Raw genomic sequence first — 288,358 nt, 5'->3', positions numbered from 1 at the left:
CTTATGGAGACTTTGTTGTTCAAAGAATACTTAGTTGTTGAATCCTACAAAGGCTTTGTTATTGAAAAAATACTTGTGTAGTTGCTTGAAAAGACATGTCAAAGAATACTTAGGTTGAGTTAAAAATGGGATCTATCACCTGCCAATCGACAGAGTCCATTTGGCCACGCTCGGATTTTCAAAAGGAGGCCGTTTTTTATTTCTCTATCGCCTTATTTTTCTAAACTTTCTTTTAGTGGTTCATATAGCTATCCTTTGAATTTTGCTCTGGAATTTGGTGTGCTGTCTTTTCATCATTTCAGGGTGTTGCTCACAAAATTTAAGCCAATTCTGATTTTCAAATTTCGTCCATTCTTGATCATTCCTCCTATCTCGGCAATTGTCATTTCGTCATGGGAAAGTCTCGCTATTTGAATCGTCGATTTGGGCGTGTGATGCCCCCAATTACTGATAAGTGTTCCCCGATTTGATGTGTCAGGTTCGCATTTGATTACAGTAATTTCCATTATCCGGCTAACATGCACAAATTAGATTTCCCTTTTTATTCTTATTTATTATTTACAAGGAAGGCGTGTTATCTATATAAAACGTAAAATATGATGCAAAGACATATGAGAAATTCAACAGATATCATTCTCATTGATTTTTGTTTAGAAAACATTCTTTGCATACTATTATATGTGCCTTCCATTTCTAATGAATGTATGCTAATGTACTATCCTAGGAGATACATGATATTTATTTTCTGCCTAAATTTTATCATGTTTTTGGCTAAGGGTTATGATGCATGATTTTTTTGCTATATTTTTTATTTGTTTTTGTTGTTTTTTTTTTAATAAACTATCCTATATGATGCTTTGAGGTTTAGGTATATGTTGAGCTTAGAGGAGTTTGAAGCTTAAAAGGTTTTGATGATCACAAGATATGAGACAACAACTTGGAAGCACAAAAACAAAGTCAGAGAAAGTCAAGAAAATGCTATGTAATAGAGCTATTTAATAGAGTTTAGAAAATAAATTGTTTTGAATGAGTTTTTATGTTGTGTGTGCTTGGTATGCTTTGTGCAAAAGCAAATTCTCTATCTAAACTAAGTAGAGAATGTATGATGATGAATTAAGAAGATTAGAAACTTATTTTGAGGTATAAAATGAAGTTTTAAAAACTAACTCAAAATAATCGATTATTCCAGCAATAGGCAAAATGGGATGCCTTGCTGCAATAATCGATTATTTGCCAAAATAATTGATTGTCCCAGAAATAACTCTCTGGAATAATCGATTTTCCAGCAAAATAATCGATTATATTGTTCTTGGTTAGTTTCCAGAAAACTTGAAGAACAAAATAATCGATTATTCTTTAAAATAATCGATTATCTGGGTCTGAGACTTTTTATAAATAGTTTGAACTTTGAGAAACTTCAGACAGGAGTTAGAACTGATAATCAAATTGAGAAAAATGTTTTTGTGGAGACTTTGTGACAATCTTGGAGAGTATTCTTTGTGAATCCAAGAAGAAAAATGTGTTTGGAAAACTTTGAGAAAGGATCATCATCATCATATCATTCTTGAAAGGGGAAGATTAAGATTTGCTTCTAAATTCCAGGTGAATTCGTTCCTTTTATTCTGTGTGAATACTTGTAAAATCTTGAGAAGGGTTTCTCAAGTGGTAAGGTTTCTTGTAGTGGGTTTCTACAAGGGGAGTTTTCTTGGGGTCAAGAAAGTGGTTATCTTTAGTGTTGAAGTATATGCATGTGTGGTTTGCTTGTAAACCTTATTCCTTAAGATAGTGGAACAAATCTTGATCAGGTGCTGATTGAGGACTGGATGTAGGTCACATGTGGAGTGGCTGAACCAGTATAAAAGACTTGTGCAATCTTCTTCTACCTTTATATTTTACTTTGTGTAATAACTTGGTTGAATATAAAAAAAAAGATAATTCTTGATCAACATCTGGGTATGAATATTGATGGTTTAATCTGAATTAGAGTATTGCATTTGAACTTCATTGTTTTGTGATCAAGAAAGCATATTGTATTCATACTTCTATAAACAAGTCTTGAAAGAAGCTTCATTTGAAAATTTAGTCTTAGAAAAGTTTAAGTGAAATAAAGATCCCAAATACTCTGAAATTTTTTTTAAAAGGTCATAGAATCCAATTCACCCCCCCCCTCTTGGATTGTGCCATTTTTTTCTAACAATTGGTATCTAGAGCAAGGTTCTTGAGAGTTATTCAAGATTTCAAAAATGACCAACAACAACTTACCATATGGTGAGGGTGTGTCTATTCATAGACCTCCTGTTTTCAATGGTGAAAACTATGTCTACTAGAAAATTAGGATGAGAATTTTCATTGAAGCTATTGATATTGTTGTATGGGATGCAATAGAAAATAGACCCTATGTCCCTATGAAATAAGATGGTGATGAGATTAAAGAAAAACATTGGAGTGAGTGGAGTGATGAGGAAAAGAAAAGAGCCCAACATGATAAAGAGCCAAAAACATCATTACATCTGCATTGTCTATTGATGAATTTTTTAGAATTTCACAATGCATATGTGCTAAAGAAATGTGGGACACTTTGCAAGTCACTCATGAAGGAACAAGTGATGTAAAGAGATCAAGAAAGCATACTCTCATTAGAGAATATGAACTGTTTGGAATGCAAAACGGTGAATCTATTTCTGATTTTCAAAAGAGATTTACACACTTGATAAATCACCTTGTTGACCTTGGCAGGAAGTTTGAAAAAGAAGAGATGAATTTGAAAGTGCTTGAATGCTTGGACAGATCATGGCAAGCAAAGGTGACAGCCATTGAAGAATCAAAGGATTTGACCTCCTTAACACTTGCTACTCTCTTTGGGAAGCTAAGAGAGCATGAGCAAAAGCTGCACATATTTGATGAACATGAGCAGCAGGATAAGAAAGGCAAAGGAGTGTCATTGAAAGCTTTGAAATCTGCCAAAGGAAAAGAGGTGTGTGAATAAACAAGCTCCGATGATTCCGAGACTGAGAACTTCAATTTGCTGGTGAAGAAGTTCAGAAAATTCATAAGGAGAAAGAAAAATTCCCCCTACAAATTCAATAAGAAGACAAACAAGAAAGAGGAAGCAAGCACATCCTCCTTCAATTGCTTTGAATGTGGAAAATCGGGACACATGAAAGCTGAGTGTCCAAACCTCTTGAAGAAACAACAAGAGGAGAAGAAGAATAAGAGAAATGGAAAAGGGAAGAGAGCCTACATTGCTTGGGAAGATAATGACTCAAGCACAACAAGTGATGAATCCGAATGTGAAGAGAACAACTTGTGCTTGATGGCTGGAACTGAACAAGACACAATTGTAAGTGATTCTCACCTTGAATCCAATCCGTACTATGATCAACTCCAAGAAGCTTTTATACAAATTCATGAAGAAGCTGTCAAATTAGGAGCCTTAAATTCAAAGTTGAAAAACAAGCTGAAATGGTATGAAAATGCTTTAATTAAAGCTGAACAAGAGCTTGAGGATTTGAAGCATGAGCATGAAAATCTTCAAACTATGTTTAACTTTAGTGAAGCTCATTGTGAAAACTCCACTTCTTCAAAGGATGTTTGTGAACATTGCAAGAATTTTGAAAAAGAAAATGTTGATTTAAAACCCACTCTTGCAAAGTTCACTAATGGAAATGCAAATTTAAACATTCTATTGGAAAACAAAGAAACACTTTTGATAGGAGTTGACTTGGTTTTAATCAAAACATGAGCATGCCATTTAAGTCAAAGAAAGAAGTTTTTGTGAAAAACCAAAATTTTAGAAGATTTGAAAGCAATTTCTCTAGACAAACAACTTGTTTTTATTGCTGTAAAAAAGGCCACACAATTAGGAACTGCTATTCTAGAAAATATGGAGTTCCAAATGGAAAGATGGTTTGGGTTGAAAAGAGTCAAAGGCTGAGAACTAATCAACAAGGACCCTTCACATGGGTACCTAAATTTTTGCTCTGAATCTTTCTTGTAGGAATGCTTGAGTGCCAAGAATCTGCTTTGGTATCTTGATAGTGGCTGCTCAAGGCATATGACTGGGGATCCTTCAAAATTCTCAAGTCTGAAATTTAAGAATGAAGGGTATGTTACCTATGGTGACAACAACAAAGGGAAAATTCTTGGCCATGGCAATGTTGGTAATTCCTCCTCTTAAACATTGATTGAGAATGTATTGCTTGTTGATGGTTTGAAACATAATTTGCTGAGTATAAGTCAACTAAGTGACAAAGGCTTTAAAATTGAATTTGATAATACATGTTTCTTGATATGTGATAAAAAGAGTAAAGAAATCAGATTCATAGGAAAAAGAATTGACAATATATACATGCTTGACTTAGAACACTCAATAGCAATTTCAAAAACTAAGTGTCTAATAACTCAAGAAGAAAACATATGGCTTTGGCATATGAGAGCTGAACATATTCATATGGATCATTTGAATAAGTTGAGTAGGAAAGAATTAGTGATTGGTCTACCTAAACTCAAGTTTGGAAAGGACAAACTATGTGATGCTTGTCAAAAGGGCAAGCAAGTGAAGGCTAGCTTTAAAAGCAAAAATCAGATTTCCACAACTAGACCTTTGCAATTAATTCACATGGATTTGTTTGGTCCTTCAAGAACCATGAGCTTAGGCGGAAACTACTATGGCTTAGTGATTGTTGATGACTACTCAAGATACACATGGGTTATGTTTCTTGCAAACAAAAATGATGCTTTTAATGCCTTTAGAAAATTTGCCAAGCTTGTTCAAAATGAGAAGTGTTCAAACATTACCTCTATAAGAAGTGACCATGGAGGTGAGTTTCAAAACATAATGTTTCAAAAATTCTGTGAGGAACATGGTATAAACCATAACTTCTCAACACCTAGGACACCTCAACAAAATGGGGTTGTTGAGAGGAAAAATAGGTCCTTAGAAGAACTTGCTAGAACAATGTTGAATGAAACAAACTTGCCAAAATATTTTTAGGCAGATGCTATTAACACAGCTTGTCATGTGTTAAACAAAGTTCTGATCCGGCCTATATTAAAGAAAACGCCCTATGAAATTTACAACGGTAGGAAGCCTAACATTTCATATTTTAGAGTGTTTGGGTGTAAGTGCTATGTGCTGAATAATGGGAAAGAGCAACTTGGAAAATTTGATGCAAAGGCTGATGAGGCAATCTTTCTAGGATACCCGACAAATAGTAAAGCCTATAGGATCTATAACAAGAGAACTCTAGTTGTAGAAGAATCTGTTCATGTGGTATTTGATGAGTCAAATAAACAAGAGACAAGGCAAACTGAAATTGAAGATTTAACTGAGTTGCTTGATCAACCCCTATTGGAGAATGAACCAAATGAAGAGCCTAAGGAGAGTGAATCACATGAGAAAGCAAAGGAAACAAGTGAACAATTGCCCAAAGAATGGAAAACTTCTAGAGACTTATCAATGGATAACATAATTGGAAATATTGGTAAGGGAGTTTCAACTAGGAGTGCTATTAAAAATATTTGCAACACTATGGCATTTGTGTCACAAGTTGAACCTAAGAGCATTGATGAAGCACTAAAAGATGAACATTGGTTAATGGCCATGCAAGAGGAACTAAATAAGTTCGAAAGAAATGAAGTATGGGATTTAGTGCCATTACCAAAAGATCATCCAATTATTGGAACCAAGTGGGTTTTTAGAAATAAGCTTGATGAATCTGGGATAATTCTAAGAAATAAGGCAAGACTAGTAGCTAAGGGGTATAATCAAGAAGAGGGAATTGACTATGATGAAACTTTTGCCCTTGTAGCAAGGATAAATGCCATTAGATTACTTCTTGCTTATTCCTCTATAATGAATTTCAAGCTTTATCAAATGGATGTGAAAAGTGCTTTCCTCAATCGGTTGATACAAGAGGAAGTGTATGTTGAACAACCACCAGGCTTTGTGGACTTTAAGAATCCTAATCATGTGTATAAGCTCAAAAAGGCACTCTATGGCTTGAAGTAACCTCCTAGATCATGGTATGACAGGTTAAGCAAATTTTTAATTGAGAATGACTATGAAATAGGGAAGGTGGATAATACATTGTTTGTCAAGATGTTTAAAAATGATACAATGTATGTTCAAATCTATGTGGATGATATTGTATTTGGATCAACAAATACCTCTCTATGCAAAGAATTTGCTAAAACAATGCAAGGAGAATTTGAAATGTCAATGATGGGGGAGCTTACATTCTTTTTGGGGTTGCAAATTAAACAAATGCATGATGGAATATTCATAAGTCAAAGCAAGTATTGCAATGAACTTCTGAAAAAGTTTGGTATGGAAGGGTGCAAGGAGGTTGCCACACCTATATCAAACAATTGCAATCTTGACTTAGATGAGAAAGGAATAGTTGTTGATAGTTCAAAGTATAGAGGTATAATTGGATCACTCTTATACTTGACAGCTAGTAGGCCTGATATAATGTTTGTTGTGTGCCTATGTGCAAGATTTCAGGCTAATCCTAAAGAATCTCACATGAAGAGTGTAAAGAGAATTCTGAAGTACTTAAAAGGTACAACCAATGTGGGGTTGTGGTATCCAAAGGGAGTCTCGCTAAGTCTGATAGGCTACTCAGATTCAGACTATGCTGGGTGTAGACTAGATAGAAAGAGCACAAGTGGAACTTGTCACCTACTAGGTAGTGCACTTGTTTCATGGCATAGCAAAAAGCAAGCTTGTGTTGCCTTAAGTACAGCTGAGGTTGAGTATATAGTTGTTGGAAGTTGTTGTGCTCAAATTCTTTGGATGAAGCAACAATTAAGAGATTATGGAGTTGAGTTGAATAAAATTCCTTTGAGGTGTGACAATACTAGTGCAATAAATTTGACCAAGAATCCAATTTTGCACTCTAGGACAAAACATATTGAGATAAGACACCACTTTTTGAGAGATCATGTTCAAAGGAATGATTGTGTTGTAGAGTTTGTAGAGACTAGCAAACAATTAGCTTATATTTTTACAAAACCTCTACCAAGGGAAACATTCAACCAATTAAGAATTGAATTAGGAATAATCAATGAATCATGTTTGAATTGATTATGCTTTGAGAGTGATAGTTAGAGATGTTTAGAAGAGTGTATTCAAGTGGCAAATTAGACTTGGTGTAATTTGAAGAGTTAAAATTTCTGAGAAGCAAAACTTCTCTGGAATAATCGATTATCTTAAAATATAATCGATTATCTTAAGTAAACCCATGAAAATAATCGATTATCTGGAACATGAAGAATTCAAAGAGCCACTGGAATAATCGATTATTTGGAGAATAATCGATTATCTGGCAAGAAGAATTTAAAGAGTCACTGTAATAATCGATTATCATGGAAAATAACCGATTATCTGAGTAGAGGAATCTAAAAGGCCACTTGAATAATCGATTATTCTGTAAATAATCAATTATTTGGGCTGTGTTAGGAGAAACTACTCTCTGTAATAATCGATTATATTGAAAATAATCGATTATCCATATCAGATTACATTTTTAAGGGGTTTTTGCTGATGCGAATAATCGATTATTTGCATAAATAATCGATTATCTGGGCGGTTTTTTAAAATTCCTGAAACGTTTAAACGGTTAAATACGCGCCAAACCCTTGGAACCTCCTATAACCCCCCACTCAGAAGTTGTTAGGGCATAAACCTCCTCTTCTCTCATTTTCTTTCATTTCCTCTCATTTCCTCTCAACCCACAAACCCTAACTCTCTCAAATCTCTCATTTTCTTCATCTTCTTCAATACCCACCCATGGCATCCTCATCAAAGAGACCTAAGAAGCTTGAAGTGAGGGGGAGCAAACGCGCTCTACCCTCTAGGCAACTGATTTCAAAGTGGTTTCCAGACGAGAAGACTCAAGAATACTACTTTGAGTGGTACTCTGGCCGAAGAATCATTCCTCCGAAGACTCTTAAGCTTGAATGGTTTAAGAATGAGGGTTTCAGTTTCCCAACCCTTCTAGAGCACCAAGAACTGGGAAAGTTTTTGGAAATGGAGGGCCCCTGTTATCCTGAGTTAATCAGGTTATTTCTCTGTTTTGCCACGAGTAATGAGGGTATCATGCAATCGGTTGTGAAAGGAAAGCTGATTAAGTTGGACGGGCCAACTTTGAAGGCTGCTGCGGGGCTAAGCGGCACTGGACGGGAGAAACCCCAACCTTTCAATTTTGGGGATTTTGAAGAGCTGACTACCTTCTGGGACTGTCAAAGGAACCCGGTGAACACCAACTATGAGAAATTCCTGGCGGGAGGTATGAAAAAGAATTCCCGCTTAATTTCTTTTATTATTGCTTGGATGTTGAAACCCCGTTTACATAACCATGCTCAAATGTCAAGAGACAACATTCTATTAATGCATGTGATTAAAAAGAAAATCAAGATTGATTGGGTATTAGTCGTAAATGATTGTATGTGGAAGGCAAGGCGGAAGGATGGACCAATTCCGTATGCTCTGTTATTGTCCAAGATTCTTGAAAATGTAGGTGTAGATTTATCAGGGGTTACATGCTTCGAATAAGATTGAGAAGTCTTCTTTGCATCACATGGGGATGCTTAAACAAGAAGACAAATGGGTGTTCAAAGGTGATGTACCCCCGACCCCTGAGCCGGCAACCGATGAAGACAGTGTTCCGTCCCATGATGAGGATTAGCCACCACAGGTGGAAGCTGAACCTGGCAGGGAGACTGAAGTGGATCCGAAACCGTTTTCACCTTTTGAGCAAATCATGATAAACAAACTTGATGCGGTGATGGAAATGTCAAGAAGACATTAATCTTTGTTTTCTGGTATTCTTGACAGGTTTGATGATCTTGATCATGAAGTAAAGCTACTCAAGACTCACCTCGGCGTACCGGAGGATGAAGATTGATTCCTGTCATGATTTCTGATAATTAGTTTTAATTAGGATTTTCAATTCTGTTGGTGAACAATTATTTTCAATATGGTTGTAATAGTCTAATTTTGGAACAATTTTAATGCTTTTTGTTATTGAACAATTTGAATTCTGATGAAATTTGGAGTTTGTTTTGCTGATTTGTTGATTTGGATTTGGCATCATATTCTGTTTTTGTTTGGCAGATGCTATAATGCTCTGGTTTTGAGAGCATGTGTGAATGTTCTGTTTTGAGTATAAGTGATAATTGTGATTTTTCTGATTGGTTTGAATTGAATGATTCTGAGTTGTGATATATAGCTTGTAATCTGTTTGGATATTGCTGGTCACAAAGATTGAATCTATGCATATGGATTATATTGTGAAACATAGCTTGACTTGTTTTTGATAATGCCAAAGGGGGAGAAAAGGTTGTTGTGTGTGTATAGTTGTTGTTTTGCAGGTATTGTGCTTGTGTGTGTGTGTATTGTGCAGGTTTTGTATGTTGGAATTAAAGGCACAATGGTTGGAAAGGTTGAAGCACAATAGCTTGGATTGTTATGATTTGAGTCATGGGTTGTCATCATCAAAAAGAGGGAGATTTTTGAGCTTAGAGGAGTTTGAAGCTTAAAAGGTTTTGATGGTCACAAGATATGAGACAACAACAACAACTTGGAAGCACAAAAACAAAGTCAGAGAAAGTCAAGAAAATGCTATGTAATAGAGCTATGTAATAGAGTTTAGAAAATAAATTGTTTTGAATGAGTTTTTATGTTGTGTGTGCTTGGTATGCTTTGTGCATAAGCAAATTCTATATCTAAACTAAGTAGAGAGTGTATGATGATGAATTAAGAAGACTAGAAACTTATTTTGAGGTATAAAATGAAGTTTTAAAAACTAACTCAAAATAATCGATTATCGTTAAATATAATCGATTATTCCAGCAATAGGCAAAATGGGATGCCTTGCTGCAATAATCGATTATTTGCCAAAATAATCGATTATCCCAGAAATAACTCTCTGGAATAATCGATTATCCAGCAAAATAATGGATTATATTGTTCTTGGTTAGTTTCCAGAAAACTTGAAGAACAAAATAATCGATTATTCTTTAAAATAATCGATTATCTGGGTTTGAGACTTTTTATAAATAGTTTGAACTTCGAGAAACTTTAGACGGGAGTTAGAACTGATAATCAAATTGAGAAAAACGTTTTTGTGGAGTCTTTGTGACAATCTTGGAGAGTATTCTTTGTGAATCCAAGAAGAAAAACTTGTTTGGAAACTTTGAGAAAGGATCATCATCATCATATCATTCTTGAAAGGGGAAGATTAAGATTTGCTTCTGAATTCCAGGTGAATTCGTTCCTTTATTCTGTGTGAATACTTGTAAAATCTTGAGAAGGGTTTCTCAAGTGGTAAGGTTTCTTGTAGTGGGTTTCTACAAGGGGAGCTTTCTTGGGGTCAAGAAAGTGGTTATCTTTAATGTTGAAGTATATGCACGTGTGGTGTGCTTGTAAACCTTCTTCCTTAAGATAGTGGAAAAAATCTTGATCGGGTGCTGATTGAGGACTGGATGTAGGTCACATGTGGAGTGGCTGAACCAGTATAAAAGACTTGTGCAATCTTCTTCTACCTTTATCTTTTACTTTGTGTAATAACTTGGTTGAATATAAAAAAAGATAATTCTTGATCAACATGTGGGTGTGAATATTGATGGTTTAATCTGAATTAGAGTATTGCATTTGAACCTCATTGTTTTATGATCAAGAAAGCATATTGTATTCATACCTCTATAAACAAGTCTTGAAAGAAGCTTCATTTGAAAATTTAGTCTTAGAAAAGTTTAAGTGAAATAAAGATCCTAAATACTCTGAAAATTTTTTTAAAAGGTCATAGAATCCAATTCACCCTCCCTCTTGGATTGTGCCATTCTTTTCTAACAGTATATAGAAGGGAGTTAAATTTGTATCATATTTTTTATTAATATCTATTCGTTTGTAATTCTTATCCATTTGAAATAAATAAACACAAACAAATACAACACACATATGCTCAAACAAATGTACACCCGCGAACATTCACATTTAAATCCTTGGTCTATGGTCCCTGCAAGAAAAGTGCATTGTATAGGACAGTTATAATCTCACTGGTCTTAAGGCCCCCAAGGTGCCCCCATTATAGGGACCCAGTATCTCTGTCACCGTCACCTGGCAAACTCTAAGGTCTGTCGTAGTATTTCGGGATAGAGTAACCGGTTATCACCTTGAGTGTGATTTCCGACAAGGCTCGCAGGCTCCAAGGCCAAACTTGGGTCGGTCGTACATTAACCACTCCCTATGTTTAATACCCTCATGCCCCCAAGTGTAGGGGGAACTATTGTGTGCAAAGGTTTGTGTACAATTTTTATTCAAAAAGATGCTGGATTTAAACAGGCAAACAAATATTAAAGCCAAACAAATAAAGCAAATAAAGTAAAGGGGAAAAATATTTAAATTATTATTTTTATTTTATTAACTTCATCAATTAATGGGCCTGACCCTCTTTAAACTTCCCTAGTGGAGTCGCCATCTGTCGCAACCCGAAAATTTCTGATCTCGCGACCTATGGTTTAGACATCCTTTTAAAGATCTCATCAATTAAGGAATGTCCAGACACCAGACTAATCCTTAATTGATGGTTTTAAAAAATGAGTTCATGGAGTCGCCACCAATGTTTTACTCAAAACATTGGAAAAAGAAAAGGTTTTTAAAAATATAATAATGGCCTTGATAACCAGAATTGGGTTCAGGGGTCAGTTACATGTAGGGAAGGTATTAAGCACCCCTACAGCGCCCTCAATCGGTACCCTATGATGAAGTTAACGTGATAAGAATTAATAATTTAAATATTTAATCCCCTTTATTAATATATTTATTTACATGCTTGAAATTTAAATTATACAATTAACTCTAAAATGTCTACATGATTGCTTTTATTATAACAATATTTATCAAAGATAACAAAATAAAATAGAGAGAAGAAGATTCATTGAAATACCTCTTGAATGAGCTCTATTGAATCTTCAAATATGAAGAAGGTGCTTTGTGGCGACCTTTCACACTACAGTATGCCTCACAAATCTCAAGAAATACAATAGGAGGGAGAGAGAAGATAGAAATACAATATGAAGAAGGTGCTTTGATTGGTTTGGAACGGCCCGTTCCAACCTACAAAAATTAGGCCTTTTTAGGAGCCTCGGAACGGCCCGTTCCAATTCAAGAATGGCTCGTTCTGGACTTGGGAACGGCCCGTTCCAATTTTGGAACGGTCCGTTCCGGGCCACTAAAAATAGTTGATTTGGCTTTTGGGCCACCTGATGTCCTATCTTGTTGTTTGTATGCCCCCGGACGAAATTGGGTGTCTACACCTATAAGGGAGTAACTCAACTCTATCTCTTATTTCAAAATTTGACCACTCAAGAAACGAGCAATGGTCAATCTTTCTTCCTCCCATATTCCAGCCCTCATTAAATACAACTTCATTTTTTGTCTATACTCCTCCACACTCATGTTCTTTTGTTGGAGTCTTTGGAGCTTATCCATAAGCTCCCTACTATAATAAGAAGGTATGTGCCTTCTTCTCATAGCACTCCTCAAATCATTCCAATAGGCTTAGGAGGATCATTATGAAGTCGCCTTTCTCTTACCAAGGCTGTCCACCAATACATAGCTTGTCCTTAAAAAGCTAAGGTGGCCAAGGGAACTTTTCTTTCCTCACCTACTTGATGACAAGTGATGATTTGCTCCACTTTCATTTCCCAGTCTAAGTAGGCATCTACATCCTCTTTTCCATGAAAGGGAGGGAGATCAACTCGTGATTCCCTAACCTTTGGTTCCTTAATGACTCTTCTAGGTGTAGGTTGATAGTATTCATCCACATGCAAGCTACCTACATCCTTTTGGCTTGTGGAGCCATGGGAACTCTTATGACTTTTTTTCTTTTTAAGTTTTTCCAAAATTTTTGCTTCTTGTTGCTTAATTTTGTTTATCTCTTCCTCAAGAGCAACAAGTTGTACCTCTCTTTCAATCTTTTCTTTTTCTTTTTGAATTACTTCTTGTTGTCTCCATAGTTTTAGTGTTTCAACCTCCTTAAAAATTTGAGAAAAACTTTTAGGAGATTCAATATCACTATCACTTTGAGAAAGATTACTCATGATTAAGCAAAAAGAATTTTATATGCTATGCAAAAACAAAATATTTTTGGTCTGTTCTAGGAACAAGGTTAACACTTGGAAGTCTAACTGTACAAATTGCACTATCAAGGGAGGTGAGCTACTAAGAGCCACTTAATAACCAAGCCTTTTCAAGTGGAAATCACTAAACTCCTTTGTGGTATTTTCAATTCCCTAAAAGTTTTCACAAAAATGTTTTTGTATGCTTTTTACAATTTGTCTTTGAAGCTAACTAAGCGTGAACAATTAAAGCTACACAAGTCTAGACGAATTAAGGCAGCAAAATAAACAAATTAAAGACAAGCAACTTAAAGGAAGCAAGGATAAGCAACTAGTCGGTTTGCCCTAAGTGGAAGCTTGAAACATATGAAATTTCCAAGCTACTTCCACTAGTACTACACGTGAGAGTTTACCAAAGGGTTAGATATACCTGACCAGCTTCTTAATACTCCCTCCAAGCTTTACAAATTGATTGAACTTTAAAGAAAAATGCAAGAAACTAAACTAATTCTAAAACAAAATTTATGGTGGCTTTAGTGACCACTTTAGTGACGGATTTGTTTGTCCAAATTTTCCAGCACTTGTTTAAGTGCTCTAATCCGCCACCAACCCTTGCTCCTTGCTGCTCTTGAACATGCACAAATAACATAAACAATAGATGAATGTAGGCTGCTCACAAGGTGGATGGAAGGATCACTCTTGTGATGGTATGATGGAAGAGCATGGGCTAAAGGCCCAACCACTAGAGTCATGGCCAGGAGATTACTTGAAGACTTGACAGCTTCAGAGCTTAGTGGGCCCAATGGGCTTGGTGGGCCTAGGGTGCTTTTTACTTGGACTACACTTGATTGAACACCATGTTTTATAGCAAATTCTTAAAATAGGAAGTTACTTTGATTTTGGTCTTGTACTTTGTCCATAGATTAGGGTTTGTGTATTTTGGGCTTGTAATTGGGCTTCATGGGCTTTGGGCTTTTGATACCCAATATTGAGCTTAATGAAATTTGAGAGCAAATATTTGTCGAGTTTCTCTTCAAAGTCACCGTGAGTGTTCACCTCAAAATCCCTAGGAAATTCATCTCCTTCCTTCTCTTTGAAGTGAGCAATCCATTGCTCCTTGAGCTTGGATACTTCCATCCAAGACTTAGGCCTCCATCATCCGAGAACTTCATCCATTCCAAGTGTTCTTGATTTGGTTTCCATCTCCTTGAAGAAGATCCGAGCTAAGGTGAAGCTAAGGAGAAGCACTACTTCCATTTCTCCTACCTTCTCCATCAATTTTGGTATCAAGAGCAAGGTCTTCAAGGAGATAAGTGTTCTTCATCTTTTTGTGTCCGTGTGTCTTGTGTTCTTTGTGTTCTAGTTGTCTTGCTTGTCACATGTTCATTACATTTTAACCTAATTTGAGTGGCATTTGAATTACAATTTGAATCCGGTTTTGGAGCTTCAATTAAGGTGTGACCGAGACTTGTGTGAATTTTTGATTAAAAGAAAAAAAGGCAACTCCTAGGATTATAAAAAAAAAAATATGCAAAAGAAATTTGATTAAAAAAAAAAAAAGAAGTGCTAAACCTAAATTTGAAAAGAAAAAGCCAATTAAGGAGTTGAATCTACATTGTTGTCTTCTCGGTTTGGATGTGAAATTGCACCTTAAAATTTTCAACTCACATTCTTCTTGAGTGTTTTGGTTTTATAAATCAATTCTAGAACCTTTTTCTTAGGGTTGTTCTTCCTTGACCTAGCCTAATCTTGTCTATTGTCATCCATATTATCTTCTCCTACTCTAATCTTGTTTTCTTTAACTCTTAAATACCTTTGCTGTTTGTATTCATTATGGAACTCAAATGTGACCTATGCTTGACCTAGCCTATCTCCTTAGAAGCTAGTTCTACAAGGGTCATCAAAAGAGGACTAAGAAAAGGAGGAGGAAGGGAAAAAGGAGACTCTCGGATTTAGCTATCAAAATTCAAAAGATCAAACACCAAACACTTGTGGCTGAATTTTTTTGAAGTTGCTGGACCAGAATTTCCATGAAGACCTCTTGGAGAATCAATTGGAAATTGTATTTGAATTTAAAAAAAAAAAAAAAAAAAAAAACAGAGCATTAGTGACGGATTAGAGACCACTTTTTTCCTTACTAATTTGAATTTTGTTGAAAAATTTGGTCACTAATTCCTCACTAATTTTTGGTGGCTGTTTTAATTTCTCTTTAAAAGCCACTTGTTTCATTGTTGTTTAGCTTTGTAATTACCTTGTATTTGGCCATTTCAAGGAGTGTCTTGGAAGTGTCTTTGGTACACAACCATCTCTCCTTAGTTAGTCAATTTTCGTTAGTACTTGGTGGGAGTGGTCCTTGATTGATCTTTGGTATCTCTCAAGCTCTCACCCTAGAACACGTTTAGGTAGTTTAATTTGTTGCTTAATACTTGTTTTTATTTGCTTTCATACGTCTAGTTTGTCATAAATCACAAAAAAACATCAAAAATCATTTTCATTGAAAAGAATTTGGTAGAGATTAACTACAAAGGGGATTAGTAATTTTTACTTGAAGAGGCTTGGTTATTAAGTGGCTCTTAGTAGCTCACCTCCCTCCAAAGTTCAATTTGTATACATAATCCTCTAAGTACTTAGTCTTAACCTTGCATAAAAACAATTGCTTTTCAAAGTTCATTCATAAAAAATAATCTTTCACCTATAATGGAAGAATTTTCTACTCCTCATAGTGATACTAATTCAAGTGACAACAAAAAGTTTTACTAAATTGTCACGTGAATTAAGATCACTAAAACTATGGAAAGAGCAAGAATTACAACAAAAACTTGAAAAAGAAGCTCAATTTGCTCTAATGGAGGAGGAAATTCGTTTATTAAAAGAGAAAGATAAAAGAAAACATCACCATGGTCAACATAGTTCCTACGCTCATAGTTCCACACTAGGAGAGTCAATACATAACAGCCTAGCTTTAGGAGATCATTATCAACCACCTCCTAGGAGAATCCATAGGAACTCCAAGACAAGGGAATCTAGGGTAGATCTCCCTTATTTTCATGGAAAAGATGATGTGGAGGGTTACCTAGACTGGGAAATGAAAGTAGAACAAATCTTCACTTGCCACCAAGTAAGTGAAGAAAGAAAAGTTTCCCTAGCCACTTTGAGTTTTCAAGGTCATGCCATGTATTGGTGGACCTCTCTTGTGAGAGATAGGCGTCTCCATAATGAACCTCCAATTCAATATTGGAATGAATTAAGGAGTGCCTTGAGGAGGAGGCATATACCCTCTTACTACACTAGGGAGCTTGTCAACAAGCTCCAAAGACTCCATCAAAAAGATATGACTGTGGAAGAATATAGACAAACGATGGAGTTGTACATCATGAGGGCTGGCATTAGAGAAGAGGAAAATATTACCATTGCTAGGTTTTTGAGTGGATTATCCTATGAAATAAGAGATAAGGTTGAGCTTCTCCCTTATAGGGATTTGGATGATTTGGTTCAACTTTGCATAAAGGTTGAACAACAAAATTTACGAAAAGGTTTTAAAGTAAGCTCATACTCATCTTCTTTTTCTAAGGATAACTACAAGAGGGAGGGTAAGAAAAATGATTTTGACAAGAAAAATACTTCTTCCTCCAAAAATCTAGATAAAGGTAAAGAAAAAGATAAAAAAACAAACACCTCATACACTAGCACCAAGTCTAGTGACATAAAATGCTTTAAGTGTCTTGGGAGAGGCCACATTGCTTCTCAATGCCCTAACAAAAAAGTGATGATTTTAAGGGGCCAAGACATTTATAGTAGCCAAGATGAAGCTACTGCTTCTTCATCTTCAAGTGAGGATGAAGAAGAAGCAAGTGAAGGAGAATCATGTGAGGTCACTTATCCTTATAATGGAGAACTTCTTATGATGAGAAGGGTCCTCAATAACCAACCTAGTGATACACAATCCCAAAGAGAGAACATCTTTCATACAAGATGTAATATTTCAAACAAAGTTTGTTCTCTCATAGTGGATAGTGGATCTTGGTGCAATTGTTGTAGCACTAGGATGGTTGAAAAGTTGGGTTTGACTACCACTCCCCACCCAAAACCTTATCAACTTCATTGGCTTAATGATGATGGGGATATGGTGGTCAACCAACAAGTGGAAGTAGAGTTTTCTATAGGGAACTATCAAGATAAAGTTAAATGTGATGTAGTTCCTATGGAGGCTTGTCATATTTTATTGGGCAGGCCATGGCAATTTGATAAACAAACTCATCATGATGGCCTAATTAATAAAATAACTTTCACTCATAAGGGTAAAAAGTTTGTGCTTCATCCTTTGTCACCTTCACAAGTGATAGAAGATCAAGTACAAATGAAGGCCAAACGTGAGCAAGAAAAAGGAAAACAAAAAAAGGTTGAAAAAAAAAACTTCTAAAAATTGATGAAAAAGAGGATTCTAGAGAGATTAATGTTCCCTCTCTAGAGATAGTTCAAGAAGAGAGTTTTCAACCAAAACCTTTACACAAAACTTCTCTCTTTATTGAACCATCTTCTCATATCCTCATGTGTAGAGGAACATTAACTTGCACTGCCACATCTTCTTTGGAAACTTCTCTACCTCTTGTGGTTAAAAATCTTTTAAAAGAATTTGATGATATATTTCCAAAGGAAGGCCCAATTGGACTTCCTCCTTTTCGGGGAATAGAACATCAAATAGATCTTGTGCCTGGGGCTAGTCTTCCGAATAGACCAGCCTATAGGACTAATCCACAAGAAACCAAGGAGATAGAGAAGCAAGTACAAGAATTGTTGGAGAAGGGCTGGATTCAAAAGAGTTTAAGTCCTTGTGCTGTACCTGTCATCTTGGTGCCAAAAAAAGATGGAAAATGGAGGATGTGTTGTGACTGTAGAGCCATCAACAACATCACCATAAAATATAGGCACCCAATTCCTAGGCTTGATGACATGCTTGACGAATTGCATGGGTCATCCATATTTTCCAAGGTAGATCTTAAGAGTGGATATCACCAAATTAGAATCAAAGAAGGTGATGAGTGGAAAACCGCTTTTAAGACTAAGTTTGGATTATATGAATGGTTAGTAATGCCATTTGGGCTTACTAATGCACCTAGCACATTCATGAGGTTGATGAATCATGCCCTTAGGGATTGCATTGGTAGGTTTGTAGTTGTTTATTTCGATGATATCTTAATCTATAGCAAATGTCTAAGTGATCATGTGGATCACCTAAGGCAAGTTTTTTTTGTCCTTAGAGACAATCACTTGTTTGCCAATGTGGACAAGTGCACTTTTTGTGTAGATAATGTTATTTTTCTAGGGTTTGTGGTAAGCAAAAATGGGGTTCATGTCGACCCCGAGAAAATCAAAGCCATCCAAGAATGGCCTATTCCTACTAATGTAAGTGAAGTTAGGAGCTTCCATGGTTTGGCAAGCTTTTATAGGAGATTTGTTCCTAACTTCTCTACATTAGCTTCACCTCTCAATGAGTTGGTGAAGAAGGATGTGGTCTTTGAATGGAAGGAAAAACATAACTTAGCTTTTCAAGATCTAAAGCATAAACTTACTCAAGCACCTGTTCTAGCTTTGTGATGGATTCCTCCTTCCATGAATAACGTATTGTAAGGAGAGGAAGTCCTTGCCCTTGATCTTGTTCACCAAAGGGAAGACACAAGGAAGATTTTAGGGTGGAGAAGGGGGAGGTTTGCGTGAAAAGGGAAGTGTTGGGTGGAAGCTTTATGGAATGGTGGTGTTTGGGTGCTCAAAGTTGGCTCACTCCAAGGTAGGTGGAGGCCACTCTAGGTTTCCTACTCTCCAAGGGTGGAGATAGGAGGGGGATAGCCGAAACTTACCCTAGGGACTAAGGATGAGACGTTGAGGCATAAGAATGCTCACTCAAAATCTATATAATCCAAAGTATTTACAAGTGGTGGGGTGTTGGGTATTTATAGGAGGGGAGGCATCTAGGGTTGCATTTGGAGCAATGCATGGCCGAAATTCACAAGGCAAATGCACTCCAAATGCAATGCCAAATGAACCCTAGATGCTACTTGGTGGCCAAGGATGGAATCTAAGGGGTTAGATTGGCTACAACTAGGTGCATGATAAGTCCATGCAACCTTTGCCCTCCACTTGGGCCTAAGCCTTTCTAACACCAAAAATATGTCCAAGACTCACCAAAAATGCGTCACCTCCTCACTAAAACACCCTAGCCCAAAATTAAAACCCTAATCATCTAAAGCACCCCATAATACAAGGGTAAAATGGGAAATACAAAGAAAAATAAATCCTATCACTAAAATACCCCAAAATACAAGGGTAAAATTGGAAAATAAAATAATCCTATACTAATCAAATTGGCCATAGCCATGAACCATGTGATGGGTCTCACATGAAGTGAAGTACCAAGGATGGTCCTCCATCATACCCTCCTTCTTGAGAAGGATTTGACCTCAAATCTTTAAGCTCTTCCATTCCATTGATCCTTCAAAAAAAATGTGAAACCACAATTAGGGAAGTAAAAAAATACTAAAACTTTAGCGATGCAATCCTTAAGTACACAATTTGTTGAATGAAAGTGCCAGGGAAAGGAGAGGGCCAAAGAGGTATCACCATTTAAATTATTGGCCCCATGCAATTCATTCACCAAATCATCTATCTTAAGGATTGGGTGCCTTTTATGCAATGATGGCTTTTTAAAAAGGTGCTCATCCTCCATTGCCATCTTTCTTTGGCACCAAAAGAAGGAGGATGGCACAAGGGTTAAGGTTCTTTTGAACCTAGCCCTTTGTCTTCAAAGGAAAAATTCTTTTTTTCTTTTCTTTTCTTTTTGTTTTTGTTTTTGCTTTTCTCTTCATCATCTTTCTTAGCCTTTAGTTTGAGTTGGTCCTCATTCACTTGAGAGGGTGATAGAGGACACCACACAAACTTCTTACCTAAGTGTTGGAAACTTATTTTATTGGTGAGGCCATCATGGATTATGTGCTTGTCAAATTGCCATGGCCTCCCAAGCAAGACATGACTAACCTCTAATGGCACTATGTCACACAAAACTTCTTCTTGATATTTGCCAATAGAGATTGGTATGCTTGCTTGTTGGTTGACTACATCACCTCTTTCCTCATTGATCCATTGCATTTTGTAAGGTTTAGGATGAGGTTTTGTAGATAAGGCTAGCTTATCAACCAATCTAGTACTACAATAATTAGAAGTAGACCCACTATCGACAATGAGAGAACAAGTACTTTCTAAGACCTTGCATTTTGTTTGAAACAAGTTCTCTCGTTGTGATTGGTCAATTTCACTAGATTGATTGTTAAGGAGCCTTCTAACCAACAATAAGTCTCCTTCACAAGGTAAAATTTCTTCCTCGGAGTCTATGGCTTCTTCTTCACTAGAGGAAGATGAAGTAGCTTCATCAAGGCTACTATAGTGATCTTGGGCTTTTAAAACCATGGTTTTCTTTGTAGGACATTGAGAAGCAATATGTCCTCTTCCAAGACACTTAAAGCACTTGATTTCACTTGACTTAGACTCTTTGGAAGGTGCTTTAAAAGATGAATTTTCTTTTTCTTTTCCTTTTTCTTTTTCTTTTTCTTCTTTGGGATAAGGTAGGGAAGAGTGGCCCTCCTTCTTAAAACTCTTGGAATAAGAGGGAGTGGAGTCTTTTCGAAAAGGTTTTCTTGTAAGTTGATGCTCCACTCTTGAGCAAAGTTGAACAAGTTCATTCAAATCCCTATAAGGTAGAAGTTCAACTTTGTCTCTTATCTCAAGATTAAGACCACTTTGAAATCTAGAGATTGTGGTCCTCTCTTCCTCCCTAATCCCAGCCCTCATCATGAGTAACTCCATAGATTGCCTATATTCTTCCACACTAGATGACCCTTGTTTCAATCTTTGTAGCTTATCCATAAGCTCACGGTCATAGTATGGAGGAATATGCCTCCTTCTCAAGGCACTACGGAGCTCATTCCAATATTGAATTGGAGGCTCATGGTTTATTCTTCTTTCTTTTTCTAAGGAGGTCCACCAATACATGGCATGCCCTTGGAAGCTAAGGGTTGCCAAAGAAACCTTTCTCTCTTCACTCACTCCATGGCAAGAAAATAGTTGTTCAACTTTCATTTCCCAATCTAAATAACTTTCAACATTATCTTTGCCATGAAATGGGGGAAGAGTGATGTTAGGTTCCCTATTGGAAGACTCCCTATGTCTATGATGCCTTGGGGGTCTTTGATAGTAATCATCATTGTGATGACTACTAAAGAAGATATCACTTGGAGGTTGGGTATGATGCCCTTCCTCCTCATGAACACTTGCATGCATATGCCCCTTTCCTCTTGAGGGTTGAGGAGAAGTGACTCTTGGTCTTGAACCACTAGCCTCTCCTCCCACAACTAGCCTAGCAAGCAATCTTTTTATTTCTTCATTATTTTTTTCAAACTCTTTTTCTTTTCTTCTCAACTCTTCCTCTCTTTTTATATTGTCCTCTTTTTTTTTTCTTAGGTACTCTTTCAATTCCCTAAGTTCATCCCTAACACTAGACCTAGTACTACAAGAATTATGACCATGGACACTAGATTGATCACTCATCTTTGATCAAGAAAGGTTTTCACAAATTGTTTTCAAAAAGGTTTGAAAAGGTTTTCACAAAGAGTGAGTGATAAAAGAGTTTTCACAAAAAGGTTTTCAAGGTGCAAGATAGGTAAGAAAAAGGCCTAAGTGTACAAAATGAACTTTCAAGGGGAGGTGGACTACAATGAATCACTTAATAACCAAGCCCTATCAAGTAAAAATCACTAAGCCTTTTGCTACTTTTCTCACAAAAACAAGTTGGCACAACAATAAAGTGTGTGTGTGCACGTTACCCCTAATAGGCCAAAAGCAAGCCTTCTAAACGGATTTGGAGACAAAGATAAAAGCCTAAGCAATTATACTACCAAAAACTATAAAACATGCAAAAGGAAAGCACTTAAAACATGTTCTAGTCGAGGTCCTAGCTGAAGGTTTTCAAATCACCTTCAACTACACGAACTAAAAACCAAGTTGAAGAGGTTTAGGAATGGCCAAATTACAAACCAAATGAATGAAATCAAGGCCCAAAACAAAAGAGGCCGAAAGCAAGAAAAATCAAGCAAAAATAAAGAAAAACAAAAATTAGATCTTCAAACTCCTCCACTTGGGTTCCTTCACAAGAAACAAACGTGTTAGTCCTCTCCAAGTGTTTGATCACTCCTTTTGATGTGGTGTAAATCCCTCCACTCAAATCCACCAAAGGGTGTGATAGTTGACTAGTGGAGTTCTTCACCTACAAGTAAAGTGAAACCAAACCAAAGCAAGAGTCCAAGAAATAAAACTGAAAAGCACAATTAGGAAGGGCTAAACTCAGAGAGAATTTATGGAGACAAAACAAAAGAGGCCAAGAAAGACAAGCAAAAAAAATTAAGACTCAATCAAAGAAAGGAAGCACACAAAGAGTAATCCTTTATGCTCACTTGATTAAGTCCTTTATATGTTTCGGTCCAGCCAAAATTAAGGTCCCAAAATAAGGTCAAAAAGGTCACAAGTCCAACTCCAAAGCAAAGGTAATGGTCCAAGTCCACAAGTCTAGCAACAAGTCCTTTTTGGTCCAAACTTTTTTTTTTTTTATCTATTTTTCACGTCTACTTTTGTTTAATAGTCCTTGGGTCCAATTTTTTTTTTCAATGTCTAGTCCAATGTTGCTTAGGTTTTGCACTTGTGGGTGGTAAATTTAGGTCAAATTTTAGAAGAGAAAGAGTAGGACAAGTGGCGTGAATTTAGAGGTCCTTAGGGAATATTTTTTTTGAGTGGAATTGGTTTTGTTCTTTTTAGCACAAGTTGTTATGCACCAAATTTCAGCACACCTCTTAGATTCTTTTAGGGTTTCTTTTGGCATAGAAAGACAACCAAATCAAGTGAGAATGCAAGGGAGAGTGGGCGGTTATGCATGTGCAAGGAAATGTTTACACATAGAAATCACAAAATCACTTAGAACATGCTAGGACTAAATAGCATGCATGAATGACTCCTAGATGGTTCATATATGTCACGCCCACTATGTAATGCAAGATGGCATATTTTGTTGATGTGTTTCATGCAAAGTGTTTGGCACATACATGGAATTTATGTGGACAAAATATAGGAAACAAAAGACAAAACTTTAGGTGGATTCAAAAGTAAAAAGTATGTTCATGGCATGTTCATATGAGACTCAAACAAAAAATTTAGAAAAGCACAGCAATAACCTAATAATGGAAACCTAAAAAGATAAGGAAGGTTCACAAGGAATGAGAAAATGAACCTAAAACTATTCGGCCACACAAAGAAACAAGGATGAGAAAAAAATGACCGAATAGAAAAGAAGGTAAAAAGGACTAGATTTTACCCTTGATGAACATGGCTCTTGATACCACTTGATGGATTCCTCCTTCCATGAATAACGTATTGTAAGGAGAGGAAGTCCTTGCCCTTGATCTTGTTCACCAAAGGGAAGACACAAGGAAGATTTTAGGGTGGAAAAGGGGGAGGTTTGCGTGAAAAGGGAAGTGTTGGGCAGAAGCTTTATGGAATGGTGGTGTTTGGGTGCTCAAAGTTGGCTCACTCTAAGGTAGGTGGAGGCCACTCTAGGTTTCCTACTCTCCAAGGGTGGAGATAGGAGGGGGATAGCCGAAACTTACCCTAGGGACTAAGGATGAGACGTTGAGGCATAAGAATGCTCACTCAAAATCTATATAATCCAAAGTATTTACAAGTGGTGGGGTGTTGGGTATTTATAGGAGGGGAGGCATCTAGGGTTGCATTTGGAACAATGCATGGCCGAAATTCACAAGGCAACTGCACTCCAAATGTAATGCCAAATGAACCCTAGATGCTACTTGGTGGCCAAGGATGGAATCTAAGGGGTTAGATTGGCTACAACTAGGTGCATGATAAGTCCATGCAACCTTTGCCCTCCACTTGGGCCTAAGCCTTTCTAACACCAAAAATATGTCCAAGACTCACCAAAAATGCGTCACCTCCTCACTAAAACACCCTAGCCCAAAATTAAAACCCTAATCATCTAAAGCACCCCATAATACAAGGGTAAAATGGGAAATACAAAGAAAAATAAATCCTATGACTAAAATACCCCAAAATACAAGGGTAAAATTGGAAAATAAAATAATCCTATACTAATCAAATTGGCCATAGCCATGAACCATGTGATGGGTCTCACATGAAGTGAAGTACCAAGGATGGTCCTCCATCACTTTGCCTGATTTTTCTAAAACCTTTGAGCTAGAATGTGATGCTTCAGGACTTGGCATAGGAGCTGTGTTGTTACAAGGTGGCCACCCTATAGCTTATTTCAGTGAAAAACTTCATGGGGCTGCCTTGAACTACCCTACCTATGACAAGGAGTTATATGCTTTAGTTCGTGCCCTTCAAACTTGGGAACATTATCTTGTGACCAAGGAATTTGTCATACATAGTGATCATGAATCACTTAAATATTTGAAGGGTCAACATAAATTAAATAAGAGGCATGCAAAATGGGTTGAGTATTTAGAACAATTTCCTTATGTCATCAAATATAAAAAGGGCTCTACAAATGTAGTAGCTGATGCTTTGTCAAGAAGACATGTTTTATTGAACACCCTAGGTTCTCAAATACTAGGGTTTGATGACATCAAGGAGTTGTATGAGAAAGACCTTGATTTTGCTAACTTTTATTCTATATGAATTCAAAAACCTTACCAAGGTTACTATATTTCTAAGGGGTTTCTTTTTAAAGGAAACAAACTTTGTATACCCCAAGGATCTATTAGAAAACTTTTGGATAGGGAGAGCCATGAGGGTGGGCTCATGGGGCATTTTGGAATTGAGAAAACTCTTTCACTTTTGAGAGAGAAATTCTTTTGGCCTCATATGAAACGAGATGTCCAAAGGTTTTGTAGTAGTTGCATTGCTTGTTTACAAGCAAAGTCTACCACAAAACCTCATGGGCTCTACACCCCCTTGCCCATATCCTCTTCTCCTTGGGTAGACATTTCCATGGATTTTATCCTTGGATTGCCTAGAACCCAAAGAGGAAAGGATTCCATCTTTGTGGTTGTGGACCGTTTTAGCAAAATGGCACACTTCATTCCCTGCCACAAAGTGGATGATGCAAGTAACATTGCTAAATTATTCTTTCAAGAAATTGTGAGACTACATGGGTTACCTAAAACTATAGTCTCAGATAGAGATGTTAAGTTCCTAAGCCATTTTTGGAAAACTCTTTGGGCCAGGTTAGGAACTAAACTACTATTTTCTACCACATGTCATCCCCAAACTGATGGGCAAACTGAGGTAGTAAATAGGTCTCTAGGGACTATCTTCCTCATGTGGAGTTTGCCTACAATAGGGTGGTTCACAAGACCACTAACATGTCTCCATTTGAGATTGTTTATGGCTTTAATCCTCTTACTCCATTGGATTTATTACCTCTTCCCGATGTTGTTTCCTTTATTCATAAAGAAGGCACATCTAGGGCTGAGTTTGTCAAGAAATTACATGAGAGGGTTAGAGATCATATTCAATCCCAAACAGAAAAATACCAAAAATATAATAATAAGGGTAGGAAAGAGGTTATCTTCAAGGAAGGTGACTGGGTTTGGCTACACCTTAGGAAGGATAGGTTTCCTTCCAAAAGAAAGTCAAAACTTAGTCCTAGAGGGGATGGTCCTTTCCAAATCCTTAAGAAAATCAATAATAATGCCTATGTCCTAGATCTCCCTTCTGAGTATGGTGTTAGTTCTAGTTTCAATGTTTCTGACTTGTCTCTTTTTACAGGACTAGCTACCCAAGAGGAGGATGCTTTGGATTTGAGGACAAATCCTCTTCAAGAGGGAGGGGATGATGGAGGAGGCCCATGGGCTAAGGGCCCAACTACTAGGGCTATGGCAAGGATGATACATGAAGAGTGAGCCCAAGCCCAAGGAAAGCCCACCACTTTATTTTGTTGGGCTTTGTCTCAAGCCCATTAGATTAGGGTTAGTATAGGATTGGGCCTTAGTGCCTTGTATTTCTTTTGGGCCTTGTATTTCCGGCCATGTAGCTTAGCTTTTTCATTTAGAGGTCATTTGAATTTAGGGTTATTTAGGTTACATGTGTAGTTACATTAGAATGTAATTAGAATCACATTTGGTGTGCATTTCGGCCATGTGCAACACATGCACATGGTGTGATCCGAAATGCAACTCAAATGGAACTCTAATTACATTTCAAATGAGCTTGCACATGGGTGATCCGGTTTAAGGCACCAAAATTTGAATTTTGAATTCAAATTTTGGGCGCCTAAAGTTAAGTGAACCATACCATGGTTTCACTTAACCTTAGGCTAACCCATGGTTACCTAAACCTAATTTACTCTTATAAATTCATATGACCGAGCCATGTACCTTACTTTTGGATTTATCAATGAGATTTCTCACATTGAACTCTCTTCCTCCGAAAGTCACTCATAGCCTACCTCTACCCTCCTTGAGCTCCTCTCTTTGTAGAGCTAGGTTATCCCTTTCTTCTTCCGGACTTGGCATGGTCAAGCTTAGGTAACATTGATGCTTCTTGGAGCTTCCTTCCTTGCCATATTTCCAAGGAACCGAGAAGGATTTGAATGTGTTCATTGAGGATTCACCAAGTGGAACCTCATCATTATATTTGATTGTTACCTTATTTGTTATGATAGTTGATACTTTTATTATGTCATATTGATCATTATCTTTGTTTTAATGAAATAGTATAAATAGGTATATGTAATGCATAATTGCCCAAAAAACAATTTTAGAAGTTATTAGATGGAGTTTATTTGGTTAATAGAAGCACTCTTCTTTACATATTTAAATATAATTTTGAGTAAATATTGAATTTAAGTTTAGAAAAAGTAGAGTGAGGAATGTTTCACTTTATAAAGATAATGAGATGTATGTTTGATGAAATTAAGAATCTATTATTTAATAAAAAAAGTCATATTTATTATAATTTATATATTTAAATATATTTACTCATATTTATTAGTGTTATGCATAATACCCCAAAATGATTGATAATATGAAATAATTATTGTTTATGATTTTATATTAATATTGTTGACATTTATATAGACCGAATTTGATAGCAAAACTAAGAGAAGTGAATGGAGGTTCTTCTCCACGGTTTTGCTTAGGCCGGACCTTCTTCAATGGAGACTTGATTCTTCAACTCAAGAACACTTGCAAGCTAAAGAACTCACGGATGAACTCAACCTAAAACTAGGATGGAAGCATCCGAGCTCAAGCATCAATGGAGAGCACACTTCAAAGAGAAGGAATCTAGGTGAATTCCTAAGGTTTTTGAAGATGAACTCTAAGAGACTTTGAGAGAGAAACTCGGCACTATGGCTCACAAATTTCATAAATGATTCAAAGTGAGTACAATAGGTGAAAGGAGAGCTTAAGTATGCACGGAAATGAAGCACATAGGCGCCTAAACCAAAGCTACACAAATTGGCGCCTAAAGTTTGAATTCAAATTTGAAATTTGAATTCAAACTTTGGTGCACATGTGTAAGTCCGAAAATTTAGGTACCAAGGTGCATTTAGGTCTGATTTGAGAGTCATTTAGGGTTAATTTGAGTGTCACATGTTCAGCCACCAATGGTGCAAAACACGTGACTCAAATGTAACTTAAATGGCTTCCAAATTAAACCTAGTTTAACCTAATTAGCATACTTTAGTATTCCTTGTATTTTCCTATTCTAATGACCTAATTACATTGGTCAAACAATTACAATGGAAAGGAAAAATTACAAGAATTAAAATGAGCCCAATATTGGGTACCAAAAGCCCAAAGGCCAATGACACCCAAAACTAGGCCCAACAAGCCTAAAACCTAAAATACTACTCTATGTGGTCCAAAATACAAGACCAAAATATATTCAAACTATATTAGCAAAACAAGAAAAGAATGTTCATAATAAGATAGGCCCATGTTGAAACTTGGTTTGGGCCTTTCAAGCCCATAGGGCCCATTGGGCCTTGACTGGCCCAATATTCCATGTCTAGCCCACTCCTCTTGGATCTTTGAGTGTGTCACTGATGGATGAGATTAGGAGGAGAGATTGATGTTCTTCTCCTTAGCTCTCCTTATGCACGGATCTTCCTCAAGGAGATGAACTCTGAAACTCAAGCAATGGAGATGAAGGAATCACGGATGAAGATAAGGCTCAAGCCTTGGAAGGAAGTATCCAAGCTCAAGAACTCAAGGGATTGCACACTTCAAAGATAAGGAAACTAGGATTTCCTAAGGGTTTTGAAGGCACTCTCAATGGCTCTCTCTCTTGGAATTTTCGGTGACTCTTGATGACTGAAATCAATTCAGAATTATCATATATCAAAAGTGTCTTACAAAGGAGGGAAGTGTTACATATATAGGAGAGAGACTAGGTTAAAGTTGGCGGCAACTTAGGCTAGCAAAGTTGGCGCCAAGTTTGAATTTCAAATTTGAATTTGAAATTCAAACTTTGGCTTCCTACAAGCTTAATCCGGTTGCTACCTTCATTTAGGTATCATTTAGGAGTGATTTGGAGTGAATTTGAAGCTCACATGGCCGGATCCACCCCATGCCATCCATGTGACTCAAATTCAATCCAAATTACTTCTAAATAATACTTAAATGAAACCTATTTCTCCTATTAATGTATACTTCATATAATCCTATGCTATTGACTGAAATACATTGGTCCAATGAATACAATGAATAGGAAAAAATATAAGAAGAAGAATGAGCCCAATATTGGGTATCAAAAGCCCAAAGCCCAAGACACCTAAACCCTAATCTATGGTCAAAATACAAGACCAACATCAAAGTAAATTCCTATACTAAGAAAATACAATTAATCATGGTGTTCAATCAATCAAAGCCCAAGTGAGAAGCACCCTAGGCCCACCAAGCCCATTGGGCCCACTAAGCTCTGAAGCAGTCAAATCTTCAAGTAACCTCCTGGCCATGGCTCTAGTGGTTGTTCCTTTAGCCCATGCTCTTCCATCAGTCACCTATTGCATTCCCAAGTATGATTCCATCATCCCCTCCCTCTTGAAAAGGATTTGTCCTCAAATCTAGAGGATTCATGGAAGAAAAATTAGCACCTACATGTAAAACATGCAAGGAATAAGAAGTGACATTGTAAGAGAAAAGATCATGTATTCTAAGAGGAGTCCTACTATCTAACCTAACTAAGAAAGATAAAATATTAGACTCTCTAAAAATAGAAATAGGCTCCTCTATAAGAACACTATGACTAAGACAATGAAAAGATTGATTTTTAAACACTACAACATTTTGCCTAAAGTACCCTGAATGGTAACCTAGGCTTTTCCTAAAATATAAAGAAAAAACTACAAGAAAACGTCCTAAACAATTTTGGATTTGATTGTTTACTAGGTACTCATAATCATATAAGCTATATTTATCTTGTAGGGAAGGAAACATATTAAGTTCTGTCGCCACCTGCCCGAAACGGGCTTTCGGCATTCGCGAAGGATGGTTGGACTCTTTTATTTGTTTAAAAATATGGATTGCTAGAATGACTTATTCTCAAATTGAGACCTCGTCAAACGAGCAATTTTATTAAAAGGCTCACCAATCCATGTTAATCCCAAGCGGGACCCTCCATGGATTAGCGGTTTTCATAAAAAGGAAGGGTTCATGGAGTCGCCACCAATGTTTTACTCAAAACATTGGAAAAAGAGGTTTAAGGCAATCGATTCAAAAATCGACTTCGGCCATTACAACCAGAGTCGGGTAAGGGAGTCGGTTACGCGTGGGGAAGGTGTTAGCACCCCACAGCGCCCCTTTCGGGTTCCCTATGACAGATTATTTAAAAATAATAGTGCGAAATTACTAAATTACCCCTATTTATTCTAAGCAATTATAAATTAACTATCTACATGATGACAGTTTAAATATGTACACACAGAAAGCGGTAAAAGAAGGGACTTTAAAGATATAAACCTTTGAAGCGTGCTTTCTTATATATCTTGACAGAAATTGGTAAGCGTTTTGGCGTTCCCTCCCTCTACAAGACCGCTCGCTCCCTCCTATAAAATTTTAACTATGGAAATCCGGAGGATTTCCCTTCGACTAGGTTCGAGACTCAAGCAAATGGCTCGTGACTCAAGAACTTCGTCGGATCAACTCTCGGAGTGATTTCTAGGCAGAGCACTGCTCAAAAAAACCCAGAATACTCAAGAAGAGGGTTAAAACTCAGTGTGAAAGTGTAGAATGACGTCCCATTGACGTCATATTTATAGGGATGAGGCTCAATACGGTCTCTGGGGGTCAATACGGTCCGTATTGAAGTTTTGAACTACAATACGGCCGTATTGAATTCAATACGGCCGTATTGAAGTTCAAAAACCTCAATACGGCCGTATTGAAGTTCAGTGCAGCTGTATTGAAGTTCAGTGCAGCCGTATTGAATTCAATGCAGCCGTATTGAAGTTCAGTGCAGCCGTATTAAATTCAATGCAGCCGTATTGAAGTTCAGAAACTTCAATACGGCCGTATTGAGTTCAGTGCGGCCGTATTGTAGTTCAAAATGTGCAGTACGGCCGTACTGAACTCCAAGGAGGCCGTATTGAGCTCCAAACCTCCCACTTTCTTATTTTTGGCTACTCTAAGACCTCTAAACCTACAGATTGTCGTCCTAGGGTCTTCCAGGGTCTTCCAGGAGTCCTTCCGGCTGACTTTCCTTTGATCTTCGAGAGTCTTCGAGTCTTATTTCCGACCCGGACAATTTTAGGGGTCTACAGCTGCCCCCCCTTTACTTAGTCAAACGGCCTTTTGGTGTACCGTTTGATAAGTAAAGGAGTTGACCCAATTGTCCGGGGAATAAGGCCATCCTTCCGACTTGTAGTGTCTTCAGGTGGGAAAATTGTTGAGTAGCCTCTCCAGGTTGAGTTTGCCCTCTCCAGGGTGAGTATTAGTCGTCGCCTCTCCAAGCTCATTGCATACCTCGGTGCTCTGGACATCTGGGTAGCTGAGTATTGCCTCTCCAGGCTTGTGCATACCTCGGTGCTCTGGACATCTGGGTAGCTGAGTATTGCCTCTCCAGGCTTGTGCATACCTCGGTGCTCTGGACATCTGGGTAGCTGAGTATTGCCTCTCCAGGCTTGTGCATACCTCGGTGCTCTGGACATCTGGGTAGCTGAGTATTGCCTCTCCAGGCTTGTGCATACCTCGGTGCTCTGGACATCTGGGTAGCTGAGTATTGCCTCTCCAGGCTTTGTGCATACCTCGGTGCTCTGGACATCTGGGTAGCTGAGTATTGCCTCTCCAGGCTTGTGCATACCTCGGTGCTCTGGACATCTGGGTAGCTGAGTATTGCCTCTCCAGGCTTGTGCATACCTCGGTGCTCTGGACATCTGGGTAGCGTGAGTTTGCCCTCTCCAGGGATTTGTGATAGTTTTGTCTCCACAGTCCACGATGCTGCTTCGACGGTTGTTTTTGATTTTGGTGCCGCTGAGGGCTGGATAACGCAGGGATCCGTCTAGGGGATGTGCAGTTACTCATAGGTTCTTGTGTCCCAATTTTGCATTGCGTAATTGGTGCCCATTGAGGAATTTCTGTTTCCTTGGGGTGTAGACACAAAGATGCTCTTTCTGAGATGAGCGGTGCCTTATGGTTGGCTGACGTCCTTTTGACGGTGGTGGAGTATCCCGGTTATCCTTATTCGGGCGACTCTTTTTGTTTTTCTGGTTTTGTTGCCTCTGTGTAGGCTATTATCCGCTGGGGATTTTGTCATTGGTTTTGTCTCCACAGTCCACGATGCTGCTTCGACGGTTGTTTTTTATTTTGATGCCGCTGAGGGCTAGATAACGCAGGGATCCGTCTAGGGGATGTGCAGTTACTCATAGGTTCCTGTGTCCCAACTTTCCATTGCGTAGTTGGTACCCATTGGGGAATTTCTGATTCCTTAGGGTGCAGACACAAAGATGCTCTTTCTGATGTGAGCGATGCCTTATGATTGGCTGACGTCCTTTCGACGTTGGTGGAGTATCCCGGTTATCCTTATTCGGGTATCTCTTTTGGATTTTCTGATTTTTGCTGCCTCTGTGTAGGCTGTTATCCGCTGGGGATTCTGGATGTTGATTTTGATTAGCCTCTTCTGTTAGGCATATCATCTTGATGTTCAATGATTGGCTGAAAAGCCAAATTCCGCTTGGGGAATTGTTATTGATCTTTTGGATTTTTTTTCTTTTTTGAAAGAGTGCCTCTGAGTAGGCGAATTATCTTGATGTTTGGTGTTCGGCTGAGTGCCGGATTCCGCTTGGGGATTGATTATTGATCTTTTGATTTTTTTCCTTTTTGTAGGAATGCCTCTTGAGTAGGCGACTGGGGATTTGGGGATCTTATGTATCCCAGAGTATTATTTAGGAAGCCTCTACAGGCTTAGACTCACTCAACGCCTGAGTTGGAGAGCTATCTTCCACTGAGGAAGTTTTTTAAGTCCTTTGACTAGATATACTGCTTGGGTGATCGTGCTTCCATTGGGAATTTTGTCGATCTTGCTTTGATAGCTCTCGCTGGGGATTTGTTCCGTGAGCTTGAGTTGGGGTTTCTCTGGGGAGTATTATTTCTGCGAGCCTCTCCAGGCTCAATTATTCTGATGAGAGTATTATTTCGGCAAGCCTCTCCAGGCTCAGTTATTCTGCGAGAGTATTATTTCGGCAAGCCTCTCCAGGCTCAATTATTCTGAGAGAGTATTATTTCGGCGAGCCTCTCCAGGCTCAATTATTCTGAGAGAGTATTGTTTTGGCAAGCCTCTCCAGGCTCAATTATTCTGTATGATGAATTGGTTTTTTGTTCAGCCCAAGAATGCAAGCTGAGATGTCTTTTGGAGAGTATTATTTTGGCAAGCCTCTCCAGGCTCAGTTATTCTGTATAATTTGTTGGATTTTCTGTATTTTGCCTTTTTGTTGATTTTGGCTTTTTCTGTGTTTTTGCCTTTTTTGTTGATTTTGGCTTTTTCTGTGTTTTTGCCTTTTTTGTTGATTTCGGCTTTTTCTGTATTTTTTGTTGATTTTGGCTTTTTCTGTATTTTTGCCTTTTTTGTTGGTTTTGGCTTTTTCTGTACAGAAATGTCTCTGAGGAGTATTATTTTGGCAAGCCTCTTCAGGCTCAGTTATTCTGAGAGAGTATTATTTCGGCGAGCCTCTCCAGGCTCAATTATTCTGTGAGAGTATTATTTCGGCGAGCCTCTCCAGGCTCAATTATTCTGAGAAAGTATTATTTCGGCAAGCCTCTCCAGGCTCAGTTATTCTGAGAGTATTATTTCGGCGAGCCTCTCCAGGCTCAGTTATTCTGTACGTTTTATTGATTTTCCGAATTTCTGCATTTTGTTTGCTGCTGTCATACACAAGCAATTTTTCTATTTTTTCTATTTTATGCGACTGCCTCATGATGAGGTCTTTGAATATTTCTTTGTGGCCAATACGGCCGTATCCATTTCAGTATACCCGTATTGAGTTGAAAATTTGTTCATAACCCTGTTTTTAGTACGGGTGTACTGAACATGATACGGGCGCATTGTTTTTTCTGAAGTTTATATTTTTTTGTTTTTTTTCAATAAACAGAGAATAAGCGATCTTCCATTACACCTATCATCTGTATGCATGTATGCAGTATGATGCACCTAATTCTATTTGATTCACTTTTCAAAAGAATTAACCGATGCGTTTCTCTGTTTGGATTTTTGCCATTCCTCTAGACGGGCTGTGTGCTGCCGATTTCTGTAACCGAGGAATGATGCATGTTATATTGAGATTTGGTGTCATCAACCAAATGATTTTCCTTTCCTTTAGAAGATGTGTCAACCCTCCTATTGACTACTATATCTCCATGTTTCCACTAGATTATTCAAAAATCGTTTGGGACAAGAGAGAAAAGAAGGAAAGGATATTTTTTTGAAAGTTTGTGTTTTAGAGGGGTTTTTATTTTTATTTTGAAAAATTGATTTTGTAAGAATGGCTTGGCCAATGGTAGGCTTAAGTGTTTAGGCTTGTTTGATTAAACACTTATGAAGTTAAGCACGTCTTGGTTATTAACATTTGTGATTTTGACAACTTGGATAGCTTTTCTTGAGCCCCTTTGTTGAATTCAGTTGGTGGTACCATCATGGGTTTATTCTGTTTTTCGATTGCCCTAACTTTTGCCTAAAACACCCATTTGTGGAGTTTTAGCGGGCTTTTGTTTTTGTTCATTATTTTGTAACCCTAATTTTTGCCTAGGTCACCCTTTTGTGGGATTCCTAGCGGGTCTTTTGCTCTTATTTTTGCGCAGTCCCCTTTTTGGGTTTCCTGCCGAGCTTTTTGTTTTTAAAAGATTTCTTTTTATCCATGATGGCACTTGTCGAGGCCAAGGAAAGGTGCTCCAAGTTGTCGTGCACACTTCCACACAAAATGATGTGGGTTTATTGATTATTAAGACGATTTTAACCTCACTTATGTTCATTCAAACAGGGTTAAATAATGTGGTTTAGAATTTTATTGCAAGCAAGAAAAGAAGCAATAAGAAATAATGATGAATGATTTTATTATAATCATAGTGGAAACATGTGCCCTATCGAGGCTCGGGGGTCGGGCTGTCCCCGAGGAGTAATCTCTAATAGTCATCAGGTTTACACATCCCTATCGGAAGGAGGAGAACACTTGATGACGACGACCGGCCTTGACGCTTGTGAACCGGCCTTCCTAAAGATCTGGCTTAAAGAACGTCGAGAAGGATCTTGATTCCTCTTCGTTCTTTGATCTTTAACAGGGTTGTATCCTAACCCTTGTTTCCCCGGATTATCCTTGATAATGGGTAGCTCCGGGATTCCTTGGGAGTCCTTGCCTAATCCTTGTCCTGGCAAGTATCCGTTCTTGGTGAGCATATGGGCTACCTTCTTCATTTCTCGGGGAAATGTTTCAACATTGGCACTTTCCAATGCTTGGAAGGCGGTCTCTAGATTTTCTTCCTCGGATTCTTTATTTTCCTTTCCTTTATTCTTGGGAGCTTTTATCATGAAGATCATTGGGAGTGTAGATCCTGCCACTCCTAGTCATGCCCCCAAGTCCAGCGATGTTAGAGAAATCGCTGTTGGCAGAAAAATGGATGTCATATATCCATGGCACAGCCTCATTTGATTCATAGGGAAAAGGCCTTGGAGTAGTGATCCTTAACGGTGTCGGACCTTCCCCTTTGTTTGTCTTGATTACCAACAACGAAGTTGTCGTGTGCTCGCTTGGCGCAGTTGTTGGTTTGCATTTGATAACAAATGACGTGCGATCCACTCTTTGATTATACGCATCGATTAATTCTTTCTTTTTATTAATGTTTATTATTAAATTACTTGGAAAGATGTATGCAAATGAATGACTATGAAATGCAAGGGCAATTGAGAGATTTTATAAATCAAAAACTTGATTTCATTGATCATAAAAAGTGTACAACTTATCATACGATGCTTTGAAGCAATTTTTTACAATATGAGAAAAGCCGGTAAAAACCCACAGGCGGGTTCATATTTCTTCTCCATTCGTCTTCGGCTTCCTCTACATGGCGTGCCATTGCTTCAACTTGCGTATGGACCGCTTGGCTCATATCATCACTGATCTTCTGAGCGTCCTTCGCTTTTTGAATGTGATAGTTGATCATGGCCTGCAACTCATTGAGCTCATCTTCGGCTCGATCCTTCTCCTCTCGGAGTCTAGCCATTTGTGCTAGTCCTTTCCTTTCCCTCTTGCGGAAGTTGGAAAGGCTTGCGGTTTGTTGTTGAGCAACTTCCCGCCATTGTTGTGCATCGGATCGAGTCAAGAGCAGATCGTCTTGCATGTCTTTGATCAACTGTGCCTGCCTTGCATACTCGGCTTCAAGGCGTGCTATCTTTGCGTTAATTTCTTGGAGTTGACTACTCGGTTCAACCTTTGGCATTTTGGATGCCCGAGTAGCCTCCTCATTGAGGTTAGCACATTCATCCTTGAGCCGCTCTATCTCGTGGTCTTTCTTCTTGCATTGCCTTTGTAGACCATCGATGACGAAACTGGATTCTTCATTTTTTTCTTCAAGAACTCTCATTTGAGCTCCCATAATTTCCAGCTTCTTGGTCAAGGCGTCGACTTGTTCTTGCATTATCCTCCTTGTAGTTGCGGTTGCGCAAGAGGTGGATGGTTGGGACACCCCTCTCTCGCTCCTCCATATCTCGTAGTCGGTGGAGGCGGATACCCGAGGCTTTCCAAGCTCTCGATCTCCCTCATAGATTGGTTTCTCCCACGCTCTAATGACAGCGTGCATATCCCTCAGATGCTCGGAATCAAAGGAGAAACACAACCCTCCAAGCTCCTCTTGAACAGGAACAATCTGAGTCCTCATAAGTTGCCTCATAGCCAATCTAGGTGAGTAGGCTATGCAACCTCTAAGGCCCATCAATGGTATGCTTGGATAGCTACCGCATCTCATCAATATATTGCTCGGACGGAACCAAGGACAAACCCATGTGAAGTGTTCAATACTCCACTGTTCCATCTCTTCCTTCCACTCGGAAGCATATCGGCGGCATACGGGGATCTTCGAAAAACTCCTCAGCGGATCGGGCAAGGTCCCCATGTGACTAGAGGCATAGAAGTGTGTGATGCCCCATACATACAACAAGGAGGTACAGCATCGGATAGTCTTCCCTTGCTTCTGCTGAGATAGGTTAACAGAAGGCAAGGTGTCGGCAAGAATGGCAGGCACGGGACTCTTCATGTGTACGTCCCAAGCGAAGAAAGCGTCCATAGCAGCATGGTCCACTGTGTTAGCGTGAAAGGGGAATAAGATCGTCCCAAACACGGCTAACGCTAAAGTCTTGTTGAAAGCTAACCAATCTCCCTCACCAGCCAAGGAAGAGAGGTGGTCTTCAATCATTGCGAGCTTCCAACCCTTGATACTGTCGTTCCCCACTAAAGCGGATGATCGTGATGGCAGTTTGACTTGAGTTGCGACCCTCTCTACGGCCACATGATTTTCATGGAAGATATAGACCCCGGCTGATTTGGGCCATCGAAGCATGAGCTCGTACTCCTCGAGAGTAGGAACTAAGTCAAACTGAGGGAACTCGAAACAATACAAATCGAGACTCCAAAAATGGACCAATGCTCTCAGAAAAGCTGGATCCACACAAATCTTCATCAAGTCGAGGACTCGTCCATAAGATTTTTCGAACTCCAAACGAGCCTCTCGCGGCATTAAGGAACAGAGGTGATCCAACCTCTCGGCACGGTACAATAAGAAGTCCACTTTCTTCAATTGCCCTTGTATTCCCCTAGATCCCTCCATAATCTACAATAAAATGCATGATATGAGATGATGACGTTGAATATGCATGCATTGTGTTTATTCAACTAAGCATTATCATGTTTTTAGGATGTCCCTAAGATGATGCATGATATTGCTTGGTTTGGGTAAATAACCCTTTTTTCCTTTTTTTGGGTATTTTGTTTTTTGTATTTTTTTGGGTGAAAAGGGAAACTACCTACATGAATGTGATGAAGGTAGATGTTAACACCATGCAATGGAAGATTCTTATTCCTATTTATTCTTATTTTTTTTTTTTTTAAAAGAATAGGAATGTTGTATGTTTAAAGAAATGCAATGTATGCTCAAACAATTTCACATAAACAATGCACAAACAAATTCACTCATCCACGAACAGTCACGAGCGAATCACGAGGTAGGGGTATCCTGCAGAAAAGTGCATATTCAAGGTGGATCTAACTGTTCTCACCGGTCTGAGGCCCCCAAGGTACCCCCATTATAGGGACCCAATTCCTCTCGTCGTAAGCCGATGGAAAGCTCCAACGCACTGTCGGACTCGAGTTCATGGTTATCACCTTGAGTGATGCTTTCCGACAACGGTCTACGGGCACCTATAGACCCATTCGACAACCGGCCGTACTAACATCCACTCCCTATGGCTTACCACTAATGCCCCCGGGTATAGAGGGAACTGTTGTGTGCAAAGGTTTGTGTGCAATTTATATTTCAAACAATTGCGAGAATTTAAACATACAACAGTTATTAAAGCCAAATAGATAAACGTGTTATTATACAAGCAAGGGGTAATGAAGTAATTTTAACTATTATTTGTTAAAAATAATCTGTCACTAAATGGGACTGACTCTCGAAGCTTCCCCAGTGGAGTCGCCATCTGTCGCCACCTGCCCGAAATGGGCTTTCGGCATTCGCGAAGGATGGTTGGACTCTTTTATTTGTTTAAAAATATGGATTGCTAGAATGACTTATTCTCAAATTGAGACCTCGTCAAACGAGCAATTTTATTAAAAGGCTCACCAATCCATGTTAATCCCAAGCGGGACCCTCCATGGATTAGCGGTTTTCATAAAAAGGAAGGGTTCATGGAGTCGCCACCAATGTTTTACTCAAAACATTGGAAAAAGAGGTTTAAGGCAATCGATTCAAAAATCGACTTCGGCCATTACAACCAGAGTCGGGTAAGGGAGTCGGTTACGCGTGGGGAAGGTGTTAGCACCCCACAGCGCCCCTTTCGGGTTCCCTATGACAGATTATTTAAAAATAATAGTGCGAAATTACTAAATTACCCCTATTTATTCTAAGCAATTATAAATTAACTATCTACATGATGACAGTTTAAATATGTACACACAGAAAGCGGTAAAAGAAGGGACTTTAAAGATATAAACCTTTGAAGCGTGCTTTCTTATATATCTTGACAGAAATTGGGAAGCGTTTTGGCGTTCCCTCCCTCTACAAGACCGCTCGCTCCCTCCTATAAAATTTTAACTATGGAAATCCGGAGGATTTCCCTTCGACTAGGTTCGAGACTCAAGCAAATGGCTCGTGACTCAAGAACTTCGTCGGATCAACTCTCGGAGTGATTTCTAGGCAGAGCACTGCTCAAAAAAACCCAGAATACTCAAGAAGAGGGTTAAAACTCAGTGTGAAAGTGTAGAATGACGTCCCATTGACGTCATATTTATAGGGATGAGGCTCAATACGGTCTCTGGGGGTCAATACGGTCCGTATTGAAGTTTTGAACTACAATACGGCCGTATTGAATTCAATACGGCCGTATTGAAGTTCAAAAACCTCAATACGGCCGTATTGAAGTTCAGTGCAGCCGTATTGAAGTTCAGTGCAGCCGTATTGAATTCAATGCAGCCGTATTGAAGTTCAGTGCAGCCGTATTAAATTCAATGCAGCCGTATTGAAGTTCAGAAACTTCAATACGGCCGTATTGAGTTCAGTGCGGCCGTATTGTAGTTCAAAATGTGCAGTACGACCGTACTGAACTCCAAGGAGGCCGTATTGAGCTCCAAACCTCCCACTTTCTTATTTTTGGCTACTCTAAGACCTCTAAACCTACAGATTGTCGTCCTAGGGTCTTCCAGGGTCTTCCAGGAGTCCTTCCGGCTGACTTTCCTTTGATCTTCGAGAGTCTTCGAGTCTTATTTCCGACCCGGACAATTTTAGGGGTCTACAAGTTCAAAAGAGTAAGAACTTCCCATAAGATCAAACATAGAATATAGATTATTAAAAGTTATATCTACTAAACAATGTAAACCGAAAATTGGGTGCTTTAGGAAATCCAAAGAAATACTTCCTTCCTTGTGCACCTTCAAGGAAGTAGTATAAGGAGTAACACTAGGAATAGTCCACTCCTTCTTCACTATATCTCTAAGTTGAGAATTCTTGGTTTGAAATTTATTTTGTTTTTCATTCTCAACTCTAAGATAAGTGGCAGCATTAGGACAAGAGTCAAAATTTTTATGAATAAAGAGAGTTCTTTTCAAGTCTTGTTTGGTCATAAAATAACTCTCCTTGGTCACAAAGGTTTTAGTGGAATCCCCTTCTTCCACACTCTTTCCTTCTTTTCTTTCTTTATTTCTTTTTCTTTTCATTTGCTTTTGATCTTCAAACACTTGGGGTGGTGTTAAAGGATTAAAAACAATTTCCTTATTTTTATGAGTGAAGGTTATTTTGTTAGTAAGGCCATCATGTAAAGTTTGTTTATCAAATTGCCATGGCCTACCAAGCAAAATATGACAAGCTTCCATAGGGATCACATCACATAAAACTTTGTCTTTATAATTCCCTATAGAAATCTTGACCTTCACTTGTTGATTTACCTCCAATTCCTCACCTTCATTGAGCCAATGAAGTTTATAAGGGTGAGGGTGAGGAATGGTGGTAAGGGCTAACTTGTTAACCAACCTTGTACTACAACATTTTGAACATGATTCACTATCAACAATGAGAGAACAAGTTCTTTTGGAAACTAAACATCTTGTGTGAAAGATGTTCTCTCTTTGTGATAGTGAAGTGGGACAAGGTTGACTTCCAAGAAGCCTTTTGACCATAAGAAGATCACCGTCAACAGGATATAGCTTTTCAATTTGAGGGTCTTCCTTACTAGTCTCACTATCACTTGAAGTGGTCGAACTAGATTCATCAAGGCTACTATAAATGTCTTGTCCTCTCAAAATCATGACCTTTTTAGTTGGACATTTAGAAGCTATATGGCCTCTCCCAAGACATTTAAAGCATTTGATGTCACTAGTTTTACTACTAGAAGTGACAACATTTTTATTTTTATCATTTTCTTTTTCTTTTTCTCTACCCTTACTAGAGTTTTTAGAAGAGTCATATTGACCCTCCCTCTTGTCCTCTTTCTTTATATAAGAGCTAGTTTGAGTTTTACCTTTGAAAGAATTTTTCCTCAAATTTTGTTGTTCCACCCTTATACAAAGTTGGACCAAATCATCAAGGTCCCTATAAGGGAGTAACTCAACTCTATCTCTTATATCAAAATTTAGACCACTTAAAAACCTAGCAATGGTCAATCTTTCCTCTTCCCTTATGTCAGCCCTCATGAGATACAACTCCATCTTTTGCCTATATTCCTCAACACTCATATTCTTTTGTTGGAGTCTTTGGAGCTTATCCATAAGCTCCCTACTATAATAAGAAGGAATATGCCTTCTTCTCATAGCACTCCTCAATTCATTCCAATAAGATATGGGAGGATCATTGTGAAGTCTTCTCTCTCTTTCCAAGGATGTCCACCAATACATGGCTTGTCCTTGAAAAGCTAGGGTGGCCAAAGGAACCTTTCTTTCCTCACCTACTTGATGACAAGTGAAGATTTGCTCCACTTTCATCTCCCAATCCAAGTAGGTGTCCACATTATCTTTTCCGTGAAAGTAAGGAAGATCAATCCTTGATTCCCTCATTTTGTGTTCTTTAATGACTCTCCTAGGTGTGGGTTGATAGTAAGCATCCATATGCATACTACCATCATTATCTTGGTTTTGAGAATCATTGGAGATCTTGGTTGAGCTCCTTGAAGAACCTTTTTGACTTTTATTTTTATTTAATTTTTTCAAAAGTTTTTCTTCTCGTTGCTTAATCTTTTGAATCTCTTGTTCTAAAGCCATGATTTGTACTTCCTTTTCAAGCTTTTCTTTTTGTTTTAGAAGTATCTCATCATTTTTCCAAAGTTTTAGTGCTTCAACCTCCTTGAGAATTCTTTTAAAACTTTTAGGAGATTCAAAGTCACTACTACTTTGAGAATGTTGACTCATGATTAAGCAATAAGAATTTATATGCTATGCAAAAAGATATAAAATGTTTTTGGTATTTTCTAGGAATGAAAATAGCACTTGGAAGTCTAAGTGTACAAATTGCACTATCAAGGGAGGTGAGCTACAAAGAGCCACTTAATAACCAAGCCTTTTCAAGTGGAAATCACTAAACTCCTTTGTGATACTTCCAATTCCCCAAAACTTTTCACAAAAATTTTGAATGCTTTTTCACAATTCGTTTGTTTTGAAAGCTAAGCTAAATGTGAACAATTAAGAACTACACAATTCTAGACGTTTCAAGGCAGCAAAATAAAGCAATTAAAAGACCACTTCCAGCAAGGATTTAGATGAGGATGCTAACAAGGATTTAGATATACCTGACCAGCTTCTTAATACTCCCTCCAAGCTTTACAAATTGGTTTAAAATACAAAAGATTTGGCAAAAATGTAAACTAGCCTAGGAAAGCAATAAAGTGGCGGCTTTGGCAACCAATTAGTGACGGATTGATGTTCAAGTTTTCCAACACTTATTCAAGTGTTTAATCCGCCACTAATCCTTCAATATGATGCTCCTGGACCTGCAAAAGAAACACAACAAAGAGGTTAATGTGGCTGCCTCACAAGGTGAAGGAATTGGTCACTCAAGTGTAGGAAGTTTAGGAGGATTTTGGTCACAAAATTAGGTCAAATTTGGTGATTGTAGTGTCCAAAATTTTCCTACTCTTTGTTGAGAAATGCTTGATCCTTGAGCAAGGATTTAAGGCCACTTCCAGCAAAGGAAAATTATTGAAAGAAAACTAGACAAGCAATAGAAGCACAATTTGAAAAGCTTATACCAAAAATTAAGAGTAATATGTGTAAGACAAGACTCAAAGAGGTTCAACAATTAAAACTGAAAATTAAGACTCCAAAATAAAGCTAGCACTCAGATAGGAAATTTCCTAGATAGGTACTAGAATAGATGAACAAAACAAAAAAAAATTGAAAGCAATTGGACAAGTATAGAACAAGTTGTAGTCAAAACAATAACAAGGAATCAAGTAGGTTTTTTCAGCTTGTACACCTCTCGGCTTTTTCCTTTTAAATTGTTTTCTCTATTTTTTTTTATTCTTTCTTTTTCTATATTCAATTTAAGATTCCAGAGAAGGTAAATGCCTTTTGTTTCAAATTTTTTTATGATTCCAAGCTATAGAAACCGAGACTACAAGTTAGGTCAAAATTCAAGTGAAAACAAGGAAACTAGTGCACTAGTTTTTAGCTTTTGTTTTTGGATTCTTTTTGTACTCTTTTTCTTTTGAAATTTGGAACTCTTCTTTTGTTTTAGGCTCTGTATTTCCTCTGTTTTCAGCCTTTTTTTTTTTAATTTGAATCCACGAGAAAAGTGCACTAGAAGTAGGTTAAACACTTGAAATTTCAGGTCACAAATTTTTTTAAGAGATTTTCAAAGGAAAGTGAATTGAAAACTTAAGTACACAATAGAAACCTAACTCTAAATAAATTTGCTAGAACTAATAGAAAATTATGAACACAATAAGGTAAAAGGAAAAGCACATATAGGTAAGCACAAAGAAAACAAAAACCGTGAGCAACAAATGAACAATGTACTAAAAGAAAATTAGGTCAACAATGTTATTCAAGGAATTTTAAGACATATAAAGACTACACAAACACACTAAGACAAAACATGGATTAAAAACCAAAATCTAATGCAATGCATGAAGTCCAATCACGGACACATACAAGAAATGGAGAGACTCAAAGAAAAACAAAAACAAGCACAAGCTAATAGGTCCTAAACATGTTGATTGTGGAAGAAAATTCAAAAACAATCAACCAATGGATCTATGGAATAAAATGTGAATCAAAGCATATAGATCCGAAAAGAAACTCAAACTAGACAAGGAGATACACAAGAACACAAGCACGGATGCACAAAAAAGATGAAGAACTTATCTCCTTGAAGACCTTGCTTTGATACCAAAAATGGTAGCAAAACTAAGAGAAGTGAATGGAGGTTCTTCTCCACGGTTTTGCTTAGGCCGGATCTTCTTCAATGGAGACTTGATTCTTCAACTCAAGAACACTTGCAAGCTAAAGAACTCACGGATGAACTCAACCTAAAACTAGGATGGAAGCATCCGAGCTCAAGCATCAATGGAGAGCACACTTCAAAGAGAAGGAATCTAGGTGAATTCCTAAGGTTTTTGAAGATGAATTCTAAGAGACTTTGAGAGAGAAACTCGGCACTATGGCTCACAAATTTCATAAATGATTTAAAGTGAGTACAATAGGTGAAAGGAGAGCTTAAGTATGCATGGAAATGAAGCACATAGGCGCCTAAACCAAAGCTACACAAATTGGCGCCTAAAGTTTGAATTCAAATTTGAAATTTGAAAACAAACTTTGGTGCACATGTGTAAGTCCGAAAATTTAGGTACCAAGGTGCATTTAGGTCTGATTTGAGAGTCATTTAGGGTTAATTTGAGTGTCACATGTTCAGCCACCAATGGTGCAAAACATGTGACTCAAATGTAACTTAAATGGCTTCCAAATTAAACCTAGTTTAACCTAATTAGCATACTTTAGTATTCCTTGTATTTTCCTATTCTAATGACCTAATTACATTGGTCAAACAATTACAATGGAAAGGAAAAATTACAAGAATTAAAATGAGCCCAATACTGGGTACCAAAAGCCCAAAGGCCAATGAAGCCCAAAACTAGGCCCAACAAGCCTAAAACCTAAAATACTACTCTATGTGGTCCAAAATACAAGACCAAAATATATTCAAACTATATTAGCAAAACAAGAAAAGAATGTTCATAATAAGATAGGCCCATGTTGAAACTTGGTTTGGGCCTTTCAAGCCCATAGGGCCCATTGGGCCTTGACTGACCCAATCTTCCATGTCTAGCCCACTCCTCTTGGATCTTTGAGTGTGTCACCTCTTGCATTCCCAAGTATGATTCCATCAGAATTAAAAAGAACCATGGATATGAGTATGAATAATCATAGAGTTGGATCTTCGAATGAAAAAAGTAAGTTTTAATATTTAATTTTAATTTTCAATATTTATCTTAATTTTTTCATTTATAATTTTTATGTTGATTTATAAAAGTTATCAATTTTAATTTGTAAAACTTTATTGATTTAATACTTTATATTTATTTTATTTAGCTTATTTTTATATTACATAATAAATTTATGTTGGGATTTAGATTGTATTTTTTTATTAATATATACAAATTAATTTTATATTTTCAACATTTATAAATATTTAGTAATTAACTAATCCAATGTATTATGATACACAATAAATTTTAATATTTTTAATTTTATTAATTTTATGTTATTGTTGTTTGTGTATATCTTTATACAATAATGTGACATTTTTATATATTTAATTTGTGAGGGTTAAATGATATTATACCGATATGATTTTTGGAAGACATTGACAATTTAATTTGAGAATGAAGTTATTATTATAATTTAGTTTTTATGTAAATAATCATTTACGAATTCAAGATAATATTGTGTAATGGTAGTTTTCTTTAAGGAGTGTAATGGTAGTTATTTTTGTTATTATTTTCGTATCAAGAACAAAATTAATGCATTATGACTTCCTTTTTATATTAATTGATTTATGATTTAATTTTTAACATCAAGAATATAGTTATTGTATTGACTTTCTTTTTGTATTAATTAATTTATGGTTTAACTTTTGTGTTTTATAAATTAATTTATATAATTAAATTTATGTTTGTGCAAATAACAATAAATTTAAAATAATATAATAATTTAATTTTAACCAAAAAAGTGTACATTAAATAATTTATAATATTAATAATTATTAAAAAAAATAATTTAGATTTATTATTTTTATTATGAAAAAAGGAAATAGTCACAATAGAAATTGTTACAAAAAAAATATTTTATTGCAATTTTTGTTTTGTTGGGATATATCATATATGATAACAACTTAACTTGTTGAAAAAATTAGTTTTGACAACAAAACAAATGACAACATAACAACAATAATTATTGTTGTCAAAACATTACCATTAACAACGACATTTAAAGTTGTTGAAAAACTTTTCACAACAACACTTATCGTCTCAACATGCAACGACATTTTTTTGTTGAGAAAAGTATTTTTTGTAACGACTATATTTTTTTTACAACAATACGTTATGAAAAATATTTAATCTTGTAGTAGTTGTTAAAGCTTATGGAGACTTTGTTGTTCAAAGAATACTTAGTTGTTGAATCCTACAAAGGCTTTGTTATTGAAAAAATACTTGTGTAGTTGCTTGAAAAGACATGTCAAAGAATACTTAGGTTGAGTTAAAAATGGGATCTATCACCTGCCAATCGACAGAGTCCATTTGGCCACGCTCGGATTTTCAAAAGGAGGCCGTTTTTTATTTCTCTATCGCCTTATTTTTCTAAACTTTCTTTTAGTGGTTCATATAGCTATCCTTTGAATTTTGCTCTGGAATTTGGTGTGCTGTCTTTTCATCATTTCAGGGTGTTGCTCACAAAATTTAAGCCAATTCTGATTTTCAAATTTCGTCCATTCTTGATCATTCCTCCTATCTCGGCAATTGTCATTTCGTCATGGGAAAGTCTCGCTATTTGAATCGTCGATTTGGGCGTGTGATGCCCCCAATTACTGATAAGTGTTCCCCGATTTGATGTGTCAGGTTCGCATTTGATTACAGTAATTTCCATTATCCGGCTAACATGCACAAATTAGATTTCCCTTTTTATTCTTATTTATTATTTACAAGGAAGGCGTGTTATCTATATAAAACGTAAAATATGATGCAAAGACATATGAGAAATTCAACAGATATCATTCTCATTGATTTTTGTTTAGAAAACATTCTTTGCATACTATTATATGTGCCTTCCATTTCTAATGAATGTATGCTAATGTACTATCCTAGGAGATACATGATATTTATTTTCTGCCTAAATTTTATCATGTTTTTGGCTAAGGGTTATGATGCATGATTTTTTTGCTATATTTTTTATTTGTTTTTGTTGTTTTTTTTTTAATAAACTATCCTATATGATGCTTTGAGGTTTAGGTATATGTTGAGCTTAGAGGAGTTTGAAGCTTAAAAGGTTTTGATGATCACAAGATATGAGACAACAACTTGGAAGCACAAAAACAAAGTCAGAGAAAGTCAAGAAAATGCTATGTAATAGAGCTATTTAATAGAGTTTAGAAAATAAATTGTTTTGAATGAGTTTTTATGTTGTGTGTGCTTGGTATGCTTTGTGCAAAAGCAAATTCTCTATCTAAACTAAGTAGAGAATGTATGATGATGAATTAAGAAGATTAGAAACTTATTTTGAGGTATAAAATGAAGTTTTAAAAACTAACTCAAAATAATCGATTATTCCAGCAATAGGCAAAATGGGATGCCTTGCTGCAATAATCGATTATTTGCCAAAATAATTGATTGTCCCAGAAATAACTCTCTGGAATAATCGATTTTCCAGCAAAATAATCGATTATATTGTTCTTGGTTAGTTTCCAGAAAACTTGAAGAACAAAATAATCGATTATTCTTTAAAATAATCGATTATCTGGGTCTGAGACTTTTTATAAATAGTTTGAACTTTGAGAAACTTCAGACAGGAGTTAGAACTGATAATCAAATTGTGAAAAATGTTTTTGTGGAGACTTTGTGACAATCTTGGAGAGTATTCTTTGTGAATCCAAGAAGAAAAATGTGTTTGGAAAACTTTGAGAAAGGATCATCATCATCATATCATTCTTGAAAGGGGAAGATTAAGATTTGCTTCTAAATTCCAGGTGAATTCGTTCCTTTTATTCTGTGTGAATACTTGTAAAATCTTGAGAAGGGTTTCTCAAGTGGTAAGGTTTCTTGTAGTGGGTTTCTACAAGGGGAGTTTTCTTGGGGTCAAGAAAGTGGTTATCTTTAGTGTTGAAGTATATGCATGTGTGGTTTGCTTGTAAACCTTATTCCTTAAGATAGTGGAACAAATCTTGATCAGGTGCTGATTGAGGACTGGATGTAGGTCACATGTGGAGTGGCTGAACCAGTATAAAAGACTTGTGCAATCTTCTTCTACCTTTATATTTTACTTTGTGTAATAACTTGGTTGAATATAAAAAAAAAGATAATTCTTGATCAACATCTGGGTATGAATATTGATGGTTTAATCTGAATTAGAGTATTGCATTTGAACTTCATTGTTTTGTGATCAAGAAAGCATATTGTATTCATACTTCTATAAACAAGTCTTGAAAGAAGCTTCATTTGAAAATTTAGTCTTAGAAAAGTTTAAGTGAAATAAAGATCCCAAATACTCTGAAATTTTTTTTAAAAGGTCATAGAATCCAATTCACCCCCCCCCCCCTCTTGGATTGTGCCATTTTTTTCTAACAATTGGTATCTAGAGCAAGGTTCTTGAGAGTTATTCAAGATTTCAAAAATGACCAACAACAACTTACCATATGGTGAGGGTGTGTCTATTCATAGACCTCCTGTTTTCAATGGTGAAAACTATGTCTACTAGAAAATTAGGATGAGAATTTTCATTGAAGCTATTGATATTGTTGTATGGGATGCAATAGAAAATAGACCCTATGTCCCTATGAAATAAGATGGTGATGAGATTAAAGAAAAACATTGGAGTGAGTGGAGTGATGAGGAAAAGAAAAGAGCCCAACATGATAAAGAGCCAAAAACATCATTACATCTGCATTGTCTATTGATGAATTTTTTAGAATTTCACAATGCATATGTGCTAAAGAAATGTGGGACACTTTGCAAGTCACTCATGAAGGAACAAGTGATGTAAAGAGATCAAGAAAGCATACTCTCATTAGAGAATATGAACTGTTTGGAATGCAAAACGGTGAATCTATTTCTGATTTTCAAAAGAGATTTACACACTTGATAAATCACCTTGTTGACCTTGGCAGGAAGTTTGAAAAAGAAGAGATGAATTTGAAAGTGCTTGAATGCTTGGACAGATCATGGCAAGCAAAGGTGACAGCCATTGAAGAATCAAAGGATTTGACCTCCTTAACACTTGCTACTCTCTTTGGGAAGCTAAGAGAGCATGAGCAAAAGCTGCACATATTTGATGAACATGAGCAGCAGGATAAGAAAGGCAAAGGAGTGTCATTGAAAGCTTTGAAATCTGCCAAAGGAAAAGAGGTGTGTGAATAAACAAGCTCCGATGATTCCGAGACTGAGAACTTCAATTTGCTGGTGAAGAAGTTCAGAAAATTCATAAAGAGAAAGAAAAATTCCCCCTACAAATTCAATAAGAAGACAAACAAGAAAGAGGAAGCAAGCACATCCTCCTTCAATTGCTTTGAATGTGGAAAATCGGGACACATGAAAGCTGAGTGTCCAAACCTCTTGAAGAAACAACAAGAGGAGAAGAAGAATAAGAGAAATGGAAAAGGGAAGAGAGCCTACATTGCTTGGGAAGATAATGACTCAAGCACAACAAGTGATGAATCCGAATGTGAAGAGAACAACTTGTGCTTGATGGCTGGAACTGAACAAGACACAATTGTAAGTGATTCTCACCTTGAATCCAATCCGTACTATGATCAACTCCAAGAAGCTTTTATACAAATTCATGAAGAAGCTGTCAAATTAGGAGCCTTAAATTCAAAGTTGAAAAACAAGCTGAAATGGTATGAAAATGCTTTAATTAAAGCTGAACAAGAGCTTGAGGATTTGAAGCATGAGCATGAAAATCTTCAAACTATGTTTAACTTTAGTGAAGCTCATTGTGAAAACTCCACTTCTTCAAAGGATGTTTGTGAACATTGCAAGAATTTTGAAAAAGAAAATGTTGATTTAAAACCCACTCTTGCAAAGTTCACTAATGGAAATGCAAATTTAAACATTCTATTGGAAAACAAAGAAACACTTTTGATAGGAGTTGACTTGGTTTTAATCAAAACATGAGCATGCCATTTAAGTCAAAGAAAGAAGTTTTTGTGAAAAACCAAAATTTTAGAAGATTTGAAAGCAATTTCTCTAGACAAACAACTTGTTTTTATTGCTGTAAAAAAGGCCACACAATTAGGAACTGCTATTCTAGAAAATATGGAGTTCCAAATGGAAAGATGGTTTGGGTTGAAAAGAGTCAAAGGCTGAGAACTAATCAACAAGGACCCTTCACATGGGTACCTAAATTTTTGCTCTGAATCTTTCTTGTAGGAATGCTTGAGTGCCAAGAATCTGCTTTGGTATCTTGATAGTGGCTGCTCAAGGCATATGACTGGGGATCCTTCAAAATTCTCAAGTCTGAAATTTAAGAATGAAGGGTATGTTACCTATGGTGACAACAACAAAGGGAAAATTCTTGGCCATGGCAATGTTGGTAATTCCTCCTCTTAAACATTGATTGAGAATGTATTGCTTGTTGATGGTTTGAAACATAATTTGCTGAGTATAAGTCAACTAAGTGACAAAGGCTTTAAAATTGAATTTGATAATACATGTTTCTTGATATGTGATAAAAAGAGTAAAGAAATCAGATTCATAGGAAAAAGAATTGACAATATATACATGCTTGACTTAGAACACTCAATAGCAATTTCAAAAACTAAGTGTCTAATAACTCAAGAAGAAAACATATGGCTTTGGCATAGGAGAGCTGAACATATTCATATGGATCATTTGAATAAGTTGAGTAGGAAAGAATTAGTGATTGGTCTACCTAAACTCAAGTTTGGAAAGGACAAACTATGTGATGCTTGTCAAAAGGGCAAGCAAGTGAAGGCTAGCTTTAAAAGCAAAAATCAGATTTCCACAACTAGACCTTTGCAATTAATTCACATGGATTTGTTTGGTCCTTCAAGAACCATGAGCTTAGGCGGAAACTACTATGGCTTAGTGATTGTTGATGACTACTCAAGATACACATGGGTTATGTTTCTTGCAAACAAAAATGATGCTTTTAATGCCTTTAGAAAATTTGCCAAGCTTGTTCAAAATGAGAAGTGTTCAAACATTACCTCTATAAGAAGTGACCATGGAGGTGAGTTTCAAAACATAATGTTTCAAAAATTCTGTGAGGAACATGGTATAAACCATAACTTCTCAACACCTAGGACACCTCAACAAAATGGGGTTGTTGAGAGGAAAAATAGGTCCTTAGAAGAACTTGCTAGAACAATGTTGAATGAAACAAACTTGCCAAAATATTTTTAGGCAGATGCTATTAACACAGCTTGTCATGTGTTAAACAAAGTTCTGATCCGGCCTATATTAAAGAAAACGCCCTATGAAATTTACAACGGTAGGAAGCCTAACATTTCATATTTTAGAGTGTTTGGGTGTAAGTGCTATGTGCTGAATAATGGGAAAGAGCAACTTGGAAAATTTGATGCAAAGGCTGATGAGGCAATCTTTCTAGGATACCCGACAAATAGTAAAGCCTATAGGATCTATAACAAGAGAACTCTAGTTGTAGAAGAATCTGTTCATGTGGTATTTGATGAGTCAAATAAACAAGAGACAAGGCAAACTGAAATTGAAGATTTAACTGAGTTGCTTGATCAACCCCTATTGGAGAATGAACCAAATGAAGAGCCTAAGGAGAGTGAATCACATGAGAAAGCAAAGGAAACAAGTGAACAATTGCCCAAAGAATGGAAAACTTCTAGAGACTTATCAATGGATAACATAATTGGAAATATTGGTAAGGGAGTTTCAACTAGGAGTGCTATTAAAAATATTTGCAACACTATGGCATTTGTGTCACAAGTTGAACCTAAGAGCATTGATGAAGCACTAAAAGATGAACATTGGTTAATGGCCATGCAAGAGGAACTAAATAAGTTCGAAAGAAATGAAGTATGGGATTTAGTGCCATTACCAAAAGATCATCCAATTATTGGAACCAAGTGGGTTTTTAGAAATAAGCTTGATGAATCTGGGATAATTCTAAGAAATAAGGCAAGACTAGTAGCTAAGGGGTATAATCAAGAAGAGGGAATTGACTATGATGAAACTTTTGCCCCTGTAGCAAGGATAAATGCCATTAGATTACTTCTTGCTTATTCCTCTATAATGAATTTCAAGCTTTATCAAATGGATGTGAAAAGTGCTTTCCTCAATCGGTTGATACAAGAGGAAGTGTATGTTGAACAACCACCAGGCTTTGTGGACTTTAAGAATCCTAATCATGTGTATAAGCTCAAAAAGGCACTCTATGGCTTGAAGTAACCTCCTAGATCATGGTATGACAGGTTAAGCAAATTTTTAATTGAGAATGACTATGAAATAGGGAAGGTGGATAATACATTGTTTGTCAAGATGTTTAAAAATGATACAATGTATGTTCAAATCTATGTGGATGATATTGTATTTGGATCAACAAATACCTCTCTATGCAAAGAATTTGCTAAAACAATGCAAGGAGAATTTGAAATGTCAATGATGGGGGAGCTTACATTCTTTTTGGGGTTGCAAATTAAACAAATGCATGATGGAATATTCATAAGTCAAAGCAAGTATTGCAATGAACTTCTGAAAAAGTTTGGTATGGAAGGGTGCAAGGAGGTTGCCACACCTATATCAAACAATTGCAATCTTGACTTAGATGAGAAAGGAATAGTTGTTGATAGTTCAAAGTATAGAGGTATAATTGGATCACTCTTATACTTGACAGCTAGTAGGCCTGATATAATGTTTGTTGTGTGCCTATGTGCAAGATTTCAGGCTAATCCTAAAGAATCTCACATGAAGAGTGTAAAGAGAATTCTGAAGTACTTAAAAGGTACAACCAATGTGGGGTTGTGGTATCCAAAGGGAGTCTCGCTAAGTCTGATAGGCTACTCAGATTCAGACTATGCTGGGTGTAGACTAGATAGAAAGAGCACAAGTGGAACTTGTCACCTACTAGGTAGTGCACTTGTTTCATGGCATAGCAAAAAGCAAGCTTGTGTTGCCTTAAGTACAGCTGAGGTTGAGTATATAGTTGTTGGAAGTTGTTGTGCTCAAATTCTTTGGATGAAGCAACAATTAAGAGATTATGGAGTTGAGTTGAATAAAATTCCTTTGAGGTGTGACAATACTAGTGCAATAAATTTGACCAAGAATCCAATTTTGCACTCTAGGACAAAACATATTGAGATAAGACACCACTTTTTGAGAGATCATGTTCAAAGGAATGATTGTGTTGTAGAGTTTGTAGAGACTAGCAAACAATTAGCTTATATTTTTACAAAACCTCTACCAAGGGAAACATTCAACCAATTAAGAATTGAATTAGGAATAATCAATGAATCATGTTTGAATTGATTATGCTTTGAGAGTGATAGTTAGAGATGTTTAGAAGAGTGTATTCAAGTGGCAAATTAGACTTGGTGTAATTTGAAGAGTTAAAATTTCTGAGAAGCAAAACTTCTCTGGAATAATCGATTATCTTAAAATATAATCGATTATCTTAAGTAAACCCATGAAAATAATCGATTATCTGGAACATGAAGAATTCAAAGAGCCACTGGAATAATCGATTATTTGGAGAATAATCGATTATCTGGCAAGAAGAATTTAAAGAGTCACTGTAATAATCGATTATCATGGAAAATAACCGATTATCTGAGTAGAGGAATCTAAAAGGCCACTTGAATAATCGATTATTCTGTAAATAATCAATTATTTGGGCTGTGTTAGGAGAAACTACTCTCTGTAATAATCGATTATATTGAAAATAATCGATTATCCATATCAGATTACATTTTTAAGGGGTTTTTGCTGATGCGAATAATCGATTATTTGCATAAATAATCGATTATCTGGGCGGTTTTTTAAAATTCCTGAAACGTTTAAACGGTTAAATACGCGCCAAACCCTTGGAACCTCCTATAACCCCCCACTCAGAAGTTGTTAGGGCATAAACCTCCTCTTCTCTCATTTTCTTTCATTTCCTCTCATTTCCTCTCAACCCACAAACCCTAACTCTCTCAAATCTCTCATTTTCTTCATCTTCTTCAATACCCACCCATGGCATCCTCATCAAAGAGACCTAAGAAGCTTGAAGTGAGGGGGAGCAAACGCGCTCTACCCTCTAGGCAACTGATTTCAAAGTGGTTTCCAGACGAGAAGACTCAAGAATACTACTTTGAGTGGTACTCTGGCCGAAGAATCATTCCTCCGAAGACTCTTAAGCTTGAATGGTTTAAGAATGAGGGTTTCAGTTTCCCAACCCTTCTAGAGCACCAAGAACTGGGAAAGTTTTTGGAAATGGAGGGCCCCTGTTATCCTGAGTTAATCAGGTTATTTCTCTGTTTTGCCACGAGTAATGAGGGTATCATGCAATCGGTTGTGAAAGGAAAGCTGATTAAGTTGGACGGGCCAACTTTGAAGGCTGCTGCGGGGCTAAGCGGCACTGGACGGGAGAAACCCCAACCTTTCAATTTTGGGGATTTTGAAGAGCTGACTACCTTCTGGGACTGTCAAAGGAACCCGGTGAACACCAACTATGAGAAATTCCTGGCGGGAGGTATGAAAAAGAATTCCCGCTTAATTTCTTTTATTATTGCTTGGATGTTGAAACCCCGTTTACATAACCATGCTCAAATGTCAAGAGACAACATTCTATTAATGCATGTGATTAAAAAGAAAATCAAGATTGATTGGGTATTAGTCGTAAATGATTGTATGTGGAAGGCAAGGCGGAAGGATGGACCAATTCCGTATGCTCTGTTATTGTCCAAGATTCTTGAAAATGTAGGTGTAGATTTATCAGGGGTTACATGCTTCGAATAAGATTGAGAAGTCTTCTTTGCATCACATGGGGATGCTTAAACAAGAAGACAAATGGGTGTTCAAAGGTGATGTACCCCCGACCCCTGAGCCGGCAACCGATGAAGACAGTGTTCCGTCCCATGATGAGGATTAGCCACCACAGGTGGAAGCTGAACCTGGCAGGGAGACTGAAGTGGATCCGAAACCGTTTTCACCTTTTGAGCAAATCATGATAAACAAACTTGATGCGGTGATGGAAATGTCAAGAAGACATTAATCTTTGTTTTCTGGTATTCTTGACAGGTTTGATGATCTTGATCATGAAGTAAAGCTACTCAAGACTCACCTCGGCGTACCGGAGGATGAAGATTGATTCCTGTCATGATTTCTGATAATTAGTTTTAATTAGGATTTTCAATTCTGTTGGTGAACAATTATTTTCAATATGGTTGTAATAGTCTAATTTTGGAACAATTTTAATGCTTTTTGTTATTGAACAATTTGAATTCTGATGAAATTTGGAGTTTGTTTTGCTGATTTGTTGATTTGGATTTGGCATCATATTCTGTTTTTGTTTGGCAGATGCTATATAATGCTCTGGTTTTGAGAGCATGTGTGAATGTTCTGTTTTGAGTATAAGTGATAATTGTGATTTTTCTGATTGGTTTGAATTGAATGATTCTGAGTTGTGATATATAGCTTGTAATCTGTTTGGATATTGCTGGTCACAAAGATTGAATCTATGCATATGGATTATATTGTGAAACATAGCTTGACTTGTTTTTGATAATGCCAAAGGGGGAGAAAAGGTTGTTGTGTGTGTATAGTTGTTGTTTTGCAGGTATTGTGCTTGTGTGTGTGTGTATTGTGCAGGTTTTGTATGTTGGAATTAAAGGCACAATGGTTGGAAAGGTTGAAGCACAATAGCTTGGATTGTTATGATTTGAGTCATGGGTTGTCATCATCAAAAAGAGGGAGATTTTTGAGCTTAGAGGAGTTTGAAGCTTAAAAGGTTTTGATGGTCACAAGATATGAGACAACAACAACAACAACTTGGAAGCACAAAAACAAAGTCAGAGAAAGTCAAGAAAATGCTATGTAATAGAGCTATGTAATAGAGTTTAGAAAATAAATTGTTTTGAATGAGTTTTTATGTTGTGTGTGCTTGGTATGCTTTGTGCATAAGCAAATTCTATATCTAAACTAAGTAGAGAGTGTATGATGATGAATTAAGAAGACTAGAAACTTATTTTGAGGTATAAAATGAAGTTTTAAAAACTAACTCAAAATAATCGATTATCGTTAAATATAATCGATTATTCCAGCAATAGGCAAAATGGGATGCCTTGCTGCAATAATCGATTATTTGCCAAAATAATCGATTATCCCAGAAATAACTCTCTGGAATAATCGATTATCCAGCAAAATAATGGATTATATTGTTCTTGGTTAGTTTCCAGAAAACTTGAAGAACAAAATAATCGATTATTCTTTAAAATAATCGATTATCTGGGTTTGAGACTTTTTATAAATAGTTTGAACTTCGAGAAACTTTAGACGGGAGTTAGAACTGATAATCAAATTGAGAAAAACGTTTTTGTGGAGTCTTTGTGACAATCTTGGAGAGTATTCTTTGTGAATCCAAGAAGAAAAACTTGTTTGGAAACTTTGAGAAAGGATCATCATCATCATATCATTCTTGAAAGGGGAAGATTAAGATTTGCTTCTGAATTCCAGGTGAATTCGTTCCTTTATTCTGTGTGAATACTTGTAAAATCTTGAGAAGGGTTTCTCAAGTGGTAAGGTTTCTTGTAGTGGGTTTCTACAAGGGGAGCTTTCTTGGGGTCAAGAAAGTGGTTATCTTTAATGTTGAAGTATATGCACGTGTGGTGTGCTTGTAAACCTTCTTCCTTAAGATAGTGGAAAAAATCTTGATCGGGTGCTGATTGAGGACTGGATGTAGGTCACATGTGGAGTGGCTGAACCAGTATAAAAGACTTGTGCAATCTTCTTCTACCTTTATCTTTTACTTTGTGTAATAACTTGGTTGAATATAAAAAAAGATAATTCTTGATCAACATGTGGGTGTGAATATTGATGGTTTAATCTGAATTAGAGTATTGCATTTGAACCTCATTGTTTTATGATCAAGAAAGCATATTGTATTCATACCTCTATAAACAAGTCTTGAAAGAAGCTTCATTTGAAAATTTAGTCTTAGAAAAGTTTAAGTGAAATAAAGATCCTAAATACTCTGAAAATTTTTTTAAAAGGTCATAGAATCCAATTCACCCTCCCTCTTGGATTGTGCCATTCTTTTCTAACAGTATATAGAAGGGAGTTAAATTTGTATCATATTTTTTATTAATATCTATTCGTTTGTAATTCTTATCCATTTGAAATAAATAAACACAAACAAATACAACACACATATGCTCAAACAAATGTACACCCGCGAACATTCACATTTAAATCCTTGGTCTATGGTCCCTGCAAGAAAAGTGCATTATATAGGACAGTTATAATCTCACTGGTCTTAAGGCCCCCAAGGTGCCCCCATTATAGGGACCCAGTATCTCTGTCACCGTCACCTGGCAAACTCTAAGGTCTGTCGTAGTATTTCGGGATAGAGTAACCGGTTATCACCTTGAGTGTGATTTCCGACAAGGCTCGCAGGCTCCAAGGCCAAACTTGGGTCGGTCGTACATCAACCACTCCCTATGTTTAATACCCTCATGCCCCCAAGTGTAGGGGGAACTATTGTGTGCAAAGGTTTGTGTACAATTTTTATTCAAAAAGATGCTGGATTTAAACAGGCAAACAAATATTAAAGCCAAACAAATAAAGCAAATAAAGTAAAGGGGAAAAATATTTAAATTATTATTTTTATTTTATTAACTTCATCAATTAATGGGCCTGACCCTCTTTAAACTTCCCTAGTGGAGTCGCCATGTGTCGCAACCCGAAAATTTCTGATCTCGCGACCTATGGTTTAGACATCCTTTTAAAGATCTCATCAATTAAGGAATGTCCAGACACCAGACTAATCCTTAATTGATGGTTTTAAAAAATGAGTTCATGGAGTCGCCACCAATGTTTTACTCAAAACATTGGAAAAAGAAAAGGTTTTTAAAAATATAATAATGGCCTTGATAACCAGAATTGGGTTCAGGGGTCAGTTACATGTAGGGAAGGTATTAAGCACCCCTACAGCGCCCTCAATCGGTACCCTATGATGAAGTTAACGTGATAAGAATTAATAATTTAAATATTTAATCCCCTTTATTAATATATTTATTTACATGCTTGAAATTTAAATTATACAATTAACTCTAAAATGTCTACATGATTGCTTTTATTATAACAATATTTATCAAAGATAACAAAATAAAATAGAGAGAAGAAGATTCATTGAAATACCTCTTGAATGAGCTCTATTGAATCTTCAAATATGAAGAAGGTGCTTTGTGGCGACCTTTCACACTACAGTATGCCTCACAAATCTCAAGAAATACAATAGGAGGGAGAGAGAAGATAGAAATACAATATGAAGAAGGTGCTTTGATTGGTTTGGAACGGCCCGTTCCAACCTACAAAAATTAGGCCTTTTTAGGAGCCTCGGAACGGCCCGTTCCAATTCAAGAATGGCTCGTTCTGGACTTGGGAACGGCCCGTTCCAATTTTGGAACGGTCCGTTCCGGGCCACTAAAAATAGTTGATTTGGCTTTTGGGCCACCTGATGTCCTATCTTGTTGTTTGTATGCCCCCGGACGAAATTGGGTGTCTACACCTATAAGGGAGTAACTCAACTCTATCTCTTATTTCAAAATTTGACCACTCAAGAAACGAGCAATGGTCAATCTTTCTTCCTCCCATATTCCAGCCCTCATTAAATACAACTTCATTTTTTGTCTATACTCCTCCACACTCATGTTCTTTTGTTGGAGTCTTTGGAGCTTATCCATAAGCTCCCTACTATAATAAGAAGGTATGTGCCTTCTTCTCATAGCACTCCTCAAATCATTCCAATAGGCTTAGGAGGATCATTATGAAGTCGCCTTTCTCTTACCAAGGCTGTCCACCAATACATAGCTTGTCCTTAAAAAGCTAAGGTGGCCAAGGGAACTTTTCTTTCCTCACCTACTTGATGACAAGTGATGATTTGCTCCACTTTCATTTCCCAGTCTAAGTAGGCATCTACATCCTCTTTTCCATGAAAGGGAGGGAGATCAACTCGTGATTCCCTAACCTTTGGTTCCTTAATGACTCTTCTAGGTGTAGGTTGATAGTATTCATCCACATGCAAGCTACCTACATCCTTTTGGCTTGTGGAGCCATGGGAACTCTTATGACTTTTTTTCTTTTTAAGTTTTTCCAAAATTTTTGCTTCTTGTTGCTTAATTTTGTTTATCTCTTCCTCAAGAGCAACAAGTTGTACCTCTCTTTCAATCTTTTCTTTTTCTTTTTGAATTACTTCTTGTTGTCTCCATAGTTTTAGTGTTTCAACCTCCTTAAAAATTTGAGAAAAACTTTTAGGAGATTCAATATCACTATCACTTTGAGAAAGATTACTCATGATTAAGCAAAAAGAATTTTATATGCTATGCAAAAACAAAATATTTTTGGTCTGTTCTAGGAACAAGGTTAACACTTGGAAGTCTAACTGTACAAATTGCACTATCAAGGGAGGTGAGCTACTAAGAGCCACTTAATAACCAAGCCTTTTCAAGTGGAAATCACTAAACTCCTTTGTGGTATTTTCAATTCCCTAAAAGTTTTCACAAAAATGTTTTTGTATGCTTTTTACAATTTGTCTTTGAAGCTAACTAAGCGTGAACAATTAAAGCTACACAAGTCTAGACGAATTAAGGCAGCAAAATAAACAAATTAAAGACAAGCAACTTAAAGGAAGCAAGGATAAGCAACTAGTCGGTTTGCCCTAAGTGGAAGCTTGAAACATATGAAATTTCCAAGCTACTTCCACTAGTACTACACGTGAGAGTTTACCAAAGGGTTAGATATACCTGACCAGCTTCTTAATACTCCCTCCAAGCTTTACAAATTGATTGAACTTTAAAGAAAAATGCAAGAAACTAAACTAATTCTAAAACAAAATTTATGGTGGCTTTAGTGACCACTTTAGTGACGGATTTGTTTGTCCAAATTTTCCAGCACTTGTTTAAGTGCTCTAATCCGCCACCAACCCTTGCTCCTTGCTGCTCTTGAACATGCACAAATAACATAAACAATAGATGAATGTAGGCTGCTCACAAGGTGGATGGAAGGATCACTCTTGTGATGGTATGATGGAAGAGCATGGGCTAAAGGCCCAACCACTAGAGTCATGGCCAGGAGATTACTTGAAGACTTGACAGCTTCAGAGCTTAGTGGGCCCAATGGGCTTGGTGGGCCTAGGGTGCTTTTTACTTGGACTACACTTGATTGAACACCATGTTTTATAGCAAATTCTTAAAATAGGAAGTTACTTTGATTTTGGTCTTGTACTTTGTCCATAGATTAGGGTTTGTGTATTTTGGGCTTGTAATTGGGCTTCATGGGCTTTGGGCTTTTGATACCCAATATTGAGCTTAATGAAATTTGAGAGCAAATATTTGTCGAGTTTCTCTTCAAAGTCACCGTGAGTGTTCACCTCAAAATCCCTAGGAAATTCATCTCCTTCCTTCTCTTTGAAGTGAGCAATCCATTGCTCCTTGAGCTTGGATACTTCCATCCAAGACTTAGGCCTCCATCATCCGAGAACTTCATCCATTCCAAGTGTTCTTGATTTGGTTTCCATCTCCTTGAAGAAGATCCGAGCTAAGGTGAAGCTAAGGAGAAGCACTACTTCCATTTCTCCTACCTTCTCCATCAATTTTGGTATCAAGAGCAAGGTCTTCAAGGAGATAAGTGTTCTTCATCTTTTTGTGTCCGTGTGTCTTGTGTTCTTTGTGTTCTAGTTGTCTTGCTTGAGTCTCTTTTCGAATCTACTTGTTTTGAATCAACTTTTGTTCCATAGATCCATTGCTTGATTGTTTTGATTTTCTTTCACAATCAACATGTTTTAGGACATATTTGCTTGTGCTTGTTTTTGCTTTTATTTTAGTCTCTCCATTCCTTGCATGTGTCTGTGATTTGACCTCATTCATTTGCATTAGATTTTGGTTTTTAATCCTTGTTTTGTCTTAGAGTTTGTGTTTAGTCCTTATATGTTACAAAATAGCATGTTTAACGTAGTTTTGATTTGATTTGTTTGTCTACATTTTGGTCTCGGTTTGTTTCTCTTTTGCCTACCTATATGTGCTTTTTATTTTACCTTATTGAGTTCATAATTTGCTATTAGTTCTAGCAAATTTCTTTAGAGTTAGGTTTCCATTGTGTACTTAAGTTTTCAAATCACTTTCTATTGAAAATTCTTAAAAAAATTTGTGTTACTTAAAATTTCAAGTGGTTAATCCTACTTCTAGTGCACTATCTCTTTTGGATTCAAATTTTAAAAGTATAGAGGCTGAAAAACAGAGGAAAATACAGAGCCTATTGTTTCAAAATAGTTTAAAAAAAATAAAATAAAAATAAAAAAAAAGTGACAAAAGAATCCATTACAAAAACCTAAAAACTAGTGCACTAGTTTCATCATTTTTTTCACTTGAAATTTGACAAAATTGTAGTCTCGGTTACTATATCTTGGAATTGTGAAAAATTTGAAAACAAAAGGCAAATACCTTCTCTGTAATCTTAATTTGAATTCAGAAAAAGAAAGAATAAAAAAATATATATATAAAACATTTTAAAAGGAAAAAGCCGAGAAGAGTAGAAACTAGAAAATTCACTCGATTCCTTAATTTTCTTTAGACTACTACTTTGTGTATACTTGTTCAAATTCCTTCAAAAAAAAATTTGTATTGTTAATCTACTCTAGTACTTATCTAGGAACCTTTCTAACTGAGTGCTAGCCTTCGTTGGAGTTTTATTTTTCAGTTTTATTTGTTGGACATCTTTGAGTCTTGTCATATACACATTTCTCTTCAATTTTTGGTATAAGCTTCTTAAATTGTGCTTTTGTTGCTTGTCTTGTTTTCTTTCATTAAAATTTCTGTGCTGGAAGTGGCCTCAAATCCTTGCTTAAGGATCAAGCATTGACTCAACAAAGAGTAGGAAAAGATTTGGACATTAAGACAACAAAATTTGACCTAATTTAGTGACCAAATTTTTCCTAAACTACCTTCACAAGAGTGACCATTCCTTTCACCTTGTGAGAAGCCTCCATTAACCATTTTTTCAATGTGCAGGCCCAGGAACAACTTAATTCAAGGGTTAGTAGCGGACTGAAACACTTGAACAAGTGTTAGAAACATTGGACAACAAATCTATCACTAATTTGGTCACAAAAGCCACCATTATTTTCTTTCTAGTTTAGTTTAAATTTTGCCAATTCTCTTGTATTTTTAAATCAATTTGTAAAGCTTGGAGGCAGTATTAAGAAGCTGGTCAGGTATATCTAACTCCTTGGTAGCCTACTCACGTGTAGTACTAGTGGAAGTGGCTTGGAAATTTCATATGTTTCAAGCTTCCACTTAGGGCAAACCGACTAGTTGCATATCCTTGCTTCCTTTAAGTTGCTTGTCTTTAATTTTTTTATTTTGCTGCCTTAATTTGTCTAGACTTGTGTAGCTTTAATTGTTCACACTTAGTTAGCTTCAAAGACAAATTGTAAAAAGCATACAAAAACATTTTTGTGAAAAGTTTTGGGGAATTGAAAATACCACAAAGGAGTTTAGTGATTTCCACTTGAAAAGGCTTGGTTATTAAGTCGCTCTTAGTAGCTCACCTCCCTTGATAGTGCAACTTATACACTTAGACTTCCAAGTGCTATTTTTGTCCCTAGAAAATACCAAAAACATTTTATATCTTTTGCATAGCATATAAAATTCTTATTGCTTAATCATGAGTCATATTTCTCAAAGTGATAGTGATCTTGAATCTTCTAAAAGTTTTTCAAGAATTGTTAAGGAGGTTGAAGCACTAAAACTTTGGAAGCAACAAGAAGTACTTCAAAAAGAAAGAAAAAAGATTGAAAGAGAAGTACAACTTATTGCTCTTGAGGAAGAGATAAACAAGATTAAGCAACAAGAAGAAAAACTTTTAAAAAAAATGAGAAAAGAAAAAGTCAAAAAAATTCTTCAAAAAGTTCAACCAAGAGTTCCAATGACTCTCCAAGCCAAAAGAATGAGGGTAGTATGAATATTGATGCTTATTACCAACCCAAGCCTAGAAGAGTCATTAGGGAACCCAAAGTGAGGGAATCAAGGGTTGATCTCCCTTACATTCATGGAAAGGAAGATGTGGATGCCTACTTAGATTGGGAGATGAAAGTCGAGCAAATCTTCACTTGTCATCAAGTAGGTGAGGAAAGAAAAGTTCCCTTGGCCACCTTAGCTTTCCAAGGCCAAGCTATGTATTGGTGGACACCCTTGGAGAGAAGACTTCACAATGACCCTCCTATTACTTATTGGAATGAATTGAGGAGTGCTATGAGAAGAAGGCACATACCTTCTTATTATAGTAGGGAGCTTATGGATAAGCTCCAAAGACTCCAACAAAAGAACATGAGTGTGGAGGAGTATAGACAGAAAATGGAGTTGTATCTCATGAAGGCTGGGATAAGGGAAGAAGAAATATTGACCATTGCTAGATTTCTAAGTGGTCTTAATTTTGATATAAGGAATAGGGTTGAGTTACTCCCTTATAGGGACCTTGATGATTTGGTCCAACTTTGTATAAGGCTGGAACAACAAAATTTAAGAAAAAATTCTTTCAAAGGCAAAACTCAATCTAGCTCATATATCAAGAAGGACTACAAGAGGGAGGGTCAATATGATTCCTCTAAGAAATTTAGCAAGGGTCTAGAAAAAGAAAAAGAAAATGAAAAAGATAAAAATAAAAATGTTGTCACTTCTAGTAGTAAGACTAGTGATATCAAATGCTTTAAATGTCTTGGGAGAGGCCACATAGCTTCTCAATGCCCAACTAAAAAGGTGATGATTTTGAGAGGGCAAGACATTTATAGTAGTGTTGATGAATCTAATTCTACTACTTCAAGTGATAGTGAAGCAAGTGAGGAAGACCATCCAATTGAAAGAGCATATCCTTATGATGGTCAACTTTTGATGATTAGAAGGCTTCTAGGAAGCCAACCTCATGAGTCACACCTTTCACCAAGAGAGAATATTTTTCACACAAGGTGTAAAATTCTTGATAAAGCTTGTTCTCTCATTGTGGATAGTGGGTCTTGTTGCAATTGTTGTAGCACAAGATTGGTGAAGAAGCTTGATCTTACTCCAATTCCCCATCCGAAACCATATCAACTTCATTGGCTTAATGACGATGGGGATATCATTGTAGATAAACAAGTGAAAGTCAAGTTCGCTACTGGTAACTATGAAGATCATGTGGTATGTGACATAGTTCCAATGGAAGCTTGCCATATTTTGTTGGGAAGGCCATGGCAATTTGAAGAGAAAACCATGCATAATGACCTTACCAATGAAATTACTTTCACTCATAAAGAAAAGAAGTTTATACTTCATCCTTTATCTCCTTCACAAGTGATAGAGGATCAAGTACAAATGAAAATGAAAAGAGAAGAAGAAAAAACAAACTTGATAAAAAAAAAAAAAAAAGAAGCATAAATCTTCAAAGAAGAAGAAGGAAGAGAAACCTCTTCCAATAGAAGGAATTCAACAAGAAACTTTAAAACAAACCCTAATTGTTGAAAAGACTTCTTGCATTCTTCTTTGTAGAGGTATGCTTAATTGTCATAATTTAAGTATTGAACCTAGTTTTTTACCTCTTGAAGTTTCTCAATTATTAAAAGAATTTGATGATATATTCCCTAGTGATGGTCCAAAGGGCCTTCCTCCTTTTAGGGGTATAGAACATCAAATTGATTTTGTGCCTGGGGCTAGTCTACCCAATAGACCAGCCTATAGGACAAATCCCCAAGAAACTAAGGAGATAGAGAACCAAGTCCAAGAGTTATTGGATAAAGGGTGGGTGCAAAAGAGTTTGAGTCCCTGTGTTGTGCCTGTATTGTTAGTTCCCAAGAAAGATGGAAAATGGAGAATGTGTAGTGATTGTAGGGCCATTAACAATATCACAATCAAGTACAGGCACCCAATCCCTAGACTTCATGATATGCTTGATGAATTACATGGTGCTACTATATTTTCTAAAATTGATCTTAAAAGTGGTTATCACCAAATAAGAATCAAAGAGGGTGATGAGTGGAAAACTGTTTTTAAGACCAAATTTGGATTGTATGAGTGGCTAGTTATGCCTTTTGGTTTAACTAATGCACCAAGTACATTCATGAGGCTTATGAATCATGTCTTGAGAGAGTGTATAGGAAAATTTGTTGTTGTTTATTTTGATGATATTTTAATCTATAGTAGGTCTCAAGATGATCACATAGGACATCTTAGAGAAGTTTTGATGATCCTTAGGGAAAACCACTTATTTGCAAATATTGAAAAATGTACTTTTTGTGTGGATCATGTGGTTTTCCTAGGGTTCATTGTAAGCAAAGATGGGGTTTGTGTGGATCCCAAGAAAATCAAAGCCATTCAAGAGTGGCCCAAACCAAGGAATGTTAGTGGAGTTAGGAGTTTTCATGGACTTGCAAGTTTTTATTGAAGATTTGTTCCTAACTTCTCTAGCATTGCTTCACCATTGAATAAGCTTGTTAAAAAAGATGTTTTATTTGAATGGACTTCAAAGCATGACCAAGCATTTCAACTTATTAATGACCAACTTACAAATGCACCCATACTAGCTTTGCCAAATTTTGAAAAGACTTTTGAGCTAGAATGTGATGCATCTGGAGTTGGCATAGGGGTTGTGTTGTTGCAAGGAGGACACCCCATTGCATATTTTAGTGAAAAACTAAAAGGTGCCTCCCTCAATTACCCTACCTATGACAAGGAGTTATATGCCTTGGTTAGGGCTTTACAAACTTGGGAACACTATTTAGTGTCCAAAGAGTTTGTCATCCATAATGACCATGAGTCACTTAAATATTTAAGAGGACAAGGTAAGTTAAATAAAAGGCATGCCAAATGGCTAGAATTCCTTGAACAATTTCCATATATTATTAAATTCAAGAAAGGAAAATCAAATATTGTAGCTGATGCATTATCTAGAAGGCATACTTTGCTTATGTCTCTAGGTACTCAAATTCTTGGATTTGATAATATTATGGAATTGTATGAGGAAGATCTTGATTTTGGTGATAATTATAAAAAATGCCAACAAAAAGCTTTTGATGGTTTCTATATGGCTGAGGGGTATTTGTACAAAGAGGGAAAGTTATGTATACCCCAAGGATCCATTAGGAAACTATTAATTAAAGAGAGTCATGAAGGTGGGCTTATGGGGCACTTTGGTTTTGATAAAACCCTTAGTTTTCTAAAAGAAAAATTTTAATGGCCCCATATGCGAAAGGATGTCCAAAGGCATTGTTTTAGATGTTTGGCTTGTTTACAAGCCAAGTCTAAAGTGATGCCTCATGGTACATACACACCTTTGCCTGTTGCTTCTTCCCCTTGGGTAGATATTAGCATGGACTTTGTGTTAGGTTTACCTAGAACCCAAAGGGGAATGGATTCTATCTTTGTGGTTGTGGATCGTTTCAGTAAAATGGCTCATTTCATTCCATGCCACAAAGTAGATGATGCAAGCAACATTGCAAAACTCTTCTTTAGAGATGTGGTTAAACTCCATGGACTTCCTAAGACAATAGTTTCAGATAGAGATACCAAGTTCTTAAGCCATTTTTGGCGTGTCTTATGGTCAAGACTAGGAACTAAACTCCTCTTTTCATCCTCAAACAGATGGCCAAACTGAGGTAGTGAATAGGTCTCTGTCTACTATGCTTAGGGCAGTCCTAAAGGGCAATCACAAATCTTGGGATGAGTATTTGCCTCACATTGAATTTGCGTATAATAGGGTAGTCCACAAAACTACCAATATTTCTCCTTTTGAAGTTGTATATGGGTTTAATCCTTTAACTCCTTTAGACTTGATCCCTCTTCCTAATGTTGAACATTTCATTCATAAGGAAGGGGCTTCAAGAGCTGATTTTGTTAAGAAAATTCATGAAAGGATTAAAACTCATATTCAACTCCAAAATGAGAAATATGCTCAACAAGGAAATAAAGGCAAAAGACCTATGATCTTCGAGGAAAGTGATTGGGTTTGGCTTCATCTAAGAAAAGAACGTTTTCCAAAACAAAGGAAGTCCAAACTCAGTCCTAGAGGAGATGGTCCGTTTCAGGTCTTACAGTGTATCAATGGTAACGCTTATAGACTTGATTTACCCTCTGATTATGGAATAAGCCCTACTTTTAATGTTAGTGATTTAAAACCTTTTGTAGGTGCTAGTGATGATGGGGAAGAGTCTTCAGATTCGAGGACAAATCCTTTTCAAGAGAGAGGGAATGATGGAAGAGCATGGGCTAAAGGCCCAACCACTAGAGCCATGGCCAGGAGATTACTTGAAGACTTGTCAGCTTCAGAGCTTAGTGGGCCCAATGGGCTTGGTGGGCCTAGGGTGCTTTTTACTTGGACTACACTTGATTGAACACCATGTTTTATAGCACATTCTTAGAATAGGAAGTTACTTTGATTTTGGTCTTGTACTTTGTCCATAGATTAGGGTTTGTGTATTTTGGGCTTGTAATTGGGCTTCATGGGCTTTGGGCTTTTGATACCCAATATTGGGCTCATTCTTCTTCTTGTAATTTTTCCTGTTCATTGCATTTTCTTGACCATTGTATTTAGGTCATTAGATTAGGGTTTAAGGAGGATTTGTAGTTTAAGTGGATTAGGTTAAACTACGTTTAATTTAGGATGCATTTAAGTTACATTTTGAGTCACATTTTGACGCCACCTTGGCTGAACATGTGTGACTCAAAATTAACCCTAAATGCATACTAAATCAAAGCCAAATGCACCTAGCTCTAAGTGTGACCGGTCACCACATGTGAGTTAAATTTTGAATTCAAATTTTTTGAAATTTGAATTCAAAACTTGGCGCCACATGTGAGGTTTTCACATTAGGCGCCAAGTGCCTTGTTCCGGATCCTTTAAATGCCTCCTTCGCACATTGTAAACTTTACTTTGAGCTTAATGAAATTTGAGAGCAAATACTTGCCGAGTTTCTCTTCAAAGTCACCGTGAGTGTTCACCTCAAAATCCCTAGGAAATTCATCTCCTTCCTTCTCTTTGAAGTGAGCAATCCATTGCTCCTTGACCTTGGATACTTCCATCCAAGACTTAGGCCTCCATCATACGAGAACTTCATCCATTCCAAGTGTTCTTGATTCGGTTTCCATCTCCTTGAAGAAGATCCGAGCTAAGGTGAAGCTAAGGAGAAGCACTACTTCCACTTCTCCTACCTTCTCCATCATGGTACGTTTAGGAGTTTTAGGTCACCAAATTAGGTCAAAGTTTCAAGTCCTTTTGTGTCAAACTCCTTTCAAACTATTGTTGAGTCAATGTTTGGTTCTTAAGCTAGGATTTGAGGCCACTTCCAGCACAAAATTTTAATCAAAGAAAACTTAAACAAGCAACAAAAGCACAATTTAGAAAGCTTATACCAAAAAATTGAAGAATAAAGTGTTTAAGACAAGACTAAAAGAAAGCCAAAAATTAAAGCTAAAAATTAAGACTCCAAAGAAGGCTAGCACTCAAAGAGAAGTTCCTAGATAGGCACTAGATTTGAGTTACAAAAACTAAAAAGAATTGGAAACAAGTATCAAAGAATTTAGGTCAAAACTAGTAGATATTTCCAAAACTTTTGGTTTTTCAATTCTCGGCTTCTTCTTTTTGTTTTTGTTTTTCTCTTCTTCTTTTTTAATATTTTAATCTTTCTGGATTTTTAATGTTTTTCTAGAGAAATTTAATTTCCTTTTACACCAAATTCCTCACAAAAATGATTGAACACAATTCGGATCTACTAGAATTGAATTTTCGAACAACAACTCAAATTCTAGTGCAGTAGTTTTAGTGAAAAAATTTGGATCCTTTTGCACTTTGTTTTTCTTTTTTTTTTAAGCTATTTTGAAATATATGCTCTGTATTTTTCCTCTGTTTTTATCAAACAATTTTCCAGAATTTGGATCCACAATTAGTCATGCACTAGAATTAGGTTTATCACAAAAGTTCAAGTAGCAATTTTGGCAACAAGATTTAGAATAGAATTTGAAAATTTGAAAACTCTAGACACAATGGAAACCTAACACTAAGAGTTCACCAATGATCTACTAGTGAACATGAACTCAAATATCAAAAGAAAAAGCACACAAGCAAGGCACCATTAGAAGAAAACATGTAATACCCATTTTTTTATTATTATTAATTATCAATGGCATTTTCGTAAATTTTATAAAGGTATAGGGGTATTCTTGTAATTTTATTACTGATGGCATTTTCGCAATTTTAAAAAAATTTAAGGGGTGTTTTGGTAACTTGGAACGGGCCGTTCCAAAAGCAAAACGGGCCGTTCCAAGCTTAAAAATTATACTAAATTTTTTTAGTGAGAACGGGCCCAGAACGGGCCGTTCCAAAAGGAGAACAGGCCGTTCTGGTTTTGGAACGAGCCGTTCTGGAGGGAGAACGGGCCGTTCCGGAGGGCGAACGGGCCGTTCCGGAGGGAGAACGGGCCGTTCTGGATGAGTCTCGGAACGGGACGTTCTGATTTTAGAACGGGCCGTTCTGCTTTTTGGGAACGGGCCGTTCCGATTTTGGAACGGGCCGTTCCGATTTTGGAACGGGCCGTTCCAGTTTAAAAATTTGCGTACATTTGAAAGATTCGGAACGGGTCGTTCCGAATTCAATACGGGCCGTTCCGGGTGACTCTGGTTGCCTATAAATAGGGGCCAGGGGGGTGAAAAAAAAATATACTGAGGGAAGTGAAAATCTTAGAGAGAGAGAAAGAGAAGAGAGAGAGAGAGAAAGAGAAGGGAGAGAGAGAGAGAGAAAGAAAAGAAAAGAGGAGAGAGAAAGAGGAATCCAGTAGAGGAGGTTCTGCCAGGGGAGAGAAAAGAGGAGGGAGAAGAGGAGATTCTGCCCGAGTTTCGGTCCTTGCTTAAGGAGAGAGGTGGAGGTTCTGCCCGAGTTTTGGTTCTTGTTTAAGCAAGAAAGAGGAGAAGGTTCTGCCCGAGTTTCAGTTCAGGTTTATCCAAGTAAGGGTAGTGCTTATAAAATTAATCTAGTATATATGAGTATGATAGGAATAGTATAATTTTAATATGCTATTTTATGTGGAGATTTTCATTTCATATAGTATAATTTGGATCAATTGATGGTTGTTTTGGATATTTAATTATTTATATTATTATTATATTGACCAATTGGCATGGTTATGGTTATGTTTAATTATGGAATATGCTATGTGTATGTGGTTTGGAAAAGTAAATAGGACTTAAAGGAGTAAGGTTATGGTATGGATTAGATCTCTTGGTGAGATCAGGATATAATCTTTGGAAAAATATGAAATTTGGGAATCCCATGGTGAGGATTCCAATGTGGAACTTTTCCAAAGGTTATATAATAAACCACTTCAGATGTTAGGTGGATTCTGAAGTACTCCTCTAAGTATTCTATTTGCTACCGGTATGGGTCTAGGCCGAGTCATACCGATGGATGAGGTGGCCTCACCAGGGTTACGTGACGACGTAATCCAACTGTATATTTTCCATGAGAGGTTAGGCGTGGGACATGGGTTGCTGACATGTTTCACCGTATCAACACTTGGTTTGGATGGTGTTGAGGCCAACATTTGGTTTGGATGTGTTGGTTACATCATGGATTATACAGTGGTGTGACTTTGTTTTGGATATGGAATATGTATACATATGGTATGGATTGTATACATTGGTTATGGATTATTTTATTATCATAAAATATGTATACATTGGCATGGACGTGTATACATTATATTTTGGGTTGGTCTATATTTAGCTTGAAAATGACTTGTTGGTCTGGATAAATACTGTGGATAAATATTTGTTTAATGATATTTTATTATAATATACTATGGTTGGTTTTATATGTGCTAACCCTTATGTTTCCATGTGGTTTGGACTGTGATGATCTCACTATGTGGGGGAGCAGATCAGGTGTGAGGCCTTGGGATAGCAAGGAGTCTTTTGGGGTAGCTGCTTTGAGAAGTGGCTAGACGTAGAGCTTGACCAGCACCTAGGGTGTCTAACTTATATTTCATGATGTTACTATTGGATTACTGTATAATTTTACCAAGAATGACTCTGATATAATTATGTTTGATATTATGAAACAATTTTCACACTCTAGCGTAGCTGGCTTTTGCTCTATTTTCTTTATTTTATATTATTTTATTTTGGCTGGTTATTAATGTGACGACCTAGGGTGGGTCGTTACAAAACAAGTCTCGGCCAAAACTTAATAAAATCTTAATTCAAATTTTTAGCACATACTACAAGCACATCTTGAATGATATTGACATTTTAAGCAATTGTACATGACTAGACAAAACTAAGATTCAAAAAACAAAATCAAAACACATGCATACTAAAAGAAATAGCCGAATCAAAACAAGGAAATAAGAAGTGACTCAATCAAACCAAAAATAAGCACAAGTTGAATCCTAGTTTCATTGATTGCGGATTGAAAATCAAAATGCAATCAACAATTGGATCTATGGAACAATTTGATTTCAAAAAAAATATAGATCCAAGAAGAAACTCAAATTCTGACAACAAAAACACAAGAACACAAAAATCAATCGGTCAAAAATAAGTATACTTATCTTCTAAGAAGAAACTGTGCTCTAGATACCAAAATTGATGGTGGAGTTCATAAGAAGTGGTAGGATTTCTTCTCCTTTCCTTCACCGTGCATAGGATACTCTTCTTGAAGACTTGATCTTATTGAATGAAGCTTGGTTGGATGAAGAAAACAAATTAGGGAAGCCTAGGCTAGAGATGGAAGCATCCTAGCTTAAGACTCAAAAGACTGTTCACTTCAATGGTAGGAAAACTAGCAAGGGTTCCTAAGGCTAGAAGGATAACTCTCGGTGACTCTTGAGAAGAATTGCCTGAAATGTTCAGAATTCTATTTCATCAAAAGTAATTACACAAAGGGATGCACAAGACATATATAGGACTGGATTAGGAAGCACATGGCGCCAAAGTGTAAGCTACACATGTGGCGCCGAGATTTGAATTCAAATTTTGAAATTTGAATTCAAATCTTCCACTCACATGTGCTTGGCCGTAACCTTAGGAGCTAAATGCATCTTAGTTTGATTTAACTCACATTTAGGATTGAATTTGAGTCACACATGTTCAGCCACAAGTGGCGCCATCCATGTGACTCAAAATGCAACTTAAATGCAAGCTAAATTAAACCTAGTTTTGCCTAATCATGTTATTTAAGTTTTCCTCTATAATTCCTATGCTAATGACCTAAATACAATGGTCAATCAAATACAATGAAAAGGAAAAATTACAAGAATGAAAATGAGCCCAATATTGGGTACCAAAATTTCAAAGGCCCTTGAAGCCCAAAACTAGGCCCAATATGCCTATAGCCTAAAATGCTTTGTCTAAGTGGTCCAAAATACAAGACCCAAAATATATGAAACCTATACTAACATGATGTATACAAGACATAAGGAAATAGCTAAAACAAGATATGGCCCATGAGAAGCTCAACTTGGGCCTTCCAAGCCCATCGGGCCCATTGGGCGTTGACTGATGTCTAGCCCATTCCTCTTGGCTCCTTTAATGTGTCACCCCTTGCCTTCCTAGGCATGATTTCATCACACGCTATTTTGATTTGTTGATAAGCTCTCATCCATTTGTCTTATCTTCATTCTTCTATTTTGATGTCTTTATGTATTCTTCCGAAGGTGTGGATGTTACGCAGTTCCTCTCGTTGTGTCTTCAAAAGCAATACAACTTTCTTGATCTTCGTTTGTGTATTCGAGTCTCCGTCTGATTGGCTATTGTAAGTACTTGACTCCGTCTAGGGTGCTCTTGCTAGGATTTACCAATCGTCCATGGTCTTGTATCGTATGAGTCTTCATCTAATGTATTCCCTTCGTTTGCTCAGCTTTATCCAATGCTTTCCTCACATCACATCTCCTTGATTCTGGTATGGATGTATATTCTTATTCAGCAGTTTACCTATACTTGTATCTGAAACACTAACACACTTGTTAGTAATAACAATATGTATTATATTTGTCTCATTCAAAATCTTGTTGGGAATTGCTTTCGTCTTCGTCTGACTTAACAATCTCCCCCTTTTTGATGATGACAAATATAATTGATCAAATGGTTTCAGATACACTATGTCAGTGGTATTTGTAGATTCATTTCATTTCTCCCTTTTCATTTCTCTCCCTTAGTTTATGCACTCCCCCTTACTAGATGGTTTCTTAGCCGAATTTGGTATTCTGATAAATTCTTTTTATTTCTCCCCCTTTGTAATCATCAAAAAGAAAGATATGCTAGAGTAGTCTTTCAAGATTAGCCTGATGATGAAATTTTGATTAGATGATAATCCAAAGTGTTCTTATTTTATGAGAGCATTTGATTTTTCAACATAATAGACACGCATGAACTATGCGTACTTAGTTAAACTAGATTAAGTTTGAATTTTCAGACGTTTATGATAGGAAAGACATTTGTATAATAAAAGCTTATTATCATTTTTCTCATTTGTAGTAATTAAGATAGATGAGTTTCTACAGGTATTGAGACGTCAGAAAAATTTCTACAGTAAGCGAGATGCTTAGGGAGTAAGAGAAATTGTAGCCATAAGCAGATTAAATAAAAAAAATTCATTAATCTAGATTAGAAATATGTGCCACATGAAGAGTTTGTATGATCATATGGAAACCCTTTTTCTATTATGATTATTCTTATTATTCAGTCTTTTCTACTCTGATTGTTTAGATGGAGTGGATAAGTTTTAAGAATCAGTTTGATGCTAGAAGAGTTATTATATCTAGCAAGAAAGGAAAATAGCATTGAGCAGATTATTTCACATATCAGCCAATAATTCTAGGTAAGAAGAAGTAAATGTATTATTGACTAGACTTAGATTTACATCATGAGGAATCTGCACATAGAGGTTTTTAGCTTGATTATTCCTATTTTCCTATTTTTTCTACGGTGTACCTAAGGCCCCACTTCCTGACAAGGATCTATTAGAGCAAGGAAGCCTTTTTAGGACGAGAATGAGGGAACTTCTGCTTGATTTCTAGCAGAAGGTCATTTTTATGTAAGAGGCACATTCAGTGAGATTTTCCTGCAGATGAACTGATGGAATCATACTTGGGAATGCAAGAGGTGACACACTTAAAGATCCAAGAGGAGTGGGCTAGACATGGAAGATTGGGCCTGTCAGGGCCCAATGGGCCCTATGGGCTTTGAAGGCCCAAACCAAGTTTCAACATGGGCATATCTTGTTATGATCATTCTTATGATATTTTGTTAGTATAGTTTGAATATATTTTGGTCTTGTATTTTGGACCACATAGAGTAGCATTTTAGGTTTTAGGCTTGTTGGGCCTAGTTTTGGGCTTCATCGGCCTTTGGGCTTTTGGTACCCAATATTGGGCTCATTTTCATTCTTGTAATTTTTCCTTCCCATTGTATTTTTTGGACCAATGTATTTAGGTCATTAGAATAGGAAAATACAAGGAATACTAAAGTAGGCTAATTAGGTTAAACTAGGTTTAATTTGGAAGCCATTTAAGTTACATTTGAGTCACATGTTTTGCACCATTGGTGGCTGAACATGTGACACTCAAATTAACCCTAAATGACTCTCAAATCAGACCTAGATGCACATTAGGTACCTAAAATTTCGGAGTAGCACATGGGAGCCAAAATTTGAATTCAAATTTCAAATTTGAATTCAAATTTTGGGCGCCACATGTCACCTTTGAGTTAGGCGCCCAAAAGTGTGCAAAACCGGTTGCTACTTAAGATATTCCTTCACCTATTGTATTCACTTTTGAGAATAATGAAATTTGAGAGCTTATTCAGCCAAATTTCGTTCAAGAGTCACCATGAGAGAGAGCTACACTTTTAGGAACCCTATTAGGTTTCCTCCTCTTTGAAGTGAGCTTTCCCTTGCACCTTAAGCTTGGATGCTTCCATCCAAGGCTTAAGCCTCTTCCATCCGTGATACTTCCTCTTTCTTTGGTTCATCCTTTCGTGTTCAATCTCCTTTGAAGAAGATCCGTGGCTAGCAGAAGCTAAGGAGAAGAACATCAATCTCTCTTCCTTACCTTTTCCATCATTTTTGGTATCAACAGCAAGGTCTTCAAGGAGATAAGTTTGCTTCAACTTTTTGTGTCCGTTCTTGTGTTCAATGTGTTCTTCTAGTCTTGTTTGTGTTTATTTTCAGATCTATATGCTTTGAATCATCTTGTGTTCCATAGATCCATTGCTTGATTGTTTTTTGAATTTCTTCTACAATCAACATGTTTAGGACCTATTAGCTTGTGTTTATTTTTGTTTCTCTTTGAGTCTCTCCATTCTTGTATGTGTCCGTGATTGGACTTCATGCATTTGCATTAGATTTTGGTTTTGAATCTATGTTTTGTCTTAGAGTTTGTGTTTAGTCATTTTATGTTTCAAAATTCCTTGAATAGCATGTTGACCTAATTTTTTTCTTTGAGTGCATTGCTCATTGTTTGGTCTCGGTTTGCTTCTTATTGTGCCTACCTATATGTGTTTTTCCTTTTACCTTATTGAGTTCATAATTTGCTATTAGTTCTAGCAAATTTCTTTAGAGTTAGGTTTCCTTTGTGTACTTAAGTTTTCAATTCACTTTCCTTTGAAAATTCTTAAGAAAATTTGTGTTACTTAAAATTTCAAGTGCTTAATCCTACTTCTAGTGCACTATCTTTTGGATTCAAATTTTTAAAAAGTAAAGAGGCTGAAAACAGAGGAAAATACATAGCCTAAAACAAAAGAAAAAGTTCAAAAGTTCAAAAGAAAATAGTTCAAAAAGAATCCAACACAAAACCTACAACTAGTGCACTAGTTTCATCATTTTCACTTGAATTTTGACCTATTTTTGTAGTCTCGATTTCTATAGCTTGGAATCTTAAAAAATTTTGAAACAAAAGGCAAATACCTTCTCTGGAATCTTAATTTGAATATAGAAAAAGAAAGAATAAAAAAAATAGTTAAAGCATTTTAAATAGAAAAAGGCGAGAGGTGTACATTGGTAAAAATCCACTTGATTCCTTAGCTTGTTTTGACTACTATTTGGTTTATACTTATCCAATTGCTTTCAAATTTTTTTTTTGTTTAGTTCATCTACTCTAGTACCTATCTAGGAACCTTCCTAACTGTGTGCTAGCTTTATTTGGAGTCTTAATTTTCAGTTTTATTTGTTGAACCTCTTTGAGTCTTGTCATATATACCTATTACTCTTCATTTTTGGTATAAGCTTTTCAAATTGTGCTTTGTTGCTTGTCTTGTTTTCTTTCCTTAAATTCCCTGTGCTGGAAGTGGCCCCAAATCCTTGCTTAAGGATCAAGCATTGACTCAACAAAGAGTAGGAAAGTTTTGGACACTAATACCACAAAATTTGACCTAATTTAGTGACCAAACTTCTCCTAAACTTCCTTCACTTGAGTGACCATTCCTTTCACCTTGTGAGCAGCCACCATTAATCATTTTGTTGTGTTCATTGTGCAGGTCCAGGAGAATCTTATTTCAAGGGTTAGTGGCGGATTAAAACACTTGAACAAGTGTTAGAAAAGTTGAACAACAAATCCGTCACTAAGTGGTCACCAAAGCCTCAATTATTTGCTTTCTAGTTTAGTTAAATTTTTGTCAATTCTCTTGTATTTTTAAATCAATTTGTAAAGCTTGGAGGGAGTATTAAGAAGCTGGTCAGGTATATCTAAATCCTTGGTAGCCTACTCACGTGTAGTACTAGTGGAAGTGGCTTGGAAATTTCATATATATGTTTCAAGCTTCCACTTAGGGTTTTTTCGGCTAGCTACTTATCCTTGCTTCCTTTAAGTTTCTTGTCCATAATTGTGTTAACTTTGCTGCTTTAATACGTCTAGAATTGTATAGTTTTATTTGCTCACGTTTAGTTAGTTTCAAAAACAAACAAATTGTGAAAAAGCATACAAAATTTTTGTGAAAAGTTTTGGGGAATCAAAGATACCACAAAGGAGTTTAGTGATTTCTACTAGAAAAGGCTTGCTTATTAAGTGGCTCTTAGTAGCTCACCTCCCTTGATAGTGCAACTTGTACACTTAGAATTCCAAGTGTTATTTTTGTTCCTAGAAAATTACAAAAACATTTTATAACTTTTTGCATAGCATATAAATTCTCATTGCTTAATCATGAGTCATAATTCTCAAAGTAGTAGTGACTTTGAATCTCCTAAAAGTTTTAAAAGAATTGTTAAGGAGGTTGAAGCACTAAAACTTTGGAAGCAAGAAGAGGTACTTCAAAAAGAAAAAGAAAAGATTTAAAGAGAAGTACAACTTGTTGCTTTAGAGGAAGAGATACAAAAGATTAAGCTAAGAGAAGAAAAACTTTTGAAAAAAATCCATAAAAGTAAAAGTCAAAAAAATTCATCAAAAAGTTCAACCAAGAGTTCCAATGACTCTCAAAGCCAAGACCATGATGGTAGTTTGCATATGGATGCTTATTACCAACCCCACCCTAGAAGAGTCATTAAGGAACCCAAAGTGAGGGAATCAAGGGTTGATCTCCCTTACTTTCATGGAAAAGAAAATGTGGACGCCTACTTGGATTGGGAGATGAAAGTGGAGCAAATCTTCACTTGTCATCAAGTAGGTGAGGAAAGAAAAGTTCCCTTGGCCACCTTAGCTTTCCAAGGACAAGCTATGTATTGGTGGACATCCTTGGAAAGAGAGAGAAGACTTCACAATGATCCTCCCATCACTTATTGGAATGAGTTGAGGAGTGTTATGAGAAGAAGGCACATACCTTCTTATTATAGTAGGGAGCTTATGGATAAGCTCCAAAGGCTCCAACAAAAGAACATGAGTGTGGAGGAGTATAGACAGAAAATGGAGTTGTATCTCATGAGGGATGCGATAAGGGAAGAGGAAAGATTGACCATTGCTAGGTTTTTAAGTGGTCTCAATTTTGATATAAGAGATAGGGTTGAGTTACTCCCTTATAGGGACCTTGATGATTTGGTCCAACTTTGTATAAGGTTGGAACAACAAAATTTGAGAAAAGGAAAAACTCAAACTAACTCTTATATCAAGAATGACTACAAGAGGGGGGGTCAACATGACTCTTCTACAAAGTCTAGTAAGGGTCAGGAAAAAGAAATAGAAAAACAAAAAAATAAAAATTTTGTCACTTCTAGTACTAAAACTAGTAACATCAAATGCTTTAAACGTCTTGGGAGAGGCCATATAGCTTCTCAATGTCCAACTAAAAAGGTCATGATTTTGAGAGGACAAGATATTTATAATAGCCTTGATGAAACTAGTTCTACCACTTCAAGCGATAGTGAGACTAGTAAGGAAGATCCTCAAATTGAAAAGTTATATCCTGTTGATGGTGATCTTCTTATGGTCAAAAGGCTTCTTGGAAGTCAACCTTGTCCCACTTCACTATCACAAAGAGAGAACATCTTTCACCTAAGATGTTTAGTTTCCAAACAAACTTGTTCTCTCATTGTTGATAGTGGATCATGTTCAAATTGTTGTAGAACAAGGTTGGTTAACAAGTTAGCCCTTACCACCATTCCTCATCCTCACCCTTATAAACTTCATTGGCTCAATGAAGGTGAGGAATTGGAGGTGAATCAACAAGTGAAGGTCAAGTTTTCTATAGGGGATTATAAAGACAAAGTTTTAAGTGATGTGATCCCTATGGAAGCTTGTCATATTTTGCTTGGTAGGCCATGGCAGTTTGATAAACACACTACATATGATGGCCTTACTAACAAAATAACCTTCACCCACAAAAATAAGAAAAATATTTTTAATCCTTTAACACCACCCCAAGTGTTTGAGGATGATGGAATCATGCTTTGGAGTGCAAGAGGTGACATACTCAAAGATCCAAGAGGAGTTGGCTAGACATGAAGGTTTGGGCCTGTCAGGGCCCATCGGGCCCATTGGGCCTAGGAAGGCCCAAGTTGAACTTTTCATGGGCCATATTTTGTTATAGCTATTTTCATATGTTTTGTATACATCATGTTAGTATAGGTATCATATATTTTGGTCTTGTATTTTGGACCACATAGAGTAGCATTTTAGGTTTTAGGCTTGTTGGGCCTAGTTTTGGGCTTCATGGGCCTTTGGGCTTTTGGTACCCAATATTGGGCTCATTTTCATTCTTGTAATTTTTCCTTTCCATTGTATTTGTTTGACCATTGTATTTAGGTCATTAGATTAGGAAAATACAAGGAATACTAAAGTAGGCTAATTAGGTTAAATTAGGTTTAATTTGGAAGCCATTTAAGTTACATTTGAGTCACATGTTTTGCACCTTTGGTGGCTGAACATGTGACCTCAAATTAACCCTAAATGACACTCCAAATTACACTTAGATGCACCTTAGGTACCTGAATTTTCGGAGTAGCACATGGGAGCCAAAATTTGAATTCAAATTTCAAATTTGAATTCAAATTTTGGGCGCCACATGTCACCTTTTGATTTAGGCGCCCAAAGTGTGCAAAACCATGCTTACTTAAGTGTTTCATTCACCATTTGTATTCACTTTGAATATTCAGAAATTTGAGAGCCATTGAGCCAAGTTTCTCCCTCAAAGTCATCGAAATTCCAAGAGAGAAAGTCTTAGAGAGTGCCTTCAAAATACCCTAGGAAAACCTATTTTCCTTCTCTTTGAAGTGTGCAATCCCTTGAGGCTTGAGCTTGGATGCTTCCCTCCATGGATTAGAGCTTCTAATCCTCTCGAATTCCTCTTCTAAAGGTGTTCAAGATTTCGGTCCTATCTCCTTGATTGAAGATCCGTGCAAAAGGAGAGCTAAGGAGAAGCTACACCTTCCACTCCTCCTATTCTCTTCCATCATTTTTGGTATCAAGAGCAAGGTCTTCAAGGAGATAAGTTCTTGAGTTTTTTGGTCCGTTTATTTTTGTGTTCTTTGTGTTCTAAGTGTCTTGTTTGAGTTTCTTTTCGGATCTACATGCTTTATATCATATTTTGTTCCATAGATCCATTGGTTGATTGTTCTTGAATTTTCTTCCTCAATCAACTTGTTTAGGACCTATTAGCTTGTGCTTATTTTTGATTTTAATTTTGAGTCTCTCCATTCCTAATATGTGTCCGTGATTGGACTGCATACATTGCATTTAGATTTTTGTTTTTAATCCATGTTTTGTCTTAGTATGTTTGTGTAGTCTTTATATGTCTTAAAATTCCTTGAATAGCATGTTGCCTAAATTTTCTTTGTGTCTAGTTCATCAATTTGTTGCTCTCGGATTGCTTATTGTCCTTGCCTCCTATATGTGCTTTTTCTTTTACCTTATTGTGTTCATAACTTGCTATTAGTTCTAGTAAGTTTCTTTAGAGTTAGGTTTCCATTGTGTCTTAAGTTTTCAAATCACATTTCCATTGAAAAATCTTATAAAAAAAATTTTGTGACTCAAAATTTCAAGTGCTTAATCTTACTTCTAGTGCACTATCTTTTGGATTCAAATTTTAAAAAGTAAATAGGCTGAAAACAGAGACAAAAACAGAGCCTAAATCAAAAGAAAAGTACAAAGATTCAAAGAAGAAAAGTGTACAAAAGAATCCAAGACAAAACCTAAAAACTAGTGCACTAGTTTCCTTGTTTTCACTTGAATTTTTGTCTAACTTGTAGTCACGGTTTCTATAGCTTGGAATCTTAGAAAAATTTGAAACAAAAGGCAAATATACTCTCTGGACTCTTAAATTGAATATAGAAAAAGAAAGAATTAAAAGAAAAATTAGAGAAAGCATTTTAAAGTGAAAAAGCCGAGAGGTATACAAGTTGAAAAATCACTTGATTCCTTGTTATTGTTTTGACTACTACTTGTGCTATACTTATCCAATTGCTTTCAAATTTTTTTTGTTTTGTTTATCTACTCTAGTACCTATCTAGGAACATTCCTAACTGAGTGCTAGCTTTATTTGGAGTCTTATTTTCCAGTTTTACTTGTTGAACCTCTTTGAGTCTTGTCATATATACATATTACTCTTAACTTTTGGTATAAGCTTTCCAAATTGTGCTTTATTGCTTGTCTAGTTTTCTTTCAATAATTTCCCTGTGCTGGAAGTGGCCTCAAATCCTTGCTCAAGGATCAAGCATTGCTCAACAAAGATTAGGAAAAGTTTGGACACTAAGACCTAAAAATTTGACCTAATTTAGTGGCCAAAAACTTATCCTAAACTTCCTTCACTTGAGTGACCTTTTTCCTTCACCTTGTGAGGCAGCCAACTTTAACTTCTTGTTATGTATCTTTTGCAGGTTCAGTAGCATCCATTTGAAGGATTAGTGGCGGATTAAGACATTTAAACAAGTGTTAGAAAAGTTGAACACAAAACCGCCACTAATTGGTCACCAAAGCCGCCACTTTATTGCTTTTTAGGCTAGTTTAATTTTTGTCAATTCTCTTGTATTTTTAAACCAATTTGTAAAGCTTGGAGGGAGTATTAAGAAGCTGGTCAGGTATATCTACATCCTTGATAGACTCTCACGTGTAGTACTAGTGGAAGTGGCTTGGAAATTTCATATGTTTCAAGCTTCCACTTAGGATATCCGACTAGTTGCTTAACTCGCTTCTTTTTAAGTTTTCTTGTACTTAATTGCTTTACTTTGTTGCCTATAAACGTCTAGAATTGTGTAGTTTTATTTGCTCACGCTTAGTTAAGTGTCAAAAACAAACAAAGTTGTAAAAAGCATACAAAATTTTTGTGAAAAGTTTTGGGGAATTGGAAATACCACAAAGGAGTTTAGTGATTTCCACTTGAAAAGGCTTGGTTATTAAGTGGCTCTTTGTAGCTCACCTCCCTTGATAGTGCAACTTGTACACTTAGACTTCCAAGTGCTATTTTCATTCCTAGAAAATACCAAAAACATTTTATAACTTTTTGCATAGCATACAAATTCTTTTTGCTTAACCATGAGTCATCATACTCAAGGTAGTAGTGACTTTGATACTCCTAAAAGTTTTGAAAGAATTGTCAAGGAGGTTGAAGCACTAAAACTTTGGAAAAATGATGAGATGCTTCAAAAACAAAAAGAGAAACTTGAAAAAGAAGTACAAATCATGGCTTTGGAACAAGAAATCCAAAAGATTAAGCAAAGGGAAGAAAAACTTTTGAAAAGATTGAATAAAAATAAAAGTTCAAAAGGTTCTTCTAGGAGCTCAACCAAGAGCTCCAATGATTCTCAAAGCCAAGATAATGATGGTAGTATGCATATGGATGCTTACTATCAACCAACACCTAGGAGAGTCATTAAAGAACACAAAGTGAGGGAATCCAAGGTTGATCTCCCTTACTTTCATGGTAAAGAAGATGTGGACGCCTACTTAGATTGGGAGATGAAAGTGGAGCAAATCTTCACTTGTCATCAAGTAGGTGAGGAAAGAAAAGTTCCTTTGGCCACCCTAGCTTTTCAAGGACAAGCCATGTATTGGTGGACATCCTTGGAAAGAGAGAGAAGACTTCACAATGATCCTCCCATCACTTATTGGAATGAATTGAGGAGTGCTATGAGAAGAAGGCATATTCCTTCTTATTATAGTAGGGAGCTTATGGATAAGCTCCAAAGGCTCCAACAAAAGAACATGAGTGTGGAGGAGTATAGACAGAAAATGGAGTTGTATCTCATGGGGGCTGGGATAAGGGAAGAGGAAAGGTTGACCATTGCTAGATTTTTAAGTGGTCTCAATTTTGATATTAGAGATAGAGTTGAGTTACTCCCTTATAGGGACCTTGATGATTTGGTCCAACTTTGTATAAGGGTGGAACAACAAAATTTGAGAAAAGGCAAAACTCAATCTAGCTCTTATATCAAGAAAGAGGACAAGAGGGAGGGTCAATATGACTCCTCTAAAAATTCTAGTAAAAGTCAAGAAAAAGAAACAAAAAAAGAAAATAAAAATAAAAATATTGTCACTTCTAGTAGTAAAACTAGTGACATCAAATGCTTTAAATGTCTTGGGAGAGGCCATATAGCTTCTCAATGTCCAACTAAAAAGGTCATGATTTTGAGAGGACAAGACATTTATAGTAGCCTTGATGAATCTAGTTCTACCACTTCAAGTGATAGTGAGACTAGTAAGGAAGATCCTCAAATTGAAAAGCTATATCCTGTTGATGGTGATCTTCTTATGGTCAAAAGGCTTCTTGGAAGTCAACCTTGTCCCACTTCACTATCACAAAGAGAGAACATCTTTCACACAAGATGTTTAGTTTCCAAAAGAACTTGTTCTCTCATTGTTGATAGTGGATCATGTTCAAATTGTTGTAGTACAAGGTTGATTAACAAGTTAGCCCTTACCACCATTCCACACCCTCACCCTTACAAACTTCATTGGCTCAATGAAGGTGAGGAATTGGAGGTGAATCAACAAGTGAAGGTCAAGTTTTCTATAGGGGATTATAAAGATAAAGTTTTATGTGATGTGATCCCTATGGAAGCTTGTCATATTTTGCTTGGTAGGCCATGGCAATTTGATAAACAAACTATACATGATGGCCTCACTAACAAAATATCCTTCATTCATAAAAATAAGGAAATTGTTTTTAATCCTTTAACACCACCCCAAGTGTTTGAGGATCAAAAGCAAATGAAAAAGAAAAGAAACAAAGAAAAGAAAGAAGGACAGAGTGTGGAAAAAGGGGACTCCACTAAGACATTTGTGACAAAAGAGAGTTATTTTATGACCAAGCAAGATTTGAAAAGAACTCTCTTTATTCATAAAAGTCTTGACTCTTATCCTAATGCTGCCACTTATCTTAAAATTGAGAATGAAGAACAAAATGAATTTCAAATAAAGAATTCTTCTCAACTTCGAGATATAGTGAAGAAGGAGTGGACTATACCTAGTGTTATTCCTTATACTTCTTCCTTGAAGGTGCACAAGGAAGGAAGTATTTCTTTGGATTTCATAAAGCATCCAATTTTTGGTTTACATTGTTTAGTAGATATAACTTGTAATAATATATATTCTATGCTTGATCTTATGGGAAGTTCTTATTTTTTTGAACTTGATATGTTTCCTTCCCTACAAGACAAGAATAGAATATATGACTATGAGTATCTAATAAACAATCAAATCCAAAATTGTTTAGGACGTGTTTTAGTAGTATTTTCTTTATATTTTAGGAAAAGCCTAGGATACCATTTAGGGTACTTTAGGCAAGATATTGTAGTGTTTAAAAATCAGTTTTTTCATTGTCTTAGTCATAGTGTTCTTACATTTTTAGGTTTTACTTCTAGGTTATGCTTAGAAGAGGAGCCTATTTTTAGAGAGTCTAATATTTTATCTTTCTTTGTTAGGTTAGATACTAGGACTCCTCTTAGGATCCATGATCTTTTCTCTTACCATGTTACTTCTTATTCCTTGCATGTTTTATATGTAGGTGTTAATTTTTCTTCCATTCATCCTCGAGATTTGAGGACAAATCCTTTTCAAGAGGGAGGGGATGATGGAATCATGCTTTGGAGTGCAAGAGGTGACATACTCAAAGATCCAAGAGGAGTTGGCTAGACATGAAGGTTTGGGCCTGTCAGGGCCCATCGGGCCCATTGGGCCTAGGAAGGCCCAAGTTGAACTTTTCATGGGCCATATTTTGTTATAGCTATTTTCATATGTTTTGTATACATCATGTTAGTATAGGTATCATATATTTTGGTCTTGTATTTTGGACCACATAGAGTAGCATTTTAGGTTTTAGGCTTGTTGGGCCTAGTTTTGGGCTTCATGGGCCTTTGGGCTTTTGGTACCCAATATTGGGCTCATTTTCATTCTTGTAATTTTTCCTTTCCATTGTATTTGTTTGACCATTGTATTTAGGTCATTAGATTAGGAAAATACAAGGAATACTAAAGTAGGCTAATTAGGTTAAATTAGGTTTAATTTGGAAGCCATTTAAGTTACATTTGAGTCACATGTTTTGCACCTTTGGTGGCTGAACATGTGACCTCAAATTAACCCTAAATGACACTCCAAATTACACTTAGATGCACCTTAGGTACCTGAATTTTCGGAGTAGCACATGGGAGCCAAAATTTGAATTCAAATTTCAAATTTGAATTCAAATTTTGGGCGCCACATGTCACCTTTTGATTTAGGCGCCCAAAGTGTGCAAAACCATGCTTACTTAAGTGTTTCATTCACCATTTGTATTCACTTTGAATATTCAGAAATTTGAGAGCCATTGAGCCAAGTTTCTCCCTCAAAGTCATCAAAATTCCAAGAGAGAAAGTCTTAGAGAGTGCCTTCAAAATACCCTAGGAAAACCTATTTTCCTTCTCTTTGAAGTGTGCAATCCCTTGAGGCTTGAGCTTGGATGCTTCCCTCCATGGATTAGAGCTTCTAATCCTCTCGAATTCCTCTTCTAAAGGTGTTCAAGATTTCGGTCCTATCTCCTTGATTGAAGATCCGTGCATAAGGAGAGCTAAGGAGAAGCTACACCTTCCACTCCTCCTATTCTCTTCCATCAGAGGATCAAAAGCAAATGAAAAGAAAAAGAAATAAAGAAAGAAAAGAAGGAAAGAGTGTGGAAGAGGGAGATTCCACTAAAACCTTTGTGACTAAGGAGAGTTATTTTATGACCAAACAAGACTTGAAAAGAACTCTCTTTATTCATAAAAGTTTTGACTCTTGTCCTAATGCTGCCACTTATCTTAGAGTTGAGAATGAAAAAAAAAATAAAATTCAAACCAAAAATTTTCAACTTCGAGATATAGTGAAGAAGGAGTGGACTATTCCTAGTGTTACTCCTTATACTACATCCTTGAAGGTGCACAAGGAAGCAAGTATTTCTTTGAATTTAATAAAGCACCCAATTTTCGGTTTACATTGTTTAGTAGATACAACTTGTAATAATTTATATTCTATGTTTGATCTTATGGGAAGTTGTTACTCTTTTGAACTTAATATGTTTCCTTCCTTATAAGATAAATATAGCTTATATGATTATGAGTATCTAGTAAACAATCAAATCCAAAATTGTTTAGGGCGTTTTCTAGTAGTTTTTTCTTTATATTTTAGGAAAAGCCTAGGTTACCATTTAGGGTACTTTAGGCAAGATATTGTAGTGTTTAAAAATCAATCTTTTCATTGCCTTAGTCATAGTGTTATCACATTTTTAGGTTTTACTTCTAGGTTATGCTTAGGAGAAGAGCCTATTTCTAGAGATTCTAATATTTTATATTTCTTTGTTAGGTTATATAATAGGACTCCTCTTAGGATCCATGATCTTTTCTCTTACCATGTCACTTTTTATTCCTTGCATGCTTTACATGTAGGTGCTAATTTTTCTTCCATGCATCCTCTAGATTTGAGGACAAATCCTTTTCAAGAGGGAGGGGATGATGGAATCATACTTGGGAATGCAAGAGGTGACACACTCAAAGATCCAAGAGGAGTGGGCTAGACATGGAAGATTGGGCCTGTCAAGGCCCTATGCGCTTTGAAGGCCCAAACCAAGTTTCAACATGGGCCTATCTTGTTATGATCATTCTTATAATATTTTGTTAGTATAGTTTGAATATATTTTGGTCTTGTATTTTGGACCACATAGAGTAGCATTTTAGGTTTTAGGCTTGTTGGGCCATGGGCCTTTGGGCTTTTGGTACCCAATATTGGGCTCATTTTCATTCTTGTAAGTTTTCCTTTCCATTGTATTTGTTGGACCAATGTATTTAGGTCATTAGAATAGGAAAATACAAGGAATACTAAAGTAGGCTAATTAGGTTAAACTAGGTTTAATTTGGAAGCCATTTAAGTTACATTTGAGTCACATGTTTTGCACCATTGGTGGCTGAACATGTGACACTCAAATTAACCCTAAATGACTCTCAAATCAGACCTAGATGCACATTAGGTACCTAAAATTTCGTAGTAGCACATGGGAGCCAAAATTTGAATTCAAATTTCAAATTTGAATTCAAATTTTGGGCGCCACATGTCACCTTTGAGTTAGGCGCCCAAAAGTGTGCAAAACCGGTTGCTACTTAAGCTATTCCTTCACCTATTGTATTCACTTTTGAGAATAATGAAATTTGAGAGCTTATTCAGCCAAATTTCGTTCAAGAGTCACCATGAGAGAGAGCTACACTTTTAGGAACCCTATTAGGTTTCCTCCTCTTTGAAGTGAGTTTTCCCTTGCACCTTAAGCTTGGATGCTTCCATCCAAGGCTTAAGCCTCTTCCATCCGTGATACTTCCTCTTTCTTTGGTTCATCATTTCGTGTTCAATTTCCTTTGAAGAAGATCCGTGGCTAGGAGAAGCTAAGGAGAAGAACATCAATCTCTCTTCCTTACCTTTTCCATCATGAACTTGCGTCTCCTTTCTTTTGCCAAAGCCCACTCTTCATTCTTCTTGTGTTTTTACAGCACCGAATCTGGAACAATTGTTTTTACTTATTTGTCCATTCCAGGTTGCGTCTTCCTCTGCCTGTTCTGACGTAGAACCCTTGCTTTGAGAAGGTTGATGTGTACCGAACACCGTTCCTTCTATGAATCTTTGAGGAGCATTTGAGAGGACATAGTGCATTCACACCAAGTTAGTGTGGACGACACTTCTAGTGTGGATACACCAGAGTATCCCACTTTCCTTCATCTGGTTGATGTTGAAGTGACGCTCCAGATACTTTTCTGACTTTACCCTCGAGTTAAGGTATAAGCATAGGTTATGTCTTTGTGTATTTTAGCAAGGTTTCTATGTCCATTCATTGAAGTAGGTGACGATCATTTGAAAGAGAGTAGAGTATAGGAATTTAGAAAGGCTTTTGGAGTTCGAAGGTGTGAGTTGTGTTGTGATTTCTAAGAGCCCTATGGGTTTTTATAGCCAGAGAAATCTTCAGAATTTATAATTATTTTTAAATTCATGTATTACGTGGCACGGTGCGACTGCATTTAATTGGAGATAAGTGAGTGTTCTAAGAAAGAAAATCAAGCAATTCCAAAGAAAAAAACGTGTATCCTTAGAATAACATAGACATTTCATAAATAAAAAAAGGAGTATTCAGAACAATATACGCTAAAGGCGGATAAATAATCCATTACAAAAAGATAAAACATATAAAACATTATATATGCAGGTTTAAACAGCAGTATCTTCACTTGAGCTCTTGGAAAGATCATCCTCATTCACTAGCTACTCGTCCCACACATCCTTATCAACATCCATCCTAGCGAAATCTACCTCTAGTGCAATCACCTTGGCCTAGCGAGCTGCCTTTGCGAAGCCTTTCTTGTGCTTGATATAAATTGGGCGTAGAGTCTCACAAAGCTCCTTATCCATGTCTTTCTTCAACGACATTAGGACCTCGAGGTCCATCTTCAAAGCACTAATATCCTCGACCCTACCAACGAGAACTTTGTCGCACATATGTTTTTCCTCGGCTGCTCGCAACTTGGTCTTCAAGGCTTGATTCTTCTCCTCTAATGATCGGACCTGAGCACGAGCATCCTTCGCATCGCTCCTCGCCGCCTTGATACCTTCCAAGAGCTCACCAACCTTCGCAGCATATGATTTGTTGGTTTTCACCGCAATGGTGAAAAACTTATGAATTTTCTCCAAGTCTCTCCTCGTAGCCTGGAGCTCAGCCTGGTCCTTCCCCAAATCAGCTTGATGCTTTTGCCACTTTCTTCTCTAGTGGTCTACTATCACAATGGACCTCTGCATAAACACTTTGGCAGAATCAAGACACTGGATTGTCCCCACCTTCTCTACCATGGACTTATCAACCACATAGACAAGATCTTCCTTGTACAATTCCTTCATGGTCAAATTGAGGTTCCACAAGGAAGTCACGTTAGGAGACATGCTGACGTGGTCCAACCTACAAAGAGGACGAATCGTATCGAACCTCTTATATATACAGCAAGATCGGGGAAGGGAGCTTGATGGTGGAACATTAGATGAAGGACCCTCACAATCGACCCTAGCAACCATAGACAAATCAGCCGAGATCGACGTGATAACCACTGCACAAAAAGGAACAATAGCAAAGTCAACCAATACAAAACAAAACAACACCAAAACCCTTCTCTCTAAGTCCAACTCACACTTACCTCTTCGACAAGCGATGTTGACATTACCCTCTCAGAGGTTGCCATAGCCTCGGTGACTACCTCTTTCTCAGCTTATGGGGCCTTCTTTTTCCTCTTATTACGAAGTTGGGGGTTACCCTAATCTTCCTCAACATCGGGGATCTTTTTCTCCTCGATGTTTAATTTGGCCTTCAGCTCACGCCATTTATTTTTCCCTATCAACCTTGTAAAAAGAAAACAACAAAACAACCATTTGAAACTTAGAAAAAAAACATATAAATCTACTAGACTTAACAATAAAGTACTCACTCTCCAGACCTTTATCTTTGTTCATCAAATCAGCAAGAGACAAGATGATCTTGTTATCCAGGGGTTGAGGTAACTCCTAAAGCTGGGCTATATCGGCCTTGTCAGAAGCAGATAAACTAAGACCAAGGAAGCCATTAAACTTGACAGGACTTCGCTACCAAAAGAAAGGAAACGTCGACTCCCCGTCGAGGTGGAAGACAGTTTCATTAGCCAGGTCGGTAATGATAGGCCGGACCTTGATGAACTCCTTCTTGAAATTCTTATAAGATTGGGAGTATAACTGAAATAACCCCCCAACCTTGCTACCACTTAGAGACACCCAACCTAAAGGAGGCTCACCCAACTTCAATTGGTAGAAGTGAAGAAATTTTGGCAGTGACACATTTATCCCTAAAGTCGAGCATAAAATTTGAAAAGCACGGAGTGTAGACACCCAATTTCGTCCGGGGGCACACAAACAAGAAAATGGACCTACATCAAGAAGGAAAGGAGCTCTCGAAGCAGGCAAATAACAAGACAGGATATCAGAGGGCCTAAAGGTTAAATAAGGTTGTTTTAGTAGCCCGGAACGGGCCGTTCCAGAATCGGAACGGGCCATTCCAAACCTCGGAACGGCCGTTCCAATATCAAAACGGGCCGTTCCAACGTGGCTAAAACACCTAAAATTGCAATACCGGAACGGGCCGTTTCAATATCGGAACGGGCCGTTCCAATATCGGAACGGGCCGTTCCAATACCAGAACAGGCCATTCCAATACCGAAACGGGCCGTTCCAATACCGGAACAAGCCGTTCCAATACCGGAACGGGCTGTTCCAAGGGGCTGAATTTGAACATAACGTTCAGATCCGGAACGGGCCGTCCCGAATCCAGAACGGGTCGTTCCGGCCCACGTTTGATGCCTCGGGCACAGTTCTTAGGGGGGCCAGAGAAATTTCGAATAAGACTCATTTGAGCACGAAAATTCTCTATCTCTCTCCCTTCTATTATATTTTTTGAGATTTGTGTCGCATCTCTATATTCTCTCTCCCTCCTGTTGTATTTCTTGAGATTTGTGAGGCATACTGTAGTGTGAAAGGTCGCGATAAAGCACCTTCTCCATATTTGAAGATTCAATAGAGCTCGTTCAAGAGGTATTTCAATCAATCTTTTTTTTTCTATATTTTTTTATTTGTTATCTTTATTTTTTATTTATAACAAACGTCATAATGTAGATATTTTAGGGTTAATCGCTTAATTTATATTTTAAGCATGTCGCTTAATTTATATTTTAAGCATGTAAATAAATATTAATAAAGGGGATTCAATATTTAATTTATTAAAAAACTTTTCTTTTTCCAATATTTTGAGTAAAATATTGGTGGCGACTCTATGAACCTATTTTCAAAACCATTAATTAAGGATTAGTCTGGTGTCCGGGCATTCCTTAATTAATGAGACTTTTAAAAGGATGTCTAAACCACATGTCGCGAGATCGGAAATTTTCGGGTTGCGACAGATGGCGACTCCGCTGGGGACGTTTAAAGAGGGTCAGGCCCATTTAATTGATGAAGTTAATAAAATAAAAATAATAATTTAAATATTTTTCCCCTTTACTTTATTTGTTTTATTTGTTTGGCTTTAATATATGTTTGTTTGTTTATTTAATTTTTGCACCTGTTTGAATAAAAATGTACGCAAACCTTTGCACACAACAGTTCCCCCTACACCCGGGGGCATGAGGGTAATAAACATAGGGAGTGGTTGACGTACGACCGGCCCAAGTTTGGCCTTGGAGCCTGCAAGCCTTGTCAGAAATCACACTCAAGGTGATAACCGGTTACTCTAGCCTGAAATACTGCGACAGACCTTAGAGTTTGCCAGGTGACAGCGACAGAGATACTGGGTCCCTATAATGGGGGCACCATGGGGGCCTTAAGACCAGTGAGATTAGAACCGCCCTATACAATGCACTTTTCTTGCAGGGACCACAGACCAAGGATCTAAAAGTGACTGTTCGCGGGTGTACATTTGTTTGAGCATATGCGTGTTGCATTTGTTTGTGTTTATTTATTTCAAATGAATAAGAATTACAAACAAGTAGATATTAATGAAAAAAAATATGATAAAATTTTAACTCCCTTCTGTATACCCTAACTCTAAAGCATCATATAGGGTAGTTTATTTCAAAATATAAAAAAAATATATATATATATATAGCAAAAAAAATCATGCATCATAACTCTTAGTTAAAAACATGATAAAATTTAGGCAAAAAATAAATATCATGCATCTCCTAGGATAGTACATTTGCATACATTCATTAGAAATGGAAGACACATGTAATAGTATGCAAAGAATGTTCTCTAAACAAAAATCAATAAGAATGATATCCGTTGAATTTCTCATATGTCTTTACATCCTATTTTACTTTTCATATAGATAACACGTCTTCCTTGTAAATAAAAAATACGAATAAAAAGGGAAATCTAATTTGTCCGTGTTAGCCGGATAATGGAAATTATTGTAATCAAATGCGAACCTGATACATCAAATCGGGAAACACTTATCAGTAATTAGGGGCATCACACGCCCAAATCGACGATTCAAACAGCGAGACTTTCCCATGACGAAATGACAATTGTCGGGATAGGAGGAATGAACAAGAATGAATGAATCCTTGCTTCTAGGGAATTACAAGACAGAATCCAATTGAGGAATAAAGACATTGCGCGACAAAAACCCACTAGGATGAAAACTTGTAAAGGGCATCCTAAGAAAAAGCTAGGGCAAAGAAAAAAATCAAAATCCCGATAGGATACGTCCTATGCAAAAGTTAGGGATACATAAAAAAAAAGGCAATGTCTGCTTGAGTTGAAAATTGGAAGGCGGTTTGGTATTCCCTTCAAAAAGCAAGAATTCATAAAGGTTTCACTTCAAAGTCGAAACACTCACATTCAAGCAAGTGGGAATGTGTTCCTAACGTAGTTCAACCAATTGTCAACCATGCCTCTCTAGGGGGCAACCTCGGTTAATCTCTCTGTGTACGAATCACGAACTCGGGGCTTGCCCGGGCCTCCGAGCTTTGCTAAAGGGGCACGTGTAAATTGGAAGTATTGTTTTAAATGCCATAACATTCTTTCATTTCTCTTCTCCCTTTAAATATTCACTCTAGGCCTCATCCATTAACCCTTAATTAACAATATGTATTTGCTACAAAGGCTATTCAATAATAGCATGGAAAGGATAACAAAGGAACAATCAGAAATTCAAACATGACTAGGGTTTAATAAAAATAGAGCGTCCCACACAAACGCTGCAAAAATGAAAGCCCGGCAGAAAACCCACCAAGGGGGCTGCACAAAAGTTAGGGCAAGATCTACTAGGCAACCAACAATCAAAAAGGGTAACCTAGGCAAAAGTAATGATCAAAAGAAAATGTCTGCTAGGGAACGCATCTCAAGTAACCTAGGCAAAAGTTAGGACGTCAAAGCAGCGACCTGAGTTGAAAACTGAAAGGCAGCTCAAGGGATCGTCTAAACAAAGCACAACCCCAAGTCATCACTCCACTTTCCAAAAAGGCTAAAACACAATGATAGCTTCCTTGCAGCAAATACGTTTTGTTTAATAACCCTAAACACCAAAGCCTACCTTGGCCACCCCTTCTTCTAAAAACCCCTTTTGGAAAAAAAAACATCCATTCTAACAACCCTTCTGAAAAAATACAAACATCCCTTCTGTCTTTTCTCTTGACCCTTATGGCATTAAAATGGTACCAAAAATATACACGGAGAATGCACAGTGAATACTCACAGAGGAAAGATCGAGATGTCCTCAAATAGAGGTTAGAGATGCTTGACCACACATCGACTGGATAGTCAATAAGTCATTGAAGCTTGGGCTCAAAAGAACATATCCCAACAGTAATCAAGATTGGCATAGATAGCAAGAAATCCTCAACATTAACCTTAATGCGTACAGGTTAATTTCTCGACATAAAAAAATGAATTGCATCTTTAGGAACAAACACATGAGCATAAACTGCATTGCATGCATATGAGTTAGGGGCATATGGAAGGGCGTAAAAAAAAAAAAAAAAAAAAAAAAAAAAAAAAAAGAACAAATAATAAAAATCATTCCTATCTTGCATTTTTATGTGCATCCATGCATCCATTCATTATACTTGCCATGGTCAAAGGAAGTCATCAGGACAAAGCAATCGTAAAAGCTCAACGACAAAACAAGCAAGCCCATAAGCAGAAAGAGGCCATCGCGCTTCGCTTCTCAACCGAATGAAGGACGATCCATGAAAATGCCAAGACCAGGAATGTTCTCCTACCAAAGCCAGGAGTGGCTTCCAAAATAATACTCATTAAGAAAACAACATCATCATGGGATGGGATCCCTCCACCAATGATGATAACAAAAGATAAAACAGAAAAAGGCAAGCTTCATACATGTTGGAAAAGCCGAAGCATTTAGAAAAATAGCAGAAAAAGGCAAGCTTCAAACATGAAAAAGAAAAAGGCTAAACAAATATAAAATTCAGAAAAAAACCTACCACAAACAGGCGCCTGGAGAGGCATCACAATACTTACCTCGACAAGAACAACAACAAACATTTCCTGCCCATCCACCTAGGGGCAGTCTTGCATTTCACAACCGTCCACCGACAATCAAATAATCAATTATCAAAAGGACTCAGCATTGTGCCTGGAGAGGCATCACAATACTCACACGACAGGGGCAACACTAGAATCCTTGTCACACATCAACTCCTTTGCCCATAATCACAAGGGCACCACTTACTAACAATCCTCGTCAAGGGGCAATCACATCATCAGCACCAGCAGACGGCCTGGAGAGGCTATGAAAATACTACGGCCTATAGAGGCTATGAAAATACTACGGCCTGAAAAGGCTACGAAAATACTACGGCCTGAAGAGGCTACGAAAATACTACGGCCTGAAGAGGCTATGAAAATATTAGGGCCTGAAGAGGCTACGAAAATACTAGGGCCTGGAGAGGCTACGAAAATACTAGGGCCTGGAGAGGCTACGAAAATACTAGGGCCTGGAGAGGCTACGAAAATACTAAGGTCTAGATAGACTGTACTCGCATCCCAATCTGGTATACGACAAAGCCGTGAGGGAAAGGTCTGGAGAGACTATACTCGCATCCCAATCCGGTATACGACAAAGCCGTGAGGGAAAGGTCTGGAGAGACTGTACTCACATCCCAATCCGGTATACGACAAAGCCGTGAGGGAAAGGTCTGGAGAGACTGTACTCGCATCCCAATTCGGTATACGACAAAGTCGTGAGGGAAAGGTCTGGAGAGACTGTAGCCATCTCCTAATCTGGTATACGACAAAACCGTGAGAGAAGCTGAGCTACGAAAATACTCCCTCTTCAACAAGCTACAAATAAAAGAACGCACTATCACAAGAGAAACAATGGAGCATCTACTTGAAGATCGAAGATCAGGTGCACAGTTTGTCAGCCTTGTTACCCAATAGAGTATGCAACCAACACTCAACTACTCTAAAGGACGAGGACACGAGCAAATACACCTATCCAAAAGAAGGAACGTAGAAGCGCCAATACCAAAGAGACGAGGAGGATACCCGGACGAAATGTCTACGTCTTTACTTGCCTTTGGAAAAGCAACACATAGCTACTCCAAAGGACAAGTAAAGAGGGGCAGTTGTAGACACCCAATTTCGTCCGGGGGGCACACAAACAAGAAAATGGACCTACATCATGAAGGAAAGCAGCTCCCGAAGCAGGCAAATAACAAGACAGGATATCAGAGGGCCTAAAGGTCAAATAAGGTTATTTTAGTAGCCCGAAACGGGCTGTTCCAGAATCGGAACGGGCCGTTCCAAACCTCAGAACGGTCGTTCCAATATCAAAACGGGTCGTTCCAACGTGGCTAAAACACCTAAAATTGCAATACCGGAACGGGCCGTTCCAATACCAGAACAGGTCGTTCCAAGGGGCTGAATTTGAACATAACGTTCAGATCCGGAACAGGCCGTTCCGAATTCAGAACGGGCCGTTCCGGCCAACATCTGATGCCTATAAATTGAAGCCTCGGGCACAGTTCTTAGGGGGGCCAGAGAAATTTCGAATAAGACTCTTTTGAGCACGAAAATTCTCTATCTCTCTCCCTTCTATTATATTTTTTGAGATTTGTGTCGCATCTCTATATTCTCTCTCCCTCCTATTGTATTTCTTGAGATTTGTGAGGCATACTGTAGTGTGAAAGGTCGCGATAAAGCACCTTCTCCATATTTGAAGATTCAATAGAGCTCGTTCAAGAGGTATTTCAATCAATCTTTTTTTTCTATATTTTTTTATTTGTTATCTTTATTTTTTATTTATAATAAACGTCATAATGTAGATATTTTAGGGTAAATCGCTTAATTTATATTTTAAGCATGTAAATAAATATTAATAAAGGGGATTCAATATTTAATTTATTAATTCTTATCATATTAACTTCATCATAGGGTACCGATTGAGGGCGCTGTAGGGGTGCTTAATACCTTCCCTACACGTAACCGACCCCCGAACCCAATTTTGGTTACCAAGGCCATTATTGGATCTTTAAAAAACTTTTGTTTTTCCAATGTTTTGAGTAAAATATTGGTGGCGACTCTATGAACCTATTTTCAAAACCATTAATTAAGGATTAGTCTGGTGTCCGGGCATTCCTTAATTAATGAGACTTTTAAAAGGATGTCTAAACCACATGTCGCGAGATCGGAAATGTTCGGGTTGCGACACGGAGGAAACCCCAGCTATTGGGGTGAAGTTGGCAGGGAGCAACATGTGTTTAAGAAATGAACACTCAAAAGAAGTAAAGGGAAAGGAGACACCGAGATCCCTAAACAAGTAATGATACATATAAAAGAAATGAGTGTTTGCAGTATCCGACATAAAGACACGCTCATCTGTTGACAGGGCTTGACCCGGATGAGGTTAGAAATGACTGACGAACAGATCATCAAGGATTTCCAAAGGGCATTGACTTCAAGGAAGAACCTATACCTACTCTCGAACTCGCCCACGTCACCTCTAACTCATTCATACTCAACGACGGAGATAGCAGGGTGGGGGTCTTTCCTATTATTCCCACCCTGTTTCCTCTTATGGTTGTCGTCGTCGCTGATGGCGACTCCTTCCCCCATTACCACTACTTCATTCAAGGCTGGGAGGCCAAAACCAGAAGGAAGTGACATGACCAAAATGCCTACAATTTAGACCAAGCAAAGGGAGGGAAAGGTACCTGCGTGAAATGAAAGGATGAAACAAGGACAAAAATCGTGACTGGAGGACGCGGTGCGATTGAAAAAAATGACTCGGACAAGAGAGAGTAGAGGGAGCAAGACGAAGAAGGCTCTGTGAGAAATAACAGGGAATGTGAGTAAATGAAAATGGAATGAGGGACATAAAGCCACAAAATGACAAAAATATTGAGGGATGGACCCTATTAAATAAGGCTCATAATGATAGGGTGCACAGCCCATCATTATGAGTCGTCAACCTTCATTACATTCGTCGTCGTTTAATGTCATGAGACACGCTTCGAGAAACGAAGCACCCCTTGGAAGACACGTGGTATTTAATCTACAAGATTGAGAAATGAAAAGTCGCGACACCTCGTCTCGCAATCTGAGTAAGCTCCCCGGCCTGTCACAAGCACATAGAGCTCGGGGAGCTAGTGTACCATCCATGTCAGGTCGGTAATGTCCGGTGTGCGATATTGTACCAACATCAGTCATTGAGACTCACCTCGACATCAAAACCACCCAATCACATTGGCCAAAGATTAAGCCATTCTTCAACAGATAAGATAATTGTTGTCAAGGGAATAGTTGGTGGAATAATAGAAACTTATTTGTATTTAGAGAGTAATAGAAGTGGTGGTAATTGTTATTGTTGTAGTTGTTACAATGAAGTCCCAAGTTGCTTATTTATAGGCATGGTGCTCTATCTCTAGATGATGGTTAAAAAATCTAGAATTTTCTAGACTCTTCAAGTCTCTACACTCTTTTAGTTTTTTCTAGAGACTTATACATCTTATCTTATGTTTCTAGAATTTTCTTTTTCTTTTCTAGAATTTGCATCATAATTTAACATAAAAAGATAAGTGCGCAATCTCATCATATATTACGAAATATTCGTATAAGGAAAAACCTTAATTACGTACACTATATATATGAAACACTCACACCTACAGGGACTAACTTAAGTTTCAGAGTCTCTTTTATGGGTACCACCTCCACCTTGGAGCATCCAACTTACGGGAGTAGAAGAGACTCACCAACCTTGCCGAAGAGGTCGACATCAGACCAACTTCAGGTGAGAACAATATCAAAGTAGGTTCACTCTCCTAGTACGATGTGGTTTGGAGACGAACAAAGTGGAAGTTAGTGACTTGTAACATCTTGAACACACTAGAATGAGAGGGATCTATAGGTTGTACATTTGTGAGATTGTATAGTTAAGAATGACTTAAACGAATTAATTAGTACTACCTATACTAACAATATACATCTACTTTTCAATAGCTTATCACTTAAAAATTCCATAGTTAAGTGTATTTGACTTGGAGCAATTTAAGAATAAATGACCTTTTGAAAAGTTTTCCAAAATTGCGTGAATAAGGATAAAACACACTAAAAAAATTTACATTAGTTTGTAGGGACAGTCGATGATCTTAAAGGCAATCAAACATTTCATAGAGTTATTCACAGAGGGTTTTAACCGGTTAAAGATTTTCACCAATGAAAAATTGTGTGAAGTATCATTATATGAAATGTTGTGAAGTGGAACAATTAAAACATCAAATCTAAAGAGTACTACAATTAACAAACTTTTAAGATATTTAAGAAAGGTTTGACATGTCAAGTCTACCAATATTTCGGAATCAAGAGCTCTCAAAATCACGCATCTTGCAATATTTTTTTGTAAGTTATGTGATTACGAAACCTACCTCAATAACAAAGAACATTACCTTCAAAATTGACTTTTATATAAATTAATTTTAATTTATAAAAAAATTAATATCTTTATTTTTTTTCCTCTTTATTCTTTTCCTATATATTTAGCAAGAAATTTATCTAAACGATATGTATCAAAGCCAATTGATGAAACATTACACATGTTCGAAAAGTACAACATTGCCAATGTATCAACCGACAACATCACACACCATCAATATTATCCATAATACCATAAAGCTAAGCATGCATTAATCCCCCCACAACTCATGCATAATCTAGTACTACAAATAATCATATTGGTGCATGCACAGAACCCTATCGAACTCAACGAACCACACAACTAAACTCGCAGCAACATCAATCATGATCTAAACGTGCAGCTTAAAAATCGAATCACCAAAATGATTTTACAATCACATCAACATGGAAAAAAAAGAAAAAGATTTTTTCTCGTATTGAATCATAGAAATGGTATCGTTTTTGGGATACCATAAGGTTCAGGGTGATGACTTAAAGCTTTGTTGTCTTTGTTACTACTTGTGAGGAATAAGTCAGAGTTTGTTGTTTGTTGTTTGTTGTCTTTGTTAGGTTATCATTACTGTCAATGTCAATTAATTATTTGAGGACCACGTCTTACATAAATTTTAACGAGATGAAAAAAAAATCCATGTCAGGAAAATCGACTAAATATAAATATTAAAACCGACTAAATATTTCTACAGCTCAAAGATATTGCTTTCAAATCGAACAACTCTTTTTTTATAGGAAAGTTTTTCTCTTAAATAAGATATTTTTAAAATTATTTACTTTACAATAATAAAAAATACTCACTCACTAATGTATATCATTATTTATTTTCAAATCTTGATTTTTTTCACTATTATTTTAACATAGAAATAATAGAGAGATCTGAAATATCTCTTTTTTTACTTACTAGTCTTTATAAAAAGAACAGACCAATTAAAAAAAATTATAAGGACTAAAAGTGTATTTTAATCAAAATTTCTGATAACATATTTAGGATCTTGCAACTCATAAATAATCAGGTTAAAATGATTTTTTCATGCATTTATAATACATGACTGCAACACTAAGTTCAGTAGTTTAAGGTAAAATATTAAATTTTCAATGGGTTAAATAGATCTTTTTGTCCCTGATAACATTTTTTTGTTTCAATTTAGTCCTACTTTAATTTTTTGTCTCAATTTAGTCTCAATAACTTAAATTATTGCAATTTGGGACTTCCATCCAAATGATTTAAACGGAGTTAACTGTTGGTCACGTGGCATCCACATGGATGCCACGTAGATGCGTACGTGGACGCCAAAATTTTTGAAAAAACCTGGAACCAAAACGGCCCATTTTGGTTTCATAACGGGTCGTTCTGGTTCCAGAATACCAAACACAAATGGTCACTTATTATAGTTTACGGTTATGAATCGCGAAAGAAAAAAGACCCAAGGTACAAAGGATTTCAAACACTGAATTTGGTAATATTGTAAATGAAAATTGATAATTTCAATTGCTAAACAGTTGGACTATACAGTGTATCATTAAGGATAATGCAGTGTATCACTAAAGCCAATAGTAGCAGATTTTATTTCATTGTTATGTTCTGAATTTTTGTTTTCAATTTCTAAACCATGTTTCTATCTTTGAATTTATGATATGTTATGAATTTTTATTTTCAATTTTTGAATGACGTTGTGGCATTTTTGTCAACGGATGCATGGAGTTGATTTTTTGGAACGGGTCGCTCTGAAACCAGAACGGCCCGTTCTGGTTTCAGAACATCCCGTTCTGATGCACTGATAGTTTGTGAAATTTGCATTTGGAACAGTCTGTTCCGGTTGCAAAATTAACACACCAAGAATGCAGCTAGAACGGGCCGTTCTGATTCCAGGTGTATTCATGCACTTTGACGTCCACGTACGCATCTACGTGACATTCACGTGGCCAAACCCCATTTAAATCATTTGGACGAAAATCCTAAATTACAATGATTTTAATTATTGGGGACTAAATTAGAATAAAAAATTTAAGTGAGACTAAATTAAAACAAAAAAATATTATAAGAGACAAAAAGAAATATTTAACCTTTTCAATGTTATATATTCGACTTAAAAATGTCCAATAATATTTTTCTTCAAAATAATTTTGATTGTTGAAAAACAAATAAATTTTAATTTTAGTTACTGTAAAATATTTTCTTAAATTTCACTCTTTAAAATCTAAAATAAATTTTTTTTATCACTTTCAATAATTTAAGATAAATAACATTTTAAAAATATATACAAAATTTTAAAAGCGTCAAAGACAAACATAACATCATTAAGTATCACATAAAATGATTTCATAACTTTTTTAATAAACAAACTTGTTAAAAATATTAATATAATAATATAGACTAAATAATAATTCTAAATTTGAGAGAAATGAAAAATAATACTTTTTACAAAAAACCAAAATAAAAGAACTTGTTCATTTTACCAAAACTAAAATCATATTATTTTAACTCTTCCAAATTCCCATTTTTTGTTGATGATATTATTCTACACTTGTCAAATATCTGAAGCATCTAAATTCGTAAAGCTAACATTTCTCAACATGTAGACCTGATTTGTATCGATAACGGGAATTAAATTATCATTAAGCAAATTTATGAGAAACGCAAATACTTGTTTTTGTTTTATCTAATTCCATGTAACGAATTCCAATATGCCCATTAATACTCTATGAAATGAGTTTAAAGTAACATTTGTAACATGAAATGAATGTTAAATAAAATGACCATTCCCGCATGATGATAACGTAGTCAAAATTAGTTAGGCAGGAGAAACGAGTGCAAAGCAAAATTGTATTTACACGACGATTACTGGTCGCCCATTTACACCTACTCAGTACTCACTGGTCTATACTGTCATTGTCAGTATCAAGGGAGACAAGTTTACAACAAGTCTAGTAAGGTAAAATAACTTTATTAACAGTCTGCCACACAATTTGTTGTTCATGATTCTGGACCAGGAGCGGGAGGAAGAGGTCTGCGGCCTCCTCCTCGACCACCACGAGCAACCCGACCACGGGGAGGATTACCAAGTCTTCCACCACGAGGTCTAGGAAGGGAAGGAACCAACCCAGCCTGTCTCATTTGAGACCTTTCTCGAGCTCTCTCTGACAAATTGATGGTCGTTGAAGTACTGCTAATGGGTGATGCCTGCTTTGCCTCTTCTGTTTCATTGGGCTTTGGAACAGGTAAGTTCACTTTAGAAGAACTACTTTCTGCAGCACTTGTCAAAGTAGCACCCTCACTCGCAACAACAGCCACTTGATTGCTCTCAACTGATATTGGTTCGTTAACGTCAATTAACTTGTCGGCACCATCACCAGCCTCCTCAACCAACTCACTCTCATCATTCTTATCATCACTTGAAAGCTCAGGAGAATTTATATCACCGGCCTCCAAATCTTCATCATCAACCCTGGCTGGGGAACGTTCAGGTGTTGCAGCAGACTCAGATTGACCTTCCCTGGATTCTTGATTTTCCACCATGTTTGACAACTCACCCTCAACATCTACATTATCTGGCAACAATTCTCCCTCTTCTCTTTCACTACTTGGTGCCAATGTTGACTGCTGGTTGTCTGACTCGGTGTGTTCACTTGGAATCTCATCCGATAGCATTTTTGTATCAATTGCTTGATCTGCATTCTCTTCTAAATTTCCAGTCCTGTCACCTTGGAATTCCTCTTGACTCGTACCATCCAACGGTTGTGGATCTTCAGATTCGTCATCCTTCCCAACAGCAATTTCACCATCTTCAGTTTGAGCTTCACTGACTTCCTCATTTTGGCCTTCTGGCAACTCACCACTATCAAATAATTCTTCATTGATAGGCTGATTGCCAGTAAATTCCAGAGAGGCAGCAGGTTGTTCTTCTGTACTCTCTTTTGGGGACTCTGATCCTTTTGACTTCTTCAACACAGGTGCTTCGGAGTTCATCTCACCTGGTGCAACTGCTTCTTCACGTAATTCAGAAGTGGAAGTAGGAGCAACTCGCTTACGAATCGATGATTGAGCAAAACTACCTGTTTCTGTGTCACTAGATGGCCCAGGCTTGCTGCCTGCTCCTTCGGCATCAGACATTTCTGTGTCACCTTGGGGCTCATTAATTCTTACTAGTCTAGGCCTGACCAATTTCCTACCTGCTCTACGAGTTTCAATACTACTAGCTTTGAGCAATGCTAGTCTTTTTTCACTTTCTTCAGGGGCTTTAGGTCGTAAAACACTTGCTCCAGGGGCAGCCTGAGATACAATGCTTTGGGATGGAGCATGGACAAGAGAACCTGCCATATTGTAGCCACTCCATTAATATAGCCAGCGGTACAAGGTTAGATTATTTAGAGAACCACTATGAGAAATTATTGAAAACTGCATTCTGTTTAAAATCCTTAATCTACACTCTTTCAATATTTAGCTAACTTGATTTGCACAACATTATAAATGAAATAACCTGTAGCAGCCGCTGAACTATCTGTAATTGTTGCTATTTCTCCAAGATTACCACGACCTCCAAACTCACGAAATACTGACTGAGCTTCCTTTTCAAAAGTTTCCACAGCAGATAGGTAAGGAGCAGCAAAGTCATCAACATTGGATCCAGAAAGAAGTTGAACCACATTCGTACCCTAAGAAAAATTATACAAAAAAAAAGGCAGATAAAATTTTCTGCTTATGAACAATTGGCTCAAATGTAGTGAGGGCTCAGAACAAAATAAAAAATAATCCCTGGAGGCTAAACCATGTCTATATGCTCAACATTAGTTAGATTGCACAATAAACCACTGTTTTGAATCATTACCTCAGGAAGATTGCCAATAACAACCTTGAGCTTTTCAACTTCATCAGACAACCTTTTCAGAGACTTCTTGTGCTTCTCGATTTCATTAATAAATTTTGTTTTCTCCTGAGAGTAAATAAATCAATAAAAGGAGAGAAGAAAATACATAATCATATAGTTGAAGAACTGGACAAGAAATTAGAGTAGAAGAATAAGCTTAATAGTAACTCCTCAACCAAACTAATATCAGTGAATTATGAGTAACAGTCAGGGAGGATGAAATGTGTTAGGCAAATTTGAAGGCCAAATTCCTTCACTCTGAGCTTACAGAAACCTTTCTTTCCTACCTCCTCGCCTCTCCCTTACAGTTTTTACATTCAATCTCTTCCGCAACCAAAAATAATGATGTAACTAAAAGATAATACTCATAAAACATTGTAAAAACCAGAGAAATGAAAGTTTCATTCATCTTATCCTACTATAAAGAAGAATTGCATTTGCATCATTGCACTAAGTTATTAAGACCAGATGTAAAACTGAAGGAGCTTAAACATGCATCACAGTATATGAGTAACAGGGAAACCTGTGTCAACAATACTGTAAGAGTCCTTTATCGCCTTTTCAGTCTTCAGACGTCTACCTCTCTCTATACGATTGTCTTCCTTCTCCTTCTTTAATTCATCTCTCAATCTCTCAAGATGTTTCTCCAAAATCTAGCAAACAGAAAATAAGTAAAATTAAGACAACTTGGGTTGTCAACTTGTCATTTCCCAGAAAGTGAAAAAGTAAACAATCAAAACCACTATTTCAAATGAACCTGTATTCGAGTATCCTTTTCCTCTTTCATTGCTTGTTCACCCGGTGTATCACTTGTTGACCTTTTCCCTGATATATACACCATTAAAATTTAACAATAAACTCCAGCAGAAATTGCAGATTAGAAACAAATAAAAACATAGACAGCAAGGGAGAGAGATTAGGAAAATAAGATTATTGCCTTGTTTAATTTCATCTAATTGCTTAGTAAGTTGCTGGTTCTCTTTCCCTAGGTCATCCTTTTCCCTTGACAAAACATCAATCTTTTTCTGGATAAGGATGGCAAAAGAAAAAGCAATGAGAAATATATATATATATATATATATATATATATATATATATATATATATATATATATATAATGGAATATGCAGTTATCCAGAGAACTCTATCAACTTTTCAAAACAAGAACCTCCATGCACCTTAAACTGAGCCAGCAGTTTCCTATGCTTCTCCGATTCAAGTTTCAGGTTAGCCTGTTTTAATCAAACACAACTAATGTTAATAAAGAAAATATTTCTCAAAACAGCAAAAGTAGAGTATATCTTAGAGACCTCAGACTGCAAAATGTCATTAATTTTCTTCTCTTTCCCTGCAAGCTCTAGGCGGCAGTTTGAAAGATCTTGCTCCAGACGTGATACACAATCCTGCTTTTCTGATAGAATTTTATTAATTTCCTCAATCTGAGCATCCCTATCTCTTAGTTTATCCTGATGAAATAAAATATAAAGTTAATAAATTCTAGAAAAGATAATCATATCTCACTTCAAATTGAGTAAAATAAATAAGAAATCAATCAATTCTGTCTCTTTCTCTACATATATAATTAGACATATATAAAATAAAACTTGAAATTTCTTGCCAATTTCAAAACTGCTATATCTGATTATATCTGATTATATGTACTCTTCTTATGCTGTTCAGCAATTAACAACAACAAAAAATCCTGAAACACTACTTTATAAGAGGATTGACAAAACAAAGAATTGCTACATTCACTCTTCTTTAAGCTTAATGGAGTGATGAAATAGTAGACAATGGAAGGAAAAACACAACCAAAAAGAACAACTTGAATATCAATTATAGCATATAATTTCAAAACAAAATTATCAATAACAGAATAACAGATGGCAGCTTATGGTAATAAGCCAAAATACCCAGCATATACATATGGCAGATGGCATGGCGATCTACAGTGGATGCCATGGCAGACAAATAAATAAATAAATAATATATATACACAAAATAAATAAAAAACAGAAGAAATAAAATAAGAAAACAGCATAATCATAGACAAAGTTTCAAGAAAATATCACACGACTCAAAACAACAATGTCATAACATCCATCAAAGAATTAATGGTGATTAAAAATGATAAATAAAAAATTACAATTAAATAAAAGAAATTGAAAACATACTGAAAATATATAGCTGAATTTAAAAAAGAATTAACAATCATAATCAAAAGCATGAAAAATGAAGGGAAAAAAACATAGGCCTTTAAATAAAAGAATTATAAAGGGGAAAACAAAATAATAGAATAATAGAACTGAGTAGCAGAGAAAAAACAGATTAAAAAATAAGGACATAAAGGAGAAAATAAATGAGTAGAACCAGAGAAAGAAGAGCACAACCAAAAGAAAATAGAATTTAAAAGAACAGGAAAATGATATGCAGAGAATGGGAAGAGAAGTCAAGTTTGTCAGAGATGGTCATTGCAGATGGAGATGGTCGTCACCGCTGGATATGGTAATTGCAGCGGCAGAGATGGTCATCACCTTAGTTGTTGGGTGTTTCGTTTAGTATCAGGAATACTAGACACTTTGTGAGGCTTTTTAAAACATTTTAGGCCTGAGTTGGATCAGATTACATGGCCCAAAATCTTCTTTTTTTAGGCTTTTTAAACATTTTTTAAGCCAATGGACGGGTCATACAACCACCCTTTCCTTTTTTTGACAAATGTCTGCAATTTCTGCGTAACCGCTGCACATGACAAGGATGCCACATGAATAGCAGGCACCATATTGGAAATGGCCAATGTAGAGGCTCCAAAATGCCACACCATACCTCCAAGGCAGCACCACAACCGTTTCTTTAATAACATTACTTCAAAATGAATTGCATGAAATTTTTTAGAAGAGTTCATGGTAGATTTTAAATTGACAGACCAAGTTTGATAACCAAGTAGTCTTGAATTACTAATCACACCAACTTTCGGAACATGTATAAGAAAAGGAACATGCATTAATTGATTGGTTGTTTTAGACAACTGCAAGGTTGAAAATGATGTCTTAAAATTCACTAAAATGAGCAATCCATGCTAATATAACAACCTGGATATCTCTAGCAAGCTTCTTCAGTCGATCATAATCCTCGACATCAACATTTTTACTCTTTTCAAGCAACTGAACAACATAAAACAAAAAAAAAATTAGAAAAAAGACACAGTAATACATTGCAGTATGTTTGTTTTCAAGGTTTCAAAATAAAATACCTCAGAAACCCTGTTATTGAGATGATCTTTTTCAACTTTTAGCATTTCAATTTCTTTTTTATTGCCTTCAAGCTCGATTTCTCTTTCCCTCAGGAGATTCTCTAGGTTCTCTGCCTCTGCTCTAGCCTTCTGTGCTAGTTCACACAATTTCTATGCCAAGAAAATTATGTGTATCAGTAACAGGAAAACACCACACAATGCAACAGATGTTTACCAAAAATATATTTCACTAACAAACTGCATCTTGCTTTTATGACAAGTCAACACTGTTAAGTTGATGAAGCATGAAATAGTATAGAAGAGGAGGAAGAAAGAGAAGGAGTACAAAAGCTTTTTTTACATATCACAAAGAAATATTTTATGAACTTCATATGTTGAATAAGATTAAATGGGAATAGGTAATTGACATAGCCACATACCTGACACTCATTGAAATTGTGTTTATTTTCTTCCCTTAGCTGCATGTTACTCTCACGAAGTAAGTTCATTTCTCTGACCTACAAATGATTTTAAAAAATCAGGTCATTATTTGATTGAACATAACATCATTAGAGCATTTGTTGAACAACATTAACTTATTATGTCATCAAGAAACAAGCCATAGATAATGAAGAGAAGTGGATTTCAATTATAGGATTCTCAACCTGAAGCTGCAATGCTTTGAACTCTTCTTCAGTGAACAAAAATGATCTAGATTTTGCACGCTCAGTTTCAAGTGATGCATGTGCAGACTCTGCTGCCTTCAAAGCACTGTCAAGCTGCAGAGAACCAAGAGATTTGAGAAGATTAGACGATTATACACTAAATCCATAGGTGGTCACAAGAAACTGAAATAAATAGTCAAGTTTAATCTATAAGGTCCTTTCACATGAACAGGGATCATTCCCACACACAAATAATACAAAAGCAGTCTTTTATATCCAGTCGAGTTTCAAATGCTAGCAGCATAAAACATGAAAAAACAAAAGACTATTGTTACCATTGGGTTTTTAATAACAAAACAGTATATTAGCTCTTTTTTGGCAGTGAACATCAGAAGGTGAGAGGCAGCTTCTAAATTAGTGCCAGAAAGCAAACACATCTAGGACAGGCACCAGTAACAGTAAAGAGATACTGAATCTCTTTGAAACCAAAGTTAGGAATTTTTATGGGAGTCATTGTACATAAAAAAAGACAAGAAAATATAACAACAAAATCCTCACCCCCACTCACAAAACCAATCATAATGATCACCAGTCACCACTTCAAATTAGCAGAGAAAGTGCAACTGGATAAGAGACTTGGTTGAGATGTAGATGATAACTCTATCCATAAAGATAATTATATGAAGATTGAAAGGGAAAAGTTATTACCCATGTCAGACAACTGGTGTGCTTTGGAATAATATATTAGGTAATAATTAGTAATATGAATACAAGATTAACTTGATATAAATATTAATCATGAATACTCAAAAATGAAGGCAGGATGAATAATTTATCCTCAATCTTGTAACATGAAAGTGTAAGATGAGAGATTAGATATTTACTCAAAAAGAAGTGTATTGTTCATCCATCATGTAAGAAGCATACGCTAGTAGTACAGAATTTTACCTGTGACTGTAATCGCAGCTTCTCTTGTTTTAACAATGAAACTTCTGCTTCTGCCTATAAAATTACAAAAGCATTATTAGATAACCAGAAGATGAACTTACAAATAAATAAATGGGAGATTAACATACAAATAGAAGGGAATTTAGCAAGACACAGATATTTACAATTTCTTTTGAACGCCTGAGATAACTGATCACGCTTTGGAGGCCACCATCACCAAAAGCATCCACACTACTGCTTCCAGATGAAATACCAGCAGCATTTCGCTCTTTCTCAGCCCATTGAATATGAAAAGCCTCAAGTTGGCTATGTAGTATTTTATTCTGGAAAATGTAGACAAAATTATGCATTAGAATGATAGCAAACACTAACACTACAATACAGTATTAGATATATGAAGTCCTAATAATATTTAATTAAATAATAATTATTCAGAATTGGAGGAGGAAATAAGTACATGTGATAGAAAATCATTAGTAACTAAATTTTTTTCTGCAAGCAAACAAGATGTCACATAGAGTTCTACTATGCCAAAAAAATTCCTCAACATAAAAGTATTCAATGATCTCCCCACCATGGCAAATGGACAAAAAATACATTCCTACTTCCCCGAAACAAATGCAATTGAACAGATTATAAAAGGTATAATTAAGACAGATCACAGATGAACAAATGATCCTCCATAAAAGAAAAAGGGGAAATTATAACAAGAAAATATAAAGGAAAAAACATAAAGGGAGCAACATTATCCAACCCGAGAGAAAATCTTAAGTAATCTATATCAGTCACATATTAAAAAAATTAAAAAACATTAACAATATTAACAACACATTTCACAGATGAATCAAATTAGAGACCAAAAAATTTGACTTTAAGGAAACAATCATGTAGCATTTATTCAATATATTATTATCATAATAAAGCTATGCAAACGAACTTAATACGTAAGCATCTATACACAAAATCAACAGTATACAGCAAAAAAATTCCTTTTGTACTAAAAAATACCCATGAAAGATCTTTCCAGTCACCTGTTCATTGATTTCATTGTATTTCATTTCAGCATCATTCCTAGACTTCTCCAGTTGTGCCTTCTCATGTTCCCACTTAGCATTTAGTTCATTCTGTCCAACATACGAAATGTAATTTAAAACTTGTCATACTTCTATTCATGATATGAAAAACAACTCATAAAATTATGCAGAGGCAAACACACTTTATGGACATGGCAAAGAGTGTCTAATCCTAGAGACAAACTATGGACAAAAACAGGTATAACCAAAAATACTTGACACATGATAAAGGGGTTCATTTGGGTATAGAACAAAGTAAACAATCTGATTTTCAATGGATGTAGAAGGCATTCTATTTATGAGATAGCAAGCTGTAAGAATAGCATCATTTGGGTATAGAACAAAGTAAGCAATCTGATTTTCAATGGATGTAAAAGGCATTCTATTTATGAGATAGCAAGTGGTAAGAATAGCATCACACCAGCGATGAACAGTAACATTTGCACTAAGCAATATTGTACATACTATTTCAACCAAATATTTATTCTTTCTTTTGGCTATATCATTTTGTTGCGGTTTGTAAGGACACATGGATAGATGTAGTATGTTCAATGAGAATAAAAATGAAGAAAGATATGAAGAATAATATTGTTTTGCATTATTGCTCCAAAGAATTTTAACTATTTTTTGAACTAATTCTTGATCTTATTAAAAAAAGACACAAATAAACAAAAGTTCATATCCCTCTTTCATTAAATATATACTAGTACATTGAGAATACTCATGAATGAATGTGACATAATATCTAAAACCAATAGATGTGACACAGCTTGGACCCCTAATATTGTAATGAATGGTGAAAAAAGCAAAGTTACATCTTGTATCATTTTTCTTTGGGAAAGAGGACCTAACAAGTTTTCCTAATTGACATGTATAAAAGGCAAGGTTTGAAGTTTATTGAGTTCAAGAACTATTTTCTTCAACTTTGACAAGTTTGGATCACCCAAGCAATCACGTAGAAGTTTAGGAGATGGAGATACAAAACAAGACAAAGAGGAATTGTTTTCAAGTTTGGACGATCCAACCTCTTCCATTGTAAAAAAGTATCTACATCTTTGTTGTCTTTTTGAAAAGATGATCATACTAACCATGACCAAGAAACCAAAGCTCAACAAAGGCTACCCAGGAAAGATGGTTTTTTCCATTTAGTTTCTCTGAAGTTACCATGGGAGTTCCAAAGAAGACCAAAAAGGGAACTTTTCAAGCATGCTGTCCAAACACAAATAGAAGAAAAGAAAAAAAAAACAACAAACAAAACAAGACAAAAAAAAAACAAACAAAAAGTGGTTGGGTTTGGGGCTAGGACAGGGTTGACAAACATCTTGAAAAGTCATAGCATCACTCTGGTCACAACAAGGAAGTGCATGAAACACACATTCATGTGCTTGATCTAACCACACAAAGAGGAGGCGCATGGAGAAACGTGAGGTTGTTTTTTCTTTTGCAACCACTAGGGTTGGGTGTCACTATACACACCAAATCCAAAGGTTGCCAGATAGAGACAACGACCAATGGGGACAAAAGGCAACAGAAGACTGTGGTTAACCTTGAATAGTGACAAAGTAGGATCAACTTGCTCTAATACCAACTTAAGTTTGAGAGTTATTCTAAATAATGCTCGAGTGATTCGACTCACACTAAACAAGTTTATCTGAACATACACACACACACACACATATGTATGTATATGCAACAATAATGATTAGAAGATTACATATGGAGATAAAAAGTGAAATCCTAAAGTTTGATAACACACAAGAAACAACTTTATAAAAGTTGAACAATAAATACCTTAATAGCTTTTCTAACAATAATAATACCCTCCTCCATGATCTATGGGGGGCAATTTTATCACCATGTTCCTAAAATAATGCAAATCAAGAATTTGGTTTTGGAGCCAAACTCAACCCACATAAACTTGCTTTTAAGGTGAGTAATGATCAAACTTAATAAGCTTTTTTTAAGTCATCTATATTCAATGAGGGACTAAACCAATGCCCGGCAAGCTGCAATTAAGACAACCCCCAAAAAGGTTGCAACTAAGGCCGGTTAAGGTGATCACGATTAAAGCTACATTTGACCACTTACACCCAAGGTTACCGACCTAGATATACAACTTGGCAAACACAAATGGCCCAACAATGCATATAGAAGCTTTGAAACCATCTTCTCAAATTTAGAGTAGAATAATTTTTCTTCTTATTATTCTGAATTGATGGGTACAATCAAATAAATAAACAAGTAACAGAAACAATCCCTAAAGTTTAGGGATTAAGATAAACTATAAATTAGGAAAAGATAAACTAATATATCTAAACTATATCTTAGAATATCTTATCACAGCTAATAAAACAGATTCTAATAAAACAGATTCTAACACTCCCCCTCAAGCTGGTGAATAGATATTCTCCATTCCCAGCTTGGAAACAATCTTCTCAAAGATGTTGCTGTTCAGCCCCTTTGTTAGAATATCTGCAAGGTTGTCTTGTGAGGAGACATATGGAGTGCATATCAGACCACTATCTAATTTTTCTTTGATAAAATGTCTGTCAACTTCAATATGTTTGGTTCTATCATGTTGCACCGGATTATGAGCTATGCTAATAGCAGATTTGTTATCACAATAAAGTCTCATTGGTTCATCCGATTTTATCCTTAGGTCTTCCAAGATAATCTTCAGCCAGAGTAGTTCACATATCCCTTGTGCCATTGACCTGAACTCTGCTTCAGCACTGGATCTGGCTACCACACTTTGTTTTTTACTCTTCCAAGTCACAAGATTCCCTCCAAGGAAAGTGCAATATCCCGTAGTTGACCTCCTATCCACAATTGACCCTGCATAGTCTGCATCTGTATATGCTTCAAGATTTACATTCCTATTTCGTTTGAATAAAATTCCCCTGCCTGGGGTCCCTTTCAAATACTGCACAATTCTTAGTGCAGCTTGTAAGTGAACCTCCTTTGGCTGGTGCATGAACTGGCTGACTAGACTCACGGCGAATGCAACATCAGGTCTAGTGTGAGATAAATATATCAGTCTACCAACTAGTCTTTGATACACTTCCTTGTCAACTGCAGTATCTTCTTCTGCGTTTCCCAATTTCAGGTTTGGGTCAATTGGTGTACTTGCAGGCTTGCATGCTGTCTTACCAGTCTCTTTCAACAAATCAGTGATGTATTTCTATTGAGATATGAATATCCCCTTTTTAGAATGGGCCACTTCAATTCCCAAAAAATACTTTAATTTTCCCAAGGTCTTAATTTCAAATTCCTTGGCTAGATGTTGGCCTAACAATCGTTGCTCTTCCTCATCATCACCTGTCACTATAATATCATCCACATAAACCAGTAACACTGTTACTCCCCTTGACTTAGAGTGTTTAATGAACAGAGTGTGGTCTCCTTGACTTTGTTTAAAGCCTAAACTTATCATAACTTTAGTAAACCTTCCAAACCACGCTCGTGGTGATTGTTTCAGCCCATACAATGCCTTTTTTAGCTTGCAAACAGTGTTGGCAGCTGTTTTTTCACCATATCCAGGGGGCAATTCCATGTAAATCTCCTCTTCAATTTCTCCATGGAGGAAGGCATTTTCAACATCAAATTGTTGCAAGTTCCAACCATAATTAGCCGCTAGGGACAATATCACCCTAACTGTATTCATTTTTGCAACTGGTGCAAATGTTTCCATGTAATCCACTCCATAGGTTTGAGTGAATCCCTTAGCTACTAACCTTGCTTTGTACCTCTCAATGGATCCATCAGCCTTGTATTTTATAGTATATACCCACTTGCACCCTACTGGTTTTTTTTCATTTGGGAGAGCAACCAAATCCCAGGTACTATTCTTCTCTAATGCTTTCATTTCCACATCCATGGCTTGTTTCCATTTTTTATCACTCAATGCCTCAGATAAAGAGGTAGGTGTTGTTGTAGTGTTTAGGCTTGTGAGGAAGGCTTTATGGGTATGTGAGAAGTTTCTAAAGGATAGATAATTGGCTAGAGGGTACAGTGGCTTGGTGGTACATTTCCTGGTTTCTTTCCTAAGGGCAATTGGAATATCTAGGTCCTCATAAAGTGGTGCTGGACTGGTTTCAGGTTCCTGTACAGTTGGAAAATCAGAGTTTGATTTTGTGGGGATTAAAGGATCAGGGGTAGTTACCTCATGTAATGTTGGGTTGGATTGTTGGACATGGACAGATTCTAGAATGGCCTTTGTCTTCCTTGTATAAACCAGTCCTTTTCCAAATCTTACATTAGCTCCATCTTGAATGGATTTAGTGGGTTCCTTCTCAGTTGTTACACCTTTAGTCCCTATTTCTGGTCCCAAGCTTAAGTCAGGGAGCATAAAAAGATCATCTTCCTTTCTTGCAGTCTCCCCCTGAGGATGATCTTGGTGGAAGTAGCTTTTGTGCTCAAAAAAGGTGACATCTCTAGACACGAAAATTTTTTGTGATGGTGGGTGATAGCATTTATATCCCTTTTGTGTGGATGAGTATCCTATGAAAACACATTTTAAGGCTCTAGGATCAAGTTTACCTCTATTACCATTGTGGACATGGACAAAAGACACACACCCAAATATTCTTGGAACAAGTTGATTGGATGTGGAAACATTAGGATAAAAGGAGGGCAGAACCTCCATGGGGCTTTTTGAGGCTAGAATACTAGAAGGTAGTCTATTAATTAGATAACATGCAGTAAGAACAGCCTCCCCCCAAAACCTTTTAGGAACCTCATGTTGAAAAAGAAGAGCCCGAGTTTGATCAAGTAGGTGACCATTTTTTCTCTCAGCAATCCCATTTTGCTGAGGTGTTTTGACACAGGATGACTCATGAATGATACCTTCCTTTTGACAAAAGGAAATAAGCCCATGATTAAAGTAATCTTTGGCATTATCGGATCTAATCCTCTTAATGCTAACTCCAAACTGATTTTTTACCATGGAGAAAAAACGCTGAACCACATAGCTGACTTCGGATTTTTGTTTTAGTAAAAAGACCCATGTGACACGAGTACAATCATCTATAAAGGTGAGGAACCAACGGGCACCAGAAACATTTGGGACAATTGAGGGACCCCACACATCAGTATGAATTAAATAGAAGGGAAAAGTGCTCATATTATTACTAACTGGAAAAGGTACACGCTTGTGCTTAGCAAGCTCACACACTTCACAATGGATACTTTCCACATCTAATTTGCTAAAAAGGGAAGGGAATAACAATTTTATGACTCTAAAGGAAGGATGTCCAAGACGACAGTGATGTAGGAAGACCTTCTCCTTGTTGGCCTTCATTGAATCAGAGAAAAAAGAGTTGCTGTTTTCCAGGTCTGGTGGCAAATACGGATTCTCCAAGTAATAAAGGCCATTCCATTCTCTAGCATGTCCAATCGTCCTCCCCGAGTACTTGTTCTGCAGTATACAAACATTGTCATAAAATATGGCATTACATGATAGGTCTTTTATGAGCTTTTTTATGGAAATCAAACTGACAGACAGTTTAGGAATATGAAGGACATTTTTAAGAGTTATAGATGGGCTTATTTGAACTTCTCCTTGACCTGCTACAGTCATTAGAGAGCCATCTGCTGTGGATATTTTCTTGTTGCTAGGGCAAGGGGTGTAGGAAGAGAAATGTTTAGGTAGGGGTGTCATGTGGTCGGTAGCCCCAGAATCTAGTATCCAATATGGGTTATAGTTTTTATCTGAGGCATTAAGTCCAAAAGAAAAAGGAAACATACCTGAATGTGCCAAAGAACAAGTACCTGTTGACTTATCCAACTTGCTGAGGAATGATCTCATCTGCTCTACTTCATCTTGGTTAAGTTGAATCACTCCTCCTCTGTTTTCTTCACTGGTGGCAGCACCGATGTGTGCTTGTCCTCCCTTTCTGGTGTTGTCTCCTTTTTTTCCCCACTCCTTGTCTCAGTTTTGGGGCCCCCAATCCTTACTAGGTGGCTTTCCATGCAGCTTCCAGCATTTTTCACGAGTGTGGCGAGGCTTGTTACAGAAGGTACACCACACTCCTTCACCTTTCTTCTCCATATTAGCTATTCCCCCCTTTTTCTGGTCTACCATTATGGCTGATCCTGAAGCTACCATGGCTGAATTTTCCATGGCTGGGGTTTCTAGCATTATTCCCCTTCTGCTTTCTTCACTTCTGACCATAGCTACTACTTCATTAATTCCTGGAATTTTTTCTTTTCCAAGGATCTGGACTCTCACTTGATCAAAATCAGAGTTAAGCCCTACCAAGAAATCATAGACTCTATCTTGCTCAATATACTCTTTGAGCATTGCTGAATCATCTGAGCACTTGGCTTTTATGACCCTGTAATGGTCTAACTCCATCCACAGGGATTTGAGTTGATTGGCATACTCTGTAACAGTCTTGTTTCCCTGTTTTTCAGCCACAGTCTTCACCTTCACATCATATATTTGAGCAGCATCTTTAGCTTTGGAGTATGTCTGTTCCATGGCATTCCAAATCTCCTTTGCAGAATTAAGAAACATGCAAGTATCATTGATTTCTGGGATCATGGAGTTCCATAGCCATGCCATGATCATAGAGTCCTCTTCATCCCATTTTGTAAATTTGGGATCTTCTTCTTTAGGAGCATCTTCAGTCAAGTGGTTAGCTTTCCCTTTACCTTTCAAAGTTCTACGAACAAGCTGGGCCCATTTTAAGTAATTCTTCCCATTCAATCGGTAGGCAGTGTTGAGGTTCTGCAGTTGTTCCTGAGTGTTATGAGACTCAGTATTCACCACTTCAGCAATTGGGTCTGCCATGTCCACCGTAGTACAACGATCCTAATGCAGTGAGTATGTATTTGATTGTTGCGATGGCAACTAAGAAACAACACTGCAAATCACAGCAGCAATGAAGGCTGGCTGTCCTAAAAAAAAATGATTGACAGCAATGAAGGCTGTCCAGGAATGAAGGCTGCAGTCTAGGGTTTTGGTTTGCGCAGTCAGAGGCGGCTCCCAGAATTTGAGAGCTTTGATACCATCTCAAATTTAGAGTAGAATAATTTTTCTTCTTATTATTCTGAATTGATGGGTACAATCAAATAAATAAACAAGTAACAGAAACAATCCCTAAAGTTTAGGGATTAAGATAAACTATAAATTAGGAAAAGATAAACTAATATATCTAAACTATATCTTAGAATATCTTATCACAGCTAATAAAACAGATTCTAATAAAACAGATTCTAACACATCTTAATTTGGCCAGAGTGTAACTTAAGTCCACAAAATCAGCTTGCAAGGTGAAAATTGTTCCCACTGATACAAATATGGCCTTATCACTAGTCATTTGGGATCTCCAACACACTCCATTCATGTTTAGGGTTGGACATCTAAAGAATGAAGTATGAAAAAGTGGAAATTTGTAGTGGCTCCATAACAGTTAGCTAATGGGTGCCCTGATAAGTATTTATATTCACCATATTACAATTCAAGCATTGACATATATGGCATATTTGAAATCTATCATGACTTAAAGATTGTGTAGAAAAAAGGTAGGGATGGCACAACGGGCCAGCCCGGCCCGTTTTGGCCCAGCCCGCCAAAAACGGGGCGGGCCGGGCCGGCCCGCCAATGTAAAACGGGCTAGAGATGCTAGCCCGCCCTGCCTAAGGGCGGGCTGGCGGGCGGGCGGGCCAGCCCGCTTACAAAAATAAAAAATAAAAAAAATGGAAAAAAAAATATTTTATGGTTAAATAAAAAAATTTGCTACAAATAAATAAATATAATCATATGAAATTAAAAGTGCATACATATTGTACTTAATATATGTTCAACAAAAACAAATTACAAACTTAAAACAAAATCAAATAGAAATTAGTCCATTTACACCAAAATTATAAACTTACAAATTATTTATACACTAAATTTTTTGATAGTCCACAAAACAAGTTTAAATACAATTAATTAACTTTAAATTTTTATTTTAAGAATATTAGAAGCTCTCTTGAAAGAAGATGTCTCTACTTTTTTTCTTAATCATCTTCATCCTCATCTTCTACATCAAAATAAAATAAACATAAAAATAATTAAATTAAATATATATATATATATATATATATATATATGCGGGCCGGCGGGTTGTGGCGGGCCGGCCTGCTATTTGGCCCGGCGGGTTGGCGGGCTTGGCGGGGTGGGCTTGGTGGGTTGGCTAGTTGAAATGCTTGGCCCGGCCCGCCAATTTTTGGCGGGCCAACGGGCCAGCTCGCGGGCCATGGCCCACTTTGCCATCTCTAAAAAAAGGTATTAAAAATTTTATTTGTGAGACTAATTCTAAAGTGACTATAAATCTTATTACTAGTAGCAACATGGCTTTTCATCCTTATGATTTTTTAATCACAAAAATCAAATAGTATCGTGATAAGGATTGACATATCATGTTTCAACATACTTGTAAAGAGAGTAATTGTTTGATTGATACCCATGCCAAAGAATGTTCATTAATTCTTGTTGATTTCATCATTTTGGAACAATGTCTTCATCCTTATTACATATCATCCTATTTGATGTTATGTGTGTTTGTATTTTATGGCATTAATTCTTATCTTTAACTTATTGTTTACATTCTTACTCATAAAAAAATGGTTAAAATTGTTTAATTTTAAAATAATTATCTTAAAAAATTATATTAATTATTAATTTTATATTATAAGGTATTGACTTTTGAAACATTCCAAATTTTTTCTAAAAATAATAGTAGAGTTTTAATTAATTTATTTGGTTTTAAAATGTAATTTAATTTTTTTTATGTAATTATGAGTATTTTATTAATAAAGAAAGGTTTGTGAAATTATTTGTTATAATATTTATTAGAGAAAAATATGTGTTTTATTTTATTTGTTTTATGTATTTTATTGTATAGTTTGCTTGAATTGATTATATGAGAGAAGGGGATGAATGTGATGTTTTGAAAGAGTAAGAACTTATTAAAGATCACACTAGAGATGTATGTAAACTCGTTATAGAATGTGAGACATCTATTTGATAGTGAGAAAGAGATGAGTGAGTAATCTCACTATGAGGTGTATGATATATGTTGGGTAGCAATATTAACCTTTAATCCTATCATTTATTCTAAGGGTGGTCATAGATCCGAAAAATTAATGAATTCAAATCGAAAAATTCAAATCTAATAAGTTCATATTGGATTGTGGATTTTGATGTTGAAAATCTAATTCAATCTGATCCAACCAAATAATTATTATATATTAATTTTTTATACATATTTTTATAGAAATTTAGCATTTGTTTGTAAAAGAAAGAGTGTGGACTAAAGGCCAACTAAATCTTTTTATTCATTCTTAATATTATAATACTTTAATCAACACTCCATCTATAAACAATTTTATGGGATTGTTTGTTTCAACTTTTTCAATATATAATTTTGTTTTCACAAGAATAACATTATTTAAAATAATACTATAGGTTGAAATGTGATTTCCTTTTATATATGTGTGTAAACATTATTTGGTTAGATTTTAATATACTTAGAAATATTTTTAAAATTCAAAATAATTTAAATAACAAAATTGGTTACAAGTATTATAAAAAGTAGTTTCTTACATTTTCATGAAAATATCACTTTTTCATCCCTTAATATAATAAGAATAAAAATCTATCGGAAATAAAACATATTTAAGAATTTTGTTGCATGATCTTATTCATGAAAATAGAGAAAGATAAACAAATACCTTCTATAATTATATACATTTATTCATCTTAATCTGTTAGGCTTAGAATTTAAGTGTAAATTTGAATGATAGTCAAGAAGTTAAGTTAAATTAAACTTAACTCTTTAAAGTTAAGTTTAATTTAACGTAAATTTAATTTAACTTGATTTATTTATTGAATACTCTTATTTTAAAAGTATTTTTATTAATATAGAAACATGTTTGGATGATAGTAATTAAAGATAATGTTAAATGTGTAATTATTAAATGGGTATGAATTTTATTATATAATATATTATGAACATTATTTATTTCATTATTTTTAAATTATATTTGAATTGATAATATATTATTATTATTATTATTAAAAAATGGTGGTAATATCATAAATAATATTAAAAAAATTATAATAAATAAATAACACAAATGTCCAAAAGAAAAAAAAAATAACAAATCAACATAAGTCAAAAATAAAAATAAAATATGTTTATTTGCTATGATTTTCTCTTACTACAACACATCTCACTCAAAATCAAATGTTTTATAACCTTTTTAATAAATAATATTTGATATACAAGTTTACATTAACAAAAAAGCAACAATATTTTGCTTTGATTTTGGAACAGTTTGTTGAAGCAAAAATACCACTCAACTTAATTGAAAAAAACAATGTAACCTAACAAATAGATTTGATGTTCATCTTTCGTTTATAGGTTTCAAAACTAAACCAAACATGCCACAAGTGTATGTATGCTACAACTACTCATACCACATGATAATGAATATAACATTAATTTTTTTATTTTTAACTTTTGACTGTATTTAAAAAAGTTAAATGATAAATTTGATGATTCAATCCAAACTAATCCAATTATAATTGAATTAGTTCAGTTCGTGCTTTTTTAGAAAATCCAATCCAAACCAATTGAATTAAATTTAACTAGATCAGATAAAAAAAACACACAAATCCAATACAAACTAATTTGTGTGCAATACAAACTAATTTGTATCCACCCTTAGTTTGTTCTTCAGTGATCTATAGGAAAAATCCTAAATTTGATCAGTAAGCCGAGAATTTGTGCTTCATATGTGCTCCATGATTAATCCTTGTATTATATATGTCATGATTTGAACATTGGTTGAATTAATTGGGAATATAATATCCCTTAGTTCTTGTAAAAAGTCCTTGATTTATAAAACAGGGTAAAGATTAAAAAAAATTGGTGATATTTAGTGTAAATGATGTTTGTTATTAGTAATTGGAGACATATGTTGAACCAAAAATAATCATATGCACCTAATATTCTAGTTTTGATGATAACAAAGCAATGATCTTGAGAGACTAATATTTGTCTAAGTCATTATAAGATATATTCATGCATGGATCATAAGAAATGAATACAAAATGTTTTTATAATAAATATGTTCGACAATTGTAATGTCTTAATTTTTAGATAACAATATTCTCAATATTATTATTAGTATACTCTTCTTAAAATAGTAATTAAAATTTTTAGCATAAATATAATATTTTCACAATATATATATATATATATATATAAAATGTTTATTACAACATTTTTAGTGAAATAAAATTATAAAATATTTATTCCAAATTATATAATTAAATTAAAATGTGTGCAATTAATGTGTGATGTGTGACGTGTGTGTTTAATGTGTGATGTGTAAGAGGTGCAATGTGTGTAGTAACGTGTGTGGAGTGATATTAAGAATGTGTGTATAATAGGTGCAGGTGTTGCGTGTGTGGAGTGATATTATGAGTGAAGTGATATTAAGAATGTGTGTATAATAGGTGCAGGTGCTACGTGTGTGGAGTGATATTATGAGTGGAGTGATATTAAGAATGTGTGTATAATAAGTGCAGGGGCTACAGTAAATATTCTTTCGTATAGCAGTAGATAACAAATTCATAAATGCATGTGGATTTACCTTCAAGTAAATATTCTTTCATTCAACACTAAATAAGGGTTTAGATAAAAATTAAGAGTGCAGCAGAAGATAAAATCACACGTATGAAAAAATTACGCAATCACTTACGCAATTTGAAATAGAAAACACGCCTATAAATAGCGCATTCAGCAGCTCAATGGAGCTCAACGGAAACTGGAAAACATTGTAGAGTGGAACAGCCACGGAGAGAAAAGAAAAAAAAAAGAGAAAGGTGAAAGAATGATAAAAACAACTTTAAGGTAAGGGGAAGAGAACTTTATCTCTTTGAAATTTTATATACTACCATGTTTATTTATTTATGTTATTTTCTACGTGTAATTATTTAGTGAGGTGTCTCTAACCTCATTTATTTGTTTAATCTATGATTATTTTTATCCATAATAATTATTAATATGTTCATATTTTATATTGTTTAATTATTTTATAATGATTATCATTGTCATTTAATTAATTGGTACTCTTAATATATTTTATTTACGTATATGTTATTTAATTAAAGCTCAAATAATGATAAATTCTCAAATTTATTTAGCGTGATTGTTTTTTTTATGATTTATTATAATATAATTTTGTTAAAATGTCTTTGACTCGTTTTAAAGATAAATATTATTCTATGGCCATAGAAGATAAAATTTGAATTATTTGTAGCTGGAAGTTTGACCTTGGGGATTTAAATGAGTAAGGAGTTAAGATTAAAAATTCTTTTGTTGGTTGATATTGTAATGATCATTTATCCTGACTAGTCACTGCAAGTATAATTCAAATTTTTATATATATTTTCTAATATTAACTATTGTTACGCATGCTCAGTGATTATAAATATTTTTTTGGAAATTATTCTCACTCCTTATATTTATTGTTTAAAATTTGTATTAATTTATATAAAAAAACAAACAACAAATATATATATATATATATATATATAAATAGATGGATGCGCCCAACATTCCAAGACCTTTTCCCTCAGTGATATTTGCAGTATTTTCTGGAACTACATAGAGTGTAGATGCGGTAGCAAACACAGTCACATTTAATGGAGTGGCAGTGTCGAATTTTACCTTCTCTCCAAACCAAGAAGTCCCTACAGTGATCGACGGCCCCATAATAGTCACTTTCTTTTTACCGCCCGCTAACCATGTGAATCCGATTGTAAATTTGTTTCAACCACCCATGTAAATATTATAATAGAAATAGAAAAGAAACTATGATATGTAAATAGACACGTATTGTAAATATTTTCAATAATATGTAATATATATGTAAAAGTAAGTAACTATGCACGTAATGGTAAGTATTTATAGTATGTTATTATGTATAATATTATTACTATACATGTGTTTTCTATCTATAAATATTATATATATATATACGTATATTATTGATATTAATATTAATATGACTAGACGTTACATTTTAATGGTATCAGAGCAACGTTCCATGTGTAACTTGGGGAAATGTGCTAACCATGTTTCTAGTATAATAAACTAACCTATAAAAATTTCAGATGGCATGAAGAAGAAATACAGAACTGACTGAGGCTGTGCAGGCTATTAAGGACATGGTTGCCGCCTTGTTAAGGAATCAACGACCGAAAGAAATGGGGGAGTCACAAGGATTAGTGGAATTTAGGAGAAATAAACCTTCCCAATTTGACGGAGGATATAATCCTGAAAAGGCTGAATTATGGATTAAAGAAATAGAAAAGATATTTTGAGCCATGAACTGTCCTGATAACCAAAAAGTAAATTATGTAGTGTTTATGTTAGTAGAAGTAGAATATTGATGGGATAGTAGTAGAAGACTATTAGAAGGAGGAGGAATAATTATTACATGGGAAGTGTTTAAAGCTAAATTTTTTGAAAAATATTTTCCTAATGATGTTAGGAGGGCTAAAGAAATAGAATTTATGCAATTAAAACAAGGGAACATGACCGTGGGAGAGTATGCTTCCAAGTTTGAGGAATTGGGAAAATATTCTACTTTCTTTTATCACCCTGATGAGAGAATGAAGTGTATTAAATTTGAGGATGGACTTAGACCAGAATTAAGAAAGGCAGTAGGAATATTAGAAATTTTTTATTTTCCCATATTAATACACAAGTTTCATTTTCAGGAAGCTTTTGATCACAATAAGGATAACAGACCAAAATCTTTTGGTCCTCAGTTTAACAAGAAAAGGAATAATGAAGGAAAACCTTATGATCGACCTCAATGGAAACCCCAATGATAGACTATGGCCAAGGCCAAGGAATCCAAGAGGTGATATACTAAAAGAACCAAGAGGAATGGAATGATCTTAAAGACCTTTTTCTTATGTTTGTACATATAGTAGTTCTTTTGTATATGTTATTTTTGCCTTTGTATTTGTGACGCACTTTACTTGCTTTTTCTAGTGTTTGTATATTGATTTCAAGGTAGGTTACTTGGAGAGTTTAACTCCATTTAACCTCCCTAGTTGATACATTCATTTTGTATTTTTTCAGTAGGGAAAAAGGGGTGGCATTTAGCAATGCTTGAGGGTGTGACTAGTAATTGGGCCAGAATTGGGCCTAGGCAAAATTTTGCATATTAGACTCATTTTGTTCCTAAATTTTCATAGATTTGATTTAGCTAGGTCTCATCATCATATGATGAACCTAACTAAACTAAATCAAAAAATTTCAAAATAAATCAAGGAGCATTTTGGAGCCTTGGCCGCCTAGCCTTCTCCTTTAGTTTTGGCCGAAATTTACTTGTTCCTCCTTCTAGTTTTTGAAGCTTCTCCTCCAAGTTTCTAAACCTTGGTAGGTTAGGCTGACCTTACCATGGTTCTTAAGTGAACCATGGTCAAGGTTAGTTTCTCCTACAAGTTTTATAAACCATGGATGGTTAGCTACAACTTACCATGGTTCCTAGTGAACCATGGTTAAGGTTAACTTCTCCTAGAAGCTACCTCTCCCTATATATTTGTAAAAGCCTCTCTTGTATTCACTTTTGGACATTTATGAGAATTAGAAATCAGATTTCTCTCTCATTTTCAAGAGTCAAATTCGTGAGAAACCTTCTCCTAGGTTCTCTCTCAAAGTTCCTTCTCCTAGAAGCTTGGTTCCTCAAGCTTCTTCACCTCTCTAAGAGGTGGCCGAACCTCCTTAGGTGTTTCTCCTCCATTGGAGTTTCTTCGTGGAGCTTAAAAGTGTCTTTGAAGGTTTAAATCTCAAGAGTAATTCGGTCCTATGCATGGAAGCTTGGATGAACAACAATCTTCACCAAGGAGTTCCATCACCCAATCTTCTCAATTTGCAGGAAATTCCAGTAGACCCATGAATAATCAAGCTAAGTGTCTTAAGTGTGGACAGGGTCATTATACTAAAGACTGTCATCTCAAAGGACCTGTTTGTTTCAAGTGTGGAAAGCCGGGTCATATGTTTTCTGAGTGTGGACAACCAAAGGCGCACGAGAATACTTTTGGACCCAAACCGAGACCTCCTACTACTGGGAGAGTTTATACCATGACCGGAACTGAAGCTGCTCAAAATAACGATCTAATACAAGGTACATGTTTCATTAAAGGCAAAACTTTAAATGTACTGTATGATTCAGGCGCAACTCATTCTTTTATCTCCAATTATTGTGTTCAACACCTTCAATTGTCAGTTTCTTCTTTAGAGACTAATCTAATTGTTTCGACCCCTACAAATGAATCTATAATTGCCCATAAAGTTTGTTTAGATTGTCCTATTTTTATTGGTGATAGAAAATTTCTTGTAAATTTGATCTGCTTACCTTTATCACAGCTGGATGTGATTTTAGGTATGGACTGGTTATCATCTAATCATGCCTTTCTCAATTGTGCCGAAAAGTCTATAAGATTTTCTGATTCTAAGGACCTATCGATTTCATTATCCAAACCAATAAGCAAGTTTTCTTGGGGTAAAGTTCAAGGATATTTAATCTTGTCCTCTATGGAAGCTAAAGAGGAAGTCGACTTAAAAAACATAGTTGTTGTTCAAAATTTTCCTGAAGTTTTCCCTAATGATATTCCTGGTTTGCCACCTGACAGAGAGATTGAATTTTGATTGATTTAATGTCTGGAACTGGACCAATTTCAATGGCACCTTATAGGATGTCACCATCTGAATTAACTGAGTTGAAGAAACAATTAGAAGAGTTGCTCGAAAAACAATTCATACGCCCTAGTGTTTCACCTTGGGAGACTCCTATTTTGTTAGTTAAAAAGAAAGATGGAAGTTTTAGGTTGTGTGTAGACTATCGTCAATTAAATAAGTTTACCATAAAGAATAAATACCCTCTTCTTAGGATAGATGATTTGATGGATCAATTGAGAGGAGCCACTGTGTTTTCTAAGATAGATTTAGGATCAGGATACCATCAAATCAAAGTGAAAGCAGGAGACATACAGAAAACTGCGTTTAGAACAAGGTATGGTCATTATGAATATCAAGTGATGCCTTTTGGAGTAACCAATGCACCAGCAGTGTTCATGGATTATATGAATAGGATTTTTCGTCCGTATTTAGACCATTTTGTGGTGGTCTTTATAGATGATATCCTCATATATTCTCGAACTCATGAGGAGCATGAAGAACACCTTCAAACTATTCTTCAAATCCTGAAAAATAAACAATTGTATGCCAAACTTTCTAAGTGTGAATTTTGGTTAGAGGAGGTTAAATTTTTAGGACATGTGATCTCCAAAGACGGAGTGTTTGTGAATTCGTCTAAAGTAGAAGTAGTTTTGTTATGGGAACCTCCAAAGACAGTGACAAAAATCCATAGTTTTTTGGGTTCAGCATGATATTATAGGAGATTCATTAAGGGATTTTCTAAAATAGCCATGCCTTTAACTCAACTCACTAAGAAAGCACAACCCTTTGAGTGGACAAAAAAATGTGAGAATACTTTTCAAGAGCTTAAGAAAAGATTAACCACTGCACCAGTCTTAGCCTTACCCAATCCTAATGGACAATTTGTCATATTTTGTGATGCCTCAAAAATGAGATTAGGGTGTGTTCTTATGCAAGACAGAAGGGTAGTAGCATATGCTTCTAGACAACTAAGAACTCATGAAAGGAATTACCCAACCTATGATCTAGAACTAGTTGCCATTGTTTTTGCACTCAAGATATGGAGACATTATGTGTATGGTGGTAAGTTTGATGTTTTTATCGATCATAAGAGTTTAAAATATTTGTTTGATCAAAGGGAACTAAATATGAGACAAAGAAGGTGGATGAAATTTTTGAAAGATTATGATTTTGAATTACATTACCATCCAGGAAAAGCCAATGTTGTGGCTGATGCACTGAGTAGAAAATCTTTACACATCTCTTCACTAATGATTCATGAGATGAATTTGATAGAAAAATTTAGAGATATGAATTTATCAACTACAGTAAGTCAGGATAGAATACAATTGCATGCAGTTCAAGTTACTAATGACTTACATGGATAAATTGGTGAGGCTCGGGTAGTTGATAAATTCATTCAAAAGAAAAAGAGATTGTTGGGACAAAAGGATGGTGAAAAGTTTAATATAGATCAAAGATGAGTTTTGATATTTAATGATAGGATATGTGTACCCAAGGATTCAGAAATTAAGAAAATAATTCTAGGTGAGGCACATAAAAGCAAGTTGAGTATACACCCTAGGGCAACAAAAATGTATCAGGATCTCAAGAGAACGTTTTGGTGGCCTAAAATGAATAAGGAAGTAGCATAATATGTAGCTACATGTTTGATTTGTCAAAAGGCCAAGATAGAACATCAAAAGCCAGCAAGAATGTTACAACTCTTAGATATACCTGAATGAAAATGGGACAACATAACAATGGATTTTGTAGTTGGTTTACCACGAACAATTCATAAGTTTGATTCCATATGGGTTATCGTGGATAGGCTGACAAAATTTGCTCACTTCTTACCCATTAACATTAGGTATTCACTAGAAAAATTGACTGAACTATACATAAGGGAGATTGTACGGCTGTATGGTGTACCATCTAGCATAATATCTGATAGAGATCCTAGATTCACTTCTAAATTTTGGGGAAGTTTACATCAAGCATTAGGAACTAAGCTTCGCCTTAGCTCTGCATATCATCCTCAAACAGACAGACAATCAGAAAGGACCATTCAATCCTTAGAAGATTTATTGAGAGCTTGTGCGCTAGAGGATTCTGGTAGTTGGGATCAATATCTGCCTCTGATTGAATTCACTTATAACAACAGTTTCCATTCTAGCATAGGTATGGCACCCTATGAAGCTTTATATGGAAGAAAGTGCAGAACTCCTTTGTGTTGGTTTGAGACAGGAGAAAATATAATCTTGGGTCCTGAATTGGTGCAACAAACCACGGAGAAAATCAAAATGATTCAGGAAAAATTGAGAACGACTCAAAGTAGACAGAAAACTTATGCTAATAGGAGAAGACGACCTCTTGAATTTCAGGAAGGTGATCATGTATTTTTGAAAGTTACACCAACAACCGGAATTGGTAAGGTAATGAAATCAAAGAAACTCACACCTCGATTTATTGGTCCTTATCAAATTCTCATAAAAATAGGTCTTGTAGTTTACCAAATTTCTTTACCTCCTTTTTTTTTCTAATCTTCACAATGTCTTTCATGTGTCTCAATTAAGAAAATATATTTTTGATCCTTGTCATGTAATAATACCTGATACAGTACAATTAAAAGATAACCTTACATATGAAACAATGCCTGTACAGATCACATACTGGAGAATCAAGCAGTTGAGAGGCAAACAGATTTCATTGGTAAAGGTCATTTGGAATGAAGACACAGGAGACGCTACGTGGGAATTGGGAGAGAAAATTAGGAAAAATTATCCTTATTTATTTTAAGTAATAAAAAAAAATTTGAGGACGAAATTTCTGTAAGTAGGAGAGAATTGTAATGTCTTAATTTTTAGATAACAATATTCTCAATATTATTATTAGTATACTTTTTTTAAAATAGTAATTGAAATTTTTAGCATAAATACAATATTTTCACAATATATATATATATATATATATCAAATGTTTATTACAACATTTTTAGTGAAATACAATTATAAAATATTTATTCCTAATTATATAATTAAATTAAAATGTGTGCAATTAATGTGTGATGTGTGACGTGTGTGTTTAATGTGTGATGTGTAAGAGGTGTAGTGTGTGTAGTGACGTGTGTGGAGTGATATTAAGAATGTGTGTATAATAGGTGCAGGTGCTACGTGTGTGGAGTGATATTATGAGTGGAGTGATATTAAGAATGTGTGTATAATAGGTGCAGGTGCTGCGTGTGTGGAGTGATATTATGAATAGAGTGATATTAAGAATGTGTGTATAATAGGTGCAGGGGCTGCAATAAATATTCTTTCGTATAGCAATAGATAACAAATTCATAAATGCATGTGGATTTACCTTCAAGTAAATATTCTTTCGTACAGCAATAGATAAGGGTTTAGATAAAAATTAAGAGTGCAACAGAGGATAAAATCACATGTATGAAAAAATTACGCAATCACTTACGCAATTTGAAATAGAAAACACACCTATAAATAGTGCATTTAGTAGCTCAATGGAGCTCAACGGAAACTGGAAAAGATTGTAGAGTGAGACAGCCACAGAGAGAAAAGAAAAAAAAAAAGAAAGGTGATAGAAAGATAAAAACAACTTTAAGGTAAGGGAGAGGAGAACTTTATCTCTTTAAAATTTTATATACTACTATGTTTATTTATTTATGTTATTTTTTACGTGTAATTATTTAGTGAGGTGTCCCTAACCTCATTTATTTGCTTAATCTATGATTATTTTTATCCATAATAATTATTAATATGTTCATATTTTATATTGTTTAATTATTTTATAATGATTATCATTGTCATTTAATTAATTGGTACTCTTAATATATTTTATTTACGTATATGTTATTTAATTAAAGTTTAAATAATGATAAATTCTCAAATTTATTTAGGGTGATTTTTTTTATATGATTGATTATAATATAATTTTGTTAAAATGTCTTTGACTCGTTTTAAAGATAAATATTATTCTATGGTCATAGAAGATAAAATTTGAATTATTTGTAGCCGGAGGTTTGACCTTGGGGATTTAAATGAGAAAGGAGTTAAGATTAAAAATTCTTTTGTTGTTTGATATTGTAATGCTCATTTATCTTGACTAGTCACTGCAAGTGTAATTCAAATTTTTATATATATTTTCTAATATTAACTATTGTTACGCATGCTATGTGATTATAAATATTTATTTGAAAATTGTTCTTACTCCTTATATTTCTTGTTTAAAATTTGTATTAATTTATTTTAAAAAAACAAATATATATATATATATATATATATATATATATATATATATATATATATAAATAGATGGATGCACCCAACATTCCAGGACCTTTTCCCTTAGTGATATCTGCAGCATTTTCTGGTACTACATGGAGTGTAGATGCGGTAGCAAACGCAGTCACATTTAATGGAGTGGCAGTGTCGACTTTTACCTTCTCTCCAAACCAAGAAGTCCCTACAGTGATCGACGACCCCATAATAGTCACTTTCTTTTTACCGCCTACTAACCATGTGAATCCGATTATAAATTTGTTTCAACCACCCATGTAAATATTATAATAGAAGTAGAAAAGAAACTATGATATGTAAATAGACACGTATTGTAAATATTTTCAATAATATATAATATATATGTAAAAGTAAGTAACTACGCACGTAGTGATAAATATTTATAGTATGTTATTATGTATAATATTATTACTATACATGTGTTTTCTATCTATAAATATTATATGTATACGTATATTATTGAGATCAACATCTATGCCCTCTAAGTGTTCACAAGTCCAAAGCTTGTTGAACGTCTTCGCGCCTTATAATAAACTTTCAAATGTTTGAAAAACATATGGTGATAAGTGCTCTGATATGTGGTATGTATTGCAAATGTTATTATGTTTTACTTCCTTATTTGTGTTTACATGGAGAATGGTATATTCGTCAGACCAACGCAACATCCAGAAAAGTAAAGTTAAGCTACAAATAGAATTGTCACTACCTAAAATAATGAGTTCAAACCTTGTCTTCTTTACACCTTCTTTTATCATGTTTATTCATTTGTAAAGACTTAAAGCTCTTAACAAGTATGAAGAACAATCATATTTGTTAAGATCTAACTTCACACTTCACATGGCCAAGTGATAAGGGCTCTCACCAATAGATATATATTTGAAGCCTATAAATACAAAAAGACTTGAAGATAAATAGTTATACAGTGTGAATATTGTAAAAAGTTGAAACTCTATAAAAAAATTTCAGTCTTGTAACCATTGTCCAATGGATGATCAATTAAGAAATGCTTAAGTTAGTAGCCCCTGCCTTAGCAAGTCATTTTTTCTGAGTGTACTAAACATATACATCTTTTTGTCTGAGAGATAACCAATACAAACCTTACGTTCACACCTTTGTAAACTTCAAGAGGGTAGTTAAAGGATATTATGTAATATTCCGAAACCTTGATACAATATTATGAATTTTCTTATCATTATATTATTCTTAAAATAATTTTAAATTTTTAGTTATCATATTTAAAATAAATAAATATAAATGTCTTATTTTGATACCTTATGATTTTTATAAATTAAAGTAGAAATATTTATTATTCAATTTTATTATAATCTTTTAGAATATTTTTTAAATATTTTTAGTTACTATATTAAATAGATATATAGTGATGTTTTATTACCTTATAAAATTTTATATTTTTAGTAGACTAAATATATATATATATATGGATAATATTCAATTATATTATAAATATTTATAATATTTTTATAATAACATAATTATTATAATTACATGCAAAATAAATTAGATATATTATAATTTATATAATACAATATACATATAAAATGAAATGGTTCAATGGTTTATGCTCTTGTGCTTAAGAGCTATAAGTTCCAAGTCATTGGTTCAAGTCATGTCATGGCTCTATATATTTATATATATATATATATATATATATATATATATATATATATATATATATTATAGTATTTAAATAAATTTTATTTAGATCATTATCTACAAATACCTGCATAATTAACGTATAGGTAAAGGGTAGGAGAACTTTATCTTTTTAAAATTTTATATGTTTCTATGTTTATTTAATTATGTTATATTTTGTGTGAATTTATTTAGTGATGTGTCCTTGACCTCATTTATTTGCTTAATCTATGATGATCTTTACTCTTAATAATTAATGAGGAGTTTCTAATTTGTGTTGTTTAATTATTTTATGATATTTATCAATGTCATTTATTTAATTAATATTCCTTAATACATTTCATTTACGTAATTTAGTTCAAGAGTTTTTATGTTAGTAATAATTATAATATAGTTTTGTTAAAATATCTTTAACTTGTCTTGGTGTTATTTCTTCATGCATTTATAAAAAAAAATATTCTATGGCCATAAGAATAGAAATTTGAATTAATTTGTAGTTGGAGGTTTACCTTGAGGATTTAAATGAGTAAAAACTTAAGGTGAAATAACCTTTAGTTATTTGTTATTATAATGTTCATTTATCCTAACTAGTCACTATAAGTATAATTCAAATTTTTATATCAAGAAGAATTAATATATATTTATTAGTATTAAATATTTCTATGCATATTATGTAATTGTTGATATTTATTGGATAATTATTCTCACTCCTTGTGTTTCTTGTGTAAAATATGTAATTAATTTTAAAAATAAGTAAATATAGATGGACTTCCCAAAGATTCCGACCCCCTTTCCCTTTAGTGATATCCGCGGTATTGTTTGTCACTGCGTGGAGTGTTGATACTTTAGCCAACTCGGTCACCTTCAATGGAGTGGTAGTGTCAACATTCACATTCTCTCCAAATCAAGAAGTTTTTACTGTGATTGATGGCCCTATAGTCGTTTACCTTTTATTTACCTCCCGCAAACCATGTTAATCCTATTATAAATCTATATCAGTTTAATATGTAAATATTATAATATATATGTAAAATGTAAGTAGCTACGCACGTAGTGGTAAATATTTTTAGTTTAATATGTAATGGAGTTGTAAGCTAATCATATGTAAAGGAGTTTGAAAAATCTTTCTTTGTTATCACATATAATATTATGAATAATATAATTATGTTTTTAATTTATAAATATATATATATATATATATATATATGTGTATATATATAGGCGTATAATATTGGGAGTAATATGTATACAACTAGACGTTACATATTGTAATGTGTGGTTGCATCAATAACTAAGAGTGACAAAGGGAATACTTGTCTTGTAAAGGTTTTACAAGTTAGTGGAACCCCTTCGAGTTTAAAAGTAATTAGACATAGCTCAGGTTGAGTGAAGTAATCTAAAAACAATGTTTTTTATTTATCCCTAATTCCCTCATGCTTATAGTTTTTTTTTGCAAAAGTTTCAAAATCCTACATACACACACATTCAACCTCCCTTGTATGTGTTTATTTCATCTTCAACATAATTCTACAATATTAAGCTTTAATTGAGATTTCTACCAATTATATTGGAATTTTAAGGATTAAGTTAACTTGTACATTTTTTGCACTTTCTGCTAGTATACACAAATCTAATATCGTTGGGCGCCATTATGGTTTCATTGGCCATGAGAATATTAGAAAGCATAAGTTACTATTTGTGACTTATGTGTGGGAGTTGGTTGGAACACGTTGGTCAAAAGAGCTCCAATGGCTCCCTCAAGTGCTCACATAAGGTGTGAGCTAGATTAAACCATGCGTGAGACCTTTAGAAAGCAACATGTGCTCTATATTGGTCTTGTGTAGGTGTCCCTCATTGGACACCACCTTGTTTGAGAGTAAGGATTTCTAATCAATTTTTTGTAGTGTTTGATGGTGTTGTACATAGGAATGTAATATGTGACACCTATGGTGGTATAACAGTGAATAAGTGATGAATTGTGAAACTAATGTTGATCTCTAATCTTTTTGTGTGATTTTGCTTCAGGTATTAATAAATTATAGATGGGTGACATTTGTAAAATTGAAAAAACTTGATAATGCTTAGCTTAAGGATACAATATTGGTGTTAGTAATGGTAAAGAAGTAAATGAATTAATGTTTGACAACTACTATAGTGATGAATGATCTTATAATGATTCTATTTTGAGGTATTTAATGTTGTTTGACTTAGGATCACAATTCATAATATTGACTCTGATACTATAATTATTAAGTGATGAGACGAGTGAGTTGTTTTACATTTTCTAGAGATTTTAAACCAACAAAATATGTTTTACATTTTCTAACAATTTTAAACCATAAAAAAATGCATTTTTTTTGTTTGATTAGCCTCACATTTTCTAATAGTTTTAAACTGTCAAAAAATGCACTTCATTTTTTGGTTTTTGCACCATTGTTCTAAGGCTTCATCTTAGACTAATATGATTTGCCAGAGAGATAAGTAAAGTTTAACCAAAGATTATTTCCACTAAGGATCTAACTTGGACACTACCGAACGATTCAACATCAGGTTCAACACATTAATCACTTGTACTTAACTCCTTGATTACTTTATTTTATATAAAACTATCACATTTTTATCATTTTAAACATACTTGTAGATATTTTGAAGAACACATTCTTATTATAAATTGACAAATAATAGTTTATATATTGTACATATTTATCAAATTATTATTTAAAATTGCCACTAATTATGTTAATCATTTAAAATTAATAGTAACTACATTATATTATTATTTAATCCATGTAACTCTTAAGTAACAACTTTACCTATCTAATTCTATGATCACTTATTTTAATAAATTTTACCTATAATTTTGATAATATTTGTGTTTTGTAAGTTTCTTATTCAAATATAATTACATAAAGATACATTGAATTAACAACTTTCAACATTATAAATAAAATGAAGACAACATCTAGCCATAGGTCTAGCATGACACATATTTCTCATTATTAAAACATTAACATCCATCAACTGTAAAACATATCCAACATATTAAGTAACTCAAAAAATCAAATTCATAATCAATGCTTAAAAGAAAAATATGTAAATTGTCACAAAATTAATCTTGCTTTAAATGTAAAAACAGAGGTTCAAATTCATGAGTTCATCATGTCTAACAAAAAAAAAATGTCAAACTCAACAAAGATTACTATCTAATAAAGTTCCTCTTTGTGGTGTTGGCACATCGTGTCCCCTTCCTTCATCCTATAAAATACATATATAAAAATGAAAATTAAATAAGTAATTTAAAATATATAAAAAAGGAATTAGATAAGTAGTTTTGAAAAAAAATTCTAAATGCAAAATTCATGGTTACATGAGACAAAACACTTAGTTAATGCAAGTGAAGCAAATTGAAAGAAGTTTTTTTTTAGTTAATCCAAGAGAGCAAGAGCCTACTTTAGTTTAAATTTATAAACAAATAAATTAATTAAAAAATGACACACATTAATTAATTAAACAAATGATATTTTATCTTTAAAAAAAAGGGAACAAAATATATTTATCATCACAATAAAAACTATGCAAAATAAATAAAAGTTAAAATTAATTTAAATTTTAGTTAGATCTAATTGTATGAGCTCTAGCACTAAAAGCTCTACCTCAAAGTTTTGAATCTAAACAAGCATGTATTTTGGTTAAATGTGATCAAATTAATTAAGTGCATAAAATATTTTGTTAATCAAACAAAAAATATTGTTAACTCCACTAATTTCATGTAGTTTTGTGCATCACTACATCACATACTATATTGTGCATCAATATGCTTAGTTTTTCGTAACATGATAATTGTGCATGTGGTCAACATATAATATCAAATTCTTAGAAGAAGCTAGAGTAACATCCCATGGCCTCAACATACTGTTGCAACAAATCTCGCGACGAGACAACAAAAATTGAAAATGAAATGAAGTCACCATCAATATTTATTTTTAAGGAAATATTAGGAAAAATCTTAGAAGAAAATAACCTTTGAAAACCAAATTTTTGAGTTCGGGAGTCAATTACGCATAGGAAATGTATTAGCATCCTATGACATCTATTAACGGTTACCTTCAATTAAATGTGCAAATTAATGTTACTTTACAAACTATTTGTTTCACTCTTAAAAAATAAAATTATTTAACTCTTATTTGTATATTAATTTATTATTAATAATAATATTATTATTTTTAGGAAAAATAAAAATTAATTTTTATTTTTTGAGTCGACAAGGGTAGATCCTTGCTCCTACATATCCTCAAGTGCAATGAGGAAATCGGACTTCCGTAGTTCTTTATCTAAAAAATATTTGTAAGTTAATATTTGTAGTTATTATTTTTTATTTTAAGTGTAATTTAGATAACCAAATAAGAAGGAGATCTAAAATGATTATCGCGTGTGGATTATCATATTGCTTAATATTTAATGAGACTTTTGTAACAATCAATTAGGAAGAAAATCCAAAATGATTATATATATATATATATATATATATTTGTAAGTTAATATTCTTTTTAGTTTTAGTTTATTTTTATTTTAAGTGTTATTTAGATAACCAAATAAAAAGGAGATTTAAAATGATTATCGCGTATGAACTATCATATTACTTAATATTTGATGAGATTTTTGTAATAATTAATTAGGAAGAAGATTCAAAATGATTATAAAATATATATATATATATATATATATATATATATATATATATATATCTTGTATTTACTTAAAAGTTAATTGAGATTTTGACAAAATCACCGGATGATCAAATAGGTAAGGTATCAAAATAATTATTTAGAATATTTATTTAATAGTATCTTTTATTGGTATTTATTTTGGAAGTCATATAATATTTTTGACAAAGTTATTCATAATACCTAAACAAGAAGGAGATCTAAAATGATTATTATGCTTAATTTTATCATTTAGAAGATTGTTTAATATTTGGCAAAATCATAACAATCAAATAGGAGAGGGATCCAAACTGATTAAATTTATTATTATTATTATTATTATAATTAGAATTATTATCTATTAAAATATTTTATTTTTTTATTACGTCAAATCTAAAGAGTACTATAATTAACAAACTTTTAAGATATTTAAGAAAGGTTTGACATGTCAAGTCTACCAATATTTCGGAATCAAGAGCTCTCAAAATCACGCATCTTGTAACATTTTTTTGTAAGTTATGTGATTACGAAACCTAACTCAATAACAAAGAACATCACCTTCAAAATTGACTTTTATATAAATTAATTTTAATTTATAAAAAAATTAATATCTTTATTTTTTTCCTCTTTATTCTTTTCCTATATATTTAGCAAGAAATTTATCTAAACGATATGTATCAAAGTCAATTGATGAAACATTACACATGTTCAAAAAGTACAACATTGCCAATGTATCGACAACATCACACACCATCAATATTATCCATAATACCATAAAGCTAAGCATGCATTAATCCCCCCACAACTCATGCATAATCTAGTACTATAAATAATCATATTGGTGCATGCACAGAACCCTATTGAACTCAACGAACCACACAACTAAACTCGCAGCAACATCAATCATGATTTAAACGTGCAGTTTAAAAAACGAATCACCAAAATGATTTTACAATCACATCAACATGCAAAAAAAAGAAAAAGATTTTTTCTCGTATTGAATCATAGAAACGGTATCGTTTTTGGGATATCATAAGGTTCAGGGTGATGAGTTAAAGCTTTGTTGTCTTTGTTACGACTCGTGAGGAATAGGTCAGAGTTTGTTGTTTGTTGTTTGTTGTTTGTTGTCTTTGTTAGGTTATCATTACTGTCAATGTCAATTAATTATTTGAGGACCACGTCTTACATAAATTTTAACGGGATGAAAAAAAAAATCCATGTCAGGAAAACCGACTAAATATAAATATTAAAACCGACTAAATATTTCTACAGCTCAAAGATATTGCTTTCAAATCGAACAACTCTTTTTTTATAGGAAAGTTTTTCTCTTAAATAAGATATTTTTAAAATTATTTACTTTACAATAAGAAAAAATACTCACTCACTGATGTATATCATTATTTATTTTCAAATCTTGATTTTTTTTACTATTATTTTAACACAGAAATAATAGAGAGATCTGAAATATCTCTTTTTTTTTTACTTACTAGTCTTTATAAAAAGAACAGACCAATTAAAAAAAATTATAAGGACTAAAAGTGTATTTTAATCAAAATTTCTCATAACATATTTAGGATCTTGCAACTCATAAATAATCAGGTTAAAATGATTTTTTCATGCATTTATAATACATGACTGCAACACTAAGTTCAGTAGTTTAAGGTAAAATATTAAATTTTCAATGGGTTAAATAGCTCTTTTTGTCCTTGATAATATTTTTTTGTTTCAATTTAGTCCTACTTTAATTTTTTTGTCTCAATTTAATCTTAATAACTTAAATTATTGCAATTTGGGACTTCTGTCCAAATGATTTAAACGGAGTTAACTGTTGGCCACGTGGCATCCACATGGATGCCAAGTAGATGCGTATGTGGACGCCAAAATTTTTGAAAAAACCTGGAACCAGAACGACCCGTTCTGGTTTCAGAACGGGCCGTTCTGGTTCCAGAATACCAAACGCGAATGGTCACTTATTATAGTTTACGGTTGTGAATCGCGAAAGAAAAAAAACCAAGGTACAAAGGATTTCAAATACTAAATTTGGTAATATTGTAAATGAAAATTGATGACTTCAATTGCTAAACAGTTGGGCTATATAGTGTATCATTAAGGACAATGCAGTGTATCACTAAAGACAATAATAGTAGATTTTATTTCATTGTTATGCTCTGAATTTGTTTTCAGTTTCTAAACCATGTTTCTATCTTTGAATTTATGATATGTTATGAATTTTTATTTTCAATTTTTGAATCACGTTACGGCATTTTGGTCAATGGATGCATGGAGTTGGTTTTTTAGAATGGGTCGTTTTGAAACCAGAACGGCCCGTTCTAAAACCAGAACGGTTCGGTCTGGTTTCAGAACAGCCCGTTCTGATGCACTGATAGTTTGTGAAATTTGCATTTGGAACAGTCCGTTCCGGTTGCAAAATTAACACACCAAGAGTGCAGCTAGAATGGGTCGTTCTGGTTCCAGGTGTATTCATACACTTTGACGTCCACGTACGCATCTACGTGACATCCACGTGGCCAACAATTCACCCCATTTAAATCATTTGGATGGAAGTCCCAAATTACAATGATTTTAATTATTGGGGACTAAATTGAAACAAAAAATTAAAGTGAGACTAAAGTAAAACAAAAAAATATTATAAGGGACAAAAAGAGATATTTAACCTTTTCAATGTTATATATTCGGCTTAAAAATGTCCAATAATATTTTTCTTCAAAATAATTTTGATCGTTGAAAAACAAATAAATTTTAATTTTAGTTACGGTAAAATGTTTTTCTTAAATTTCACTCTTTAAAATCTAAAATAACTTTTTTTTATCACTTTCAATAATTTAAGATAAATAACATTTTAAAAATATATACAAAATTTTAAAGGCGTCAAAGACAAACATAACATAATTAAGTATCACATAAAATGATTTCATAACTTTTTTAATAAACAAACTTGTTAAAAATATTAATATAATAATATAGACTAAATAATAATTCTAAATTTGAAAGAAATGAAAAATAATAAACTTTTTACAAAAAAACAAAATAAAAGAACTTGTTCATTTTACCAAAACTAAAATCATATTTAAGTCTTTCACATTCCCATTTTTTGTTGATATTATTCTACACTTGTAAAATATCTGAAGCATCTAAATTCGTAAAGCTAACATTTCTCAACATGTAGACCTGATTTGTATGGATAACGGGACTTAATTTATCATTAAGCAAATTTATGAGAAACACGAACACTTGTTTTTGTTTTATCTAATTCCATGTAACGAATTCCAATATGCCCATTAATATTCTATGAAATGAGTTTAAAGTAACATTGGTAACATGAAATGAATGTCAAATAAAATGACCATTCCCGCATGATGATAACGTAGTCAGAATTAGTTAGGCAGGAGAAACGAGTGCAAAGCAAAATTGTATTTACACGACGATTACTGGACGCCCATTTACACCTACTCAGTACTCACTGGTCTATACTGTCATTGTCAGTATCAAGGGAGACAAGTTTACAACAAGTCTAATCAGGTAAAATTACTGTATTAACCGTCTGCCACACAATTTGTTGTTCATGATTCTGGACCAGGAGCGGGAGGGCCTCCTCCTCGACCACCACGAGCAACCCGACCACGGGGAGGATTACCAAGTCTTCCACCACGAGGTCTAGGAAGGGAAGGAAACAACCCAGCCTGGCTCATTTGAGACCTTTCTCGAGCTCTCTCTGACAAATTGATGGTCGTTGAAGTACTGCTAATGGGCAGGGGTGAGCAAAATTAATTAAATTGAACTAAAATTATTAAATAACTGATTTATTTTAAACTAAAAAACTAAAACTAATTAAAATAAAACTGAATTAAACTGTTTTTTAATTCAGTTTTAAAAAACTGTACTTATTTAAATTACAGTTTAGTTAACTGTAAATAACTATTAATTAAAAAATAAAAGAAGGTTACAGTTTACGCTAGGAATCCCTAACTCACACCAGCGGCAGCCACGACCCACCAAAGGTAAATGTGAAAAATCTTCCTTCACAGGCACAGCCACGGATTTCGGCACCGCCTTATGCGTTGGGATTTTATCGTTTTGAACGTTTGCAGGAAAGACAACGTTCGTGAAAAGGCATCTCACCGGCGAATTCGAGAAGAAATACGAACGTAAATGTAAAACATCTTCCTTCACAGCCACGGCCCACCGCAAGGTACGAATTTAATTCAACCAGAAACTATATTAAAAATGTTTCATGTTCTTGATGAGCTCTTCAATTGTTTCATGCGACAACATAATCTTGTTCAACCAGAAACTGCTTTTGAACTCTTTCGTCTCGCATGGTTCATCGAACTTTGTGATTCAGTTGGGCAGCAAAACTATAAATTTGTTGGGCAGCAAAACCAACTCTGGATGTATAGACTTGCTATAAATTTGTTGATACTCACCATTATATCCCCAGGGCTTGAAGTCATACATTGCGTGTATGTGTATGTTCTAGTGGGCAACGCCAATGTTTTTAGTACATGGAATGAGGCAGAGTATTGAAGTGGTGAGATCAATCTGAGATGTAATAGGTTGCCCATGGCATGCTAAGGAAACTCAACGTGCACAGGACTATCGTGTGTCACTCAATCAGCTTATATCATGATATATTAAACTGTCCAGAACCAGTTTACGCACAGTTTAGGCACAGTTTAGGCACAGTTCATGAATAGTTCAGAACCATTAGTAATGGGTGATGCCTGCTTGCCTCTTCTGTTTCATTGGGCTTTGGAACAGGTAAGTTCACTTTAGAAGAACTACTTTCTGCAGCACTTGTCAAAGTAGCACCCTCACTCGCAACAACAGCCACTTGATTGCTCTCAACTGATATTGGTTCGTTAACGTCAATTAACTTGTCGGCACCATCACCAGCCTCCTCAACCAACTCACTCTCATCATTCTTATCATCACTTGAAAGCTCAGGAGAATTTATCTCACCGGCCTCCAAATCTTCATCATCAACCCTGGCTGGGGAACGTTCAGGTGTTGCAGCAGACTCAGATTGACCTTCCCTAGATTCTTGATTTTCCACCATGTTTGACAACTCACCCTCATCATCTACATTATCTGGCAACAATTCTCCCTCTTCTCTTTCACTACTTGGTGCCAATGTTGACTGCTGGTTGTCTGACTCGGTGTGTTCACTTGGAATCTCATCCGATAGCATTTTTGTATCAATTGCTTGATCTGCATTCTCTTCTAAATTTCCAGTCCTGTCACCTTGGAATTCCTCGACTCGTACCATCCAACGGTTGTGGATCTTCAGATTCGTCATCCTTCCCAACAGCAATTTCACCATCTTCAGTTTGAGCTTCACTGACTTCCTCATTTTGGCCTTCTGGCAACTCACCACTATCAAATAATTCTTCAGTGATAGGCTGACTGCCAGTAAATTCCAGAGTTGCAGCAGGTTGTTCTTCTGTACTCTCTTCTGGGGACTTTGATCCTTTTGACTTCTTCAACACAGGTGCTTCGGAGTTCATCTCACCTGGTGCATTCTGTTTAAAATCCTTAATCTACACTCTTTCAATATTTAGCTAACTTGATTTGCACAACATTATAAATGAAATAACCTGTAGCAGCCGCTGAACTATCTGTAATTGTTGCTATTTCTCCGAGATTACCACGACCTCCAAACTCACGAAATACTGACTGAGCTTCCTTTTCAAAAGTTTCCACAGCAGATAGGTAAGGAGCAGCAAAGTCATCAACATTGGATCCATAAAGAAGTTGAACCACATTCGTACCCTAAGAAAAATTATACAAAAAAAAGGCAGATAAAATTTTCTGCTTATGAACAATTGGCTCAAATGTAGTGAGGGCTCAGAACAAAATAAAAAATAATCCCTGGAGGCTAAACCATGTCTATATGCTCAACATTAGTTAGATTGCACAATAAACCACTGTTTTGAATCATTACCTCAGGAAGATTGCCAATAACAACCTTGAGCTTTTCAACTTCATCAGACAACCTTTTCAGAGACTTCTTGTGCTTCTCGATTTCATTAATAAATTTTGTTTTCTCCTGAGAGTAAATAAATCAATAAAAGGAGAGAAGAAAATACATAATCATATATGTTGCGGGTTGCATCAATTGTCCCGTGGCGGAGGCTAAGTGGGCCAAGTCACTGTCGAATCATGGCGCTTGGGCTGCTGCGCTCTTAAATAAAAAGAGTTGCGCCCTGACTATCAGCTATAGCTTTTGGCCTAGTGGTAAGTGCTCGATCCAACAATTGGTATCAGAGCCAAGGTCATGAGTTCGATACTCAGCGGGGCAATTGCTGAGGGGGAGATTGTTGCGGGTTGCATCAATTGCCCCGTGGTGGAGGCTAGGTGGGCCAAGTCACCGTCGAATCATGGCGCTTGGGCTGCTGCGCTCTTAAATAAAAAGAGTTGCGCCCTGACTATCAGCTATAGCTTTTGGCCTAGTGGTAAGCGCTCGATCCAACAATATAGTTGAAGAACTGGACAAGAAATTAGAGTAGAAGAATAAGCTTAATAGTAACTCCTCAACCAAACTAATATCAGTGAATTATGAGTAACAGTCTGGGAGGACGAAATGTGTTAGGCAAATTTGGAGGCCAAATTCCTTCACTCTGAGCTTACAGAAACCTTTCTTTCCTACCTCCTCGCCTCTCCCTTACAGTTTTTACATTCAATCTCTTCCGCAACCAAAAATAATGATGTAACTAAAAGATAATACTCATAAAACATTGTAAAAACCAGAGAAATGAAAGTTTCATTCATCCTATCCTACTATAAAGAAGAATTGCATTTGCATCATTGCACTAAGTTATTAAGACCAGATGTAAAACTGAAGGAGCTTAAACATGCATCACAGTATATGAGTAACGGGGAAACCTGTTCAACAATACTGTAAGAGTCCTTTATCGCCTTTTCTGTCTTCAGACGTCTACCTCTCTCTATACGATTGTCTTCCTTCTCCTTCTTTAATTCATCTCTCAATCTCTCAAGATGTTTCTCCAGAATCTAGCAAACAGAAAATAAGTAAAATTAAGACAACTTGGGTTGTCAAGTTGTCATTTCCCAAAAAGTGAAAAAATAAACAATCAAAACCACTATTTCAAATGAACCTGTATTCGAGTATCCTTTTCCTCTTTCATTGCTTGTTCACCCGGTGTATCACTTGTTGACCTTTTCCCTGATATACACCATTAAAATTTAACAATAAACTCCAGCAGAAATTGCAGATTAGAAACAAATAAAAACATAGACAGCAAGGGAGAGAGATTAGGAAAATAAGATTATTGCCTTGTTTAATTTCATCTAATTGCTTAGTAAGTTGCTGGTTCTCTTTCCCTTCCCTTGACAAAACATCATTCTTTTTCTGGATAAGGATGGCAAAAGAAAAAGCAATGAGAAAAAAAAAAAAAATAAAAAAAAAAATAAAATAAAAATATATATATATATATATATATATATATATATATATATATATATATATATATAATGGAATATGCAGTTATCCAGAGAACTCTATCAACTTTTCAAAACAAGAACCTCCATGCACCTTAAACTGATCCAGCAGTTTCCTATGCTTCTCCGATTCAAGTTTCAGGTTAGCCTGTTTTAATCAAACACAACTAATGTTAATAAAGAAAATATTTCTCAAAACAGCAAAAGTAGAGTATATCCTAGAGACCTCAGACTGCAAAATGTCATTAATTTTCTTCTCTTTCCCTGCAAGCTCTAGGCGGCAGTTTGAAAGATCTTGCTCCAGACGTGATACACAATCCTGCTTTTCTGATAGAATTTTATTAATTTCCTCAATCTGAGCATCCCTATCTCTTAGTTTATCCTGATGAAATAAAATATAAAGTTAATAAATTCTAGAAAAGATAATCATATCTCACTTCAAATTGAGTAAAATAAATAAGAAATCAATCAATTCTGTCTCTTTCTCTACATATATAATTAGACATATATAAAATAAAACTTGAAATTTCTTGCCAATTTCAAAACTGCTATATCTGATTATATCTGATTATATGTACTCTTCTTATGCTGTTCAGCAATTAACAACAACAAAAAATCCTGAAACACTACTTTATAAGAGGATTGACAAAACAAAGAATTGCTACATTCACTCTTCTTTAAGCTTAATGGAGTGATGAAATAGTAGACAATGGAAGGAAAAACACAACCAAAAAGAACAACTTGAATATCAATTATAGCATATAATTTCAAAACAAAATTATCAATAACAGAATAACAGATGGCAGCTTATGGTAATAAGCCAAAATACCCAGCATATACATATGGCAGATGGCATGGCGATCTACAGTGGATGCCATGGCAGACAAATAAATAAATAAATAATATATATACACAAAATAAATAAAAAACAGAAGAAATAAAATAAGAAAACAGCATAATCATAGACAAAGTTTCAAGAAAATATCACACGACTCAAAACAACAATGTCATAACATCCATCAAAGAATTAATGGTGATTAAAAATGATAAATAAAAAATTACAATTAAATAAAAGAAATTGAAAACATACTGAAAATATATAGCTGAATTTAAAAAAGAATTAACAATCATAATCAAAAGTATGAAAAATGAAGGGAAAAAAACATAGGCCTTTAAATAAAAGAATTATAAAGGGGAAAACAAAATAATAGAATAATAGAACTGAGTAGCAGAGAAAAAACAGATTAAAAAATAAGGACATAAAGGAGAAAAGAAATGAGTAGAACCAGAGAAAGAAGAGCACAACCAAAAGAAAATAGAATTTAAAAGAACAGGAAAATGATATGCAGAGAATGGGAAGAGAAGTCAAGTTTGTCAGAGATGGTCATTGCAGATGGAGATGGTTGTCACCACTGGATATGGTAATTGCAGGGGCAGAGATGGTCATCACCTTAGTTGTTGGGTGTTTCATTTAGTATCAGGAATATTAGACACTTTGTGAGGCTTTTTAAAACATTTTAGGCCTGAGTTGGATCAGATTACATGGCCCAAAATCTTCTTTTTTTAGGCTTTTTAAAAAAAATTTAAGCCAATGGACGGGTCATACAACCACCCTTTCCTTTTTTTGACAAATGTCTGCAATTTCTGCCTAACCGCTGCACATGACAAGGATGCCACATGAATAGCAGGCACCATATTGGAAATGGCCAATGTAGAGGCTCCAAAATGCCACACCATACCTCCAAGGCAGCCCACAACCGTTTTTTAATAACATCACTTCAAAATGAATTGCATGAAATTTTTTAGAAGAGTTCATGGTAGATTTTAAATTGACAGACCAAGTTTGATAACCAAGTAGTCTTGAATTACTAATCACACCAACTTTAGGAACATGTATAAGAAAAGGAACATGCATTAATTGATGGGTTGTGCTAGACAACTGCAAGGTTGAAAATGATGTCTTAAAATTCACTAAAATGAGCAATCCATGCTAATATAACAACCTGGATATCTCTAGCAAGCTTCTTCACTCGATCATAATCCTCGACATCAACATTTTTACTCTTTTCAAGCAACTGAACAACATAAGACAAAAAAAAAAAAATTAGAAAAAAGACACAGTAATACATTGTAGTATGTTTGTTTTCAAGGTTTCAAAATAAAATACCTCAGAAACCCTGTTATTGAGATGATCTTTTTCAACTTTTAGCATTTCAATTTCTTTTTTATGGCCTTCAAGCTCGATTTCTCTTTCCCTCAGGAGATTCTCTAGTCTAGCCTTCTGTGCTAGTTCACGCAATTTCTATGCCAAGAAAATTATGTGTATCAGTAACAGGAAAACACCACACAATGCAACAGATGTTTACCAAAATATATTTCACTAACAAACTGCATCTTGCTTTTATCACAAGTCAACACTGTTAAGTTGATGAAGCATGAAATAGTATAGAAGAGGAGGAAGAAAGAGAAGGAGTACAAAAGCTTTTTTTACATATCACAAAGAAATATTTTATGAACTTCATATGTTGAAATAAGATTAAATGGGAATAGGTAATTGACATAGCCACATACCTGACACTCATTGAAATTGTGTTTATTTTCTTCCCTTAGCTGCATGTTACTCTCACGAAGTAAGTTCATTTCTCTAACCTACAAATGATTTTAAAAAATCAGGTCATTATTTGATTGAACATAACATCATTAGAGCATTTGTTGAACAACATTAACTTATTATGTCATCAAGAAACAAGCCATAGATAATGAAGAGAAGTGGATTTCAATTATAGGATTCTCAACCTGAAGCTGCAATGCTTTGAACTCTTCTTCAGTGAACAAAAATGATCTAGATTTTGCACGCTCAGTTTCAAGTGATGCATGTGCAGACTCTGCTGCCTTCAAAGCACTGTCAAGCTGCAGAGAACCAAGAGATTTTAGAAGATTAGACGATTATACACTAAATCCATAGGTGGTCACAAGAAACTGAAATAAATAGTCAGGTTTAATCTATAATGTCCTTTCACATGAACAGGGATCATTCCCACACACAAATAATACAAAAGCAGTCTTTTATATCCAGTCAAGTTTCAAATGCTAGCGGCATAAAACATGAAAAAACAAAAGACTATTGTTACTAGGGGTGGGCAAAAAAAACTAAACTAAGCTGAACTGAACTGAACTGGTGGTGAACTGTACTATAAAAAACTGAACTGTTTGTAAAAAAAACTGAACTGAACTGTTTAAAAAAAACTGAACTGAACTGAACTGTTATAAAGTTGAACTGTACTGAACTATAAAAACTGAACTGAATTATAAAAATTGAACTATTTTTATAAAAGAATAAAAATTAAATATGTTTAACATGTTATGTCTTAATAGATTAGCTCGATAGTCTAATAACCAAAATTTTAGAAAAAAAAGTGATTTGAAAAAAAATTATATCAATTTTGTTGAACTTAACGGATCAATTGAGCTATGTTGAACTACTTATTTTTAGGCTTAAAATTCACTGAGTTTGTTTGACTTAATTTTATATTTTTTTCCTTTGAAAAATTTAAATAAAATAGAAAATGAAGTAAAGTTGACAAATGTGTCCTATTTTGATAGATCAATGAGTCAAAATTTTTCAATTCAAAATATCATAACAATTTAGTACAGTTTAAATTGCAGTTCAGTTCAAGTTTTTATAGTATAGTTCAGTTCAATTCAATGACACAAAAGAATAGTTCAGTTCAGTTCGTTTGAACTAATATTTAGTTTAGTTCAGTTCATATGAACTACTTTTAAGTTCAGTATAGTTTTTATAAGTTCAGTTCAGTTCAGTTCGTTTTGCCCACCCCTAATTGTTACCATTGGGTTTTTAATAACAAAACAGTATATTAGCTCTTTTTTGGCAGTGAACATCAGAAGGTGAGAGGCAGCTTCTAAATTAGTGCCAGAAAGCAAACACATCTAGGACAGGCACCAGTAACAGTAAAGAGATACCGAATCTCTTTGAAACCAAAGTTAGGAATTTTTATGGGAGTCATTGTACAGAAAAAAAGACAAGAAAATATAACAACAAAATCCTCACCCCCACTCACAAAACCAATCATAATGATCACCACTTCAAATTAGCAGAGAAAGTGCAACTGGATAAGAGACTTGGTTGAGATATAGATGATAACTCTATCCATAAAGATAATTATATGAAGATTGAAAGGGAAAAGTTATTACCCATGTCAGACAACTGGTGTGCTTTGGAATAATATATTAGGTAATAATTAGTAATATGAATACAAGATTAACTTGATATAAATATCAATCATGAATACTCAAAAATGAAGGCAGGATGAATAATTTATCCTCCATCTTGTATGCGTTTCTGAAACTGAGTTATCCTGTCACTCAAACAGTTTTAAGAGAAGAATTATGCACCTATTATTTAAATAAAAGGAATTGAAAAATTTTATGGAGAAAGTGATGAATATTAAAAAATTACAGTCTCTGGAAGTTTGAAGTTCCTACCAAATGTTTCACAGCCGGCTTGGCAAGTGATCTAGTAACTGAACATTTGTCAGCCAGGCCAACTTTTGGGTTACTTGGAGCAATTTTAGGATTTTTTGATAGGCCTTTTACTCCAGCATGCCTCTGCACATTAGTGGCTGTAGAAGAGAAAAAAATTAACAAAATATAACCAATAAATTCATCTCATTTTAATGTAAGAAATTTCTGTTTGGTTCCTCAAGAAACCTGTATTTGTGAACTTCATTGAGGTTACAAACCTCAATCAAAATTAATTTATTAGCTGATCCATTTTCACATCATATTATGCAATAGTACAACAATTGTATTTGAAATCATTTCACTCCAATTCAGTCTTGTCAAACATCCTAGGAAAAAATAACAAACAAACACAAGTTGCAGAACAAACCAGGAATAGGACGACCATTCTGATTACTCTTTGAGGAACCTGAGGTCAACATTCCACTCCTAGCAGCTGTTGCAGTAGCAGACACATTTAATTTTGGACCAGGTATCCTATTGACTTTCAATTCTTTACTCGGTGCCTTTGTGTCAAGTCTTTTTAGTTTGCGAAGGAGTTACGGTAAACACTTATAATTCAACAGATGAAGAAAGTAAAAAACACCAGACAACTCAATTCCATAGCACAGGCACAGTGTAAGACACTCCACTTAATATAATAAAAAGCAATGTGAAGGATATGAGGACGAAGCTACTGGCAACCACGGACAAGCATTGCGTTTTGCTCTATTCCCAACTGTAGTATCATTGACAGTAAGCACTTTCCTCTTTGCCTATCAAAGAGGTATAAAAAATTAATGTAATAGAAATCAGAATAAGTTCAATTTTTATTCACTATGATATAATCGCGTAAAGAGTATGTATACATAGACTAACCAAGGAAACCGGGGCCGGAGAAGCTTTAGCCAATGCACCAGGCTTCGGAGATAAGCCAATTTTGCTATCTTTAACGGGAAGAGCATCTGATGAATGCATAAACAAATTCTCTTCAATTTCCTGCAACTCTATCGAAGTGCCAACTGGCTCTTCTTTTTGGATAGCTTCCTGATTCAACCCTGACTTAGTAGAGACAGTGCCACTAATCATAGAAAGCTCCACTGCATTCAAAATACCTGAAAAGTAAAGTTCAACACCAATTAATTAATAATACCAAATTTTACAGTTTATTCATGGATAATAGAGAGAAGAGAAATGCCTTGGTCGGTGAAGAAAGCTAGATCCCACGCCAAACTCTTGCGCAAGTTGTAACCGCCTCCTCTCTTCTTCCTCTTCATCTTCTGAGTCTCCAAGCTAAGCTTCTGTGGTTTGTTCCAATCAGCGTTCTCTTCGTTCGCATTCTCACCGAGCGAGGAACTCGGAGTTGCAGAATCCGCACCACCGCCACCTTCTCTTCCTTCTGCAGGTGCATTAGTCAAATCAGTGATTAACAATTTTTCATCACAAATTATAGAAAAACCCTAACCGGATTGAGGAGGATTAGATCCGAGGGAAAGGAGAGGGGAGCAAGAGAAAACGTCGGTGGACGCTGCCAAAACATCGAACAGCAACGAATAGTCTTCGCCTGCGATCTCGAGAAGCGGAAGAGCATCTGATGAATGCATAAACAAATTTCCTTCAATTTACTGCAACTCTATCGAAGTGCCAACTGGCTCTTCTTTTTGGATAGCTTCCAGATTCAACCCTGACTTAGCAGAGACAGTGCCACTAATCATAGAAAGCTCCACCGCATTCAAAACACCTGAAAAGTAAAGTTCAACACCAATTAATTAATAATACCAAATTTTACAGTTTATTCATGGATAATAGAGAGAAGAGAAATGCCTTGTTCGGTGAAGAAAGCTGGATCCCACGCCAAACTCTTGCGCAAGTTGTAACCGCCTCCTCTCTTCTTCCTCTTCATCTTCTGAGTCTCCAAGCTGAGCTTCTGTGGTTTGTTCCAATCCGCGTTCTCTTCGTTCGCATTCTCACCGAGCGAGGAACTCGGAGTTGCAGAATCCGCACCACCGCCACCTTCTCTTCCTTCTGCAGGTGCATTAATCAAATCAGTGATTAACAATTTTTCATCACAAATTATAGAAAAACCCTAACCGGATTGAGGAGGATTTGATCCGAGGGAAAGGAGAGGGGAGCAAGAGAAAACGTCGGTGGACGCTGCCGAAACATCGAACAGCAACGAATCGTCTTCGCCTGCGATCTCGAGAAGCGGAAGGTTAGAAATGGAATCCATGTGATATCACTTCTTCTTCTCTTTGAGTTGTAGTTTTTGCATTGGCTGTGAAATGGAATGAATGAATGGGTTACTGTGTCTGCTTCTGCTGCATACTCCTTCCGTAATTCAAATAAGGGCGAGCAGAACCACCGCTGTCCTTTTGGCACGTTAGTGTAATGGATTTACGAGATGAGGCACGCTAATGTCATGGATCGAGCAGAACCACCACTGTCCTTTTGGCACGTTAGTGTAATGGATTTACGAGATGAGGCACGCTAATGTCATGGATTTACGAAGAATATCCAACGTTTGTGTGAGTTAGTTAGTTAGTTATTACCCTTTGCGCCCATAACCCATTAGTCTCTCTTTCTATGTCCTTCTTTACTACTCCGCCTAGTCGTTCCACGTGGATAATTTGAATTTTTTTTAATTTTCATCCATTTTATTTTTTAATCTTTACAATTAAAAGTATTTTACTTCTTTTTTATACATATCATTTTTATTTTTTTTTTAATTTCTATAATTTCATAAACTTTATCTTTTAGAAATATCATTTTTTAGTTTATATAAAAATAGATAGGATAGAGATTAAAAGAAAAAAAATATGTATAAAAAATAAAATGAATCATTTTTAACTGTAAAAATTAAAAGGTAAAATTGATAAAATTACATGAAAAAATAATAATTTTTTTAAAACCAAAACAGTGTGGATATATTTGTTCTAATGTTTGTGGATTTGATGTTTTGGAGAGACAATTTTTAATTCACATATTAAATGAGAAACAACAAAATTGTTGTAAAGATCTTGTCATAAATATTACTTTAAGATTGAATTATCAATATTCATTCCTTTCTCATAATTCTTTGTATATTTATCACACAATTTGAATCCTAAAGATCTACCAGTGATATAATATAAAATTTATAATGATTATTTTAAGAGTTATATTTGAGATGACTTCATATTAGTTTATATTGTGAAAATACTTACACTAAAAGCACATACAAATTAAACTCTTAAATAACAATTTTTGAAAAATATTAATTTTTATATATTAAACACGAATTTCTATTTTACATAAAAGTGTTTTTAGGGATTTTTCTTCAATATGAATATTTGTAGAGTTTTAATTTCTTATCTAATTTAATTTTTATTTATCATAATTATTTATGAATTAAATATTAATATTTTAAAATAAATTATAGATAAATAAATATTTTTTTACAACACAAATTATTTATCATAAATCTAAAATATAATTTATATATTTAAAAATATTTATGTATACTAATTTTAAATATAGTTTATATATTTAAACATAATAATTATTTATATAATTTATTATAAAATTTAATTAATTATATAATAAATATGTTTATGCATTGCATAGACTAAAATACTAGTTAAATAAAATGTTAGAACATGAGAAGAATTAATAAGTTTAATATCATATTAATAATGATCTAAGTAAAATCAATTTTAATTATTCATATACTGGAGAAAAAGAAGTATTGTGTGTCTTTGTGTTTAAAAAATAAAATAAGAGAAGAGTAAAAAAAAAACGGGGAAGAAAAATCGAGCAGTGATTTGTTTTTAAAAAATCTCTGTAACAGTTATTTTATTTTCAAATTTTACTCTTTAATAACTAGCATATTATATTGTTTAGAATAAAAACGTCAAAATAAATGTGTATATAAAAATAAGATATTATCTTTATAATAGTCAAGTTATGATTGCTTTTATAATAGTTATGGATAAATAAACCGCTAAATTATATTGATAAAATTTGGTATCCTATTAGGATTGACTTGAAAAGAGGAGATATATATAATTTTTATTTGTCTAAAGTTTAAACAATTAATAAAAAAAATGATAAAATTAAGTTATATTCTTATTCTCACGAGCACACTTTTCATTTTGTTTTATAGGAAGAGACATAATTAATAATACGATATATAAAGAGTTACATTAAATTAATCCATGAAATTATAAACATTGATAAATTTAATCCTTAGCATTATAAAAAAAGTAAAATCTTTTACAATTCTCACATTGGAAATGATACCTGAATATAGTCCTTAACATACAGATTCAATATGGATAAAATTTTTGACAATCATAAGCCAATTTATTCTATGATGTTAAGACTGGGGAGTCATGTTGAACAAAATTAAGAACTAAATTAATATTTATTAAAACTCAGTTTAATAAAACTAGCTGATAAACATAAAATAATATACTTATTTATTTTTTGATAATCAGAATAAGAGAATGATGAGATAAATAACATAATTTCTAAATTAAAAATATAAAAAATCAAATAATTGAATAAATAAAAAATAAAAGAAATTAACAACTTATAAACTATAAACTACAATAAACCTATGAAAATAAATTATAATTTTTTTAAATAAATTCCAGTACCAAATAAATTTATTTTGTTCAAACAAATTTATAAATCATTCTAAAAACACTTACAAGTTCCTAAAATATTTTCAAACAATAAATGACTAATTATTATCAAAATTAACACGTTGATAAATCTTCAACATTGAAACTAAAATGATTAATATTGACTTATTGAGTACATATTTGATTCCACCTACAAAATTATTTCGAATTTTTCACGTCAAGTTCACCTAAAAGATCCAAAAGTTAGTTATTTTAGGTTGAGTAATATATATCCTTCGAAACATAGTTCGAATCATCTTCTGAAATATTAAAATATTATCATATTTTTTTTATAAATTTATTATAAAATAATTATTTAATTTAATATTTTAATCACTTCGAATGATTTTCGAATCATCCTTTCGGACATTCTATCATTTTTCTTTTAGGTTTAGTGTGACAAACGTTAATCTTTGGCTGACACTTTTAATGATTTTGAGGACAATTTTTATTTTTCCTTCATAATTTAAACGACTAAAATGACTAATAATATCATTTTCAATAACTAATTTAATGAATTACTCAGATATATAAAACTAGACAGAAGTGCAGATAAAAGTAGTAAAAAAGATGTGTAATGTCACTTTATTTGATTCCCAGAGCCAGAGAGGTGCATAAATTAATTCAAATTTTATTCTGGGCTACAGTCTGCTTATCATGTCACGAGTTCATACAGATGGCATAGTGTTTTCTGATTAAAACTAATAAAAAGGAAGGGACTATAACTTGTAGTTAACCATTACAAAAGAATTCAGAGTAAATACCTACATCCTATGAAAGCCCACGCTACATTATTCGCATGCGGACGGGCTTAAGACAGCTTACTAAGTGGGATGAGCACATTTTCTCAAGTTTTTGAAAGGGACATTAATTCCGCACTCGGTACGGCAGTGTGAATACAAAAACAAAAATTCCGATTTGCAGCTATTCTTTCTTTCTTTCTACCAAATGCATGTCTATTGTCTTCACCCTCTTCCTCTTGTCATATTATTCACGTTTTCAATACTGTTAATGCAGTAAAACTTTTCATTTAGTTTTTACTGCTATAATTAATTATGGTTGCTTGTATTAGTGGGTAAAGTTCTGCAGTAATTATGTTTACTTAGTGCAGTAGATAATATCTTGTTAGGTTTCTGATTTTAGGCAAATCTACACACTTAATGATGATGGGAACATGTGTTTTACTGACAGCATTTATGGGCTCTATGTATGGCTGTCATTTTTCATGTATTTGCCTTATATATGAATGAAAAACAAACAGAATAGTATGGTTGTGCAGAAAATACGAAATTGCTCTGTTCCCTAACCTTTCCTCTTCTCTGTTTCATGGTTTGTATGGTTTTTTATGTTTTATGCTTCCGCTGCCCATTGCTTGTCTTAACAGTGGTATCAGAGCATTGTTCTTATAGGCTGTGGGTCTGAAAAAAATTGAGAGGAGAGATTAAACACTTGTGAGTGAGTGATAAAATGGCTTCGGGGAATAATGGTGTATTTGCTGTTCCTCAATTTTCTGGGGAAAACTATCACATATGGATTGTCAAAATGAGATCATGTTTGAAGTCTTTTGGCTTATGGGAGTATGTAGATCAAGATAAGGAAGTTCCACCATTGAGGGTTAATCCTACAATAGCTCAAATGAAGCAACATGAGGAGGAGACTTTGAAGAAGGAAAAAGCTGTCTCATGTTTACATTCAGCTTTGACAGATGATGTTTTTACAAGCATTATGCATTTGGAAAAAGCAAAACAAATATGGGACGAGTTGAACGAAAGGTATGCCGGTGATGAACGGGTGAGATCCATCAAACTATTGACTCTTAAAAGAGAGTTTGAAATGCTGAAAATGAAGGAAAGTGAATCAGTCAAGGAGTACACTTCAAAGCTGTCTCACTTGGTGAATCAAATGAGATTGTATGGAGAGGTGGTCCATGACCACAAGGTAGTCGAAAAAATGCTGATCAGTCTACCCGTAAAATTTGAAGCCAAAGTTGCTGCCATTGAAGAGTCATGTGATCTTAAGAAACTAACCATTTCCGAAATGGTCAGTAAATTGCAAGCTCATGAGCAAAGATTCTCCATGAGAATGGATGATGTAACTGAAGGTGCATTTCAAGCAAGACACAAGGGAAAGCAAGCTGGTCAGAAAAATCAAAAGAAGCAAAATTATAAAGCAGTTGGTGACCAAAAGGGGAAAACGAAGATGGATGGGAGTAGTGAATCTGCAGCAAACAATCATTTTCCTCCTTGTTCTACATGCAAAAGAACAAATCACTTGTCAAAATATTGTTGGTATAAGGGGAAGCCTCAAATCCAATGTAACATTTGCAAGAAGTGGGGACATAGAGAAAGGTACTGCAGATCCAGGCAGAACCAATCTCAACCACAACATGCACATCAAGTTAACTTCACCGATCAGCAACTCCAAGATGAAGAACACTTGTTTATGGCTGCTCAAACAAGTAGTTCAGGTTCAAATGATGTATGGTATGTTGATAGTGGGTGCACAAACCACATGGCGAGGGACTCAAGTCTTTTTACTTGATGGAAATGGTAAGGAGGAGTGATGAATGTTCTTCTCCTTAGCTCTCCTTATGCACGGATCAACTTCAATGGAGATAAACCGAATGTAGAACACCTCTAGAAGATGTAGAACCTGTGGATTAGGATTCCTAATCCATAGAAGGAAGCATCCAAGCTCAAGCCTCAAGGGATTGCACACTTCAAAGAGAAGGAAAATAGGTTTTCCTAGGGTATTTTGAAGGCACTCTCTAAGACTTTCTCTCTTGGAATTTCGGTGACTTTGAGGGAGAAACTTGGCTCAATGGCTCTCAAATTTCTGAATATTCAAAGTGAATACAAAATGGTGAAGGAAACACTTAAGTAAGCATGGTTTTGCACACTTTGGGCGCCTAAATCAAAAGGTGACATGTGGCGCCCAAAATTTGAATTCAAATTTGAAATTTGAATTCAAATTTTGGCTCCCATGTGCTACTCCGAAAATTCAGGTACCTAAGGTGCATCTAAGTGTAATTTGGAGTGTCATTTAGGGTTAATTTGAGGTCACATGTTCAGCCACCAAAGGTGCAAAACATGTGACTCAAATGTAACTTAAATGGCTTCCAAATTAAACCTAATTTAACCTAATTAGCCTACTTTAGTATTCCTTGTATTTTCCTAATCTAATGACCTAAATACAATGGTCAAACAAATACAATGGAAAGGAAAAATTACAAGAATGAAAATGAGCCCAATATTGGGTACCAAAAGCCCAAAGGCCCATGAAGCCCAAAACTAGGCCCAACTAGCCTAAAACCTAAAATGCTACTCTATGTGGTCCAAAATACAAGACCAAAATATATGATACCTATACTAACATGATGTATACAAAACATATGAAAATAGCTATAACAAACTATGGCCCATGAAAAGTTCAACTTGGGCCTTCCCAGGCCCATAAGGCCCATTGGGCCCTGACTGGCCCAAACCTTTATGTCTAGCCAACTCCTCTTGGTTCTTTGAGTATGTCACCTCTTGCACTCCAAAGCATGATTCCATCATCCCCTCCCTCTTGAAAAGGATTTGTCCTCAAATCTCGAGGATGAATGGAAGAAGAAAAATTAACACCTACATATAAAACATGCAAGGAATAAGAAGTAACATTGTAAGAGAAAAGATCATGGATCCTAAGAGGAGTCCTAGTATCTAACCTAACAAAGAAAGATAAAATATTAGACTCTCTAGAAATAGGTTCCTCTTCTAAGCATAACCTAGAAGTAAAACCTAAAAATGTAAGAACACTATGACTAAGACAATGAAAAGACTGATTTTTAAACACTATAATATCTTGCCTAAAGTACCCTAAATGGTATCCTAGGCTTTTCCTAAAATATAAAGAAAATACTACTAAAAAACGTCCTAAACAATTTTGGATTTGATTGTTTATTAGATACTCATAGTCATATAATCTATTTTTGTCTTGTAGGGAAGGAAACATATTAAGTTCAAAAAAATAAGAACTTCCCATAAGATCAAACATAGAATATAGAGTATTACAAGTTAGATCTACTAAACAATGTAAACCGAAAATTGGGTGCTTTAGAAAATCTAAAGAAATACTTCCTTCCTTGTGCACCTTCAAGGAAGTAGTATAAGGAGTAACACTAGGAATAGTCCACTCCTTCTTCACTACATCTCTAAGTTGAGAATTCTTGGTTTGAAATTTATTTTGTTTTTCATTCTCAACTCTAAGATAAGTGGCAGCATTAGGACAAGAGTCAAAACTTTTATGAATAAAGAGAGTTCTTTTCAAGTCTTGTTTGGTCATAAAATAACTCTCTTTTGTCACAAATGTCTTAGTGGAGTCCCCTTTATCCACACTCTGTCCTTCTTTCTTTTCTTTGTTTCTTTTCTTTTTCATTTGCTTTTGATCCTCAAACACTTGGGGTGGTGTTAAAGGATTAAAAACAATTTCCTTATTTTTATGAATGAAGGATATTTTGCTAGTGAGGCCATCATGTATAGTTTGTTTATCAAATTGACATAGCCTACCAAGCAAAATATGACAAGCTTCCATAGGGATCACATCACATAAAACTTTATCTTTATAATCCCCTATAGAAAACTTGACCTTCACTTGTTGATTCACCTCCAATTCCTCACCTTCATTGAGCCAATGAAGTTTGTAAGGGTGAGGGTGAGGAATGGTGGTAAGGGCTAACTTGTTAATCAACCTTGTACTACAACAATTTGAACATGATCCACTATCAACAATGAGAGAACAAGTTCTTTTGGAAACTAAACATCTTGTGTGAAAGATGTTCTCTCTTTGTGATAGTGAAGTGGGACAAGGTTGACTTCCAAGAAGCCTTTTGACCATAAGAAGATCACCATCAACAGGATATAGCTTTTCAATTTGAGGATCTTCCTTACTAGTCTCACTATCACTTGAAGTGGTAGAACTAGATTCATCAAGACTACTATAAATGTCTTGTCCTCTCAAAATCATGACCTTTTTAGTTGGACATTGAGAAGCTATATGGCCTCTCCCAAGACATTTAAAGCATTTGATGTCACTAGTTTTACCACTAGAAGTGACAACATTTTTATCATTTTCTTTTTCTTTTTCTTGACCCTTACTAGAGCTTTTAGAAGAGTCATATTGACCCTCCCTCTTGTAGTCATTCTTGATATAAGAGTTAGATTGAGTTTTTCCTTTTAAAGAATTTTTCCTTAAATTTTGTTGTTCCACCCTTATACAAAGTTGGACCAAATCATCAAGGTCCCTATAAGGGAGTAACTCAACTCTATCTCTTATATCAAATTTTAGACCACTTAAAAACCTAGCAATGGTCAATCTTTCCTCTTCCCTTATGCCAGCCCTCATGAGATACAACTCCATCTTTTGTCTATACTCCTCAACACTCATATTCTTTTGTTGGAGTCTTTGGAGCTTATCCATAAGCTCCCTACTATAATAAGAAGGTATGTGCCTTCTTCTCATAGCACTCCTCAACTCATTCCAATAAGTGATTGGAGGGTCATTGTGAAGTCTTCTCTCTCTCTCTAAGGAGGTCCACCAATACATAGCTTGTCCTTGGAAAGCTAAGGTGGCCAAGGGAACTTTTCTTTCTTCACCTACTTGGTGACAAGTGAAGATTTGCTCCACTTTCATTTTCCAATCCAAGTAGGCATCCACATCTTCTTTTCCATGAAAGTAAGGGAGATCAACCCTTGATTCCCTCACTTTGTGTTCTTTAATGACTCTCCTAGGTGTTGGTTGATAGTAAGCATGCATATGCAAACTACCATCATTATTTTGGCTTTGAGAATCATTGGAGCTCTTGGTTGAGCTCCTAGAAGAACCTTTTGGACTTTTATTTTTATTTAATCTTTTTAAAAGTTTTTCTTCCCTTTGCTTAATCTTTTGGATTTCTTGTTCCAAAGCCATGATTTGTACTTCTTTTTCAAGTTTCTCTTTTTGTTTTTGAAGCATCTCATCATTTTTCCAAAGTTTTAGTGCTTCAACCTCCTTGACAATTCTTTCAAAACTTTTAGGAGTATCAAAGTCACTACTACCTTGAGAATGATGACTCATGGTTAAGCAAAAAGAATTTGTATGCTATGCAAAAAGTTATAAAATGTTTTTGGTATTTTCTAGGAATGAAAATAGCACTTGGAAGTCTAAGTGTACAAGTTGCACTATCAAGGGAGGTGAGCTACAAAGAGCCACTTAATAACCAAGCCTTTTCAAGTGGAAATCACTAAACTCTTTTGTGGTATTTCCAATTCCCCAAAACTTTTCACAAAAATTTTTGTATGCTTTTTACAACTTTGTTTGTTTTTGACACTTAACTAAACGTGAGCAAATAAAACTACACAATTCTAGACGTTTCAAGGTAGCAAAATAAAGCAATCAAAAGACAAAGAACTTAAAGGAAACAATGTAAGCAACTAGTCGGATATCCTAAGTGGAAGCTTGAAACATATGAAATTTCCAAGCCACTTCCACTAGCACTACACGTGAGGATGCTAACAAGGAGTTAGATATACCTGACCAGCTTCTTAATACTCCCTCCAAGCTTTACAAATTGATTTTAAAATACAAGAGAGATTGCAAAATTTAAACTAGCCTAGAAAGCAATAAATGGCGGTTTTGGTGACCAATTTAGTGACGGATTGTTGTGCAAATTTTCCAACACTTAATCAAGTGTTTAATCCGCCACTAATCCTTCAATATGATGCTACTGGACCTGCAAAAGAAACATAACAAAGAGGTTAATGGTGGCTGCCTCACAAGGTGAAAGGAATGGTCACTCAAGTGAAGGAAGTTTAGGAGAAGTTTTGGTCACTAAATTAGGTCAAATTTTTAGGTCTTAGTGTCCAAACTTTTCCTACTCTTTGTTGAGCAATGCTTGATCCTTGAGCAAGGATTTGAGGCCACTTCCAGCACAGGGAAATTATTGAAAGAAAACAAGACAAGCAATAAAAGCACAATTTGAAAAGCTTATACCAAAATTAAGAGTAATAGATGTATATGACAAGACTCAAAGATGTTCAACAAGTAAAACTGAAAATTAAGACTCCAAAATGAAGCTAGCACTCAGTTAGAATGAATCCTAGATAGGTACTAGATTAGATGAAGAAAACAAAAAAAATTTGAAGACAATTGGACAAGTATAGCAAAAGTAGTAGCCAAAACAATAACAAGGAATCAAGTAGGTTTTTCAACTTGTATACCTCTCGGCTTTTTCCTTTTAATTTTCTTTCTCTATTTTTTTTTAATTCTTTCTTTTTCCAGTATCAAATTAAGAGTCCAGAGAGTATATTTGCCTTTTGTTTCAAAATTTTTAGAGATTCCAAGCTATAGAAACCGAGAATACAAATCAGCCAAAAAATTAGGTCAAATTTCAAGTGAAAATGATAAACTAGTGCACTAGTTTTAGGTTTTGGTTTGGATTCTTTTTGAACTATTTTTCTTTTGAACTTTAGGTCTTTTCTTTTGTTTAGGCTCTGTTTTATCTCTGTTTTTCAGCCTCTAAAAATTTTTATTAAATTTGAATCCACAAGAAAGTGCACTAGAAATAGGATTACACTTGAAAAAATTTTTTAGAAGATTTTTAATGGAAGGTGATTTGAAAACTTAAGTACACAATAGAAACCTAACTCTAAAGAAATTTGCTAGAACTAATAGCAAATTATGAACACAATAAGGTAAAAGAAAAGCACATATAGGTAAGCACAAAGAGAAGCAAACCGAGAGCCAAAATAATGAACAATGCACTTAACACAAAAATTAGGTCAACATGTTATTCAAGGAATTTTGTGACATAAAAGGACTACACACAAACTCTAAGACAAAACAAGATTAAAAACCAAAATCTAATGCATATGCATGAGGTCCAATCACGGACACATACAAGAATGGAGAAACTCAAAGAAAACAAATTATAAGCACAAGCAAAAAGTTCCTAAACAAGTTGATTGAGGAAGAAAATCAAGAACAATCAACCAATGGATCTATGAACACAAGAACATCAACAATATAGATCCGAAAATTGAAACTCAAATTAAGACAAGACAAACACAAGAACACAAGAACACGGACACAAAAATGAAGAACACTTATCTCCTTGAAGACCTTGCTCTTGATACCAAAAATGATGGAAATGGTAAGGAGGAGTGATGAATGTTCTTCTCCTTAGCTCTCCTTATGCACGGATCAACTTCAATGGAGATAAACCGAATGTAGAACACCTCTAGAAGATGTAGAACCTGTGGATTAGGATTCCTAATCCATAGAAGGAAGCATCCAAGCTCAAGCCTCAAGGGATTGCACACTTCAAAGAGAAGGAAAATAGGTTTTCCTAGGGTATTTTGAAGGCACTCTCTAAGACTTTCTCTCTTGGAATTTCGGTGACTTTGAGGGAGAAACTTGGCTCAATGGCTCTCAAATTTCTGAATATTCAAAGTGAATACAAAATGGCGAAGGAAACACTTAAGTAAGCATGGTTTTGCACACTTTGGGCGCCTAAATCAAAAGGTGACATGTGGCGCCCAAAATTTGAATTCAAATTTGAAATTTGAATTCAAATTTTGGCTCCCATGTGCTACTCCGAAAATTCAGGTACCTAAGGTGCATCTAAGTGTAATTTGGAGTGTCATTTAGGGTTAATTTGAGGTCACATGTTCAGCCACCAAAGGTGCAAAACATGTGACTCAAATGTAACTTAAATGGCTTCCAAATTAAACCTAATTTAACCTAATTAGCCTACTTTAGTATTCCTTGTATTTTCCTAATCTAATGACCTAAATACAATGGTCAAACAAATACAATGGAAAGGAAAAATTACAAGAATGAAAATGAGCCCAATATTGGGTACCAAAAGCCCAAAGGCCCATGAAGCCCAAAACTAGGCCCAACTAGCCTAAAACCTAAAATGCTACTCTATGTGGTCCAAAATACAAGACCAAAATATATGATACCTATACTAACATGATGTATACAAAACATATGAAAATAGCTATAACAAACTATGGCCCATGAAAAGTTCAACTTGGGCCTTCCCAGGCCCATAAGGCCCATTGGGCCCTGACTGGCCCAAACCTTCATGTCTAGCCAACTCCTCTTGGTTCTTTGAGTATGTCACCTCTTGCACTCCAAAGCATGATTCCATCATTACTACTTTGGATAGGGCTGTCCAAACCAAAGTTAAGCTTGGAAATGGAGATATTGTACAAGCTGAAGGAAGAGGTACAGTTTCTGTTCACACTAGCAAAGGTCCTAAATTTATTCATGATGTTTTATTTATTCCTGATTTGGATCAGAATTTGCTAAGTGTTGCTCAACTAATGAAGAGAGGATATTCTCTTTCATTTAAAAACAATGGCTGTATCATACTGGATTCAAATGATTATGAAGTTATTAAAGTGGAAATGTGTGATAATAGCTTTCCAATCAGTTTGAATCAAGTGAATGAATCAGCTCTTGTTTCCAAACATGATGATTCTGTTTTATGGCACAAAAGATATGGTCACTTTAATATGGGTGCTTTGAAATTTTTGCAAACTCATGATATGGTGAGAGACATGCCTATGATGGGTATTATTGATGATTTATGTGATGCTTGTCAATTGGGAAAAATGCATAGAAAGTCTTTTTCATCAACAAATGTCACACGAGCAAAGGAAAAATTGGAGCTTATTCACACTGATTTGTGTGGTCCAATGAGTGTTCCTTCTCTTAGCCAAAGCAAATATTTTCTTCTGTTTATTGATGATTTGACAAGAATGACATGGGTGTATTTTTTATCAAGCAAAGCTCAAACTTTTGATGTCTTTAAAAAGTTTAGAGCCATGGTGGAGTCTCAAAGTGGCTGCAAAATTAAAATGTTGAGATCCGACAATGGGAAGGAGTATACATCTAATGAGTTTAATGCATTTTGTGAAGATATGGGCATTGTTCATCAATTGACAGTAAGTTATACTCCTGAACAAAATGGAGTTTCTGAGAGAAAAAATAGAACAGTTATGGAGATGGCAAGATGTTTAATTGCTGAAAAGAAATTGCCAAAATGTTTTTGGGCTGAAGCTGTTTATACAGCCGTGTATCTTTTGAATAGGCTGCCAACAAGAGCTGTTCAAGAGAAAACACCAATTGAAGCTTGGAATGGAGTGAAGCCCACTGCCAAACACCTGAAGATTTTTGGATCTATTTGTTATACTCATGTTGCAGCAGCAAAAAGATCCAAATTAGATGACAAGGCTGAAATGGGAATTTTCTTAGGCTATGCTGCAAACTCCAAAGGTTACCGGGTGTACAATATGAGGTCAAAACAGATTGTGATCAGCAGGGATATTCAAATTGATGAGAATGCATACTGGAATTGGGAAAATAATGAAGTTCAAAGGAGCACAAAAACAGAACAGTTGACAACCAATTTTGACCAGGAGCAAGCTGCAAATGAGAATAAAAGTCAGATTGATGAATCTGATTCTCCTGTGCTAAAATCCAAGTCTTTGGCTGAAATTTATGAAAAATGCAATTTTGTTGTAAGTGAGCCTTCTTGTTTTGAAGAGGCTTCAATGCATGAAGAATCGAAAGATGCAATGAAGGAGGAGCTGGCCATGATTAACAAAAATGGCACTTGGGAACTTACTTCAAAGCCCAAGGACAAACATGTGATTGGCGTCAAATGGGTTTATAGAACAAAATTAAATCCGGATGGTTCCATCCACAAGCACAAAGCAAGGCTTGTTGTGAAGGGGTATTCTCAAATGGCTGGAGTCGATTATGGTGATACATTTGCGCCGGTTGCTAGGCATGAAACAATTAGATTAATTGTTGCATTAGCGGCTCAATATGGATGGAAAATCTTTCACTTGGATGTTAAATCTGCTTTTTTAAATGGAGTATTGCAAGAAGAAATATATGTTGAACAGCCTGATGGTTTTATTGTTGCAGGTCATGAAGAAAAAGTTTATAGGCTTCATAAAGCCTTGTATGGGCTGAAACAAGCTCCAAGAGCTTGGTACAGCAGAATTGATTCTCATTTTCTGCAAAATGATTTCAGGAGGAGCCAAAATGAGCCTACTCTTTATGTGAAAGATTGTGGCAATGGAAAGAAAATTGTGGTTTCTCTTTATGTTGATGATTTGTTGATTACAGGTGATGATGTTGATGAAATTGAAGAGTTTAAAAATAGCATGTTGCAGTTTTTTGAAATGACAGATCTTGGAATGATGAGGTATTTTTTGGGGATGGAAGTGCATCAGTTTGATGATGGAATTTTTCTTTCACAGAAAAAGTATGCAAATGACTTGCTGAAAAAATTCAAACTGGAGAATTGTAATCCTGTTTCAACTCCACTTGCTGTCAACGAAAAGCTCTCCAAGGCTGATGGTGATGCAAAGGCAGATGTGACTCAATATAGAAGTTTGGTTGGTAGTCTTCTTTATTTGACTGCAACTAGACCAGATTTGATGTTCTGCAGTAGTTTACTTTCAAGGTTCATGCATTCACCAAGTTTAACACACTTTGGTGTAGGCAAAAGAGTGTTGAGATACTTGAAAGGTACTGCTGACTTTGGCATTTGGTATAGCAAAAGTGATGGAAAGGTTGAAGGTTTTGTTGATAGTGATTGGGCTGGATCTATTGATGACTCTAAGAGCACAACAGGATATGTTTTTTCACTTGGTAGTGGAGTATTTTCATGGAACTCTAAGAAGCAAGATGTGGTTGCTCAATCCTCTGCCGAGGCTGAATATGTAGCTGCAGCAGCAGCCTCAAATCAAGCTATATGGGTCAGGAAAGTCTTGACAGATTTGAGTCATGTGCAAATGGAACCTACTGTGCTATGGTGTGATAACAAGTCAGCCATTTCAATTGCTAAAAATCCAATTCAACATGGAAGAACCAAGCATATCAATGTCAAATTTCATGCTATAAGGGAAGCTGAGAAGAATGGAGATGTTCAGTTGATGTATTGCAGGTCCGAGGAGCAATTGGCAGACATACTCACTAAGGCCCTTCCAAGTGCTAAGTTTAATGAGCTAAGAAGCAAGTTGGGAGTCCTTAAGAAAAGTTTTAAGGAGGAGTGTTAATGCAGTAAAACTTTTCATTTAGTTTTTACTGCTATAATTAATTATGGTTGCTTGTATTAGTGGGTAAAGTTCTGCAGTAATTATGTTTACTTAGTGCAGTAGATAATATCTTGTTAGGTTTCTGATTTTAGGCAAATCTACACACTTAATGATGATGGGAACATGTGTTTTACTGACAGCATTTATGGGCTCTATGTATGGCTGTCATTTTTCATGTATTTGCCTTATATATGAATGAAAAACAAACAGAATAGTATGGTTGTGCAGAAAATACGAAATTGCTCTGTTCCCTAACCTTTCCTCTTCTCTGTTTCATGGTTTGTATGGTTTTTTATGTTTTATGCTTCCGCTGCCCATTGCTTGTCTTAACAAATACTCTTAATTTCTGCTGTCCATGTACCTTCCTGTGAAAACGCAAAAAGTTTTTTTTGGAATTAAACAATTAATTCCTTCACCTTCACACACAAAGTGTAAAACTGTACAAATGACTGCTGGGCATCCCTTTTAGGGTTTTGCTGGGTTCGCGATTGATGGTGAAATTTGTTTGTTGTAAGGCTTGCTCATTTTCATTCTTTTGTTGTTAATAACGATTATCATACCGCTAGTCGCTGTTCTTTCTATTTTCCTTTTATGATCTCTCTGTTTTTTTGTCTTTAATTTAATTATTGCTTCCCTAATATTTCTATTTTTGTTTTCACAACTACTAACAACTAATCATGATAGTGTTACTTGTGTTGTGTTGGCTGAGCTTTAGTCTCTCTCAATCTATTTCCTTTAGGTTCTTATACACTAGTTGTGGATTTCTTAATAGAATGGTTCAGTTATTGTTCTTGTTTCATTTTTATTATTAATTTGACTTTGGTTTTAGGCATGGCGGCGACATCCCAAGAAACATATAAAATATGAAAAGGTAAATATAGTATGGTGTTCTCTCTTGATTATGACTCTAATAGGCTAACTATATAATATTTCCTTGTATTCATATCTCTTTTCTTGTTTTTATGGTCAGTTTCGGATAAGACATGCCTTGCATTGGGACAAGGTATGGAGTATTAGAACTTGTAATTTCTGATGATTTTTAGGTATTTTTTATTATTCTTTTTTCATATTTAACATTGTTATCCTTGGTTCTTGGTTGATTTGCTCATTGTGAACTGCAGCCTTTTGAAAATTTGGAGCAGCAGGAACACATGGAGGAGGTGGTCCAGCAGCAACACTTGGGGGAAGAGGTGCAGTGATTTTTTTTTAATTCTCTTGTTTTTTATTTATTTTAAATTAAGTTTATAATACATGCTTGTACTTGGCTGACAGGTGAAAAACTTGAGTGTTCAATGTAAGCTTTTGGTATCAGACTTCAACATGACTATTGGAAACCTGGAAATAGGGCTAGCTACGAGGATGAAATGTGCCGCTCATGATGGTCACCTCGACGTTGTTAAACGTTTGATTGGATTTGGGGTAGATCCTAATAAGCCTGATTATGATGGCAGAACACCTTTGGTATCAACAACTTATTTTCATCAACTCTTTTTATAAGACATTTCCATTTCTTCATTATGCATAATTACATATAGATAATTTATCTATATATTCTCCCATTGCTTGTAATTTAATTTGTCTCTAGTATCTACTCAACACAGTAGCGTCAAACAAATACTTGGATTTGATTTTTCCTCCCGTTTCCTCTTATTAACTTGATTTTATGTTTGCTATTACAGCATATCTCAGCATCAAAAGGATATGTAGATATTTCTTCCTTTCTTGTTGAACAAGGAGTAAATATCAATTCCACAGGTTAGCTTTTGAACTTTAAAACCCAAATCAAGGACAATATTTTATTGAAAATGCTTCTTTGAAGAAAAAATAGTGTTACATTTTAAACACCCGTTTGTTTTAGATAAATTTGGAGCCACTCCCTTGCTTGAAGCCATCAAGTATGGACATGAAGAACTAGCATCTTTACTTGTTAATTCGGGAGCGATCCTTACTATTGATGATGTTGGTAACTTTCTCTGCATGACTGTTGCAAAGAAGGACTTGGACCTTTTAAAAAGGGTTTTGTCTTGTGGAATCAATCCAAATGCCAAAAATTACGATCACCGTACACCTCTTCACATAGCTGCCTCTCAAGGTTTGATTACAATGGCTGAATTACTACTACAAGCAGGAGCAAGTGTTTTATCTAAGGACACGTATGGACCAAATATTGAGTTAGCATTCTTATCAGACAATACTTTTTATTCCATTAGCACCTTCATTGTTCTAATGTAAACTTATTTCATTGCTAACTTGGGGGATCTTAGAATAGTATTTTTGTGTTGTTTATTGAATTGCAAAATAACATCTTTTAATATTTCCTTCTGGCAGATGGGGAAATACACCTCTTCTTGAAGCTCATACCGGTGGAAATAGAAATATGATCAAAATGCTCGAATTAAGTTGCTAAAGTTTCTCAGTTGGCTGAGTTGTCCAGTAGTATTCATGAAACTCAAGGTATGGTTAAGTTTCTGAGCACAGAATATGATCTTAGACGATCTTTAGGTGTTTGGTACGTTGGCATTTGAACCTGGGTAGTTAGATACTCTGCATTTTGAACGTTAGGGATGTCAAGATTCTTATGTCTGGTCAGCAATTAAAATTCATTAAAACCATTCACATTATGTCCTAGAATCGTATCTTGCATTTTTAAGTTTAACCACTGGGATACCCAACATCTACTGAAATACATAATTTTTTTCCCCATGTACATTCTAACAAATCATACGCGTTCAACAATTTTGCAGCAACACCAATGTTGCAGTCAAGAAATGAAATTCCCAGAAAGAGGTGTATAGTATTTCCTTTCAACCCAAGGGATCAGAAAGAGGAAAGAAAAGAGGGAGTGGTCCTATGGGTTCCACAAAGCATTGAAGAGCTTATAAAGGAAGCGTTGAAACATTTGGACATTCCAAATGGTTCCTGTATTTTATCAGAACAAGGTGGCAAAATTCTTTATGTGGACATGATTTACAATGATGAGAAGCTATTTCTGGTGAATGAAGCACAGAATGGGGTGAAAAATTCTGGTTATCCCAGTGTCCAGACACAGAAGTAGGATCAAAAATTGTAAACGCAGTTACGACTAGCTGGTTAAAATACCTTTCCTCAGCCCACAAATTTTTCTATTCCAGATCAGAAAGTGTAGAAAATAGATCCAGAAACTATGTTCAATCAATTTGCATTGTATGTCTGCAGTTGTTGTTAGTACAAACGAATTATTTAGCGAAAAATGTATCTCTCACCACTGCGAAAGGCTTATATGTTTCATTCTTAAATTAATAATTTATTTTTCCAGGGAAATGTTTTAATGAAAAGGAAAAAAGAGGATCTTAACGTGTACGTGGTTAATCAGATTGCCTTGTTTAATGGTTGCATTAATCAAGCATTTGTTATGCTACTTAAATCATGGTCGTGGTTGATGAATTTCCGAGAGAATTGTACGAATGATGAAAAGATTTGAAACACAAAATAAATAAACTAGATTTTTGTGTAACGTATGTAATCACTTACGAAATGAGCAATGACATGTTAGCTATGAGCAGCATGTCATCGAATGGATTAATGGATGAGGAAAGAAAGTATAGTGATATAAGTACTTTGACTAGAGATGGGGTAATTATTGTGAAATTGATAGATAAAATAGCATATAGAATATGAGGCATTTTAATATAATAACCTTATTCCGAAGCAAGGTGTAACTCAATGTTGGAAATTCTTAACGATAAAGAGAGTGGCCAAGTGGCAGATGGTGAGAGAAGATATATATATATATATAGGTTCTCTCTTTCATGACATACCATTTTCCAGGTGGGAGATTGAGGATGTGGGGAATATTGTCTGGCTCGAGATAGGATTCAGTTTGTTTCTCGGACCAGGCTTCATTCCCCTCTTTCTCTTCCTCACTCTGCAGATTGCACATTATTTCATTTAATTCCATGTGATTTCTTTTCCAAAATACACACTCATCCATACATTTGGTAAGTGCTTTTCTTCTTCTTCTTCACCACAATGGATCCTTGTGGCGGCATCATATTCTAATCATTTACTATATTTTGTTAACGTTATATGATCCACTCATATTTTTCTTCGTTGCAGATGATTCCCCATTATCTCTCTTTATAATGGAAAGTCAATCAACTCAATTGCCATGCTGCTGTTAGTTATTATCATGCCTAAAACCATTGAATTGAATGAGTTTTATAATAATAAGTTTAATTTGGATTTTGAGCAAATAATAATAATATTTTTATAAATTATTATTTATCAATTTATTATTAACCTTTTAAAATAAAAAATGATACTTTTATATTTTAAATTTATTTTTATAATGAGTAAAATAGTTTTCTACTTAACTATGCGAATTTTCTTTTTATCTTCATATACACCATTGGAAGTATTGGTTTGAATTCATTTTTGTGCTAACTATTTTTTTAAAAAAATTTAAATATTATTTAAATTTTTTTGATCTATGTCTTCAATAAAAATATTCAATTAAGATTTAAATATAAATATTCTTTTATCGCCATGTATAAGTTTTTTCTTCAAACATGCTGAATTAATCTTTTTCAAAATAGATTAGAAGATACCCATTACAAAAAAAATTTATTTTACATAATTTTTAACAAGATTTAGTCAATATTATTTGTATTATTAATAAGAGATTCAATGAAATTAAATTTTAGATATATTTGCATAAATTTTTCTCCAAAATCTTATTTTTAACTCATTCATAATCAGTGTAAAGAAAAAGAAAAAAAAAATTCTTATAAAATTCTTATTTTGAATTTTTTTATTATATTTTTCTCTTTGAAAAATGTTTCTAAAAAAGCTTATCTAAACATCCCTAAGCATTAATTTGTTTATGAGTCACGTGTTAAGTGTTTGTGAAGTAAAATGAAGATGTTTAATTTGTTTGGAAATAGAGAGGATTTGAAAGATAGGATATTGATAAGGAAGGTTTATTTTCGCATGCGGACGGGCTTAAGACAGCTTACTAAGTGGGGTGAACACATTTTCTCAAGTTTTTCAAAGGGACATTAATTCCGCACTCGGCACGGCAGTGTGAATACAAAAACAAAATTTCCGATTTGCAGCTATTCTTTCTTTCTTTCTACCAAATGCATGTCTATTGTCTTCACCCTCTTCCTCTTGTCATATTATTCACGTTTTCAATACTCTTAATTTCTGCTGTCCATGCACCTTCCTGTGAAAACGCAAAAAGTTTTTTTGGAATTACACAATTAATTCCTTCACCTTCACACACAAAGTGTAAAACTGTACAAATGACGGCTCTATGGTATGGGAAGCTTCATTTGCAATAATTTTATCTTTTGATCTCCAAAATGGTGTATTTTTCACGTTAAATTTTATGTATCATAGTATTACTTGTTTAAAATGACTAATTATCAAGAGTTAAAGCAAAATAAAACACATATGCTTGTTGATTAACAAAATAAAATAATGTTTATATATTGAAAATTAGTAAGTTAATAAACTAAAAATAGAAAGCCAAGAACGTTTTCCCAATTATTGAATTCTCGTGTAGTACGTAGAATGATGAGCACATGGTTCATATTTCATTACTCTGGTGACATGTTGCCATACTAAGCATCAGAGTGTTTGTGTATATCGGTCCTATTATTTTACAAGATGTCTTAGTTGACTTTAGGAGGACACAAACCTTGATCTTTCAGCACAATAAAGCTAGCTTTAGCTTTCTTTGAGAGCCAAGCCCAGACACATCACCAATCCATTTTGGGTTCACCATCCAATCCACGTCCACATTTCAGATATCAATTATCTACTTGCTCATGTTAATCACTACCATGATTAGGAATGACATTGAATTTATATACAAACAATTATTTCTATTGATAAAGAGACTTTTTAAATAATATTTAAAAATAAAATCGTGAGCTGAATCTACAATTAGCTTGATATATTTTAATGTTTGAGCTAACACTTCATCACTTTATTCTTAATCATAATAACAAAATCTTAGAACACTAAGTAAGATAAATTATAATGTACACCACCGATAATAAATAGTAGATTTTAACATGTGATAAAGTGATAACATCTATTTCAAGTGTGGTTTTTATGCAAGTAACATGATCTAATTAGAAAGAAAATTTTTAAGAACACCCCCATTCTTCTGAGTATATTATTGTTCATCGGTCAAAATTTATTAAAATTATAAAATTTTACAAGTCTCAATATTCCATTCAATGAATATCTTTTGTAATTTTACTGTCAGTCAAAACTTAAGGTAACACTCTTCCAATTAGAAATGTAAATTACAAATCAAGCTCTGAATATAGATTAACTTTTTTTTACTAAATCACCCTTGATACGTACAAAATGTCTCTAGTATGAATGTAAGTTTAAATCCATAACTAATTTTATATGACAGACTTGAAAACGCATAAGGCAATCAAATAACGCAAAAGCTATATATCTGATGAAATTTAGATCGAAGGAATTGTAAATAAGAAAAATGAATTTTGATTAAGGAAAACAGAGGCACGTTGCTTTCTATAGTAAAATAGTATTAGTTTGAAAAACTTAACTTGATACAATGAAATGAAGTAAGCCTCATTTATAGGCAAGCATTCACAGACTAAAGCATGTAGGCGGTTTATCAATACTTTCTAGAGTTGGACTTATATTTCTGATTTTTCTGCTGAAGGATTACTACATATTATTCTAGAAATTTGTTTTTCTTTTCTAAATTTGCATGATATTTTAAGAATATCACATTGTTATTTGAGGCAAATAATAAGAGAAGAATATTAAATGGATCTTTTAAGATTGTTGAAATCGGAATCTATGCATTCCAGTTGGAGTCGATCCCTGTAAGGATTAAGCAATTTGAGAAGGTGAGTGGTTTTGTCCTTTGTCTCAGCGCCACAACCAACCTGCAAAACTAGCAACAGCTTCTGAAAGGCACCCACTTGAAGCGCCTCAACCAGAACCCTCTCCTCTCCAAATTTGCAGAGCTTCCAAAGGGCGGAAACAGAGTAATCCGACCCCAACGACGAAACCCGCAACAGTTTCTTCACCAACACAGGAACCGCTAACGCATTGCCAGAAGCCTCTTCTCTCCCCTCTTCACAACCGCAGAGGGACTCAAAAACACCCAAAGCCTTCTCGCACGTGCTTCTTTCCCCCTCCGACTCAAGGACAATCTCCAACATTGAACAAACCATTCCCACTTGGATAAATTTCAATCTCATTCTCTCACTAGAGCAAACCAAATGCCAAACCACCGCCAACGAAGCTTTCGCAATGGTTTGACCAAATAACATCCTTCGGTTAAGAAACTTCGCCAATACTTGGTTCATTCCTTGGATCTCCGCGAGAGCCTCCACGTGTCGGTGATCACCGAAAGAAACAAGGTTTCTGAGGGCAACAATTGAGGTCTCTTTCCAGGAGAGATCTTGCTGCCTCAAGAACCAAACCATGCAACGTAAAGAAGCTTCAGAGCCCAAATGCTGTAGCGCCTGGAATTCACGTGGAAACATGGAGTTGAGAAGCGAGAGAATGTGATGAAGCAAAGTGGAATGAGAAGGATTAGCGAATGCATGAAACGCAGAGGCTAATGCACGTGGCAGTCCGTTGTCCTCCATGCAGCGCGTGTTCCGCTCACTCTCGGCACCCCATTTCTGAATTGCTTGCAGCAACGGAAGGCAGGCGTGTGGGTCGAGAGGCGAGGCCTTGGAAACGGAATAAAGAGTGAGAAGAAGGTGTTGAACTTCCTTTGGGGTGATGGGAACTGGCGGCGTTGGGATTCTTTGGACGCCACGTGTTCGATTATCGACGCACCAGTCTTGGATCATCATTCGGAGGGTGTGGTTGGGAATGAAGTCCAAGTGGGTGACGATTTGGTTGGTGAGGGGGCATGTCAAGTTTCCTTCTTCGAACCACCTTTCTATGCTTTCTCGGTCGTAGGTGATTCCGGTGGACAGCGTCACAGGGTCTTTCATTAGATCCAGAGAAATCGGGCACCGGAAGTGGTTGGGAGTCACCAACTCCTCCCTTGCCCTTCTTCTTCTTCTTCCATCTTCTCCACCCGAGAACCATTTCTGTTTTAAGGTATGAGAATGAGAATTGTACCCGTCAAAATGATACACCAGTAATTTTTTCGTAATCTGAGGATCGAACGAGTGCTCCGATCCGATGTGAGTAGAGGGGTTGGTACCTGCAAAAGACACTTCAACGTTCAAGTCAGGACAAACTCGAATATCTAGAATAATTAATGAACAATGACGTTACCTTTTGATCTGAGCTATTTATACTGACATTTATGGGTCCTGGACCCATGAACCCTGCAACGTATTTACCGTACTAAGTAATATATCTTAATTACCTGACTAACTCATAATCATTGATTAAGGACAATAAATGGTGGTAGTTCGGTCCTAATAGCCAATTGACACTCGGTGTCTGTCATTCGGCAGGCGACAGGAGGTGGCCGAACGCCTCCTACCCGTTACAAGAATGAATGAGGATGTTTGGTTGAGTGTTTATATATTGAAGTGAGCGCATTCAAAATTGAATGTTGACCAACAGGAGAATGGGTAAAACCAAGACCCAAACGTCCTTTTTTTTATTTCTTTAATAAATACTAATTAATACCAATGCTATGACTTTTTGCTGCATGCATCATGCATGTTGTATAACATCTTCAGCCAAAACAAGCAGGTGATACGACTACCATTCACTTTATTGCAATTTTTCCCGTTACAAGTTCTTTTTTTTTTTTTTTGTTAAAGGCAATTTTATTCTAGACATAGTGAACTATTAAACATGTATATGTTTTTAGAGATTCAACCCTTAATTCCTTTGCATCAAAGAAAGCGAAAAAAAGAAAAATAGTTTTCTCACATGCTTCCATCACAGCGCTGCCCGTAACTTCTTTTTTTATTCAACATTATAAAGTCATTAGACCTTTGATCATAAAGCCTCTTTAACGCCAACTTTGGAAATTTCTAGCATCACCAGCCACCAATTATGTACAGCATTTTTGGCACAGAAGACACAGATCATATATTTGTTATAGAAAATTCCCGCTTAAGTGTTTTTAATTCATGTAAAATAGGATTTTTTATTTTAGTTTTTATAATTTTTTTATCTTTTAAAATATGAAATCGTTATTTTTGGTTCATAAAAAATTAAATAAATTTAGTTTTCATCCTGTAAAATATTTTTTAAAAATTTTTATTTTTATAAAATTTTAAGTCATTATTTTTTGTTCTTAAAGATAGATAAATAATATTTATTTAAAATATTTATAAAAAATATTCAAAAATATCATATACTAACATCATATAAAATACAATTACAAGATCACTTGATTATATAATAAATACAAAAGTTGTTAACAAAGATTATAAAGAAACTGTTTGAAAATAAATTTAAAAATTGCTTTGGAAAGTTTCTCTACTAAATTCTTTTTATTTTCAATAGAGAAGCTCTTAAAAATCATTCTAATTTATATCCAAATAGACTTGAAATACTATAAATTAAAAACAACAATTTTAATTTTAAAATAATAAAAAAAATTATAAGAATCAAAACTAAAAATAACTTATTTCACATATACTAAAAATATATTTAAATCTAAAAAAATATATAATACATGAAGATCATTTACTAATTTAATTTTGATGTATTAATTGATTTAAGATTTGTTTATGCTACTATTTAATTATAGAGATGTCATTTATGTAATTTGATTTTATAGAAATATCATATATCTCTTTCCGTTATATCTCAAAATTATTTTTCAATCTAAGCTCTACAATTTATTATTGAGTCTAACATACAAATAATATTTCTCATAATTATATATTGAGTTCATCAAATTAAAAAATACATACAATTACTACCTAAAGAGTCTAAAGTATAATTATAATTAGTGTAGTTTTTTTAAAAGAGAATATAATTAATAGGATTAAAATAACATTATAAGTAATTGATTATATATATATATATATATATATATATATATATATATATATATATATATATAAAAGTGATAACTTGATTTGATGTGTATATTTTTAAATGATTTTACTCTTAAATTTGTAAATAATAAAAAATAATATTAAAAAATAATTATTCTTAAAAATATAAGATTTAAATTTAAGAGTTTGAGAATTAAGCATAATATCATTTTATCTAATAAAAGTTAATAATTTTTAAATAATTTTATTAAATAAAATATAAAAATTACTTACTTATATATATATATATACATAGAGAGATATATATATACATAGAGAGAGGGAGGTGGGAGGAAGGGATAAGGGGATAAGGAGGAGGGGTATTTGGATCCATTAATTAGTGAAATAATTTTAAATTTTTTTTTATAAAATAGAAATTTAATTAATTCAATTGTTGAATTTAATCATATTACTAATTAGATAAAGTATATGACATTGTATATAATTCTAAAATTATTTGGTATTTCATTATATTACTTTATTTTAAAGTATAAAATGATATTCAAAAATTATGTAAATATTCTTTATTAAATAACATATATAAAAGAGTTTAAAATATTTTAAATTTGATATGCATAATCATGAATATAATATCATCAAATACAAATAACTAATCCTAATACACACACAAGTAATGATCAAGTATATAACATTGCATATAATTTTAAAATTATTTGATAGTTTAATATATTACTTTATCTTAATGTATAAAATAATATTAAAAATACATATAAATATCCATTATTGAATAACATATCTAATATAAATATAGGAAATCGACCTAAAATTAAGTTAAATCAGTGAAAAATCCTATTAAATTTTTGAGTTAATCATTTATATACTATCAGTATATGTAATTTATTATAAATTTTAATTATATAATAAATATTTAATTTATGCATTATAATATTAAAATAACAAATATTAATTAATTTTTAAATATTTAACGTAAACTTCTTAGACATCATTTAAATACGAATTATTATATAATTCAATCACTACTTAGCTATAGTCATATTTTAAAAGAAAAAATAATAAACTCTTTTCACCGATAACATAATAACAAAAAAAGAAATACAAATTTTAAAATAAAACAACAGAATAAAAATAACTAAAACAAGTTCGAGTACAGGTTTTAAAAAATATTAATCATGTAATAATGATAGTATAAAATAAAACTACATTGGAAAATAAAAAAATTAACTCATTTAAGTTTTTATTTTAAAAACTTGATTTTTTTTTTAATTTTATAAACCATGTTTATCCTTCATTGAAGAAAACAATCCAGTTCAAACCGAATAAAATCATCATTAACAATGAAACTCTAACTCCTAGTATTTAAATTGAAAGAATGGAATAATAAACAACCCACTATTTTTGAAAAAAATAAAAATAAAGAAAGAACACGGGCAACTTAATGGAATCCCTATGCGTGGGGTTGAAAATTGATTCTGCAATAAAAGTGGAGACTGGAGTGCTCTTAATTGCTACCCAAGGGCGCCAGGAAACTGCATTTTCAGTTGTTCCATCCAGTTCCTAATGTTGGGCTCTGTTCCTACTTTCTACACCCTTGTTGTTACTACTGGCTTAAGGTTGGCCTAGTGACACGGGGGAAGGCTAAAAAAACCACCAGTGCCCCCTGAATAATCAGTCCAGATGCAAATACCACCAAGCCATTATCTTATAAATTATACAAACAATATTCTGCAAACCTAAATATGAAGCCATCTAACCAGGCAGCAAAGGAGGAAAATCACAAAAGCTGATGCTTTATCATTATGGCTTTGTTGCAGGGAAAAAAAGGACAAATAAATATTTACCTTGTAAATAACCTTCCTTTCATTAGTAAAATTCACAGCCCTATAACTATATAGTATATACAGATGATTAGTGAACAATATCTTGAACTTTTAACATGGAAGAAAATATACTCCATCAGTCGGTACCATCACACTATTATTAACTATGCCTTGTCATGTATGGGAGCAAACAGAGCTCAAGAGGACAACCCAATGCACAAGACAAAATGGTACCTAGAGTCCACATAGCTCTCAACATCCCAGAGAAAAGAACCAAAAGTCACATCCTCTAAAACAAGTTTCTTTAAACCACCAAAGCTAATTTTGATGTTTTCATCCTTAGAGACTGCCCCCTCAGGTGTTACAACAATTTCAGGTCTTCCAAACAATGCCTCTGTGTGCTTCTCAATGATGCTGACAGCTTCTTTGGATCTAATTGTCGCGTATCTTTGTAGGGTATCACCGTCAAAGGACATCACATAGCTATGCAACCTGGTGGGCTTTATACCATAGCCGAATCCACTAGGACTGACGTCACCACCAGTCCAGGTAGATACTTCAGGATGAGACATCACTTGAGAATTGTCCTCTTCAATATTCGGACTTGCATTGTCCATTGTAGTTTGATGAACACTATTCTCTTCTTCTGTTGCATTTGGAAGAATTTTCATTGTCTTCTCCAGCTGGAACCTTTGGTCAACTCGCTTAAGAAAATAACCATACATCACCGATGCTGCATAGACTTGCCCTACCCTGAATTTGCTGATTTCAGCTATTGATGTTAAATCTCCTACTTTGGTACCCAGAATGAGACTCAAGTGGTTTTGAATCATCTCATATGCTTCATGTGAGTGAAGCTGTTCAAGTTTACCATCTTCTTTGTCCACAGTTCAACCTTACCAGACTGATCTGGGATTATGGAGGGTATCAAAGAAATATTAGCATCCATGAACTTCTGCACCACCAATGCATACAAGATCTCTTCCAGAGTTTTCTTCCTTTCATTAGCCTTCACCTCAGCAATTCTCCTGAAATAGTTTGGAAGCCAGAACAATGGTTAACATCAGATTTGTTTAACACAAACACTTTACGGTGTATAAATAGAAGTTGAGATAAAGTAGAATAAGAATTAAATGTTTCACACTCCCCGGTTGCACCTTTTTTTCTGCTTTTAAACGGTTCCATTCATGGCTACCACTTTTTCTTTTCATTAAAGCAATTCAAGAATACTGAGTTACTCCTTTCCTATTACATTTTTTTGCAAGAATGGAATTAAGGGTCTCCTAAAATAAACTTCTGTAGAAACAACACTTCTAGGAGAAAAAATAGGAATAAAAAATGAAATAAATTTCTCCATAATCTAAAATTAGTTTATGTATAAGTTAATTTGCAGAAATTTTCTCATAGTTTTCCAAAACATTGTTTTTAATATGTGCATAAGCTAGTTTTAGCTTATTGAGAAACTTATTTCATTTTTTTTTCTTCTTATTGCATTTTTGCTCTTTATTTTTTTCTCTTACAAGTGTTTCCGAAAAAGTTTACCCAAATAGACCCTAAATTAAATTAGGGAAGAGACATTTTCACAAAAGTAAATAGATTCCAATGACTAAAATTCAATTCTTTAGAAAAAAAAAACAAATTAAATTCTTTGATTTTATCAATTTCTAGACTATCCATGGGAGAGGAGATGGTCCTTTCTTCACCAAACACAGGGCATATACGCGTATACAGTTTGATCAGATTTGAAATGCATAGTACATGAATGTGTGATGGAGGAGGTAAGGAAGAGTGAATGGAGTTCTTCTCCTTAGCTTCTCCTAGCTCGGATCTTCTTCAAGGGAGATGGAGTCCGAAGCTTATGAACACTTGAGGGATGGAGGATTCTCGGATGGAGTAGGATTAAGCCTTGGATGGAAGCATCCAAGCTTAAGGTTCAAGGGAAAGCTCACTTCAAAGAGGAGGAAAACCTAGTAGGGTTCCTAAAGTAAAGCTTTCTCTCACGGTGACTCTCAAGAGAAAATTGGGCTGAATAAGCTCTCCAATTTTATTAATCTCAAAAGTGTTTACAATGTATGATAAAGGAGGTATATATTGAACCGAAATTAGGGTTACTTGGCGCCATTGTGAAAGGCTTCACATGTGGTGCCAAGTTTGAATTCAAATTCAAAAATTTGAATTCAAAATTTGGCTCACATGTTCAAGTCTGGTCACACTAGTGCTAAGTTCAATTAGATTTGATTTAATATGCATTTAGGGTTGAATTTTGAGTCACACATGTTCAGCCAAGGTAGCACCAAACATGTGACTCAAAATGCAAGTTAAATGCATCTTAAATTAAACCTAGTTTACCCTAATTCATTTAAACTAGTAATCCTCCTTAAACCCTAATCTAATGACCTAAATACAATGGTCAAGGAAATACAATGAATAGAAAAAATTACAAGAATGAAAATGAGCCCAATATTGGGTACCAAAAGCCCAAAAGCTCATGAAGCCCAAAACTAGGCTCAACAAGCCTAAAACCTAAAATGCTACTCTATGTAGTCCAAAATACAAGACCAAAATTATAGTAACTTCCTACTCTATGAATTTGCAATAAAACATAAAAAGAATGGTCATATCAAAATAAGCCCATAAGAAGTTTAATTTGGGCCCTTCAAGCCCATGAGGCCCATTGGGCCTTGACTGGCCCAATCCTCCAAGTCTAGCCCACTCCTCTTGGATCTTGTAGTGTGTCACCTCTTGCATTCCAAAGTATGATTCCATCATCCCCTCCCTCTTGAAAAGGATTTTTCCTCAAATCTAGAGGATGCATGGAAGAAAAATTAACACCTACATGTAAAACATGCAAGGAATAAGAAGTGAGATGGTAAGAGAAAAGATCATGGATCCTAAGAGGAGTCCTTCTATCTAACCTAACAAAGAAAGATAAACTATCAAAATTAGACTCTCTAATAATAGAACTAGGCTCCTCTTCTAGGCTTAACCTAGAAGTAAAACCTAAAAATGTAATGACACTATGACTATGACAATGAAAATAATTATTTTTAAACACTATAATATCTTGCCTAAAGTGTAACACCTCAGTTTTCAATAAAGTTATTATTATTATTATAATAATAATAATTATTATTATATGGTATTTGGTCATAATTATTTTAATAATTATAGAAGAATATTATTTTGTACGTTTTAAATAATTATTGTTTTGGACAATTATTTTGTACGTATTAAATAAGTATTTTTTATTAGCATATTTAAATAAATATTTATATGTTTTAAGAGAAGGTTGATTTTATATGATATTTTGTTATTGAAATTATATTATTATATTTTGGGTCAGAAATATATTATTATTATAGAGGAAAAATATTTTATAATATACATGTATTTATTTTATTTAATTATTTTGAGGAAAAAGAGAAGTGGGTTAGAAGAGAAGGAAAATGGGTTGGGTTGACCCAGCCCAATGGATTAATTTTAAGGAGTCACGTAGCGTTAACCCTATCTACCTCATTTGTGTTCTGAAGGGTTAGGAAAAAAAAGGAGAAACAAAGAGCTCTAAGGAAGAGTACTCAGGAACAACCTTAGATCACACCTTTGTCTTCTGCTTATCCAGGTAAGGGGGGAGTGAGAACCTCGCTCTGGGTGTGGGATTGTATGCTGGGTAGTGGGATTGGCTCCCAATCCTGTGTTTGTTGTATTTTTGTATGCTCATGTATGAGGGATTTCTCCCAATTGTATCTGTTTTGCTTATTATTTTTCTTATATGCAATTAATTGTATGATTTGAGATTTCTATGGGTTCTTATGGGAAACCCTATGAGAAACAGGCAAAATATGAATATTTTCTGTTTTGCTATCTGATTGCTCTATTGTATTCCTTGTTGAATGTAATGTGCAAGTATGTGATTAATTTTGAGAATAAATATGTTTTGATATGATTTAGAGTGCTCTGTGGGTTTCTACGGGAAACCCTATGAGAAAACAGACAAAATATAAATGCTTTCTGTTTTGCTTTTTGAGTTTTCTGTTGTGTTTCTTGATATTTGCTGAGCGTAAATATGTGTCTAATTTATTAAATAAACAAGTTTTGATATGATTTAGAGTTATGTGGGTTTCTACGAGAAACCCTATGAGAAAATAGGCAAAATATAAATATTTTCTGTTTTGCTTTTTGAATGTTCTGTTACGTTCCTTGTGTGATGTATAATGTAAATATGTATTTAATTTTATAAATAAACGAGTTTTGATATAAATTAAAGTGCTCTGTGGAGGCTTTGTGAATATAATGAGATAATATGAAATGTGATAATGAAATGTTATGACGAAATGTGATGATGTGAAATGACCATGGGAAATGATAATGTGATATGAGAATGCATAGAGTCGTGATTGACATGCATCATTTGCATAAGTGTTTTAAGGGTACGATATGGAATACACCGCCAGAGAAGGCCCCCTAGTGTAAAAGCTTTGGGGATTAGTCCTTAGGGATAGCTCGGTTTGGAAGTCCTAGTCTCGCCCATTGTGTGCATGGGATGTATCTTGCGCGGCTTAGCTATCCCGACGAGACTCTGGTAGTATATCCTTCTAGTGAGAGTGCGCAGAGGGTGTGACCCGACATGTACTCCTAGACTACTCTTCGTGTATTGCTAGCGGCAATATGCCATGTGATGTTTTACTGGCGCCACATGCATGATAATGTGAAGTCCGTGTCCATACATGTGCATCCTTATTATTAAATGATGATAAATTACTATTTGTATGACTTGGATGATTGAATAAACTATTGTTGTTGATTGATCTATGAGGTAACTGTATTGTTTGTGTTTGGCTATTTGGTGTGCGTTCCTACACCGTGAGCCAGAGTGAGATGTTTCTCCCTCCCTTCTTTTGTGTTGTTTCTCTTGTTTGATATACAGGTGATCATCAGCGTGAGGTTGAGGATGTTGGTGATGAAGCTTAGGCTTCTATGTTGGATTTTGCTCTGATATGACATGTGACATCGGGACATAGATAGGATTAGTTTAAAATGTTCTTATTAAATTATTTTGGAAAATTCAGTTTTATTTCTTTGTAATTTTACTGGCATGTTATTTGGATTAAGTTTATGAATGTGAACTCTTTACCCTTACGTGGTTGGAAATTTGATTTTTATTGATGAAAAATTCTATTTTTTTTTATAATTACTGTATATGTATGTTGGGGTAGAGGGTGTCACATAAAGTACCCTAAATGGTAACCTAGGCTTTTTCTAAAATATAAAGAAAAGACCACTAGAAAATGTCCTAAACAATTTTGGATTTGATTGTTTACTAGATACTCACAATCATATAAGCTATATTTGTCTTGTAGGGAAGAAAACGTACTAAGTTCAAAAAAGTATGCTCTTCCCATAAGATCAAACATAGAATATAGATTATTACAGATTGTATCTACTAAATAATGTAAACCAAAAATTGGGTGTTTTATTAAGACCACTGAAATACTTCCTTCCTTGTGCACCTTCAAGGAAGTAGTATAAGGAGTACAACTAGGAATAGTCCACTCCTTCTTCACTATCTCTCGAAGTTGAGAATTCTTTGCTTGAAATTTATTTTGTTCCTCATTCTCAACTTTAAGATTAGTGGCAGCATTAGGATAAGAGTCAAAACTTTCATGAATAAAGAGAGTTCTTTTCAAGGCTTGTTTGGTAAAATAACTCTCCTTGATCACAAATGTTTTAGTGGAGTCCCCTCTATCCACACTCTTTCCTTTTTTTCTTTCTTTATTTCTTTTTCTTTTCATTTGTTTTTGATCTTCAAACACTTGGGGTGGTGTTAAAGGATTAAAAACAATTTCCTTATTTTTATGAGTGAAGGATATTTTGTTAGTGAGGCCATCATGTATAGTGTGTTTATCAAATTGCCATGGCCTACCAAGCAAAATATGACAAGCTTCCATAGGGATCACATCACATAAAACTTTGTCTTTATAGTCCCCTATGGAAAACTTGACCTTCACTTGTTGATTCACCTCCAATTCCTCACCTTCATTGAGCCAATGAAGTTTATAAGGGTGAGGGTGAGGAATAGTGGTAAGGGATAACTTGTTAACCAACCTTGTACTACAACAGTTAGAACATGATCCACTATCAACAATGAGAGAACAAGTTCTTTTGGAAACTAAACATCTTGTGTGAAAGATTTTCTCTCCTTGTGATAGTGAAATGGTACAAGGTTGACTACCAAGAAGCCTTTTGACCATAAGAAGATCACCATCAACAGGATATAGCTTTTCAATTTGAGGATCTTCCTTACTAGTCTCACTATCACTTGAAGTGGTAGAACTAGATTCATCAAGGCTACTATAAATGTCTTGTCCTCTCAAAATCATGACCTTTTTAGTTGGACATTGAGAAGCTATATAGTCTCTCCCAAGACATTTAAAGCATTTGATGTCACTAGTTTTATTACTAGAAGTGACAACATTTTTATTTTTATCATTTTCTTTTTCTTTTTCTTGACCCTTACTAGAGTTTTTAGAAGAGTCATATTGACCCTCCCTCTTGTCTTCCTTCTTGATATAAGAGTTAGTTTGAGTTTTGCCTTTGAAAGAATTTTTCCTCAAATTTTATTGTTCCACCCTTGTACAAAGTTGGACCAAATCATCAAGGTCCCTATAAGGTAGTAACTCAACCCTATCTCTTATATCAAAATTAAGACCACTTAGAAACCTAGCAATGGTCAATCTTTCTTCTTCCCTTATCCCAGCCCTCATGAGATGCAACTCCATTTTCTGTCTATACTCCTCCACACTCATTTTCTGTCTATACTCCTCCACACTCTTGTTGATGGAAGAGCATGGGCTAAAGGCCCAACCACTAGAGCCATGGCCAGGAGGTTACTTGAAGATTTGACTGCTTCAAAGCTTAGTGGGCCCAATGGGCTTGGTGGGCCTAGGGTGCTTCTCACTTGGGCTTTGATTGATTGAACACCATGATTAATTGTATTTTCTTAGTATAGGAATTTACTTTGATGTTGGTCTTGTATTTTGACCATAGATTAGGGTTTAGGTGTCTTGGGCTTAATTTTGGGCTTTGGGCTTTTGATACCCAATATTGGGCTCATTCTTCTTCTTATATTTTTTCCTATTCATTGTATTCATTGGACCAATGTATTTTGGTCAATAGCATAGGATTATATGAAGTATACATTAATAGGAGAAATAGGTTTCATTTAAGTATTATTTAGAAGTAATTTGGATTGAATTTGAGTCACATGGATGACATGGGGTGGATCCGGCCATGTGAGCTTCAAAATTCACTCCTAAATGATACCTAAATGAAGGTAGCAACCGGATTAAGCTTGTAGGAAGCCAAAGTTTGAATTTCAAATTCAAATTTGAAATTCAAACTTGGCGCCAACTTTGCTAGCCTAAGTTGCCGCCAACTTTAACCTAGTCTCTCTCCTATATATGTAACACTTCCCTCCTTTGTAAGACACTTTTGATATATGATAATTCTGAATTGATTTCAGTCATCAAGAGTCACCGAAAATTCCAAGAGAGAGAGCCATTGAGAGTGCCTTCAAAACCCTTAGGAAATCCTAGTTTCCTTATCTTTGAAGTGTGCAATCCCTTGAGTTCTTGAGCTTGGATACTTCCTTCCAAGGCTTGAGCCTTATCTTCATCCGTGATTCCTTCATCTCCATTGCTTGAGTTTCGGAGTTCATCTCCTTGAGGAAGATCCGTGCATAAGGAGAGCTAAGGAGAAGAACATCAATCTCTCCTCCTAATCTCATCCATCAATTTTGGTATCAAGAGCAAGGTTTCTTCAAGGGGATAAGTTCTTCAAACTTTTGTGTCCGTGTCTTGTGTTGTCTTTGCTATTCTTGTTTGTCTTAATTGAGTTTCATTTTCAGATCTATATTGTTGATGTTCTTGTTTTCATAGATCCATTGTTGATTGTTCTTGAATTTCTTCTTCAATCAACTTGTTTAGGAACTATTTGCTTGTGCTATTTTTGATTTTATTTTGAGTCTCTCCATTCCTTGTATGTGTCCGTGATTGGACCTCATGCATTGCATTTAGATTTTGGTTTTGAATCTATGTTTTGTCTTAGAAGTTTGTGTTTAGTCTTTATATGTTGCAAATTCCTTGAATAGCATGTTTAACCTAGTTGTATTTTGAACTTTGTGTCTACATATTGCTCTCGGTTTTGCTTCTCTTTTTCCTACCTATATGTGCTTTTTCTTTTGCTTTATTGTGTTCATAACTTGCTATTAGTCCTAGCAAGTTTCTTTAGAGTTAGGTTTCCATTGTGTTCTTAAGTTTTCAAATCACATTCCATTGAAAATCTTCTAAAAAATTTTTGTGACTCAAAATTTCAAGTGTAATCTTACTTCTAGTGCACTTCTTGTGGATTCAAATTAAAAAAAAAAAGTGAGTAAAGAGGCTGGAAAACAGAGTTTAAAACAGAGCCTAAAGACCTAAAGAACAAAAGAAAATAGTTCAAAAGGAATCCTAACACAAAAACTAAAGACTAGTGCACTAGTTTCCTTGTTTCACTTGAATTTTGACCTAATTGTGGCTAACTTGTAGTCTCGATTTCTAGAGCTTGGAATCATAGAAAAATTTGAAACAAAAGGCAAATATACTCTCTGGACTCTTAACTTGAAACTGGAAAAAGAAAGAATAAAAAAAAATAGAGAAAAAAATTTAAAAGGAAAAAGCCGAGAGGTGTATTGTAGACCCCTAAAATTGTCCGGGTCGGAAATAAGACTCGAAGACTCTCGAAGACCGAAGGAAAGTCAGCCAGAAGGACTCCTGGAAGACCCTAGGATGATTATCTGTAGGTTTAGAGGTCTTAGAGTAGCTTAAAATAAGGATGTGGGAGGATTGAAGCTCAATACGGCCTCATAGAAGTTCAGTACGGCCGTACTGAACAATTTGAACTACAATACGGCCGTACTGAAACCAATACGGCCAAACTGAAGTTTTTGAACTTCAGTACGGCCGTACTGAAACCAATACGGCCGTACTGAAGTTTTTGAAACTTCAGTACGGCCGTACTGAATTCAATACGGCCGTACTGTAGTTCAAATCTTCAGTACGGGCCGTATTGATGTCAGAGGCCGTACTGCACCTCACTCCTATATATAGGACGTCATTTGGACGTCATTCCACACTTTTTCCAGACTTCTGGACCCTCTTGCTGAGTATTCTGGGGTTTTTGAGCAGTGTTCTGCCCTAGAAGTCTCTCCGAGAGCCGATCCGACGAAGTTCTTGAGTTCTGAGCATTTAGCTTAAGGATTCGAACTAGTCGAAGGGAAATCTTTTTGATTTCCATAGTAAAAATTAATCTTTAGGGAAGGAGTGAGCAAGCGTGTAGTGGGAGGGAGCGCCAAAAAGCCTCCTAACATTTGAATATATAAAAGCACGCTTCAAAGGTTTCTTCTTCAAAATCCTTCCTTTTACTGCTTTCTGATTGTTGCATCGCATGTTTAATTTATTCATCATGTAGATATCTTATTCATAGCCGTTTATAATAAATAGGGGTAATTTAGTAATTTTACACTATTATTAATAAAATAATCCGTCATAGGGAACCCGAAAGGGGCGTTGTGGGGTGCTAACACCTTCCTCGCACGTAACCGACTCCCTTACCCAACTCTGGTTGTAATGGCCAAGGTTGATTTGCGAAAATCAATTGCCTTATCCCTTTTTCCAATGTTTTGAGTAAAACATTGGTGGCGACTCCAAGAACCCTTCTTTTTGCGAAAACCACTAATCCATGGAGGGTCCCGCTTGGGATTAACATGGATTGGTGAATCATTTAATAAAATTGTTAGTTCGATGAGGTCTCAGTTTGAGAATAAGTCGTTCTAACAATCCATCATTTTTCAAAACTTTAAAAGGAGTCCAACCATCGTCGCGAATGCCAAGGTCCGTTTCGACGGGTGGCGACAGATGGCGACTCCACTGGGGAAGCCTCGAGAGTCAGTCCCATTTAGTGATGGATTATTTCTAAAGTAATAGTTTAAAATTACTTCATTACCCCTCGCTTGTATGATAATATGTTTTATCTAGCTGGCTTTAATAACTGTTGTATGTTTAAATTTTCGCAATTGTTTGAAATAAAAACTGCACACAAACCTTTGCACACAACAGTTCCCTCTATACCCGGGGGCATGAGTGGAAAGCCATAGGGAGTGGATGTTAGTATGGCCGGTTGTCAAATGGGTCTATAGGTGCCCGTAGACCGTTGTCGGAAAGCATCACTCAAGGTGAAAACCATGAACTCAAGTCCGACAGTGCGTTGGAACTTTCCATCGACTTACGACGAGAGGAATTGGGTCCCTATAATGGGGGCACCTTGGGGGCCTCAGACCAGTGAGAACAGTTAGAACCTCCTTGAATATGCACTTTTCTGCAGGATACCCCTACCTCGTGATTCGCTCGTGACTGTTCGTGGATGAGTGAATTGTTTGTGCATTGTTTATGTGATATTGTTTGAGCATACATTGCATTATTTAAACATACAACATCCCCTTTTAAAATAAGAATAAATAGGAATAAAAAATCTTCCATTACATGGTGTTAACATCTACCTTCATCACATTCATATAGGTTGTTTCCCTTTTCACCCGAAAAATACAAAAAACAAAATACCCAAAGAAAAATATCCAAAAAAAAGATATTTATCCAAACCAAGCAATATCATGCATCATCTTAGGAGCATCCCGAAAACATGATAATGCTTAGTTGAATAAACACAATGCATGCATATTCAACGCCATCATCTCATATCATGCATTCTTATCAAAGATCATGGAGGGATCTAGGTTTGCATTTCATACATCCCTCCTAGTAAATCATTAATAAACATTAATAAAAAGAAAGGATTAAATCGATGCGTATGTTCAGAATGGATCGCACGCCATTTGTTATTAAGTGTAAGCCAACAACCGCGCCAAGCGAACGCACATCAACTCCGTTGTTGGTAATCAAGACGAATAAAGGGGAAGGTCCGACACCGTTAAGGATCACTGCTCCAAGACCTTTCCCCTACGAATCAAATAAGGCTGTGCCGTGGATATACGACATCCATTCTTCTGCCGACAGCGATATCTCTAACATTGCTGGACTTGGGGGCATGACTAGGAGTGGCAGGATCTACACTCCCGAAGATCTTCATGATAAAGCTCCCAAGAATAAAGGAAAAGAAAAAGAGAAAACCGAGGAAAATAAAGAATTCGAGGAGGAGACTGACGAGCTGTTAAAGTACATCCGACAAAGCGAGTACTCCATCGTGGATCAACTTCATAAGACGCCCGCAAAGATTACTCTGTTGTCGTTGATCCTATGTTCCGAACCGCATCGACAAGCTCTGTTGAAAGTCTTGAACGAGGCATACGTGTCGCACACTATCTCCCAAGACAAATTTGAGGGGATTGTTAGTCACATCACGACTAATGATCACCTCACTTTCACCGATGAAGAAATCCCCGCTGAGGGACCGAACCACAACAAGCCCTTGCACATCTCTGTCAAGTGCAAGGAATATCACATCGCTAAAGTCTTGGTAGATAATGGATCTTCCTTGAATGTGATGCCAAAAAGAACGCTCGAGCAAGTGGTAATCAAGGGAATCCAAATGCGCCCGAGCAACATGATCGTCCGAGCTTTCGACGGTTCTAAAAGAGAAGTGGTGGGAGAAATCACTCTTCCAATCCAAATTGGACCCACCATCTTTAATGTCGAATTTCAAGTGATGGACATTACTCCCGCGTACAGCTGTCTCCTCGGCCGACCTTGGATTCATGATGCGAAAGCTGTTCCTTCTACGCTCCACCAGAAAGTCAAATTCATTGTGGGTGACAAGCTGGTGACTGTACAAGCTGAAGACGATATACTCATCAGCAAGCCATCCACCATACCTTACGTGGATGCAGCGGAGGAAGCTCTAGAAACCGCCTTCCAAGCATTGGAAATTGCCAATGTTGAAACGTTTCCCCGAGAAATGAAGAAGGTAGCCTCCATGCTCACCAAGAACGGATACTTGCCAGGACAAGGACTTGGCAAGGATTCCAAAGGAATTCCCGAGCTACCCACTATCAAGGATAATCCGGGAAAACAAGGGTTAGGATACAACCCTAATAAAGATCAAAGGACGAAGAGGAACCAAGATCCTTCTCGACGTTCTTTAAGCCAGATCTTTAGGAAGGCCGGTTCAGAAGCGTCAAGGCCAGTCGTCGTCATCAAGTGCTCTTCTCCTTCCGATAGGGATGTATAGACCTGATGACTATTAGAGATTACTCCTCGGGGACAGCCCGACCCCCGAGCCTCGATAGGGCACATGTTTCCATGATGATTATAATAAAATCATTCTTTATTATTTCTTACTGCTTCTCTTCTTGCTTACAATAAAATTCTAAACCACATTATTTTTAACCCTGTTTGAATAAGCATGAATGAGGTTAAAATTGTCTTAATAACAATAAACCCGCATCATTTTTATGTGGAAGTGTGTGTGACAATTTGGAGCACCTTCCCTTGGCCTCGACAAGTGCCATCATGGATAAAAAGAAATCCTTTAAAATAAAAGAAGCTCGGCAGGAAACCCAAAAAGGGGGCTGCGCAAAAATAAGAGCAAAAGACCCGCTAGGAATCCCACGAAAGGGTGACCTAGGCAAAATTTAGGGTTGCAAAAAAGAACAAAAACAAAGGTCCGCTGAGACGCCACAAAAAGGGTGTTTTAGGCAAAAAAATAAGGACTATCAAAAAGCAAAAGAAATCCATGATGGTACCATGAACCGAATTCAAAAAGAAAGGTTCAAGGAAAGCTATCTAAGTTGTCAAATCACAGCGTCAAATAACAAGACTTTCTTAACTTCATAAGTGTTTAATCAAACAAGCCTAAACACATAAGCCTACCTTGGCCAACCATTCTTACAAAAACCATTTTTGAAAAATAAATCCCCTCTAAAACACAAACTTCAGAACAAAAATATCTTTCCTTTCTTTTCTCTCTTGTCCCAAACGATTTTAGGATAATCTAGTGGAAACATGGAGATATAGTGGTCAATAGGAGGGTTGACATGTCTTTTAAAGGAAGGGAAGAATCACTGGGTTGATGACACCAATCTCGATATAACACGCATCATTCCTCGGTTATGTAAATCGGCAGCGCACAGCCCGTCTAGAGGAATGGCAAAATCCAAGCAAAGAAACGCATCGGTTAATTCTTTTGAAAAAATAAATCAAATAGAATTAGGTGCATCATACCGCATACATGCATACAGATGATAGGTGTACTGGAAGATCACTTATTCTTTGTTTATTGAAAAAACCAAAAACCAAAAAAAAAAAAAAAAAAAAAAAAAAAATATATATATATATATATATAATAAAATAAAATAAAATAAAATAAAATAAAATAAAATCAAACTTCAGAAAAAACAATGCGCCCGTACCATGTTCAGTACACCCGTACTAAAATCAGGGTTATGAACAAATTTTCAACTCAATACGGGCGTACCGAAATGAATACGGCCGTATTGGCCATAACGTCCACACCAATACGGGCATATTGAATTCAATACGGCCCGTATTGGCCCATTCTTTTGTACATCAACAACATCTTCATTCCCATGCATACTTTATCTGTGAGTGTGTTTGAGATCCCTCCAACAGAAAAAGCTGAAATCAACGAAAAAAGGCAAAATTCAGAAAATCCAACAAATATACAGAATAATTGAGCCTGGAGAGGCTTGCCGAAATAATACTCCCGCATCATACAGAATAACTGAGCCTGGAGAGGCTTGCCGAAATAATACTCCCCAAGAGACATCTCAGCTTGCATTCTTGGGCTGAACAGAAAATCAACAAACTGTACAGAATAACTGAGCCTGGAGAGGCTTGCCGAAATAATACTCCCTCATCATACAGAATAACCAAGCCTGGAGAGGCTTGCCGAAATAATACTCAACAAATTGTACAGAATAACTGAGCCTGGAGAGGCTTGTCGAAATAATACTCCCCAGAGACTTCTCAGCTCACTCTCGTGGATCAAATCCCCAGTAAGAGCTATCAAAGCAAGATCAGCAAAATTCCCCAATGGAAGCATGATCATCCAAACAGAATATCCGAGTCAAAGGACTCTGACTTCCTCAATGGAAGATAGCTTTCCAACTCAAGCGAAGAGTGAAGCTAAGCCTGCAGAGGCTTTCTAAATAATACTCTGGGATACATAAAATCCTCAATTCACATTCGCCTACTCAGAGACACTCCTCCAAAAAAGGAAAAATCCAAAAGATCAATACCCATTCCCCAAGCGGAATTTGGTATTCAACCATACACCGAACGCCAAGATGATCTGCCTAACAAAAGAGGCTAATCAAAATTAACGACAGAATCCCCCAGCGGATAACAGCCTACACATAGGCAACAAAACCAGAAAATCAAAAGAGTCACCCGAATAAGGATAACCGGGATACTCCACCAACGTCGAAAGGACGTCAGCCAACCATAAGGCACCGCTCACATCAGAAAGAGCATCTTTGTGTCTGCACCCCCAAGGAATCAGAAATTCCCCAGTGGGCACCAACTACGCAATGGAAAGTTGGGACACAAGAACCTATGAGTAACTGCACATCCCCTAGACGGATCCCTGCGTTATCCAGCCCTCAGCGGCACCAAAATCAAAAAACAACCGTCGAAGCAGCATCGTGGACTGTGGAGACAAAATCATCACAAAGCCTGGAGAGGCGGTACTCACGCTACCCCCGTCGTCACAAACGCGGAGGTATGCAGCTTCTGGCTCGAGCGACGAGCGAAGCTAAGCCTGGAGAGGCGGTACTCACGCTACCCCGTCGTCACAAACACGGAGGTATGCAGCTTCCGGCTCGAAGGACGAGCGAAGCTAAGCCTGGAGAGGCGGGTACTCACGCTACCCCCGTCGTCACAAACACGGAGGTATGCAGCTTCTGGCTCGAGCGACGAGCGAAGCTAAGCCTGGAGAGGCGGTACTCACGCTACCCCGTCGTCACAAACACGGAGGTATGCAGCTTCTGGCTCGAGCGGCGAGCGAAGCTAAGCCTGGAGAGGCGGTACTCACGCTACCCCGTCGTCAAAAACACGGAGGTATGCAGCTTCCAGCTCGAGCGACGAGCGAAGCTAAGCCTGGAGAGGCGGTACTCAGCTACCGAGGTTGTCAGAAGCACCGAGGTATGCACGAGCCTGGAGAGGCGACGACTAATACTCAACCTGGAGAGGCTACTCAACAATTTTCCACCGGAAGACACTACAAGTCAGAAGGATGGCCTACTCCCCGGACAATTGGGTCAACTCCTTTACTTGTCAACTGGTACACCAAAAAGCCATTTGACTAAGTAAAGGGGGGGCAGCTGTAGACCCCTAAAATTGTCCGGGTCGGAAATAAGACTCGAAGACTCTCGAAGACCGAAGGAAAGTCAGCCAGAAGGACTCCTGGAAGACCCTAGGATGATTATCTGTAGGTTTAGAGGTCTTAGAGTAGCTTAAAATAAGGATGTGGGAGGATTGAAGCTCAATACGGCCTCCTAGAAGTTCAGTACGGCCGTACTGAACAATTTGAACTACAATACGGCCGTACTGAAACCAATACGGCCAAACTGAAGTTTTTGAACTTCAGTACGGCCGTACTGAAACCAATACGGCCGTACTGAAGTTTTTGAAACTTCAGTACGGCCGTACTGAATTCAATACGGCCGTACTGTAGTTCAAATCTTCAGTACGGGCCGTATTGATGTCAGAGGCCGTACTGCGCCTCACTCCTATATATAGGACGTCATTTGGACGTCATTCCACACTTTTTCCAGACTTCTGGACCCTCTTGCTGAGTATTCTGGGGTTTTTGAGCAGTGTTCTGCCCTAGAAGTCTCTCCGAGAGCCGATCCGACGAAGTTCTTGAGTTCTGAGCATTTAGCTTAAGGATTCGAACTAGTCGAAGGGAAATCTTTTTGATTTCCATAGTAAAAATTAATCTTTAGGGAAGGAGTGAGCAAGCGTGTAGTGGGAGGGAGCGCCAAAAAGCCTCCTAACATTTGAATATATAAAAGCACGCTTCAAAGGTTTCTTCTTCAAAATCCTTCCTTTTACTGCTTTCTGATTGTTGCATCGCATGTTTAATTTATTCATCATGTAGATATCTTATTCATAGCCGTTTATAATAAATAGGGGTAATTTAGTAATTTTACACTATTATTAATAAAATAATCCGTCATAGGGAACCCGAAAGGGGCGTTGTGGGGTGCTAACACCTTCCTCGCACGTAACCGACTCCCTTACCCAACTCTGGTTGTAATGGCCAAGGTTGATTTGCGAAAATCAATTGCCTTATCCCTTTTTCCAATGTTTTGAGTAAAACATTGGTGGCGACTCCAAGAACCCTTCTTTTTGCGAAAACCACTAATCCATGGAGGGTCCCGCTTGGGATTAACATGGATTGGTGAATCATTTAATAAAATTGTTAGTTCGATGAGGTCTCAGTTTGAGAATAAGTCGTTCTAACAATCCATCATTTTTCAAAACTTTAAAAGGAGTCCAACCATCGTCGCGAATGCCAAGGTCCGTTTCGGCGGGTGGCGACATGTACAAGCTGAAAAATCACTTGATTCCTTGTTTTTGTTTTGACTACAACTTGTTCTATACTTGTCCAATTGCTTTCAAATTTTTTTTTGTTTTGTTCATCTATTCTAGTACCTATCTAGGAACATTCCTATCTGAGTGCTAGCTTTATTTGGATTCTTAATTTTCAGTTTTAATTGTTGAACCTCTTTGAGTCTTGTCATATATACATATTACTCTTCACTCTTGGTATAAGCTTTTCAAATTGTGCTTTTGTTGCTTGTCTTGTTTTCTTTCATTAAATTCTCTGTGCTGGAAGTGGCCTTAAATCCTTGCTCAAGGATCAAGCATTGCTCAACAAAGAGTAGGAAAATTTTGGACACTACAATCACCAAATTTGACCTAATTTAGTGACCAAAATCCTCCTAAATTTCCTTCACTTGAGTGACCAATTTCCTTCACCTTGTGAGGCAGCCACATTAACCTCTTTGTTGTGTTTCTTTTGCAGGTCCAGGAGCATCATATTGAAGGATTAGTGGCGGATAAAACACTTAAACAAGTGTTAGAAAAAGTTGAACACAAAAACCGTCACTAATTGGTCACAAAAGCCGCCAATATTTGCTTTCTAGTTTAGTTTAATTTTTGTCCATTCTCTTGTATTTTTTTAAACCAATTTGTAAAGCTTGGAGGGAGTATTAAGAAGCTGGTCAGGTATATCTAATTCCTTGATAGCCTCTCACGTGTAGTACTAGTGGAAGTGGCTTGGAAATTTTATATGTTTCAAGCTTCCACTTAGGGTTATACGACTAGCTACTTGTTCTTGCTTCCTCTAAGTTCCTTGTTCATATTTGTGTTTACTTTGCTGCCCTATCTCGTCTAGAATTGTGTAGTTTTATTGTTCACGTTTAGTTTAGTCTAAAAAATCAACAAATTGTGAAAAGCATACAAAAGTTTTGTGAAAAGTTTTGGGGAATTGGAAATACCACAAAGAAGTTTAGTGATTTCCACTTGAAAAGGCTTGGTTATTAAGTGGCTCTTTGTAGCTCACCTCCCTTGATAGTGCAACTTGTACACTTAGACTTCCAAGTGCTATTTTCATTCCTAGAAAATACCAAAAACATTTTATAATTTTTTGCATAGCATATAAAAATTTTCTTTGCTTAATCATGAGTCATATTTCTCAAAGTAGTAGTGACTTTGAATCTCCCAAAAGTTTTAAAAGAATTGTCAAGGAGGTTGAAGCACTAAAACTTTGGAAGCAACAAGAGGTACTTCAAAAAGAAAAAGAGAAAATTGAAAGAGAAGTACAAATTATTGCTTTAGAGGAAGAGATAAACAAGATTAAGCTAAGAGAAGAAAAACTTTTGAAAAAAATTCACAAAAACAAAAGTCAAAAGAGTTCTTCCACTAAGAGTTCCAATGACTCTCAAAGCCAAGAAAATGATGGTAGTTTGAATATGGATGCATACTACCAACCTACACCTAGGAGAGTCATTAAAGAACACAAAGTGAGGGAATCAAGGGTTGATCTCCCTTACTTTCATGGAAAAGAAAATGTGGACGCCTACTTAGATTGGGAGATGAAAGTGGAGCAAATCTTCACTTGTCATCAAGTAGGTGAGGAAAGAAAAGTTCCTTTAGCCACCCTAGCTTTTCAAGGACAAGCCATGTATTGGTGGACATCCTTGGAAAGAGAGAGAAGACTTCACAATGATCCTCCCATCACTTATTGGAATGAGTTGAGGAGTGCTATGAGAAGAAGGCATATTCCTTCTTATTATAGTAGGGAGCTTATGGATAAGCTCCAAAGACTCCAACAAAAGGGTATGAGTGTTGAGGAATATAGACAAAAAATGGAGTTGTATCTCATGAGGGTTGGGATAAGGGAAGAAGAAAGATTGACCATTGCTAGATTTCTAAGTAGTCTTAATTTTGACATAAGAGATAGAGTTGAGTTACTCCCTTATAGGGACCTTGATGATTTGGTCCAACTTTGTATAAGGGTGGAACAACAAAATTTGAGAAAAACTTCTTTTAAAGGTAAAACTCAATCTAGCTCTTATGTTAAGAAAGACTACAAGAGGGAGGGTCAATTTGATACCTCTAAGAAATTTGGCAAAGAAAAAGAAAAAGAAAATGAGAAAAATAAAAATATTGTCACTTCTAGTAGCAAAACTAGTGATATCAAATGCTTTAAGTGTCTTGGGAGAGGTCATATAGCTTCTCAATGCCCAACTAAAAAGGTGATGATTTTGAAGGGGCAAGACATTTATAGTAGTGTTGATGAATCTAGTTCCACTACTTCAAGTGACAGTGAATCAAGTGAGGAAGACCATTGTAGACCCCTAAAATTGTCCGGGTCGGAAATAAGACTCAAAGACTCTCGAAGACCGAAGGAAAGTCAGCCGGAAGGACTCCTGGAAGACCCTAGGATGATTCTTTGTAGGTCTAGAAGTCTTAGAGTAGCTTAGAATAAGGGTGTGCGAGGATTGGAGCTCAATACACCCTCCCAGAGGTTCAGTACGGCCGTACTGAGCCATTTGAACTGCAATACGGCCGTAGTGAACTCAATACGGCCGTACTGAAGTTTTTGAACTTCAGTACGGCCGTACCAAATTCAATACGGCCGTACTGTAGTTCAAAAACCCAGTACGGGCCGTATTGACCTCCCAGGCCGTATTGCACCTCAATCCTATAAATAGGACGTCATTTGCACGTCATTCCACACTTTTTACACACTTCTGGACCCTCGTGCTGAGTATTCTTGGGTTTTTGAGCTATTCTCTGCCCTAGAAGTCTCTCCGAGAGCCAATCCGACGAAGTTCTTGAGTCATGAGCCATTAGCTTGAGACTTGAACAAGTCGAAGGGAAATCTCTTTGATTTCCATAGTAAAAATTATCTTTAGGGAAAGGAGCGAGCGGACGTGTAGTGGGAAGGAGCGCCAAAAAGCCTCCTAAACTTCGTTTTGAATATATAAAAGCCCGCTTCGAAGGTTTCTTTCCAAATCCCTTCTTTTACCGCTTTTATTTATTGCTTTTTGATTGTTGCATTGCATGTTTAGAGTTTTCATCATGTAAATATTTTACTCATAATCGTTTCTAATAAATAGGGGTAATTTAGTAACTTTACACTATTATTTATGAAATAATCCGTCATAGGGAACCCGAAAGGGGTGTTGTGGGGTGCTAACACCTTCCTCGCACGTAACCGACTCCCTTACCCGACTCTGGTTGTAATGGCCAAAGTTGATTTGTGAAAATCAATTGCCTTATATCTTTTTCCAATGTTTTGAGTAAAACATTGGTGGCGACTCCAAGAACCCCTTCTTTTTGCGAAAACCACTAATCCATGGAGGGTCCCGCTTGGGATTAACATGGGTTGGTGAGAATCATTTAACGAAATTGTTAGCTCGATGAGGTCTCAGTTTGAGAATAAGTCGTTCTAACAATCCATCATCTTTCAAAACTTAAAAAGAGTCCAACCATCGTCGCGAATGCCAAGGTCCGTTTCGGCGGGTGGCGACAGATGGCGACTCTGCTGGGGAAGCCTCGAGAGTCAATCCCATTTAGTGATGGATTATTTCTAAAATGATAAATTTAAAATTACTTCATTACCCCTCGCTTGTATGATAATACGTTTTACCTAATTGGCTTTAATAACTGTTGGATGTTTAAATTTTCGCAATTGTTTGAAATATAAACTGCACACAAACCTTTGCACACAACAGTTCCCTCTATACCCGGGGGCATGAGTGGAAAGCCATAGGGAGTGGATGTTAGTACGGCCGGTTATCGAATGGGTCTATAGGTGCCCGTAGACCGTTGTCGGAAAGCATCACTCAAGGTGAAAACCATGAACTCGAGTCCGACAGTGCGTTGGAGCTTTCCATCGACTTACGACGAGAGGAATTGGGTCCCTATAATGGGGGCACCTTGGGGGCCTTGGACCGGTGAGAACAGTTAGAACCTCCTTGAATATGCACTTTTCTGCAGGATACCCCTACCTCGTGATTCGCTCGTGACTGTTCGTGGATGAGTGAATTGTTTGTGCATTGTTTATGTGACATTGTTTGAGCATACATTGCATTATTTAAACATACAACATCCCCTTTTAAAATAAGAATAAATAGGAATAAAAAATCTTCCATTACATGGTGTTAACATCTACCTTCATCACATTCATATAGGTAGTTTCCCTTTTCACCCATGTCGCCACCCGCCGAAACGGACCTTGGCATTCGCGACGATGGTCGGACTCATTTTTATTTGTTTAAAAATATGGATTGCTAGAATGACTTATTCTCAAACTGAGACCTTGTCAAACGAGCAATTTTATTAAAAGGCTCACCAATCCATGTTAATCCCAAGCGGGACCCTCCATGGATTAGCGGTTTTCATAAAAAGGAAGGGTTCATGGAGTCGCCACCAATGTTTTACTCAAAACATTGGAAAAAGAAGTTTAAGGCAATCGATTCAAAAATCGACTTCGGCCATGACAACCAGACTCGGGTAAGGGAGTCGGTTACGCGTGGGGAAGGTGTTAGCACCCCACAGCGCCCCTTTCGGGTTCCCTATGACAGATTATAATAGTGCAAAATTACTAAATTACCCCTATTTATTCTAAACAATTATAACTTAACTATCTACATGATGACAGTTAAATATACACACAGAAAGAAGTAAAAGGAAGGACTTAAGAAGAAACCTTTGAAGCGTGCTTTTATATTCAAGTAAAACTGGGAAGCTTTTTGGCGTTCCCTCGCTCTACAAGCCCGCTCGCTCCCTCCTAGAAAATTTTAACTATGGAAATCCGGAGGATTTCCCTTCGACTCAGTTCGAGACTCAAGCAAAAAGCTCAGAACTCGAGAACTTTGTCGGATCAACTCTCCGAGTGATTTCTAGGCAGAGCACTGCTCAAAAAAACCCAGAATACTCAAGAAGAGGGTTAAAACTCAGTGTAAAAGTGTAGAATGACGTCCAATTGACGTCATATTTATAGGGATGAGGCGCAATACGGCCTCTGGGGGTCAATACGGTCCGTATTGAAGTTTTGAACTACAATACGGCCGTATTGAATTCAGTACGGCCGTATTGAAGTTCAAAAAAACCTCAATACGGCCGTATTGAGTTCAGTGCAGCCGTTTTGAAGTTCAGTGCAGCCGTATTGAGTTCAGTGCAGCCGTATTGAAGTTCAGAAACTTCAATACAGCCGTATTGAGTTCAGTGCGGCCGTATTGTAGTTTAAAATGTTCAATACGGCCGTACTGAACTTTTGGGAGGCCGTATTGGGCTTCATTCCCTCCACTTTCTTATTTTTTGCTACTCTAAGACCTCTAAACCTACAGATTGTCATCCCACGGTCTTCTAAGAGTCCCTTTGGCTGACTTTCCTTTGATCTTCGAGAGTCTTCGAGTCTTATTTCTGACCCGGACATGGTCCATCTCATCTTTTGACTTTGCGATCATGTCATCCACATATACTTCAATTTCTTTGTGGATCATATCGTGGAATAACGTCACCATCGCTCGTTGATAGGTGGCACCCGCATTCTTGAGTCCAAAAGGCATTACCCTGTAGCAAAAAGTACCCCAGGGTGTAATGAAGGAAGTCTTCTCGCGGTCTTCCACATTCATCTTGATTTGGTTGTACCCAGAGTACCCATCCATGAAGGAATAGAGTGTGTTTGTGGCTGTATGATCCACCAATGTATCGATATGTGGTAAGGGAAAATCGTCCTTTGGACTAGCACGATTAAGATCCCTGTAGTCAACACAAACTCTAACCTTTCCATTCTTTTTAATGACCGGCACTATGTTAGCCAGCCATTCGGGATACTGGGATACAATCAGGAACCCCGCGTCTAATTGTTTTTCTACCTCCTCCTTGATCTTTAAAGACCATTCGGGCTTGACTCGTCGGAGCTTTTGTTTGACGGGTCGAAACCCTTCTTTCAGTGGTAATTTGTGCTCGACGATATTAGAGTCCAAACCGGGCATATCATGGTACGACCATGCAAATACATCTTTGTATTCCTTTAACAACTGGATCAATTGCTCCCTTATTTCATCACTGATATGGGTTCCAATATTGACCTCTTTTATTTCTTGGCCTTGCCCCAAATTCACGGTCTCCAATTTTTCTTGATGCGGTTGGAGTAGACGAGCCTCTTGATCTAGCAGTCTTTGCAAGTCCGGAGAAATGGTCTCCTCATCACTGTCCAACTCAACCCATTCATCCTCAACTTTCGGATCCCGGTCGGAGCGAACAATCACAGACATAATTGTTTTATTGGTTCTGTTTAGGTTTAGAATTTATTAATATTAATGAGAGAAAGAGAGAAAAGAACAAATGAGAGAATAATGTGCGAAAAATGCCTCTTTATTGATATGTATTAAAATTTGTTCAAAGACCATTATTTACATGAAAAGGTTCTCATGATCTCGGGTACTGATCATGAGTCCCTAAAAGAAAAGAAAAATATGGAGGGGCCCTATTGTGGCTTGTCATTCTCTACTCCTGCTTTGGTAGAGGATTCTTGCTCACGTCGGGTGCTGTCGAATCAAAGGTGACCCACCCAGCATCAATGAGGTCTTGGACCTTGTATTTGAGAGCCTTACAGTTCTCCGTTGAATGTCCTGGTGCCCCCGAGTGGTATAGGCATTTATCTTGTGGTTTGTACCACTCGGGATAAGGTGGATCCATCTTCCTTGGTGGAATGTAAGCTAGAAGATGAGCTTCCACTAACTTCGGCAGGAGGTCGCTATATGTGGTCGGAAGTTTATCAAGCTTCCTCACAGGGTTATACTGCGACTTTCCTGACTTCGAAGTGGAAGAAGATGAAGAAATGGTTATGGCGTTGACTCCTCCCTCCTTCTTCTTCCCGAAGGCCTTCTTAGCTTCATATGATTGGGAAGGCTTAGCCAGCTTCCCACTTTTAAGTCCTTGTTCCACTCTCTCCCCAATAGTGATGATGTCCGAGAAGAGTGTCGTTGTGTTCCCTATCATTTTATCGTAATAGGGACCAGTCAACGAGTTGATGAATAAGGACACTGTCTCCTTATCCGACAGCGGGGGCTCTATCTGTGCCGCCAACTCTCTCCATCGTTGGGCGTACGCCTTGAAAGATTCATCACTTTTCTTACTCAAGGCTTGAAGATCTGACCTATCAGGTGTTAGGTCGATGTTGTATTTATAGCGCTTGAGAAAGGCGTCGGCCAACTGCCTCCATGTATGTACTAGATTTCCATCTAGCTGCATATACCAATTGAGTGCGGTTTCAGCCAAGCTCTCTTGAAAGCAATGAATTAAGAGCTTTTCATTTGTGGCATATGCAGCCATTTTGCGACAGTACATGGTGAGATGACTCTTAGGGCAAGTCGATCCCACATATTTTGGGAAATCTGGCACTTTAAATTTGGGAGGGAATTGGATGTCCCTCACCAAGCACATGTCGGCGGCATCTTTGATGTCAAAATCATGCCCCTCCATAACTCTTAGCCGATCCTCAAGAGCATGGAATTGTTCCTTTGAAACCTCGGGCTCTTTAATCATGATCCCCGCCCCAAGGGGTACAGCTCGTGGAGGTTCTTCCTCGTGCTCCTCCTCCTCATAATGATGGGACTCATGGTCACTGTGGTGAGACCCATGTACATTATGATGACGCATGAGTTCCATCATTTGCGCCATTTGTTCTTTGAGCTGTGAGAGCTCGGCTGTAAGCTTCTTATTTTGGTCCTCCAGCGCTTCCATCTTCTTGATTTTCTGCGCGCGTGTGAGGACAGAGAGATGACCAGCCACTTTCTAAAATGAATGTTTTAATTAGTTTATTTATGGGATGAATACGCTCTTGACATGAGCTTGATAACCCTCCATTTTTAAGGCGCTGCCTTTTTAAAACGGAGTGTTACCACCCTCCTTGACTTATGATCCCTCCCCAACGGAGAATCTCGATAATTATGGGTCTCTTTTACTCATGTCAAGAGGTATTGGTGAACCTAGAATGCATGGTTTATGAGGATGCATGATATCTTATTGGTAATGATGCACATGCTCCTCACTTTTATTATATTTTCACACATGGTCTTTCCTCTCATGTCATGGTTTTTTCATGCATGGGGATTATTCTTTAGACCTTATCACGAGGTTATTTATTAATGCACAAACAATTGCACATAAGCATTTACACAAACAATTCACTCATCCACGAACAGTCACGAGCGAATCACGAGGTAGGGGTTTCCTGCAGAAAGGTGCATATTCAAGGTGGTCCTAACTGTTCTCACCGGTCTGAGGCCCCCAAGGTGCCCCCATTATAGGGACCCAATTCCTCTCGTCGTAAGTCGATGGAAAGCTCCAACGCACTGTCGGACTCGAGTTCATGGTTATCACCTTGAGTGATGTTTTCCGACAACGGTCTACGGGCACCTATAGACCCATTCGACAACCGGCCGTACTAACATCCACTCCCTATGGCTTACCACTCATGCCCCCGGGTATAGAGGGAACTGTTGTGTGCAATTTATATTTCAAACAATTGCAGAAAATTAAACAAACAACAGTTATTAAAGCCAAATAAATAAAGCATGTTATCATACAAGCAAGGGGTAATAAAGTAATTTTAACTATTATTTGTTAAAAATAATCTGTCACTAAATGGGACTGACTCTCGAGGCTTCCCCAGTGGAGTCGCCATCTGTCGCCACCGGCCCGAAACGGGCTTTCGGCATTCGCGACGATGGTCGGACTCATTTTTATTTGTTTAAAAATATGGATTGCTAGAATGACTTATTCTCAAACTGAGACCTTGTCAAACGAGCAATTTTATTAAAAGGCTCACCAATCCATGTTAATCCCAAGCGGGACCCTCCATGGATTAGCGGTTTTCATAAAAAGGAAGGGTTCATGGAGTCGCCACCAATGTTTTACTCAAAACATTGGAAAAAGAAGTTTAAGGCAATTGATTCAAAAATCGACTTCGGCCATGACAACCAGAGTCGGGTAAGGGAGTCGGTTACGCGTGGGGAAGGTGTTAGCACCCCACAGCGCCCCTTTCGGGTTCCCTATGACAGATTATAATAGTGCGAAATTACTAAATTACCCCTATTTATTCTAAACAATTATAACTTAACTATCTACATGATGACAGTTAAATATACACACAGAAAGCAGTAAAAGGAAGGACTTAAGAAGAAACCTTTGAAGCGTGCTTTTATATTCAAGTAAAACTGGGAAGCTTTTTGGCGTTCCCTCGCTCTACAAGCCCGCTCGCTCCCTCCTAGAAAATTTTAACTATGGAAATCCGGAGGATTTCCCTTCGACTCAGTTCGAGACTCAAGCAAAAAGCTCAGAACTCGAGAACTTTGTCGGATCAACTCTCCGAGTGATTTCTAGGCAGAGCACTGCTCAAAAAAACCCAGAATACTCAAGAAGAGGGTTAAAACTCAGTGTAAAAGTGTAGAATGACGTCCAATTGACGTCATATTTATAGGGATGAGGCGCAATACGGCCTCTGGGGGTCAATACGGTCCGTATTGAAGTTTTGAACTACAATACGGCCATATTGAATTCAGTACGGCCGTATTGAAGTTCAGTGCAGCCGTATTGAGTTCAGTGCAGCCGTATTGAAGTTCAGAAACTTCAATACGGCCGTATTGAGTTCAGTGCGGCCGTATTGTAGTTTAAAATGTTCAATACGGCCGTACTGAACTTTTGGGAGGCCGTATTGGGCTTCATTCCCTCCACTTTCTTATTTTTTGCTACTCTAAGACCTCTAAACCTACAGATTGTCATCCCACGGTCTTCTAAGAGTCCCTTTGGCTGACTTTCCTTTGATCTTTGAGAGTCTTCGAGTCTTATTTCCGACCCGGACAATTTTAGGGGTCTACAACCCAAAAAAATACAAAAAACAAAATACCCAAAAAAAAAATAAATTTATTTATCCAAACCAAGCAATATCATGCATCATCTTAGGAGTATCCTGAAAACATGATAATGCTTAGTTGAATAAACACAATGCATGCATATTCAACGCCATCATCTCATATCATGCATTCTTATCGAAGATCATGGAGGGATCTAGGGGAGTGCATTGCATACATCTCTCCTAGTAATTCATTAATAACATTAATAAAAAGAAAGGATTAATCGATGCGTATGTTCAGAATGGATCGCACGCCGTTTGTTATTAAGTGTAAACCAACAACCGCGCCAAGCGAACGCACATCAACTCCGTTGTTGGTAATCAAGACGAATAAAGGGGAAGGTTCGACACCGTTAAGGATCATTGCTCCAAGAGCTTTTCCCTACGAATCGAATAAGGCTGTGCCATGGATATACGACATCCATTCTTCTGCCGACAACGATATCTCTAACATCGCTGGACTTGGGGGCATGACTAGGAGTGGCAGGATCTACACTCCCGAAGATCTTCATGATAAAGCTCCCAAGAATAAAGGAAAGGAAAAAGAAAAAGAGAGAACCGAGGAAAATAAAGAATCCGAGGAGGAGACTGATGAGCTGTTAAAATATATCCGACAGAGCGAGTACTCCATCGTGGATCAACTTCATAGGATGCCAGCAAAGATTACTCTGTTGTCGTTGATCCTATGCTCCGAACCGCATCGGCAAGCTCTGTTGAAAGTCTTGAACGAGGCATACGTGTCGCACACTATCTCCCAAGACACGTTTGAGGGGATTGTTAGTCACATCATGGCTAATGATCACCTCACCTTCACTGATGAAGAAATCCCCGCTGAGGGACCGAATCACAACAAGCCCTTGCACATCTCTGTAAAGTGCAAGGAATACCACATCGCTAAAGTCTTGGTGGATAACGGATCTTCCTTGAATATGATGCCAAAAAGAACGTTCGATCAAGTGGCAATCAAGGGAATCCAAATGCGCCCGAGCAACATGATCGTCCTAGCTTTCGACGGTTCTAAAAGAGAAGTGGTGGGAGAAATCAATCTTCCAATCCAAATTGGACCCACCATCTTTAATGTCGAATTTCAAGTGATGGACATTACTCCTGCATACAGCTGTCTCCTCGGCCGACCTTGGATTCATGATGCGAAAGCTGTTCCCTCTACGCTCCACCAGAAAGTCAAATTCATAGTGGGTGACAAGCTGGTGACCGTACAAGCTGAAGATGACATACTCATCAGCAAGCCATCTGCCATACCTTACGTGGATGCAGCAGAGGAAGCTCTAGAGACCGCCTTCCAAGCATTGGAGATCGCCAATGTCGAAACGTTTCCCCGAGAAATGAAGAAGGTAGCCTACATACTCACCAAGAACAGATACTTGCCTGGACAAGGACTTGGCAAGGATTCCCAAGGAATTCCCGAGCTACCCATTATTAAGGATAATCCGGGGAAACAAGGGTTAGGATACAACCCTAATAAAGATCAAAGGACGAAGAGGAACCAAGATCCTTCTCGACGTTCTTTAAGCCAGATCTTTAGGAAGGCCGGTTCACAAGCGTCAAGGCCGGTCGTCGTCATCAAGTGCTCTTCTCCTTCCGATAGGGATGTATAGACCTGATGACTGTTAGAGATTACTCCTCGGGGACAGCCCGACCCCCGAGCCTCGATAGGGCACATGTTTCCGCTATAATTATAATAAAATCGTTCTTTATTATTTCTTATTGCTTCTTTTCTTGCTTGCAATAAATTTCTAGACCACATTATTTTAACCCTGTTTGAATAAGCATGAATGAGGTTAAAATTGTCTTAATAACAATAAACCCGCATCATTTTTATGTGGAAGTGTGTGTGACAACTTGGAGCACCTTTCCTTGGCCTCGACAAGTGCCATCATGGATAAAAAAGAAATCCTTTAAAAACAAAAATCATAAAAACAAAAAAAGTTCGGCAGGAAACCCAAAAAGGGGGCTGCGCAAAAATAAGAGCAAAGAACCCGCTAGGAATCCCACGAAAGGGTGACCTAGGCAAAAGTTAGGGTTGCAAAAACGAACAAAAACAAAGGTCCGCTGAGACGCCACAAAGGGGTGTTTTAGGCAAAAATAAGGACAATCAAAAAGCAAAAGAAATCCATGATGGTACCATGAGCTGAATCCAAAAAGAAAGGTTCAAGGGAAACTATCTAAGTTGTCGAATCACAACGTCAATAACAAGACTTTCTTAACTTCATAAGTGTTTAATCAAACAAGCCTAAACACATGAGCCTACCTTGGCCAGCCATTCTTACAAAAACCGCTTTCAAAACAATAATAATCCCCTCTAAAACACAAACTTTTGAACAAAAATATCTTTCCCTTCTTTTCTCTTGTCCCAAACTATTTTAGAATAATCTAGTAGAAACATGGAGATATAGTGGTCAATAGGAGGGTTGATACGTCTTCTAAAGGAAGGGAAGGATCACTGGGTTGATGACACCAATCTCGATATAACACGCATCATTCCTCGGTTACAGAAATCGGCAGCGCACAGCCCGTCTAGAGGAATGGCAAAATCCAAGCAAAGAAACGCATCGGTTAATTCTTTTGAAAAATAAATCAAATAGAATTAGGTGCATCATACCGCATACATGCATACAGATGATAGGTGTACTGGAAGATCACTTATTCTCTGTTTATTGAAAAAAAAAATGAACTTTAGAAAAAACAATGCGCCCGTACCATGTTCAGTACGCCCGTACTAAAATTAGGGTTATGAACAAATTTTCAACTCAATACGGGCGTACTGAAATGAATACGGCCGTATTGGCCATAACGTCCACCACATTAGTTGCACATTCAAAGACCTTATCATGAAGCAGTCGCATAAAATAGAAAAAATAGGAAAAATTTGTTGTGTATGACAGCAGCCAACAGAAAAAGCCGAAAAATCGACAAAAAAGGCAAAAATTCAGAAAATCCAACAAATCGTACAGAATAACTGAGCCTGGAGAGCAAGATCAGCAAGATTTCCCAATGGAAGCATGATCATCCAAACAAAATATCCAAGTCAAAGAACTTAGACTTCCTCAGTGGAAGATAGCTTTCCAACTCAAGCGACGAGTGAAGCTAAGCCTGAAGAGGCTTTCTAAATAATACTCTGGGATACATAAGATCTGCAACCCCCATTCGCCTACTCAGAGGCACTCCTTCAAAAAGAGAAAATCCGAAAAGATCAATAACCATTCCCCAAGCGGAATTCGGTATTCAACCAAACACCGAACGTCAAGATAATCCGCCTAACAGAAGAGGCCAATCAAGATCAATACGACAGAATCCCCCAGCGGATAACAGCCTACGCAGAGGCAACAAAACCAGAAAATCAAAAGAGTCACCCGAATAAGGATAACCAGGATACTCCACCAACGTCGAAAGGACGTCAGCCAATCATAAGGCATCGCTCACCTCAGAAAGAGCATCTTTGTGTCTGCATCCCCAAGGAATCAGAATTTCCCCAGTGGGCACCAACTATGCAATGGAAAGTTGGGACACAAGAACCTATGAGTAACTACACATCCCCTAGACTGATCCCTGCGTTATCCAGCCCTCAGCGGCACCAAAATCAAAAACAACCGTCGAAGCAGCATCGTGGACTGTGGAGACAAAATCATCACAACAGAATCCCCCAGGATAACAGCCTACGCAGAGGCAACAAAACCAGAAAATCAAAAGAGTCACCCGAATAAGGATAACCGGGATACTCCACCAACGTCGAAAGGACGTCATCTAATCATAAGGCATCGCTCACCTCAGAAAGAGCATCTTTGTGTCTGCATCCCCAAGGAATCAGAATTTCCCCAGTGGGCACCAACTACGCAATGGAAAGTTGGTACACAAGAACCTATGAGTAACTGCACATCCCCTAGACGGATCCCTGCGTTATCCAGCCCTCAGCGGCACCAAAATCAAAAACAACCGTCGAAGCAGCATCGTGGACTGTGGAGACAAAATCATCACAAATCCCTGGAGAAGGCAAACTCACGCTACCAAAGTGACCAGAAGCACGGAGGTATGCATCCCTGGAGAGGGCAAACTCACGCTACCAAAGTGACCAGAAGCACGGAGGTATGCACCCCTGGAGAGGGCAAACTCACGCTACCAAAGTGACCAGAAGCACGGAGGTATGTAACTCTGGGGAGGGCAAACCGCAGACCCTGGAGAGGGCAAACTCACGCTACTGAGGTTGTCAGAAAGACCGAGGTATGCACGAGCCTGGAGAGGCGACGACTAATACTCAGCTACCCCGTCGTCAGAAACACGGAGGTATACAGCTACCAAGGTTGTCAGAAACACCGAGGTATGCACGAGCCTGGAGAGGCGACGACTAATACTCAGCTACCCCGTCGTCAGAAACACGGAGGTATGCAGCTACCGAGGTTGTCAGAAACACCGAGGTATGCACGAGCCTGGAGAGGCGACGACTAATACTCAGCTACCGCCGTCGTCAGAAACACGGAGGTATGCAGCTGCCAACGTCGTCAGAAACACGGAGGCATGCAGACCCTGGAGAGGGCAAACTCACGCTACCGAGGTTGTCAGAAACACCGAGGTATGCACGAGCCTGGAGAGGCGACGACTAATACTCAGCTACCGACGTCGTTAGAAACACGGAGGTATGCAGCTGCCAACGTCGTTAGAAACACGGAGCCATGCAGACCTTGGAGAGGGCAAACTCACGCTACCGAGGTTGTCAGAAACACCGAGGTACGCACGAGCCTGGAGAGGCGACGACTAATACTCACCCTGGAGAGGCTACTCAACAATTTTCCCACCTGAAGACACTACAAGTCGGAAGGATGGCCTACTCCCCGGATAATTGGGTCAGCCGGAAGGACTCCTGGAAGACCCTAGGATGATTCTTTGTAGGTCTAGAAGTCTTAGAGTAGCTTAGAATAAGGGTGTGCGAGGATTGGAGCTCAATACACCCTCCCAGAGGTTCAGTACGGCCGTACTGAGCCATTTGAACTGCAATACGGCCGTAGTGAACTCAATATGGCCGTACTGAAGTTTTTGAACTTCAGTACGGCCGTACCAAATTCAATACGGCGGTACTGTAGTTCAAAAACCCAGTACGAGCCGTATTGACCTCCCAGGCCGTATTGCGCCTCAATCCTATAAATAGGACGTCATTTGCACGTCATTCCACACTTTTTACACACTTCTAGACCCTCGTGCTGAGTATTCTTGGGTTTTTGAGCTATTCTCTGCCCTAGAAGTCTCTCCGAGAGCCAATCTGACGAAGTTCTTGAGTCATGAGCCATTAGCTTGAGACTCGAACAAGTCGAAGGGAAATCTCTTTGATTTCCATAGTAAAAATTATCTTTAGGGAAAGGAGCGAGCGGACGTGTAGTGGGAAGGAGCGCCAAAAAGCCTCCTAAACTTCGTTTTGAATATATAAAAGCCCGCTTCGAAGGTTTCTTTCCAAATCCCTTCTTTTACCGCTTTTATTTATTGCTTTTTGATTGTTGCATTGCATGTTTAGAGTTTTCATCATGTAAATATTTTACTCATAATCGTTTCTAATAAATAGGGGTAATTTAGTAACTTTACACTATTATTTATGAAATAATCCGTCATAGGGAACCCGAAAGGGGCGTTGTGGGGTGCTAACACCTTCCTCGCACGTAACCGACTCCCTTACTCGACTCTGGTTGTAATGGCCAATGTTGATTTGTGAAAATCAATTGCCTTATATCTTTTTCCAATGTTTTGAGTAAAACATTGGTGGCGACTCCAAAAACCCCTTCTTTTTGCGAAAACCACTAATCCATGGAGGGTCCCGCTTGGGATTAACATGGGTTGGTGAGAATCATTTAACGAAATTGTTAGCTCGATGAGGTCTCAGTTTGAGAATAAGTCGTTCTAACAATCCATCATCTTTCAAAACTTAAAAAGAGTCCAACCATCGTCGCGAATGCCAAGGTCCGTTTCGGCGGGTGGCGACAACCATCCCATTGAAAGTGCATATCCTTGTGATGGTCAACTTCTAATGATTAGAAGGCTTCTAGGAAACCAACCTCATGAGTCTCACCTTTCACAAAGAGAGAATATTTTCCACACAAGGTGTAAAATTCTTGATAATGTTTGTTCTCTCATTGTGGATAGTGGGTCGTGTTGCAATTGTTGTAGCATAAGGTTGGTGGAGAAGCTTGGTCTTACTATTATTTCCCAAACGAAACCATATCAACTTCATTGGATTAATGAAGATGGGGATATTAATGTTGATAAACAAGTGAAAGTCAAGTTCTCTATTGGTAACTATGAAGATCAAGTGGTTTGTGACATAGTTCCAATGGAGGCTTGCCATATTTTGTTGGGAAGGCCATGGCAATTTGACAAGAAAACCATGCATAATGGCCTTACCAATGAAATCACTTTCACCCATAAAGAAAAGAAATTTGTACTTCATCCTTTGTCTCCGTCACAAGTGATAGAGGATCAAGTACAAATGAAATTGAAAAGAGAAGAAGAAAAAAAAAACTTGATTAAAAAAAAAACAAAAAGAAGCATAAGTCTTCAAAGAAGAAGGAAGAAGAGAAACCTCTTTTAATAGAAGGAATTCAACAAGAACCTTTAAAACAAACGTTAATTGTTGAAAAGCCTTCTTACCTTCTTCTTTGTAGGGGTGTGCTTAAGTGTTATAATTTAAGCCTTGAGCTTAGTTCTTTACCTCCCTAAGTTTCTCATTTATTAAAAGAATTTGATGATGTATTCCCTATTGATGGTCCAAAGGGCCTTCCTCCTTTTAGGGGTATAGAACATCAAATTGATTTTGTGCCTGGGGCTAGTCTACCCAATAGACCCGCCTATAGGACAAATCCTCAAGAAACTAAGGAGATAGTGATGGAACTAGTTGAAGTAGATTGAGATTTCTTCAATAGCTCCATGCTTAGGACCGAATATGCTCTTGAGATAAACCTTCAAGGACTCTTTGAAACTCCATGAAGCAACTCCAATGGAGAAGAAGTCTTGCTAGAGGTTCGGTTACTTCTCTTGGATGGAGAAGCTTGAAGAACCTAGGCTTAGGTTTGAAGAACTTTGGAGAATTTCTTAGAGTAGAAATTCTTCACGGTTTTGGACTCTTGAGTTGAGAGAAAAATCTGAAGATTGATTCTCATTTATGTCAAAAGTGATTACAAATGTAGTGTTTAGGAATTTATAGGGAAAGGTAGCTTGTAGGAGAAGCTATCCTAAACCATGGTTCACTAGGAACCATGGTAGGGTAAGCTTTAACCCCCACGGTTTAGGAAGCTTGTAGGAGAAGCCAACCTTGACCATGGTTCACTTAAGAACCATGGTAAGGTTGCCTTAACCTTCCAAGGTTTAGAAGCTTGCAAGGCAAGCTTCAAACCTAGAAGAGTAACAAGTGAATTTCGGCCAAAGAACAAGTAGGAGAGCTAGGCGGCCTTGGTTCATATTTGCTCCTTGAATTAATTCAAAAATGTTTGATTTGGTTTAGTTAGGTTCATCATATGATGATGAGACCTAGCTAAATCAAATCTATGAAAAATTAGGAGCAAAATGAGTCCAATATGTAAAATTTTTGCCTAGGCCCAGTTCTGGCCCAATTACTTGTCACACCCCAAGCTTTGCTAAATGTACCCCCTTTTCCCTACTGAAAAAATACAAAATGAAAATATCAACTAGGGAGGTTAAATGGAGTTAAACTCTCCAAGTAACCTACCTTAAAAATAATATACAAACACTAGGAGAAAGCAAGTAAAGTGCCTCACAAATACAAAGGCAAAATAACCTATACAAGAGACTATTTGAAAACTATACAATATATACAAGTAGAACTAGGCCTTCTCTTCATGATAGAGCATTCCAAGTGAAGATTACCTTGGGCCTGATAAGTTCCAACTCTTCTTGTATCCTCCTAGCCATAGCTCTGGTCACTGGGCCCTTGGCCCATGGTCTATCATCCCCTCCTTCTTGAGAAGGATTTGTCCTCAAATCTGTAGGTTCTTCTTCCTCATCATAACCTGCAAAGGGAATAAGATCACTTATATTAAAAGTGTTACTTACTCCATAATCACTGGGAAGATCTAACCTGTAAGCATTATCATTAATTCTTTGGAGGACTTGGAAGGGACCATCTCCTCTTGGATTGAGTTTTGACTTTCTTTGAGAAGGAAACCTTTCCTTTCTCAAGTGAAGCCAAACCCAATCCCCTTCCTCAAAAATGAGGGTTTTTTTTTCCCTTGCTTCTTTCTAAAGCAGTTCTCTCATTTTGTTGTTGTATATGAATTTTAACCTTCTCATGTAATTTCTTAATAAAGTCAGCCCTAGATACCCCTTCTTTATGAAAGTAATGAGAAGAATCTGGTAGAGGTATTAGGTCTAAAGGAGTGAGAGGGTTAAAACCATACACAACCTCAAAAGGTGAGATTTTGGTAGTCTTATGGACTACCCTATTATAAGCAAATTCAATGTGGGGCAAGTACTCATCCCAAGACTTATGGTTACCCTTAAGGACTGCCCTTAACATTGTAGATAGGGATCTATTAACTACTTCTGTTTGCCCATCTGTCTGTGGGTGACAAGTAGTAGAGAAAAGTAATTTAGTTCCTAGCCTACTCCAAAGAGTTTTCCAAAAATGGCTAAGGAACTTTGTATCCCTATCTGAAACAATGGTTTTGGGAAGACCATGAAGTCTAACCACTTCCTTGAAAAAGAGTCTTGCTATGTTGCTTGCATCATCTATTTTGTGGCAGGGTATAAAGTGGGCCATTTTACTAAATCTGTCCACTACCACAAAAATAGAATCCATGCCTCTCTGGGTTTTGGGCAAGCCCAAAATAAAATCCATACTGATATCAACCCATGGAGAGTTAGCAACAGGCAAGGGTGTATAGATTCCATGAGGCATTACTTTAGACTTTGCTTGTAAACAAGCTATGCATCTAGAGCAAAACCTCTCAACATCCCTTCTCATATGGGGCCAAAAGAATTTTTCTTTTAGAAAACTTAGAGTCTTTTCAACTCCAAAGTGCCCCATGAGACCACCCTCATGACTTTCTTGAACAAGGAGTTTTCTTATAGATCCTTGGGGTATACAAATTCTTCCCTCTTTATACAAGTACCCCTCAGAAATATAGAAACCTCCTTGAGGCTTTGCTAAGCATTGGGTATAATTTTCTTTGAATTCGAGATCATTAGTATACAATTCCTTAATGTGATTAAATCCCAAGATTTGAGATCCAAGGGAGATTAACAAAGTGTGTCTCCTAGAAAGGGCATCAGCCACAACATTATTTTTCCCTTTCTTGTATTTAATCACATATGGAAATTGTTCTAAGAACTCTACCCACTTAGCATGCATTTTGTTTAGCTTGCCTTGGCCCCTCAAATATTTAAGTGACTCATGGTCACTATGAATGACAAACTCTTTGGGAATAAGGTAATGTTCCCAAGTTTGAAGGGCCCTAACCAAGGCATAGAGCTCTTTGTCATAGGTAGGATAGTTAAGGGAGGCACCTTTGAGTTTTTCACTGAAATATGCAATAGGGTGCCCACCCTGTAACAAAACTGCCCCTATACCAACTCCAGAGGCATCACATTCTAACTCAAAAGTTTTTGAAAAATCTGGTAGAGCTAGAAGTGGTGCATGGGTAAGCTTATGCTTCAAGGTTATGAAGGCATTTTCTTGTTTCTCTCCCCATATAAATTCCACATTCTTCTTGACTAAGTCATTTAATGGGGAGGCTAGTGTGGAGAAATTAGGAACAAACCTCCTATAGAAGCTTGCCAAACCATGGAAGCTCCTAATATCTCCAACACTTTTAGGAGTGGGCCATTCTTGTATGGCCTTGATTTTCTCGGGGTCCATATGAACCCCTTTTTTACTAATTATAAACCCTAGAAAAACTACACTATCTACACAAAAGGTACATTTTTCTAAATTTCCAAAAAGTTGATTTTTCCTAAGAATATCAAAAACTTGCCTTAAGTGTCCTATATGATCACTTAGACTCCTACTGTATATGAGAATATCATCAAAATAAACTACTACAAAGCTACCTATACAATCCCTAAGGACATGATTCATGAGACGCATGAATGTACTAGGAGCATTGGTGAGCCCAAAAGGCATCACTAACCACTCATATAATCCAAACTTGGTCTTGAAAGCGGTTTTCCATTCATCTTCTTCTTTGATTCTAATTTGATTGTATCCGCTTTTAAGTGTAGACCCCTAAAATTGTCCGGGTCGGAAATAAAGCTTGAAGACTCTCGAAGACTGAAGGAAGATCAGCCAGAAGGACTCCTGGAAGGCCCTAGGAGGGTTCTCTGTAGGTCTAGAGGTCTTAGAATAGCTTAAAATAAGGAAGTGGAGGGAATGAAGCCCAATACGGCCGTACTAAACTTAATACGGCCGTATTGAAGCTTCAATATGGCCGCAGTGAACTCAATACGGCGTATTGAAGTTTCTGAAACTTCAATACGGCCGTACTGAAATCAATACGGCCGTATTGAAGCTTCAATACAGCCGCAGTGAACTCAATACGGGCGCATTGAAATTTCTGAATTTCAATACGGCCGTATTGAACTCAATACGGCCGTATTGAAGTTCAAAAATTTCAATACGACCGTATTGATTCCGTAGCCCGTATTGGGCCTATTCCCTATAAATATGACGTCAATTGGACGTCATATCAGACTTTGGAACATAGTTTCAACCCTCTCCTTGAGTATTCTGGGGTTTTTGAGCAGTGTTCTGCCCTAGAAATCACTCGGAGAGTTGATCCGACGAAGTTCTTGAGCCCCGAGCCATTTTGCTTGAGGATCGAACCTAGTCGAAGGGAAATCCTCCGGATTTCCATAGTTAAAATTTTATAGGAGGGAGCGAGCGGGCTTGTAGAGCGAGGGAACGCCAAAAAGCTTCCCAGTTTTACTCGAAATATATAAAAGCACGCTTCAAAGGTTTCTTCTTAAATCCTTCCTTTTACTGCTTTCTGTGTGCATATTAAAAATTGTCATCATGTAGATATCTAAAGTATAATCGCTTATAATAAATAGGGGTAGTTTAGTAATTTTACACTATTATTTTAGAAATAATCTGTCATAGGGAACCCGAAAGGGGCGCTGTGGGGTGCTAACACCTTCCCCACGCGTAACCGACTCCCTTACCCGACTCTGGTTGTAATGGCCGAAGTCGATTTTTGAATCGATTGCCTTATCCCTTTTTCCAATGTTTTGAGTAAAACATTGGTGGCGACTCCAAAGAACCCTCCTTTTACGAAAACCGCTAATCCATGGAGGGTCCCGCTTGGGATTAACATGGATTGGTGAGCCTTTTAATAAAATTGCTCGTTTGACGAGGTCTCAGTTTGAGAATAAGTCATTCTAGCAATCCACATTTTTAAACAAATAAACGAGTCCAACCATCCTTCGCGAATGCCGAAAGCCCCGTTTCGGGCCGGTGGCGACAGATGGCGACTCCACTGGGGAAGCTTCGAGAGTCAGTCCCATTTAGTGACAGATTGTTTTTAACAAATAATAGTTAAAAATTACTTCGTTACCCCTTGCTTGTATGATAACATGATTTATTATATGGCTTTAAATAACTGTTGTATGTTTAAATTCCGCAATTGTTTGAAATACAAACTGTACACAAACCTTTGCACACAACAGTTCCCTCTATACCCGGGGGCATGAGTGATTAACCATAGGGAGTGGATGTTAGTACGGCCGGTTGTCGAATGGGTCTATAGGTGCCCGTAGACCGTTGTCGGAAAGCATCACTCAAGGTGATAACCATGAACTCGAGTCCGACAGTGCGTTGGAGCTTTCCATCGGCTTACGACGAGAGGAATTGGGTCCCTATAATGGGGGCACCTTGGGGGCCTCAGACCGGTGAGAACAGTTAGATCCACCTTGAATATGCACTTTTCTGCAGGATACCCCTACCTCGTGATTCGCTCGTGACTGTTCGTGGATGAGTGAATTGTTTGTGCATTGTTTATGTGAAATTGTTTGAGCATACATTGCATTTCTTTAAACATACAACATTCCTATTCTTTTAAAAATAAGAATAAATAGGAATAAGAATCTTCCATTATACGGTGTTAACATCTACCTTCATCACATTCATATAGGTAGTTTCCCTTTTCACCCAAAAAATATACAAAAAATATATATAAAATAAAAATACCCAAAAAAAGAAAAAAGGGTTATTTATCCAAACCAAGCAATATCATGCATCATCTTAGGAACATCCTAAAAACATGATAATGCTTAGTTGAATAAACACTATGCATGCATATTCAACCTCATCATCTCATATCATGCATATAGATCATGGAGAGATCTAGGAGTCATTCATACATCTCTCCTAGTAATCCATTAATAAACATTAATAAAAAGAAAGAAATAATCGATGCGTATATTCAAAGAATGGATCACACGCCGTTCGTTATCAAGTGTAAGCCAACAACCGCGCCAAGCGAGCACACGTCAACTCCGTTGTTGGTAATCAAGACAAACAAAGGGGAAGGTCCAACACCATTAAGGATCACAGTTCCAAGGCCTTTCCCTTACAAATCAAATAAGGTTGTGCCGTGGATATACGACATCCACTCTTCTGCCGACAGCGATATCTCCAACATCGCTGGACTTGGGGGCATGACTAGGAGTGGTAGGATCTACACTCCCGATGATCTTCATAACAAAGCCCCCAAGAATAAAGAAAAAGAAGAAAAGAAAACCGAGGAAAAAGAATCCGAGGAGGAGACTGACAAGCTGTTAAAATTTATCCGACAAAGCGAGTACTCCATCGTGGATCAACTTCATAGGACGCCAGCAAAGATTACGCTGTTGTCGTTGATCCTATGCTCCGAACCGCATCGGCAAGCTCTGTTGAAAGTCTTGAACGAGGCATACGTGTCGCACACTATCTCCCAAGACGAGTTTGAGGGGATTGTTAGTCACATCAAGGCTAATGATCACCTCACCTTCATCGATGAAGAAATCCCCGCCGAGGGATCAAACCACAACAAGCCCTTGCACATCTCTATAAAGTGCAAGGAGTATCACATCGCTAAAGTCTTGGTAGATAATGGATCTTCCTTGAACGTAATGCCAAAAAGAGCGCTCGAGCAAGTGGCAATCAAGGGAATCCAAATGCGCCCGAGCAACATGATCGTTCGAGCCTTCGATGGATCTAAAAGAGAAGTGGTGGGAGAGATCAATCTTCCAATCCAAATTGGACCCACTATCTTCAACGTCGAATTTCAAGTGATGGACATCACTCCCGCATACAGCTGTCTCCTCGGCCGACCTTGGATTCATGATGCGAAAGCTGTTCCTTCTACGCTCCACCAGAAAGTCAAGTTCATAATGGGTGACAAGCTGGTGACCATGCAAGCTGAAGATGACATACTCATCAGCAAGCCATCCACCATACCTTATGTGGATGCAGCAGAGGAAGCTTTGGAAACCGCCTTCCAAGCATTGGAAATTGCCAATGTTGAAACGTTTCCCCGAGAAATGAAGAAGGTAGCTCATATGCTCACAAAGAACGGATACTTGCCAGGACAAGGATTAGGCAAGGACTCCCAAGGAATCCCGGAGCTACCCATTATCAAGGACAATCCGGGAAAACAAGGGTTAGGATACAACCCTGTTAAAGATCAAAGAACGAAGAGGAATCAAGATCCTTCTCGACGTTCTTTAAGCCAGATCTTTAGGAAGGCCGGTTCACAAGCGTCAAGGCCGGTCGTCGTCGTCAAAATGTTTTTCTCCTTCCGATAGGGATGTATAGACTCAGTGACTATTAGAGATCACTCCTCGGGGACAGCCCGACCCCCGAGCCTCGATAGGGCACATGTTTCCGCTGCGATTATAATAAAATCATTCTTCATTAATTCTTTATTGCTTCTTTTCTTGCTTGCAATAAAATTCTAGACCACATTATTTTAACCCTGTTTGAATAAGCATAAATGAGGTTAAAATCATCTTGATAACAATAAACCCGCATCATTTTTATGTGGAAATGTGCATGACAGCTTGGAGCACCTTTTCTTGGCATCAATAAGTGCCATCATGGATAAAAGAAATCCTAAAGATAATAAGCTCGGCAGGAAACCCAAAAAGGGGACTGCGCAAAAATAAGAGCAAAAGACCCGCTAGGAATCCCACAAAAGGGTGACCTAGGCAAAAGTTAGGGTTACAAAATGAAGACAAAAACCCGCTAGGAATCCCACGAAAAGGGTGACCTAGGCAAAAGTTAGGGTTACAAAATGAATACAAAAGCCCGCTAAGACATCACAAAAGGGTGTTTTAGGCAAAAGTTAGGGCCGTCAAAAAAAGAAAAAAACAAAATAAATCCATGATGGTACCATCAATTGAATTCAACAAGGGGCTCAAGAAAAGCTATCCAAGTTGTCAAAGCACAATCATTAATAACAAAGATGTGCTTAACCTCATAAGTGTTTAATCGAACAAACCTAAACATTTAAGCCTACCATTGGCCAGCCATTCTTACAAAATCCATTTTTCAAAAAATAAAATAATCCCCTCTAAAACACAAACTTTTGAAAATTATACCCTTTCCTTCTTTTCTCTCTTGTCCCAACGATTTTTGAATAATCTAGTGGAAACATGGAGATATAGTGGTCAATAGGAGGGTTGACACATCTTCTAAAGAAAGGGAAGGATCATTTGGTTGATGATACCAAATCTCAAATATAATACGCATCATTCCTCGGTTACAGAAGTCGGCAGTGCACAGCCCGTCTAAGAGGAATGGCAAAATCCAAAAACGCATCGGTTAATTCTTTTGAAAAAAGAGTCAAATAGAATTAGGTGCATCATACCGCATACATGCATACAGATGATAGGTGTACTGGAAGATCACTTATTCTCTGTTTATTGAAAAAACAAACAAAAAAAAAACAAACAAAAAATATATAAACTTCAGAAAAAACAATGCGCCCGTACCATGTTCAGTACACCCGTACTAAAATTGGGGTTATGAACAAATTTTTAACTCAAACATGGGCGTACTGAAATGGATGCGGCCGTATTGGCCATAAAGAAATTTTCAAAGACCTCGTCATGAGGCAATTGCATAAAATAGAAAAAATAGAAAAAATTGCTTGTGTATGACAGCAGCAAACAAAATGCAAAGATTCAGAAAATCAACAGCGTCATACAGAATAACTGAGCCTGGAGAGGCTTGCCGAAAGAATACTCTCAGAATAACTGAGCCTGGAGAGGCTTGCCGAAAGAATACTCTCAGAATAACTGAGCCTGGAGAGGCTTGCCGAAAGAATACTCTCAGAATAACTGAGCCTGGAGAGGCTTGCCGAAATAATACTCTCAGAATAACTGAGCCTGGAGAGGCTCGCCGAAATAATACTCTTTCAAAATAATTGAGCCTGGAGAGGCTCGCCGAAATAATACTCTCTCAGAATAACTGAGACATTTCTGTACAGAAAAAGCCGAAATCAACAAAAAAGGCAAAAACACAGAAAAAGCCGAAATCAACAAAAAAGGCAAAAACACAGAAAAAGCCAAAATCAATAAAAAAGGCAAAAACACAGAAAAAGCCAAAATCGACAAAAAAGGCAAAATACAGAAAATCCAACAAATCATACAGAATAATTGAGCCTGGAGAGGCTTGCCGAAACAATACTCATGCAGAATAACTGAGCCTGGAGAGGCTTGCCGAAACAATACTCATGCAGAATAACTGAGCCTGGAGAGGCTTGCCGAAATAATACTCATACAGAATAACTAAGCCTGGAGAGGCTTGCCGAAATAATACTCATACAAGAATAACTAAGCCTGGAGAGGCTTGCCAAAATAATACTCTCAGAATAATTGAGCCTGGAGAGGCTCGCCGAAATAATACTCTTAGAATAATTGAGCCTGGAGAGGCTCGCCGAAATAATACTCTCAGAATAATTGAGCCTGGAGAGGCTTGCCGAAATAATACTCCCACAGAATGATTGAGCCTGGAGAGGCTCGCCGAAATAATACTCTCAGAATAATTGAGCCTGGAGAGGCTCGCCGAAATAATACTCTCAGAATAATTGAGCCTGGAGAGGCTTGCTGAAATAATACTCTTTCAGAATAATTGAGAAATAATACTTCCTCAGAATAACTAAAGCCTGGAGAGGCTTGCAGAAATAATACTCCCCCAACTGTACAGAGTAAATGAGCCTGGAGAGGCTCGCAGAAATAATACTCCCCAGAGATATTTCAACTCAAGCTCATAGAACAAATCCCCAGCGAGAGTTACCAAAGCAAGATCGTCAAAATCCCCAATGGAAGTACGATCTCCCAAGCAGAATATCCAAGTCAAAGGACTTAAACTTCCTCAGTGAAGATAGCTCTCCAACTCAGGCGTTGAGTGAATCTAAGCCTGTAGAGGCTTCCTAAATAATACTCTGGGATACATAAGATCCCCAAATCCCCAGTCGCCTACTCAAGAGGCATTCCTACAAAAAGAGAAAAAATCAAAAAGATCAATAACCATTCCCCAAGAGGAATTCGGCATTCAGCCAATCATCAAACATCAAGATAATTCGCCTATTCAGAGGCACTCTTTCAAAAAAGAGAAAAAATCGAAAAGATCAATAATCATTCCCCAAGCGGAATCCGGCTCTCAGCCTATCATTGAACATCAAGATGATCTGCCTAACAGAAGAGGCCAATCACAACCAATGACAAAATCCCCTGGCGGATAACAGCCTACACAGAGGCAACAAAATCCAAAAATTAAAAAGAGTTACCCGAATAAGGATAACCGGGATACTCCACCAACGTCCAAAGGACGTCAGCCAATCATAAGGCACTGCTCATCTCAGAAAGAGCATCTTCGTGTCTACACCCCAAGGAAACAGAAATTCCTCAATGGGCGCCAACTACTCAATGGAAAGTTGGGACACAAGAACCTATGAGTAACTGCACATCCCCTAGACGGATCCCTGCGTTATCCAGCCCTCAGTGGCACAAAAATCAAAAACAATCGTCGAAGCAGCATCGTGGACTGTGGAGACAAAATCAACATCCAGAATCCCCAGCGGATAACAGCCTACACAGAGGCAGCAAAAATCAGAAAATCAAAAAGAGATACCCGAATAAGGATAATCGGGATACTCCACCAACGTCAAAGGACGTCAGCCAAACATAAGGCATCGCTCAACTCAGAGAGAGAGCATCTGTGTCTACACCCCAAGGAGTCAGAAATTCCCCATGGGTACCAACAATGCAATGCAAGTTGGGGCACAGGAACCTGTGAATGACTGCACATCCCCTAGACGGATCCCTGCGTTATCCAGCCCTCAGTGGCACCAAAATCAAAATCAAACCGTCGAAGCAGCATCGTGGACTGTGGAGACAAAATCATCTCAAAGCCTAAAAGGCAATACTCAGCTACCCAGTTGTCGAGAGCACCGAGGTATGCACAAGTCTGGAGAGACAGTACTCAGAGTCTGGAGAGACGATACTCAAAGTCTGGAGAGACAGTACTCGAAGTCTGGAGAGACAGTACTCAGAGTCTGGAGAGACGATACTCAAAGTCTGGAGAGACAGTACTCAAAGTCTGGAGAGACAGTACTCAGAGTCTGGAGAGACGATACTCAGAGTCTGGAGAGACGATACTCAGAGTCTGGAGAGACGATACTCAGAGTCTGGAGAGACGATACTCGGAGTCTAGAGAGACAGTACTCGAAGTCTGGAGAGACAGTACTCAGAGTCTGGAGAGACGATACTCAAAGTCTGGAGAGACTGTACTCAAACGAAGTCTGGAGAGACGGTACTCAAACGAAGTCTGGAGAGACGGTACTCAAACAAAGTCTGGAGAGACGGTACTCAAACAAAGTCTGGAGAGACGGTACTCAAAGAAAGTCTGGAGAGACGGTACTCAAACAAAGTCTGGAGAGACGGTACTCAAAGTCTGGAGAGACGGTACTCAAGGTCTGGAGAGACAGTACTCAAAGTCTGGAGAGACGGTACTCAAGGCCTGGAGAGGCAATACTCAACTGCCGAATGTTAAGAGGCAGGGCCTGGAGAGGCGGTACTCAACTACCAAGGTTGTCAGAAACGCCGAGGTATGCATCAACCTGGAGAGGCTACTCAACAATTTTCCACCAGAAGACATTACAAGTCAGAAGGTTGGCACATTACCCGGACAATTGGGTCAACTCCTTTACTTGTCAATCGGTACACCAAAAGGCCGTTTGACTAAGTAAAGGGGGGGCAGCTGTAGACCCCTAAAATTGTCCGGGTCGGAAATAAAGCTTGAAGACTCTCGAAGACTGAAGGAAGATCAGCCAGAAGGACTCCTGGAAGGCCCTAGGAGGGTTCTCTGTAGGTCTAGAGGTCTTAGAATAGCTTAAAATAAGGAAGTGGAGGGAATGAAGCCCAATACGGCCGTACTAAACTTAATACGGCCGTATTGAAGCTTCAATATGGCCGCAGTGAACTCAATACGGCGTATTGAAGTTTCTGAAACTTCAATACGGCCGTACTGAAATCAATACGGCCGTATTGAAGCTTCAATACAGCCGCAGTGAACTCAATACGGGCGCATTGAAATTTCTGAATTTCAATACGGCCGTATTGAACTCAATACGGCCGTATTGAAGTTCAAAAATTTCAATACGACCGTATTGATTCCGTAGCCCGTATTGGGCCTATTCCCTATAAATATGACGTCAATTGGACGTCATATCAGACTTTGGAACATAGTTTCAACCCTCTCCTTGAGTATTCTGGGGTTTTTGAGCAGTGTTCTGCCCTAGAAATCACTCGGAGAGTTGATCCGACGAAGTTCTTGAGCCCCGAGCCATTTTGCTTGAGGATCGAACCTAGTCGAAGGGAAATCCTCCGGATTTCCATAGTTAAAATTTTATAGGAGGGAGCGAGCGGGCTTGTAGAGCGAGGGAACGCCAAAAAGCTTCCCAGTTTTACTCGAAATATATAAAAGCACGCTTCAAAGGTTTCTTCTTAAATCCTTCCTTTTACTGCTTTCTGTGTGCATATTAAAAATTGTCATCATGTAGATATCTAAAGTATAATCGCTTATAATAAATAGGGGTAGTTTAGTAATTTTACACTATTATTTTAGAAATAATCTGTCATAGGGAACCCGAAAGGGGCGCTGTGGGGTGCTAACACCTTCCCCACGCGTAACCGACTCCCTTACCCGACTCTGGTTGTAATGGCCGAAGTCGATTTTTGAATCGATTGCCTTATCCCTTTTTCCAATGTTTTGAGTAAAACATTGGTGGCGACTCCAAAGAACCCTCCTTTTACGAAAACCGCTAATCCATGGAGGGTCCCGCTTGGGATTAACATGGATTGGAGAGCCTTTTAATAAAATTGCTCGTTTGACGAGGTCTCAGTTTGAGAATAAGTCATTCTAGCAATCCACATTTTTAAACAAATAAACGAGTCCAACCATCCTTCGCGAATGCCGAAAGCCCCGTTTCGGGCCGGTGGCGACATTAAGATCAACTTTAGAAAATATGATGGCTCCATGAAGCTCATCTAACATGTCATCAAGCCTAGGGATGGGGTGTCTATATTTCACAGTGATGTTGTTGATGACTCTACTATCACAACACATTCTCCACTTGCCATCTTTTTTTGGAACCAACAACACTGGAACAGCACAAGGACTTAAGCTCTTTCGAACCCAGCCCTTCTCCAACAAATCTTGGACCCGAGACTCAATTTCTTTAGTTTCTTGGGGGTTGGTCCTATAGGCAGGCCTATTAGGTAGGCTAGCCCCAGGCACCAAATCAATTTGATGTTCTATTCCTCTAGAAGGAGGAAGGCCCAGTGGACCCTCGGGAGGAAATAAATCATCAAATTCCTTTAAAAGTGTTTTTACCCCCTTAGGTAAAGTCTCATGTCCACTAGATGTGGCAGTGCAAGAAAGAGTTCCTTTACAAAGAAGGAAATAAGAGGGTTGTTGAATCAAGAGGGTTTGTTTGGAAATTTTATTCTCTTGATTAACGACCTCTAGGGAGGGAACTCCTTTCTCCCTAGATTCCTCTCTATCCTTAAGTTTCACAGACTTTTTTTTTCTCTCTTTTCTTTTTTTTTTTTTAAATCTCTTTTCACTATCTCTTTTGAGTTTCATTTGTGCTTGATCCTCAGCCACCTGTTAAGGAGAAAGAGGATGAAGCACAAACTTTCTTTCCTTATGAGTAAAGGTAATCTCGTTAGTAAGGCCATTGTGCATGGTTTTCTTATCAAATTGCCATGGCCTTCCTAATAAGATGTGACAAGCTTCCATTGGTACTACATCACATAGCACCTCATCTTCATAGTTCCCAATGGAAATTTTGACCTTTACTTGTTGGTCAACTGCTAAATCACCATCCTCATTAATCCAATGGAGTTGATAAGGTTTAGGATGGGAATTAGTAGTTAAACCCAACTTCTCAACCAGCCTAGTGCTACAACAATTGCACCATGAGCCACTATCAACAATGAGAGAACATGCACTGTTTGAAACTTTGCATCTAGTATGAAATATGTTCTCTCTTTGTGATAGAGTATCACTAGGTTGGTTGTTGAGGAGTCTCCTAATCATTAAGAGCTCCCCTTCATAAGGAAAAGTAGACTCTACACCTTCCTCTTGATCACTTGCTTCTTCCTCACTATTACTAGAGGAAGTAGTAGCCTCATCTTGGCTACTATAAATGTCATGCCCCCTCATGATCATTACCTTCTTTGTGGGGCATTGGGAGGCAATGTGGCCTCTCCCTAAACATTTAAAGCACTTAATATCACTAGTCCTAAAACTAGTGTGTGTAGTGTCCTTTCCCTTTCCCTTATCTTTTTCTGTGGCTAGATTTTTGGAGGGTTCAAAAGTTTTCTTCTTTTCAAAAGTTTTTCCCTCCTTCTTGGAATCTTTCTTTAGAAATGAAGAGTTGGAGCTATTTTTGTAAGATTTCCTCATTCTTTGTTGTTCTACCCTTACACAAAGTTGGACCAAGTCATTTAGGTCCCTGTAGGGTAGTAGCTCCACTTGGTCTCTTATTTCTAAATTAAGACCACTCAAAAATCTAGCTACAGTAGTAGCTTCCTCTTCCCTAATACAAGCCCTCATCATTAATAGCTCCATTTGTTGCCTGTACTGTTCTACAGACATGTCTCTTTGTTGGAGCCTTTGGAGCTTATTCATAAGCTCCCTCCCATAGTAGGTGGGAATGTGCCTCCTCCTCATTGCACTTTTAAGATCATTCCAATATTGAATTGGAGGATCATTGTGGAGGCGTCTCTCTCTCTCTAGGGCTGTCCACCAATACATGGCATGCCCTTGGAAGCTAAGGGCAGCCAAAGGTACTTTCCTCTCTTCACTTACCCTATGGCAAGCAAAGAGTTGCTCAACCTTCATTTCCCAATCTAAATAAGACTCCACATCATCTTTGCCAAAGAATTGTGGGAGGTCAACCTTGACTTCCCTTGGCCTAGTAGTTCTCCTAGGAGTATGTTGGTAGTGATCCCCTTGATTCAAGCTTTCATTAGGGGATGTGTATTGGGAATGTGAGCTCCTACTCTTTTTCTTATGTTTCTTCATATCTTCTTTCAATTTTTCCTCCTCTTGTCTTAAAATTCTCAACTCTTCCTCAAGATAAGCAAGTTGTCCTTCTCTTTCAATTCTTTCCTTCTCTCTTTGAATGGACTCTTGCTTTTTCCATAGTTTAAGTGATTTGAGCTCTTTAGTAATGTAAGAAAGACTTTTTGGAGAGCCATCACTTTCACTATGGGAGGAATCTTGAGACATTTTAATTCAAGAGATATTTTTCACACAAAAATAGTTTTTATGAAAATAAGGTTTTGGAGTGCTTTAGACTTGGCACTTAGAGGTCTAAGAGTACAAATTGAACTTTGGAGGGAGGTGAGCTACTAAAGAGCCACTTAATAACCAAGCCTCTTCAAGTAAAAATCTCTAAACCCCCTTGTACTTTTGTCTTTGCACAAAACAATTTTCACAAAGAACTTTTCTAAAGAAAATAACAAGCAAGTGCCTATGTGTACAATTTATAAAATGCTTGAAAACATAAAGAGCATGAAAACATAAATTGCTTGAAAACTTAAATGACTGAAAACATAAATTGCTTAAAACATAAATTGCTTGAAAACTTAAAGACAAGAAAACATAAACTAGACGTTGAAAGCAAGTAAACCTAAGTGAGAGCTTGAAAGGTACCAAAGACCTTCAAGGACCACTCTCACAAGTACTACACGTGATTAGCTATTAAGAGTTCTTAAGGAGAGATGGAGATACATCAAAGGCACTCCAAGACACTCCTTAATAAAGGCCTTGTACAAAAAAAATTTGGAAATTAAAAATTACAAGAAAATGAAATTCAAATTTTCTTCAAATGAAATGCAAATTCACACTCCAAATGAAATGTAAATTCACAATCAAATGAATTTAGTGGCTGCACTTTAATTTCAAAGAAAATAAATTGCCACTAATTTAGAAACAAATTTAGCAACGGATTTTGTGAGGAAAACTAGTTTTGGAACCAAAAATTCCGTCACTAAATTAGTCTCTAATTTTCACAAATTTTTTTTTTTATTACAAATGGTATAACTTCTTCTTGCTCCAAATCAGCCACCAATTGCAGCCTCACAAGGTGTTTCACTCCTCTCTTTAGAAGCAACTTTGATGTTAGTCACTTCTAGGTGTTTCCAAGAGCCTAGCCACCAAGAGAGAACAAACTCCCTAAGCAACCACCAAAGCCTTCAAGTGGATGTCCTTTGCCTTGGCCTCCTACACCTTTCAAGAAGCACTCAACCACCTTCAAGACTGAATATTAGTGCTAAAACTGAAAATGAACAATTTAGAAAGGCTACACCAAGTGGTAGAAGAAAATGAGACAAGACTAGAAAGAGTTCCACAAATTGACAAGCAAAAATTAAGGCAAATTTGGAAGCTAGTACACACAAGAGTAACCTAGGAAAGGCACTAGAATGGATTACAAAATTAAAAGCTAAGATTATGAACAAAAACAAGACACAAATAGGTGGCTGAACCAACTAAAAATGTAAGCAAAAATTCATCAAAACCGAGAGCAATTTAAGCAAAAATTTTCACTCCTTTTGGCTTTTTCTTTTGCTTTTTCTTTCTTTTCTTTTTAGCAAAATATTTTTCTCTTATTTTTCATTGTATGTTCAGGAGTTTCAATGCCTTTTAAGCACTTATATGTCTCGGTTTCAATATAGAAAAACTGCAGCAAAATTATGACACAAAACAAGAGGTGTTCACAAGTATGTTTTCACTAGTGCTTCACTATTTTGTAGTATTTTTTTAGGTCAAATTTTTAAGCACTTTGTTTCTTTGTTTTTCTCAAGCAATTAGGACACTCACACCTCTGTTTTGGTTCTGTTTTAAGGTCCAAAAAATTTCAATAAGTTTCAGCCACAACACAAGACACAAGGAAACCTAATAGGAGAAGTGTTTAACAAATTTTTTTTTTGACAACTTTTAACAAGACATAATAGAAACCTAACTCTAAGAAATTTGCTAGAACTAATAGCAAATTAAGAACTCAAACATGTAAATCAAAAGCTCATATAGTAAGGTTCAGATTTAATAAGAAAAAACACACAAAATTCGGACTCAATCAACACAACACAAAAACTAGGTCAAAACAAGCTAGTCTAGGAATCAATGACATTCAAAGGACTACACATGACTCTAGACAAAACATATGATTCAAAAACAAAATATACACTAAACATTATCAATGTCCAATCACGGACTCATGTTATAGGAATGGAGAAGACTCAAGCAAAAATCAAAAGCACAAGTACATGAACCTAGGCGCACAACACAAATTGATTCAAGAATAAGGAACAAGCAAACATGAATCAATTAGTTCATATGAGACATATAGGATCTATCAAAATATGTATTAGACTTAGATCCATTCAGCAAACACAATTTTAGACAAAATAAGGAAGGAACAACACGGATTCAATGAAGAAAATTTAGAAGACATAACCTCAAGAGCACTAGGCTCTAGATACCAAAAATGATGGAACTAGTTGAAGTAGATTGAGATTTCTTCAATAGCTCCATGCTTAGGACCGAATATGCTCTTGAGATAAACCTTCAAGGACTCTTTGAAACTCCATGAAGCAACTCCAATGGAGAAGAAGTCTTGCTAGAGGTTCGGTTACTTCTCTTGGATGGAGAAGCTTGAAGAACCTAGGCTTAGGTTTGAAGAACTTTGGAGAATTTCTTAGAGTAGAAATTCTTCACGGTTTTGGACTCTTGAGTTGAGAGAAAAATCTGAAGATTGATTCTCATTTATGTCAAAAGTGATTACAAATGTAGTGTTTAGGAATTTATAGGGAAAGGTAGCTTGTAGGAGAAGCTATCCTAAACCATGGTTCACTAGGAACCATGGTAGGGTAAGCTTTAACCCCCACGGTTTAGGAAGCTTGTAGGAGAAGCCAACCTTGACCATGGTTCACTTAAGAACCATGGTAAGGTTGCCTTAACCTTCCAAGGTTTAGAAGCTTGCAAGGCAAGCTTCAAACCTAGAAGAGTAACAAGTGAATTTCGGCCAAAGAACAAGTAGGAGAGCTAGGCGGCCTTGGTTCATATTTGCTCCTTGAATTAATTCAAAAATGTTTGATTTGGTTTAGTTAGGTTCATCATATGATGATGAGACCTAGCTAAATCAAATCTATGAAAAATTAGGAGCAAAATGAGTCCAATATGTAAAATTTTTGCCTAGGCCCAGTTCTGGCCCAATTACTTGTCACACCCCAAGCTTTGCTAAATGTACCCCCTTTTCCCTACTGAAAAAATACAAAATGAAAATATCAACTAGGGAGGTTAAATGGAGTTAAACTCTCCAAGTAACCTACCTTAAAAAAAATATACAAACACTAGGAGAAAGCAAGTAAAGTGCCTCACAAATACAAAGGCAAAATAACCTATACAAGAGACTATTTGAAAACTATACAATATATACAAGTAGAACTAGGCCTTCTCTTCATGATAGAGCATTCCAAGTGAAGATTACCTTGGGCCTGATAAGCCCATTAGTCTTCTCAAGTTCCAACTCTTCTTGTATCCTCCTAGCCATAGCTCTGGTCACTGGGCCCTTGGCCCATGGTCTATCATCCCCTCCTTCTTGAGAAGGATTTGTCCTCAAATCTGTAGGTTCTTCTTCCTCATCATAACCTGCAAAGGGAATAAGATCACTTATATTAAAAGTGTTACTTACTCCATAATCACTGGGAAGATCTAACCTGAAGCATTATCATTAATTCTTTGGAGGACTTGGAAGGGACCATCTCCTCTTGGATTGAGTTTTGACTTTCTTTGAGAAGGAAACCTTTCCTTTCTCAAGTGAAGCCAAACCCAATCCCCTTCCTCAAAAATGAGGGTTTTTTTCCCTTGCTTCTTTCTAAAGCAGTTCTCTCATTTTGTTGTTGTATATGAATTTTAACCTTCTCATGTAATTTCTTAATAAAGTCAGCCATAGATACCCCTTCTTTATGAAAGTAATGAGAAGAATCTGGTAGAGGTATTAGGTCTAAAGGAGTGAGAGGGTTAAAACCATACACAACCTCAAAAGGTGAGATTTTGGTAGTCTTATGGACTACCCTATTATAAGCAAATTCAATGTGGGGCAAGTACTCATCCCAAGACTTATGGTTACCCTTAAGGACTGCCCTTAACATTGTAGATAGGGATCTATTAACTACTTCTGTTTGCCCATCTATCTGTGGGTGACAAGTAGTAGAGAAAAGTAATTTAGTTCCTAGCCTACTCCAAAGAGTTTTCCAAAAATGGCTAAGGAACTTTGTATCCCTATCTGAAACAATGGTTTTGGGAAGACCATGAAGTCTAACCACTTCCTTGAAAAAGAGTCTTGCTATGTTGCTTGCATCATCTATTTTGTGGCAGGGTATAAAGTGGGCCATTTTACTAAATCTGTCCACTACCACAAAAATAGAATCCATGCCTCTCTGGGTTTTGGGCAAGCCCAAAATAAAATCCATACTGATATCAACCCATGGAGAGTTAGCAACAGGCAAGGGTGTATAGATTCCATGAGGCATTACTTTAGACTTTGCTTGTAAACAAGCTATGCATCTAGAGCAAAACCTCTCAACATCCCTTCTCATATGGGGCCAAAAGAATTTTTCTTTTAGAAAACTTAGAGTCTTTTCAACTCCAAAGTGCCCCATGAGACCACCCTCATGACTTTCTTGAACAAGGAGTTTTCTTATAGATCCTTGGGGTATACAAATTTTTCCCTCTTTATACAAGTACCCCTCAGAAATATAGAAACCTCCTTGAGGCTTTGCTAAGCATTGGGTATAATTTTCTTTGAATTCGAGATCATTAGTATACAATTCCTTAATGTGATTAAATCCCAAGATTTGAGATCCAAGGGAGATTAACAAAGTGTGTCTCCTAGAAAGGGCATCAGCCACAACATTATTTTTCCCTTTCTTGTATTTAATCACATATGGAAATTGTTCTAAGAACTCTACCCACTTAGCATGCATTTTGTTTAGCTTGCCTTGGCCCCTCAAATATTTAAGTGACTCATGGTCACTATGAATGACAAACTCTTTGGGAATAAGGTAATGTTCCCAAGTTTGAAGGGCCCTAACCAAGGCATAGAGCTCTTTGTCATAGGTAGGATAGTTAAGGGAGGCACCTTTGAGTTTTTCACTGAAATATGCAATAGGGTGCCCACCCTGTAACAAAACCGCCCCTATACCAACTCCAGAGGCATCACATTCTAACTCAAAAGTTTTTGAAAAATCTGGTAGAGCTAGAAGTGGTGCATGGGTAAGCTTATGCTTCAAGGTTATGAAGGCATTTTCTTGTTTCTCTCCCCATATAAATTCCACATTCTTCTTGACTAAGTCATTTAATGGGGAGGCTAGTGTGGAGAAATTAGGAACAAACCTCCTATAGAAGCTTGCCAAACCATGGAAGCTCCTAATATCTCCAACACTTTTAGGAGTGGGCCATTCTTGTATGGCCTTGATTTTCTCGGGGTCCATATGAACCCCTTTTTTACTAATTATAAACCCTAGAAAAACTACACTATCTACACAAAAGGTACATTTTTCTAAATTTCCAAAAAGTTGATTTTTCCTAAGAATATCAAAAACTTGCCTTAAGTGTACTATATGATCACTTAGACTCCTACTGTATATGAGAATATCATCAAAATAAACTACTACAAAGCTACCTATACAATCCCTAAGGACATGATTCATGAGACGCATGAATGTACTAGGAGCATTGGTGAGCCCAAAAGGCATCACTAACCACTCATATAATCCAAACTTGGTCTTGAAAGCGGTTTTCCATTCATCTTCTTCTTTGATTCTAATTTGATTGTATCCGCTTTTAAGATCAACTTTAGAAAATATGATGGCTCCATGAAGCTCATCTAACATGTCATCAAGCCTAGGGATGGGGTGTCTATATTTCACAGTGATGTTGTTGATGGCTCTACTATCACAACACATTCTCCACTTGCCATCTTTTTTTGGAACCAACAACACTGGAACAGCACAAGGACTTAAGCTCTTTCGAACCCAGCCCTTCTCCAACAAATCTTGGACCCGAGACTCAATTTCTTTAGTTTCTTGGGGGTTGGTCCTATAGGCAGGCCTATTAGGTAGGCTAGCCCCAGGCACCAAATCAATTTGATGTTCTATTCCTCTAGAAGGAGGAAGGCCCAGTGGACCCTCGGGAGGAAATAAATCATCAAATTCCTTTAAAAGTGTTTTTACCCCCTTAGGTAAAGTCTCATGTCCACTAGATGTGGCAGTGCAAGAAAGAGTTCCTTTACAAAGAAGGAAATAAGAGGGTTGTTGAATCAAGAGGGTTTGTTTGGAAATTTTATTCTCTTGATTAACGACCTCTAGGGAGGGAACTCCTTTCTCCCTAGATTCCTCTCTATCCTTAAGTTTCACAGACTTTTTTTTTCTCTCTTTTCTTTTTTTTTTTTAAATCTCTTTTCACTATCTCTTTTGAGTTTCATTTGTGCTTGATCCTCAGCCACCTGTTAAGGAGAAAGAGGATGAAGCACAAACTTTCTTTCCTTATGAGTAAAGGTAATCTCGTTAGTAAGGCCATTGTGCATGGTTTTCTTATCAAATTGCCATGGCCTTCCTAATAAGATGTGACAAGCTTCCATTGGTACTACATCACATAGCACCTCATCTTCATAGTTCCCAATGGAAATTTTGACCTTTACTTGTTGGTCAACTGCTAAATCACCATCCTCATTAATCCAATGGAGTTGATAAGGTTTAGGATGGGAATTAGTAGTTAAACCCAACTTCTCAACCAGCCTAGTGCTACAACAATTGCACCATGAGCCACTATCAACAATGAGAGAACATGCACTGTTTAAAACTTTGCATCTAGTATGAAATATGTTCTCTCTTTGTGATAGAGTATCACTAGGTTGGTTGTTGAGGAGTCTCCTAATCATTAAGAGCTCCCCTTCATAAGGAAAAGTAGACTCTACACCTTCCTCTTGATCACTTGCTTCTTCCTCACTATTACTAGAGGAAGTAGTAGCCTCGTCTTGGCTACTATAAATGTGATGCCCCCTCATGATCATTACCTTCTTTGTGGGGCATTGGGAGGCAATGTGGCCTCTCCCTAAACATTTAAAGCACTTAATATCACTAGTCCTAAAACTAGTGTGTGTAGTGTCCTTTCCCTTTCCCTTATCTTTTTCTGTGGCTAGATTTTTGGAGGGTTCAAAAGTTTTCTTCTTTTCAAAAGTTTTTCCCTCCTTCTTGGAATCTTTCTTTAGAAATGAAGAGTTGGAGCTATTTTTGTAAGATTTCCTCATTCTTTGTTGTTCTACCCTTACACAAAGTTGGACCAAGTCATTTAGGTCCCTGTAGGGTAGTAGCTCCACTTGGTCTCTTATTTCTAAATTAAGACCACTCAAAAATCTAGCTACAGTAGTAGCTTCCTCTTCCCTAATACAAGCCCTCATCATTAATAGCTCCATTTGTTGCCTGTACTGTTCTACAGACATGTCTCTTTGTTGGAGCCTTTGGAGCTTATTCATAAGCTCCCTCCCATAGTAGGTGGGAATGTGCCTCCTCCTCATTGCACTTTTAAGATCATTCCAATATTGAATTGGAGGATCATTGTGGAGGCGTCTCTCTCTCTCTAGGGCTGTCCACCAATACATGGCATGCCCTTGGAAGCTAAGGGCAGCCAAAGGTACTTTCCTCTCTTCACTTACCCTATGGCAAGCAAAGAGTTGCTCAACCTTCATTTCCCAATCTAAATAAGACTCCACATCATCTTTGCCAAAGAATTGTGGGAGGTCAACCTTGACTTCCCTTGGCCTAGTAGTTCTCCTAGGAGTATGTTGGTAGTGATCCCCTTGATTCAAGCTTTCATTAGGGGATGTGTATTGGGAATGTGAGCTCCTACTCTTTTTCTTATGTTTCTTCATATCTTCTTTCAATTTTTCCTCCTCTTGTCTTAAAATTCTCAACTCTTCCTCAAGATAAGCAAGTTGTCCTTCTCTTTCAATTCTTTCCTTCTCTCTTTGAATGGACTCTTGCTTTTTCCATAGTTTAAGTGATTTGAGCTCTTTAGTAATGTAAGAAAGACTTTTTGGAGAGCCATCACTTTCACTATGGGAGGAATCTTGAGACATTTTAATTCAAGAGATATTTTTCACACAAAAATAGTTTTTATGAAAATAAGGTTTTGGAGTGCTTTAGACTTGGCACTTAGAGGTCTAAGAGTACAAATTGAACTTTGGAGGGAGGTGAGCTACTAAAGAGCCACTTAATAACCAAGCCTCTTCAAGTAAAAATCTCTAAACCCCCTTGTACTTTTGTCTTTGCACAAAACAATTTTCACAAAGAACTTTTCTAAAGAAAATAACAAGCAAGTGCCTATGTGTACAATTTATAAAATGCTTGAAAACATAAAGAGCATGAAAACATAAATTGCTTGAAAACTTAAATGACTGAAAACATAAATTGCTTAAAACATAAATTGCTTGAAAACTTAAAGACAAGAAAACATAAACTAGACGTTGAAAGCAAGTAAACCTAAGTGAGAGCTTGAAAGGTACCAAAGACCTTCAAGGACCACTCTCACAAGTACTACACGTGATTAGCTATTAAGAGTTCTTAAGGAGAGATGGAGATACATCAAAGGCACTCCAAGACACTCCTTAATAAAGGCCTTGTACAAAAAAAATTTGGAAATTAAAAATTACAAGAAAATGAAATTCAAATTTTCTTCAAATGAAATGCAAATTCACACTCCAAATGAAATGTAAATTCACAATCAAATGAATTTAGTGGCTGCACTTTAATTTCAAAGAAAATAAATTGCCACTAATTTAGAAACAAATTTAGCAACGGATTTTGTGAGGAAAACTAGTTTTGGAACCAAAAATTCCGTCACTAAATTAGTCTCTAATTTTCACAAATTTTTTTTTTTATTACAAATGGTATAACTTCTTCTTGCTCCAAATCAGCCACCAATTGCAGCCTCACAAGGTGTTTCACTTCTCTCTTTAGAAGCAACTTTGATGTTAGTCACTTCTAGGTGTTTCCAAGAGCCTAGCCACCAAGAGAGAACAAACTCCCTAAGCAACCACCAAAGCCTTCAAGTGGATGTCCTTTGCCTTGGCCTCCTACACCTTTCAAGAAGCACTCAACCACCTTCAAGACTGAATATTAGTGCTAAAACTGAAAATGAACAATTTAGAAAGGCTACACCAAGTGGTAGAAGAAAATGAGACAAGACTAGAAAGAGTTCCACAAATTGACAAGCAAAAATTAAGGCAAATTTGGAAGCTAGTACACACAAGAGTAACCTAGGAAAGGCACTAGAATGGATTACAAAATTAAAAGCTAAGATTATGAACAAAAACAAGACACAAATAGGTGGCTGAACCAACTAAAAATGTAAGCAAAAATTCATCAAAACCGAGAGCAATTTAAGCAAAAATTTTCACTCCTTTTGGCTTTTTCTTTTGCTTTTTCTTTCTTTTCTTTTTAGCAAAATATTTTTCTCTTATTTTTCATTGTATGTTCAGGAGTTTCAATGCCTTTTAAGCACTTATATGTCTCGGTTTCAATATAGAAAAACTGCAGCAAAATTATGACACAAAACAAGAGGTGTTCACAAGTATGTTTTCACTAGTGCTTCACTATTTTGTAGTATTTTTTTAGGTCAAATTTTTAAGCACTTTGTTTCTTTGTTTTTCTCAAGCAATTAGGACACTCACACCTCTGTTTTGGTTCTGTTTTAAGGTCCAAAAAATTTCAATAAGTTTCAGCCACAACACAAGACACAAGGAAACCTAATAGGAGAAGTGTTTAACAAATTTTTTTTTTGACAACTTTTAACAAGACATAATAGAAACCTAACTCTAAGAAATTTGCTAGAACTAATAGCAAATTAAGAACTCAAACATGTAAATCAAAAGCTCATATAGTAAGGTTCAGATTTAATAAGAAAAAACACACAAAATTCGGACTCAATCAACACAACACAAAAACTAGGTCAAAACAAGCTAGTCTAGGAATCAATGACATTCAAAGGACTACACATGACTCTAGACAAAACATATGATTCAAAAACAAAATATACACTAAACATTATCAATGTCCAATCACGGACTCATGTTATAGGAATGGAGAAGACTCAAGCAAAAATCAAAAGCACAAGTACATGAAACTAGGCGCACAACACAAATTGATTCAAGAATAAGGAACAAGCAAACATGAATCAATTAGTTCATATGAGACATATAGGATCTATCAAAATATGTATTAGACTTAGATCCATTCAGCAAACACAATTTTAGACAAAATAAGGAAGGAACAACACGGATTCAATGAAGAAAATTTAGAAGACATAACCTCAAGAGCACTAGGCTCTAGATACCAAAAATGATGGAACTAGTTGAAGTAGATTGAGATTTCTTCAATAGCTCCATGCTTAGGACCGAATATGCTCTTGAGATAAACCTTCAAGGACTCTTTGAAACTCCATGAAGCAACTCCAATGGAGAAGAAGTCTTGCTAGAGGTTCGGTTACTTCTCTTTCTTAGAGTAGAAATTCTTCACGGTTTTGGACTCTTGAGTTGAGAGAAAAATCTGAAGATTGATTCTCATTTATGTCAAAAGTGATTACAAATGTAGTGTTTAGGAATTTATAGGGAAAGGTAGCTTGTAGGAGAAGCTATCCTAAACCATGGTTCACTAGGAACCATGGTAGGGTAAGCTTTAACCCCCACGGTTTAGGAAGCTTGTAGGAGAAGCCAACCTTGACCATGGTTCACTTAAGAACCATGGTAAGGTTGCCTTAACCTTCCAAGGTTTAGAAGCTTGCAAGGCAAGCTTCAAACCTAGAAGAGTAACAAGTGAATTTCGGCCAAAGAACAAGTAGGAGAGCTAGGCGGCCTTGGTTCATATTTGCTCCTTGAATTAATTCAAAAATGTTTGATTTGGTTTAGTTAGGTTCATCATATGATGATGAGACCTAGCTAAATCAAATCTATGAAAAATTAGGAGCAAAATGAGTCCAATATGTAAAATTTTTGCCTAGGCCCAGTTCTGGCCCAATTACTTGTCACACCCCAAGCTTTGCTAAATGTACCCCCTTTTCCCTACTGAAAAAATACAAAATGAAAATATCAACTAGGGAGGTTAAATGGAGTTAAACTCTCCAAGTAACCTACCTTAAAAACAATATACAAACACTAGGAGAAAGCAAGTAAAGTGCCTCACAAATACAAAGGCAAAATAACCTATACAAGAGACTATTTGAAAACTATACAATATATACAAGTAGAACTAGGCCTTCTCTTCATGATAGAGCATTCCAAGTGAAGATTACCTTGGGCCTGATAAGCCCATTAGTCTTCTCAAGTTCCAACTCTTCTTGTATCCTCCTAGCCATAGCTCTGGTCACTGGGCCCTTGGCCCATGGTCTATCATCCCCTCCTTCTTGAGAAGGATTTGTCCTCAAATCTGTAGGTTCTTCTTCCTCATCATAACCTGCAAAGGGAATAAGATCACTTATATTAAAAGTGTTACTTACTCCATAATCACTGGGAAGATCTAACCTGAAGCATTATCATTAATTCTTTGGAGGACTTGGAAGGGACCATCTCCTCTTGGATTGAGTTTTGACTTTCTTTGAGAAGGAAACCTTTCCTTTCTCAAGTGAAGCCAAACCCAATCCCCTTCCTCAAAAATGAGGGTTTTTTTTCCCTTGCTTCTTTCTAAAGCAGTTCTCTCATTTTGTTGTTGTATATGAATTTTAACCTTCTCATGTAATTTCTTAATAAAGTCAGCCATAGATACCCCTTCTTTATGAAAGTAATGAGAAGAATTTGGTAGAGGTATTAGGTCTAAAGGAGTGAGAGGGTTAAAACCATACACAACCTCAAAAGGTGAGATTTTGGTAGTCTTATGGACTACCCTATTATAAGCAAATTCAATGTGGGGCAAGTACTCATCCCAAGACTTATGGTTACCCTTAAGGACTGCCCTTAACATTGTAGATAGGGATCTATTAACTACTTCTGTTTGCCCATCTGTCTGTGGGTGACAAGTAGTAGAGAAAAGTAATTTAGTTCCTAGCCTACTCCAAAGAGTTTTCCAAAAATGGCTAAGGAACTTTGTATCCCTATCTGAAACAATGGTTTTGGGAAGACCATGAAGTCTAACCACTTCCTTGAAAAAGAGTCTTGCTATGTTGCTTGCATCATCTATTTTGTGGCAGGGTATAAAGTGGGCCATTTTACTAAATCTGTCCACTACCACAAAAATAGAATCCATGCCTCTCTGGGTTTTGGGCAAGCCCAAAATAAAATCCATACTGATATCAACCCATGGAGAGTTAGCAACAGGCAAGGGTGTATAGATTCCATGAGGCATTACTTTAGACTTTGCTTGTAAACAAGCTATGCATCTAGAGCAAAACCTCTCAACATCCCTTCTCATATGGGGCCAAAAGAATTTTTCTTTTAGAAAACTTAGAGTCTTTTCAACTCCAAAGTGCCCCATGAGACCACCCTCATGACTTTCTTGAACAAGGAGTTTTCTTATAGATCCTTGGGGTATACAAATTTTTCCCTCTTTATACAAGTACCCCTCAGAAATATAGAAACCTCCTTGAGGCTTTGCTAAGCATTGGGTATAATTTTCTTTGAATTCGAGATCATTAGTATACAATTCCTTAATGTGATTAAATCCCAAGATTTGAGATCCAAGGGAGATTAACAAAGTGTGTCTCCTAGAAAGGGCATCAGCCACAACATTATTTTTCCCTTTCTTGTATTTAATCACATATGGAAATTGTTCTAAGAACTCTACCCACTTAGCATGCATTTTGTTTAGCTTGCCTTGGCCCCTCAAATATTTAAGTGACTCATGGTCACTATGAATGACAAACTCTTTGGGAATAAGGTAATGTTCCCAAGTTTGAAGGGCCCTAACCAAGGCATAGAGCTCTTTGTCATAGGTAGGATAGTTAAGGGAGGCACCTTTGAGTTTTTCACTGAAATATGCAATAGGGTGCCCACCCTGTAACAAAACCGCCCCTATACCAACTCCAGAGGCATCACATTCTAACTCAAAAGTTTTTGAAAAATCTGGTAGAGCTAGAAGTGGTGCATGGGTAAGCTTATGCTTCAAGGTTATGAAGGCATTTTCTTGTTTCTCTCCCCATATAAATTCCACATTCTTCTTGACTAAGTCATTTAATGGGGAGGCTAGTGTGGAGAAATTAGGAACAAACCTCCTATAGAAGCTTGCCAAACCATGGAAGCTCCTAATATCTCCAACACTTTTAGGAGTGGGCCATTCTTGTATGGCCTTGATTTTCTCGGGGTCCATATGAACCCCTTTTTTACTAATTATAAACCCTAGAAAAACTACACTATCTACACAAAAGGTACATTTTTCTAAATTTCCAAAAAGTTGATTTTTCCTAAGAATATCAAAAACTTGCCTTAAGTGTACTATATGATCACTTAGACTCCTACTGTATATGAGAATATCATCAAAATAAACTACTACAAAGCTACCTATACAATCCCTAAGGACATGATTCATGAGACGCATGAATGTACTAGGAGCATTGGTGAGCCCAAAAGGCATCACTAACCAGTCATATAATCCAAACTTGGTCTTGAAAGCGGTTTTCCATTCATCTTCTTCTTTGATTCTAATTTGATTGTATCCGCTTTTAAGATCAACTTTAGAAAATATGATGGCTCCATGAAGCTCATCTAACATGTCATCAAGCCTAGGGATGGGGTGTCTATATTTCACAGTGATGTTGTTGATGGCTCTACTATCACAACACATTCTCCACTTGCCATCTTTTTTTGGAACCAACAACACTGGAACAGCACAAGGACTTAAGCTCTTTCGAACCCAGCCCTTCTCCAACAAATCTTGGACCCGAGACTCAATTTCTTTAGTTTCTTGGGGGTTGGTCCTATAGGCAGGCCTATTAGGTAGGCTAGCCCCAGGCACCAAATCAATTTGATGTTCTATTCCTCTAGAAGGAGGAAGGCCAAGTGGACCCTCGGGAGGAAATAAATCATCAAATTCCTTTAAAAGTGTTTTTACCCCCTTAGGTAAAGTCTCATGTCCACTAGATGTGGCAGTGCAAGAAAGAGTTCCTTTACAAAGAAGGAAATAAGAGGGTTGTTGAATCAAGAGGGTTTGTTTGGAAATTTTATTCTCTTGATTAACGACCTCTAGGGAGGGAACTCCTTTCTCCCTAGATTCCTCTCTATCCTTAAGTTTCACAGACTTTTTTTTTCTCTCTTTTCTTTTTTTTTTTAAATCTCTTTTCACTATCTCTTTTGAGTTTCATTTGTGCTTGATCCTCAGCCACCTGTTAAGGAGAAAGAGGATGAAGCACAAACTTTCTTTCCTTATGAGTAAAGGTAATCTCGTTAGTAAGGCCATTGTGCATGGTTTTCTTATCAAATTGCCATGGCCTTCCTAATAAGATGTCACAAGCTTCCATTGGTACTACATCACATAGCACCTCATCTTCATAGTTCCCAATGGAAATTTTGACCTTTACTTGTTGGTCAACTGCTAAATCACCATCCTCATTAATCCAATGGAGTTGATAAGGTTTAGGATGGGAATTAGTAGTTAAACCCAACTTCTCAACCAGCCTAGTGCTACAACAATTGCACCATGAGCCACTATCAACAATGAGAGAACATGCACTGTTTGAAACTTTGCATCTAGTATGAAATATGTTCTCTCTTTGTGATAGAGTATCACTAGGTTGGTTGTTAAGGAGTCTCCTAATCATTAAGAGCTCCCCTTCATAAGGAAAAGTAGACTCTACACCTTCCTCTTGATCACTTGCTTCTTCCTCACTATTACTAGAGGAAGTAGTAGCCTCGTCTTGGCTACTATAAATGTCATGCCCCCTCATGATCATTACCTTCTTTGTGGGGCATTGGGAGGCAATGTGGCCTCTCCCTAAACATTTAAAGCACTTAATATCACTAGTCCTAAAACTAGTGTGTGTAGTGTCCTTTCCCTTTCCCTTATCTTTTTCTGTGGCTAGATTTTTGGAGGGTTCAAAAGTTTTCTTCTTTTCAAAAGTTTTTCCCTCCTTCTTGGAATCTTTCTTTAGAAATGAAGAGTTGGAGCTATTTTTGTAAGATTTCCTCATTCTTTGTTGTTCTACCCTTACACAAAGTTGGACCAAGTCATTTAGGTCCCTGTAGGGTAGTAGCTCCACTTGGTCTCTTATTTCTAAATTAAGACCACTCAAAAATCTAGCTACAGTAGTAGCTTCCTCTTCCCTAATACAAGCCCTCATCATTAATAGCTCCATTTGTTGCCTGTACTGTTCTACAGACATGTCTCTTTGTTGGAGCCTTTGGAGCTTATTCATAAGCTCCCTCCCATAGTAGGTGGGAATGTGCCTCCTCCTCATTGCACTTTTAAGATCATTCCAATATTGAATTCGAGGATCATTGTGGAGGCGTCTCTCTCTCTCTAGGGCTGTCCACCAATACATGGCATGCCCTTGGAAGCTAAGGGCAGCCAAAGGTACTTTCCTCTCTTCACTTATCCTATGGCAAGCAAAGAGTTGCTCAACCTTCATTTCCCAATCTAAATAAGACTCCACATCATCTTTGCCAAAGAATTGTGGGAGGTCAACCTTGACTTCCCTTGGCCTAGTAGTTCTCCTAGGAGTATGTTGGTAGTGATCCCCTTGATTCAAGCTTTCATTAGGGGATGTGTATTGGGAATGTGAGCTCCTACTCTTTTTCTTATGTTTCTTCATATCTTCTTTCAATTTTTCCTCCTCTTGTCTTAAAATTCTCAACTCTTCCTCAAGATAAGCAAGTTGTCCTTCTCTTTCATTTCTTTCCTTCTCTCTTTGAATGGACTCTTGCTTTTTCCATAGTTTAAGTGATTTGAGCTCTTTAGTAATGTAAGAAAGACTTTTTGGAGAGCCATCACTTTCACTATGGGAGGAATCTTGAGACATTTTAATTCAAGAGATATTTTTCACACAAAAATAGTTTTTATGAAAATAAGGTTTTGGAGTGCTTTAGACTTGGCACTTAGAGGTCTAAGAGTACAAATTGAACTTTGGAGGGAGGTGAGCTACTAAAGAGCCACTTAATAACCAAGCCTCTTCAAGTAAAAATCTCTAAACCCCCTTGTACTTTTGTCTTTGCACAAAACAATTTTCACAAAGAACTTTTCTAAAGAAAATAACAAGCAAGTGCCTATGTGTACAATTTATAAAATGCTTGAAAACATAAAGAGCATGAAAACATAAATTGCTTGAAAACTTAAATGACTGAAAACATAAATTGCTTAAAACATAAATTGCTTGAAAACTTAAAGACAAGAAAACATAAACTAGACGTTGAAAGCAAGTAAACCTAAGTGAGAGCTTGAAAGGTACCAAAGACCTTCAAGGACCACTCTCACAAGTACTACACGTGATTAGCTATTAAGAGTTCTTAAGGAGAGATGGAGATACATCAAAGGCACTCCAAGACACTCCTTAATAAAGGCCTTGTACAAAAAAAATTTGGAAATTAAAAATTACAAGAAAATGAAATTCAAATTTTCTTCAAATGAAATGCAAATTCACACTCCAAATGAAATGTAAATTCACAATCAAATGAATTTAGTGGCTGCACTTTAATTTCAAAGAAAATAAATTGCCACTAATTTAGAAACAAATTTAGCAACGGATTTTGTGAGGAAAACTAGTTTTGGAACCAAAAATTCCGTCACTAAATTAGTCTCTAATTTTCACAAATTTTTTTTTTATTACAAATGGTATAACTTCTTCTTGCTCCAAATCAGCCACCAATTGCAGCCTCACAAGGTGTTTCACTCCTCTCTTTAGAAGCAACTTTGATGTTAGTCACTTCTAGGTGTTTCCAAGAGCCTAGCCACCAAGAGAGAACAAACTCCCTAAGCAACCACCAAAGCCTTCAAGTGGATGTCCTTTGCCTTGGCCTCCTACACCTTTCAAGAAGCACTCAACCACCTTCAAGACTGAATATTAGTGCTAAAACTGAAAATGAACAATTTAGAAAGGCTACACCAAGTGGTAGAAGAAAATGAGACAAGACTAGAAAGAGTTCCACAAATTGACAAGCAAAAATTAAGGCAAATTTGGAAGCTAGTACACACAAGAGTAACCTAGGAAAGGCACTAGAATGGATTACAAAATTAAAAGCTAAGATTATGAACAAAAACAAGACACAAATAGGTGGCTGAACCAACTAAAAATGTAAGCAAAAATTCATCAAAACCGAGAGCAATTTAAGCAAAAATTTTCACTCCTTTTGGCTTTTTCTTTTGCTTTTTCTTTCTTTTCTTTTTAGCAAAATATTTTTCTCTTATTTTTCATTGTATGTTCAGGAGTTTCAATGCCTTTTAAGCACTTATATGTCTCGGTTTCAATATAGAAAAACTGCAGCAAAATTATGACACAAAACAAGAGGTGTTCACAAGTATGTTTTCACTAGTGCTTCACTATTTTGTAGTATTTTTTTAGGTCAAATTTTTAAGCACTTTGTTTCTTTGTTTTTCTCAAGCAATTAGGACACTCACACCTCTGTTTTGGTTCTGTTTTAAGGTCCAAAAAATTTCAATAAGTTTCAGCCACAACACAAGACACAAGGAAACCTAATAGGAGAAGTGTTTAACAAATTTTTTTTTTGACAACTTTTAACAAGACATAATAGAAACCTAACTCTAAGAAATTTGCTAGAACTAATAGCAAATTAAGAACTCAAACATGTAAATCAAAAGCTCATATAGTAAGGTTCAGATTTAATAAGAAAAAACACACAAAATTCGGACTCAATCAACACAACACAAAAACTAGGTCAAAACAAGCTAGTCTAGGAATCAATGACATTCAAAGGACTACACATGACTCTAGACAAAACATATGATTCAAAAACAAAATATACACTAAACATTATCAATGTCCAATCACGGACTCATGTTATAGGAATGGAGAAGACTCAAGCAAAAATCAAAAGCACAAGTACATGAACCTAGGCGCACAACACAAATTGATTCAAGAATAAGGAACAAGCAAACATGAATCAATTAGTTCATATGAGACATATAGGATCTATCAAAATATGTATTAGACTTAGATCCATTCAGCAAACACAATTTTAGACAAAATAAGGAAGGAACAACACGGATTCAATGAAGAAAAAAATTTAGAAGACATAACCTCAAGAGCACTAGGCTCTAGATACCAAAAATGATGGAACTAGTTGAAGTAGATTGAGATTTCTTCAATAGCTCCATGCTTAGGACCGAATATGCTCTTGAGATAAACCTTCAAGGACTCTTTGAAACTCCATGAAGCAACTCCAATGGAGAAGAAGTCTTGCTAGAGGTTCGGTTACTTCTCTTGGATGGAGAAGCTTGAAGAACCTAGGCTTAGGTTTGAAGAACTTTGGAGAATTTCTTAGAGTAGAAATTCTTCACGGTTTTGGACTCTTGAGTTGAGAGAAAAATCTGAAGATTGATTCTCATTTATGTCAAAAGTGATTACAAATGTAGTGTTTAGGAATTTATAGGGAAAGGTAGCTTGTAGGAGAAGCTATCCTAAACCATGGTTCACTAGGAACCATGGTAGGGTAAGCTTTAACCCCCACGGTTTAGGAAGCTTGTAGGAGAAGCCAACCTTGACCATGGTTCACTTAAGAACCATGGTAAGGTTGCCTTAACCTTCCAAGGTTTAGAAGCTTGCAAGGCAAGCTTCAAACCTAGAAGAGTAACAAGTGAATTTCGGCCAAAGAACAAGTAGGAGAGCTAGGCGGCCTTGGTTCATATTTGCTCCTTGAATTAATTCAAAAATGTTTGATTTGGTTTAGTTAGGTTCATCATATGATGATGAGACCTAGCTAAATCAAATCTATGAAAAATTAGGAGCAAAATGAGTCCAATATGTAAAATTTTTGCCTAGGCCCAGTTCTGGCCCAATTACTTGTCACACCCCAAGCTTTGCTAAATGTACCCCCTTTTCCCTACTGAAAAAATACAAAATGAAAATATCAACTAGGGAGGTTAAATGGAGTTAAACTCTCCAAGTAACCTACCTTAAAAACAATATACAAACACTAGGAGAAAGCAAGTAAAGTGCCTCACAAATACAAAGGCAAAATAACCTATACAAGAGACTATTTGAAAACTATACAATATATACAAGTAGAACTAGGCCTTCTCTTCATGATAGAGCATTCCAAGTGAAGATTACCTTGGGCCTGATAAGCCCATTAGTCTTCTCAAGTTCCAACTCTTCTTGTATCCTCCTAGCCATAGCTCTGGTCACTGGGCCCTTGGCCCATGGTCTATCATCCCCTCCTTCTTGAGAAGGATTTGTCCTCAAATCTGTAGGTTCTTCTTCCTCATCATAACCTGCAAAGGGAATAAGATCACTTATATTAAAAGTGTTACTTACTCCATAATCACTGGGAAGATCTAACCTGAAGCATTATCATTAATTCTTTGGAGGACTTGGAAGGGACCATCTCCTCTTGGATTGAGTTTTGACTTTCTTTGAGAAGGAAACCTTTCCTTTCTCAAGTGAAGCCAAACCCAATCCCCTTCCTCAAAAATGAGGGTTTTTTTTCCCTTGCTTCTTTCTAAAGCAGTTCTCTCATTTTGTTGTTGTATATGAATTTTAACCTTCTCATGTAATTTCTTAATAAAGTCAGCCCTAGATACCCCTTCTTTATGAAAGTAATGAGAAGAATCTGGTAGAGGTATTAGGTCTAAAGGAGTGAGAGGGTTAAAACCATACACAACCTCAAAAGGTGAGATTTTGGTAGTCTTATGGACTACCCTATTATAAGCAAATTCAATGTGGGGCAAGTACTCATCCCAAGACTTATGGTTACCCTTAAGGACTGCCCTTAACATTGTAGATAGGGATCTATTAACTACTTCTGTTTGCCCATCTGTCTGTGGGTGACAAGTAGTAGAGAAAAGTAATTTAGTTCCTAGCCTACTCCAAAGAGTTTTCCAAAAATAGCTAAGGAACTTTGTATCCCTATCTGAAACAATGGTTTTGGGAAGACCATGAAGTCTAACCACTTCCTTGAAAAAGAGTCTTGCTATGTTGCTTGCATCATCTATTTTGTGGCAGGGTATAAAGTGGGCCATTTTACTAAATCTGTCCACTACCACAAAAATAGAATCCATGCCTCTCTGGGTTTTGGGCAAGCCCAAAATAAAATCCATACTGATATCAACCCATGGAGAGTTAGCAACAGGCAAGGGTGTATAGATTCCATGAGGCATTACTTTAGACTTTGCTTGTAAACAAGCTATGCATCTAGAGCAAAACCTCTCAACATCCCTTCTCATATGGGGCCAAAAGAATTTTTCTTTTAGAAAACTTAGAGTCTTTTCAACTCCAAAGTGCCCCATGAGACCACCCTCATGACTTTCTTGAACAAGGAGTTTTCTTATAGATCCTTGGGGTATACAAATTTTTCCCTCTTTATACAAGTACCCCTCAGAAATATAGAAACCTCCTTGAGGCTTTGCTAAGCATTGGGTATAATTTTCTTTGAATTCGAGATCATTAGTATACAATTCCTTAATGTGATTAAATCCCAAGATTTGAGATCCAAGGGAGATTAACAAAGTGTGTCTCCTAGAAAGGGCATCAGCCACAACATTATTTTTCCCTTTCTTGTATTTAATCACATATGGAAATTGTTCTAAGAACTCTACCCACTTAGCATGCATTTTGTTTAGCTTGCCTTGGCCCCTCAAATATTTAAGTGACTCATGGTCACTATGAATGACAAACTCTTTGGGAATAAGGTAATGTTCCCAAGTTTGAAGGGCCCTAACCAAGGCATAGAGCTCTTTGTCATAGGTAGGATAGTTAAGGGAGGCACCTTTGAGTTTTTCACTGAAATATGCAATAGGGTGCCCACCCTGTAACAAAACCGCCCCTATACCAACTCCAGAGGCATCACATTCTAACTCAAAAGTTTTTGAAAAATCTGGTAGAGCTAGAAGTGGTGCATGGGTAAGCTTATGCTTCAAGGTTATGAAGGCATTTTCTTGTTTCTCTCCCCATATAAATTCCACATTCTTCTTGACTAAGTCATTTAATGGGGAGGCTAGTGTGGAGAAATTAGGAACAAACCTCCTATAGAAGCTTGCCAAACCATGGAAGCTCCTAATATCTCCAACACTTTTAGGAGTGGGCCATTCTTGTATGGCCTTGATTTTCTCGGGGTCCATATGAACCCCTTTTTTACTAATTATAAACCCTAGAAAAACTACACTATCTACACAAAAGGTACATTTTTCTAAATTTCCAAAAAGTTGATTTTTCCTAAGAATATCAAAAACTTGCCTTAAGTGTCCTATATGATCACTTAGACTCCTACTGTATATGAGAATATCATCAAAATAAACTACTACAAAGCTACCTATACAATCCCTAAGGACATGATTCATGAGACACATGAATGTACTAGGAGCATTGGTGAGCCCAAAAGGCATCACTAACCACTCATATAATCCAAACTTGGTCTTGAAAGCGATTTTCCATTCATCTTCTTCTTTGATTCTAATTTGATTGTATCCGCTTTTAAGATCAACTTTAGAAAATATGATGGCTCCATGTAGCTCATCTAACATGTCATCAAGCCTAGGGATGGGGTGTCTATATTTCACAGTGATGTTGTTGATGGCTCTACTATCACAACACATTCTCCACTTGCCATCTTTTTTTGGAACCAACAACACTGGAACAGCACAAGGACTTAAGCTCTTTCGAACCCAGCCCTTCTCCAACAAATCTTGGACCCGAGACTCAATTTCTTTAGTTTCTTGGGGGTTGGTCCTATAGGCAGGCCTATTAGGTAGGCTAGCCCCAGGCACCAAATCAATTTGATGTTCTATTCCTCTAGAAGGAGGAAGGCCCAGTGGACCCTCGGGAGGAAATAAATCATCAAATTCCTTTAAAAGTGTTTTTACCCCCTTAGGTAAAGTCTCATGTCCACTAGATGTGGCAGTGCAAGAAAGAGTTCCTTTACAAAGAAGGAAATAAGAGGGTTGTTGAATCAAGAGGGTTTGTTTGGAAATTTTATTCTCTTGATTAACGACCTCTAGGGAGGGAACTCCTTTCTCCCTAGATTCCTCTCTATCCTTAAGTTTCACAGACTTTTTTTTTCTCTCTTTTCTTTTTTTTTTAAATCTCTTTTCACTATCTCTTTTGAGTTTCATTTGTGCTTGATCCTCAGCCACCTGTTAAGGAGAAAGAGGATGAAGCACAAACTTTCTTTCCTTATGAGTAAAGGTAATCTCGTTAGTAAGGCCATTGTGCATGGTTTTCTTATCAAATTGCCATGGCCTTCCTAATAAGATGTCACAAGCTTCCATTGGTACTACATCACATAGCACCTCATCTTCATAGTTCCCAATGGAAATTTTGACCTTTACTTGTTGGTCAACTGCTAAATCACCATCCTCATTAATCCAATGGAGTTGATAAGGTTTAGGATGGGAATTAGTAGTTAAACCCAACTTCTCAACCAGCCTAGTGCTACAACAATTGCACCATGAGCCACTATCAACAATGAGAGAACATGCACTGTTTGAAACTTTGCATCTAGTATGAAATATGTTCTCTCTTTGTGATAGAGTATCACTAGGTTGGTTGTTGAGGAGTCTCCTAATCATTAAGAGCTCCCCTTCATAAGGAAAAGTAGACTCTACACCTTCCTCTTGATCACTTGCTTCTTCCTCACTATTACTAGAGGAAGTAGTAGCCTCGTCTTGGCTACTATAAATGTCATGCCCCCTCATGATCATTACCTTCTTTGTGGGGCATTGGGAGGCAATGTGGCCTCTCCCTAAACATTTAAAGCACTTAATATCACTAGTCCTAAAACTAGTGTGTGTAGTGTCCTTTCCCTTTCCCTTATCTTTTTCTGTGGCTAGATTTTTGGAGGGTTCAAAAGTTTTCTTCTTTTCAAAAGTTTTTCCCTCCTTCTTGGAATCTTTCTTTAGAAATGAAGAGTTGGAGCTATTTTTGTAAGATTTCCTCATTCTTTGTTGTTCTACCCTTACACAAAGTTGGACCAAGTCATTTAGGTCCCTGTAGGGTAGTAGCTCCACTTGGTCTCTTATTTCTAAATTAAGACCACTCAAAAATCTAGCTACAGTAGTAGCTTCCTCTTCCCTAATACAAGCCCTCATCATTAATAGCTCCATTTGTTGCCTGTACTGTTCTACAGACATGTCTCTTTGTTGGAGCCTTTGGAGCTTATTCATAAGCTCCCTCCCATAGTAGGTGGGAATGTGCCTCCTCCTCATTGCACTTTTAAGATCATTCCAATATTGAATTGGAGGATCATTGTGGAGGCGTCTCTCTCTCTCTAGGGCTGTCCACCAATACATGGCATGCCCTTGGAAGCTAAGGGCAGCCGAAGGTACTTTCCTCTCTTCACTTACCCTATGGCAAGCAAAGAGTTGCTCAACCTTCATTTCCCAATCTAAATAAGACTCCACATCATCTTTGCCAAAGAATTGTGGGAGGTCAACCTTGACTTCCCTTGGCCTAGTAGTTCTCCTAGGAGTATGTTGGTAGTGATCCCCTTGATTCAAGCTTTCATTAGGGGATGTGTAAGGAATGGACATATGCAAGGAATGAGAGAGACTCAAATAAAAGCAAAACAAGCACAAGCAAATAGGTCCTAAAACATGTTGATTGTGGAAGAAAAATCAAAACAATCAAGCAATGGATCTATGGAACAAAAGTTGATTCAAAACAATTAGATCCGAAAAGAAACTCAAACAACACAATTAGAACACAAAAACACAAGATACATGGACACAAAAAGATGAAGACACTTATCTCCTTGAAGACCTTGCTCTTGATACCAAAATTAATGGAGGATGTAAGGAGGAGTGAATGGAGTTCTTCTCCTTAGCTTCTCCTAGCTCGGATCTTCTTCAAGGGAGATGGAGTTCGAAGCTTATGAAAACTTGAGGTGATGGAATCATGCTTAGGAAAGCAAGGGGTGACATATTGAAGGAGTCAAGAGGAGTGGGCTAGACATGGAGGATTGGGCCAGTCAAGGCCCAATGGGCCCGATAGGGCTTGAAAGGCCCGAGTTGAGCTTCTCATGGGCCATATCTTGTTTTAGCTATTTTCTTATGTCTTGTATATACCCTGTTATTATAGGTTCTCTATATTTTGGGTCTTGTATTTTGGACCATATAGGATAACATTTTAGGCTATAGGCTTATTGGGCCTAGTTTTGGGCTTCATTGGCCTTTGGGCTTTTGGTACCCAATATTGGGCTCATTTTCATTCTTGTAATTTTTCCTTTCCATTGTATTTGCTTGGCCATTGTATTTAGGTCATTAGAATAGGAATTTAGAAGGATTAAGTATTAAAGCATGAATCATAGAATGTTAATTACATTTAAGAGTAATTAGAGTTTCATTTGAGTCACATGTTTTGTGCCAAAGGTGGCTGCACATGTGTACACTTAAATGAACCCTAAATTACTTCTAAATGCAATTAGAATTCTAGAAGGGTTGGCTGCACATGGACGTTCAACTTTGAATTCAAATTTGAATTTGAATTCAAATTGGCGCCACTTTTGAGTGCACATGGAATGGCTCCAAAACTCCTTTGATCCTTGGCTTTAAATACTTGAAACCTTTACTCTTGTAAACACTTTTGAATAATAGAGAATTTTCTAAATATTACTTCAGCTCCATTCTCTCTCAAAGGTCACCGAAACTCACTTAGAACTAGGAGAACCTATACCTTTTTCCTACTCTTGAAAGTGAGCTTTCCTTTGGTTCTTGAGCTTGGATGCTGTAGACCCCTAAAATTGTCCGGGTCGGAAATAAAACTCGAAGACCCTCAAAGATCGAAGGAAAAGTCAGCCAGAAGGACTCCTAGAAGACCATAGGATGGCTATCTGTAGATTTAGAGGTCTTAGAGTAGCTTAAAATAAGGAAGTGGAGGGAATGAAGCCCAATACGGCCGTACTACACTTAATACGGCCGTATTGAAGCTTCAACACGGCCGCAGCGAACTCAATACGGCGTATTGAAGTTTCTGAAACTTCAATACGGCCGTACTGAAATCAATACGGCCGTATTGAAGCTTCAATACAGCCGCAGTGAACTCAATACGGGCGCATTGAAATTTCTGAATTTCAATACGGCCGTATTGAACTTCAATACGACCGTATTGAAGTTCAAAAATTTCAATACGGCCGTATTGATTCTGTAGACCGTATTGCGCCTATTCCCTATAAATATGACGTCAATTGGACGTCATTCCACACTTTTTCACTGAGTTTTGACTCCCTCCTTGAGTATTCTGGGGTTTTTGAGCAGTGTTCTGCCCTAGAAATCTCTCTAGGAGTCGATCCGACGAAGTTCTGGAATTCCGAGCACTTAGCTTGGAGATTCGAACCTAGTCGAAGGGAAATCCTCCGGATTTCCATAGTCAAAAGTTTTTAGGAAGGAGCGAGCGAGCTTGTAGAGCGAGGGAACGCCAAAAAGCTTCCCAGTTTTACTCAATATATAAAAGCACGCTTCAAGAGGTTTCTTCTTAAATCCTTCCTTTTACTGCTTTCTGTGTGCATATTTAAACTGTCATCATGTAGATAGTTAATTTATAATCGCTTATAATAAATAGGGGTAATTTAGTAATTTTACGCTATTATTTTAGAAATAATCTGTCATAGGGAACCCGAAAGGGGCGCTGTGGGGTGCTAACACCTTCCCCACGCGTAACCGACTCCCTTACCCAACTCTGGTTGTAATGGCCAAAGTTGATTTATAAAATCAATTGCCTTATCCCTTTTTCCAATATTTTGAGTAAAACATTGGTGGCGACTCCACGAACCCTCCTTTTGCGAAAACCACTAATCCATGGAGGGTCCCGCTTGGGATTAACATGGATTGGTGAGACATTTAATAAATAAATTGGATAAGATCGACAAGGTCTCAGTTTGAGAACAAGTCGTTCTAATAATCCAATACATTTTCAAAACTAAAATAAAAGCGAGCTCGACCGTCTTCGCGACCGCCGAGGCCCGTTTGGGCCGGTGGCGACAGATGGCGACTCCACTGGGGAAGCTTCGAGAGTCAGTCCCATTTAGTGACAGATTATTTTAACAAATAATAGTTAAAATTACTTCATTACCCTTTGCTTGTATTATAATATGTTTTATTATATGGCTTTAAATAATTGTTGTATGTTTAAAATTCCGCAATTGTTTGAAATACAAACTGTACACAAACCTTTGCACACAACAGTTCCCTCTATTCCCGGGGGCATGAGTGATTAACCATAGGGAGTGGATGTTAGTACGGCCGGTTGTCGAATGGGTCTATAGGTGCCCGTAGACCGTTGTCGGAAAACATCACTCAAGGTGATAACCATGAACTTGAGTCCGACGGTGCGTTGGAGCTTTCCATCGACCTACGATGAGAGGAATTGGGTCCCTATAATGGGGGCACCTTGGGGGCCTTGGACTGGTGAGAACAGTTAGAACCTACCTTGAATATGCACCATTTCTGCAGGATACCCCTACCTCGTGATTCGCTCGTGACTGTTCGTGGATGAGTGAATTGTTTGTGTAAATGCTTATGTGCAATTGTTTGTGCATTAATAAATAACCTCGTGATAAGGTCTAAAGAATAATACCCATGCATGAAAATACCATGACATGAGAGGAAAAACCATGTGTGAAAATATAATAAAAGTAAGGAGCATAGGCATCATTATCAATAATACCTCATGCATCCTCATCATCATTTATAGGTTCACTAATACCCTCTCGATGTGAGTGAAAGAGACCCGTGACTATTGAGATTCTCCGTTGTGGAGAAATCATAGGCTAGGGAGGGTGATAAACTTTCATCTTAAAAAGGCAGCGCCTTAAAGATGAAAGATTATCAAGCTCACATCGAGAGTGTATTCATATCATAAATAAGCTAATTAGAATAAACATTCATTTTAGAAAGTGGCTGGTCATCTCTCTGTCCTCACACGCGCAAAGAAGATCAAGAAAATGGAAGCATTGGAGGAGCAAAACAAAAAGCTCACAACCAAGCTTTCACAACTTAAAGACCAAATGGCGCAAATGATGGAACTCATGCGTCATCACAACATCCATGGATCTCATCACAGTGATCATGGGTCCCATCATGAGGGAGAGGAGGAAGAGCATGAAAAAGATCCTCCACACACTGTACCCCTTGGGGCTGGAATTATGATTAAAGAGCCCGAAGTATCAAAGGAACAATTCCACGCCCTCGAGGATCGGCTAAGGGCTATGGAGGGGCATGATTTTGACATCAAGGATGCCGCCGACATGTGTTTAGTGAGGGACATCCAATTCCCTCCTAAATTTAAGGTGCCGGATTTCCCAAAGTACGTGGGATCGACTTGCCCCAAAAGTCATCTCACCATGTACTGTCGCAAGATGGCCGCATATGCCACAAATGAAAAGCTCTTGATCCACTGCTTTCAAGAGAGCTTAGCTGAAACTGCACTCAACTGGTATATGCAGCTAGATGGAAATCTAGTACATACATGGAGGCAGTTGGCCGACGCCTTTCTCAAGCGCTATAAATACAACATCGACCTAACACCCGATAGGTCTGATCTTCAAGCCTTGAGTAAAAAGAACGATGAATCCTTCAAGGCGTACGCCCAACGTTGGAGGGAGTTGGCGGCACAGATAGAGCCCCCGCTGTCGGATAAGGAGACGGTGTCCTTATTCATCAACTCGTTGACTGGTCCCTATTACGATAAAATGATAGGGAACACAACGACACTCTTCTCGGACATCATCACCATTGGAGAAAGGGTGGAACAAGGACTTAAAAGTGGGAAGCTGGCTAAGCCTTCCCAACCATATGAAGCTAAGAAGGCCTTCGGGAAGAAGAAAGAAGGAGGAGTCAACGCTGTAACCATTTCTCCATCTTCTTCCGCTTCGAAGTCAGGCAAATCGCAAAACAACTCTGTGAAGAAGTTTGATAAACTTCCGACCACTTATAGCGATCTCCTGCCGAAGCTAGTGGAGGCGCGTCTTATAGCTTACATTCCACCAAAGAAAGTGAATCCACCTTACCCCGATTGGTACAATCCACAAGACGAATGTCTATACCATTCGGGGGCACCGGGGCATTCAACGGAGAACTGCAGAGCTCTCAAGTATAAGGTCCAAGACCTTATCGATGCTGGGTGGGTCACTTTCGATTCGACGGCACCCGACGTGAGCAAGAATCCTCTACCGCAGCAGGAGTAGAGAGAAGGGCAAGCCATGATAGGGCCCCTCCACATTTTTTTCTTTTAGGGACTCATGATCAGTACCCGAGATCATGAGGACCTTTTCATGTAAATAAAGGGTTTTGTACAGTTTTACATACATATATCAATAAAGAGGCATTTTTCACACATTATTCTCTCATTTTGTTCTATTCTCTCTCTCTCATTAATATTAATAAACTCTAAACCTAAACAGAACCAATAAATAATTATGTCTGTGATTGCTCGCTCTGACCGGGATCCGAAAGCCGAGGGTGAATGGGTTGAGTTGGACAGTGATGAGGAGACCATCTCTCCGGATCTGCAAAGACTGCTAGATCAAGAAGCTCGTCTACTCCAGGCATATCAAGAGAAATTGGAGACCGTAAATTTGGGGCAGGGTCAAGAGTTGCATGAGGTCAACATTGGGACCCATATCAGTGATGAAATAAAGGCACAATTGATCCAACTATTGAGGGAATACAAGGACGTATTTGCATGGTCGTACCATGATATGCCCGGATTGGACTCTAATATCGTCGAGCATAAGTTGCCATTGAAAGAAGGGTTTCGACCTATCAAACAAAAGCTTCGACGAATCAAGCCTGAATGGTCTTTAAAGATCAAGGAGGAGGTAGAAAAGCAATTAGATGCGGGATTCTTGGTCGTATCCCAGTATCCCGAATGGCTGGCTAACATTGTGCCAGTCATCAAAAAGAATGGGAAGGTTAGAGTGTGTGTTGATTATAGGGATTTGAATTGTGCCAGTCCAAAGGACGATTTTCCCTTGCCCCACATCGATACACTTGTGGATCACACCGCCACAAACACACTCTATTCCTTTATGGATGGATACTCGGGGTATAATCAAATCAAGATGAATATAGAAGACCGCGAGAAAACTTCTTTCATTACACCCTGGGGCACTTTCTGCTACAGGGTGATGCCTTTTGGACTTAAAAATGCGGGTGCCACCTACCAACGAGCGATGGTGACGCTATTCCACGATATGATCCACAAAGAAATTGAAGTATACGTGGATGACATGATCGCAAAGTCAAAAGACGAGATGGACCACATCCAATATTTGAGAAAATTATTCAATCGGCTTCGTAAGTATCAGCTTAAGCTAAACCCGGCTAAGTGTACTTTCGGAGTTCGGTCGGGTAAGCTTCTCGGGTTCATCGTCAGTGAAAAAGGCATAGAGGTGGACCCCGATAAAGTAAAGGCAATAATGGAAATGCCTCCTCCTAAAACTGAGAAAGAAATTAGAGGATTCCTCGGCAGGGTGAACTACGTCGCGAGGTTCATCGCACAGTTGACTGACACGTGCAAACCAATATTCAAGCTGTTGCGCAAGAATCATTCCGAAGTTTGGGATGAGAATTGTCAACAAGCTTTCGATAAGATCAAACAGTGCTTGGCCAATCCACCAGTGTTGGTGCCACCTGTCGAGGGAAGACCATTAATCCTCTATCTAACGGTGCTTGATGAGTCCATGGGAGCTGTGCTAGGACAACAAGATGAAACAAAGAAGAAAGAACAAGCCATCTACTACCTGAGCAAAAAGTTCCTTGATTATGAAACCCGCTACACGCCACTAGAAAAGACGTGCTGTGTGTTAGCATGGGCAACACAACGGCTCAGGCAGTATATGATTAGGCATACTACTTGGTTGGTTTCCGAAATGGACCCAATTAAGTACGTGTTCGACAAACCGATAATCACTGGGAAGATTGCCCGATGGCAAGTGCAATTATCAGAATTTGACATCATACATGTCACACAAAAGGCCATCAAGGGTAGTACCCTAGCTGATTACCTAGCACACGGGCCGACCAATGACTATCAATCCCTTCAGGATGATTTCCCCGATGAGGATATAATGCATTTACAACATGAAGATCCTAAGGATGATACGTGGACCATGTATTTCGATGGAGCCTCCAACATGCTTGGACAGGGGATTGGAACAATATTAATCTCCCCACAAGGAAAGCATATCCCCTTAACGGCAAGACTCAACTTCGACTGTACAAATAACATGGCCGAATACGAGGCTTGCGCGTTAGGAATCCAAGCAGCAATCAACAATGGTATCCTAAAGCTCAAAGTATTTGGAGATTCGGCTTTAGTCATCCACCAACTGCGAGGTGAATGGGAAGTCCAAAATCCTAAGCTGATACCATATGTTGAGCATATCAAAGACCTGATACAATTCTTTCAAAATGTCGTCTTTGAATATATCCCAAGGGAGGAAAATCAGTTCGCTGACGCCCTTGCCACACTATCATCGATGTTCGCCTTGGATAAGGAGCATGAAATGCCCATCATCAATATCCGGCGGCACGATAAGCAAGCGTTCTGCCTACTGATAGATGAAGCTGTTGACGATCATCCATGGTTCCATGACATCAAACAATATCTGTCAAAAGGGGAATATCCTGATATGGCTAGCGATAATGATAAAAAGCATATCCGAAGAAGGGCCATGGGATTTCTGTTGATTGGAGAAACCCTCTACAAAAAGAATTATGACTCGGTCTTGTTGAGGTGCATAGACCAAGTCGAAGCTCAAAATGTAATCAAAGAAATACATGAGGGGGTTTTCGGTACCCATATCCCCGGGCCTGCAATGGCTAAGAAAATCCTCAGAGCAGGATATTATTGGTCGACCATTGAAAGGGATTGTTACCAATACGTCTGGAAATGCCACAAGTGTCAAGCATACGCCGACAACATTCATGTCCCATCAACGCCACTCAATGTGTTGGCTTCACCATGGCCATTCGCAATGTGGGGCATGGATGTTATTGGACCCATCGAGCCAAAGGCATCCAATGGACATAGGTTCATCCTTGTGGCCATTGACTATTTCACCAAATGGGTAGAAGCGGCATCGTATGCTCATGTGACCCGAAAGGTGGTAACATCCTTCATCAGAAAGAATATCATATGCAGATACGGTATTCCCGACAAAATCATCACTGATAATGGATCCAATTTGAACAATAAGATGGTGGAAGAACTGTGCAAAGAGTTCAAAATTCAGCACCACAATTCTTCCCCATATCGACCAAAGATGAATGGGGCAGTCGAGGCAGCCAATAAGAATATCAAGAAGATAGTACAAAAGATGGTTGTCTCATTCAAAGACTGGCATGAGATGCTACCCTTCGCTCTCCATGGTTATAGGACTTCAGTACGTACATCCACAGGAGCTACTCCATTCTCCCTTGTTTATGGAATGGAGGCAGTTCTGCCGGTTGAAGTCGAGATACCGTCTCTTAGAGTAATCATGGAAGCAAAACTTTCCGAGGCAGAATGGGTTCAAAGTCGATACAACCAATTGAACCTTATCGAAGAAAAACGACTGAACGCCATATGCCATGGTCAAGCCTACCAAAGGAAGATCAAAAAGGCTTTTGACAAGAAAGTCCATCCTCGAATCTACCATGAGGGAGAGCTGGTGATGAAGAAATTGCTACCAGCTCAAAAGGACAAAATCGGAAAGTGGGCCCCAAATTACGAAGGACCATACGTGGTGAAGCGAGCCTTCTCCGGAGGAGCATTGATTCTCACAGACATGGACGGAGAAGAACTTCGATACCAAATCAACGCTGACGTGGTAAAGAAGTATTATGCTTGAAGACGTTGCTTGCATCAGCCCGCTAGGATGAAAACCCAAAAAGGGCATCCTAGGCAAAAGTTAGGGCAAAACGAAAAGCCCGCCAGTACAAGGGTACTAGGCAAAACAAAGGCAAAATTATCCCCGCTAGGACATGTCCTAGGCAAAAATTAGGGGCAAAAGAATAAGATGCAAAAAGTAAAGCAAGCAACGATCACTTGAATCGAAAACCGAAAGGCGGTTCAAGTGATAATCTTCTAGAAGCAAGCGTCTTGCAGCATCTACACTCCTGGCTCAGGCATCTCACCCGAAGCAACTAGGGAACGGGAAGGGCAGCAATCACAGATGTAATTGTTTAAGCCAAAAATGTACAGCCTACCCTGGCCAGCCATTCTTCAGAAAATCCCTTTGTAAACCTTTCTGTATAAACATTTGAATATCAATAAAAATATCCATTTGTTTCTTTTCTTTCTTGACCATGTGATTATGCCTCTGAATTGATTTTTCATAAAAATTGTACGAAATCCCATTAATAATCGGTCAATAAAAGAAAATTGGAGGGGTTCCTGTAAAATCCATAATCTCCTGCATAAAGGCTCACAAAAATACTCCCTCGCGTCAATGACAGAAAGTCCTCCAAGAAGAAGAGGATAGGGAGAGCCGCTCACTTTTCTAAATAAATGAACAAAAAAAATAAAAAAAAAATTGTATTGCATTTGTGCATCACACACACATTAGTCGCACATTCAAAGACCTTATCATGAGGCAACCGCATAAAATAGAAAAATAGAAAATTGCTTGTGTATGACAGCAGCAAGCAAAATGCAAAGATTCAGAAAATTAACAGCATCATACAGAATAACTGAGCCTGGAGAGGCTTGCCGAAAGAATACTCTCAAAATAACTGAGCCTGGAGAGGCTTGCCGAAACAATACTCTCTCAGAATAATTGAGCCTGGAGAGGCTTGCCGAAACAATACTCTTTCAAAATAATTGAGCCTGAAGAGGCTTGCAGAAATAATACTTCCTCAGAATAACTAAAGCCTGGAGAGGCTTGCAGAAATAATACTCCCCCAACTGTACAGAGTAAATGAGCCTGGAGAGGCTCGCAGAAATAATACTCCCCAGAGAAAACCTCAACTCACGCTCTTGGATTCAAAATCCCCAGCAAGAGCTATCAAGCAAGATCGTCAAAATCCCCAATGGAAGTACGATCTCCCAAGCAGAATATCCAAGTCAAAGGACTTAAACTTCCTCAGTGAAGATAGCTCTCCAACTCAAGTGTTGAGTGAGGCTAAGCCTGTAGAGGCTTCCTAAATAATACTCTAGGATACATAAGATCCCTCATTCCCCAATCGCCTACTCAGAGGCGTCCCTGCAAAAAAGAGAAAAATCAAAAATATCAATAAGTATTCCCCAAGCGGAATCTGGCACTCAGCCGAACACTGAACTTCAAATCCCCAGTCGCCTACTCAAGAGGCACCCCTTCAAAAGGAGAAAAAATCAAAAAGATCAATAACCATTCCCCAAGAGGAATTCGGCATTCAGCCAATCATCAAACATCAAGATAATTCGCCTATTCAGAGGCACTCTTTCAAAAAAGAAAAAAAAAAAAAAAAAAAAAATCGAAAAGATCAATAATCATTCCCCAAGCGGAATCCGGCTCTCAGCCTATCATTGAACATCAAGATGATCTGCCTAACAGAAGAGGCCAATCACAACCAATGACAAAATCCCCTGGCGGATAACAGCCTACACAGAGGCAACAAAATCCAAAAATTAAAAAAGAGATACCCGAATAAGGATAAACCGGGATACTCCACCAACGTCAAAGGACGTCAGCCAAACATAAGGCATCGCTCAACTCAGAGAGAAAGAGCATCTGTGTCTATACCCCAAGGAGTCAGAAATTCCCCAAGGGTACCAACAATGCAATGCAAGTTGGGGCACAGGAACCTGTGAATGACTGCACATCCCCTAGACGGATCCCTGCGTTATCCAGCCCTCAGTGGCACAAAAATCAAAAACAATCGTCGAAGCAGCATCGTGGACTGCGGAGACAAAATCAACATCCAGAATCCCCAGCGGATAACAGCCTACACAGAGGCAGCAAAAAATCAGAAAATCAAAAAGAGTTACCCGAACAAGGATAACCGGGATACTCCACCAACGTCGAAAGGACGTCAGCCAATCATAAGGCACCGCTCACATCAGAAAGAGCATCTTTGTGTCTGCACCCCAAAGGAATCAGAAATTCCCCAGTGGGCACCAACTACGCAATGGAAAGTTGGGGCACAAGAACCTATGAGTAACTGCACATCCCCTAGACGGATCCCTGCGTTATCCAGCCCTCAGTGGCACAAAAATCAAAAAACAACCGTCGAAGCAGCATCGTGGACTGTGGAGACAAAATCATCACAAATCCCTGAAAAGGAGATATTCACGCTACCCCGTCGTCACAAACACGGAGGTATGCAGCTTCCGGCTCGAGCAATGAGCGAAGCTATCTCTGGAAAGGAGGTACTCACTGCTTACCGTTGTCACAAGGGTACTTAGCTTCCGGCTCGAACAAAGAGTGAAGCTAAGCCTGGAGAGGCAGTACTCACAGCTTCCAGCTTGGGCAGCAAGCAAAGCAAAGCCTGGAGAGGCGAAACTCACACTGCTTACCGTTGTCACAAGGGTATTTAGCTTCCGGCTCGAACAAAGAGTGAAGCTAAGCCTGGAGAGGCGGGTACTCACAGCTTCCAGTTTGGGCAGCAAGCAAAGCAAAGCCTGGAGAGGCAAAACTCACACTGCTACCGTTGTCACAAGGGTACTTAGCTTCCGGCTCGAACAAAGAGTGAAGCTAAGCCTGGAGAAGAGGTACTCACAGCTTCCAGCTTGGGCAGCAAGCAAAGCAAAACCTGGAGAGGCTACTCGACAATTTTCCACCGGAAGACGCTACAAGTCAGAAGGTCGGCGCATCACCCGGACAATTGGGTCAACTCCTTTACTTGTCAGCCGGTACACCAAAAGGCCGTCCGACTAAGTAAAGGGGGGGCAGCTGTAGACCCCTAAAATTGTCCGGGTCGAAAATAAAACTCGAAGACCCTCAAAGATCGAAGGAAAAGTCAGCCAGAAGGACTCCTAGAAGACCATAGGATGGCTATCTGTAGATTTAGAGGTCTTAGAGTAGCTTAAAATAAGGAAGTGGAGGGAATGAAGCCCAATACGGCCGTACTACACTTAATACGGCCGTATTGAAGCTTCAACACGGCCGCAGCGAACTCAATACGGCGTATTGAAGTTTCTGAAACTTCAATACGGCCGTACTGAAATCAATACGGTCGTATTGAAGCTTCAATACAGCCGCAGTGAACTCAATACGGGCGCATTGAAATTTCTGAATTTCAATACGGCCGTATTGAACTTCAATACGACCGTATTGAAGTTCAAAAATTTCAATACGGCCGTATTGATTCTGTAGACCGTATTGCGCCTATTCCCTATAAATATGACGTCAATTGGACGTCATTCCACACTTTTTCACTGAGTTTTGACTCCCTCCTTGAGTATTCTGGGGTTTTTGAGCAGTGTTCTGCCCTAGAAATCTCTCTAGGAGTCGATCCGACGAAGTTCTGGAATTCCGAGCACTTAGCTTGGAGATTCGAACCTAGTCGAAGGGAAATCCTCCGGATTTCCATAGTCAAAAGTTTTTAGGAAGGAGCGAGCGAGCTTGTAGAGCGAGGGAACGCCAAAAAGCTTCCCAGTTTTACTCAATATATAAAAGCACGCTTCAAGAGGTTTCTTCTTAAATCCTTCCTTTTACTGCTTTCTGTGTGCATATTTAAACTGTCATCATGTAGATAGTTAATTTATAATCGCTTATAATAAATAGGGGTAATTTAGTAATTTTACGCTATTATTTTAGAAATAATCTGTCATAGGGAACCCGAAAGGGGCGCTGTGGGGTGCTAACACCTTCCCCACGCGTAACCGACTCCCTTACCCAACTCTGGTTGTAATGGCCAAAGTTGATTTATAAAATCAATTGCCTTATCCCTTTTTCCAATGTTTTGAGTAAAACATTGGTGGCGACTCCACGAACCCTCCTTTTGCGAAAACCACTAATCCATGGAGGGTCCCGCTTGGGATTAACATGGATTGGTGAGACATTTAATAAATAAATTGGATAAGATCGACAAGGTCTCAGTTTGAGAACAAGTCGTTCTAATAATCCAATACATTTTCAAAAATAAAATAAAAGCGAGCTCGACCGTCTTCGCGACCGCCAGGCCCGTTTGGGCCGGGTGGCGACAGATGCTTCCATCCATAGCTTAGGGATTTTCTTCTATCATTTCAATCATCTTCCTCCATCATTCAATTCGTGGCAAGCTCAAGGAAAAGGTCTTCAAATTTCGGAGAAGGTCACAAGAAGCAAGAATCACTCCATTGCTTCAACCTAAACTCCATCAAGTGGTATCATGAGCAAGGTTGCTTCCTTGAGCTAAGTAATCCTTTTCCACCGAATTTTTTTTTTTGTTGTGTTTTTATGTTCTCTTATGTCTCATATTGGTTTTGCTGTTTGGATCTAAATTTTTGGCTTATATTTGATGGATCCAAGTTAGTAATTGTCACTTGTGTTCAATCCGGCAATTACTACAATTTAGGCATTCTACTTGTGCTTATTTTTGGTTTGTTTGAGTCATTGCTTATCTCCTTGTTTTAATTCGGCTATTTCATTGAGTATGCATGTGTGTTGATTTTATTTCTGAATCTTAAGTTTTGTCAAGTCATGTTAGTCCTTTAAAATGTCAAAAAATATTCAAGATGTGCTTGAGTTCATACGTTGAAAAATTTTGAGTTTTTTTTTTGAATTTGGCCGAGATTCAATTCTAATCATATGTGCCTTGCTTGTTTGCTTTTCTTTTTGCATTTTTGAGTTCATGTTCATCATTAGATCATTGGTGAACTCCTAGAGTTAGGTTTCCATTATGTACATGAGTTTTCAAATTTCACCTTCCATCTCAAAATAGTGAATCAATCACATTTTCATTGAAATTTTAAGTGATACTTTGTGTTTTAGTGTATTGATTGTATTGGATCCGAATTGGATATGTTTGATTGTTGGAAAACAGAGAAATACAGAGTCTATTGACACATAAGACATTGAAAAAGAAAGCAAAACAAAGAACTAAAAAGGATCCAAACACTTTTCAAATTAGAATACACTAGAACTTGAGTTTTATTTCACTTAAAATTACTATTCTAGTAGACCGATTCTTTCTTCTTTTATTTGTGAAATTTTTTGAGATAAAAGGCAAATATCTTCTTTGGAAAAGAAATTTGAATTCAGAAAAGCAAAAGAATTAAAAAAAAATATAAAGAAAATTATAGCAAGAAAAGCCGAGAAGAACAAATTAGAAGAAAACACAAATTATTTCACAAGCAATTGATCTACTAGTTTGATTTCTCTTCTTTGATTGCTTCCAAATTTTGTTTTTGTTTTCTTAATCTACTCTAGTGCCAATCTAAGACTTTCCTAATTGAGTGCTAGCTTGTTTTGAGTCTTAATTTTTTGCTTTAATTCCTTGGCTTTCTTTGAGTCTTGTCATACACACTTATTCCTTCAATTTTGGTATAAGCTTTGATAAATTGTGCTTTTGTTGCTTGTCTAAGTTTTCTTTGTTAAAATTCTGTGCTGGAAGTTGCATCAAATCCTTGCTAAAGAACCAAACATTGACTCAACAAGGATAGGAAAGGAGTTTTGAAACAAGGACCTTAAAATTTGACCTAAATTTGGTGACCTAAAACTCCTAAAACTACCTTCACAAGAGTGCTCAAGCCTTTCATTTTGTGAGCAGCCTTCTTTCACCTATTTGTTGTGTTCACTGTGCAGGTTCAAAGAGCATCAAAGGACAAAGGTTGGAGGTGGATTCAAGCATTCAAACAAGTGATGGAAAAATGAGGCTGAAAATCCGTCACTAAATTGGACTCCAAATCCGTCACAACTTTGTTTTAAGGATTAGTTTGTTTACTTTTTTGCCCAGCATTTATTATCTTGTAATTGGCCATTTAAAGGAGTGTCTTGGGTGTGTCTTTGGTACACAACCATCTCTCCTTAGGTGTACATTTTCGTTAGTACTTTGTGAGAGTGGTCATTGATTGATCTTTGGTATCTTTCAAGCTCTCACACTAGGACATGTTTAGGTAGTTTTAATTCTTGCTTAATACTTGCTTTAGTTGCTTTCATACGTCTAGTATATCATAGTTCACAAAACATCAAAAATAATTTTCATTGAAAAGAATTTGGTAGAGATTAACTACAAAGGGGATTAGTAATTTTTACTTAAAGAGGCTTGGTTTTTAAGTGGCTCTTAGTAGCTCACCTCCCTCCAAAGTTCAATTTGTATACTTAATCCTCCAAGTACTTAGTCTTAACCTTGCAAAAAAAAATTGCTTTTCAAACTTCTTTTATCAAAAGAAATCTTTCACCTATAATGGAAGAATTTTCTACTCCTCTTAGTGATAGTAATTCAAGTGACTACGATGACATTTCAAAAGTAGCACCTGAATTAAGATCATTAAAGGTTTGGAGAGAGCAAGAGGCCAAGCGTAGACTTAAAGAAAAACTTGAAAGTGAGGCCCATCTTGCACTTTTAGAAGAGGAAATTCGGCTATTAAAGGAAAAGGAAGAAAGATTACACAATAAGCACCGAAGTAGGCATGGAAGTTCTCAATTCCATAGTTCAAAATCTTTTTCACAAAAGCTTAAGTCATTAACACTTTCGACAAAGCAAGAAGTGTTCACAAGAGAAAAAGAAAAAATTGAAAGAGAAACACAACTTGCAATTTTGGAGGAAGAACTTCTCATTTTGAAACAAAAAAAAAGAAAGACTTTTAGCAAAAGCAAAACTGAGAAAAATAAGAGAAAAAGAAAAAAAAAGCATTTCTCTTAGGAAAGAGTAAAAAGGAAAACATATCCTCTAAGGGGCTTGTATGTGAAGAGAGTTGTTCTACCACTGAAAATCCTTCACAAAATATCCTCTTCTTCAAACAAGACCTTGACTCTTACCCTAATGTCACCACTAGTCATGAAGTAGAGATTCTAGAACAAGTTAGTTTTACAACAAATGAATCTCAACTTCAAGATGTAGTGAAGAAGGAGTGTGCTACATTTAGTTTCACTTCTTATGCTACTTTCTTGGAGGTGCCCCAGAAAGAAAGCTTTCCTATCTTTAGAACCCCTTCTACTTTAGTTGTTCTAATAAAGCACCCAAATTTTGGAATATATTGTTTGATAGATATATCTTGTCATATTGCATATTCTATTTTTGTTCTTAAGGGAAGTACATATGAACTTAATTTACCTCTTTCCCTACAAGACAAAAATAGTTTATATGAGTTTTCAAGATTTTCCAAGACATCTTATCTACCAAACAATATGATTCAAATTTGTTTAGGACATTTTCTAGTATTTTTTTCTTTATATTTTAGGAAAAGCCTAGGCTACCATTTAGGGTACTTTAGGCAAGATGTTGTAGTTTTTAAGAATCATTCTTTTCATTGTCTTAGTCATAGTGTCACTACATTTTTAGGATTTCATTCTAGGTTATACTCAGAAGAGGATCCTATTTATACTTTTAGGGAGTCTCATTTTAATAGTTTAGTTTTCTTTGCTAGGTTAGTTAGAAGGATTCCTCTTAGGATCCACATTCCATTTTCTTCCTATGAACATGTCACCTCTTATACATGGTATGTTGTGTATTGTAGACCCCTAAAATTGTCCGGGTCGGAAATAAGACTCGAAGACTCTCAAAGATCAAAGGAAAGTCAGCCAGAAGGACTCCCAGAAGACCATAGGATGACTATCTGTAGGTTTAGAGGTCTTAGAGTAGCCAAAAATAAGAAAGTGGGAGGTTTGGAGCTCAATACGGCCTCCTTGGAGTTCAGTACGGCCGTACTGCACATTTTGTACTACAATATGGCCGTACTGAAACCAATACGGCCGTATTGAAGTTTCTGTATTTCAATACGGCCGTACTGAATTCAATACGGCCGTATTGAAGTACAAAAACTCAATACGGGCCGTATTGAACCCAGGGGCCGTACTGCGCCTCATCCCTATAAATAGGACGTCATTTGGACGTCATTCCACACTTTTCCACACAGTTTTGACTCCCTCCTTGAGTATTCTGGGGTTTTTGAGCAGTGTTCTGCCCTAGAAATCTCTCTGGGAGTCGATCCGACGAAGTTCTGGAATTCTGAGCATTTAGCTTGGAGATTCGAACTTAGTCGAAGGGAAATCTTTTGGATTTCCATAGTCAAAAATTATTTTTAGGAAGGAGCGAGCGAGCTTGTAGAGGGAGGGAGTGCCAAAAAGCCTCCTAGACTTCATTGATATATAAAAAGCACGCTTCAAGAGGTTTCTTTTCTAAAAATCCCTTCTTTTACCGCTTTCTGATTGTTGCATATTTAAATTTATCATCATGTAGATATTTAATTTACAATCGCTTATAATAAATAGGGGTAATTTAGTAATTTTGCGCTATTATTTAATAAATAATCCGTCATAGGGAACCCTAATGGGGCGCTGTGGGGGTGCTAACACCTTCCCCACACGTAACCGACTCCCTTACCCAACTCTGGTTGTAATGGCCAAAGTTGATTTATAAAATCAATTGCCTTAAATCTTTTTCCAATGTTTTGAGTAAAATATTGGTGGCGACTCCAAGAACCCTAATTTTTGCGAAAACCACTAATCCATAGAGGGTCCCGCTTGGGATTAATATGGATTGGTGAATCATTTAATAAAATTGGTAGCTCGACAAGGTCTCAGTTTGAGAATAAGTCGTTCTATCAATCCACCACTTTTCAAAACTTTAAAAAGAGTCCAACCATCGTCGCGATTACCAAGGTCCGTTTCGGCGGGTGGCGACAGATGGCGACTCCACTGGGGAAGCCTCGAGAGTCAGTCCCATTTAGTGATGGATTCTTTTCAAAATAATAGTTTAAAATTACTTTATTACCCCTCACTTGTATGATAACATGCTTTATCTATTTGGCTTTAATAACTGTTGTATTTTTAAATTCTCGCAATTGTTTGAAATAAAAACTGCACACAAACCTTTGCACACAACAGTTCCCTCTATACCCGGGGGCATGAGTGGAAAGCCATAGGGAGTGGATGTTAGTACGGCCGGTTGTCGAATGGGTCTATAGGTGCCCGTAGACCGTTGTCGGAAAACATCACTCAAGGTGATAACCATGAACTCAAGTCCGACAGTGCGTTGGAGCTTTCCATCGACTTACGACGAGAGGAATTGGGTCCCTATAATGGGGGCACCTTGGAGGCCTCAGACCAGTGAGAACAGTTAGAACCTCCTTGAATATGCACTTTTCTGCAGGATACCCCTACCTCGTGATTCGCTCGTGACTGTTCGTGGATGAGTGAATTGTGTGTGCATTGATTATGTGAAATTGTTTGAGCATACATTGCATTTCTTTAAACATACAACATTCCTATTCTTTTAAAAATAAGAATAAATAGGAATAAGAATCTTCCATTATACGGTGTTAACATCTACCTTCATCACATTCATATAGGTAGTTTCCCTTTTCACCCAAAAAATACAAAAAAAAATACCCAAATGAAAAATAAAGAAAAATATTATTTATCCAAACCAAGCAAAATCATGCATCATCTTAGGAACATCCCGAAAACATGATAATGCTTAGTTGAATAAACACTATGCATGCATATTCAACGCCATCATCTCATATCATGCATTTTTGTCGTAGATCCTGGAGGGATCTAGGTTTGCATTTCATACATCCCTCCCAATAAATCATTAATAAACATTAATAAAAAGAAAAAAATTAATCGATGCGTATGTTCAAAGAATGGATCGCACGCCGTTTGTTATCAAGTGTAAGCCAACAACCGCGCCAAGCGAACACACGTCAACTCCGTTGTTGGTAATCAAGACAAACAAAGGGGAAGGTCCAACACCATTAAGGATCACCGCTCCAAGGCCTTTCCCTTACGAATCAAATAAGGCTGTGCCGTGGATATACGACATCCACTCTTCTGCCGACAGCGATATCTCCAACATCGCTGGACTTGGGGGCATGACTAGGAGTGGCAGGATCTACACTCCCGAAGATCTTCAGGATAAAGCTCCCAAGAATAAAGGAAAAGAAAAGGAGAAAACCGAGGAGAATAAAGAATCCGAGGAGGAGACTGATGAGCTGTTAAAGTATATTCGACAGAGCGAGTACTCCATCGTGGATCAACTTCATAGGACGCCCGCAAAGATTACCCTATTGTCGTTGATCCTAAGCTCCGAACCGCATCGACAAGCTCTGTTGAAAGTCTTGAACGAGACATATGTATCGCATACCATCTCCCAAGACAAGTTTGAGGGAATTGTTAGTCACATCACGGCTAATGATCACCTCACTTTCACCGATGAAGAAATCCCTGCTGAGGGACCGAACCATAACAAGCCCTTGCACATCTCTGTAAAGTGCAAGGAGTATCACATCGCTAAAGTCTTGGTGGATAATGGATCTTCCTTGAATGTGATGCCAAAAAGAACGCTAGATCAAGTGGCAATCAAGGGAGTCCAAATGCGCCCGAGCAACATGATCGTTCGAGCCTTCGACGGTTCTAAAAGAGAAGTGGTGGGAGAAATCAATCTTCCAATCCAAATTGGACCCACTATCTTTAATGTCGAATTCCAAGTGATGGACATTACTCCTGCATACAGCTGTCTCCTCGGCCGACCTTGGATTCATGATGCGAAAGCTGTTCCTTCTACGCTTCACCAGAAAGTCAAGTTCATAGTAGATGACAAGCTGGTGACTGTACAAGCTGAAGATGACATACTCATCAGCAAGCCATCTGCCATACCTTATGTGGATGCAGCGGAGGAAGCTTTAGAAACCGCCTTCCAAGCATTGGAGATTGCCAATGTTGAAACGTTTCCCCGAGAAATGAAGAAGGTAGCTCACATGCTCACCAAGAATGGATACTTGCCTGGACAAGGACTTGGCAAGGACTCCCAAGGAATTCCTGAGCTACCCGTTATCAAAGATAATCCGGGGAAACAAGGGTTAGGATATGACCCTAATAAAGATCAAAGAACGAAGAGGAACAAAGATCCTTCTCGACGTTCTTTAAGCCAGATCTTTAGGAAGGACCGGTTCACAAGCGTCAAGGCCGGTCGTCGTCATCAAGTGCTCTTCTCCTTCCAATAGGGATGTATAGACCTGATGACTATTAGAGATTACTCCTCGGGGACAGCCCGACCCCCGAGCCTCGATAGGGCACATGTTTCCATTATGATTATAATAAAATCATTCTTTATTCATTTCTTATTGCTTCTTTTCTCGCTTACAATAAATTTCTAGGCCGCATTATTTAACCCTGTTTGAATAAGCATAAATGAGGTTAAAATTGTCTTAATAACAATAAACCCGCATCATTTTTATGTGGAAGTGTGTGTGACAACTTGGAGCACCTTCCCTTGGCCTCGACAAGTGCCACCATGGATAAAAAGAAATCCTTTAAAATAAAAAAAAAGCTCGGCAGGAAACCCAAAAAGGGGGCTGCGCAAAAATAAGAGCAAAAGACCCGCTAGGAATCCCACGAAAGGGTGACCTAGGCAAAAGTTAGGGTTGCAAAAATGAACAAAAACAAAAGTCCGCTAAAACACCACAAAAGGGTGTTTTAGGCGAAAATAAGGACAATCAAAAAACAAAAAAAATCCATGATGGTACCACGAGCCGAATTCAAGAAAGGTTCAAGGGAAGCTATCTAAGTTGTCAAAATCACAACGTCAATAAACAAAGATTTTCTTAACTTCATAAGTGTTTAATCAAACAAGCCTAAACACAATAAGCCTACCTTGGCCAGCCATTCTTACAAAAACCATTTTTCAAAATGAAAATAAAAACCCCTCTAAAACACAAACTTCAGAGCAAATATATACCTTTCCTTTCTTTTCTCTCTTGTCCCAAGCGATTTTAGGATAATCTAGTGGAAACATGGAGATATAGTGGTCAATAGGAGGGTTGACATATCTTCTAGAGGAAGGGAAGGATCATTTGGTTGATGACGCCAAATCTCAATATAACATGCATTATTCCTCGGTTATAGAAGTCGGCAGCGCACAGTCCGTCTTGAGGAATGGCAAAATCCAAACAAAAAACGCATCGGTTAATTCTTTTGAAAGATAAATCAAATAGAATTAGGTGCATCATACATCACATACATGCATACAGATGATAGGTGTAATGGAAGGTCACTTATTCTCTGTTTATCTGGAAAAAAAAAAAAATTTAAATTCAATACGGGCCGTATTCATTTCAATACGGGCGTATTGAAGCTAGGGTTAAGGTAGCCCTTCAGCTTCAATACGGGCGTATTGAGCCCAATACGCCCGTATTGACCTTAACGGTCACACCAATACGGGCGTATTGAGTTCAATACGGCCCGTATTGGTTCCCTGATTTGCACACCAACGACCAAGTCAGTACGGCCGTATTGAATTCAATACGGGCCGTACTGACGTAAATTCTTCTATAAATAGCCCATTTCTCCCTCATTTCTGCACAGCATTCTTCATTCCTCTATCTATATTGTCTGTGAGTGAGTTCAAGGTCTTCTCAAGTTCAAAGAAATGGCCGAATCATCGAGGAAAAGACAAAGGGTCCCCGCCCAACGAGAAATGACCGCGAAGCACCTAGAGAGGCTGGAGCTTTTTGAGTCGTTTGTCTTCAAGCCATCAAGGGTACTCGACGTTAGCATCCTCCAAGCGATGGAGTGGGAGAACGAGGTCCTAGGCTATATCAACGCCATAGGATGGGGGTTCCTCCTTAGCCCTCATTCCAAGATCTTCCCGACAGCGACAAAGGAGTTCTTGGCTACCGTCGGCGTCACACAGTCGACGAACAGCTTCGGCGAGACGGTCTACTCGGTAGACTTTTGGATGAACGGGGGGGTACCGTTCTTTGTCATTGGACGAGTTCAACGTCCAGGCCGGATTTTTCACACGGGCTGCTCAATTGGAGTATAGGGATGCCATTTGCGAATATCCGGATGGTCTGACCCAAAATGAGATGTGGAGAGAGATCACAGGTCAGACAGACTACCACGCTGGAGTGAAGGGTACTCGGCTCCCTACTGCACTCTGAATCTGCCACAAGCTAATCACAGGCTCCATTCATGCAAGGCAGAAGAGCCCAGAGTCGGTGACACGACAGGACTTGCTGGCTCTATATTGCATGGCCACTAGTTAGAAGGCCAACCCCGGATTCTTCTTCCTTGAGCACATAAAGAATCTGGGGGCAAGAGAGGGAAGCGAAGCCCGGCGGGGATACATTATGGTCTCCACACTCCTATCAACACTCGCCGAGGCTTGGGGATGTCCCGACGGCATGGATGCAGCGGATTTGGCACCTAAACCCATTGGTGCTCCCACCTTACTCAACATGAAGATGATTGTCAAGGTAGGGAGGCAATACGTGAGGGCCACCGACGACTTCAACGAGCTCTTCGCAGATATTGAGCTCCCGGGAGATGAGGACCCGCAGCATGAGGTCGGCACCTCCCAGCATGACAGGGCCTACTTCGATGCCCGCTTCGATGTCTTACAGCAGAGCATCGACAGTCGATTTGATGCCACTCAGCATAGCATCAGTGCCTTGCAGCAGAGTTTTGATGCTCGCTTTGATGCTCATCAGCAGGGTATCGAGGCCCTCAGACAGGGGTTTGACAGCCTGTCCGTCTGGATGCATCGCCGCTTTCCGGACCCGACACAGGACCCGCCGGCAGAGGAGTGAAGACTGGCTACTCTTTTCTTGCTTTTCGTGCATTTGTTTGATTGGGCTTAGCCCCATTTCTTAATTTTCTTTGTACAAATTCATTTTTAGTAATGAAATTTGCCACTTTTGAATTCAAATTCTTTAGCATTTTTTATTTCTGTACAGCAAAAGCCAAAATTAACAAAAAAGGCAAACTACAGCAAAAGTCAAAATTAACAAAAAAAGGCAAGACACAGAAAAAGCCAAAAACATCGATAAAAGGCAAACATAAAGATCCCCAATTGTACAGAATAATTGAGCCTGGAGAGGCTTGCCGAAATAATACTCTCTCAGAATAACTGAGCCTGGAGAGGCTTGCCGAAACAATACTCCCTCTTAGAATAATTGAGCCTGGAGAGGCTCGCCGAAATAATACTCTCTCAGAATAACTGAGCCTGGAGAGGCTCGCAGAAATAATACTCCCCAGAGAAACCTCAGCTTAAGCTCATGGAACAAATCCCCAGCGAGAGCTATCAAAGCAAGATCGTCAAAATCCCCAATGGAAGCGCGATCATCCAAGCAAAATATTCAGTCAAAGGACTTGAAACTTCCTCAGTGGAAGATAGCTCTCTGACTCAAGCGCTGAGTGAGGCTAAGCCTGCAGAGGCTTCCTAAATAATACTCTGGGATACATAAGATCCCCAAATCCCCAGTCACCTACTCAAGAGGCACCCCTACAAAAGGAGAAAAATAAAAAATATCAATAAATATTCCCCAAGCGGAATTCGGCATCCAGCCAAACACCGAACATCAAGATGATTTGCCTAACAGAAGAGGCCAGTCAAGAATTGAACGACAGAATCCCCCAGCGGATAACAGCCTACACAGAGGCTACAAAAATCAGAAAATCAAAAGAGACACCCGAATAAGGACAACCGGGATACTCCACTTACGTCAAAAGGACGTCAGCCAAACATAAGGCATCGCTCAACTCAGAGAGAGAGCATCTGTGTCTACACCCCAAGGAGTCAGAAATTCCCCATGGGTACCAACTAAGCAATGCAAGTTGGGGCACAAAAACCTATGAATGACTGCACATCCCCTAGACGGATCCCTGCGTTATCCAGCCCTCAGCGGCACTGTCGCCACCGGCCCAAACGGGCCTCGGCGGTCGCGAAGACGGTCGAGCTCGCTTTTATTTTAGTTTTGAAAATGTATTGGATTATTAGAACGACTTGTTCTCAAACTGAGACCTTGTCGATCTTATCCAATTTATTTATTAAATGTCTCACCAATCCATGTTAATCCCAAGCGGGACCCTCCATGGATTAGTGGTTTTCGTAGTAAAAGGGAGGGTTCGTGGAGTCGCCACCAATGTTTTACTCAAAACATTGGAAAAAGGGATAAGGCAATTGATTTTATAAATCAACTTCGGCCATTACAACCAGAGTTGGGTAAGGGAGTCGGTTACGTGTGGGGAAGGTGTTAGCACCCCACAACGCCCCTTTCGGGTTCCCTATGACAGATTATTTCTAAAAATAATAGTACAAAATTACTAAATTACCCCTATTTATTCTAAGCAATTATAAATTAACTATCTACATGATGACAGTTTAATATGCACACAGAAAGCAGTAAAAGAAGGGATTTTTAGAAAAGAAACCTCTTGAAGCGTGCTTTTTATATATCAAGTGAAACTGGGAAGCTTTTTGGCGTTCCCTCGCTCTACAAGCCCGCTCACTCCTTCCTAAAAATAATTTTTGACTTGGAAATCCGATGGATTTCCCTTCGACTTAGTTCGAGACTCAAGCAAAATGCTCAGAACTCAAAAACTTCGTCGGATCAACTCTCTGAGTGATTTCTAGGCAGAGCACTGCTCAAAAAAACCCAGAATACTCAAGAAGAGGGTTAAAACTGTGTGTAAAAGTGTGGAATGACGTCCAATTGACGTCATATTTATAGGGAACAGGCCCAATACGGGCTACAGAATCAATACGGCCGTATTGAAATTTTTGAACTTCAATACGGCCGTATTGAGTTCAATACGGCCGTATTGAAGCTCAGAAATTTCAATACGGCCGTATTGAGTTCACTGCGGCTGTATTGAAGCTTCAATACGGCCGTATTGATTTCAGTACGGCCGTATTGAAGTTTCAGAAACTTCAATACGCCGTATTGAGTTCACTGCGGCCATATTGAAGCTTCAATACGGCCGTATTAAGTTTAGTACGGCCGTATTGGGCTTCATTCCCTCCACTTCCTTATTTTAAGCTACTCTAAGACCTCTAAATCTACAGATAGCCATCCTATGGTCTTCTAGGAGTCCTTCTGGCTGACTTTCCTTCGATCTTTGAGGGTCTTCGAGTTTTATTTCCGACCCGAACAATTTTAGGGGTCTACAGCTGCCCCCCCTTTACTTAGTCAAACGGTCTTTTGTTGTACCGGCTGACAAGTAAAGGAGTTGACCCAATTGTCCGGGTGATGTGCCAACCTTCTGACTTGTAGCGTCTTCCGGTGGAAAATTGTCGAGTAGCCTCTCCAGGTTTTGCTTTGCTTGCTGCCCAAGCTGGAAGCTGTGAGTACCGCCTCTCCAGGCTTAGCTTCACTCTTTGTTCGAGCCGGAAGCTAAGTACCCTTGTGACAACGGTAGCAGTGTGAGTTTCGCCTCTCCAGGCTTAGTCTCGCTCTTTGTTCGAGCCGGAAACTAAGCACCTTTGTGACGACGGTGAGCAGTGTGAGTTTCGCCTCTCCAGGCTTAGTCTCGCTCTTTGTTCGAGCCGGAAACTAAGCACCTTTGTGACGACGGTGAGCAGTGTGAGTTTCGCCTCTCCAGGCTTAGTCTCGCTCTTTGTTCGAGCCGGAAACTAAGCACCTTTGTGACGACGGTGAGCAGTGTGAGTTTCGCCTCTCCAGGCTTTGCTTTGCTTGCTGCCCAAGCTGGAAGCTGTGAGTACCGCCTCTCCAGGCTTAGCTTCGCTCTTTGCTCGAGCCGGAAGCTAAGTACCTTTGTGACGACGGTGAGCAGTGAGTACCTCCTTTCCAGAGATAGCTTCGCTCATTGCTCGAGCCGGAAGCTGCATACCTCCGTGTTTGTGACGACGGGGTAGCGTGAATATCTCCTTTCCAGGGATTTGTGATGATTTTGTCTCCACAGTCCACGATGCTGCTTCGACGGTTGTTTTTTGATTTTTGTGCCACTGAGGGCTGGATAACGCAGGGATCCGTCTAGGGGATGTGCAGTTACTCATAGGTTCTTGTGTCCCAACTTTCCATTGCGTAGTTGGTGCCCACTGGGGAATTTCTGATTCCTTAGGGGTGCAGACACAAAGATGCTCTTTCTGATGTGAGCGGTGCCTTATGATTGGCTGACGTCCTTTCGACGTTGGTGGAGTATCCCGGTTATCCTTGTTCGGGTGTCTCTTTTGGTTTTCTGATTTTGCTGCCTCTGTGTAGGCTGTTATCCACTGGGGGATTTTGTCATTGATTTTGATTAGCCTCTTCTTTTAGGCATATCACCTTGATGTTCAATGATTGGCGAGAGCCAGATTCCACTTGGGGAATGATTATTGATCTTTTTATGATTTTTCCTTTTGAAGGAGTGCCTCTCATGTAGGCGACTGGGGAATTGGGGTTCAGTGTTCGGCTGAGTGCCGGATTCCGCTTGGGGAATATTTATTGATATTTTTTGATTTTTCTCTTTTTGCAGGGATGCCTCTGAGTAGGCGATTGGGGAATGAGGGATCTTATGTATCCCAGAGTATTATTTAGGAAGCCTCTACAGGCTTAGCCTCACTCAACACTTGAGTTGGAGAGCTATCTTCACTGAGGAAGTTTAAGTCCTTTGACTTGGATATTCTGCTTGGGAGATCGTACTTCCATTGGGGATTTTGACGATTTTGCTTTGATAGCTCTCGCTGGGGATTTGTTCCGTGAGCTTGAGTTGAGGTTTCTCTGGGGAGTATTATTTCTGCGAGCCTCTCCAGGCTCAATTATTCTTTGATGTGGAGTATTATTTTGGCGAGCCTCTCCAGGCTCAATTATTCTGAATGAGTATTGTTTCGGCAAGCCTCTCCAGGCTCAGTTATTTCTGAGAGAGTATTATTTCAGTAAGCCTCTCCAGGCTCAGTTATTCTGATGAGAGTATTATTTCAGCAAGCCTCTCCAGGCTCAATTATTCTGTAAGAGTATTATTTCAGCAAGCCTCTCCAGGCTCAATTATTCTGAGAGTATTATTTCGGCGAGCCTCTCCAGGCTCAGTTATTCTGAAAGATGTGAAATCTTTGTCTTTTTTTTGTCGACTTTTGACTTTTTCTGTATGTTTGCCTTTTTTGTCATTTTTTGGCTTTTTCTGTATTTTTGCCTTTTTTGTCATTTTTTGGCTTTTTCTGTATTTTTGCCTTTTCTGTTGTTTTTCAGCTTTTTCTGTACAGAAATGTCTCAGTTATTATGAGAGAGTATTATTTCGGCGAGCCTCTCCAGGCTCAATTATTTTGAGAGAGTATTATTTCGGCGAGCCTCTCCAGGCTCAGTTATTTTGAGAGAGTATTATTTCGGCAAGCCTCTCCAGGCTCAGTTATTCTGAGAGTATTATTTCGGCAAGCCTCTCCAGGCTCAGTTATTCTGAGAGTATTCTTTCGGCAAGCCTCTCCAGGCTCAGTTATTCTGAGAGTATTCTTTCGGCAAGCCTCTCCAGGCTCAGTTATTCTGAGAGTATTCTTTCGGCAAGCCTCTCCAGGCTCAGTTATTCTGAGAGTATTCTTTCGGCAAGCCTCTCCAGGCTCAGTTATTCTGTATGACGCTGTTGATTTTCTGAATCTTTGCATTTTGTTTGCTGCTGTCATACACAAGCAATTTTTTCTATTTTTTCTATTTTATGCAATTGCCTCATGACGAGGTCTTTGAAAATTTCTTTATGGCCAATACGGCCGCATCCATTTCAGTACACCCATGTTTGAGTTAAAAATTTGTTCATAACCCCAATTTTAGTACGGGTGTACTGAACATGGTACGGGCGCATTGTTTTTTCTGAAGTTTATATATTTTTTGTTTTTTTTTTGTTTGTTATTTCAATAAACAGAGAATAAGTGATCTTCCAGTACACCTATCATCTGTATGCATGTATGCAGTATGATGCACCTAATTCTATTTGATTCTTTTTTCAAAATAATTAACCGATGCGTTTTTGTGTTTGGATTTTGCCATTCCTCCAGACGGACTGTGCTCTGCCGATTTCTGTTACCGAGGAATGATGCATATTTGATTTTGGTGTCATCAACCAAATGATTCTTCCCTTTCTTTAGAAGATGTGTCAACCCTCCTATTGACCACTATATCTCCATGTTTCCACAAGATTATTCAAAAATCGTTTGGGACAAGAGAGAAAAGAAGGAAAGGATATATTTTCAAAGGTTTGTGTTTTAGAGGGGATTATTTTATTTTTGAAAAATGGTTTTTGTAAGAATGGCTGGCCATGGTAGGCTTATGTGTTTAGGCTTGTTCGATTAAACACTTATGAGGTTAAGCACATCTTTGTTATTAATGATTGTGCTTTGACAACTTGGATAGCTTTTCTTGAGCCCCTTGTTGAATTCAATTGATGGTACCATCATGGATTTATTTTGTTTTTTTCTTTTTTTGACGGCCCTAACTTTTGCCTAAAACACCCTTTTGTGATGTCTTAGCGGGCTTTTGTATTCATTTTGTAACCCTAACTTTTGCCTAGGTCACCCTTTTCGTGGGATTCCTAGCGGGTTTTTGTCTTCATTTTGTAACCCTAACTTTTGCCTAGGTCACCCTTTTGTGGGATTCCTAGCGGGTCTTTTGCTCTTATTTTTGCGCAGTCCCCTTTTTGGGTTTCCTGCCGAGCTTATTATCTTTAGGATTTCTTTTATCCATGATGGCACTTATTGATGCCAAGAAAAGGTGCTCCAAGCTGTCATGCACATTTCCACATAAAAATGATGCGGGTTTATTGTTATCAAGATGATTTTAACCTCATTTATGCTTATTCAAACAGGGTTAAAATAATGTGGTCTAGAATTTTATTGCAAGCAAGAAAAAAAGCAATAAAGAATTAATGAAGAATGATTTTATTATAATCGCAGCGGAAACATGTGCCCTATCGAGGCTCGGGGGTCGGGCTGTCCCCGAGGAGTGATCTCTAATAGTCACTGAGTCTATAGATCCCTATCGGAAGGAGAAAAACATTTTGACGACGACGACCGGCCTTGACGCTTGTGAACCGGCCTTCCTAAAGATCTGGCTTAAAGAACGTCGAGAAGGATCTTGATTCCTCTTCGTTCTTTGATCTTTAACAGGGTTGTATCCTAACCCTTGTTTTCCCGGATTGTCCTTGATAATGGGTAGCTCCGGGATTCCTTGGGAGTCCTTGCCTAATCCTTGTCCTGGAAAGTATCCGTTCTTTGTGAGCATATGAGCTACCTTCTTCATTTCTCGGGGAAACATTTCAACATTGGCAATTTCCAATGCTTGGAAGGCGGTTTCCAAAGCTTCCTCTGTTGCATCCACATAAGGTATGGTGGATGGCTTGCTGATGAGTATGTCATCTTCAGCTTGCACGGTCACCAGCTTGTCACCCATTATGAACTTGACTTTCTGGTGGAGTGTAGAAGGAACAGCTTTCGCATCATGAATCCAAGGTCGGCCGAGGAGACAGCTGTATGCGGGAGTGATGTCCATCACTTGAAATTCGACGTTGAAGATAGTGGGTCCAATTTGGATTGGAAGATTGATCTCTCCCACCACTTCTCTTTTAGATCCATCGAAGGCTCGAACGATCATGTTGCTCGGGCGCATTTGGATTCCCTTGATTGCCACTTGCTCGAGCGCTCTTTTTGGCATTACGTTCAAGGAAGATCCATTATCTACCAAGACTTTAGCGATGTGATACTCCTTGCACTTTATAGAGATGTGCAAGGGCTTGTTGTGGTTTGATCCCTCGGCGGGGATTTCTTCATCGATGAAGGTGAGGTGATCATTAGCCTTGATGTGACTAACAATCCCCTCAAACTCGTCTTGGGAGATAGTGTGCGACACGTATGCCTCGTTCAAGACTTTCAACAGAGTTTGCCGATGCGGTTCGGAGCATAGGATCAACGACAACAGCGTAATCTTTGCTGGCGTCCTTATGAAGTTGATCCACGATGGAGTACTCGCTCTGTCGGATAAATTTTAACAGCTTGTCAGTCTCCTCCTCGGATTCTTTTTCCTCGGTTTTCTTTTCTTCTTTTTCTTTATTCTTGGGGGCTTTGTTATGAAGATCATCGGGAGTGTAGATCCTACTACTCCTAGTCATGCCCCCAAGTCCAGCGATGTTGGAGATATCGCTGTCGGCAGAAGAGTGGATGTCGTATATCCACGGCACAGCCTTATTTGATTTGTAAGGGAAAGGCCTTGGAACTGTGATCCTTAATGGTGTTGGACCTTCCCCTTTGTTTGTCTTGATTACCAACAACGGAGTTGACGTGTGCTCGCTTGGCGCGGTTGTTGGCTTACACTTGATAACGAACGGCGTGTGATCCATTCTTTGAATATACGCATCAATTATTTCTTTCTTTTTATTAATGTTTATTAATGGATTACTAGGAGAGATGTATGAATGACTCCTAGATCTCTCCATGATCTATATGCATGATATGAGATGATGAGGTTGAATATGCATGCATAGTGTTTATTCAACTAAGCATTATCATGTTTTTAGGATGTTCCTAAGATGATGCATGATATTGCTTGGTTTGGATAAATAACCCCTTTTTTCCTTTTTTTGGGTATTTTGTTTTTTTGCATTTTTTTTGGGTGAAAAGGGAAACTACCTACATGAATGTGATGAAGGTAGATGTTAACACCATGCAATGGAAGATTCTTATTCCTATTTATTTTTATTTTAAAAGAATAGGAATGTTGTATGTTTAAAAGGTACAATGTATGCTCAAACAATTTCACATAATCAATGCACAAACAATTCACTCATCCACGAACAGTCACGAGCGAATCACGAGGTAGGGGTATCCTGCAAAAAAGTGCATATTCAAGGTGGATCTAACTGTTCTCACCGGTCTGAGGCCCCCAAGGTGCCCCCATTATAGGGACCCAATTCCTCTCGTCGTAAGTCGATGGAAAGCTCCAACGCACTGTCGGACTTGAGTTCATGGTTATCACCTTGAGTGATGTTTTCCGACAACGGTCTACGGGCACCTATAGACCCATTCGACAACCGGCCGTACTAACATCCACTCCCTATGGTTAATCACTCATGCCCCCGGGTATAGAGGGAACTGTTGTGTGCAAAGGTTTGTGTACAGTTTGTATTTCAAACAATTGCGGAATTTAAACATACAACAGTTATTTAAAGCCATATAATAAATCATGTTATCATACAAGCAAGGGGTAACGAAGTAATTTTTAACTATTATTTGTTAAAAACAATCTGTCACTAAATGGGACTGACTCTCGAAGCTTCCCCAGTGGAGTCGCCATCTGTCGCCACCGGCCCAAACGGGCCTCGGCGGTCGCGAAGACGGTCGAGCTCGCTTTTATTTTAGTTTTGAAAATGTATTGGATTATTAGAACGACTTGTTCTCAAACTGAGACCTTGTCGATCTTATCCAATTTATTTATTAAATGTCTCACCAATCCATGTTAATCCCAAGCGGGACCCTCCATGGATTAGTGGTTTTCGTAGTAAAAGGGAGGGTTCGTGGAGTCGCCACCAATGTTTTACTCAAAACATTGGAAAAAGGGATAAGGCAATTGATTATATAAATCAACTTCGGCCATTACAACCAGAGTTGGGTAAGGGAGTCGGTTACGTGTGGGGAAGGTGTTAGCACCCCACAACGCCCCTTTCGGGTTCCCTATGACAGATTATTTCTAAAAATAATAGTACAAAATTACTAAATTACCCCTATTTATTCTAAGCAATTATAAATTAACTATCCACATGATGACAGTTTAATATGCACACAGAAAGCAGTAAAAGAAGGGATTTTTAGAAAAGAAACCTCTTGAAGCGTGCTTTTTATATATCAAGTGAAACTGGGAAGCTTTTTGGCGTTCCCTCGCTCTACAAGCCCGCTCACTCCTTCCTAAAAATAATTTTTGACTTGGAAATCCGATGGATTTCCCTTCGACTTAGTTCGAGACTCAAGCAAAATGCTCAGAACTCAAAAACTTCGTCGGATCAACTCTCTGAGTGATTTCTAGGCAGAGCACTGCTCAAAAAAACCCAGAATACTCAAGAAGAGGGTTAAAACTGTGTGTAAAAGTGTGGAATGACGTCCAATTGACGTCATATTTATAGGGAACAGGCCCAATACGGGCTACAGAATCAATACGGCCGTATTGAAATTTTTGAACTTCAATACGGCCGTATTGAGTTCAATACGGCCGTATTGAAGCTCAGAAATTTCAATACGGCCGTATTGAGTTCACTGCGGCTGTATTGAAGCTTCAATACGGCCGTATTGATTTCAGTACGGCCGTATTGAAGTTTCAGAAACTTCAATACGCCGTATTGAGTTCACTACGGCCATATTGAAGCTTCAATACGGCCGTATTAAGTTTAGTACGGCCGTATTGGGCTTCATTCCCTCCACTTCCTTATTTTAAGCTACTCTAAGACCTCTAAATCTACAGATAGCCATCCTATGGTCTTCTAGGAGTCCTTCTGGCTGACTTTCCTTCGATCTTTGAGGGTCTTCGAGTTTTATTTCCGACCCGGACAATTTTAGGGGTCTACAGGCACAAAATCAGAAAAACAAACCGTCGAAGCAGCATTGTGGACTGTGGAGACAAACTTATCTCAAAACCCTGGAGAGGGCAAACTCAGCTGCCCATGTTGAGAGGCAAAACCCTGGAGAGGGCAAACTCAACTGCCCATGTTGAGAGGCAAAACCCTGGAGAGGGCAAACTCAGCTGCCCATGTTGAGAGGCAAAACCCTGGAGAGGACAAACTCAACTGCCTCATGTTGAGAGGCAGGGCCTGGAGAGGCGATACTCAACTGCCTCATGTTGAGAGGCAGGGCCTGGAGAGGCGATACTCAACTGCCTCATGTTGAGAGGCAGGGCCTGGAGAGGCGATACTCAACTGCCTCATGTTGAGAGGCAGGGCCTGGAGAGGCGATACTCAACTGCCTCATGTTGAGAGGCAGGGCCTGGAGAGGCGATACTCAACTGACTCATGTTGAGAGGCAGGGCCTGGAGAGGCGATACTCAACTGCCGAATGTTGAGAGGCAGGGCCTGGAGAGGCGGTACTCAGCTACCGAGGTTGTCAGAAACACTGAGGTATGCATGAGCCTGGAGAGGCGACGACTAATACTCAACCTGGAGAGGCTACTCAACAATTTTCCATCGGAAGACGCTACAAGTCAGAAGGATGGCACATCACCCGGACAATTGGGTCAACTCCTTTACTTGTCAGCCGGTACACCAAAAGGCCGTCCGACTAAGTAAAGGGGGGGCAGCTGTAGACCCCTAAAATTGTCCGGGTCAGAAATAAGACTCGAAGACTCTCAAAGATCAAAGGAAAGTCAGCCAGAAGGACTCCTAGAAGACCATATGATGACTATCTGTAGGTTTAGAGGTCTTAGAGTAGCCAAAAATAAGAAAGTGGGAGGTTTGGAGCTCAATACGGCCTCCTTGGAGTTCAGTACGGCCGTACTGCACATTTTGTACTACAATACGGCCGTACTGAAACCAATACGGCCGTATTGAAGTTTCTGTATTTCAATACGGCCGTACTGAATTCAATACGGCCGTATTGAAGTACAAAAACTCAATACGGGCCGTATTGAACCCAGGGGCCGTACTGCGCCTCATCCCTATAAATAGGACGTCATTTGGACGTCATTCCACACTTTTCCACACAGTTTTGACTCCCTCCTTGAGTATTCTGGGGTTTTTGAGCAGTGTTCTGCCCTAGAAATCTCTCTGGGAGTCGATCCGACGAAGTTCTGGAATTCCGAGCATTTAGCTTGGAGATTCGAACTTAGTCGAAGGGAAATCTTTTGGATTTCCATAGTCAAAAATTATTTTTAGGAAGGAGCGAGCGAGCTTGTAGAGGGAGGGAGTGCCAAAAAGTCTCCTAGACTTCATTGATATATAAAAAGCACGCTTCAAGAGGTTTCTTTTCTAAAAATCCCTTCTTTTACCGCTTTCTGATTGTTGCATATTTAAATTTATCATCATGTAGATATTTAATTTACAATCGCTTATAATAAATAGGGGTAATTTAGTAATTTTGCGCTATTATTTAATAAATAATCCGTCATAGGGAACCGTAATGGGGCGCTGTGGGGGTGCTAACACCTTCCCCACACGTAACCGACTCCCTTACCCAACTCTGGTTGTAATGGCCAAAGTTGATTTATAAAATCAATTGCCTTAAATCTTTTTCCAATGTTTTGAGTAAAATATTGGTGGCGACTCCAAGAACCCTAATTTTTGCGAAAACCACTAATCCATAGAGGGTCCCGCTTGGGATTAATATGGATTGGTGAATCATTTAATAAAATTGGTAGCTCGACAAGGTCTCAGTTTGAGAATAAGTCGTTCTATCAATCCACCACTTTTCAAAACTTTAAAAAGAGTCCAACCATCGTCGCGATTGCCAAGGTCCGTTTCGGCGGGTGGCGACATGTATGTAGGTGATAATTCTTATTCCATGCATCCTCGTGATTTGAGGACAAATCCTTTTCAAGAGGGAGGGGATAATGGAATCATGCTTAGGAAAGCAAGGGGTGATGATGGAAATCTAATCCCCAAGGATCCATTTGGAAGAGGTAAGACCAAGAAAGGTGATCCAAGAAGGTTCACCCATGAAGACCATTGGGCCTTTAATTAGGTCCATGGTTAGGAAGCTAGAGGAGACTTCTAAAGAGGAGGTGCTCAAAGACCTTTGCTCATCATGAGCATTGATTATAGTTCTTCTTATTAGTCTCTTAAGTTTCCATTGTACATACTTGTATAGTTGTTTTCTTGTACCTTGTATATAGTAGATACTTGTATAGGTGTATTTTTTCCTTTGTATTTGTGAGGCACTTTATTTCCTTTTTAGTAGCTATTGTATATTGTTTCTAGGGTAGGTTACTTGGACACTTGGACTCCATTTAACCTAACCTAGAAATACATTCTTTTCTTAGTTTTCTAGTAGTAGGATTGGGAGTGGCATTAGCAAGCTAGAGAGTGCCATTAGCAAGCTAGAGAGTGTTACTAGCAATTTAGCCAAAAGGTGGTCCTAGGCTAAAATTTACATATTGGACTCATTTTACTCCTAATTTTTCATAGATTTGATTTAGCTAGGTTCCATTCACATTGGATGAACCTAACTAAACCAAATTAACAATTTCAAAACCGGTTGGAGTAAATTAATTCCAAAGAGCCACCCACCTAGATGTGTTCACACTTGTGTTCACACTTGTGTTCACACTTGGCAAATTGCTTGGTTCTTCTCAAGCTTAGAAGCTTGAAGCACAAGCTTCTCCTTAGCTTGCTTACTAAGCAAGCTAAGTGAGTAGCTTGCTCTCCAAGCCTCTAGACCATGAATGGTTAGCTAGACCTTACCATGGTTCCTAGTGAACCATGGTTAAGACTAGCTTGCTCTCCAAGCTTCCTACTCCTATATTTTCGTTTTTCCTTCATTGTAAAACACTTTTGTGATAATTGAGATTGTATTTTCTGAATAGAGTTCAGATTTCTCTCTTCCAAAAGTCCCTAAACCTCTTTGAGTGCATCCAATTCTCTTATCCCTTCATAGAAGAGTGTGGTGAGAATTGAAGGGGCTTATCTCTTCTCCAAGGAGTGGCGCCTCTTGGGAGTGTTCCTCCACCAACTGTGGTGGCCTTAAGGCTTCCTCCTCCATAGGAAGCCTTAACCAAGCATAGGAAGAATCAAGGAGTTCAAGGTCTAGGGAGGAGCTTGAAGGAAACTCAACATCAATCCGGGTTTCTCTACAAATTTTCCATCATTTGGTATCAAGAGCTAGGTCTCCTTGGTAAATTCGTTCCTATGCTTCTTTGTGTTGTTTGTTCGTCCATTATCATCTTGTATATGTGTCTTTGCTGTTCCTCCATGTATTTCCTTTTTGAGTCTTGTGTTTGTGTGCCTTGAGTGGTTCTTGTGTCACAACTATAAATCTATAGAACACACTCACTTTGTCTTGCTTTTCTTGATTCATTTTATAATTTCTTGTGAATCAATCTTTGTATATGCCCTTAGGTATTCTTTGTATGTCTTTTTAATTGTTTTAGGACTTCTTTTATCTCCCTTTGGACTCCTATAAATTTGGACTAAAAAGAAACTCCTAAAAAGAAACAAGATTACAAGCTTTTTACATTTCTTAATCTACTAGTTTTGTCTTAGAGTCATGTGTAGTTCTTTTACTTGTCATTAAATCCTTGTTGTGCCTTTTTCTTTTTGAATCTTAATGTGTTAACCTCTGTTCCTATATTGTGTCATTGCTGGTTGAACATTAAATAAATCTTAGTGTGCTCATAAAAGATTCCAATGCATGTTATTAGACCTAACATGTTCTAGAGTCAATTTTTGTGAACTTCTTTTGCTAATAGTTTCTTAGCAATTTGTGACCAGCAATTCCTTGTGTGTTTTGTGCTTGTTTTGACAAAAGAAAACAGAGGTAGAAGTGTATTGAAAACGAAAATTAAAGTGTACAAAAGAAGTTAACAAACTAGTACAAAAACTAGTAACATTTTGTGTTGAAATTTTTGACTAGTACACTTACACTTCTACTCTTCTTGTTCTTCTTTTCTCCACCACTTGGAAACCTCTTTATTAATTGTTTGGCCTCTGTTTGAAGTGCTTACTCACTGTATTGAAAGAAAAGAAAGAAATAAAAGAGACAAAAATAGAAAAAAAAAAGAAAAGAAAACAAAAGAAAAATTCTAGAAAAATCAAAGTGAAAACTAAACAAATTTTGTAGCACTTGGCCTTGAATTTTTGTGTGAATTTTTGTGAGGTTTGCTTGCTGTCCAGTGGTTGGAAAAAGACCTTTAAACCTTCAAAACAATTGCACAAATTTTATTTTAATTTTTGTAATCCATTCTAGTGCCATTCTTAGGTTTAATCCTTTGTGTGCTAGCCTTTGAAATTTGCCTTTATTTGTTGCTTTGTGTCTTCTTGGCTCTCTTTGTTTTGTCACACTAATTCCTATTAGAGTATAGCCTTTTCTAAATTGTGCTTTTCAGTTTTCATTCATTGGCCTCTATTCTCTCTTGTTTGGTTGCTATTCCTTGTGAGACATAATTTTTCTTCAAGCCATCACACTTGGAAGGAAGGCTTAATTGAGACATATTGGATCGTCTCAAAGGAGTTTATACTTGAAGGAGATTGAGGTACACCCAACCTGAGTGAAACACCTTTGGATAGGCTAATTTGTTTGTTGTTTTGCAGCCAAGACTTGTTTGCATTTTAGGTTACAATTGGAGACGGATTTGGAGACAAAATTGGTGACGGATTCTAAGAAATTAGTGACGGATTTGGAGGGCTTGGTGAAGGCTTGGAGGAGAACAACTTGGGACGTTTTCTCTTGACTTCAAGGCTGTTCCAGACCTATCCTAACTACTCTTGGAGGAGATTCTTCAAGAAGATTTTGATTTGGTTTTGTTTCCATTGATTTGTAACTCTTTAACCCTACTTGGGTTAGTTTTGTTTAATTTTGCTATTGTATACAAACCTACATTTAGGAGTGGTTGTTTGGGACATTGTTTAAGTTCCACCACTTCCTAAATAGTTCTAAATAAAGACTAATAGACTCGGTTAGTACATGTGGAAGGGTCCCCAAAGGCTTTAAGTGCCATTTGGGCTTCCACTAGGACACGCCTAGATTTACTAGCTTTCATACTTCGTTTGTAGCTTGTGGAAGTGTCCCAAAAAGCTTCAAGTGCCACTTGGACTTCCACATTAGGACCCTACGACTAGTATATGCTTTACTTGCTTTCCATATACTTGCTTAGCTTCTAAGTTCGTTTAGAAGGCTTTCATTGCCTATTAGGGGTTCCGTGCACACACACACAACTAACTTGCTTGTTTGTGTGAAAACTTTGATTTGTAAGAAAGGTATTAGGGGGTTTAGTAATTTCCACTTGAAAAGGCTTGGTTATTAAGTGGCTCTTTGTAGCTCACCTCCCTTGATAGTGCAACTTGTATACTTAGACCTCCAAAGTACTTAGTATTACACCAAAAGAGAAAACCTTTGTGAAAATTTTTATCACTCACTTTGCAAATTTGCTAAAGACTTGTGAAAACCTTTCTTCTTGCAAAAATGAGTGATCATTCTCATAATAGTAGTGTGCATGGTAAACATTCTCCTAAAAGTCATACAAGCACTAAAGATGAGCTTAGACAACTTAGGGAATATATTAGAAAAAAAGAAATAGAAAATGAGAAAAACAATGAAACAATTAGAGAGTTGCTTAATAAACTTGTGGTGGGGGGTGAGACTAGCAAACCCCATGCCAATGAAGGTGAGGGGCCTTCTAGGTCCCATAAGCCGAGACATGGAGAAGAATCATCTAGGCCTATAAGTCACCATTCACACACTCACCCATCCTCAAGTGAAGGGTTTTATAGTAGTCACCATGATGATGGCTACTATCAAAGACCCCCTAGGCATCATAGGCCTAGGCATGATGCAACTACTCTTAGAGAACCTAGGTTTGACCTTCCTCCCTTCCATGGAAAAGATAATGTTGATGATTACTTGGATTGGGAGATGAAGGTTGAACAACTCTTCACTTGCCACAATGTGAGTGAAGAGAGAAAGGTTCCCATGGCTACCCTAAGCTTTCAAGGGTATGCCATGCATTGGTGGACTTCCCTAATGAGAGAAAAACAAATTATGAGAGAGCCCTCCATTAGATATTGGAATGAACTTAGGAGTGCCTTAAGGAGAAGGCACATTCCTCCTTATTTTGAGAGGGAGTTAATGGACAAGCTCCAAAGACTCCAACAAAGGAACCTTAGTGTGGAGGAATATAGGCAAAAAATGGAGTTGCTTATGCTAAGGGCTGGAATTAGGGAAGAAGAGAGAACCACCATTGCTAGGTTCCAAAGTGGTCTTAACCTAGAAATTAGGGACAAGGTTGAACTACTACCCTATAGAGACCTTAATGAACTAGTTCAACTTTGTGTGAGGGTAGAGCAACAACTTAGAAGAAAGCCTAGCTTTAGGAAAGAAACTACTCCCTACCCTAAGAAGGACTTCAAGAAGGAGGGTCACTCCTCTTATTCAAAGGATAGACCACTAGAAAAAGAAAAACAAAAACAAAAACCTTCCGATGAGCCTAGAACTAGTTCCATTAAGTGCTTTAAGTGCTTAAGGAGGGGACACATAGCTTCCCAATGCCCAACAAAAAAGACCATGATCATTAGGGGCAATGAGATCCTAAGTGAGGAAAGCACTTCATCTTCTTCATCATCCTCAAGTGAAGAAGATGTTAGTCTTAGTTCTAGTGAGGAAGCACCATGTGAAGGTGACCTATTCATTGCTCAAAGGTTACTTACCAACCAACCCAATGATCAATCACAAAGAGAGAACCTTTTCCATTCTAGATGCAAAATTTTCAAGAAAACTTGTTCTCTCATTGTTGATAGTGGATCTTGTAATAACTTTGTAAGCCAAAGGTTGGTTGATAAGCTTAACCTAACTACTATAGCCCATCCTAAATCTTATAAACTTCAATGGCTTAATGAGGATGGACCTATAGAAGTTAAGGATCAAGTAAATGTTCCTTTCTCCATTGGAAAATATAAAAATGAAATTTTATGTGATATAATTCCAATGGATGCAAGCCACATTTTACTTGGAAGGCCTTGGCAACATGATAGGAAGGCCATTCATGATGGTGTTACAAACAAAATTCGCCTAGTCCACCTAGGCAAGAAACACACCTTGACTCCTCTTTCACCTTCACAAGTGTTGGAAGATCAAGTATTTATGAAATCAAAAAAAAGAAAAGAGGAGAAAAAGAAGGTTCTAGAGTTGGAGGGTAGTGTCTCCTCCAAGGAAATTATTCCTAGAAGTCAATTTTTAATAAAGCATTCTATCAAGAAATGTCTTCTAGTTGAACAACCTCTTCACCTTCTTAAAACTAAAAAGACACTACTCTTGGAAAAGAGTAAGGAGGATAGTGTCTCCTCCAAAAATTTTATGCAAAAGGAAAGTCACTTTTTAATTCAAAATGATTGCAAAAAGACTTTTCTTCTTCATAAAGATTTTAGCTCTTTTCCTACTGCTGCCACAACCTTAGAGCTTAAGATCCACAACCTAAATATTTTTGAAAATAATGGATCTCAAGTTCTTAGTCTTGTGAAGAAGAAGTGGACTTCCCCTAGTTCTACTTCTTATGCTACTACTTTGGTGGTGCCCAAAGTAGACAGCCATTGTCTATTTAGGACTTCTCTTACTTTAGTTGTTCTAATAAAGCACCCAACCTTTGGTTTATATTGTTTATTAGATACATCTCATAGTGTCTTATTTTCTACTTTTGATCTTAAGGGAAGTTCAAACTTCTTTGAACTTAATTTTACTACTTCCCTTCAAGACCAAATTAGATTCTATGACTTTTCTAAACTCTTTACACCCTCTTCCATGATGTATCTAACATATAATATGATCAAGGGTTGTCTAGGTAGTTTCCTTATTATATTCACTTTGTTTTCTTGTAGAAGCCTAGGTTACCACATAGGGTACTTTAGGCAAGATATCTTAGTATATAGGACTACTTCATTAGTTTCTTATAGTTTTAGTACTTTAACATCTTTTGGATTTAGTTTTACACTTAGACTACACTATAGTGAGGATCCTATTCTTATGCTTAGAGAACCCATCCATCCAAGTCTAAGAACCCTTGGTAGTACTATAGAAGGGATTCCTCATAGGGTGCACTTTCCACATGTATTATATGCATATTTTATTACTAATGCTTTGCTTCTTATTTTTGTAGGTGATCCTATCCTTGTGGAAGGACCACGGGATTTGAGGACAAATCCTTTCGAAGGGGGAGGGTATGATGGAAATCTAATCCCCAAGGATCCATTTGGAAGAGGTAAGACCAAGAAAGGTGAAGGTTGATCCAAGAAGGTTCACCCATGAAGACCATTGGGCCTTTAATTAGGTCCATGGTTAGGAAGCTAGAGGAGACTTCTAAAGAGGAGGTGCTCAAAGACCTTTGCTCATCATGAGCATTGATTATAGTTCTTCTTATTAGTCTCTTAAGTTTCCATTGTACATACTTGTATAGTTGTTTTCTTGTACCTTGTATATAGTAGATACTTGTATAGGTGTATTTTTTCCTTTGTATTTGTGAGGCACTTTATTTCCTTTTTAGTAGCTATTGTATATTGTTTCTAGGGTAGGTTACTTGGACACTTGGACTCCATTTAACCTAACCTAGAAATACATTCTTTTCTTAGTTTTCTAGTAGTAGGATTGGGAGTGGCATTAGCAAGCTAGAGAGTGCCATTAGCAAGCTAGAGAGTGTTACTAGCAATTTAGCCAAAAGGTGGTCCTAGGCTAAAATTTACATATTGGACTCATTTTACT

The 288,358-nt window shown here is 37.0% G+C and overlaps 4 protein-coding genes and 1 pseudogene across 7 annotated transcripts; 2 read left to right on the top strand and 3 right to left on the bottom strand.

Annotated features, from left to right (window-relative positions):
* Positions 1–68,872: 68,872 nt before the first annotated feature.
* LOC145952676 (uncharacterized) lies at positions 68,873–81,071 on the top strand. 2 transcript variants are annotated; one of them, XR_014430184.1, is made up of 2 exons: positions 68,873–69,791; positions 70,723–70,919. XR_014430184.1 is itself a non-coding variant. In XM_083065553.1 (2 exons), the coding sequence occupies exon 2, from the start codon at positions 77,279–77,281 to the stop codon at positions 78,701–78,703; it is 1,425 nt and encodes a 474-aa protein (XP_082921679.1). In that variant the 5' UTR covers positions 68,873–69,791; positions 76,317–77,278; the 3' UTR covers positions 78,704–81,071. The 2 variants fall into 2 exon arrangements, 1 of the variants encoding a protein (XP_082921679.1); XM_083065553.1 differs by lacking the exon at positions 70,723–70,919 and adding an exon at positions 76,317–81,071.
* A 19,841-nt stretch (positions 81,072–100,912) lies between these two features.
* On the bottom strand, positions 100,913–149,867 carry LOC109791613 (uncharacterized). 3 transcript variants are annotated; one of them, XM_083066049.1, is made up of 19 exons: positions 149,190–149,595; positions 148,831–149,106; positions 148,564–148,764; positions 148,245–148,480; positions 148,050–148,141; positions 147,757–147,914; positions 147,351–147,487; positions 145,644–145,757; positions 145,419–145,496; positions 145,015–145,149; positions 144,851–144,922; positions 143,074–143,229; positions 142,942–142,995; positions 142,683–142,758; positions 142,505–142,572; positions 142,272–142,400; positions 141,331–141,435; positions 140,984–141,158; positions 100,913–102,490 (listed from the first exon to the last, which is right to left on the bottom strand). In XM_083066049.1, exons 2-19 carry the CDS (start codon positions 148,967–148,969, stop codon positions 101,154–101,156), a joined length of 3,462 nt encoding a protein of 1,153 aa, XP_082922175.1. In that variant the 5' UTR covers positions 148,970–149,106; positions 149,190–149,595; the 3' UTR covers positions 100,913–101,153. The 3 variants fall into 3 exon arrangements, with proteins under 3 accessions (XP_082922175.1, XP_082922177.1, XP_082922176.1); XM_083066051.1 differs by lacking the exons at positions 148,564–148,764; positions 148,831–149,106 and having other exon boundaries at positions 149,190–149,390; positions 149,457–149,867; XM_083066050.1 differs by having other exon boundaries at positions 148,831–149,595.
* Positions 105,467–167,534, top strand: LOC109791617 (potassium channel GORK). The gene is made up of 11 exons (XM_083064629.1): positions 105,467–105,549; positions 139,329–139,387; positions 139,478–139,578; positions 164,996–165,037; positions 165,137–165,169; positions 165,288–165,356; positions 165,439–165,627; positions 165,846–165,921; positions 166,025–166,337; positions 166,495–166,620; positions 166,911–167,534. Exons 1-10 carry the CDS (start codon positions 105,467–105,469, stop codon positions 166,571–166,573), a joined length of 1,044 nt encoding a protein of 347 aa, XP_082920755.1. The 3' UTR covers positions 166,574–166,620; positions 166,911–167,534.
* A 3,142-nt stretch (positions 167,535–170,676) lies between these two features.
* LOC109791612 (U-box domain-containing protein 21 pseudogene) lies at positions 170,677–172,602 on the bottom strand (annotated as a pseudogene).
* Positions 172,603–176,060: 3,458 nt separating this feature from the next.
* LOC109791611 (UV-B-induced protein At3g17800, chloroplastic-like) lies at positions 176,061–177,029 on the bottom strand (the record flags this gene model as incomplete). The annotated part of the gene is given in 2 exon segments (XM_020350922.3): positions 176,061–176,855; positions 176,858–177,029. Coding segments are annotated over 2 exon segments (858 nt in total), but the record flags the coding sequence as incomplete, so codon positions are not given.
* Between the last annotated feature and the right edge of the window lie 111,329 nt (positions 177,030–288,358).

This window comes from Cajanus cajan, chromosome 10 (genome assembly GCF_000230855.2).
Source record: "Cajanus cajan strain Asha chromosome 10, NIPB_CcT2T_4, whole genome shotgun sequence".
In the NCBI taxonomy this organism is placed as follows: Eukaryota; Viridiplantae; Streptophyta; class Magnoliopsida; order Fabales; family Fabaceae; genus Cajanus; species Cajanus cajan.
Note: the sequence above shows the minus strand (reverse complement) of the source record. Positions and strands in the feature narration are given on the sequence as shown.

What these genes read in the sequence shown, in the direction of transcription:
- LOC109791613 (XM_083066051.1), bottom strand. Translation starts at nt 149,595, where the DNA reads ATGGATTCCATTTCTAACCTTCCGCTTCTCGAGATCGCAGGCGAAGAC. An exon ending in AGCCGGCTGTGAAACATTTG is followed by an intron (nt 145,758 to 147,350) that starts GTAGGAACTTCA and finishes GGTTCTCTGCAG; the next exon opens with CTTGACAGTGCTTTGAAGGC. An exon ending in TAGTTCAGCGGCTGCTACAG is followed by an intron (nt 102,491 to 140,983) that starts GTTATTTCATTT and finishes ACAATATGGCAG; the next exon opens with GTTCTCTTGTCCATGCTCCA.
- LOC145952676 (XM_083065553.1), top strand. Translation starts at nt 77,279, where the DNA reads ATGGATGCTTATTACCAACCCCACCCTAGAAGAGTCATTAAGGAACCC.
- LOC109791617 (XM_083064629.1), top strand. Translation starts at nt 105,467, where the DNA reads ATGATATGCAGAGAATGGGAAGAGAAGTCAAGTTTGTCAGAGATGGTC. An exon ending in AACATATAAAATATGAAAAG is followed by an intron (nt 165,038 to 165,136) that starts GTAAATATAGTA and finishes TTTTATGGTCAG; the next exon opens with TTTCGGATAAGACATGCCTT. An exon ending in ATGATGGCAGAACACCTTTG is followed by an intron (nt 165,628 to 165,845) that starts GTATCAACAACT and finishes TTGCTATTACAG; the next exon opens with CATATCTCAGCATCAAAAGG.